At 34.4% G+C, this 288,358-nt stretch overlaps 2 protein-coding genes across 3 annotated transcripts in view; both read left to right on the top strand.

Annotated features, from left to right (window-relative positions):
- APP (amyloid beta precursor protein) overlaps positions 1–90,350 on the top strand; it is a 181,390-nt gene extending 91,040 nt beyond the window's left edge. Inside the window, exons 6-17 of one of the 2 annotated variants that reach the window (XM_051984840.1) lie at positions 14,536–14,738; positions 24,826–24,993; positions 40,358–40,491; positions 44,380–44,454; positions 45,072–45,230; positions 56,163–56,291; positions 57,803–57,902; positions 62,762–62,983; positions 73,161–73,214; positions 80,393–80,493; positions 81,919–82,065; positions 89,365–90,350. In XM_051984840.1, coding sequence (XP_051840800.1) covers positions 14,536–14,738; positions 24,826–24,993; positions 40,358–40,491; positions 44,380–44,454; positions 45,072–45,230; positions 56,163–56,291; positions 57,803–57,902; positions 62,762–62,983; positions 73,161–73,214; positions 80,393–80,493; positions 81,919–82,065; positions 89,365–89,466 — 1,594 coding nt within the window. In that variant the 3' untranslated portion in view covers positions 89,467–90,350. The remainder of the gene's footprint in view (positions 1–14,535; positions 14,739–24,825; positions 24,994–40,357; positions 40,492–44,379; positions 44,455–45,071; positions 45,231–56,162; positions 56,292–57,802; positions 57,903–62,761; positions 62,984–73,160; positions 73,215–80,392; positions 80,494–81,918; positions 82,066–89,364) is intronic. The other variant, XM_051984841.1, reaches the window with a different exon arrangement.
- Positions 90,351–114,207: 23,857 nt separating this feature from the next.
- DOP1B (DOP1 leucine zipper like protein B) lies at positions 114,208–246,305 on the top strand. Its single transcript, XM_051984839.1, has 36 exons — positions 114,208–114,365; positions 129,365–129,546; positions 129,646–129,816; positions 139,027–139,216; positions 140,928–141,026; positions 143,671–143,794; positions 151,190–151,299; positions 152,134–152,248; positions 154,064–154,184; positions 156,512–156,631; positions 158,256–158,361; positions 159,241–159,432; positions 183,792–184,485; positions 190,029–190,297; positions 197,069–197,221; positions 203,123–203,223; positions 203,615–203,805; positions 207,309–208,926; positions 210,207–210,321; positions 213,563–213,751; positions 215,910–216,026; positions 219,079–219,213; positions 221,843–221,898; positions 223,442–223,546; positions 223,654–223,720; positions 224,927–225,071; positions 229,427–229,509; positions 230,592–230,701; positions 230,874–231,020; positions 232,214–232,275; positions 232,773–232,901; positions 237,059–237,195; positions 237,798–237,853; positions 243,107–243,253; positions 243,639–243,768; positions 244,944–246,305. The coding sequence occupies exons 1-36, from the start codon at positions 114,228–114,230 to the stop codon at positions 245,196–245,198; spliced, it is 6,879 nt and encodes a 2,292-aa protein (XP_051840799.1). The 5' UTR covers positions 114,208–114,227; the 3' UTR covers positions 245,199–246,305.
- The last annotated feature ends 42,053 nt before the right edge of the window (positions 246,306–288,358 follow it).

The raw sequence follows: 288,358 nt of genomic DNA, 5'->3' as shown, positions 1-288,358 counted from the left end.
TAAAAATGACATTGAAGAACAAAGAGATAACTGACTCTTCCTATTATGCCATATGAGGGGGCCATGAAAGAAAAGGAAACCCATACTGTCAAGGGTAACCAAGCATTCTTTGTCTTCTGGAGACAGCTAGTTTCTGTGAATGACAGTAGGTGGAATGTGAGATGAAGAAGTGTAGAGTGATAGGGAATTTGTTCACAACAGAACAAGAGTAGAATGGAATAATAGAAGAAAAGGAAGATAGGCCTTGGGGTGGGTATTCCTAAGTTGCATAGGAGTAAGTAGAGGAGAGGTAAATCTATTAGGTCCAAGAAATAATATTCTTTAAAGAAAAATAAACAAATAAAAAGAGAATTGGAAAAAATCAGCATAACCAATAAATAAATTGAAAAATATCAAAATACATATGCACTGTGTAATACTTTTGATTTATACACTGAAAAAAACGAAAAACATGTGCAATGTATATCACCGGTGGACCACCCATCTCCATGAAGTTTAGATGTAATTGGAATTTCTGAATCCCAATTGATAATTATAATTGTTTCATTTACTTTTGATTTTTGAGAATTGTCACTCTTTCCATTGATACTATTGTAATTACTGTGTATATTGTTTTCTTGGCTCTGCTTATTTCACTTTTCTTTTATTCCCATAGATTTTTCCATGAGTGAATGCATTCATATGTAACATTTCTTATAGCACAGTAGTTCTATTAATTCATCTACCACGATTTGTTTAGCCATTTGCCAATTTACTTTGTTCTTATCAATGGCTTCCATGTAGTATAAGCCCTCTAAAGGAGTCTCTGTTTCAAAGAGTATGGACATTTTAGTCACTTCTTTTGTATAATTTCAAATTACTTTTCAAAATGGTTATATAGTTTCACAAAACCACCATCAACTTTTTGTTCATCTCTTTTGTTCATTCATCTTTTGGGAAATTTCTATTAGTCTTATGTGTGTTTGTAAACATATGTGCAGGTATTTAGAGAAAAATATTTATTTATCTTGGATACTAAAGCAGATGCTTTTGATGACTGTTCTTCATTTTTATTTCTTTTCATCATTTCCCTTGATATTTCAGATCTTTTATTTTTTTTTTCAAATGAATTTTGATCTTATTTTATTAAGCTTTACAAGGTAACCCCTTGGTAATTTGATGACCATAGCATTAAAAGTATAAATTAATTTCAGTAGTGTTATATTTATAATATTGACATGCCTTAGCTATGATCATAAAATCTTTCTCCAGTTAGTTCTGGTTCTTTATTTCTTTAAGGAATGCTTTGTAATTGAATTTATGCAAGTCTTTTGTGTGCTTTGGGAAGTTGAGCACCAGAGATTTTATGCATTTTTATTTGACAGGGAATTTCCTTTTCTGTTATTTCTTATGTTTTGTTATTATGATATAGAAATCAGGCTTTCTTTTGTATCCTACACCTTACAGTGAATAGAGAACACTAGACTTGGAATCAGGAAGTTTAAATTTGTCTTCAGATACTATCTGGATGACCCTCTGCAAATCACTTAACTTTTTGGCCTCAGTCTTCTCATCTGTAAAATGAACTATAGAAGGAAGTGGCAAAACACTTCATTATCTTTACCAAGAGAACTTTAAATGGAGTCACAAAGAGTTGAACATAAATGAAACCATTAAACAAAACAAAACAAAAAAATTAATTTTCTCAAATAGTGCCTTTGCTGATTCCCCAGGGGTTTCAAGGTAACATCAACAATTCTTTTTTCTCCTCTTTACCTATCTTAATTCTATTCATTCCTTTTTGCTATTGTTTCCAGTATTATATCAAATAATAGTAGAAAGAGTAATAACCTTGCTTTACTCCCATATTTATTAGAAAAGGTTCTAGTATATCCCTATTGCATATGTTGCTTGCTTTTGGTTTTATTAAGTGCTTTTTATGATATTAAAAAGGTTCCTCCATGCCTATATTTTGTAGCACTTTAGCATTAAAAATTGTACTTTGTCAAAGGCTTTTTCTGTATCTTTTAAGATGATATGGTTTGGGATGTTATGGTTTTTAATATGATTAGTTGATATTTTTTTCCTAGTATTGAACCATCCTTGGCATCCCTTGTATAAATCCCATTTGATTATAATGAATGATTTCTTGAATAAATCACTGTAGTTTATTTTGCTGAATTTTTTAGAAAGTAGTTATCAGTGTTTATTAATGATATTGGCCTGTAGTTTTCTATCCAGATTTTATTTTCATTTACTTAGCTATTAGGACTATATTAGTCTTGTAAAAGGATTCTGGTAGAATTCTTTCTCACTCTTTAAGAATAATTTATGAAGCATATATACTAACTTCTGTTAAAAGTTTGATAGAATTCTTCTGTGAATCTATTAGATCCAAGAGCTTTCCTATATATATCCTTTACAGCTAAAGTTATTATTTATATATGTTTGTAATATATATACATTATATATAAATATGTAATAATATATTTATATTATTTATATAAAGCTATTATTATTTATTTTTCTAGATTAGAATATTTAAAATCTCTGATCCATTATTTTTGCTGTCCAGGATATAATGTTCTCTTTGTAAATCACTCAGAAACAGTGAGTTGTGGTTCCCTGTTTTCCTAATTCTACAAGATCCTCTGTCTAATCAAATATTAGATTATTTTCTTTTAGCTTGTAGTATTTATTCATAGCAGCCTGAACATCTTTAGTGTATCAACAGGCCATATTTTCTTTTGTTACTATTTTTCTTGTTAATTTATCTATTTATAATAAAGGTCTTTAAGATTTTTTCCTGATTTTTTTTTTTTGCTTTGAGTCTTTTTAATCCCTGTTATTTTTTTTCATCACACACTTTCTGACTCCCTCCCCTTTGATTGTATTTTCTTTGGTGTCTGCATCTCAAAATCTCTCAGTCTTCTCCCTTTTAGGATTCATCAGTTTAGGTCCTTGCTCCAACTAAATGACCCCATTCAGGTGATAAGCTCTTCCTTTATGCTTATTTGAAAGCTGCAGAGCCCTCCATTCATAGTATCCTGTCTTTGCAACCTGACCTCCATTCCTTAGTTTTCTGTGAGACCAGTAGTTGAGAATCTGTTTTTCTCAATATCAGTAATTAACACTTTTCAATGTTCTAGTGTCTATCATGGATTGTAGTCCCTGGCATTTTGCTCCAGATAGGCTGTATTCAAGTTGGTTGTTGAGACCTGAGTAAACTTCTACAGCCTAGTCATGAGTGTCGATAGCATGGAAAAGTAGACGGCATGAGTTTTGATTTAGTTATATCCAAGGCTAGGCTAGCCTTCTATTAGTAATATGGAAAGCAAAGGAGGACTGCTAGTTGCAGGTCCTGAGTATGTGATTTTTTTCCTTTTCTCTTTATTTAGATCTTTTTCTGCTTTTGTTTTTTCTGAACCCATGATTGCCACTCCAGCCCTTTTTTACTTCAGCTAAATGCTGCATAAAAAATTTGACTCAAGAGCTTTATTTTTATCCTCAATTTGTCTTTCTGTTTCAAGTGTGTCCCTTCAAGAACATATTGTTGGATTCTGTTTTCTAATCCATTCTACTATATATTTCCATTTTATGGGTTAGCTCATCCCATTCACATTTATTTGTGATTACAAACTATGTATTTCCCTCTATCCCCCATTTTCCTCCTCAGTCTAAAGCTCTTTCTTGAATGCCTTTTTTGTTTCCCCATTCTTCCAATGCATTCTTCTTTCTCATTCCTTCATTCTGGAGGCGGGGGGAGATCATCCCAGTATAATTAACTCACGCTTAAGCTCTCTATGTAGACTCCTTCTAATAATGACCTAATAATGAGATTTTGGGGGCAAATGGAAATAAAAGGGATAACCAGGGTGGATGATATAAATTAAGAGTGGGGAAAAAAAAAAAAAAGAGTGACTGCATAAAAAAGGACTTGTTTTATGCAAGGGTTTGGAGGTATATGTAGGGGGAAGAGGTATCTTGTCATGTGAAATGATTTTCCTTGTCACCTATAGGAATTGGCTCTTTTCTGAGAGTGAAATAAATTATAAAGAGAATTCACAGAGCAAACTCTACAAGGCAGTGGCAGAAATTGCATAAAGAGGCGTGAATCCTTTGGCAGTTTTGTTGTCATCAGAAAAAGAGAAAACTAGATAATTTTTGAGGTCAGTAAGCAGAGAATGAGAGTCTAGACAGAAAGAGACAAGAAAGAGACAGAAAGGACCCCAAAACCTGAAATTTAGAAAACTAATAAATAGGACTAGTTGAAGAGAAAGAGAGATTCTTCTTGTCTCATAGATTTAAAAAAAAAAAAAAAAAGGTGAGACAGGGAGGAAAAATAACTTCCTACATAAAGTTGTAAAGAAAAGGGAATTACAAAGTACAACTCCAAAGTAAAGGTATAAATAATTGGACAAATACGTTGAGGAATAGGGGAAGAGAGCCAATAAGAAAAGGATCACATTTAAAAAGTACAAGCTAAAATAACTGAGCTGATGCAGCAAGGTGGCACAGTGAATAGTGTCAGACATAATTAAAGTGACTCAATAACAGCAAAAGGTGTGTGTGGGGGGGGAAATATTAGAAACAAATGGAAAAAATTCTATCCAACATATTAAATACGAACAGATTATAAGTGATCCATTAAATTGAAAAATGGTGGCTAGTTGTATAAAGAAACAAAGCCCTACAGCTTGTTATTTACCAGAAATGCATTTAAAAAATAAAGTTATAAACAAAATGAAACAGAAAGAATGGGGAGGAAATGTACTATGTATCGGGTGAATCCAGAGATTGCAATCATGCTATCTGACATTGCAAAAATAAACATTCAAAAAATAGATAAACATGAAACTACATTATGGTGAAAGAACCAAAAATAATAAACCAAAATATTAATGATAAATTTATATGCCTTAAATGCCCTAATATCCAAATAATTTGGAAACATTAACTGAGGTACAGGAAGACATATACAGTAACACAATAGTAAGAGGAGATTTCATTATCCCTCTTTTAGTTTTGGATAAGTCTAAACAGAAAGGAAACCACGGAACTGAACAAATTGATTTTAAAAACTGGAGTTAAAAGATTTAGGACTATTTCTAAATTGTGGATCATGAATTCACAGGAGAATTCTACTAGTGTTTCAAAGAACAATTATTACCCATAGAACACAAATTATTCTCCACAATTCCGAAAGAAAGCATATCATTCTCATCCCTAAACCAAGGAAAAATAACACACAAAAGGAAAGCTATAAGCCTATATTATTCATATAATTAAAAACAAAAAAAAACAAAAAAACCTGTCAAAGAGACTACTGTGATTTATGTAAGGAATCTTTCATTTTGACCAAGGAGAAATGATATCAGGGATACAGGGATGGTTCACAATTAAGAAAACAATGAACATAATTAATGATTTAAATGGAATAACCAAATCCATGTGAGTATTTTAATAGTTTCAGAAAAAAAAACCTTTGGGAAATAACACCTCCTTTATGCCTAAAAACCCTACAAAGTATAGATATGGTAGGATCTTTTTTTTAAAAAAGTCATCAGAAATATATGTACCTAAAATCAAAAGCTAATATAAACAATGGGGACACACTAGATCCTTTCTCAATAAATAGAAAGAGGCCCCCCTCTCCCTAGTGTTATGTAATATAGTTCTAGAAATGTTAGCAATAACAACAAGACAAAGGAAAGAAATTAAAGGCGTAAAGATAGCCATAAAGAGGAGACAAAACTGTCCCTATTTGCTGAGAACATGATGCTATATTTGGAAAATCTTGGTAATCATCAAAAATATTGAGAAAATTAGTAGCTTCAGCAGTTTCAGGCAACAAAATAAACCCTCAAAAATTAACAGCATTTATATCTAATAATAAACAAAGCCCAAGAATCAAATAAATGAAAAGAAAATCCTATCTCAAATAACTAAAAAATTCATAAAACATCTGGAAATCAACCTACCAAAGTATAAAAGTACACATGAAATTTGTGTGGATTCAATTATAATATGCTTCTTAAAGAAATAAAGAACTCATATAGTTATTCCATGGCTTCACCATGCCAATACAATAAAAAGGAGAAATCTTCCACAGTTAATTTACATTTTTAATACTGTATCAATCAAATCATCGAGGATATACTTTGTAGTCCTTGATAACATGATAACAGGAGGTATTTGGAAAAAACAAAAGGCGTAGAATATTGAGGAAAATGATAGAAAGAAAGAGGGATGAAGGGGAATATCACTTCTAGATCCCATATCATATTTTATAAAGCAACAGTCATCAAAAACCATCTACTATTCAATAAAAAATAGAGAAAAAATCAGTGGGATAGACTAGGCAAAGGAAATTTGAAACAACATAACTCAATAACCCAGTGACTTATAAAGTAAAAAACATAAATTACTTAAGGAAATGATGCATTACTTATTTGATAAATGTGGGAAAACTGGAAAGTATTCTGGAAGAAATTAATCTTAGACTAATATTCCATATTCCTCAATAAATTTTAAATAGATACACAATCTTAACAATTTATGCTCAGAAGATAAGAAAATTAGAAAAGAAGCAGAACTTATGCCTCTCACAAATGGGTAGGATATATTTAAATTAAATCAACAAATCATTAAAAAATGAAATAGTCAACTTTGATTACATAAAACTGAAAAAGCCTTTGCCCAAAATTAATGGACATAAGATAAGTAGGTTAGAGTTGAAGAGGAAGATTTCTCCTGGAAGGTATGTATGAATGGATATTTTTCTTAATTGATTGATTGTCCTGACCTTATGTGCATTTCCCAACATATAAGTGGTCAAAAGATATGAACAAGTAGTTCTCAAAAGAATTGTAAAGTATTCACAACCACACAAAATAATACTCCAGATCACTAATGATAAGAGAAGTGCAAATCAAAACTGGGGTTTAACATGCATCCTGCAAATTGATAGAGATAACCAAAAAAATGCTAATATTGTTGAAGAGGTTATGCAATTGATGGCTAGATTAATAATACGTCTTTGTAAGAGCTGTAAGATTGGATGGTACAAAATTTTGAAAAGCAATTTAGAATTATGTAAATAAAGTGACTAAGATTGAACTAAAAATTATCCTTCAAAGCTATTGGTATTAAAAAGTCCCCTTATACATCAAATTATTTATGCCAACACTTTTTATAATGACCAGGAGTTGTAAATAAAGGAGAAACTAGCCCCTCAGATGGGAAATGGCTAGCCTGATTGTAGTATATGAATATAATGGAATAGTACTGTGGGTAAGAAATGATGTGTGTGATGAATATAGAGAAACATGGAACTGAATAAGTTTTGATATGAGTTCCCTTATGGTTCTGAGACCCTGGCTAGAAGCACATGCTATTGCTTATTGAATTCCTGGGAACTAGACTTCTGTCATATTTATCTCTAGCTTGGGTTTTTGGTTTTTGGTCTTATCTCAAATTAATAGGGGTACATATTCATCGTTGGAGCATGTCCTCAGCTCTTGCCCCTAAAAGAACACTCTAGTATTACTCCTTCCTAAGGCTCTGGGTCTCCAATGGATATCTCTTTTATCATCAGTAATTTTAGCAAAATAGGTACTTTTCTGTCAATACCTATTACAAACTTCATCATGGTAGCTAGATGGCACAGAGCACTGAGCTTAGAATCAGGAAGATATTAGTTTAGATCCATTTTCAGACATATTCTAGGTCTGTGATCCTGAGCAACTCATTTAATCTTTTTTTTTTTTTTTTTGCCAAAGTTTCCTCAATTGTAAAAATGGGGATAAAAATAGTTACTATCTCCCTGAGTTGTTGTAAGGATCAAATGAGGTAATTTTTATATAATGTTTAGCAAAGAGTCTAGAGCATAGGTGTTTAATAAATTCTTATTCCTTTCCATATACCTCTCTCATCCCAACCTTACTACAATCATCTTTTTGAATTATTGAGGCCCTAAATAGCATCATTGAATCAAATCTTTCTCAATGTAGAGGTTCTTAGAGGACTCATATGTAATATAATTCTGTATCCATATTAAGTCTTTCTGTCTTGATAGGATTTTCCTAGAGCCCATTTGGGAAGAGAGGGAACAGAGCAGAATTTTCAGGAATCCAGTATCATGTGTGCGTCATATTGAGTCAAGTCAAGAAACAATTTGTGCAACAATTTGTACTAAGTTCTGAGACTTCAAGGAAAGATCATTTTTTTCTTCTGTTGAAGCCAATTAATGAAAAAAATACCAGATGGCTTTCTATATTTTTTCCTTCATAGTGATATTAGAGCAAGTAATTGATGCTTGAATAATAACTGAAACATTCTTGAAATGAACTTGTTAGATTTCTTAAATGGATCACTGATTTTCCCCCATTTTAGTCTCTGAACACCCCTAAACATCTTAGCCCTTTACATGTTTTCATTTTTAGTCATTAATAGTGCCTCATAGAATGTGTTAAAATATAGATCATATAGGTTATTATATATGATAGTATTATATAGGTTATAATAGTATTATATAGCAAGTCGATAATTAGTTCAAAGGACATGTTTCTCTTCTTTTTCAATGAGTTTAGTGCTTGATTCAGTCTTACTTTCTACCCCCAACTCTTGCTTTTATGTTCATTAACATGTTGCCCCTACTAAATTCATGACATAGTTCTCTTAGTAAGAGGACTTCAGAGTTCACATATTAACTCAAATATCCTAACTTCCTACTTCTTCAGACTCTTATGACGTTCTCTCCCACTCCATGTCAGGTGGAGTATACACCTTTATATAGGGTATAAAACACACCTTTATCCTGCTTTTACTCATAAGTGTTCCACTTTCAAGCTCTGAAATGCTTTTATTTGATCATATAAAACTTCCTATCATTCCATCTAGCCTTTTGCCTTATTCTCCTAAACTTATCATATATACTTAAACCCTTTCCTCTTGTCCCACTTCATTAGTACTTCATAGGAGACATTGATAACATTTTTAAAATGTTAAATATTACAACTCAATCACTTATCCTTGTGATATTCCACTGGAAACCTGCCACATTTGACTCTTAATTATTAACAACTACTCTTTGAGTCTTGCCATCTAACCAGATCTGAATCCATCTATTTGTTTCTTGGGGTTTAGTGACTAGATTTCTTTGTTGAAGATAATGCCTTAAACCCAAATTACTCTGATTATCATTGATCGGCCAACAGTAGGTCTTAGTGTTTGGGTCTGGATTAATTCAAAGTGAATGTAAATAGCAACCATTTTTGTTTGGGCCAGAAACCCTGAGGATCTTCCTCTCCCAGATTTATTTGTCTATGTGTTGGATTTTTTTTTTTCTTTTTTGACTAGGTGAAAGAGGCCATTCTTTGCCTCAGTGCTACCTAGGCTTAATCACTGAATGGATGCAGGGTCAGTCAGACTGAGAGCCATGGAAGATCTTAGCTTTAAAAGGCCAAAGTCTCCCATTGAATCCAAGGCCATCTCTAATCCTCCTGATCTGTATCTGGCAACTGGACCCAGATGACTCCGGAGGGAAAGTGAGACAGGTGATCTTACACAGCCCTCCCTCACTTAAATCCAAGTCACTTGTGTGTCATGGCATCATCTACTTGTTGTCCTGGTCCTCTTCGAGAACGAAGGACAAACAACATATCCACCTTTTTCACAAGAATAGTATTAGACACTTATTCAAAAGCTTTGCTAAAATCTAGATAAATTATATCCATAGCATTCCCTTCATCTACTATATCAGTTTCCCTGTCAAAAAAGAAATTTACCTAGACTAAGAAATTGCACTAGCATGACATGTTGATAAAGTCATGATGACTTTCTGTAATTACTGTATCTCTAGATATTCATTATCCATCTCTGTAATGATCCTTTGAAGAATTTTCCCAGGAATTGAATCATGCTCACTAGTTTATAGGCTCATTTTTTCCCCTTTTTTGAAAACTGTGATAGTAACCAAATTTTCTGTCTCGTGGTGCCTCTTCCCATTCTCTGTTATCCTTCATATCACGGATAGCTCTCACTTTTGACAGTTCCTTAAAGAACTGAAAGCTGCAGTTCAGTTGTAGTCCATTTGGGCCAGGAGACTTAAAATGATCAAGATTGCCAAAGTACTCTTTTAGATGTTATCTTACATACTTTGGGTATGAATTCCCAATAGTTGTTTTTGTCCTGTCATTTTCAGCATAAAAGGTTCTCATTTGATAAATAAAAATGGAGGTGTCAAATATTATGCTATCCATATGAAGCAAAGTTACTTTCCATCCTTCATATGTCTTTTTGTCTCACTATAACTAAGAAAGCCCTTTCCATCCTTCATATGTCTTTTTGTCTCACTATAACTAAGAAAGCCCTTTTTGCAGTCCTTAGATTCCTTTAACAATCATAGTCATTCTGAGCTAAAGTAACTTCCTCTGGACTTCTATTCTTTAATCTTCTTCATTCTTTCCCTATCTACTAATTCCTCCCTCTCTACAGATTTATGCAAGCTTCTCTACTCTTAAAACATAAAAACCCTGCAGGTAACTATCCTCTTAAATTGTCATCTTATATTTCTTTTCTCTTTTCCAAACTAATTGGGGGAAAAAAAAAAAACCCCACATCTAATTGTCTCTGCTTTCTCTGTCTCTCATTCTTAATCCTCTGCATTCTGATTCCTGTTTACAACATCCAACTGAAACTGTTGTTTCCAAATTGCCAATGATTCTTGGTCACTACATCTGAATTTCAGAATATTCATCCTTTCTGAACTTTCTGCAGTAATTACACTGTTGACCGTTTTTCTCCCGGATATTATGCGATTTTGTGCTACTTCTCTCTCTTGGTTCTCTTCTTAGCCATCTGAATGATCTACCTCAGTGTCCAGTGCTGAATTATCATCAACATTGTGCTCCTTAATGCTATAATGTGCCCCTAAGACTGTATCTTGGACTTGGACTTGGACTCACATTATGAGCTCATCATCTCCCAAGGTTTCAAATATTGTTGCTGAGCAGATGACTCCTAGATCTCAATATCCTGCTCTGTTCTTTCTTCTGAACCCCTGTTCTGTATTACCAACTCTGTTTTGTACGTCTTAAACTAGTTATCTCGTAGGCATCTCAACCTGAACATTGAGAGAATTCAATGTTTTTCTCTTCAAACCCTTTCTTCTCCTGAGATTCTTTTTTACTACTGAGGATACCACCATTTTTTTTCAGTCACACAGGCTTTTACTTTAGTGTAATGCTAAACAACTTTCACTCATCCCACACATCTGGTCTGGTGCAAAGTCTCTTCATTCCTACCTTTGCAAAAGCTCTCCTGGAACTTTTTTTCATTTACATAGCTACTTCCTTTTTTTAGACCCTCATCATTTCTCCTTTGAACTATTGCATTCACTTTCTAATTGACCTTCTTGGCTTAAATTTCTTTCCACTCTAATTCATCCACCACAGATTTATCAAAGTGATTTGTTTAAAGCATATCTCTTATGAATTTACATTCCTCTATTTAGTAAAATCCACATGACTAATATTTCAAGAAGTGAATATAAAACCCAGTTTGACTTATATCGTACTTCACAATATGTTCCTAACCTACCTTTCTAGGTGTCTTACACATATTCTTTTTCATATATTCTGCCAGCGTATCCTCATTTCTTCCATACTACCCACTCCATTTCCTCAGCCTTGCAGTTCCCTGAGGAAAAAATTGATAGCATATTCTAAGAACTCCTTTATTCTCCTCCTCATTTCACATCACTAAGATGTCTTCCACCACTGTCTTCTTCACTCTTGTGTTACAGAAAGACGTGTCCCTTTTTTTTTTTTTTTTTTTTTTGCCAGGGTTGACCCCTCTACATGTACTCTTGATCTCATTCTATCCCATATCCTTCAATATATTGCCCCTATTTATTCCTCTTATTATTACTGGCTTATTCCCTTCTGCCCATGAGACTATATTGATTCATCCATTTCTGTATTAATCCTAGGGCTCTCTTTCCTTTTATGATTAAACTCCTTGAGAAAGCCAGCCACAATTGATGCTTACACTTCTTTCAGTTTTGTCTTATCTATCATCATTCTGGTTAGCCCACCTCATCATTCGACAAAACTTCTTTCTTCAAAATGACTATTTGATTTCCAAACTGCCAAATCTAATGGTCTTTTCTGTCTTCATCTTTCTTGATCTCTTCACATTCTTGATCACCCTCTTCTCTTTGATACTCTCTTATTTCTATTTTTTGTGACATTATGCTATCCTGGTTCTCCACCTACCAACTTGAGCACTCCTCAGTTTCCTTTGCTGGATATTCATCTGGCTCACACGCCATCATCAGGTACTCCCTAAGTTCTGCCCTGGACCTTCTTTTCTTTTTTCACTCTATTAATAATTTTACTTGGTGATTTCATCAGCTCCCATGACTGAGGTATTGCTTCTATGCCAATGATTCTCAGATCAACTTATCCAACTCACACCTCTCCTAACTTCCATTTGTACATGTTCAACTAACTTTTGAACATCTTGAATTAAATGTCCCACAAACATATTAAAATCAATATGTCCAACACTCAACTAATTAGATCTCACTCAAACATTCCTCTCTCAAGCATGTCTTTATTACAGGTCAGGGAACACACTAATCTCACATCTTCATAGGCTCCTAACATGGCTGATCATTGTTGACTTTTGCCCATATCTCACCATGCTTCCCTATTCCATCTAATCTTTTGCCAAGTCTTATTAATTCTATCTTTATATTATAATTCCTTTACATGCTCTAACATAGCTGGCCACCCTTTTGTAGGCCCACTTCACTGTGAGCCCAGACTATTATCAAGGCCTTCTGTTTGTTCTCCCTATCTCTACTCAACTGCTAAAGTGATTTTTATTTTAAAAAGCAGGTTTGATGATGTCATCCCTCCACTCCATACCTTCTAGTGGCTCCTTATGACCTCTTAGATAAAATGTAAAATCCTTTTAAGCTTTTAAATCATTTACAATCTTACACCTTACTTCCTTTCCTTTCTTCTTAAACTTTCTCATCTCTACTTCCTGGTTTTCTTTAAGCCTCAGTTCAAATTCCAGTTTTATAAGGTGCTTTTCCTGGTCCCCTTTAATAACTGTGCTTCACTATGAGATTACTTCCAATTTTCCCTGTATTGTTTGTTTGTTTTTTCTTTATTAAAGCTTTTTATTTTTCAAAACATATGCATGGACAATTCTTCAACGTTAGCCTTTGCAAAACCTTGTGTTCCATATTTCTTGGCACGTTTTCTCCCCTATTAAAATGTGAGTTCTTGGAGGGTAGGAACCATTTTTACCCTTTTTTTGTACACTTAGGCCTGCTGACTCTAGCCATTTTTATTCTTGACATACAATACTGAATTATCTCCACATGCCTGCAGTGGATAATTCTCATATCACACTTCTACCTGTAGAATTCCTGACTCCACAAGTATTTCCTCAAATTCCATTTTTTTTAGGACTTTGCTGATGCCTCTGGCTCCTGGTGCTAACTCTTCCTTTGTTTGTGCTTTGTATAAGTTTTATATATCTATTTAGATGTATAAATGGTGTCTCCTTCCAATAAAATTGAGGGTCCTCCAGGGCAGAGTGCCTGTCATGGAGGCAAGATTTCTTTCTTAAGGACTAGACCTTAAACTAAAACCAATCTGATTGTAATTGGCCACCAGTAGGTCCTAGGCCAAACCCATTTGGTCACTGTTTGACTTAAACTGAGTCGATCATTTCTCCTTTCGCCAGAAATCCTGAGGGTCTTCCCCTCCCAGATTCATGCATTCATTTAGTTAGATTTTTTTTTTTTTTTGGACTAGGTAAAAGAGGAGATTCTTTGCTTTAATCACTCGATGGGTGCAGCCTCAGTCAAACTGTAACCTGTCAAAGATCTTACTTAAGAAGGCCAAGGTCTCCATTTCATCCAGAGCCGCCATGCTCACACATCCTGATCTATGTCTCCCCACTGGGCCCAGATGGCTCTGGAGGGGAAAGTCAGGCAGATGACCTTGCCTAGCCCTCCCCACTTAAATCCAATTCACTTGCCTATCATGGCATCACTTTCCTGATGTCATGGTCCTTTTCAAGAACAAAGAAAAAAATAACATCTAGTCAGCATTTGATTTATTGATGGCTAGACTTCATCTCATCCGGTCTGTTTGCTCTAGAGTTAGGAGTCCTTGTTAAAACTGGGACTTAACCACTTGGTAAGCCTGAGCAAGTCCCTTAATCTCCCTGGGCATCTGTAACATGAGGGAGTTGGACTAGATTGCCACCAAGAGATCAGGGATCCTGTGTCCTCTTACCTGAGTCACAAGTCCAAAGGCTCACTTTCCTATCACAGATTACAGCAGCATCATTTAATGTGCAATGATCATGCAATAAAGAAAACCTAGTACATTCTAACAGTAGATTAACTTGAAGCTTCAGAATTCAGAAATTTAAAAAGGTTCCTATTATATACTTCCTCAGTAAAGAATGTTTTTTTTTTTTTTGTCAGTTTGCACATTGAATAAAATGAAGCTTTTCTCTCTACAGTGATGACAAAGTAGTAGAAGTTGCAGAAGAGGAGGAAGTAGTTGATGTAGAAGATGAAGATAACAATGATGATGATGGTGATGGAGATGAAGTAGAAGAAGAGACTGAGGAACAATATGAAGAGGCAACAGAAAGGACCACTAGTGTTGCCAGTACCACCACCACCACTACCACTACTGAATCTGTAGAAGAGGTTGTTAGAGGTAATCTCATTTTGGATGTTTTTCAGCTGAAAAGAAAAATATGACCTTTACTATTTAAAAAATGTTCCAAACAGCAAAATATTCCACATTGTTTTAGTATCCAATGCTTTTCTTGATTTATAGTATATAAGCAAGAGTTTTTTTAGTTTAAAGCCTATTTTTGTACATATGTGTTTGTGTGTGTATGCATATATATGTCCATATACATGTTTGTTTGTGTTTTTAGTATATTTTATAAATATAGATATTTAAATGCACATGCATGTACATACAATGTATGCATGTAAATACATTTTAATTATGATTGGGGGAAAATATATTTGAATTTTTTGGATGCAGCAATTTGTTCAAAAAGATCAGTGCTAGATATCTTAATGAAATATAAAATCCTATAGGATAGTTTACTTTTCAGATAAAACATAATAATTATTGGATGGCTGTTGTATTTTTTCATGGCTACTGTATTTTTAAGTTCACTAAGCTGCATATGTGAAAAAATACTCTAGTTTTCTTCTTATCCCTATAGTTTGCTCTTAAAGAAGTAATAGATGCTTTAAAATTATTGTTATAAATTATTTTTACATGTAATTGGGGGAAATTTTTAAAAAATCAATATTTTAAATATTAAATTTTTTTCATTCCTCTTTTCTCTCATGTATCAATAATCCTAAGTATTTTTATGCTCTCTATAAATATTTGATTTGGAATTTTGCTTTCAGTTTCTGCTATATTATCTTGATAGTATATAGAAATGCTTATTATTTTTATAGATTTATTTTGCATCTTGTAACTTGCTAAAGTTGTTCATTGTTTCAATTAGATTTTCAATTGACAATCTGGGCTTTGTTAAATCAACCATCAGATCATCTGCAAAACATGATACTTTATCTAATGAGTAATTAGAATATGAGTAGAATGAGTAATTCTCTTAATTTCTTTTTCTTAGCACTATATAGTTAGCATTTTTAGTAAAATACTGAATGTTAAGGGCGATGATAGAAATAATTGACTTCACTCCTCATCTTATTAAAAAGGTTTCTAATTTATTCCCATTACAGATAATTCTTGATCTTAGTTTTAGATAAATGAAAACTAAACTAACAAAGTGACTCAGTGGATAAAGTGGCTTCAAGTCAAGAAGACCTGAGTTCAAATATGACCTCAGACACTAGCTTTGTGATGCTGGGCAAATCATTTAACCTCTGTTTGCCTTAATCCACTGGAAGAGGAAATGACAAACCACTCCAGTATGTTTGCCAAAAAAACCCACGTAGACAATATTGGTATACTGGGATCACAAAGAGATGGACATAGCTGAACCACATACACTTATTTTAGCAGAATTCACTTGTAAATCCATCTGGTCCTATTTTTTTGTTTGTTTTCAGTTTGGTTTTTAGGTGGTGTTGGTCTTTTCTTAGAGGGAAGTGGTTACGTGGAATTTTGTAGATAGAATGAATGGAGTGGAGTTCATTTATGGAATGTTGAATTTCTCTTTCTAAGATAGGGCTATTTATTCTATTTCCTGTTCTATAGTGTGCATTTTTTTTTTTACATTTTCTTAAAAATATACATTTATTTCATTTAGATTTTCTGTTTTGTCGGCATGTAGTCGGGAAAAATAACTCCTACACATATCATCTCCCCTTGTAAGAATGTAAACAGTTTAATCTTGTTTAGTCCCTTATGATCTCACTCAAACTGTTTATCTTTTTATGCTTCTCTTAACTTCTGTTTGTGTCAGATTTTCTGCTTAGCTTTTCATCTGGAATGCTTTGAAGTACTCCAATTCATTAAAGTTCCACTTTTTACTCTGTGGAAATATACTGTGTTTCCTTGATATGTTGTTCTTTTTTGTAAGCTTAGATCCTTTGCCTTCTATAATACTGTACACTTCTGTGTAATAGAGGCTGCCAAACCTTGTATAATCCTGACTGTGATTCTTCTGTACTTGAATTCTTTTTTTGTTGCTTGCCGTATATTCTTTCCTTCCCCTAGTACCTGCGGATCTGGATATAATAGTCCTAGGAATGTTGTTTTTTCCCTTTGTTTGTTTTAAATTCATGCCTCTCAGGTCATCCAGTGATTCTTAGATTTACAAGTCAGTTGGTTTTTTTCTATAAAATACTTTACATTTTCTACTCTTGGGTTGGGGAGATGGGTAGTGTTATCTTTATTTTATTATTTTTTGATGTCTCATAGAGTCACTAGTTTTCATTTGACCAAATATAATTTGTAAGAAGTTATTTTTTTCAATAATATTTTGCACCTCTTTTTCCAAGCTATTCTCTTTCCATATCTTTTTTGTCTATCACATGAAAAATAATTGCACAATAAAGAGAAAATTTTAGTACTAATAGTATATAATTAACTTTCAGAAATTGGGAAAGGTTCCTGTGCTATACTTGATAATTTAATAAAGATATAGCTCTTTCCTTTTTTTAGACAGTTGTGACTCTGATGATTGCACAGTCAGTAATTTTATAGAGAGAAAAAAATTATTTGGTTTTTAACTCTCCCAGAAATTTTTATTAGACCTGTGTCCAAACTGCATTTTTTCCTTAGGGCTTTGTTTTTTACTAATTTTCTTTGGGGTTTGTGTCTTAAACATTCTGGTCACCAAATTGGTTTTTGACGATGCTCTTCTTTTCTATTGTTTGTCTATTCTTTTGGACTACTTATTGACTTGGGACTCTGTTGGTGCTAGGTTCTGCATACTTCTAAAGGGCTTATCTGCTCTGATCCTCGAATGGCTTATGTTCTGCTGCTGCTTTCACAGCTCTGGCTGTGGGCCTATAAGCCAAAGTGTATCTGGGGTAAGGTCTGTTTCCGTCCTGCTCTGACCTCGTAGGTTGTATCTCTTGATTTGTGGTTGCATAGGAGTCTCAGTAGATTGCTGCTGGGCTCAGTTACTATTAGCCTGCTCAAAGGAGGCCTTGAAAGCTGAGAACCAATGAACTGCCTATTCCCTTTAGTTTGAGACCCCTGCCCTGGTTACTTGACTTAAACAGAAAGTAAAAATCTGGACCTATATTTTTGCTCTATTCCTAAGATCCACATGTCTCTGTTTCCAGAACTTGTTCCTTACTCAAGCCAAGACCCATGCCCAGGATCACTCTAATCCCCTTTTGATCTATAACCCAAAATTGGGCAGCAGGGGACAGAGCTACTAGATAGTCCTTATTCTTGCACTCGGCACTAATTCAGAGATCCGCTGGAATTTCTTTCTTCTCTTGTGCCCTTTCCTCGCCTTCTTTTAGTCCCTTCATGCCAAAATGCTGTGTGCATTGTGCACTACTAAACAGACCATCCCCAGTGTCTATGGATCTCTCTCTGTCCCTGTGTATGTATGTGTTACACACACACACCTCATTGAGCTGACAAAAAGTACTCATTGGGAATTTTTCTTTGGTTTCCCAAACAGAATTTTGCCCAGTATATTTTTGAGTACATAGTGGGGAACTAGGCTTCCTGCTTGCTCTCATTCTGCCATCTTGACTCCATCCCCATTACTTGCTTCTGAACTTATTCCTCTTTCATTACACTGATTGGGCACCACAGCAACTCCCTATCCTAGAACACTATCCCTGGAATCAGTTCCCCTACAATGAGGAGAGGTGACCCCCTGTGGATCAGTGACCTAGACGAGAGTAGCTGCCATTTAGCATCTTTTTCTGTCATATTGCTCTAGCATGTGTCTCAGCCCATTCCACATGGCTTGTTGCTCCTCACTAAACTCCATCCCCACTGTCTGAAGACCTCTCTTTTTCTAAACTATCTTAGTCCAAAAAAAAAAAAAAATGACTCATATGACTTTTTCTTGGATTGTCCCCATTAGGACAGCTTGGTGCACTTTATAGATCTTTTTGGAGAAGTTTTGGTTGGAATTTATTAATAATACTTCTTATTACTCTTTCATCTTGGCTCTACCTCCTACCCTGCTCACCAAAAACCTTTTTTGTATATGATTTTTATTGCATTGTCATTAATAAATTATATGCTCAGTATTTCTAGTTTTCTATATATTTTGGCCACAATACGTGGTCTTTTTTATAAATATGCCATATATAACCAAGTAATATGTGAATTTCTTTTTACTTCCTTTCAGTTATCAACAGAGACTTAATTGTCTCTTAATTCTTCTAAAATTTTATTGATATCCTTAAATTCTTTCTTTTATTAGTTTTCCTGGGTCCAAGAGGGGTACTTTGACAACCTCCTGCTAATATTGTTTTTCTATTTCTCCCTTCAATTAACTTTTCCTTTATATTGAAGTTCTATGATATTTTGGTCTATGTATATTAAATATTGATTTTTATGTCACTTTAAACAATATAAATTCCCTGGTTATTTTTTTGTAATTTCTTTCACTTACTGTTATTCCGTTTGAAATCAGCATTTCTATCTTTTTATAAAATTCCTCCAAAATATAATAAATTTGTAAAAGGCAGAGCCAAAATGGATGAGTTAAGTTGGCAATTTTGGTGAGTCTTCCCAAACTACTCCTCTAAACGTTTTTTAAAAGTATGTCAAACCAAATTCTGAGTAGGTTAACCAACAGAAAGTCACAGTGAGTCATTTTTTCCATCTTACAGCACAGAAAAAATGTTCTAACAATACTATGGAATTAGAGCTAGCCAAAAAGCATGGTACACAATTGACCATGAGCCTTAAATGGTAGAGATGGGAACAGAAGGCCTTCATTGGTAAGGGTGCAGACAAGGGGGACAATGTCCAGACCACATTCTGGATCATATCACTTTGGAAACATCAAAAATTTATAGACCACCATACATAGCTGTGAAAAGAACAAAATTTAAAAGCCTAAAATTTAGGCTGATCACTCATGCCCCCAGAGATAAGCAGAGCCCAAATCTAACATAAAGTATAAAATCAAGAAATAGGCTAGAAAATGAGTAACTAACTAAAAAACCTGACCATTAAAAAGCTACAGTGACAATAGGGAAGCTGAAAATACAGACTCGGGGGGAAAAGAAAGGGGAAAAAGACACACCTATAAACAGTTATAAGCAAAACCTCAGAGCAAAATTCAGATTGGACACAAGCCCAAAAAGTACTCCTACAATTAAAGCTAGATATACAGAAGAGTAAAAATAATTTTTAAAATATCATAATTGTACAGGAAAATGGAAAAACGAATGAGTAATGCAAGAAAATGATGAAAAGAGAGCTAATATCTTGGTAAAGGTAGCAAAAAAATTAAAAGCAATTCCTTAAAAATTTTGAATTGAATAAATGGTAACTGAAGTTTGAAAATATAATGAAGAAAATAAGTCCCCCTAAATTATACTTGGTCAAATGGAAGGTTATGACTCTATGAGACATCATGAAACAATAAAACAAAATCTAAAGGCTGAAAAAAAGAAGAAAATATAAAATATTTCATGAGACAAACAATTAATCCGGGGGGAAAAATAGGTTGAGAGAGATAATATAAGAATTACTGGATTACCTGAAAGCTGGGATAAAATAATAATAATAAGAGCCAACACATTAAATTTGAAGCAATCAGAGGAAAACTCCTAAGATTTCTTAGAACCAGAAGGCAAAGTAGAAATTGAAGGAATCTGCTAGCCAACTCCTGTAAAAGATCCCAAAATTAAATTTTATAACCAATTCCTGAGCTTTCAGGCCAAGGAGAAAATACTACAAGCAGTCAGAAAAAAAATTCAAATATCATAAATCCAGATAAGATCATACAAGATTTAGTAGTTATTATAATAAAAGAACTTGGAATGTGATATTCTGGAAGGCAGAGGAACTAGGATCACAATCAGTAAACTACTCAGCAAAACTTAATGTAATCCTTCAAGGGATATTTAACAAAATAGAACATTTTTAATTATTCTGCAGAGTTGGCTAGAAAATCTGACACATAAAGAATTGAAAACATAAGAATCAAGAGAATCATAACAAGATAAATATGAAATAGCAATCATAAGGAGCTTAATAAATTTAAACTATTTACATTGCCAGATGGGAAGATGGTACATATATATATAACCACTTAGAACTTTTATCATCATTATAAATTTTGGAAGGAGTCTATTTAGATAGAGAATAAGATATTAATCTGTTATGTTGAGATGATCTGAAAAAAAAGAATGGAAAGGTGAAAAAGGGATACACTGGGAATTGGGGTAGAAGAATGGAAATAAAAGAAATATACAAGCATAAGTTTTTAAAATGGGGCAAAACTGGAGGAGACGGTCAATGCTTGTACCTCATTCTCTTTTGATCTGGTGAAGGGACTAAGGAAAGGAGTGATAAAAAGAAAAGTAGAGTGAGGGAAGCATTGGTTAAAAGTAAAATAGACTTCTTGGGGAGGGGACAGATTAAGAAAAAAGAGAAGCATAAATAGAAAACAATATGATGTTAGCTATTATAGTAATCATAACTCTGAATGTGAATGAGAGGTACTCATTCATAAGATGGAAAAAAGATAGTAAAATGAATTTACAAGTCAGAATCCAACAATATGTTGTTTACAGGAGATACCCTTGAAACAGGAGGATAAACAGAGAGTTAAAATAAAATAAAGGTCTAAAGCAGAATCTCTTCTGAAGCAAAAAAGTCAGGCATAGCAATTTCGGTCTCAGACAAATCAAAATCAAAAATAGAACTAGTTTAAAAAGATAACCAGAGAAACTACATTTTGAGTACCATAGAAAATGAATTAGTATCCATACTGAATATATATGCACCAAATAGCATGGCTTCTAAAGTATAATAAATTTTGCATTTTGATTTTATGAATCTTTGTTTCAAATATTTCCTGAAAGTAATAGATGGTTATATTCAGTTTATCCTTCATCATTACCAGCTCACATATTGGTAATTTTCTACATTAATCTTTAATAAAAACTAAAAGGATGAAAAAATTGATGATATGACAGTAATAATGATGGTGACAATGATGCTTTATTGCTCATTGCAATTCCAGAATGACTTTAGGGAAAGTCTAGCTTTATTACATTCACAAACCTGATAATAAAAGTACTCTATAACAAATATTCTACCTTTGGGAGAAAGGCAAAATATTCCCCTGAATCTCATATTTACCTCCTTATAAAGAAGTGAAATCATCTCCTGAAATTTTTATCTCAAGCTGAAGTATGTATTTCAAATGGGTGTATTATAAACGCTTAACTTATGCTTCCAGATATATTTTTGCTGGTGTTTTGGAATTAAGATATCCTTCTAACGGTTTTGATGGCCAGATTTCTGTTCTTATTTGCTGGTCTGTTGCTACAATTGTTTATTACACTTTCATTTTAACCTTTTGACCAAATTAAGATTTTTGTTGACATCACAGTAATTCTCTCTTTAAGGAAATTGGGTTGGGAATAATAAGGTACATGAAAAACTCAGAGCATACAGGTCACTTTAGCATCTTTGGGGTCCAGGTAAAAGATCTACAGTGGTGGAGTTTAATCTGAGCTTTAAGTCAAGCCTGGGAATACACATGACGAGGAAGTCGTGATTTTGACTGTAAGTTATTCCTCTTGATTAGAGATTGCATTTTATATCATTTTCCTTGAGTGTTTTATTTGTTGCTATCTAATACCTAGAATTGAATTTTGGATCATATATTATTAGGCATAAAATATAGCCACACCAAATCAAGGGATAGAATGTCTTAGGGCTTTGTTATTCTTCCCCAGACCTGAATCCCAGTCACCCTTAGTCACAGAAACTTGGAGTAGAGATTAGAATAAATGAATTAAGGCCTATTTTTCATGAATCCTATGTATACTTGTATTGAGAAAGAAATGTAGCTCATCAGACCCCAATGTACTTTTTATTCTTTGTAGGATACTTTCTGTCAATGAAAATCTTTGCTACAGTTTTATACTTCATCAAAATTGATTTTAATTTTTGTATATCTTTGAACTTTGTCATTGCTTCAATTTCCCTAAATCTTGTCCCTATATTCATAACCTTGCTTTCAGTTATAATTTTATAAGTGTTTTGGAACTGAGACATCCTTCAAATCCTACTGTTTTGAGAGTCAGATTTGTATTCTTCGTTGCACTCCTATTTTTCTTCTCTCTACTCACCCAATCACCACATTAATCGAGGCCCTCATCACCACTCATCTATACTATAGTACTAGTCTTCTTATTCTAATTTTCCTGCCTCAAATCATTTCTCTACCCTAATCCATCTTCCACACAGCTTCCAAAGTGTTATTCCTAAGGTGCTAATCTTGACTATATCATCCTCCCAACCTTACTTGATGAAATCTATTGGTTCCCTATTGTTATTAAATGTAAAAAGTCATTGACATTTAAAGTTTTTCATTTCTGTTTTTCCCTCTCTCTTTAACCTTCTTCCACTTTAATCCCTTCCACACATTCTACAATCTAGAAGTATTTGTCCACTTGCTGTGCTTCATACATGACATTCAGTCTCCTCCTCTATTACTTTGTACTGGCTTTCCCATTTTCCTGGAAGATTCTGCTTCCTCGTCATGTCAGGCTTGACTTAAAGCTCAGATTAAACTCCACCACTGTAGATCTTTTACCTGGACCCCAAAGATGCTAAAGTGACCTGTATGCTCTGTGTTTTTCATGTACCTTATTATTTAAATATTGTCTCCCCCATGAGAATGTAAACTTGAAATGTGGACACTGGTTTGGGGTTTGTTTGCTTGCTTGCTTTGTTTTTTCCTTTATTATTATCTCCAAAAATTAATTAAGTGCCTTGCATAAATATTTAAGATTGGGATAGTAGAGACTTAGCCTATGATTTCATTGGAACATGGAATTCTTTGAAGAAATATGTATATTGGCACCTTCTCTGCAACCATTCATCTTAGAAAGATGTTTAAAGCTCTGAAAGTTCAAGTAAGTTACCCAGGAACACACAACCATACGTCTTAAATGGGGGACTTAGGTCTGTTTACTCAAAAGTGGTGCAGTGGGTAGAGTGCTGGGCCTTAATTCAGGGTTAACCAAATTCATATATGACCTCAAACATTTTCTAGCCATATGACTCTGGACCAGTGACTTAACCACTGTTTGAGTCAGTTTTCTCGAATACAAAATGTGAATTATAATAGCACCTTCCTCAAAGGGTTGTTGTAAAGCTCAAATTAGACAATAATTGTAAAAACACAATTCTTGACACAGAATATGATCTTAATAAATAGTCATTCCTTTCTTCTCCATTCTCTATTCCCTGTTGCCTGTATTCTGTGATTTATGCACCTGTCCTAAGACAAATATGTATTAATACAAAGTTTTTAATAGTATATTTCTTTATAGTTATAGCAGTTTTAATGTTTATATGTGTTTTCCTGTTTGGAACATTATTGGTAAAGGGTCATATTTGTGTAAATAGTTATTGGAATACTTAAATGTAAAATTCAAGTTGGTCATTTGTTTGCTACAAAATTCTATACAGTTCAGTTTTAAGATTTTGCTATATATAGAACGTGTCACAACCTTCTGAACCTCAAGTTCCTCATCAGAAAGATGAGGTGATTGGACTAGATGAACTGTAATGTCCTTTCCGATTGTAACTCCATGGTCCTGTGATTCTATGTGCAACATACAAAAATAAGGGGATATACTAACTCCTGATGAAAAATAAGGAGTGTGCATAATATTCAAGGCATACTTTAATGTTTTAACTAACAGTTCTTTAGGTAAAATCACTCCATGAAAAGGAAAGAAAAGTCTTAAATCACTGATAAAACAATCTTTTCACATTAGGAGTAGTCAGAATTTAATAAAATTCAAGATTTTGATTTACTTAAAGATGCTTTCACATTTGAAATTTATCTTACAAGAGCTAAAAACATTATTGTCTTTGACACTATTCTTTTTTATTCTTTAGGAGGTACATTCATTAAGGCAGATAAGAAATATGTCCCTTTGTTTCAATTAATTTTTTTAAAGCATAGGAAATAATTGAATTACCCAAAGAGTGAATTGATAATTGCATTCCCACAATCTCAAATGTGGATTCATACAATAAGATAAATAAATAAATATACACAAATAGTAAGACAAAACCATTTTCATGCTAAATGTAGTTCCTCCACATATCCTATAATTAGAGGTGTGCTCTGAACAAGCTGAGACTGGTCCTTGTCGAGCAGTGATCTCCCGTTGGTACTTTGATGTGACTGAAAGGAAGTGCGCACCATTTTTTTACGGCGGATGTGGTGGAAACCGAAACAACTTTGGCACTGAGGAATACTGCATGGCAGTCTGTGGCAACATCAGTAAGTGGATCCTTCCTCAAGCATGTGGCCATCTCTCTTTCTTGCCACTGACTCTGCTCTTTGCAACAAATTTATTTTTCTGATTCCTGCGAAGTCTGTTGCTCCCACTAACATACATCTGTCAGCTTTTATAATTGCCCACTCTATGCAATATTTTTAATCATTAGCACATATCTCCTTCCTTCTCTAATAAAGTATGACAGTGATTATATTCTTTAAAAACTGTTGCGATAGACATCTTTGAAATATCTTGAGATCATGATATTTTCTCCCCTTCAAGTTTTCATTCTGTATCTCTCCTTTCATTCTCAGCCAAACTCATAGAAAAAGCTGCTTATACTTTTATTGTTATTATCTTGTAATTTAAAATCTTAGAATTTATCATTCATTTATTCTGTGTATATTTACATATGAGTCCAATATTGTTTCATTCTTTCATCTAGTCCAGTGTCTAGTACATAGTAGGAATTTAATGTTTGTTGATTGATTAACAGAAGCAGTTTGTCCAGGCAAGTATAAGGTGGTTTTTTTGTTTTTTACATTGAATAGATTTATATGGAACCTCATCTTCTTTGTGTTCTCTTACTCAAAATCTGAAAAGGTAAAAAACTATCAGCCCTGACATATATACCTCTAAGAACTTTGAAACTGAATTTTAGAGAGAAACTGAGATAATAAGTGCATGTGGTAGTATTAGACCTATCAGTTGTTCTCGCTTTTGAAGAATTAAAGAATCTCAGAATTAGATGGAACCTCAAAATTGATCGAGTCCAACGCATACCTGCATACAATCACTTTCAGAATATCCATCTACAATTTCTCTTACCAGACATCTCAAACAATCTTTTTCTTTATTCTTATGAGTTACCATTTCCTTGCTGGTATATCTGCAGAAGTGTGTCATTATTAATCTTCTTCTCTGTAGAACTAAGCAGAACATTGGAAAGATATAGTTGTAAAAAACAATCATGTCTTCCTATCCAGTAAAACATATAATGTTAAAAATTTTCATTTGCAAAGATTTGTAAAAGATCACAGCTTTTTAGTCGCTTCCTTTAGGGATAGAATAATATGCATACTTTGTATAGTTTAAATAGTTTTATCTGAAAAATAACATATCACCTAGTTAATCTCTTATAGTTCTATTCTGGAATTCTCTAATTTGATCATTTGAATTGCTAATTCAAAGTTCCTTCACTTTCAAACAATGGAATTAAGTAAACTAAATAATTTAACAGAAAACAGGGCTTCTTAAATTTTTTTCACTCACAACCCCTTTTCACCTGAGACATTTTTATATGATCCCAGGTATATTGGTATATAAAATATGTGTACATATCAAACATTTACTGATACTAAATCATAATTTCACGACCCCCACATTCAGTTATAATTTCCCAGATGGAGTCTTGAACCACAGTTTAAGAAGCTGGGCTATAAAACACAGTGAGTATTTTCATTGACTGTGTGTCTAGAACAAAGAATTTTTGCTGCTGTTCATATAACTAGTTCTAACCATCACAACAGAGTTTTCTGTGCAATAATTTGTCCTTTTAGATAAAAGGAAATTTATCTTCATGAATACTTTATTATTTATTTGTTGCAATATAAAAATTTTGTATCTTCTCTGTCTGTCTGAATTGTTTTTCATTTGATCCTAAAGACTTAAAAATACAAGCATCTTCTTTCATTCTTTTTCCCACATTCATTCTTTTTATTCAACCTAGATTAATAAGCAACAAAAAACTACTATTTGCTTAATATGTGGCAAAATGAGTCCTTTGGAACTCTGAGTACTGTATTAAATAATATTTTTGAAAGATGCAGGTATCACTAGTGTCATGAATGTTATTGGATGTTTATATCCAAAGATACAGTACAGATGAATTGTTTGATGACTGATATAGGTGAAAATTAGGGAAAATAATCATAGACCTATCAGATGAGGTTGCACTTTTTAAATGAGACCCAATAATCTAGAGGTATATGTAAAGGAGTAAAATAGAAAAATGTTGGCAGCTGTCACCAGTATGAGATTAAGTAGATGAGATAATGATTTCTGTTGTTCTGATTTTTGTTGTTATCTGATTTATTACCTATTATCTTTTTCTATTCAGTATGGAACCCTTTCAGGAACCATGATCATGAAGATTTCTTACTTTTTTTTTTCTCATTTTACTCTTTGGTATTTCTTCTTTGCTGAATTTTTGAGTCTCTTTTACCATTTGACAAATTCTGTTTTTTAAACTCTTACTTTCTTGAGTTTTTTGGTTCCTCCTTTACCAATCTGTTAATTATCTTGCATTACACATTTCTTTTCTCCGTAGTTCCGCTTCTCTTTCTTTAACTTTTTCAAGAATTCTTGTGGAGCTGGTATCCAAATATCATATCTTTTAGAACTGTTCATGATGTTACTGTCTTCTGAATCTGTGTCTCGTTTTTCCCTACCACTGTAGTAGCTTTTTATGTTCTTTTTTTTTTTTTTTTTTTTAATTCTTTGCTCATTTTTCCAGCTTATTTCTTGATTTTGAATTTAATGTTAAAACTGGATTCTGCTTCCTGGAGTTAGGAAAGCTCTGTCCCAAACTTCAGGCTTTACCATGTTGCTGTTTGCAAAGCTAGTTCTAGGAGTCTCCTTGGTGCTTCCAAAGTGGTGACAGGGGGAGAGGTATGATCACTCCTCTCCTGATCTGGAGATCCAGAAGGGGCTTTACTCCACTTGTGCCCAGTCACACAGTGCTCCCCTTGTCCCTGAAACTGTGACCCTGGTTCTCCGCAGCTGCAAGCACTAGCACTTCTCTCAGCCTTGGAACGGCAACTGGGGCCCCTGTTCTGTGGTGACCAATCACAAGTGTTCCTCTGTGCCTTGGAACTATGACCCAGAACTGCATATGGGCAGTAACAATACCAAATCCTGTGCCTAGTGCCAGCATAACCACCGACAATTGATCAGATGTCAGTACTAGAGATTGTAACCTGGTGTCATCCCCTGTCAGTCTCCTGAGTTGTCTTAGATCATGCTGGCCCTGCCACTCTAGAATTTCTTTTAAGGCATTATTTTAAAGTTGTTGGGAGAGTTTGGTGGAGTTGCTGTCTCTACTATATTGATTCTCCTTTCCATAGTATTTCAGAAGTTTCTCACTACTACATAAGAACCCCTTCTGAAAAAAATGGAGTTAACTATATGATAAATATCTTAATTTGGGGGATGACTGATTAACATATAAGTTTCATGTATAACATCACTATTTTAAAAACAAATTTTGTGCATTTTAAGCTTTTCTCTATTAAATATCTTTTCTCATTTTGTTCTTTTATATGGTTTTTATATCTGACTTTGCCAGATGAAATCCTATGACAGTGGTAAGAGAAAAAAGCATTGGGATATCACTAAAATGTACCTATTTTAATAATACATATGATATTTTGTGTTTCTTATGAAGTTTTGAAGAAATGTTTCTTTAAAAAATCGCGTCTTCCTAAAAAATTGTTCTTCATTACAAGGTCATTATAGGAACTCTATTGTTTTATAAACTTTGTTGGTTTAATTGCTAAGGTACAAAGGTTTAGAGGAACCAAGAGAAGCAAAACCCCTGTGTTTGAAGAAAGGGAAGGTCTGAGTTCAAATGTGACTTCAGACATTTAACTAGCAGTGTGAACTTGGACAGATCATTCCACCTCTCTCTGATGCAATTTCTCCAACTATAAAATGGGGATAATAATAACACTCACCTTTTTGTGAGAAAAAATGAGTTCATTTTTGTTAAGCACTTAGCATAGTGCTTGGCACAAAGTAAGCGTTATTTAAATGCTAGTTATTATTATAGAACTAGAGGCATATTGAATTTCACACATTGGAAGTAGAAGGCGGGCCAAGCCATTTTAATTTTTCTTGTATGTCTAAAGTTACCAACATTTTTTGCCTTTTTAATATCTTTATAATTGATTCAGTATCTCAGTTACCACAGCATCTATTCCAAATTTTCTATCCCTTTGAGAGCTTTCATTAGCACCCATTTCCTCCTGTCCTCTTCTTTGCCTTATTCTCCACTGAAAATATTAACCCTTCTTCCCTGCTCACCTCTCAAAACTCTTGAGGGCTTTTTCCTTGCTGTTTTCCCTTTTACCTTTGCATCACATGAAGAGGTAGCCCTTTACCTTGCCAAGGCTGACCTCTTCACTTGAAGTTTAATGCTAGATGGCGGAGAGGAGGCTCACAGTTGCATAAGCTCCGCGCTTTCTCTCACTATCCACTTCATTACAAGCCTCTGAATCAATGCTTGACTGAAAAAAACCCACAAATAGTTACCAAGAGAAGCCATCCTTGAGATCCGCCAAGAAAGGTCTGTCTTTACTGGAGGGCTGGGGCGGTTTTAGATCGGGCGCAGGCTGAGGGCAGCGGCAGTGAGAGCACGGGAGCAGACTGGAGAGGGGGTGGAGAGTGATCGCAGCTGTCTCCGCGGGGAGAGCTTCGCTACAGGTTTGGAACCTGCAGCAAGTCAACAGCCCAGCAGAGAAGCTAAAAACACCGGGGCTGAAGAACACAACCGCAAACAGCTGGAGTCTCTCAGGACCTGGCCGCCCCCCCCTTCCCCCCCCCAGTGACTCAGCACGCTTTGGGATCTCAGAGCGCAGGCGCAGCACAGTCCTGCTAGTGCCTCACTGCTGCCACCTGCAGTCTGTAGAGGAAGCTCGATAACACACCCAGCCCCCCCCCAAAGAAAGACTCCAGTTTTTTCTGTTTTTCTTTGGTAGTTTGTCTCTGATTAATAGACAGAATGAGCAAGAAGCTGAAGAGGACTTTAACCCTAGACAGCTTCTACACAGATAGAGAGCAGACTCTAAATCCTGAGGAGACTAAAAACAGGCAGTCCCCAGGTGATTCCCCAAAGGAGGAGATCGTCTGTTCCTCAGCACAGATGAACCTCATAGAAGTGATTAAAAAGGCTCTCACAAGGGAGCTAGAAGAAAAATGGGGAAAGCAGAGTGAGGCTTGGCAAAAGGAGAAGGAAGCTTGGGAAAAGGAGAGGGAGGCTTGGCAAAAGAACCTGGAGAAGTCAGTTAAAGAGAGAGTGGATAAAGAAGTAAAATCCTTGAAAAATAGGATTAGTGAACTGGAAAACAAAATTGGCGAAATGGAAAAAAATTCCACAGAACAAAAGAACTCAATTGGACAATTAGAGAAAGATTTTAAAAAAGTGAGTGAAGAGAATACTTCACTGAAAATCAGAATTGAACAAGTGGAATTGAATGACTCGAGGAGACAAGAAGAATCAGTCAAGCAAATCCAAAAAAATCAAACAATGGAGAAAAATGTGAAATACCTTCTGGGGAAGACAACAGACCTGGAAAACAGATCCAGGAGAGACAATCTGAGAATCATTGGACTCCCAGAAAAACATGATGAAAAAAAGAGCCTGGACACTGTCTTCCAGGAAATTATCAAAGAGAACTGCCCAGAAGTCATAGGAACAGAGGAAAAAATAAACATTGAAAGGATTCATCGATCACCCACTGAAAGGGATCCTAAAATCAAAACACCAAGGAATATAGTGGCCAAATGCCAGAACCCTCAGATGAAAGAAAAAATATTGCAAGCGGCTAGAAAAACCCAATTCAAGTATCAAGGAGCCACAATAAGGATCACCCAGGATCTGGCAGCATCCACATTAAAAGATCGAAGGGCCTGGAATATGATATTCCGAAAGGCTAAGGAACTTGGTATGCAACCAAAAATAACTTACCCAGCGAGAATGAGCATCTTTTTCCAGGGAAGAAGATGGACATTCAACGAAGTAAGCGAATTTCATCTATTTCTGATGAAAAAACCAGAACTTAACAAAAAGTTTGATCTACAAATATAGAACTCAAGAGAAATCTAAAAAGGTAAAGATTGATCTTGGGAACTATATTTTGACTATATAGATGCATAAAGAATACATGTATACCTTGTTCTAGAAATTGATGTGGAAAGGACATTGTACCAGAAAAAGGGTAAAGTGGGGGTAGTACATCTCATGAAGAGGCATAGGAAACCTATTATATCTGAGAGAAAGAATGGAGGGGGATGAATATAGTGGGTATCTTACTGCCTTCAGAATTGGCTTTAAGTGAAAAATCTTAAGACATATTCAATCTATGGTGAAACTTCTCCCATCTCATTGAAAAGTGAGAAGGGAAAAGTGGAAAGGGAAGGAATAAGCTAAGCGGAAGGGAATACGGGAACTGGGAGGGAAAGGGGTAAGATAGGGGGAGGAACTCTAAGGCGGGGGAGGGACACTAAAAAGGGAGGGCTGTGAGAAACAAGGGGTGCTCACAAGCTTAATACTTGGAAGGGGGGGAAAGGGGAAAGAAGGGAGGAAAGCATAAACCGGGGTTAACAAGATGGCAAGTAATACAGAATTGGTCATTCTAACCATAAATGTGAACGGGGTAAACTCCCCCATAAAGAGGAAGCGGTTAGCAGAATGGATTAAAAGCCAGAATCCTACAATATGTTGTTTACAGGAAACACACCTGAAGCGGGGAGATACATGCAGGTTAAAGGTAAAAGGTTGGAGCAAAATCTACTATGCTTCAGGTGAAGTCAAAAAAGCAGGGGTAGCCATCCTGATCTCAGATCAAGCTAAAGCAAAAATTGACCTAATTAAAAGAGATAAGGAAGGACACTATATCTTGCTAAAGGGTAGCATGGATAATGAAGCACTATCTATATTAAACATATATGCACCAAGTGGGGTAGCATCTAAATTCTTAAAAGAGAAACTAAGAGAGCTGCAAGAAGAAATAGACAGTAAAACTATAATAGTGGGAGATCTTAACCTTGCACTCTCAGAATTAGATAAATCAAACCAGAAAATAAATAAGAAAGAAGTCAAAGAGGTAAACAGAATACTAGAAAAGCTAGATATGATAGATCTCTGGAGAAAATGTAATGGAGACAGAAAGGAATACACTTTCTTTTCAGCAGTTCATGGAACCTATACAAAAATTGACCATATATTAGGACATAAAAACCTCAAACTCAAATGTAGTAAGGCAGAAATAGTAAATGCATCCTTTTCAGACCACGATGCAATGAAAATTACATTCAACAAAAAAGCAGGGGGAAGTAGACCAAAAAATAATTGGAAACTAAATAATCTCATACTAAAGAATGATTGGGTAAAACAGCAAATCATAGACATAATTAATAACTTCACCCAAGAAAACGATAATAATGAGACATCATACCAAAATGTATGGGATGCAGCCAAAGCGGTAATAAGGGGAAATTTCATATCTCTAGAGGCCTATTTGTATAAAATAGAGAAAGAGAAGGTCAATGAATTGGGTTTGCAATTAAAAATGCTAGAAAAGGAACAAATTAAAAACCCCCAGTCAAACACTAAACTTGAAATTCTAAAAGTAAAAGGTGAGATCAATAAAATTGAAAGTAAAAAAACTATTGAATTGATTAATAAAACTAAGAGTTGGTTCTATGAAAAAACCAACAAAATAGACAAACCCTTAGTAAATCTGATTAAAAAAAGGAAAGAGGAAAATCAAATTGTTAGTCTTAAAAATGAAAAGGGAGAACTCACCACTAACGAAGAGGAAATTAGAGCAATAATTAGGAGTTACTTTGCCCAACTTTATGCCAATAAATTCGACAACTTAAATGAAATAGAAAAATACCTCCAAAAATACAGCTTGCCCAAACTAACAGAGGAAGAAGTAAATATCCTAAACAGTCCCATCTCAGAAAAAGAAATAGAACAAACTATCAATCAACTCCCTAAGAAAAAATCCCCAGGACCAGATGGATTTACAAGTGAATTCTACCAAACATTTAAAGAACAATTAACTCCAATGTTATATAAACTATTTGAAAAAATAGGGATTGAAGGAGTCCTACCAAACTCCTTTTATGACACAGATATGGTACTGATACCTAAACCAGGTAGGCTGAAAACAGAGAAAGAAAATTATAGACCAATCTCCCTAATGAATATTGATGCTAAAATCTTAAATAAAATATTAGCAAAAAGATTACAGAAAATTGTCACCAGGATAATACACTATGACCAAGTAGGATTTATACCAGGAATGCAGGGCTGGTTCAATATTAGGAAAACTATTAGCATAATTGACTATATCAATAACCAAACAAACAAAAACCACATGATCATCTCAATAGATGCAGAAAAAGCATTTGATAAAATCCAACATCCATTCCTAATAAAAACACTTGAGAGCATAGGAATAAATGGACTTTTCCTTAAAATAGTCAGGAGCATATATTTAAAACCATCAGTAAGCATCATATGCAATGGGGAAAAACTGGAACCTTTCCCAGTAAGATCTGGAGTGAAGCAAGGTTGCCCACTATCACCATTATTATTTAATATCGTATTAGAAACACTAGCCTCGGCAATAAGAGTCGAGAAAGATATAAAAGGAATTAGAGTAGGCAATGAGGAAACCAAACTATCACTCTTTGCAGATGATATGATGGTATACCTAGAGAACCCCAGAGATTCTACCAAAAAGCTATTGGAAATAATTCATAATTTTAGCAAAGTAGCTGGCTACAAAATAAATCCCCATAAATCCTCAGCATTTTTATACATCACCAACAAAACCCAACAGCAAGAGATACAAAGAGAAATTCCATTCAGAATAACTGTTGATACCATAAAATATTTGGGAATCTATCTACCAAAGGAAAGTCAGGAATTATATGAGCAAAATTATAAAAAAGTCTCCACACAAATAAAGTCAGACTTAAATAATTGGAAAAATATTAAGTGCTCTTGGATTGGCCGAGCGAACATAATAAAGATGACAATACTCCCTAAACTAATCTATTTATTTAGTGCTATACCAATCAGACTTCCAAGAAAATATTTTATTGATCTAGAAAAAATAACAACAAAATTCATATGGAACAATAAAAAGTCGAGAATCTCAAGGGAACTAATGAAAAAAAAATCAAATGAAGGTGGCCTAGCTGTACCTGATCTAAAATTATATTATAAAGCAGCAGTCACCAAAACCATCTGGTATTGGCTAAGAAATAGATTAGTGGATCAGTGGAAAAGGCTAGGCTCACAAGACAGAATAGTCAATTATAGCAATCTAGTGTTTGACAAGCCCAAAGCCCCTAACTTCTGGGAAAAGAATTCAATATTTGATAAAAACTGCTGGGATAATTGGAAATTAGTATGGCAGAAATTAGGCATGGACCCACACTTAACACCATATACCAAGATAAGATCAAAATGGGTCTATGACCTAGGCATAAAGAACGAGACTATAAATAAATTAGAGGAACATAGAATAGTTTATCTCTCAGACTTGTGGAGGAGAAAGAAATTTGTGACCAAAGATGAACTAGAGACCATTACTGATCACAGAATAGAAAATTTCGATTACATCAAATTAAAAAGCCTTTGTACAAATAAAACTAATGCAAACAAGATTAGAAGGGAAGCAACAAACTGGGAAAACATTTTCACAGTTAAAGGTTCTGATAAAGGCCTCATTTCCAAAATATATAGAGAACTGACCCAAATTTATAAGAAATCAAGCCATTCTCCAATTGATAAATGGTCAAAGGATATGAACAGACAATTTTCAGAGGATGAGATTGAAACTATTACCACTCATATGAAAGAGTGTTCCAAATCATTATTGATCAGAGAAATGCAAATTAAGACAACTCTGAGATACCACTACACACCTGTCAGATTGGCTAAGATGACAGGAAAAAATAATGATGAATGTTGGAGGGGATGCGGGAAAACTGGGACACTAATGCATTGTTGGTGGAGTTGTGAACGAATCCAACCATTCTGGAGAGCAATCTGGAATTATGCCCAAAAAATTATCAAAATGTGCATATCCTTTGATCCAGCAGTGTTTCTATTGGGCTTATATCCCAAAGAAATACTAAAGAAGGGAAAGGGACCTGTATGTGCCAAAATGTTTGTAGCAGCCCTGTTTGTAGTGGCTAGAAACTGGAAAATGAATGGATGCCCATCAATTGGAGAATGGCTGGGTAAATTGTGGTATATGAATGTTATGGAATATTATTGTTCTGTAAGAAATGACCAGCAGGATGAATACAGAGAGGCTTGGAGAGACCTTCATGAACTGATGCTAAGTGAAATGAGCAGAACCAGGAGATCATTATACACTTCGACAACGATATTGTATGAGGACATATATTGATGGAAGTGGATTTCTTTGACAAAGAGACCTGAGTTTCAATTGATAAATGACGGACAAAAGCAGCTACACCCAAAGAAAGAACACTGGGAAACGAATGTGAACTATCTGCATTTTTGTTTTTCTTCCCGGATTATTTATACCTTCTGAATCCAATTCTCCCTACGCAACAAGAGAACTGTTCGGTTCTGCAAACATATATTGTATCTAGGATATACTGCAACATATCCAACATATAAAGGACTGCTTGCCATCTAGGGGAGGGGGTGGAGGGAGGGAGGGGAAAAAAAATCGGAACAGAATTGAGTGTCAATATAATGTAATTATTAAATAAAAAAAAAATTAAAAAAAAAAAAAAAAGAAAAGTTGACCACTTGATTAAATCTATTGAAAGTTTTTTTTCTTTTGCTTAATGCTTTTAATTTCCATATTTGAGGGACTTTATGTAGTTATTTGATCTTCCCCTTATTTTCCAAAGACAAAAATGCCAAAAGAAATTAATTAAAGTTACCTTTGCTAACATCCCATATAATAGCTGTATTATCAACAGAGGCAGAAGCCATTAAATTTCCATCAGGAAATACTGCAACATATCCAACATATAAAGGACTGCTTGCCATCTAGGGGAGGGGGTGGAGGGAGGGAGGGGAAAAAAATCGGAACAGAAATGAGTGTCAATATAATGTAATTATTAAATAAAAAATTAAAAAAAAAAAAAAGAAGTTTAATGCTGATAATGATTTGATATCTATGGTTCCTTTCAGCATAATATAATTTCATTATTTATACTTTTTTATTTTGTGAATATTTGTTTTTGCTTTTTCTGAAGCATGGTTGTAATTCCTGCCTTTTTGGATTCACTTGATGCATGGTGAATTATTTTTTCATCCCCTCAGTTTCATCCTGATTTGCTTTTTAAATATGTTTCTAAATATATTTAATTTAAATATTTTTCTAAATAACAGATTTGATGGTTTCATTTTCTTATACAATCACTCTTTTAAAATTATTATTAAATTGTATCTGACCCAGGAAACTTCCACAGCTTGAAGCCCATATGATCACACCACTGGAAAGAGGGGAGGGTGGAGCTGGTGTATGGCATTGGATTTTGTTATTGGACCATGTGTTGGGCCCTTGAGTTTGCCTCACTGACTGTAGGATCTTGGGTGATTGAAGAAAAGGAAGGAGCAAACTCATCAAAGTTGTCAGTTCATGGGAATTTTAAAACTCTCCTTTGCATTTTGGTTTCCTATATTCTAAAGACACTTGACGTTGCTTTCTCTGTAGTGCATAAGTTCTGTTTTGGAAAAGATTGAGAAAGTATGTCTCAGGCTCCATTTTGGTGAGTCATGTCACCCAGAAATCTAATAAAGTATATTTGAATTTAAGATGGTAACTGCAACATCCATCTTTCTCTCTTAACCAAAAGAGCTTCATCATTTATTATAAGATGTTTTCTTCTCAACTTTGCCAGTATAGCGCCAGTTAGGATTTTAAAATTAAAAATGAAACCCAAAACCAAAATGATAAAAGTGGGAATTTTAAAGAGGAAAAGGGCTTCATCAACTATCTAGACCTTGAAAGTTAATCTTACCCCATTGTATCTAATAAGTTGCCATCAAACCTCTTGCCTAAAGCTCTCCAGTGTCTTTCTCCCTCTCTCTCCAAATTCTCTCTTCCTAAATGGCCCATTTCTGTTGATGGTATCATCACAATCTTTCTACTCAAACCAGTTGAGCACTTTGGGATTTTTTAATTCTTGTTGCTCCCTTACCTTCTATGTTCAACTTATTGCCAAATCTTAATTTCATTTCTGCACTTAAGCTCTTACATTTATTCTGTCTTTTCCCTTTGCCCTTCAGTACTCCCAGATTTAGAATACTGTTACTTCTTTGCCAGAATCATGTTTTTCAAGGTGCCTCTAAGCACTCTCCTCTACTTTGCGTACCAATTTCTGTGATCTTTTAGTGTTTTACTCCCATCATGCTATTCATCTGCTCAGAAACTGAACCTGCCTACTATTATCAGTCTATATAACTTTTTGCCCCTGTATTCCTCTCCCTCCCTCCCTCTCTCTCTGTCTCTCCTTTTCCCCCTTTCTCTCACCTTCCCTCTTTCTCTCTTGTCTTCTCTCTCTCTTTTTTCTCTCTCCCTATCTCTGTCTCCCTTCCTCTGTCTTTCTCTGTGTGTCTGTTCCCCCCCCCCGTCTCCCCTCCTCTCTCTCTCTTTATCTGTCTGTCTCTCTCTTTCTCTTTCTATCTGTCTGTTTCTCTCTCTCCATATATATATGTAACACACACACTCCCTACCAATTTGACTATGACAACTCTAGGAATTCACATGTTCCTTCAGGGTTAGAAAACTACCCAGACAGACTCTGGATCCTCTTTCTCAGAATAGGCATCCTCCCACTATACAAATTTTTCCCAGAATAAATCACAAGTTCCTCTTCTGTCACCACAGACTCTTACCTCCTCTGCTATCTTTTTAATGAGTTCCCCATCTCTACCCTTTAGAACAGGGGTCCTCAAATTACGGCCCATCTGCCAGATGGGGCAACTGAGGATGATTATCCCCATCACCCAGGGCTATGAAGTTTCTTTATTTAAAGGCCCACAAAACAAAGGTTTTGTTTTTACTATAGTCCGGCCCTCCAACAGTCTGAGGGACAGTGAACTGGCCCCTTATTTAAAAAGTTTGAGGACCCCTGCAGTTTAGAGGTAGATGTTCCTCTTTTACTCTCTTGATCGTAGGCTTTCCTTCTGCCTCTGTACCACCTTCTCCATATTCTCTCCCTCGCCATCCTAACTTGTCTATAGATGGCAAAATCTCCACTCTTTCACATTTAACCCTAGAGCCCCTTTAATTTTAACTATAGAATTTTCCTGTGTTATTCAAATTATGTTTCCTGTATTTTTGAAGATCTTTTCCCTGACCATTAGCAATCTTTGTTATTTTGGAAAGTATTCAATTTAACCAGAGTCTATCTTGAATTTGAAGCATATGGGGTATTTTTGTTTTTTTGTCTTCAGGGCAGCGTTTTGTGGGTTTTCTTAATTAGGATTTTATCTAAATTCAGATGTTCTGGTTAGTTTTCTTATTGTTGTTTTCTTTTTTAAATGTTTCATGTATTTCTGGGCAAGCCTGTGATTCTTTTTTTTTTTTTTTTGCTAAAGTTGGGGTTAAGTGACTTGCCCAGGGTCACACAGCTAGGAAGTGTTAAGTGTCTGAGCCAGAATTGAACTAGGGTCCTCCTGAGTGACAGGAGCTCTATCCACTGGGCCACCTAGCTGCTCCAACCGCGTGATTCTTAAGTTATCTCTGTGCATCCTTTCTTCAAGGTTAGTTCCTTTGACTTATACATAAGCTAGATATGCATTTAATATTGATATCATTGGTTTCTCTTTTTCTAAGTTTTCATCAATTTAACCATTTTTTGTGTTTAAATCAAATATGTTCATCTTTCACTTCTTTAGAGATTTTCTTCATTATAGATTTAATTAAAATTTCTTTTTAAAAATATTCTGCATTGAGCTTACTCTTCCTGCTTTGAGAAATCTGGTTTCTTTTAATTTCTGATTTCTTATTTTGTGAGTTTTATTTCTATTTTGAACCCTTCTGTAATTTCTTATAGTTCTTCTATGATCTCGTAGGGGTCCAGTCTACTCCATTTTCTCTACACTTTCTTCCTTTCTATGGTTGGATTCAATTTTACACATGATATAATAGTAAAGGGCATTCTTGAATATGGTATACAAGAAGCTCCTGGATGATACAATGGGTAAAACAATGAGCCCAGACTTAGGAACAAGAGTTCAAATTTGGTCCCAGCAATAAGCAATATAACCCTGGGCAAGTCACTTAACCACTATCTACTTAAGTTTCCTTAATTGTAAAATGGGGATAATAACAGCATTTATTTCTCAGGCTCATAAAGCACTTAGCATAGTGCTTGGCATGTAAGAGGCTTATTCTCTTCCACTTTCCCAAAGCAGTTACTTTAGGCAGCCTGGAATATACTTAAAAAGCAAATTCCTTTCACTACCTATCCATTGATAAGATTGATTATCTATTAGGTTGTTTTAATGATTAAAATTTTTAAATAGTTTTTTCTTAGCCTGAGAATGTCAAGGCATTTTAAAGAAATACAATCTAGAATTTTCTTTCACTTTGAGGAAATAAGTTCATTTAGCATCATGTAATATTTGAGGTTTGGGTGTTTCTACAAATATAGAAAGTATAATTATAAGTGCTAAGGATGTTTAATTTTGAGTTAAAGTAAATATAATGAATCATGTGATAATTATAAACTTTATATTGTTTGACATAATTGTTTGATGTCCTATTATAATGATAGGGTTCCAATTTAGAATCACACAGGCTAAGTGATCCTGAAATATCCATAGAAATATATAGGCAAAATAGATTCTACTTTTCCCCTATTAACTGTGTCAGGCAGATAAGGCTTGCTGCTTTTTGTTTGAATGAATTTTTGACTTGCTGTAGGGATCTTGGGTCAGTTTCCTTCTCTTGCTAGTTAAGGCTAAGAAAACACCAGTTTGTAGCCCAAATAATAAATTTCCCCCTACTCAAATTTCTCCAAAGCCCAGACATAGTAAACAACCCCAAAGATATCTGATCAGTTATGTCCCTCCCATATGTCAGAAACAACCTTTTTTTCAACTAACCCATTTTTAAAGGTATATAATCTTGCCACTTAAACCTCAACTTGAACTATGTCTCTGAATATCAATTTTCTAGAATATCTCAAACTGAGGTATTTGTTTTAATCCAAACTATGAAGCCAAATTAAATATATATGCATTTGAAAAATCTTTCTGTCACAGTCTGTGTATAGTTCATAACCAACTAGGATTGTTCTTTATGTGTATTTTCCCTTTAAATTATATTAAATGTTATTATAATACAATTGTAAATGTGTTCATTTCAAAAAATATTCTTTGTCCTAATACTAACAAGGGGTGAAAATATTCTTACCGTAAAATAATGTGTTACTGTGTCAGGGTTGTGACATAACTTTTAAACAGCCTTACAATGGTGGTCAATTTATCACATAGGTTTCTGTGTTAAAATCAAACACTATTTTTTATTTTTCCTCCTGCAAATTTCCTTCCCTTTTGCTTTTCAGTCCCTACTACAGCAGCCAGCACCCCTGATGCTGTTGACAAATATCTAGAGACACCTGGTGATGAGAATGAACATGCCCATTTCCAGAAAGCCAAGGAAAGACTTGAAGCTAAGCACCGTGAAAGAATGTCTCAGGTAACCTAGACTTAATTTTGCAAAACATTAAAACTAATAATAAGCTACATTTGCCAAAGATTTTCAACAGTGATTTTTTTTTTAACAAAACCTTCTTTGGGAGTCTAGTATTTCTCTCTACACCACCAATGATCTTAAGCTTTAAAAGTTAGTTTTATCCAATGAATATGGTACATAATTTCATTTTTTGTCCCATCATCCAAATTCATCATGTATACTTACAATTTATATTACTACAGAAGCTAGGTAGCCCAGTGGCTAAAAGGCTGGACATGAAATAATGAAGATTTAAGTTCTTGTATGGCCTCAGATATTTTCTGGCTGTTTGCAAGACTTTTGACTTCTGCCTTACTTGTCTCATTTGTAAAATGGGCATAATAATAATGTGTACCTCCTAGGGTCATTTGGAAAATAAAACCTGTAAGCTGCAGAAAAAGTCTTGACATACTCTGACATACACATATGCATATATATGCAGGCAAATGTGCATTGTGTATGTGTGTAATATGTATGTGTTTGTGTGAATTTGCAATGCATAGATGAAAACTGATGTTGGGATTAGGAAGGGCTGAATTCGGCTCCTTCTGACCAAAACAGGTTGTGTGACTGAAACGGATTACTTAATTTCTCTAGGCTTTAGGTGACTCTTTAAGACTATAAACTGTCCAGAAAGTACTGACCTGCATTAGTAGTATACATATACACAAAGCTGAATGATAGAGTGATGGGAGTTCTGGATTTAGAGTTAAGAAAACAAAACCTGTGTTCAGATCTAGTAATGAACCTGGCAAGTCACTTAGTCTCTGTCCTGTTCAGTTTCCTCATAAATAAAATAGAAATGATTATAGTACCTCCTCTCAAGGTTGTTGTAAGGATAAAATGAAGTAACATCTGTAAATCACTTTGTAAGCCTTAATTAATTATGTAAATGTTAGCCATTATGTGTATATTTATATTCAACTTATGAATTAATTTTAGAAATATTACATAAATATGTGCGTATACATGTATATATACTTATATTGACATAGACATAGGCATGGACATTAAATACTTCCCACACCCATTATTAAATCTTACTTTATTTCAGTAATAATAGTTTTGCAGTTTTCTTTGACTGAGTTATATGTATTTCCATCTGTATTGATCCCCCAGTATTCAATGGTTAGGAAGTTTTTTGGTAAATGTTGTTATTGTGTATACTGTTGGTTTTTTATGATGTTTTCTTAATCCTGTTCATTAGTAAATGAGAAGACAAAATGTTTTGTGATAATTTAATAATCTGCAATCTTAATGAACTTATTTTTTACCTCCATTAATTTTTTACATTATTACACTATTTTAGCTTCTTCATTTCCAATGTTAATTATAGTATGACTCAATCTATATTTGGAAAAAAAGACCTCAGGAGCTATATATTACAAATCCTTTCCAGGAACTTAAGTCCAAGGAAACACAGTGAGGAAGGCTCAAAGTTACATAAAGCCAAGAATTTAACCATGGTCATTTTAAGTTAACAAGCATTTATTAAGGGCCTACTTTTGCCAGAAACAGTGTTAAACACTGGGGATCATCTGACTCCAAATCTAATATTCTCTAGATTATAATGTTGTATTTAGATCCAAGAATGAAGAGTTAGGATTTGGTTCAGTAGATGATAAGGTTTTTGAAAGTTTTTAATCAGAGAATTATTATAATAGGCATATTTTATATCAGGGATTTCTAACCTGAGGTCTGTGAACTTTTTTAAAATTTAGATATTCATGTTTCACCATAATTGTTTTCGTTTGTAATCTTAATGTTTTTTATCTTGTGCATTTAAAAATATTCTAAGAAGGGATTCATAGACATTGCCAGACCACAAAAGTAGAGAAGAATTTAGAACCAAATGAGATAGAAAGCATTACAGGATATAAAATGAATAATTATGATTACATTAAAAATAAAAAGAGCATTCAGCTAACATTAGAAGAAAAGCAGAAAAATGGGAAAAATTATTACAATAAATTTCTCTGACAGAGGATTCACTTCTCAAATATGTAGAGAACTGAGTCAAATTTATAAGAATATTAGTCATTCCCCAAGTTGATAGTTAAGTCATAAACAGGTAGTTCTTAGATGAAGAAATCAAAGCTATCTAAAATCACTTTTAAAAAAAGCTCTAAATTGCTATTGAGTAGTGACTCCAAGATACTACTTCACACCTATCACATTTGCTAATATGATAGAAAAAAAATGACAAATGTGTGGGAAAATGGGGACACTAATGCCATGTTGGTGAAGTTATAAACTAGTTCATCCAGTCTCAAAATTAATTTCGAACTATGTCCAAAGGACTATAAAACTGTGTATATCCTCTAATCCAACAATACTACTACACTGGTTTTAAGAAACTAAAGATAAGACTGGTTGGCAGCATCACTTAATTAAAAGAGAACAAGGCAAACAAGGACTGGGAAGTAACCTTTGGAATTGGTATTTAAGTAATCTCAGATAACCTTAAAGAGGACAGTTGGTAAAACAGTGATAGTTAAAGCAGAGATTTTGAGACATGAATTAGTTAGTGGAAAACAAGAAGAGGAAGTGTGAATTATTTCAAAAAATAGGGTCATTATTTTTTAAAGTGAAATATTAGTACTTTTAGTGAGTGACAAATCTTTTCAGAAATCTCACAAATCTAGTATTGTATATTGGATATTATGCTGTATTTGGAATAAGGAAGACAACTTCAAATTTAATTTTTGATATTTATTTGCTTTATAATAAATAAGTTCTGTGCCTCAGCTTCCAAAACTGTAAAATTGAAATAATAATTGTAGTATTACAGTGCTAATATGAGGTTCAAATAAAATAATTCATATATCCAACTGTAGAAAATATACATTATCATTATTATAGTCATCATCATTATTATCGGGTATAAGGAAACTTTTCAGATAAAGAAACCGAGACTCAGGTTAAGAGATAATAGAGTTAAAAAGTTGAGTATAAAAGTGAAAAGAAATCCAGTGGAAAAATTAGCCTCTAAAAGGAGAAAGGCTGCTTCTTTCTTTGAGTTATAGGAAAGAAAGAAAAGATTTATAATAATAAACATGGGAGATGGAAGTTCAGACAACATTGATCTTAGCAAAATTCCGAGACCATATGACTATGGTATAGGGGAAAAGCTTGGGAACTTGAATGGAAAGAGTTTGTAACAGTCATATTCAACAGGAAACTATCAAGAAGTAACTAAAAAGATTGCCAAGTAGCAATGAAGAACCTACTGAAATTAGTTACTTTTCATTTTTGTGGTAAGCCAAGTTAAAGGCTTCCCTTCTGAAGTATATCATCTCCATATATACTTAGTATGTACCTAATTATTTGCATGTTGTCTACCCCATCAAAATGTTAAGTTCCTTGTCAAGATCTGTTTTTTTTTTTTGTATCCCCACTTTTTAGCGCGGTGCCTGGTGTATAATAAGTGCTTAATAAATGATTTTGATTGATCACTTGGTTTAACTTAATTGAGAATTTTGAAATCAAAATTAAATAATTTCAACTATAGTTTTAAACATTTATTGGAGAAACTCAATGCTTTTCGTAAAATACTCTTAATCTCTAATTGCTCATTATCTTTTGTCTGACTTTTTAATAACTTAAGATTCATAGTTAAAACATTGTTAACAGGTTACCTGTAGTGAAACTAAAGAGAATTTAGAAATAACTCAAGAGTAGGACAAAATTAATTTTGTAACCTAAATGTAATAGAATTTGTTGTCTACTTGAGCATAGCACTCTTTTTAAAGCAACAATTCAAAATATAAGAAAAATGTTACTTGTACAGATTCTATTTTAATGGTGAAATGAATTATTCTTAATTCAAAAATCACTTATTTAAAAATGCAGGTTATGAGAGAATGGGAAGAGGCAGAACATCAAGCAAAGAACTTGCCCAAAGCTGATAAGAAAGCAGTTATCCAGGTAACTACACATAAGTTAAACAATGAAGCAAAAGTGTCAGAACTAAAAGGTAATTATTGATGATTCTAGCTTAGTTATATTATAAAAGTTGGATGGTATTGGTAAATCTTATCTCATATTGTCATTGAAATGATCATTTATTAGCTTTTATTTTTGATGCTGCCATCATTTTCACCATTTTACCCCATTTATTCCCAGTCTATAGTGGAAGCACCTATGCTCTGGCCCATCCATGTATTTAGCTATTTGCATTTTTAAGAAGATATTCCCTCTTGTACTAATGAATTAGAATTAAGTTTTATTGACAGAGAGAAAAAATAAGATGTCTTTAAAACACTTGATTATTATTTGGTGTCATTTAGGGGTTTTTGTTTGTTTGATTTTGAAGAAACATATCTCAGGTTAAGGTTAACCAGCTGAACCTAATTCTCAAAGATAAATCAATAAAATATTAAGTCAATATATAAATGATAGTTTTCAGGACACCGAGAAAAGAAAAAATGCTTAATAATGTATGTGAACTTTTGGGAAAGAGTTTTAATTATTTAGTGATAAAATTGCTGCACATGTTCCTTTACTGTCTTTTATCATTGACAAATGTTTGTTCACTCTGCAAGCATTTCCAGGAAAAAGTGGAATCATTAGAACAAGAAGCTGCAAATGAGAGGCAACAATTGGTAGAGACACACATGGCCAGAGTTGAAGCTATGCTTAATGACCGCCGTCGTATGGCTCTGGAGAACTACATCACAGCCCTCCAGGCGGTTCCTCCACGGGTATGGCTAGATTACTTTTCATTTTATTTTTTACTTCATAAAGAAAAAAGAGGGAAAAGGATAGTTGTTTTCAATATCTCTTTTTCCAGGTGATCCCTGGAAACCTTAGAAAGGGCCTAAGATGCCCATCTAGCTCAGAAGCTCCCCAGAGTTGGGGGAATTTTTATTCTGGAGTTCACTGAGAGAATCCAAGAATCTTGGATTGGGAATCAGAGGACCCAGTTTTGAAGGCAGATTCTCAGGATAAGTCAGTAGCATTTGGGGTGGTTAATCTCACAGGCATACAAGCTCTTCCCGTCAGAGGTAATCTCTGTCTTCAGAATGTTGATTGTTGCTGTTTAGTTGTATCCAGCTTTTTGTCATCTCTTCTGGGGTTTTACTTGCTAAAGTTGCTGGAGTGATTTCCTTCTTTAGCTTACCTGACAGATGAGGAAAGTGAGGCAAAAAGAGTTCTGTGACTTACCCGGGGTCATATGGCTAATAAGTGGATGAGTCCAGATTGGATCTCAAGTTTTCCTGATTCCCGGCTTGACCACCCAGCTGGAAGGTGTGTAGAGACTCCGAACTTCACTCTTTAGGCCCAGAAGTGTGGTTTTTCCTCTCCAGAAAAGCTTTCCAAGAAAAGAAGTGGATAGCGAACCTTCCTGAAGCTGCTCTTTGCCTCGGAGGAAAGTTTTCTGCTCTTTTATTCAGCAGGCCTCCTTCCATATAAATCTATTTACTCTTATGTAAGAGTGATATCAAAATATTTAGTTCTAATGTCTTACCCAGGAATATTATGAGAATTGGGTCTGTAAACCTTCTTTAATCTATCAAAGTCCATGTGAAAGAAACAAAATCACAGTTTCCACATGCATTTTGTATAAAAGAAGCTATCTTAGAAACCAAGAGGAGATTCTGAACTTCTGGATTCAAGAAGTTGAACTAAACTTCATACAGAGAGATTACTGAACTACAGTGGAGAAAAGGGAGACCTTGTATCTACAGACATTCAAGAAAGGACTCAGACTGAGAGAAATCCCAAGAAAAGGCCAACTGTTCACCAACTTCCTCTCCCAATGCCAATGTATCTAGTAGATGATATAATTTCTTATTTTGTTACTAAAATGTTTCCAGTAAGATGAATTTTTCCTTAACCACAGAGAGGTTAGTAATAAACTAGGGATAGATAAAAATGTAAGGTTGCAAAGGGAACCCAGGCCTCTAGGTAGTAATTAGAAATAAGTTCAAACTCTGATTCTGTATTGATGATGACTGGGACTTTTTGTTATTTTGGACAAGGGTCCTCTCAATTGCTGCCCCTATGTTCACAAATAAGGAAATACAAAGCTGAAAAGTAGTTGAGATGAATTGTTTATATCAAATGGGCTTTGATATTGAAGTGGCAAGAGAATAACTTTAAAGAACATACATTTAAACATATATCCTCTTAGATGGAAAGGCCCTTCAAGGCTACCAGCATTACTCTTGATCACAAATATTTAAAAGTATTCTGTTGGGAGATTAAAGCATGAAGTTCCATAATCATTGTCAGTATGCCATCTTTTGAGAAAGGTCAAAAAAAAAAAGGAAAATTAAAAACTTATAATGCAGTTAACATAGAAATATTTCCTGATTCTCCAGTGAAACTATCTAATGATTTCTATTCTAAATCATAAAAACAAATATGTGTAAGTCTTCCAAAAAATTTTGGTCTAGCCTGTTGGTTTGCAAGCAACCATATACTGTGATAATTCAGTATTACTTAACTCTATGACATTTCTTAGCTTGAGAGTCAGTATTCTTATTGGTTGTATTTCTCCTCAAAAAGTTTTGTGATTTTTCTCTTTTTCTTGAAAATAAAGCATTTCTGAGTTTTTCATATCACTTAACTGTAAAATAGAATAAAAAGAAATTTTATGTCTGACTAGCTAAGCTTTTTGTGAAGCACCAACTGAAAATAGAATCTTATAATTAACGAGTCAGAAAACATATTTCATTGGGCCAGGATGATATAGGTTAAGCTTAGAATATTGGAAAGGATGATCATCAAAAAAAGCTATAAACAAAATTTGGTCTGCCTGTAATTTTTAACCTACATTTGAAATATTTCAATTCAGTACTCAAAAAATTCAAACTTTTTAAAAGAGTGATTATTTCATATTTTGATGAGGAAAAAACCCAAGAACTTAAGCTAGATATAGAAGTTACAGTATTGTAATCTGTTTTATATACATATACACGTGTGTGTATGTGTGCATGTGTGTGTGTGTGTGTATCTGGAGCCAGAAATAAATTCTGCATTTTTAAAGTATAAACATATATGGTATTAACTTGTCCATGAATAATTCATTAAAAAATGTATACTGGACTTCTAATGACCTTGGTTAAAGTAATTTTAACTAAAGAAAGGAAATGGTTAGAAATCTGATGTCATATTTAGAATCATATTGAAGTAAAATCATTTTAAAATGAAGCTGCTTTTAACTCTTTTTGGGCTGTGGTGTTATAAATTCCAGAATGATTTTTTCCCTTTGTGTGCATGGAATCATAAAAATTTGTAGCTGAAAGGAGCCTTATTGAACATATCCATTGGTTTTTTTTTTTTTTTTTCCCCTTCTATGAGCTCCTTTCAACAGCAACAAAACAAAATGTATTTTGAGTCCCAATTTCATATGGTACTTTTATGATAGTGTAGTTCAATTTTTTCAGTCATGTTTGAGTCTTCATGATTCCATTTGGGGTTTTCTTGGCAAAAAATACAGAAGTGATTTGCCATTTCCTTCTCCAGTTCATTTTACAGAAAAGGAAACTGAGGCAAACAGGGTTAAATGACAGTTCAGTGTCACACAGCTAGTAAGTTTCTAAGACTGGATTTTTAACTCGGGCCCAGTGCCACTAGCTTCCCACATACATAAATAACGTACACTCATTAAATGTTTCTCAATAACTATGATGATAATTTTTACTCCCCCATAACTTCAAATTAAAATTTACATTAGCTAATTGTAAAATACAAAATTTCATTCCCTATAATTATGAACATTTAAAATATAAAATTATGAAATTAAAATAATGACAGCTATTCTATGAGAAACATAGTAATATCCAGCAAGATCTCATATGCTTACTCATATCTGCAAAACTTCATATTAAATTTCTTTATTTTTGTTGAATACATTTTAAAGATAAATTACAACTTGGAAAATGACATATTATCATAATATATATTTTTAATTAGGCAACTAGAAATGCAGTGTAGTATTGAGCCAAAAGTCAAATCCAGACTCAGAATTTTACCAACCGTGTGACCCTGGAAAAGCCATTTTAATTTCTTAGTTAAGAAATTTTTTAGTTTAACTTTAGTTTCCTCAGCTGTAAAATGAGGATAAAAATAGCACTTACCTCTCAGCATTGTTCTGAGAATCAGATGAAATGATATTAATTTTTTTAAAGGAAAGAAAAATTCCCTGCTCCTACTACTTTTATTCAGAATGGATGGCTGAAGCAAGGAGAGGAAAGTTTCTTATAAAAAGTTATAAACGACATTTGTTTAAAAGGAAGATATCCTGCAAGGCTGATTGAATCCCACTTGAACAAACAAACTCACAGAAAGATAAAGAGAATTTTGTCTACATAGAGCACACCTAGCAGATCAGTTTGACTACGATGGGGATAACATGAAGGATAATAATATAAACTGAGATTGGAAACAGAGGCTTGAATGCAGATTGGAATGGACTTTTTAAATACCGGTTTGAGAAGTTTGTATTTTATCCTTGAAGGGGCACCTCTGTGGCACATTTTATAGAGGTCTGGATCTGAAGTCAGGAAAACCTGACCAATAAAATAGATAAGTCATGAGCTAATTTGATGTAAAAAAAATTAATATTTAATCAAAATTTTAAACCAAAAATTTAAACAGTGAATTCACAACCAATAAGGAAGAAATTTTAAAAAAACTATTAGGAATAAAACTGACAATCTATATTAAATGGTTGGGATAATTTTAAAATATTTAAATTGCCTAGATTAGCAGTTTTTTTATTACACCGTTTTATTAAAAAAAAAAAAATGAGCAAGCCATAAATGAACTCCCAAAGAAAAAATTTCAGAATCAAATGGATTTACAAATGAATTCTACCAAAGATTTAAAAACCAATTCCAATACTACATAATTTTTTTTAAAGGCAAAGAAGGGGGTGCTATTAGATTCTTTCAATAATACAAATATAATCTCAGTTCCTAAACTGGGAAGAGTCAAAATAGAGAAAGAAAACTTTTGATCAGTTTCTTTAACATTGATGCAAAGATTTTATATAAAATGCTAACAAGGCTATTACAGTAATTTGTGACAAAAGATCATAGATTACAACCAAGTTGAATTTATTCCAAGGTAGCTTTAATATCAGGAAAACTATAAACATAATTGATAATAGTAATAAGAAAACAAAGGGCCAGCTAAGTAGCACAGTGGATAGAGGATCAGCCCAGAAGTCAGGAGGACCTAAGTTCAAATTTGGCCTCAGACAGTTTACATGCCCTGTCTGTGTGACCCTGGGTAAGTCATTTAACCCCAACTGCATCAGCAATAAATAAGAAAACAAAAAAAATTACTTGCATTTCAATAGATGCAAAAAAAAAAAAAAAAAAAAAAAGCTTTTGAGAAGATGTAAAACCTCTTCCTATTAATAAAGTTAGAAAGCAAATAAACAGAGCTTTCCTTATAAGTGTTGTTATTTAGTCATTTCTAATTTCTTGTGACTTCATTTGGATTTTCTTAGCAAAGATAGTGGAATGATTTGCCATTTCCTTCTCTAGCTCATTTTATAGATGAGCAACTGAGGCAGAATTAAGTGACTGGCCCAGGATCATACATCTACCAAGTATCTGAGGCTACATTTGAACTCATGAAAAATGAGTGACTCCAGACCTTGCATGCTACTCATTGTGCCACCAAATTGCCCAAAATAATAAGTGGCATCTATCTAAAAACTTATAACAAGCATTATCTGTAATGAGGATATTCCAGAAGCCTTTCCAATAAATTGAAGAATGAAACAAGGATGTGTTATTACTATTGTTCTTCAGTGTAGTACTAAAAATGCTAGCTATAATAAGATCAATAAAAATGTAACAGAAAAAGAATAGGCAAATGGGGTAAGGGGGGGGAGTTTCACTTTCTTCAAATGATATATGATAGTAACTGGATATTCAGAATCATTGATTTGAGAAAAGCATAAGGAGATGGGAATATATTAATCACTTAGAAAAGACTTCAGTTACAGTATTCTTCCTATGCATTCATCCTCAGGGAAAAGTTGTCCCATCTTAGAGCTTTATGATTCCACCATCCTTGAAGAATAGAGTTCACAATTTTTTTGTAAACCTTTTCCATTTTTCTTTTATTAGTAGTTCTCTTACGATTTGTATCTAGTCCACATGCTCTTAGGATGACTTTGCTTACTTGGATATCTTGGCAAGCTTTCATTAGAATGGTTTTCTTCTCCACTGTTTCTCTGTCTTTTATGAGATAGTCCTTATGATCACCTATTATCCTTCTTTAAAAGATTTTGCAGATGAGTTTATGTTCTTGTCTAGTATTTACTTTGGCAGCCATCTCTCCATTTAAGAATGTACTTTAGCCACACTGCTTTCAATACTTTGTTGGTCTCAAAGCAGTTGAATTACACTGCTTCATTTCTGACTAAAATTATTATAATTGATCTCATTTTATAGTTCTTGCTTATTATTAATTCTGTTAGTTTTGCATAGTTAGTTATGCATAGATATTTGACTCAGAAATAACTCCGTCAATAATAACTCTTTTCCTTTATGTTAAAATATAGTCAGTTTCATTCTTTGCTCACTATATCCACTGCCTTTTAAAAAATATTTTTAAAAATGTACAGGTTATAGAGTTATAAGGCTTTTGCATAATCTACAAGTCTCTCATTTATTTCTTCTGAATCCTACTACATATTTATCCCCATTCTCACCTTTTCCACCTTTGCATTAAAATCACCAATTACCCAATTATGTTTTGACTTGATTTGGAGGATTTTATTTCTGTACCAAAGTAAAACTTAGGTTCACTTCTAGAGTCTTCCCAACAATGACAATAAAGATAATGACGATAGCAACTAATCAAATTATATAGTGCTTACTATTTGACAGGCACTGTGTTTTAGGTAGGTGCTCTTTTACAGATGAGGAAACCGAGACAAACCGGGGTAAAGTGATTTTCCCAGAGTCACAATTTCTGAAGCTGAATTGAACTCGAGTCTTCTTGATTCCAGGCTTAAAACTCTTCCTTGTTGAAAAATAAATACTCAGTATATAGAGTAAATTGGATATAAGACAACTATTTCTTTTTTTCTTCCATACAAAAAAGCACAAAAGCAGCATCACTGACAAAGACTAAAATATAACAATTAGACTCTTCTAGGAGGTCAATATTTAAAATAATAAGAGCATGAAACATTTTATAGAACTGCTGACCAGACGTTTCATTTTCAACGTTTTAACATTTTTGGCATAATCAGTCATTATTCACATATTGAGCTCTCATTCAGAGTCCGTCTTTTTTTGGTCAATCACAAATAGCTCATTGTTCTAGAAGTAGTCATCTTCTCCAAGAAGCATTGTGATAGCTTTAGGAAGCATCTTCTGCAGTTCAGCCAGCACTAATTAAAAAGTCTAAAAACTTCTGACATAACCATTGAAATTAAAAGGGCTGTATTTTAGAATCTCTCTTAATTCACTTGTGCTCAAGGAAGTAAACACAAAGCCAAAAAATACATCTAGGACTTATAATCTTACATGATTTTTACCATATTCATCAAAGATTTCTTTTTTGGAAAAGAACACTTTAAAACAATATTTTGCCCTACAAAATCCAATTTTTAAAATGGACATTAACAGTAAGCACAGAATTTTCTTGTATTATCTTTAATCAAATGAGGTAATATATTTAATGCTTTACAAACATTAAAGGGCTGTATAAGTCATAATGTTATTAATATGAACTCTTATCTTCATCTTTCAATCAGCTGTATCATGTAAAGATGTCCACCATGGAATACTGTTTGCAAAAAGCCTTCATATCCCCTTAAAATTCTCAATGCATGTTTAAATTATTCTCATTTTTAAGGAAATTTATATGTATGGAAAAGTAAGCTCCTGGATTGATAGATAGTTAATGTTCTCAGGGTCACCATTTTGGAGGGAATAATAAGTTCTAAGACTCTTTCTATGCTTTTGGTATCTTCCCTTCAGATAACTTGAGAGTCGATCTCTTGATACCTTCAAATAAGTATCATTTCTTACACATATACCTCTGTTTTTAATTGGTCTAATCCTGTATATGACCACTTCCCATTTTTCTCTTCAGGACCTTTTCTGCTTTTTCTACAAATAAATCTAAGAGTATGCTTCTCTGAAAGGTATGATAAACAAATATATAAACTGATATAAACCTTGGCTTTCATATTTTTCCCCTTAGCAAATAATTGAAGTGTTTACTAAGGCCCTTTTTATTTCTCATTTTGGTAATTGATTTATGTAGTTAAAATGTGTGTTACCATAGTAACCAATGATGATTTTCCATTTTTGCATCAATGGTATATTCATACAGTTCGGGTTTAAATTGTTTTGATTTCATAAATACGTTTTTGTTTTTCATTTTCCTGTTGATTCAAATATAGCTGATTGAAAAATGAATTTCTATATTAGTCATTTCCTGTTTGTTAAAATATAATAAATTTCATCTTTGTGATGTTATTCAGAGCTTACCATATACAAGACCTTACAATTATTTTCTTGAAAAAGTATTTGTGGTATATAGGTATGATGTTTCTCTCCTTACCTTACACCTGAAATTTATTTCCAATATAATGCTTTTGCATTGACTATACCAAATATCAAAGTATATATTGATTTAATTTAGTGACTCCATAGTCCTTTACCTTTTCATATTCTGAAACAAATATTGGTGTAATGCTATGGTTATTTTCTTAGTGTTGTTATCATTGGCCTAGTGCCATTATTTCAAACAGTACAATGCAAGTTGTCCAAATGCCCCATTAAAGTATCTTTTTGTTGACTTTGGATGCTGGAATAAAGTGACCTTTAATTGCCTCCCAAAGAGACTTTTGGAACCATGCTTCCATGTAATTCCGACTTTCCTTCCATCTCCTTTTTTCATATGTGATGAAATATAAAAACTGATAAAATTCACTTCTTTTGGTATTTTACTCATCCCTTGATCACTGGGCAAAATTCTCTTGTTTATTCTACTGACAACTAATGTAGTATTTATAGATAGTCTAGAAATTGTCCCTTGCCTTCCCTCCTTAATTTTTCACCAATTTCCTTCACTCTAAAAGTAAAAAGGACTGAAGTCTATTTTATATTATTTGCCATAGTCAGAGTTTATCATCAGTTGATCAGTCTAAGTACTCTGCAATTAGATGAACTTTTCCCAAGACTGATTCTCGGGAAGCAGTAGACAATGCCAGAACTTCTTTTCCACTGATATGTCCTTTGAGAACCTAGAAGTGTACACACACACACAGCCCTATATAGACATATAGATGCACCTATAACAGTATGTTTTTTTATGATTATAATGTCTAATCTTGAAGAACACTAGTACCTTCCTTAAATCTTAAGGAAATATAAGCATTTACACTACATATGTACTTCACTGAATTTTTTTTTTAAGTCAATTGAACATTTACCCTGCATAACAAGAATAGCAGTTATGGAATTTAGAGCTGTTTCACAGACAGAATTTGTTTATATAGGAATATAGACTTTTCTTTAAATAGTGAATACCATTCATTAAATTTAAAATGGAAGGGAAAAGAATGCAAAGCCAATAGGTAGTATCACATTGCAAATATGCTAGTATTTAGATTCTTTCTTTTCTGCAAGCCTTAAAATCTGAAAACATTAGAATTTCATCCATATTTGTCATGGCATCTGCATTATCAAACTCACTATTATTTGGGGCAGAAAAGGATGTTAATCAATTGCCTCTTTACATAAAAATTCATATCTATTTTCAACCACCTCTACATTGAACCCTACATTTAGATTCAATTAATGCTTATAGAGAAATTTTGCAAGACAGTTGAGTACAGAATGTAACGATCATGTATCTATCATTTTTATCCCAGCCTAAGATAGCTTGTCAGGGTCAGGATCATACTAGATAGATTACAAAAAAAAAAAAGATTTTGATGTGGTAAATCAGTTGATCCCATAATTATTTAATCTGATTTCAAACCTCCAAAATGGAGTATTATTTTCTCTTCTAAAATGGTTACAACTAAAGCAGTCTGTTTAATATTGTGTCTTCTTGTACATCCATCATAAAATATATAAATTCTATTGATGCTAGCTAGCATGCATGGTTTCTTCTAAAAGGAAAAAAAATCTTTGTACTGGATTTGTAGGCTAATAAGATGCTTCCCCCCCTCTTCATAGTGTCTAAGTAACAGGCCATTGCTTTCTGGTAGGAAACTACCATATTCAAAAAGCTTGGACAAATTGTAATACTGACTATGAATATCAACATATATTTTAAGGAGCACTTCCAAGTTTTTAAAAGCATAGGCTGAGGGGAAAAAAAAAAGGTTCCCTTGATTTTTAAATAGTCGCTCAGATTTCATTCTCTTGTAGTTGGAAAGTTGATTCTCTCATTTCTCTTAGCTTATCTATATCTGCTTTCACTTCACTGACCATTCTTATCCCAAACCAAGCTGCTTCTGGACTCAGCTTATTCTGCTTCCCCTTTCCTCATGCTCCTTAGCCCAGATAGCAACACTGGTGGCAATGGCAGTGGAGGAAACAGTGGAGACTTTGACTGTTCTCTCCCTTCTGCTCCTCTCTCTGCCCCACATAGTTCTCCTTCCCTTCCCTTCCTTTCCAATCCTTAATTCTCTCTCCTCCCCTTTGGTATAGTTTTTTAAGACCATTCTTTGTCAGCTTACCTCACCATCCTATAGCACATTTTGAACTTTCACATTTTTGGATGGTCTTCCATGCTTCTTTGTATTCCTTCTTTTGTTATCTGTCCATCTTCTCTACATATCTTTGCAAAATCTACATTAGTTTGTGATTTCTCTTTAGACAATAATTGTCTTCCTTCCTTATTACAATTATCTTTTCTTTTTTGCTGTGCTTGGTCTGAGTCTCCTTCTCTTGGGATACCTAGAGAGCCAAGGACTTTGATCAGTATGTCCTGTCTCCTATCCATTTGTCCCATGTTTCCTCCAGCTCTTTAAATCTAAATATTCAGAATCTCTTCTTTCCAGATTCTAAAATATGTCTCCTTTTTATACCATATTGCTTTGGAGTAAGAGAATTTTGCACAAGGATTTAATTTATTCACACACTCTATTCATACTCACTTCTGATTATTTGATTTGGTCAAAAAAGTGTTGTCACCTAACTAAATAGACTAGTTTTAATCCCACCCTTGCACTAGTCACCTCTGAGAGAATTGTTTCAGTAAAGGATTTTTTTAATATGCAAGCAAAAAATTTCATCTAAATATGATAACATTTTGATAATATAGGTGGTACTAAGCAAAGTTCTTACACGTCATACAACATAATAGTTGCTAGACATCTGACAAGGTCTACATGATAACTCAGGCAGTGTGATTATAATTTTTAGGAAAACTAATTAGACAGCAAAACATGAGTAGACTACTAACAGGGCTGTTAGGTATACTTGTCCATCATTACCATTATGTGTTATCCTTGCAAATTTGAATTAATAATTATTTAAAAGGCCACACAGTCTCCATACATAAGGAATTCTGATTTTAGGGCCCAGTATTGAAAAAGATTTAGATGTTCTTATAGTACTAGAAACATTGACTTGAAGGGAGAAAATTTACTTTTATACACTGAAAAAATATTTTCCATTTTCATTCTATAGCCACGTCATGTATTCAACATGCTAAAGAAATATGTACGTGCTGAACAGAAAGATAGGCAACATACCTTAAAGCATTTTGAACATGTTCGTATGGTGGATCCAAAGAAAGCTGCCCAAATCAGATCTCAGGTAAATAATAAAGGCAATAATATTCTTTTAAATATATGGCCAATATTTAAAATGTTAAAGTATTTGTCTTACTGATTTGTACTTGTTGAGAAAATACTACTTTTTCTGAATCCAGAGAAGAACTGTGGGGAGGAACTGAGTGTGGATTCACACCATTTTTATTTGCTTTTTGTTTTCTTTCTCATTTTTTTCCTTTTTGATCTGATTTTTCTTGTGCAGCATTATAAGTATGGAAGGAAACATATATAGTAGAATTGCACATGTTTAACATATATTGGATTGCTTATCCAATAAGGGATAGAGGGAGAGAGAGGGAGAAAAAAAATTTGCAAATGAGGATTTGCAAGGGTGAATGTTAAAATGCATGTATTTTGAAAATAAAAAGCATTTTAAATTTTTTTAAAGAAAATAGTACTTTTAAATATAGAACCGCAAAAAAGTTGTTTCCATGAAGTTAATGGCACAACAAATTTCAGAACCTGAGAAATTCCATTGGCATACAATTGTTCTCTTGAAGAGTTCCATAATTCAGTTTTTGAAATCTCATCTTGCAGGATTTTTTTTTACCTATTCTCATTTAAAGAAGCAATGAAGAATCATCATAAGCTTACCATTACTTATTCTTTTATTAAGAAGTTTGTAAAAGTAGAAGAAATAAAAGAAAAATATTTCTAATTTACTGAAGTCTGAAAAATTGCACAAATCAAATAGATTCATATAATCATAAACTATTTTTCATATGTGATACTTTAAAATCTATAAAGTCATGCCTTTTTTTTAAGCTGTTAAGTCTTACTAGATTTAAAATTATAGCTTCAAAATTTTACCTTTTCTAGAATGACAGAATCTTTAAATATCTACTTTCAGCAACATATAAAACCCAAACCAGGTCTTGATATAAAATACAGAAAGGAGATTTTTGGCTTCACTATTTTTCCAGTCCCAAATTTAAAGATTTGTGATAGAGAGAATCTTTTTAATTGACTTTGTTTTAACAAGTTTGGGGTATATTGGGAAATATAATGTCCTGAAGCAAAGCAATGAGAACAACCACCAAAAAAAAAAAAAAAAAGATGAAAAATAGCCTTTTAGTTTAAAATTTTAAAAGTTTAAAATGTTATATCTTTAAAATTATTTTTATTTGTAATGTTGTTATTGTTGTTTGTCCTTTGTTCTTGAAGAGGACCATGACATCAGGGAGGTGATGCCATGTGATACAAGTGAATTGGATTAAAGTGAGGGAGGGCTGTGCAAGGTCACCTGCCTCACTTTCCCATCCAGAGCCATTTGGGTCCAGTGATCAGATATAGATCATGACGACTAAAGATGGTCCTGAATGAAGCTAAGGTCTTCAATAGATCTCAGTTTGAATGAAGCCATGCACCCATTCAGTGCTTAAGGCTAGGTAGCAATTGGGACAAAGAATGGCCTCTTTCACCTTGTCAAAAAATAAAAAAATAAAGATAAAAAACTATTTTTTGGTTTATCCTGAACTTCCATCTTTGGTATAGGTCATGACACACTTGCGTGTGATTTATGAGAGGATGAACCAGTCTCTCTCTCTGCTCTACAATGTGCCAGCAGTAGCTGAAGAAATTCAGGATGAAGTTGGTAAGCTTATTGTATTAAAGCCATTTTCCCTTTTACTTTATAAAAACTCATCTTTCTCCTATATGTGTGCTTAGGATTAAAAAGAGGAGTGAATAATTTCTGTAGGGAAACACTGTGCACTTGTGACAAATATAAATCTGTGTAATAATTATGTTACAATATGATTCTATTGGTTTTTATTGGTGTCTGCATAATAAATAATTGTTATAATATGATTCTTCTATTGATTTTTAAATTTTCATTTTAATAAGTTTTTATTGGTGTCTTCTGTTTTCTCTCAATATTTTGATGTATGTGGGAACTTCTTTTTAGTCCTGAGCTTTCTGTGGTATAAGTCTAGCAATAGAGATACGAGAAAGCTCATTTCTCAGAGTAGAAGCATTTTAGTCCTTATATTTGTATAGTTCCAAAATTTTTATAATTATTTGCATAATTCCAAATTGTTTACCAAAACTTCTTGCACTGTTTTAGAGCTCCTCCAGCAGTGCATTAATGCAACCTTTCACAATTCCTCCAACACTGACTATTAACATATTTTGTCATCTTTGCCAATTTGCAGCCTGTGAGGTCAAGCCTCAAGGATGTTTTAATCTGCTTTTCTCTCATTATTCAGTGATCAGAAGCATCCTTTCTTGTGGTTGTGTATAATTTGTGGTTCTTCCTTGAGGTACTGCTTTTTCACATCATTTGACCACTTAGCTCTTGGAGAATAGTTTTTAGTCTTAGAACTATATTTAGAACTTGAATGGCAAACACTTATGAGAGAAATTTGATACAAAGTTTTTTTTCTCATTTCAGGTACTTCCCCTCTTAATCTAGTATGTTAATTGTGTCTGTGCAAAAGCCTTTAAGTTTTATATAATCAGTTACCTAATTTTTCCTTTGTGATTACCTCTGCCTCTAAGGGAAATACGGGATTAGGTTCCTGTGAGCTTCTGGTCACATTTTCTTTAGTGCTTTCTGGAACAACCTCATATACAAAGGGGTGATTTTTTTTTCCTTTTCCTTTTTCTGGATGTACTGTATTGTTTGATTAAGATTGAACTCAAGGCCAACAGTTCTATAACTCATGCTCCAAGGTAGCTTTATCCATAAGGCACATAACAACCTTCTTGCACTTGGGAATACCTAGATAGCACTTTGGTACTATACTTGGTAGACATTTTAAACAGCAAAATCAACACCAAAAAACACAAAAAATGAGGTATTAAATAGACTACAGAAAGGGACACTTGTTTACAATATGAGTACTGAAACAAAAGAGGCAGAACGTCGTTGTTCAATCTCAGCTGGAAATGTGCAATCATTTCACTCATCACTACTTCATGCATTCCATAAATGATCCTGAAAACACGTAAGCATTGATTTTGAGGATACAAATAAATTTTAGCAAATAGGTGAATTTGATTATATGGAATCCATGAATAATTAAGATCTCTACTGTACTACATACATGTATATATAAATATGTATATGTATATACACATTTATGTTTATATACACAGGCAGAGAGAGAACTAAATTATATACATGTTTGTGTGTGTACATACATACAACTAATGTAGGAAATTTTTTTCCCTGACTATATATGTCTGTAATGAGTTTTCTTTTTCTTGCCTTTTCATTTGGGGGTGGGGAGAGAGATTTGGAGGCTGGAGAGAAAAAAATGTGTGTATAGATAAGAGACAGAGAGATGTGGATATCATATGTTTATATATAATATCTACATTCCTCAGTCTACCGCTCAGAGTCCACCACCTCTCTCTCCAGAGGTAAGCAGCCTATTTCATCCAGAATCCTCTGGAATTGTGGTTAATCATAGTTTCTAAGTCTTTCAGAGTTGTTTGTCTTTACAATACTGTAGCTATTGTAGAATGTATTGTTCTTCTGGTTCTGTTTATTTCATTTTGGTCAAATCCTATGTATTCCTAGTTTTCTTTGAAACCACTTCCTCATTTTTTACCTTATATTCACCCTCTATAATATTCATATTCCATAATTTGTTTACCTATCAATCACCCATTTGGTTTCCACCACCAGATTTCCATTTCTTTACCATCACAAAAAGAGCTTCATGCAAACCCCTGTACCTGCACAAGTGATCCTCATCTCCTCACTCCTCTCCCATTTATCTGGCTTATTTCTCTATGCTTTGACTGCTTCACTCTTGCCTACAAAAACATTCATGTCTCACTCATCCTCCAAAAAAAAAAAAAAAAGCCTTCACTTACTCCATCCATTTCTGAAAGCTCTCTTCCCTGTTGTGGCTAGATTTCTTGAGAAGGCATTCTACAATGGGTGCTTCTGCTTCCTCCTGTCTCCTCTCATCTGGCTTCCAATTTCATCATTCAACTAAAATTTATCCATCTAAAGATCTCTGAATTGCCATATCTAATAGCCTTTTCTCAACCCTCATCCTTCCTAACTTCTATGCAGTTTTTGTTGTTTCATTGTTGACAGTGTCTTTATAAGAAGCTAGCCACCATATGTGATAAGAATCATCCATAATATGTATATGTGTGAAAATACCTGCATTTACACGTTTACATCCCTATCCACACACAGAGAGAAAGGTAGAATGGTATTAAACAAACACAGCCAATTTTACCTGTCTGTAATAGCTGTTCTTCCTCTTGTCTTCTCAGTAGGGAGTGGGGTTGGGGAATGTTATCTTCCCCTTTAGATTGTGAGCTCCTTGAAAGGAGGGATTGGCTTTTGTTTTTCAATGTGTCCCCAGAGTTAAAGAGAGTGACTAATAAATAGTAAGTGCTTTAAAAATGTATATTGACTGTTACTCTTTCTTTCTCAGAAACTATGCTAAGTGTTAGGGTTATACAGAAAGACATTAACATAATGTCTACTGTCAAGAAGTTCATGCTTTAATGAGAGGATAGCATGCAATAACTATAAACATAAGATACAGTCTTATAGCAATAATTCTTACCCATTTTGCTGCTGTGGATCTCACAGTGGTCTGATGAAGCCTATTGACCCCTCCTCAGAATACTGTTTTAAATTAATATATTAAAATAGGATGACAAATAAATCAATTACACTGAAATACAGTTATCAGAAAAATTTTAATTTTTTTCAGACCCAATAAAATTCTGGGCCTGGAATCAGGAGTAAACTCCACAGCTTTTTGAGAGGTTTTTATTGCCACATAGTACAAACCCCTAAATGGTCATGGTCAACAGAAAACTGTCAGAATATAACTAAACGTGCCCCAACTTGGGGATTAGGAGTCATTGCAAAGAGAGTCATTCCATTGTGCACAACTGGAATCTGTCCCAAGCTTACCTGTACTTATACTGACTGACAAGGGTGCAAAGGAATGCTACATATTAGTAATTAATTACAGGGTTTTTAGGGATGGAGAGTGAGCATTAGCAATTGAAAGAACTGAGAAGACATGTAGAAAGTGGTACATGAACTATATATTGAATGAAGTGAGATTCTGTGAATCAGAAATAATAAAGGAATGTATTCCCAGCATAGCATGTGAATAGTGACACAATAAACAAGGTTGATAATTCTCTTCCAATTTCAAAGTTCTATGATTCTGTGAAATTATATTGAATCAAAGATGAATAAGCAGGATAGTATGGGATCAGTAACTCTGTCATGTGGAGAATGGTTGAAGGAAGTAAAGATCTTTGACCTGGAGAAAAGAATAAAATAATAATTGGAATGATAATTGTCCTCAAATTGTTGAAAGTCTTTCTGAATCATGTAATAATATTCCATATAACTTAGTTCAAGTGTTAAGAGAATTCCAGAGTCCCTCAATAGCTAGGAGGAAATAATCAAGGGGAAAACCAAAAAGCCTAGATTTTTTTTCAAAATATTATCATTGGTCTTTATGAGGAATATGTTGTCAGATAGTTTATTTTCTTTTACTTGTTTATAAAGAAGGAATCTAAAAGCAGTGGGGAGCAGAGAGAGGGTATCCCTGAGAAGTAATAAGGATGTATAATTTACCATCAGATGTATCAATAAAACATTCTTTAAAAGACTTTGGTGTGATAGATAGGAATATCATCTACTAATTGTATTAATAGATTATTGGGTAACTAATAATTAGAAAGTTCTTTTTCTGTCAATCCTCATTTTGGAGTTCCTCTGAAATTAATTAATTAAATAATAGTTCATGTCTTATATCACACAGTTATAAAAGACTTTACCTGCATTATGTTTTAATTTTCATGATAGCCTTGTGAAATAACTAGCATAAGTATTATTTCCCTTTTTAAGTTAAAGAAACCAAAATGTGATGAGATTAGATGACTTAATCTCCAATTTAGCATGAAGCAGAGCTTCTACTGAAGTTTCTGAGTCCTTAGTATCCAGCGCACTTTCTTTCCACATAGAATTTCATAAATAGGAGCCATCAATTCTTTCAGGCTTTTGGAAGTATTGTCTTGTAAATTGTTATCCATTAGCTAGGTAGTTCAGTAGATAAAAATTCTGAGTCTAAATTCTGGGGGACCTGAACACTCTGAGTCCCTGGGCAGATCAACTAACCTCTGCCTCAATAAGAGTATAATAATAAATAGTGCCTGCCTCACAAAGTTGTTGTAAGGAACAAATAATATGTTTAAAGCACTTAGCACAGTGCCTGGCCCTGGTAGCTTGATAAATGCTTGTTCCTTTCCCTCTAGTTGTTTGAAAGATTAGTGCATATTTCTTTTCTCCATGTACCCGCTCCTGCCATTTATCAATAAATATACACCCACAGTCTCTCTAACTTACTCTTCTAGAAAATGTTTATTGTGAAGATTAGCCAGATTGAATACCAAATTAGGAAATGACTTAAAGTTACTAATTACTAATCATTAGACATTGTTCTAATCGTGCAGATGAGCTGCTTCAGAAAGAGCAAAACTACTCAGATGATGTTTTGGCCAACATGATCAGTGAACCCAGGATCAGTTATGGAAATGATGCCCTCATGCCATCACTGAGTGAAACTAAAACCACAGTAGAACTCCTTCCAGTTGATGGAGAATTCAGCCTAGATGACCTGCAGCCATGGCATCCTTTTGGTGTTGATTCTGTTCCAGCTAACACAGAAAATGAAGGTAAGATTTTCAGCAGCAAAGAGCTATATTCAAATGTACAAAATATACACAGAAAGGACCTTTATGCTTTTAAATTCTTTAATTTTTCATAAAGATAGAAAAAATTTAGCATCTGATTAGGAGGTATGTTTTTATGTCTTCTCAAATTAAAGCAGCAGTATTAAAATGTTGATGTTAGGGAATGTTTTGCTGATCTGATACACTATTTGAACAAAAATGTTTGAGAGTGGTAATGTGTAGTCATGGAAATGGAAGCTCAAACTAGCATATAAACTTTTAGGCAGTGTGCCGTTAGATCTGTATCCTACATGGAACATTTGGGACACTGTAGGAATAGCATTTCTTTAGCTTATCTAATCCATATTGGCTCCTGTGCTGTCTTCAATTTAAAAAAAAAAAAAGAAAAGAAAAGAAAAAAGAAAACAGCAATATGTCATTGTGTTAATTAGCTAGCTGTTATCTATCTGCTTTGTGATTTAAAATGTTGGCAATTTAATGAACCCTGTGACTGAATTTCTGGGATTGGGAGGGACTTATTGAAGATACAAATATACAAACAAAACATTTGCCCCCTTAGGAAATATACAAGATGTTATTCTGGGAAGCTGGTATAGAGATAAGCAAATTAAAAGGATTTACAGGGACTTTTGGTTAGATGGTGACATGAAAAGTTCTAGAGAAGCCCAACCCTCTCACAAAGTTCTGGTAAATCCCTTTCAGGATTGCACAAACAGACCATTATGCTCCAGAGTCCATTATAATAAGCCTCCATACGCAAATGGCTTGAAGCTTGTTAAGAGCCGAGTAAAGATATTCTGAAAAAAAAAAAAAAAAAAACTAAAGAAGCCCAGTGTCCATAAATAAGTCCTAAAACCTATGGGCTTATTACTCAGTGAGGTCACACAAAAGCAATAGCAGAAGGGGTTGGAAGCTCTCCCAGCTTCAAGTAAGGTCTGAAACTTAAAGTTACTCTGGAAGCAGGAAAGCTTTAGGGGAACGTGAAACCAGTTTGACTTCCTATAAATGTACACATAATATTTTGATCTTGACCCATAACAAGAGCAATAACAAGGGACAGAGCCAGCCCTCTATAGATTACTTCACTGGGGGATAGAACAGCTCTGCAGACATGAGAAAACAGAAGAAAGCTCTAAATGCAATGAAGAAATAATATAAGTTATGAGAAGCCCAAGAGGTAACCTCAGAAAATCAGTACACCAAAATTACAGGTAGAACATCAGAGAAACTGATGAGTTGAGCGTAGAAACACACTAAAGATGAAACAGATAAAAATGAAATTAGAATTGTTGATAGCATAGCATAGAACACAAGGCAAAAAATTTACCCACATGGTTGACTCCTTGAAAAATATAATAGAACAAATAGAATTCAATAATTTCACAAAAAGCAATATTAGAGCAAAATCAAAAGACTAAAACATTGAAAGATGAGATAAAGTATCTGCTCTTTTTTTAAGACCTGAAAATAAAGGAGAGATCATTTAAGAATCATCTAGCCCTCAAAAAATCTTCACCAAACAAAAAACCCAGATATCCTATTTCAAGAAATAAACAAAAACAATAACCAATCACCTACCCAAATTTGTAACTAAAGGAAAACAAAAAGAATCCACTGGGCATTTTTTGAATGAACTTCCAATTTGAAAACCCATTACCAAAATTCAGAGCTTCCAAATCAGAGCAAGGAAAATACTTCAAAAAAGAATGAGTTAAAGTACCAAGGAACCTCAGGCAAGATTAAGGAGGGGAAAGGCTGAGGAAATAGATATCTCATAAACTTTACTTTTTGAATTAAGGAAAGGAGAATTGGACACAGACTGTATTAGTAAATGTTAATAAATATTAAGCCCTTACTATGTAGCAGGCACTGTGCTAAGCACTAGGAATAAAAAGAAATGCAAAAATATGGTACTTGTAATCAAGCAGCTCATATTCTAATGGAGGGGACAAGATGCAAAGAACTGTACATACAAGATAGATGGATGGAGTGAGCGAACAAATGAAAGGTGATCTCAGAATGAAATTATTAGCAAAAGAAAAGACCAGGTGGGATTTGAGCTTAGATTTTGAAAGGGATAGAGTCATAGAAACATGAGATTATACGTAAGAACTAATACAGTGACATATTTAACATGTATAGGACTGCTTGCCATCTGGGGGAGTTGGGTAGAGGGAAGGAGGGATAAAGTCGGAACAGAAGTGAGTACAAGGGATAATGTTGTAAAGAAATTTTTTTCAAATTAAAAAAAAATTTTTTTAAAAAGAACTAATATTGTTAAGGGTTTAGAACCTTGAGAATAATTTTATACAATTACTATAATAGTATGAAGGAAAATAACTTTGAAAGATTTTATGAACTCTCATCAGTGCAATAACTAGTCATAACTTAAGAAGATAAATGGTTTAATACTACTGCTTGCCAAAGAGGTGTATATTATAAGTGCAGAATGAGTCATGGATTTTCAGATATGACAAATGTTTGTTTGTTTTGCTTGAATATACTTATTTGCTACAGAGAAGAATTAATTTTGTAGGCAAGAGAATTATGCTTTTGCAGAGAAGGAGCAATCACAAAGAGTCAGATGGAATTACAATGGCAGAATAGCAGGAAGATGTATAGCCTAGCTTCTCTACCAGATATCCTCCATTCTGTTTGGGAATTCTCTTTGGGAAATCCTTCCCCCCCCAAAAAAAAAAAAAAAAAACCAGATATTTTTCTGGCCTAGAATGTCTTAGGGAAACAGGCAGAAGAGATAGGATCTAGACAAGACTGTGCCACATGCAGAACAGTGCAATTCCCAGGGGCTGGGGGAAAAAAAAACTGATACTGGGCATCAGGGCATCCCTGAACTAGCACAGGGTAGAGGATGGGTGCCATCTGGCAGATCTCTCACCTACTCCCCGGTTCTGAATCACACTGGGGGAGTAGGGGATTTGCACGTAGGAGTGGTGACTAAAGGCAGTAGCTATGTAGTGAACAAGAAACAAGTTCAGAAGCAAACAGTAGGTATTTGGCTCTGATGCCAGGAGCAGAGCAGGGATGTGATTCTACACATCCTCCCCCTGCTGCCACCACCCTACCCAACCCCAGCATAGTGGGGAAGTCTGCACTGGAACACCCCGGTCAGGAGAGCCAGCAGTTCTGTCACTTGGAACCCGCAGAGGCTCCCAGCAGTCTAATAATGGTCATAGAGTCTACTAAAGCAGCTGTCTACTAAACTCCTACCCAAGTCCACCCAAACCTGGGTCAGAAAACTGCAAATTTTGGACTAGTAAGGCACGGATCCAACTTTGCCTACCATTGCCTCATTTTGGGAGCATTGAAAGCTTGCAGGAACCTATTCTGAACTGTGAAAGCAACAGAAGGATGTAAGAGCACAGAAACTTAGGCCAGACAGAAATATTATAAAGTCCAAAGTCAAAAAGTAGGACAGATGAATGAGCAGACCAAAAAAAGACTGCCATAAAAAGCTATTATAGTGACAAGGAAGTTCAAAACACAGATCCAGAAGAAGAGAATAATCTAAAAACATCTATGAGGAAAGCCTCAAAGAAAAATGCAGCTTGGACACAAAATTATTTAGAATTCTTGGAGTGTTCAAGCAAAATTAAAAAGAGACCGAGAAAAAGAGAGGGAGAGAAGAGGGGAGGGGAAGTGAATGAGCTTTTTTAAAAAGCATTTTTAAAACCAAAGGAGAATGCTGGAGGAAAAATTGGGTCAGAGGGGAATGAATACAATGAGGAAGATATGGAAAAAGAATATTAGCAATTTGCTACAAGAGATATTGTAATGTTCTTTATTCGGTTTCCTGGAGGTCTTTGGGAGCAGCCTTCATTTCAGTTCAAAGTAATCACCACAAAAACAGCCAGATGTTAAAGTCCAAATCCTTTATTAACTCTTTCAAAGTCTTGTCTCCTTGCCTGGGACCCTGTTAGCTTTCTTAAAGGCCTTCTGGAGTCTTGGTTTCAGGGAAGAAACTAAGGAGGAGAGCCTGCCATCACAGTGCTGATGAAGATGAGATGAATCTCTCTCCTTGGCTCCAAGAGCTTCCAGTGTACTTGTGTTCTCTAGCTCTTTCTGAATCTACCTAGCTGAGGCTCCTAGCTTATATGCTCTACACTGAGTATAAACCAATCATTATATTACTAGAAAACCATTATTTGTTGTAAAATTAAATCAATCATAGTGAACTTAGAGTACTATTACTCACCATGCTAAACTAGATAACCAGTGTATCATCAATTCCACTTAGTTAGTACCTTGTTTCAAGTTCTGGCCCATAACAGATATAAAACTTTACCCATGAAAATAACTCTGAAAATTAGAATGGACCAAATAGAAACTAAATCATTTCAGGAAATATTATAAAATACTTTAAAAATCCAAAATTAAAATATTGAAAAAATGAAAGAAAATGTGAACCATCTTATGGCAAAAACAAATGATCTAGGAGGAAATAGATCAAAGAGAGATAATTTAAGGATCATTTAGATTACTTGACAGTCACGACCCAAAAGAAGAATCTTGTTACATCTTTTAAAAAATCATAAAAGATATTGCCTGATTTTCTTAGAACCTGGACAAAAATTTTAAATTGACCAGTCACTTCCTGAAAGATACATCAAAATGAAAATTCCCTGGAATATTATAGCCAAAATCCAGAACTCCTGGTCAGAGAAAATATACTTCAGGCAGCCAGAAAGAAAGAATTCAAGTATTAAGGAACCACAAGCAGAATCACAAGACTTAGGAGCCACTACTCCACAGGAGTAGAGACATGAAATGTGATATTCCAGAAGAGTCAATATCTAAACTTTCCAAAAAAAAATTTTTACCTAGGGGCAACTAGATGGTGTAGTAGATAGTGGATTGACCCAGAATTTAGGAGGACCTGAGTTCAAAGCCGGCTTCAGACATTAAACATTTCCAGTTTCAGGACCCCGGGCAATCACTTAACTCCCAATTACAACCAAAAGAAAAAAAAAAGAAAAAAAAAACTGAGTATAATCTTTGGGGGAAGAAGGCAAGGAATGAGGTGGTTAATTTCTAAATAGTTTAACTTTACTTTCTTAGGATTGCTCATGCATATTTACCTTTTTGTGCTTCTCTTGATTTCTGTGTCAAATTTTCTACTCGGCTCTGATCTTTTCATCACAAGTGTTTGGTCCTCTCATTAAAAGCTTTCCTCCACCTTATTCCTTAAACTATTTAGAGTTTGCTATGGGAAGATGATAAAAAAAATATCCCCTCAGAACAATGTCTTCAGGGGTCTGGAAAGTCTGATTAGACCAAGGGCCTGGAATCAGACAGTTCTGTTTTGATTATTTTAAAAGTAGAATAGAGAGGAGCTAGAAAAGACTAGAATGGGTGAGGAAAGGAAGGAGAGCCAGAATGATTGGTTCCTCAGAATTTAATTATTATCTCTATGCCGATGATTCTCAAATCTACTTACCCAGCTCTAACCTCTCACCACATCTCCAACTGCTTGTCAAATATCAATTAGAAGTCTAGGAGACATCTTCAATCTAGCATATCTAAAACTGAATTCATTATCTTTCCCCTAAAATCTCTCTTCTAACAAACTTGCCTATTACTGTTGACTCCTCCCAGTTCCCCAGACTCACAACTTAGGTATCATCTTTTACTCCTCACAATCTAGCCATGGCCATCTCAATCTTTTGCCAAAGTCCCTCAATTTCACCTTTGCAACATTTCTTTAGTACCCCCATCTCTCTTCCAACCCTGCCATTACTCTGGTGCAGGATATCTCCTCACTCACATTCTTATAATTGCCTATTCTGCCTGCCATAAGATTCTTCCTACTCCAGTCCAAACTCTATAATCATCAGCCAAAGCAATTTTCCTAAACACTTGACTGGCTGTGTCAATCAAATATTTATTAAGTGCCCACTCTGTTCCAAGCATTGTGCTAAATGCTAATGAAGCAAAAGGAGACAAAATGCTCAAGGAGGTCACAGTCTAATGGGGGAAATAGCATGGAAACGAAAATAGACAATATAAATAAATAACAAATATGAAATACAAGGAAGCAAAGGAAAAAGGCTTCCCATTAAAGATGGAGTTTTAGTTGAGACTTTAACGAAACCAGGTAGGTCAGTAGGTGGAGAAGGACATGGCCCTGTTGCCAGAGAAAATACCTAGAACTAAAAGGTGCAACATCTTGTTCAAAGAACAGCCAAGAGATCAGTGTCATAGGATCAAAAAGTATGAGCTGGGCAATAAGGCATAAGAAAGTCCAGAAGGCTAAAAAATGGTAGGTTATAAAGGGTTTCAAATACCAAACAGAGGGCTTTGTATTTGGTGCTGAAGACAAATAGGCAGCCAGAGAAGTTTATTGATTAGGGGATGACATAGATCTGCACTTTAAGAAAATTTCCTTGGCAGGAGGATGAATGGAAGATAATATTGAAGTGGGGAAAAATTTGAGCATATTATTGCCTGGTCTAAGCGTGAGTTGATGAGGGTCTATACCAGAGTGATGATAATGTCAGAGAATAATGAGAATATTAGAGAGTTGTTGCACAGGTGAAATAAATAGGCTTTGGCAACAGATTGGATGTGAAAAGTGAGAGATAGAGAGGAGTCCAAGAGAACTGCAAACTTAGCAGGGGTCCTCAAACTATGGCCCGTGGGCCAGATGTGGCAGCTGAGGAAATGTATCCCCCTCACCCAGGGCTATGAAGTTTATTTAAAGGCCCACAAAACAAAGTTTTTGTTTTTACTATAGTTCAGTCCTCCAACAGTCTGGGGGACAGTGAACTGGCCCCCTATTTAAAAAGTTTGAAGACCCTTGCTTTAGCGACTAGGTAGATGATGGTGTTGGAAAGGTGGGACAAGAGAAGGGAGAAAGTGATGCATTCAGCTTGGGATATATTGCATTTAATATATCTACTAGACATCCAGGTCAAGATTTCCGAAAGATGGTTGAAAATGTAGAAAGTTAATAGTCAGTAGAGACTCAGTAGTAGCTTTGAGCATCTTTAGCACTGAGATAATAATTAAATGCATGGGGGCTGATGAAATCATTAAGCAGAAGCAGTATAAAGGCAGAAAAGAGAAGAGAAGAGGGCAGAACCCTCAGAGACATATGATAAAAAGTGTGATCTGGGCCATCAGGGAAGAGGAAAACCAGCAGAGAATGTTGTCCCAAAAACCTAGAGAAAAGAAATTATCAGACAGGAAAGGGTGATTCACAATTTCAAAGACTGCAGAGAGGTCAAGGAGAATGAAGATTGAGAAAAAAAAGCATTGGATTTGGCAAGTTAGAGCTCATTAATAACTTTGGAAAGAACAGTTTTGGTAGAATAATAACGTTGTAAATCGGATTATAAGGAATTAAAGGAGAAAGTTGGAGGCATCTTTTGTAGATGGCTTTTTAAAGGAGTTTAGCTACAAAGTGCAGAAAAGATGATTAAAAAAAAAAAAAAAAAGACGATAGTGGGGATAGAAGAATCAAGGGAGAGTTTTTTCCAGGATGGGAAAAACATGGATATGTTTATAAGCTATGGGGAATGAAGCAGTAAACAAGGAGAGAAGAAAGAAGTAATAAGAGTTGAAATTACAGAGGGGGCATTTTGTTGGAGGAGGTGAGATGAAATAGAATCATTTGAGCAGGTACGGGATTAGCTTTGGTAAGGAATGAGTACAGATGTTTTATCAGGTGAGATGGGATAAAGGAGGAATTAGTGGCAAAAGGCATCCAAGGGGGAGAGAGGAGCTCACAAAGGTGTCATATATTGGGAATGGTTCAAGATTAAGACTTGGAAGGCAAAATTAGCAACATGATAGAAGACAAAAAAAATTGCACATGTAAGGTTGACTTGGTTCTCTAAAAGGTCAAGATGGGGAAAATAGAGAGTTGTGCAAGGAAGAGAGGAGAAAGAGCAGTGCTCTACTTGGAAAGATAAGGCACTGGACTAAATCATCCATCTGCTCCCAGAAATATTGTTAGTCTAGGGATATGGCCATGTTCAAGCTAACTTCAGATCATTGTTTGATTTTTGAGAGAAAGGAAAGCCCCAAGCTCTGTATCTGAGGTAAGATTCTTTCCTAGAAAATGTCAGTTCTACAATTAAAACACCAAAAAATTTTTTATCTAAATCAGTAGCTAAACAGAAATCAGAGGAAACATAGCTACAGAGAAATATGACAAAATGAAGGTGCTATTTCATTGGGAGTGAAATAACTCAGCTCAACTGAGAGAGTGAATGTCCACCATCTAATCCAAGGGGAGGTTCGTTGAAGTCCCTAGAGCAGCAAGCTGGAGGTGAGGATATGATCCTCTCTGCCTTTGGCAACCTAAAGTCTTGTTCATCTTTTCTTTGAAAATCCCAAAGCAACTCAAAGCTTGAAGAGAATGTGAAGATTGCAGGGACAAGAGCCCTCCCTGCCCTGACACAGACTTTGAGCATAATCTGCACCAATAAAGAGAGAATCCTATTTCAATGAGCTTTGAAACATAAACAAAATAGTGTTTGGTATTTCCTCCCTTACCTTAACCTTTTAAAATAGAACACAAACTTGGAATAGATTTGTTGTGAGTTATCTCAGAGGTTAAGAACTTAGAATTTGCCAGGGGATATTATTTTTAAGCCAAATGTTACTTCATTATAAGGAATACCACAGAGGGTGAGGTAGTAGCTTCCATGAGCTCAAATTTACCAAACTTATCCTTTGTCATTGCTCTCTAGTAGATGGTAAAGCTCTCTGTCTTCTTGGTAGGGAAAATTGTGTGTGATCAGACTTCATAACTGTATTTTTATATCAGTTTATATAGCAATAGTTTTAGCACCAAGGGTTCCTGGTGTGGAACAGCCCCATGGAGGTGCTTCTTCTAAACCTAGTATTGAAGAGGTCAGCTAAAAATCCCAGAAGAAAGAGCATTCCACAGAGCTTTCCAAAAATTGTGAAAGAATCAAATTCATTAAATTAAAACAGTGGCAATTTAAAAGTAAAAGTTAACTTTATAAATCCAGTTTCTGAATAGTATTGTATTTTTTTTAATTGCTATAGAGAAATGGAAATGCAATTCTTGTCCTGAAAAATGAAATCTATTTAAGAATTGGCCAAAAAAATGCAATTGGGAAACATTAAACAAAATAAAGAAAAATATAATGAAACAGATAATTTTCAAGCCTTTAAGCATCCGTTTATACAGTTTAATGCCTCCCCAATTCTATTTTAGTTTATCTTTTTATTATTTCTTATTTATTTTGTTAAATGCTTCCAAATTACATTTTAATTTGGTTCTCAACAACACTCAGGAATGTTGCATGCTGTATATTTGACCCTCTGTTCTGCACTATACTTTCTTTGAGAAGGGGGGGGAAAAGACTTCAATGAGGAGATAGCATTTGAGCTGGGTGTTGTAAGGAACCTAGAATTTCAGTAGTCAGAGATGGAAGGGCATGTGTAACTTTTATAGACAAAGAAGGAGAGGATGAACAAAGAGGTAGAAAAAAGCACAAGAACAAGTTCAAAGAAGATAAGGTAATGAAGTTAGCCAGAGAAGGAAGTATATGAAAGCAGTATGATGGGCATTAAGTGCAAAGGTATGTTGATTCCAGAGCCTAAGGGCTTTGAATTTCTTTAAATATTGAAACATTTAACTATTTAGATAGGAATTTTAATGACTGAAAAGTAAAACTTTTTTTTATGCTAACCGAATGCTTAATAGAGATGAAAATGCAAATCGTTTCAATGAAAAGTTTCTATTGGTATTTTCTCCAAAATTATAACTTTAAGAGTTGATTATCTAAATTTAAATGGTAAAAATCAGTCATCACTAAGTTTTTAAATTGGGCTGGATATTTTACATCTAGTATTTAATCAAAATTTTAGAAATAAACCAAATAAACAAAGAAGAAATTCTTGTCTCTGATCCATTTTATGGTTACCATGCCAATTAGAGACTTCTTGGTTTAGATGGACTCATTAATAAACTTTATGAAGTGATGGGCTTTTCATTCCTTTATTATTCAGCTTAACAGTATGCATTTTTTTTCAGCTGTTGCTCTTTCCAGTTTGTGTATGGTTCATGCTTTCCCTCTTTTACTCTGTAGAACAATTGACTTACTATCTTTTCTTTGTGTTTTTCTTTTGTTTTTTCCTCGTGTATCTTGCTTCCTGTGCCTAGTTGAGCCTGTTGATGCCCGCCCTGCTGCTGATCGAGGACTAACAACTCGACCAGGTATTTAACTTGCTTAACTTCTATCTGATTAACCTTTGAGCATGCTGTATAATCTGCTTAGCTGAAGAGACCTTTATTTCATTATATTTTCCATAAAGTGATTTAGAAAACAATTAAAGTAACAGTGCCATTGAAGCCTTTTTCTATTATCAAGGCCAAAATTAATGAAAATTGTGTCTAATCACTTTTTCTTCTCCTTGTCATGACTTTCCCCAACTAATACTATACAATATTTCTTTTGTTTATATATTTATTTGATTTTTAATTTTTAGAATAAAAAACCATTTGTATAACAGTATAATAAAAAAGATGATTGCAAATGAAATTGCAGATCTTTTATGTATAACTTGCTATTCCTTTTAAATATATAATAAAATTAATCATGTAAATTTCCTTTTTTTTCTTCCCTCCTTCCCCCTGTCTAGAGTTCACTACCATTAGACATATACATAAATATGTATAAAATTCTATATATGCTTCTATTTATCTTTTCTTTCTCAGGATGCAAATAAAGTCTTTCTTCATATGTCCCTTGTAGTTAATTTGGGTATTTACAATAGTCAAAATGACTCAAAGCTATTCTTTTTTTTTATTATAGCTTTTTATTTACAAGATATATGCATGAGTAATTTTTCATCATTGACAGTTGCAAAACCTTTTGTTCTAATTTTTCCCCTCCTTCTTCCCACCTCCTCCCCCAGATAGCAGGTAGACCAATACATGTTAGATATGTTAAAATATACTTTAAATACAATATGTGTATACATATTTATACAGTTGTTTTGCTGCACAAGAAGAATTAGACTTTGAAATAGTGTACAATTAACCTGTGAAGGAAATCAAAAATGTAGGCAGACAAAAATAGAGGGATTGGGAATTCTATGTAGTGGTTCACACTCATTTTCCAGAGTTCTTTTCCTGGGTATAACTAGTTCTATTTATTACTGCACTATTAGAACTGATTTGGTTCATCTCATTGTCGAAGAGAGCCACGTCCATCATAATTGATCATCATATAGTATTGTTGTTGAAGTGTATAATGATCTCTACTCAAAACTATTCTTAAAACATTATGTATGCAACATTTTCTTGGTTCTGCTCTAGTTATTATTTCATACAGGTCTGTGTTTTTCTAATATCATCAGGCTTATAATTTCTTATAACAAAGTAGGAAAATAGCTAAGTATTTCCCCTGAAAGCAAATTAGCTATAGCAACAATTTTTAAAATTATTATGGGGGCAGCAGTGGATAGACCATCAGCCCTAAAGTCAGGAGGACCCGAGTTCAAATCTGGCCTCAGACACTTAACACTTCCTAGCTGTCTGACCCCGGCAAATCACTTAACCCCAGTTGCCTCAGCCAAAAAAAAATATTATTATGAGGAAGAGTATGAAGATTTATATAGTAGGGAAGGAAGAAGAAGAATGGGGGAAATTGTCTAACATGAGATGCCCAAGGAAGAGTTTATACATTGGAAGGATAACTATGATGGGGGAGTCAGCAATGCTTGAAATTTATTAAGATTCAAGGAACACACACACACACACATACAGCATTGGGTAAAGAAATTCTTCTTAACTATTAGGTGAGGAAGATGAAGGAATAATGGGAAGGGAGGAAATATTAAATATTAAGGATAGTGGTAGTCAGAAGTAAAACAGACTCTTAAGGCAAGAACAGAACAAAAACAAAGATAGTAGCAATCATTACTATACATATGAATAGGATGAACTCACCCCAAAAATAGAAGAGGATAGCAGAATGAATTAAAAACCAGAAACCAACAATATATTGTTTACAAGAAGCACATAAAACATAAACAAATAAAACGAGAGGGGGGGCAAAGAATTAAAATAAAGGAGTAGAGCAGTATCTATTATGCTTTAACTGAAGTTTAATAAAAAGCAGAAAAAGAATCACAGTTCGGCCAAAGCAAAAGCAGTTATATAACTAATTAAGAGAGACAATGAAGGAAGCTATATTTTCCTAATAGATACTGTAGACAATGAAATGTTATCAGTTGTTAGAAGATGTTTTAGCGTACAAATTCTTGAAGGAAAATTTAAGTGTGTAACAGGAGGAAATAGAACTTCAGTTTTAACTTCCTCAGACCTAGACACATCTAACTTTAAAGTAAAGGGGGGAAAAAAAACCTAAAAATTAAAGAACTAAAAAAGTAAATAGAATTTTAGAAGAGTTAGATATAATAAACCTCTAGAGAATATTGAAAGTTCATGGCACCTTCACAAAAATTAACCATGTATTAGAACATTAAAAACTTTACAAAGAAATGCTGACAAGCTGAAATATTAATTGCATCTTTTTCTGTCTATAATGCAATAAAAATTACATTAAACAAAGAGGCCTTTGAAGCATAGATTAAAAATTTATTGGGAACTAATTAACTTAGTCCTAAAGAATGAGTGGTCTAAAGAAAATATAATCAATAATTTCATAAGTTATAATGATAATAATGAGACAACACAGCAAAATTTATGAGATGCAGCCAAAACAGTACTTAGTCCTTCCAAAAAAAACTGTCTAAATGTTTATATCATTAAAAAAAGAGAAAAGGGGGCAGTTAGGTAGCGTAGTGGATAGAGCATCAGCCCTGAAGTCAGGAGGACCTGAGTTCACATCTGGCCTCAGACACTTAACACGTCTTAGCTCTGTGACCCTGGGCAAGTCACTTAACCCCAGTTGACTCTTACCCCCCTCAAAAAAAAAAAATTGTATTTTCACTCTAGTTCAATTATATACTGGAAGTAAATAAAACTAGCAACTTGTTTTATAAAAATTAAAATTAGTCAAACCATTGACCAATTTGATTTTAAAAAGAAAAATTACTGGTATAAAAAATGAAAAGAGAATGCACAGCCAATGGAGATGAAAGAAAAAGCTATTATTAGAAGCTATTTTGCCCAACTATAAGCCAATAAAACTGACAATCTAAATGAAATGGATGAATATTTATTAAAAATGTAAATTGTCTAGATGAACCGAAGAGAAAATAGAATATTTAATAAATAACCCAGTGCCAGAAAGAAAAATAATGAAACCATGAATGAACTTAGATGTAGGGAGCTGGTGGGAGGGAAGCAAAACAAATAGATGATTTAATAAACTTAAAATTTATAGATGAATTACAGGTGAAAAAAATAGGGATTATGTTACTAAATTCTTTCTGTGACATAAATTCAGTTTTGAAAACTAAACTAGAAAGAGCAAAAAAAGAAAAAAGGGAAATATAGACCAGTTTCCCCAATTAATATTTATACATAAATTTTAAATAAAATACTAGGAAGGAGATTGTAACAAAACCCCACAAAGATCATACATGATGACCAGAATATATACCAGAAATGAAGAACTGTAAAATCATATGATTATTTTAATATTTTAACAACATTTACAATACTAATTTCTGTTAAAGTTACTCAAATGCATTGGATAAATAGAGCTTTTCTTAAAATTAGTAATTATCTAAACTTTCAGATAAGATTGAGTATGAAACAAGTATATCTTATTATCATTATTATTCTGAACTATTATTGCATTAAAAATGCTGGATATAGCACTAAGATATGAAAAAGAAATTGAAAGAATAAATAAAAATTAATTTTTGCAGATGATATAATGGCATACTTGCAGAACTCGAGATTACACTAAAGATTAATTGAAACAATTAACAACTTCTGTAAACTTCTAGAATATAAAATAAGCCCATAGTAGTCATAATTTTTATATTATTACCAATAAAATCCAGCATGAAGAAGTAAAAAAATAACTGCAGACATTATAAAATAGTTGGGATTCTGCCTGCTAAGACCCACAGAGAAACTCTGTTTACAATTACAAAACACTTCACAAAAATACAGATCTAAATAATTGGAAAAAAATATTAATTGAATATCACTAGATCATGGAAATATGATAAAAATCAAAATACTGGTCAAATCAGTTTATTTATTTGGTGCCATACCAATCAATCAGTCTCCCAGCAAATTACAGAGCTAGGAAAAAAATAACAAAATTCATCTGTAGGAGCAACAGGCCAAGCATATCAATGGGGAAAAAAAAGAAAAAGGAAAGGAAAGGAACCTAGTGATACTATTTTGCAAATTTTAAAAGCTATAATCATTAAAAATAATTTGGTACGGGATATAAATTTTCTGCTAAATACTTCTTTGGCTATATCTCACAAATTTTGGTATATCACCTTATTTTATTATCTTTCATGAAAACAAAGCAAAAAGGCACAGTTATCTAAATCCCAGATCTTGGGACAAGAACTCATTATTTGAGAAAAACTATTGGGAAAACTGGAAAATAGTCTAGCAGATACTGTCATACATTTTTTATTATGATAAGCTCAAAATGGATACAGAATTTAGACATAAAAGATGACCTCAAAAACAAATAAGCAAAACATAGAAGAAATGACTTGTCAAAATTTTGATTAAATAAAATTTAAAAGTTTTTGTACAGAATAGCTAAAATAAGAAGAAAAACAAGAAACACAGAGTAAGGGGGATTTACAGCAAATTTCTCTGATAGTGGTCCCATTCTCAAATATATTAGAAACTGATATAAATTTATAAAAATAAGAGCTAGTCCCTAATTGATAAATGTCAGAAGATGTGAATAATCTGCCTATAGAAAATGTGCCCTTTTGTATTTAGCTAATTTTCTTACTAAGAGCATTCCTGAAGTTTTTCAAGTAAAGTCCATTATGAAAAAGCTCATGTTTCTCTGGCACAGTCTTTAAGAATTCAACATCCCCACCATTCTATGATAAAGTGTCAAGGCAGGGTTTGAGGAGGTCAGAAGACTTATTAAATTACAAATTCTATTATTTGAATAGAAGCATTCTAAGTTTTCAAAAGAAAAAATTAGAGCTATTAATAGTTATACTAAAAAAAATACTCTAAATCACCAATAATTAGAGGAATGCAAATTAAATAACTCTCTAGTTCTACCTCATAGCCATCAAATTGACTAAAATGATGGAAAAGGAAAATGACAAATGCTGGAAGGATGTGAGGAAATAGGTACATTAATGCATTATTGGTGGAGCTGTGAACCATTCCAACCATTCTGGGAGAACAATTTGGAACATACCCCAAAAGCTATAAAACTATGCTTACCCTTTGACCCAGCAATATCACTACTAGGTTCATATCCCAAAGAGATAAAAGGGAAAAGTAATCATATATACAAAAATAATTATAGCAGTTCTTTTTCTGGTAGCAAAGAATTAGAAACTGAGGAGATGCTTATCAATTGAGAAATCACTGGACAAGTTATAGAATATTAATGTGATAGAATACTATTGTGCTATAAGAAATGATGAAGGGAATGGTTTTGGGAAAACCTAAAAACACCTTTTTTGAAATGATGCACAGGGAAGTAAGCAGACTAGAGAAAGCGTTTTACCCTAATAATAGCTATATTGCAAAAATAATCACTTAGTCACTCTGAGAAGTATGATGATCCACCATAGTTTCAGAGGACTCATGATGAAAAAATGTTATCCATTTCCCAGTAAAAGATTGATGGACTCAGAAAAGACTGAAATATAATTTTTTCTTTTTCATTGTTTTCTTGTTCTTTTTTCCTCTAGAACAGAAATAAATTTGCATGTCTTCATATTCTTGCCTTAAAAAATTAAAAGATAGGCTTTTGTTTAATGATGAAATGTGGAATCAAGGGCAATCCAATCTACTTTCTTCCACCTTTTCAATTCTGGGACCAGCTCATTGTCTTTGCATTTTTTATCTAAAAATATATATGTTCTGACCATTCAACTGCATATCATATTCTCGAAAATAAGACAATAAGTATACTGTTGAGTAATTATGAATCTCAAGAAGTTCTGAAACATGCAGGGACTTGGTTTCCAGTCAGCGCCATGTCATTCACAAATTTAAGAACCTGGAAGACTATACCATATATGATGAAGTAGTTCTTCATAGAATTCCTCTACTTCCTTTTTCTCTGCAATAAAAGTTAGCTCATAAGTTGCAGATAGTTTCATAGTACTTTCTTTGTAAAGTATTTGTCATGAACACTACAAGATGACATAACCCACGAAATAATGACTGGAGTTGTTTTTTTTTTTCCTTTGAATTTTGATGGTAAGATTAAAAGTATTTGTAAAACCCTTAACATAGTGCCTGGCCCATAGTAGATGCTATATAAAGTTTAGGTATTCTGAGTCAGACTCCAACTTTTCCTTTCCAGGAAAAACATGTTTCACTTTTAGCTTAGCTATCACCTCTTCTTGTCTTTTCATTCCATTTGTAACAAAAATGCCAAGATTAATACAATTCAGTTTCTGTGGCAGTCTGTCGATATTTTAGTTGCTGGACCAGGAGTCTACCTTTAGAGTATAAATATAAACAGCTAAGTAAAAATTCTATGGCTCTTATAATATTCTTCCCATTTTTTCATTACTCTGCCAGTATCACTGCAGAAACAGATGATCTCACATAAGATTGAGGGTGATACTGTATTTTTCTATTAATTTTTCATTAGTAATTTAGAATTACCAAGTAAACTACCTATTGATGATCTGCCTTTCTTTGCTTGGCTAGTTCTCTCACTAAGACTGTACTTTTGAAGCTTTTTAGGTAGATTGTGGCAGAGCTAATATTTCTCTGGCATAGTTTTCAGAACTCATCATGCTCTGATGAAACATCAAAGTAGGGCTTGTGGAAGTTAGAAGAATTGCTAAATTATAAATTCTGTTGAATAAAAGCATTCACAAAAAAGATTACTCTCAATTCTTTGCTGAGCTGATTATTCTCAGTGCATAATATTCTACTAACATCATTTAACTCAACGAACATTGATTTTTCAAAGACTTTATTATTCACGTGAACACATTTTAATGTGATAGGAAAAAATTTCCAAAGCCTGTTTGTTCAGTAAGTTAAATAATTGTTCAGATATTTAGTCATGTCTGACTCTTTGTGATCCTCCAGATCGTATTGTCCATGGACCTTTCTCTGCAAAAATACTGAAGTAGTTTGCCATTTTCTTCTCCAATTAAATAATATTCAACTTTAATATCCTCTACCAAAAGAGAAAACATGAAAATTCCTATAATGGACTAAATTATGTGCCTCAGAAAAATAACAATTTTAGTTCATTATTTAATTATGATCTTTTGCAGGTTCTGGACTAACAAACATAAAAACAGAGGAGATCTCAGAAGTGAAGATGGATGCAGAGTTCCGACATGATTCAGGATATGAAGTGCATCATCAAAAATTGGTAAGTACAATAATTAAACTTTTTTGCTTTAAACCTTTTGCTTTAAATTTCATTAAACAATAGCATATATTCTTTTTATTGGGATTCCAGAGGTATATTGATTTTAAGTCTGTGCCAAAAATTGGCTTTAGAATAATCTTTGTCACATAGGGATTACATTAAAAGGGTAGAAGAAAATTGGATTCTGCAGTGGAATAAGTTAAGTTGTTTATGAGTTAAGAAAACTATTTTTGTTTACCTTTAGCTATTTTTCAGAGCCATATTTATTTGGATAAAGGCCACACATGTATCCCTGTATAAGCACTGTCACTCCTGAGCATTCCAGTATTCCCACTTTGAGACTCTGAACTTCCTAGTTATTTCTAGGAGATTGAGAGGAGTCTTGTAGCATCTGGATGTATCACCTTGTAGGCTATGATTCTAGTCAATCTGATCATATTGGAAAGCTTACCTACTTACTTGCTTTGGCACTAGTTTTATTGGCTCACTCCTTTCCCTTTCAGTCAGGTTCCTTGCTGACTTTTTAAATATAATTTTGGGGTAGGAAAAAAAAAAACCACTATGGCTTCTCATAGCATTTCATAATCATTATGCGCTCTGATACATACTTTATATTTTGCTAGAGAAAATGACCAGAAAATCCCAAATTGATTTTTAAATTCTTTTTATATAAATTTTATCAATATCTACTTTTACATTGTATAAATTTCATACTATAGCCTCCTAAACTTTCTTTCCACCAAGAAATATCCCTTTTTTAAAAAAAATAAAAAGGAAGAGAAATATCTGCAAACTGATCAATACACCAAAAACTCTGACAACATATGCAATGTTCTATACTCATAGACTCTCCCTCTTTGCAAAGGCGTGGTGGAGGTAAATGTCTTGTCATGGCTCCTCTTTGGACCCAAGTTTGTTCTTTATAACTTTGCAAATTCCTTTTTTTAATCATCTTGTGGTGGTTGTCTTCTTTTACATTTTTTGTAATTGTGTATATTTTTTTGTCTTTGCTCTGCTTACTTCACTTTGCATTAATCTCTTCACACTTCTTGATATTCATTGTTTCTTATAACACAGTAATATTTCATTATATTCGTGTTCCACAATTTTTTTAGCCAATTCCCAATCACTTTTCATCTACTTTGTTTCCAGTTTTTTGCTGCTAATAAAAAGTGCTTCTATAAATACCAAAACAGATTTTCAAGAATCTCTGAGGAAGCAGCAAATTAGAGGTGGTCAGGAGATAAAAATTATCACTCTTGGCTGAAACAAACAAACAAACTCTTCAATGATAATTAAATATTGAATTAACCAGAAGATATAGAAAAAGTAAACGTTTCATTTAGACAAACAATTACGACATAAACTTTTTTCCTTATGTATATAAAAATGTAGTCAACAGTAATAAATCTTTTTATTTTCAAGGTATTCTTTGCTGAAGATATGAGTTCAAACAAAGGCGCAATCATTGGACTCATGGTGGGTGGCATTGTCATAGCAACAGTTATTGTCTTCACCTTGGTAATGCTGAGGAAGAAACAGTACACATCTATCCACCATGGTGTAGTAGAGGTAGGTAAAATCAGTTGTGTATTTGCTAAATATTCATAAAGGAATGAGTGAAAAAGAAACCTAAAAAGCCTAAAAACACCTCAATACAATACTGAGTCATCAAAATCCCAATTCAAGCCAGTTCAGAATTTATTAATAAATGGTCATTAATCATTTTATTAACAAAATTTTGCATTTGTTAATAAAAGATACTTAAAACACCAGGCTTTGGCCTTCTAGTAAATATTTATCAAGCACCCTTAACAGGTATAAAATAGTATACCAAATTCAGAACCACAATGATATCCCTCAATTTCCTCACTTGGGAAATGAAATCATTGCATTCAGAAGCCTCTGAGGTCCCTTCCAGTTTAGACCTAAAATACCGCTTCTCTTTATAGACACCAGTCAGATTCTACCCAGATAAGTCTTGGTTCAAAAATAAAATTATGTTGAAGCTTCAAATAATCAAATTTAATTCATCAAGGATTTATTGAACATGTACTATGTTTTGTACTAGTCACTGAAGATACAAAAACAAAAATAAAACAGTTTCAATCCTTAAAGAAGCTAAAGTATAAGAGAGTGCATAAGGAGCAGCTTGTGAGGTAAAACCCAGAGGTAAAACATAGAAGGTTGAATTCAGGTAAGCCAGATTCTCAAGGACCTTGACGACCATGATAAGGAATTTCTGTTTTACCCTAGGAATAATAAGGAGAAGCTGCTGGAGGGTTTGGGTTTTTTGTTTTTTTTAATTATGAACTGATCCAGTGATTTTGTTTTTTATTATCGCTTTTCATTTTTCAAAATACAAGCAAAGATAGTTTTCAACTTTCACCCTTGCAAACCCTTGTATTCCAAATTTTCTCCCTCCCCCATTCCTTCTTCTCCTAGACAGCAAGTAATCCAATATGTGCAAATTCAAACATGTGCAATTCTAAACATATTTTCACATTAGTCATGCTGCACAAGAAAAATCAGAGCAAAAGGGAAAAAGACATGAGAAAGAAAAAATTCAAACAAACAACAACAACAGCAGCAATAAAAGTGAAAATATTATACTTTTATCCACATTCAGTCTCCATAGTTCTTCTCTCTATGGATACAAATGGCTTTTTCCATTATGATCTATTGGAATTGCCTTGAATCACCTCACTGAAAAGTGCCAAGTCTATCACAGTTGATCATCACATAGTTATGTTATTGCTTTGTACAATGTACGGTTGGTTCTGCTCACTTCATTTACCAAATTCATGTGTTTCCAGGCTTTTTTCATTTTGTACAGAACAACCAATATTCCATAACATTCATATTCCATAATTTCCTCAGCCATTTTCCAACTGATGGGCATCCACTCAGTTTCCAGTTCCTTGCCACTACAAAGAGGGCTGCCACAAACATTTTTGCACATGTGGGTCTCTTTCCTTTTTTTATTATTTCTTTGGGATATAAGCCCATTAGAGACACTGCTGGATCAAAGGATATGCAGTTTGATAGCCCTATGGGCATAGTTTATTGCTTTCCCAAATGGTCAGATCAATTCACAACTCCAACAAAGTGTTAGTCTCTCACTTTCCTCACATCTCCTCTAAAATTTATCATTATCTTTTTCTATCTTCTTAGCCAATCTGAGAAGTTTGAAGTGGCACTTCTGAGATTTCTTAATTTGCATTTCTCTAATCAATAGTGATTTAGAGGAATTTAATTAGAACATTTAAATCTTAATTTCTTCATCTGAAAATTGTCAGTTCATATTCTTTGTCATTCATTGGGAAATGGCTTGTATTCTTACAAATTTGAGTCAATTCTCTATATATTTTAGAAATGAGACCTTTATTGGAAACACTGAATATAAAATTTTTTACCAGTTTTCTGTTTTTCTTCATATCTTGGATGCATTGGTTTTGTTTGTACAAAATCTTTTTAATCTAATATAATAAAAATTATCCATTTTGCAATTTGTAATGTTTTCTAGTTCTTCTTTCGCCATAAATTCTTCTTTTCCACACATATCAAACAGATAAACTATCCCTTGTTCTCCTAATTTGTTTATAGTATCACCCTTTATGTCTTCTTCATAAAACTATTTCAACCTTATTTGTTAGGTGTTGGTCATTGCCTAGTTTCTGCCATAGTATTTTCCAGTACTGAAGATTTTTGAACAGGGGAATTAAATAACAAGACTTAACTTTTAAAAAGGCTTTTTAAAAAAAATGAGGACCTGACTATTTGTAATAAAAAGGGAAATACTAAATAGAATGGTTAAATTAATGAGGAAAACAATGTATGATTTAATTTATTTACTTTTATATCAAACTAGGAAACAGATAATGCTCATTTTCATTGAAAATTTTAAAGTCAAAGATGACTTCCACAGTTACTGAAAGTACCATTTGCTAACAGTTCTGCATAGAATATCATTAAAGAATAGTATTATTGGGGATCTTATTTAGAAACTTAATACTTTTTTATTCTTATACTTGTACCTCTGGGATCCTATTGAATACTTGCATCTTAGATTAAGCACTAAATATTACTACAGTATAATTAAGGATCTAAATTAGAACTTTGTTCTGATTACCAACCCATTACCATAATAAAGTATGAAAAATAAGTGCTCATATTTTCTGTGTAAATACAAAGATGATAAAAATAATTAAGAGGGCCAGGTGTGTTTATGTATATTTATATGTTACTATTTTAGATAAAAATTCCATTTTGCTAAATTAGTAATTTAGAAGATGATTAGTGAAATAAGGAAAAGGGTACCACAAGATGAATTCTAAGAATTCCTTAATTCAGGAGTCTTCTTGCTGCATTTTAAATGATTTACAAGATATCAGTTGGCCGGCCTTTTTTATTTCCCAGCTCATTAATAAAATTCTTAGGTATGCAAAAGATCTCACCTATTTTCCCATCCAACATTTTCATTTTATGAATAAAGAAATTGAGACTTTAATATCACATAATAAATCAATAATAGAACTTGGAAAAGAATCTCAATTAGATTCTGTCTTCGAGCCCCATGTTGCCAGCCAGTTAAACTTCTCAGTAGGTACCGAGGAAGTGCGATGCTACTGATCCTTAAACAGAAAAAAATTGTGGACAATTGTGGATAATTCTTAGATATCATTTTATGCAGCATTTAAAATTCTACTCAACTAAATTGTTTACTAGAGAATGTCCCAGTCCCACATATAATTATGCTAATGAAAAACAAAACAAATAAGCAGAAGATAGAAGCAAGAAACTTGGGGGGGTCTCTAAATTATTAAGCAGTAAATAATCAAGAATTGATTATAAGAAAAATTGGAAAGACCCCACTTTTTTATGCTGTAGTTTTAAACCCATTATCCTTTCAAATGTATGTCTGCCTCCTATTTGTTCTGTTCATTTCTTTTTCCTTTTTTAGCAGATACTTCATAGAAATGACATATACTTAGGATAATAAATCAGTGCATGACTGGACAGTAATGAACAACCCTCTTTGTTCTTGTTTTCCAGTTCAGGAAATTAAAAAGGGAATTTACTGACTTGAAATGTTACACATGTACAGATCTGCTCTGTTGTGGTTGTTCAGTCATGTCTGATTCTTTGTGACCTCATTTGGGGTTTTCTTGGCAAAGATACTGGAGGAGTTTTCCATTTCCTTCCCTAGCTCATTTCATAAATGAGTAATTGAGGCAAACAGAGTTAAATGACTTGCCAAGATCTTACAACTAGTATCTGAGGCCAGATTTGAACTCAGGCCTTCCCGACTCCAAGCCCAGTGCCTACTTCACTAGCTGCCCCTAGTTTGTTATACATCTTATACATCTCAATAAATTATAGAACTGCCCTTTGTTTGGGGAAACAAGGAAGTAGGACTTAGGGGGAAAAGCAACTATCCTTCCCTTCAGTTGTTAGACACTAAGGAATCTAGCTTGGTTCTTCTAAAACACACCATCTCTGTTCTCCTGGCCTGTGTCTCATTCCTACGTGCAGGACAATGTAGTAGTAATATGCAAAAAATTATTTCCAAAAGGAACACAGAATTATTGTTGGAATGATTGGATTCACAGTTTATTGGAAAAAATAAAATAATTGAATTTGTGGATAATATTTGTTAAAAATGGTGACCTCCATCAAGTTATTTATGATTTCAGGAGAGAAGCCTATCCTTCTCTAGTACTGATATCAGTATAACAATGGGAAGTAGGAATATGGAGACCAGTGAAACTAAGACTCAGGGCCACAGGAGACTAGCTTAAGATAAAAGTATCTGAATTAAACATTATCCTCTGATGATAATCATTTCATACTAGAGTTTACTTTAGAGATTGAAAAGATGATATGTGAAATTCCCAGATGTTCTTCTACTTTTGATCAATATAGGTTATTATTCATAACTGTTAATATTCATGTGCTTTCTAAAAGAGGTGAAAATATAATACTTTATCAAATGTCATTATTCTATATTACCCTCAAAAGAAAATACTAAAAAATCAAAACAGTCTTCTATCTTATTTTTATTAAAATAGCTCAAAAAGTCGCTTTCAGAAAGACAGATTAGATTCATTAATGTGAATTTGTCTTAAATTTCCAAATCTTTGATGATGGCATTTTAAACTATCAATTTGTTATTACACAAATGCCAATTAAAGCAAGGTGACCTCATTTGTTGACTTCAAAACAGATCAAAAGCAAGTAGAAATGATGGGAAAAGATTTGTGACTAAATTGTTCTCTTATGCAAAATGATCTTTAAAGCAGACTGTACTGTTGCCCCATAAGAAAATTAAATTGTTAAGAAGTGGACCATTTTATTCTAAGGAAATGAGTCAGGGAAACATGGTCAGTTTTAATGAGAAGCTATAACAGGGAGAATTCAATATTATGTGCTTCCCACTCATTAAATATATACTTAATAATTTGAACAAATAATGGGAGAAATGGACACCTAGATGGCATAGTGGATAGAGTGTTGGTCCTAGAGTCGGGAAGACTCATTTTCCTGAGTTCAAATATGACCTCAGATACTTACTAGGCTATGGGCAAGTTACTAAACTCTGTTTTGCCTTAGTTTCCTCATCTATAAAATGAGCTGGTGAAGAAAATGACAAATCATTTCAGTATCTTTGCCAAGAAAACCCCAAAAGGGCTCACAGTGAGTCACACACGACTGAATTATAACAATAGGGAAAATGCTTTTGACTAAAATTATGTGACTAGAAAGGATAGAGAGCAGAGCCAAAGTCCATGTGCTCCAACTCCATCTGGAACTAGCTTCTGTGATATTTGTAACACCATCGTTCTTTATAATTGCCACTTTATGAAAGCATACATGGAATGTGCCAACTTTTGGGTTGAACCTATAGGAAAACCACTAGTCTTATACAGTTAAGAAAAATAGACATAATTCTATGCATGGATTTTTCTTCAATATTTTTTAGCTCCATTCTATTCAAAGTATGAAACAGACCTAGTTCCACAGCATACCAGTCATGCTTTATTAAGATATCAAACATAATAACATACGTGAAAACTACACTAAAAAGTTCCAAAAAAGAAAAATGCTGATCTCCAGAACAACAGGAAGTAATAGTGTGTGACTGTAGTTCTCACCAGGAAACTTATGTTTTAATGGATATAGTCTCATTTGGTTTTATTGAGGGAACTGACTTTACCATGAATGTTAAAAGTAGAAATATATACCAAAATATTCAGAAGAGCACTTGTGACAGTTAAAATTAAACTAAAACAGGAAACTTACTATCAATAGCAAAAATGGATGAATAAATGTAGGAAAATGAAATAAGAATTGCAAATATAAGGAATTCAGAAAAGCACAGGAAGATGTTACAATATATATACAATATATAGAACTAGGATATCAAAATTTATAATAACATAAGTGAAAACAACACTGAAAAGTTCCAAAAACGAAGAATGCCGGTCTTCAGAATAACAGGAAGTAATAGTGTGGCTATAATTCTTGCCAGGAAACTTAATAGGCAGAAAGCCTTGTAACAGTAGTGCCTTTCAACTATTCTCAACCAGAAGGTTTTTTGGCTTCACTTGAGTAATATTGACTAAAATTCTCTGAGATAAAGTAAATATCATATGAAAAATTGATCATAAGATGTAATATTTCCATTAATATAATCAGCCTTTTAGTGAGAACACAATGAAGTTCCTCACGTAACCTTTTGATTTAGTTTAATCAGGATGTTTTATCATAGAGCAATTTGGAACTATGCTTAAAAAGTTATCAAACTGTGCATACTCCTTGATCCAACAGTGTTACTACTGGGCTTATATCCCAAAGAGATCTTAAAGAAGGGAATGGGACCTGTATGTGCACAAATGTTTGTGGCAGCCCTGTTTGTAGTGGCTAGAAACTGGAAAATGAATGGATGCCCATCAATTGGAGAATGGCTGAATAAGTTATGGAATATGAATGGAAAGAATATGGAATGTGAAAGGAATGGAATATGGAAAATGAATTCCATATGGAATATGGAATATTTTTGTTCTGTAAGAAACGACCAGCAGGATGATTCAGAGAGGCCTAGAGAGACTTATATAAACTGATGCTGAGTGAAATGAGCAGAACCAGGAGATCAATGGACGTGGCTTTTTACAACAATGAAAAGATCGAGGCCAGTTCCAAGGATTTTGTAATGAAGAGAGCCATCTACACCCAGAGAGAGAACTGTGGGAACTGAATGTGGTTCACAACATAGTGTTTTCACTCTTTTTACTGTTGTTGGCTTGCATTTTGTTTTCTTACTCATTTACTTTACTTTTTTGATCTGATTTTTCTTGTGCAGCAAGAAAATTGTATAAATGTTTGTACATATTAGATTTAACATTAAAAAAAAAAAGAATGTTTTATCACAACTAGTAGTATGATTTATAAGAAATTCTAGAAGGTGCTAAAATTGAAATAGAATGATCATTGGCACTTCCCATGAACTTAGACAAGCAGTTTGAGAAAAGAAGACAAATTCCCAGTAGATGAAATTACAACTATTAATCTATTAACAGTCTGTTTAGGGTGAATAAGCAGTCGTGGTATTGAGTGCCACCTGGTGGCCATAGAGTGGAACCAATCCAGTAGTTAGTCACTAGTCAACCAAGGGGGATTCCATCACCTTGACAAAGTGTGGAAACTAATCCAGACGAGAGCATTAGGTGATAGTGAATGATATATAGACATACTATTCTATGGACATATAAAAAGCACTACTAAGTTCTTTTTCTTTTGCATTATGCATACATGTTACTTGCAGGAATGGATCAAATGAGTGACCTAAGCCTCAATTTTCTGCCTTTTCAGATTGATGCTGCAGTTACCCCAGAGGAGCGTCACCTTTCCAAGATGCAGCAAAATGGCTACGAAAATCCAACTTACAAGTTCTTTGAACAGATGCAGAACTAAACCAATATTATGTTGGATAGCAACATGATTGCTTCTCTGCCCATCAGTGTTCATTTATAGAATATTGTGGAAAGGAAAAAAAAACCTCCCAGTTTTATTATTTCCTCATTATACTCTTCTGACAGCTGTGCTGTAACATAATTAGATGCCTGAATATGAATTAATGCAAATCAATAACATTCTCTTTATTTACATTGCAGCCTTTACACTACATTATTAATGAATGGTTTTGTGTGATATAAAGATTTTAGCTGTACTTAACTAATGCATGAGTAGATTCTCTACCTAATTATTTATTATGTAGCTCTGTAGCCAGTTGCATATTATTCTTGTGCTTTGTGACAAAATATTAAGTCCTGAATGAAATATGCTTTAAGATTCAAGGGGGGGATGCTTTTTATTTATGTGGAACTTTAGCTGCTTTTGTTTGCTGGGGTTTTTTTCCTTATCACTATGCATTTAAAAGCAAAACTATACTTTTTTTAAAAATATTCCAAATGAGTTAGTCTTTTTTTCCTTCCATAGTTGCATTTTGTTGTACAGATTATTGCCTCTGCTATATTAGTGATATAGAATTCATGAGAATACATATTTGTTTTTGTGCCTGTTTTATGTGCACATTTTAGACATTAAAAGTTGAAGCTCTTCTCCTTTCCTACACCTTGCCCCCATATTTCATTTGCTCTTAAAAGAAAAAAAAAGATAAATCTCTGTTGATTTTGAGCACTTTCTTATTGGGGGTTGGGAATCTGAGGGAAAATAGCCTGCTGTTCTTAAATTATCAGGAATTATCCAAAAATTTCTGCAAGATGATTGTACAGAATCATTGCTTATGAATCAATTGCTTTATACACAGTGTTACATAAATAAATTGAATAAAATAACACTGGGCAAGAGTTTTATTTGAAATATATAAGCAAGGACTAATTGTTAATATTCTTAAGGTTGAAAAGCAGTAAATTCCCTAGCTGACCAGTCTCATTTTATTCATTATTTCAAAACTATAAAATGTGTGTGTGTGTAAATATAGATATAGATATCTATCAGATATATATACATATCTATATATATATCACCTAACTGGAGAAAAATTATCAAAAATTCCATTGATTAGTTACTACCGCCAGTTGCTGAATCAATGATGCAAAGATAGTTAATCATAATTTTTTTTTTATTATGCTCAGAGCACAGGCTACACTGAAAACTTACCAAACAGTAAATGAACCCAGATCATTAGTTTGGGCAACTTTATATAGACTGTGAAGAATTAAACAACATAAAAATTGGAATTTTACAGATAGCAGGAAGGAAAAGTAAGGCTATACATGTCTAAAAAACAAGTAACAGAAAGGGGAAGATAAGAACTCTTTGCAGTTTGTAAAAACTGACTTGGTTTCTAACAGCCTTGATTTTACAGGTAGTGTGATCTTCTAGCTTCCAAGAACAATGTCCAGAAGATCAAAATAGAGTCTGGCACAATATCCTCTTGTTATGATAGCAGCATGAAGTCTGAGCCAGAGTTTCTTTCCCATAAATGTCTTTGTCCTTTCACAGATAGCAAAAAGTCTGAGCCAGAAATTCATTTGTCACATACCCTTTAAAGTTTGCCTTCAGTTTAAAATAAAATAATGATGTAAAATCAGTGGTGTGTTAGTAAATGGGGAGGGGAGAGAAGGGAATAATCATTGATATAGCACCTACTAAGTGCTGGACATTACATTAAGCTTTTTACAATTATTATTTCATTTGAGTCTCACAAAACCCAATAGGATGGATGTTCTTATTGTCCCCATTTTATAGATGAGGAAACTGAAGCTGACAATAGCTAAGTGGTTTATCCAGGATAACACAAAAAGCATTTGAGGCCACATTTGAAGTTGGGTCTTCCTGCCAGCTCAGCATTCTATCTACTGGCCGCCACCTGCCTCTAAATACTTATTTAATAATACATTTGTAAAATATATCTGCATTCTTAACATCTTCTCTGCCAATTAAATCTAGATAATAAGCAAAACAGTAAACCAATTCCTAATTTATAACATTTGCCAAGTTCTGAGATATAAAAGCTCACACCAAAAAATTAACAATCTCTTCAAGTGCACACTCCTGTTAATGCAAACAAATACATTTTAAAGGCGTGTCACTGTACTTGTGTGAATTGTTTTACCATATTATAATAACACAAGCCCAAATAGAAAAACCTTATTTATTATAAAACCAGTTTCCCTCACTAGCACTTCTTTTACTAGGCTTAGTTGCAGAAGCAGAATTCGGATCTCAATTTCAGCAATGCTAGAAAAATAACTTTGTACTCAATGAGAGTTTTAACTTAGGCCAAAGTTTGTAGTCATTTTGCCCTTAAGTGTAAAAGAAATGCTTAGAATAAGAGAGCAACTACCTTCCAGAAGAGAATGAAACTGAAGTCTAGAAAAGGGAACTTAACTTGTCTAAGATGTCCAGAGTTACTCCTGAGAGATTTTTCGTATGCTCCAAATCATGCTTGCTTACTCTAAATAACTTTCAATTGATAAATCAGAACAAGAATGGCCAATATTAGAATAAAGGAATAAGTACTTGCTGGTGAGTTGAGAAGAAATTTAAACAGGGGCCAATCATAGTTCTGGATTACCGAAACAGAAATATGAAAATAGATATGTTACAATGACATTTTTTCCCAATATAAACAAATGTGATTTTTTCAATACATTCAGAACATAGCCTTTAATCAAATATAGTACTAATTTATATTAAAAATCATAAAAGCATAGGCATGAGGCTATTATTTAATCAAAAGTGTTTAATTAAAACTAAGTTTTAATTAAGCAATGGAGAAATATTACAATCTTTCCAAGTATAAATGGATTTAAACCAAGGATGTCCTTTACCTACTATTATTTGACATAGTTCTAGAAATGCTATTTATAAAAGGATGAAAATAAAATCAAATTATAAACAATGGCAATGAGGAGTCAACATCATCCTAATTTGTAGACAACATATGATAGCATACTTAGAAAACCCAAAGAATTAGTAAAGAAACTATTGGGATGATTAGTAACTTCAGTGAAGTTAACAGAATAATTCCACAGAACTATTTGTACAATAATAGCTTTTTTTTTTTAAAATAAGAGATGATAGGCATTTCCTCACCTGAAAAGCACAAAATATCTTGGAATTAACCTACCAAGATATACATAAAGTGTTTTATTTATACACACACACACACACACACACACATATATATATATGTATGTATGTATATATAAGACACTCTTTTAAAGTGGGCTTTATAATAGGAAAACATAAATGAAGATTCAGTGATTATCATTGGCTTATGTCAATATAATAAAAATTCAAATTACCAAGGAGATTAGAGCTAAAATAAAACTGCATAGTAACAAAATTAAATTGGAATAATTTCAAAAGAAATAATGGAGAAAAGGATGAATTTAGGGGATAACTCAAAACTATATATGTAGCTTTTAATATATAATTTAATATATAAAAGTATATTGCATTTGTAAAATACAAAGTCAAATATTTGTACTATTTTTTTTTCATTTTTTTTAAGTATGTGGAAAAGACTATGATAGGAAACAAGAAACTGAAAAAAGAAGCCAGTTTTGAATAATTCCAAGAATATAAATTACTGAGGGGGAAAGATTTGATTTTTAACAAGAATTGTAGGTAAAACCCATAAAGCAGTTTCCCAGAAATTGATTTGATATTTGACATCTTAAGTCATATCCCATATTAAGCTTAAAATGTAAGCTGGAGGGGCAGCTAGGTGACACAGTGGATAGAGCACCAGCCCTGAAGTCAGGAGGATCTGAGTTCAAATGTGGTCTCAGAAACTTAATACTTCCTAGCTGTGTGACCCTGGGCAAATCACTTAATCCCAATTGCCTCAGCAAAAAAAAAAAAAGTAAGCTGGACTTAAATATAAACGGTCAGATCATTGTAAAAAAATTAAAAATATGAAAATGATTTGTGTGAGAATATTTAGCCAGATGAGATAAAGAAATTCTAAAAGGCAAAGTAGACAATTGTAATTTAAGAAACTATAAAGGTTTTGTACGAATATGTTCAATAATCATAAAATAAGAAAATTTGAATGGCAAAAGAATATGTGTGAGGGTGATTATAACTATATCAGGTAACACCTAATAGACCAGTCAAACAAATCCATTTAAAGTAAATAAAGGAAAAGCCTTCATTTGAATGCAGTGAAAGCCTTAGATCAAATGAAATTAATTCATCCATGCCTTGTGGGAATTTGGGGAAAAAATAGTTCAGAACCCAGAATATCAGTGGCAGGCCAGTCTAGAGCAAGCAACTTCATCTAAACCCCTGGAAGGGATTTTCTGGAAGATATAGCTGTTCTCTGAATTCTTTTGAGATTTCTTGACTGCAAGAGAAAGTTGTTGAGCTGTTCTCAGAATATTGGAAGAATATATATATATATCCCTGATGGATGGTTACCTTGGCAACATCTGATTTTCAAAGGTGCTTTGTGGAAGATGGCTAAATAATTAGAGTTTTCCTCTACCACCATGAGAAAGAAAAGGGAAAATATTGAAGAATTTTAATTTTAAAATAAAAACAGGAAATATTGGAATATATACATCTAAAAGTAAAAGTGAGTATAAGAATCTAAACTCTTAGGGTTAAGATTAATTTTCCTTACTCTATTCTGAAACTCATGAATTCTTAATAAAGCATTTCCAATGATTGATTCACTGTTTTTATTATTTTTTTTTAAATTTTATTGTTTATAATAATTGATTTTGTGGATAATGGATAAATTGAATTTTTGAAACTTCTTGGCAAAAAAAGAAGAAAACAACACTGTTTTATAAGCAACACAACATCTTTGGGCTTGCAGTTTCAAACCTGGATCCTTAAAGTTGTAACCCCCAAGTACCATTCTCACCCCAGGAACCACCCCCAAGTACCACTCTTTATCAAGGAGAAATGCAGACTGTAGGTGTACTTCTTTGTATCTGAACAAAGCAGCTTTTTTCCCCTCTATCCTAGAAAAGAATAAGAGGTTGTTTAAAAAAAAAAAAAAAAAAAAAGTGTGAATCCTGGGAATTGTAGTTTCAAAAAGATACCATTTTCTTACTTAACCAGGAAGAAATGAAAGTATCACTAGCTCCGGTCAAGGGTAGATTTTTAATGGGGTGGAAGTTTTGAACTCAAACTGTCAGAAATAAACAGCAATGCAATGGCAGTAAAAGAAAAGGAAAGAAAGTGAAAAGACAGGAGTTTGCTCAAACAGGTACTTTTCACAGGTTTTTTTTTTCCTTTTTAAGTGGTTTTTAATTTTAATTTTTTCATATAAATCTATGTGGTCCCACTTTTCATTAGTTTCAGGGAAATTGCAATGAGACGACAAATCTGCCTCCTTCCAACACTATGATTTTATTCAAATTGAAATTGGAACCAATCTTAACGTGTTGGTATTATCAAAAATCTTATAAATTTTTAAATAGCAGAGATAGATGAACCATATAACTCAAAACCACACATCCCTCAGCTACGTAGCTATTTGTAAGTTCCAGGTAGTTTATACTAACAAACATCTTGGCAAAACTTCAGGCTCCAGAATGGGGGACAGAACAGGGCCACGGGCCACAGAAAGAACACACTTCCCAGACTGCCAATGTAGAAGTCTTGAACCCAGGTCTCCCTGGATTAGAGGCTGGCTTTTTTTCTGCCCCACTCATTTTTTAAAATATTCAATAAATCATAATCAAAGTGGAAGCTAGAATTGCTCCCTTTTATGGCCACTTGTGTGATGGTAAAGTGGTAGGAATAGAGCACTGAGCCTGGAGTCAGGAAGACCTGACTTCAAATCTGGCTTCAAATACTTACTAGCTGTGTGACCTTTAACTGTGCTTCAATTTCCTCATCTGAAAAATGAGCTGCAGAAAGAAATGGCAAAACACTCCAGTATCTCTGACAAGGAAACCCCAAGTGGAGGACATAGCTGAAGCAACTCAACAATAACACTATTGCGATCATATGTTTCTTACTGCAAAATTAAGACAAATTGAAAAAAGTAGGAAAAAATCATCAGACTATATACACGACCTAAGTCATATCCTTCATGAATTTGAAGTGGAAGTGATGTACATGTTTAAGAAATTAAATCAGGTATATAGAGTCTCTATATACAGGGACAGGGGGTTGCAATATTGTATAAGAGGCAGCAACAACAACACAAAAAATCCATAGAAAAGAAACGCAAATTGCTGTCTGGTGAAGCTTTACAAAAAGCTGAGGAAAAAAGGAAAACAGAAGGGAAAGATATATACAACTGAATGCAGAATTCAAAAGAATAGCAAGGAAAGAAGTTTTCTTAAATAGAAGAAAATAATAGAATGGGAAAAGAGAGATCTCATTAAGAAAAATAGAGATCAAGGGAATATTTCATACAAAAATGGGCATAACAGACAAAAATGGTAGGGACTTAGCCAAAGTAAAAAAGAAGAGATGGCAAGAATATGTGGAAGAATTGTATAAAAAATAAAAAAATACTCATCTACAGCCAGAGAAACTGGAGAATGAAGTTGTATGCCTTAAGGAACATTGCTAACAAGGCGACCTATGTAGGTGACAAAATTCCAGGTGAACTATCTAAAATTTCTAAAACGTCCTCTAAGAATCCTAAAGGATGATGCTATTAAAATATTGTACTCAATATGCCTACAAGTTTAGAAAACTCAATAGTGACTGAAAAAGATCACTTTATATTTTAATCCTAAAGGACAATGCCAAAGAACATTCAGATTATCAAATAGTTGCTCTCATTTCACACTGACGAGTTATTAAGATTCTGCAAGCTAGGTTTCAGCAATATGTGAACTAAGAATTTAGTAGAAATGCAAGCTAATTTTTGAAGAGGCAAAGGAACCAGAGACTAAACTGCCAACATTCATTGGATTATGGAGAAAGCAAAACAGTTCCAGAAAAAACATATGCTTCTGTTTCGTTGACTACACTAAAGCCTTTGTGTGGATCCTCAACAAAATGTGGCAAGTCCTCAAAGACCTGGAAGTACCAGATCATCTTACTTATCTCTTGAGGAGCAACAATTGATTTAATGTTGGAAAATTCCACCTTATTTAACTTATGTAGAGTACATTATGTGGAATTCCAGACTGGATTAATTAAAAGCCAGAATTAAGGTTACTGGGAAAATATTAACAATAGCAGGTGTATAGATAATAGCATTCTTTATAAGGTAAAAGAGAGTGTAAAAAGCTGTTTGAAGCTAAATATTAAAAACCCTAAGATCCTGACAACTGATCTCATCACTTCCTGGCAAATGGAGGGAACCAAAATGTAAGTAGTGTGTCAGATTTTATATTCTTGTGTTTAAAGATCACTACAGATGATGGCTGCAGCCAAGAAATTAAAGACACTTGCTCCTTGGAAGCAAATCTGGATCTTATGCTAAAAAGCAGAGACATTACCTTGCCAACAAAGGTCCACATACTCAAAACTATAGTTTTTCTAGTAGCAATGAAAGGATGTGAAGTTGGACTGTAAGGAAAGCTGAGCAGTTTGGAATTGATGCTTTTGAATTGTGAGAATTCCTTGGACAGAAAGCAGATCAAATCACTCAATACTTAAATTAATTCAGACTATTCACTGTAAGGTCAAATACTGATGCTAAAGCTTAAATACTTTGGCCACATAACAAGAAGATGGAAAAGACCCTAATGTTGGAAAAGATTAAAGAATGGCTAGGATGGCAGAGAATGAGATGGATAGATAATGTCATGGAAACAATGAACATGAACTTGGAAAGATTTCGAGAGATAGTAGAGTGTAGAATGTCCCCTTGTGTTATAGCTCATGGGGTCAGACATGAGTGACCAACTGAAAAACAAACAAAAAAATAGCACCACCATACTAGACTTAGTAATTAAAGAAAAAACACTTCCTTTCTCAAGCATCTAACTCACCATCCATAAATTCAATCTTGAACTTGTGTAAGTGAATCAGGAAATTTTCTATTAATTTTCTAATTTATATAAAAATCTTTCAAAAATAAAAATGGGTTTATTTGGATAAAAGAAAACAAAGGAGTAAATAAGAGCAACCCTAAAAGCCTAAAATCTCTAGTTGCTTTTACCTTGATGGAATACTATCTTCATTAGATAACATTCTGCATATGAAATATAAATGTTACATTTTCTTGGGGAAAAAAGGAAATTTGGCAGGTCCAACATACCCATTAATCCTAGCATATTTCCATTTTCTAGGAGTGATTCAAATGCTTCCAAAATTCCAAAAGTTAATCATTTACACAACTGACATTTATACTAGTTTAACCTTAATCTCACACAGCCCATTGGTTTTTACATATTTTAAATGTGGTAAGAAAAAATGTTTTCAAAATCCCTGAAAAAAAAAAAAAACCTGACAAGATATTCTGGGGAGAAAGAAGAGAACAAAGAAAAATTTTCTCCCTCTCAAAGAGAACAAATACTTTTCCAGTCTCAAGAGCAAAATCAATCAGCCTTAAGAATTTTAACCAAATAAATTGACTTTTCTCGTCCTTTTTTCAAAGTGGCATGATTCCTGTTTGCCAATATATCTTGCTGTAGGATAGCCTTGTGGCAATACAAATAAACAGAAGAAAGAAATGAAACTTCTAATGGATTTTTCTTGCACTCCTTGCTAAGGTATATCATAGGAGAATTGGAAACTTTGTCTTTTTTTTATGAGAAAGAAGCCTGTTAATTTAAAAAGTTCTGATATCACTAGATGGTGATACCAAATTACTAACCCTTGAAAAAAATATGCCCAGTTCTGATAAAACTATAAATGTCTAATAAAGTATAGTATTAAAAGGTATAATAAAGTATATATAAAAATAAAGAACCCTTCCCCCACCTCATCTTTTCTGTCTATGATATCTCCAATGGAATGTTGAGACTTAACTTTGCTACTTCTGGCCACAATGATGAACATGATACTTTGATATGATGTAGCAAACTCCTTCCTCATCCACTGAGAGCAGTGGATGGAGGAAAGAACATTCATCAGTTTTAAAAGGAGAGGGACAGTTTCTGGCTTTTTCAGCTCTTCCTGTGGTTGATAAGTGGTGCTTCCTCTTTGGGATTTCCTGGGTTACAATCAACCACAAGTATTTGCATAGGGGACCTAATAGTTCAAGGTAGCTTGAATTTTTGGTGTGACATTGTGGAGATACTTCGGCTCTTTTGTTTAAAATTTGATAATATAAGCACAGTCCACCCATTCAGTCAATAATAATAATAGCTAAGTTGTGCCAGGCACTGTGCTAAGCACTTTACAATTACTATTTTGTTTGCTATTCACAAAAACCCAGGGAGGCAGGTGCTACTGCAGATGAGGAGATAGAAGCAGAGAGAGGTTAAGTGACTTGTCTGTGGCCACACAGCTAATCTGAGGCCAGTTTTGAATTCGGGTCAGGAAGTTAAGAAATACAAAAGCAGACCCTTCCATAAAGGAGCTTGTATTATAATGTGGAGAACAGCATCTAAGTACATACACCATATATACTTGGAGGTAATGAGAGGAAGGCTCAAGCAGAAGAAAATTCATCCTATAGAAGATGACATTTGAGTCCTGAAGAAAGCCAGGGTGCCAATGAGTAGAAATAAGCAAAGTAAGCAACAGGGAGTGCAAAAACATAAAAATAAGAAATAGTGCATTTTGCTTAAGGAGTAGACAGTATGTCAGAAAACTCAGTGAATTGAAAAAAGTAGAAAAGAATAAAAAGGAAAGGAACCAAGATGGTAGAGTGAAGGCAGGGACTCACCAGAGCTTCCCCAAATTCCCCTCCACACAACTTGTTTAAAATAACTCCTTTTAAAAATTCTAGAATGGGGACAGCTAGGTGATGCAGTGTATGGAGCACCAGCCCTGAAGTCAAGAGGAACTAAGTTCAAATCTGATCTCAAACACTCAACACTTCCTAGCTGTATGACTCTGGACAAGTCATTTGATCCCAATTGCCTCAGCAAAAAAAATAATAAATTCTGGAGTGGCAGAGTGGCAGAAGCAATTATGTGATAAAACATAAAACATTTCCCAGCCCAGGAAAACTTAGAAAATCAGCAGATAAGGTCTGCCTCAGCCAGATGCTGGTCATACTTAAGGCCTAATCTGCTGGCAGAATGACCGCAGCAGGCCTTGGAGGCAGATCATCATCAAAAGCAGCTGTTTGGGAAACTATCACTCTACAGATCATAAAGGTATTAGACAACTGGTCAGGAGGAGATTCCAAGGGACCCTTTGGGGGCACTAATTGTAGGACCCTATATCATTGCCCATACACATCTCCAGGGCACAGTCCCAGAGCTAAAGAGAAATACTAACTCACTAATGCTTGCAGAGAGCCCTAGTCACAATTTCAAGGGTAGAGAAGAGTGCCTATGGTCATTAACAGACCACAGTTCAGGAGAACAGTCACAATTCTAGATCACTTTGGAAGAAGGAAAAACCTATAGACCCCCCCAGAGCTAGGTCTCAAAACAGAAGGGGGAAAAAAAACCCTGAAGCTTAGAACAGTGTCCCCTTCATACCAGGAATAGATCCCAACTTTCACATAAAGTTGTCAGTCAAAAAACAGGCTAGAAAAATTAACAAATAACAAAAAATGTGACAATAATAGAAAATTACTATGGTGACAGGTAAGACTAAGACAAACTAGGAATAAGACAATATATCAAACATAGCTACATGCAAAGGAAAAATCTGAATTGATCACAGACCCAGAAAGAATTCCTGGAAGAACTCAAAAAGGATTTTTTAAATTAGAGAAGTAGAGAAAAAATTGGGGGAAAAAATGACAATGATGAAAAAATCATGAAGAGTCACCATTTTTAGGACACACACACACATACACACATACACACACACACACACACACACACACACACACTGAATATTGAAGAAAATAGCTAAAAACAACAAATAGAATTGGCTAATTGGCAAAAAAAAAGGCACAAAAATTCATTAAAGAGAAAAACTCCTTATAAAGCACAACTGGCCAATGGGGAAAAAAAATACAAAAATTCACTGGGGAAAAAAAAAGGATTCCTTAAAAAGCAAATGTCAAATCGAAAAGGAGGTACAAAAACTCACTGAAGAAAATAAGTCCTTACAAATTACAATTGGGCAAATGTAAGCTAATGACTTCATGAGACATCAAGAAAGAGTCAAAAAAATGAAAAATAGAAGAAAATTTGAAATATACCATTGATAAAACAACTGATTCATAAAGGAAAGATAGTTTAAGAATTATTGGACTACCTAAAGGCCATGATCAAGAAATTTGCAAAGAAAACTACCCTAAAATCCTAGAACTAGAGGGTAAAAAAATCAAGGAATCAAATCACTTCCTAAAAGATATCCTAAAATGAAAATTCTCAGAAATATTAAAGCCAAATTCCAAAGCTCCCAGACTGAAGAGAAAATATTTCAAGCAGTCATAATGAAGCAATTCAAATATCATGAAGCCATAATCAGGACAACATAAGATTTAGCAGCTTCGCTTCTACATTAAAGATTGAAGGGCTTGGAATATCAACTAGAATTACAACCAAGAATCAGCTGCCCAGCAACACTGAGTATTATCTTACATAGAGAAAAAATAAATATTCAATTAAATGAAGAACTTTAAAGCATTTCTGATGACAAGACCATAGAAAATCTGATTTTCAAATACAAGATTCAAGAGAAACATAAAAGTAAAATATGAAAGAGAAATCATAAGGAATGCACTAAGGTTAAACTGTTAAGAGCCCTACACAGGAATATGATATGTGTAACTCTTAAAACTTCATCATTACTAGAACAGTTAGAGGGAATATATATAGAAAGCATAGGTATGGGTTGACTATGATTTCCAAAAAATAACATTAATGAGTAAGAAAGAGGGATGCAATAAGAGAAAAATGAAGGAAAAGGTAGCCTGGGGCAAATTATCTTACATAAAAGATAAACAAAATGAAAGTTAGAAGTAAAACAGACTTTTCCTGAGGAATGCGGGAAAGAAGGGATAAATGGGGGAAAAATAGGATCCAGGAAATACATAGTCATAACTGTAAATGTGAATGAGATGAACTCACCCATAAAACAGAAGCAGATAGCAGAGTGAATTAGAAACCAGAATCCAACAATATATTGTTTATAAGAAATACATTTGAAACAGGCACAGTATAAAAATAAGGTGTTGGAGTAGAATTGATTTTTGCTTCAGCTAATATTAAAAAAAAAAAAGGAGGAGCAGCAATTTTGATCTCAGATTGCAAAATTAGATATAATTAAGAGATAGACAGGGAAACTACATTTTGCTAAAAGGTAAACTCTAAACATATATGCACTAAATTTTATAACATCCAAATTCTTAAAGGAAAAGTTAAATGAGTTTTACAAGGAAAAAGACAGGAAAACTATACTAATGGGGGAAATCAAATTTCCCCTCTCAGACCTAAATATACCTAACCATAAAATAAATAAGAAAGAAGTTAAAGAGATTGATAGAATTTTAGAAAGTTAAATATTATAGACTTCTGGAGAAAATTGATGTGAATAGAAACAAATATACAATTTTTTTCCAGTGGTACATGATATCTACACAAAAACTGACCATGTATCAAGACATGAAAATCTTACAACCAAATACAGAAAAGCAGAAACATTAATTGCATCCTTTTCAGATCATAATATAGTAAAATTACATTCGATAGTAATAAAGATATAACTGAAAAGGGTGAATTCATCACCAATGAAGAGGAAATAAAAGCAATTATTATGAGTCGTCTGCCCAATAAAACTGACAACCTAAATGAAATGGATGAATATTTATGAAAATAATAAATTTCTCAGATTAATAGAAGAGAATATAGAATGCTTAGATAGCCCTGTCTTACAAAAAGAAATTGGAGAACCCATAAATGATATCCCTAAGAGTTCCCCAGGGTCAAATGGATTCAATAAGTGAATTCTACCAAACACTTAAAGAACAATTATTTCCAATATTACCAATATAAAGACCAGAGATGAATTTTTTTAAAATGTGACATTCAATTCAAGAGAAATATAAAAAGAGAAATCAATCATAAAGGATTTGATAAGGCTAAACTTTTTATTCCTATATAAGAAGATGATTCAGATAACTTCTAAGAACTTTATCATAATTAACGTAGCCAGAAAGAGCCTACCTACATAATATAGAAGGAATGAATATGAATGGATGGGATGATCTCAAAAAAAAATGGAGGGGGTGAGAAAAAGGGAAAGAAAGAATAGTGAAAATCTCACACAAAAAAAAGCAAGCAAAGAAGAGTTTTTATAGTGGAGAAAGAAATGGAGGGAGCAGGCAACATTTGAACATCTTATCTGAAATGGTTCAAGTAGGGAAGAATACATATACACATCTACACCCATTCCAGCTGGATATAGAAATCTTTTATTCAACAAGAAAGTAAAAGGGAAAGGGAAAAGGGGGTAAGATGTGCTAAGAGGGAGGAGCATTATGGGAAGCAGTGGTTAAAAGCAGAACAAACTATTGAGCAGGACATTAAAAAATGACAGAAGAATAAACAAAAGAAAATGAAACTGAAGGAAATATAGTAATCACAATTGCAAATGTGAAAGAGATGAACTCACCTATTAAAATGGAAACAGAAAAATGGATTAGAAACTGGAATTCAATATGTCCAAAAAACACTTGAAACAAAGATACACACAGAATTTTTTAAAAAGGAGTGATGGGGAGGGAGAGACTGGAGCAAAATATTATGCTTTGCCTTAAGTATGAAAGGCAGAAGTAGAAATCATAGTTCTGAACAAAGTAAAAGCAAAAATAGATCTAATTAAAACAGAGAAAAAGGAAAACTACACTTTCCTAAAAGATATCATAGGAATATCAGTACTAAATATATATATATATATATATATATATGGCATATTATAGAAATGGCATAGCATCTAAATTCTTAAATAAAAAGTTAAATGAATTACTAGAGGAAACAGCAAAATTGTACTAGGAGCTGACTGCTCTCAGAAATATATAAATCCAACCATCAGATAAATAAGAAAGGAGTTAAAGAGATCAATAGAATGTAAGAAAAGTTAGATATGGTAGACCTTTGGAGAAAATTGAATGGGAAGAGTGTTGGAATCCAGCTCCAGTGCATATGGAGAGTGTGAATGAAGGCCAGACAGAAGATATGCTTTGCAATCCCCTTTTATTAATCTAAGGGCTAGGGTTTATATACTCTTTAAGCTAGTATTACATTATTACTAGCTCCCTTCAGGTGTCATCATACACCTTCATCTTGAACGAGATAAAGTGAGATCTTTCAAGACAGTTGTGAAAATCGAGTAAGGCTTCATCTATTTCAAAGTTTGAGTAGGCCTGAAGGACTTAAGTATTAAGTCAAGGGCATACAGTGTCTCCTTCCTGCTATCTTAAGGACATACTTAAAGTCTCCTCCCTACTATCCCCTCCCTATTATCCCCCTAAGGGCATACTTAAGTCCCCTTCTTGTTATCCTCCCTATTTCAGCCAAATATGGGCACCTATGTACTTATTGGTCAAGTTCAATTTCTTGGGCAGTTCCCCCGTTTAGAATGTAAGATCCTCAACCAATAAGGATGAGGGTCAGTGATGGGAGGGGGAATTTGCCTTAGGGATTAAAAGCATGGACCCTGTTCCCTACAGTACTTCCTCCCTTCCATTGTCTGCTTCATGTGTGGGATGCCCCGATTCTCGCCAGAAGGTATAATAAACTTTGCTTTGCTTCTAGAGATCAATCCAGTTTTTTTTTTTTATTAATGGTTTCTGACCCACACAATCTCATCATTCATCATCATTCATTGATGAGCATTGATACTTATCAATACCAACAGAATAGTAGTGATTTTATCAACACCAAAGTACTTATCAAAACACAGTACTAAATAGCAGAAATTGTCATACTAATGTGTTTAGCTCAAGTATGTCTTTAATTTATTGTTAAGGACTAAATAGTATAGTTAAAATGCCTTGTGCCTGTCTCATGCATTCTCCATCAAGATTATCCTAAATTTATCAAGTATGTCTTTATAATTCATTGTTAGAAAGATGGTGAACCAATAGTTGGAATCCCTCCCCCTAACAGAGAGCAGGTCTCAAGTAATACATGGACTGGACTCTTCCTGTTCATGGACTTATTCAATATTGATCCTCTACATAAGAGAAAAAATTTTACCTTTTTCTTAGCTGTGCCTGGCATGTTTACAAAAATTGACAATTTATAGAGTAAAAAATAACTTCCCAATTAAATGCAGAAAAGCAGAAATATTAGATTCCCCTTTAGGACCATAATGCAATAAAAATAGCATTCAATAAAAGTTCTTGGAAGCATTCATTAAAAATTAATTGAAAATTAAGTAATCTAATTGTAAAAAAAAAAAAGATGGGTCAAAGAATAAATCATATAAGCAATCAATAATTTCATTAAAGATAATGAAATCAATAAAACAATAAACCAAAATTTGTGGGATACACCTAAAATAGTTGTTAGGGGAAATTTTCTTTTTATCGTTTTCACTCTAAGGAATAAGTTTCTTCATTATAAATGAAAGGTCACTTGACAGAATAAAGCATTATTTACACTCATTCTTGTTCAGGAACACTTTCTTCAATTAGCCACTGCAGAAACCCTGATGTATATAGAACAACTAAACAGAAACCATTATGAAATTAGAAAAAAATTCAAAAGGAATGATGGAGACTAACGTGCTCTCTTCCATTATTTGAATTAAATATATAACAAAACTGCTAAAAGAGTAGTTTATTCAAAGTTATAATCACAAAGAATCTTACACTGAACTCCCTCTTTCCCTTTACTGGAATTCATGATATCCATATAAAGGAAAGACATATTCCCAGAGGAAATTCCATTCTAATCTATTTGCACCTATACAGTCAAGAATCAGCTTGATTCCACAGAATCTTCTTCACCTTCTATTGGGGTCATTAATCTTTAAAAAAATGTATTCTATGGGAATCAAAGAATGTGGATTTTTGAAATATTCCTTGACAAAAGCTTTTGCTATATTCCTCAATTTATAGAACAGTTTCCTTGTGACTCCTCTCAATTTGAATGACTTTTTTCTATCTAGGGAAAGCAAGGAAATATTATATTCATTTTGCCAAGTGCTTTTATGGACAATACTAGAAAGTGGAGTTTATATATGTATATATGTATTGTTTTTCTGTACTATTTTGTCCATGTATGTTAATTGTGTCCATATGAGTGGACAGTAGATGTGATCTTGATCTGAAGGGAAGAAAGAATAGATATCTCTAGAATCTTTTCCCCACACCTTTCTCCAAGGAAGATTTTGGTTCCTGACAAGAGGGGAAATAATAGCTTGGGGCCAGAGGCTGGCCCCACTGCTCTCCTCAGAATAAGAGGATGCTGGATTAGAATTATATCTATCCATTCCTTTAAATACTGATATTCTAGGGAAAATAATTTGTAAGTTCAAATTGTGTCTCTCATCAGTATCCCTTAATGAAGAATAAATATAAATATATATCTAAATTATGACTCCCTTCTCTCCAGGTATCATATCAATTCTACAATTAATACACATAACAAATAGTCATTTAATCAAATCGTTAGCAAACATACACATGAAAATATGTACAAGACAATACTCAGTGAATAAGCTATCCCATTGGCCATGATATAACTTAGCTTAAGAATGAGTCTCAGATCTCAGATATGTACCCTGAAGTCTTTAGTGGAGCAAGTTGGGGAGAGGGACATGTCACAGATTTTTGGCTACCTATATATCACCTTCTTCCCAGAATCTTTCTCTTTCTCCTTAAACCTAACACACACACATACACACTCATAAATATATATTATATACATATGTGTACAGATAATATACATACATACACACATATTTATGCCACACTATATACTTATATAGTATAGAAAATTTATGCATTTTCTATAATTCATAATAATAATAATAGTTATTATTATATGCTCTTTAATGGAAAATGTTCCAATTCCCATCCAGCCTGACACATAACTTATGTTGAGGGAAAAAATCTCTTTTCTCTCTTTGAGTTTTAGCTTCCTCTTTCTTAATCTGCCTCCTTGCATTGACACTGGAACATACTGGAACATTATACTGATGTTAAATGGATACCTGGATTTTTAATAACAGTTCCAAATTGCATAGCAATTAAAGGAATACTGCCAAGAAGACAAATGGCTTTTTTTCCTCATCCTCAAGAAACATACCCCTCCTTCCAAAAGGTAAGAAGGGAAACAAGGAGTGGTTAAATAAGGAACTAGAGAGCAGTTTCTCTGTTCCAAGGGGGGAAGGGATTAAGGGTGGAAGACAGTTATTGAGATCTGATTATGTCTCACCAACAACCCCCAGAGTCTTCCAATTCTTTTTGTTCTCATTCTGTACACTTCCCCACCTTCCCCCTACCCCTCACCCCCCCCCCTCCCACGCACACACTCTTCTCTACATTGCTTCACGTGACTGACATTTCTCTGGGCACCTTCAAAATCAAATGCCACGGAAACAGGGAACTCTGAGTAATGTCTGGGCTCCCAAAGGAAGATACTTCTCATCTATGAAGTCTCCACAGTAATAAATCTACAAGGACTATATAATTAACAAATATGAGTGTTTTATTAAAGAGGAAAGACTGGACTCTGAGGAAGAAGCAACTGATTGACCTCACATGATTCCATTGTGGATATACATGTGCAATCAGGTAAGAGATCATACAATAAGAGCTATAGGAAAAAATAGAAGAATGCTTGTTGGTGATCCTTTGCTGAGGGATAATGAGACAGCTATCAATCTGATAACAATAAAAGAATTTACAGGCTTCTTTGTTCATGACAGAAACTTGTAAAATCTGATTGTATGTACCTACTTCTGATGAGTCACTTAGATGTCAATGATAGTGCATAAAGGAATCTAGAAAGCCATGCTGACTATGATGAAGTCTTTGGCAAGAAACTGAAGACCTTAGAAACACAGTTGATGCTTTTATCATCACTGCTTATTAAAAAAAGGTTTCAGAAGAAAGAACAGATTTAAGAAGTGAACAATTTAACAACCAAGCTTGGATTTCTAACTAAAGTATAGACTTGATGGGCTTTAGTACTGACAGATAGGGGCAGAGTACATCTGATAAACTAACAATAATTTACTTGCCTGCATTTTTGCAAATCTAATCAAAAAAGAATTTAAATTGAAAAGCAAAAAGATGGGAGGCAACTGCCTACATATATTTACTTGGCTTGATATAACAAAGTAATTACATTGTACATAGAAGAATAACAGTACTGATGCTGAGAAATTCATAAGGGACAATACAGGAAGTTAAAAATAAAACATATGGCCTTACAAATACTCAGAATTTGAACAAGCAAGATTAATAAGATGTAAACAAAAGGAAATAAATTTGACCTCATATATATCACTAAAACTTGGCAAGATGTGCAAATGTGGTTCTGGAAGGACATATTTTATTGTTTTTCCCTTCTCACTTTACACTATGTAAATTGTTTCCTTAATTCTGTACTTCTCTCTGCATCAGTTCCTACAAGTCTTTCAAAGTTTCTTGTAATTCTTCACACTTAATTGTATTTGTGATATAATGGATTACGTCGTGATACAATGGAGTATTGCAATAATCCATTACATCCATATATCACAAATTATTCAGTGGTTCCCCAATTGGTGGGCATCCACTTTGCTTCCAGTTCTTTACTTTTACAAAAAATGTTGCTATATATTTGTGCTGCTGCCTTCCCTCTGTCCTTAACTTCCTAGGTAAAACAGTACACTTGGTATAGTTCTGAATTGTGATCCAGAATGTTTGACCCAATTCACAATGTAATCAAGAGAATATTAATATATGTCTTCTCACAATCCATGAGTTAAATGCAAAATTGGGACACAATCAGTATACAGAATATTATAAGATAATGAACAAATCCAGTCCATAAAAAGGCTTTCGGCTCCAGGCTGTCCCTTAAATCTGGGGAAGTCCAGTCATTAGATTGATTTGTCGCTGACATACTGAAGAGAAGGAAGAGAGAATTTTTCTTTCCTATGCTGTAAATGGCAGCCAATGCAGTTTACCTAGAGGATGTTGTCCAATACAACAACTTGAGTGTTGAAGTTTGAGAGAGTTTGAGGTATAACTGAGGGAGGAAATGATATACTACAGATGGACATAGATACAGCAAGGCAGGAAGGAGGAGAAAACAGCTTCAAAGAAAGAACCTCTGGAAACAGGGAAGAGCAACAGCTAAGACCTGACAATTCAGTGTTGAGAAATGGAGAAAAGCAGATCCTGCAAAACTAATTAAGCAATATAACCAGAACAGATGCTGCACACAATGCATGTATGAGTTCTCTACAAAAGAAAGGCTTCCCAGACACCAGGGATTGTTATATTTGTCACATATGTATCTTACAAGTGTGCCTCCATTATCAATGTACTATAACTTTGCCCCCACTCTTCCTATGTTGCAGTGTTCCACAAATATATACAATGTATCCTAGCTGGAATTTTTGTTTACATGCTTGTTTTGTCACCTTAGTCAATTCTTTTGCTTTACCCTAATTGTGTCTATTGGATTGTTTAATGAGAATCATCCAGATGCGACATACAATGTTAAGACTTCAGACCCATAGTGTTATTCCTAGATCCTGAGAGTAGTAGGTTTCAACCCAAATATGAAGTAGCCTGTATGAAGTGCTATTATATTTTAAGATTTTTTTTTTCTTTTTTGCTGAGACAATTAGGGTTAAGTGACTTGCCCAGGGTCATACAACTAGGACATGTTAAGTATCTGAGGTCACATTTGAATTCAGGTTCCCCTGACTTCAGGATGGGTTCTCTAACCACTGCACCATCTAGCTGCCCCAGGATTCATCTTTTGGAAATATTGAGGCAAGACGTATGCAAGGAAGGGATGTCAAAACAAAGGGGACTGGGTTGCGTCCGATAATTTTGCGAATAAATTTGAACTCACGTTACCAAAACGTGACTTTCATCTTATTATTGATAACAATTCCACACTTAAGTATCTTTTCTCTACACTTCTGCCCTTCCCCTGCTGCTGCATCTCTAGGGCTACAGAAGTTTTACAATCCTCCAGAAGATGACAAGCAGGCTCGCCTTTGGGATATGAAACTGGCTCTTCCGGTTACTTCCTTTGTGTGAACTCTTGCTTTTACTCTCCGCCCTTGCTCACTAAAGCAGTAAATAGAGCTTATTCTCTTTTCTTCTCACAGACTAGTCCCCTCTCTCAGCTCCAACCAGAGCAGACAAGCATTCGCCACCTTCCTTGTCTCTCGCTCGGGGTTCACGCAGTAAAATACCTCTTCCCACAGCTGCAGTCTCACCTGGAAGGAAGAGAGCACTGGGAGGCAGCAATTGGTCAGCCCTCCCCTCTTCCACAGTAGCTGCATAGGCGAGCGCCTCCTACTCCCCTTGGTACGTGCCCGCCCCTGCGTCCCGAGGACCTTTCCTATTGGATCGCTGGGGAATCTGTGTGAGCACTGTGGTGGAACCTCGGAGAGCGAAGAAATTGGATGAGAGACTGGGCGGTTTCCTTTCCCCTAGATTGCTGTTGGCATACAATTTTGTAGCTACCATCGGAGAGATTGCGTTGGGAAGGTTGTTCACCGCTCTCCGGGGCCTCATCCTCTGGCGGGGACCGTGATTTAGGTAGGCAGCCTTCCTATTGTTTGCTGCAGTGCAGTTAGCTGGCTTTGTACCCTCGCCTAGTAAGAAACTACCCTACGTAGCCACTGGGATGAGGGTGGGGCACCTGCTTGGGGACCCACCTCCTCCCAATGGGGGGCTCCAGGTGCGGTTCGTGATCCAATTCCTCTCATGATCGAGGTGCCTGAGGCAGTTATATTTCTGTCATTCTTGTCAAACCGAGGGGTCCCTTTGCTGGAGGAAGTAGATAGGGAAGAATGCCTTCCGGATTTCCACTTAAATTAGAGGAAGAAAGGGGGTGCTTTGAAAATATTTCCTCCTCTTAACTACGAGGAAGTCATTAGCTGTTGCTAATCTCTGGGCCTGATAGGGCAAATCGTCCACCATCCCTTTATTTTAGGTGACATTGTTAAAGATGAGCGCGTAGTGCCTGTCACATAGTAGGCTCTTAATAAGTGTTGCCTGCACACTTGACAAGTAGAAGAGTAGATTAAGTTGAATGGCTGTGTGTGTGTGTGTGTGTGTGTGTGTGTGTGTGTGTGTGTGTTCATTCATGGAAATAATCCTTTGAAAAAATAAACCCTTTGCTCTGGGGAGATCTAAATGTTTTAAGAGATGTACCCCAGAACAGTGAATTCTTTAAGGTTCTTAAAGTGTGCCCTCTGACTTTAATTTTTGCGGTATTTACGTCTACATCCAACATAATACAATCTTCTGAGCAAAGAGATTGTGAAAATAACACATTTTTCATGGTTCAGTCATCTTCAGTAGTGTCTGACCCTTTGTGATCCCCTTTGTGGATTTCTTGGCAAAGATAACTGGAGTGATTGGACATTTCCTTCTGCAGCTCATTTTACAAATTAGGAAACTGAGGCAAACAGGATCTGAAGACGTATCAATTGCCCCCACCAAGCTGCATAATACTGTTATGAAAAATAAACCTCAACTTAGAAAAAAAAACTTTTATAGTATTTTATCTAGGCTAATAAATTTTTTTCCCTCCTTCATCTCAAAACATTTAGTTGTGGCTGCTTTTTTAAAAAAAAGAAATTATTTTCAGATAGATTTGTTAGCACTTTAAAAATCCAAGCTCAGAATTCCCACACCCTTACATGTATATTTAGTCAATCGATCAAGAGGCATTTATTAAATATCTGCAATTTGTCCTGAAGACTTTATTAGTTATGCAGTAATTTAAGTTTTAGTGTCAGAATCAAGACCGAGCATTAAAAAAAAAAAAAAAAAAAAAAAAAAGGTTTGCAGAGGATTTCTTTACTAATTATTGGTATTAGCTTTATAACTGCTAGTTGAATGGATTCACTGTTTCTGAATTTCTGTGTGAATGCCTTAGAAATGTCAGTTTTCTATTAGTACATAGATATATAGCAGTATGTAGCTTTTATCACATAAAGAAAACTATGGACCATTCTGATGAAGTAAAACAACTAGTTATTTATTGCTAGAACAATCAGCCAGTTAATCAGGTAACTTTAAAATAATATAGCCAAAAATGAATATTATATTAAAAAGAGCTGTTAATGGTAGGAACTTTGAGGGATTTTTTTCTTCATTTATGGGTTGGGTGTAACTAATTTAAATATCATTTCCATACTTGATAGCAGATGTATTGACTTTGCTTGGTCTCATCCACCAAACTTTTAATCTCATTCAAAAAGTAAACTTGTTTACACAATTTAGGAGCTTAATTATTTCCTTTAGCATTTTTATCTTTTAGTTACCAATGCAGAAGTCAAATATAATTAACTGACTTGTTTCTGAAATTACTAGTGACCCACTATGCTGATCTCTACTCCTTCCAAACTTTCCTAGATTGAGCTTGTCATGTCAAATAGTACTTAAAAAAAAAAAAATACAGCTATGTAGCCAATTCAAAACCACTACTTTCTCAGTCTATACTTTCCACAAGTATGTTTTTCTCCTCACCATACTAATTTATTTCTGCTGACCTTTTTTCTCTTCTCAATTTCTCTTCAGTTCTATCACCACTCAAATCAGAGTACTGTAATCTATCATGGCTTCACAAAGCCATTTTACTACTTCTGATTACTCCAGATGTCTGTTCTTTGGCTCTAATGAGATCCTTTTAATGTCAGTAAACATTTTTACTACACCCTACTAAATAACCTGTTGCATCTGCCTGACCCTCTCTCTAAGAGGTTGCTTAGTATCTACTAGCCACTTACATCAGATAGTTTTGCTGGGTATATTAATTATCCATCATTGCTGTTTTTTGGTTATTCTGGGCTGTAGCCAGGAAACAGAACATTGCCCCCACATAATATTTTGTCTGTAGGAAATGATTGGCTTAAGTTAAGTGAAGTTTGTGTGTGTGTGTGTGTGTGTGTGTGTGTGTTTTTAAGCAGCTGGAACAGTTAGATATTGTTAGGTGCTTAAGAAAATTATATAGGATTGAGTAGAGGGATCAAAGGAACTCAATACAGTACTTTTTAAGGACTAGAAGATTTTTTTGAGGAATAATTTGTATTTGAAAAGACTTTTCCTTTAAGTCAAGGATTAACAACTAGGCTAGAATGAATATACATGCCCATACAAAGTACATAAAAAGGATATTGGTATAGAATAATATCAATGCAACATTTTAAATATAAATTATCAAAAATTATTAGTTGACAATCTAGGGAGAATAATAATAATATTTCATTTGTTGGGATTAATATCAGGCCCCCTAGAGCTCTAGATTTCTTTGTGTATTATTCCTGTCATTCTGTAAGCTCTAAAAAGATTATAGAAACTCAACAAAGAAAAAATGTTTGAAAAGTAATTTTAAAGACTCAAAACAAAGAATGAATAGCCTGAGAAGATACTTGGATCCTAGTTTTGTTAAAAGTGAGATTGAGTTTTGATTAGAGATATGATTTGCATATCCAAGTAATTATTAGTTTAATGAATATTATGTACATAAGCCTTCTTTTCAACTTTAAGTTGTTTTTTCTCTCTAAAATGTAATATTCTCTATTGAGTTTTCTTGGGGTCTCTGGAGACAGCTCTCGTTTCTGTTCAGTAATCACCACAAGTGGAGCCAGGTGTTAAAGTCCAAATCCTTTATTGTCTCCTTTAAAGTCTTGTCTCCTTCCCTTGGCTCGGCTAGTTTTCTTAGAGACCTTCTAGATCTTGGTTTCAATGGAGAAGTGAAGAAGGACAGCCTGCCACCACTTCTCTGGTCTGCCTTCATTCTGATTCTGACTGAGCTTGTCCAAGCTTATGTGGTCTCTTATCTTGCAGAACTAAGTACTAAGTACATGTACTGAACTAGAGAACTGTTAAGCACCATGCTAAATAACCATTGTCTCTATCAATTCCACTGACTTAGTACCTTGTAAGAATCCTTTGTTTCAATTCAGAGTTCTGGCCCATAACACTTTTAAAAAAAATAACTTTTAAGTCTTTTTGCTTTCAAAATATTGCAGATTTTTAAAGTTCCTTTTTCCCCCCAGAAAATTGATTTAACATTAAATATTGCTCTCAATCTCCAGTTACATCATTATGTCAGGAATCTGATTTCATCCATCTATGTAAATTGAAATTTCTCTGCAGCTTGTTAGCTAAATCTTAGAGAAGTATTTCCTATTATAAAACTTAAATTACTAAATATAAGGTCAGCATCAAGAAGACTTATTTTTAATCTGGCTTTGTTTTTGCTTTGAAGGAATAAGAGGAAAATGTTTATTTTGTATTGGTAACTTGCCATGTCTTTGGTGGCACTGCCAAGTTTCCCAAAATAAATCATTCTGTTAATAAAATAATTTTAAGTATAAGCAAAATTTTCTGTAAAATGATGGGTATAATTGGTATAATTTTTATATACTGATATGTTTTATGGATGATGGTGTTTTTAGTTTATTTGTTCCATTAGCTATATAATATATGCACATTTGTTTTTTATTTTGTTCTTTTCTACTGGCTTCAGGTTCCTCTCCAACTGTGAGAATGTAAAATGGATCCAGAAGAGCAAGAGCTGTTGGGAGATTACAGATACAGAAATTATTCTTCAGTGATTGAAAAAGCTTTAAGAAATTTTGAATCATCAAGCGAATGGGCGGATCTAATCTCTTCACTTGGTAGACTCAATAAGGTATTTGAGGAGTATATTTAATTAGATTAAGTAAGGGGGGGGAACAATACAAATTTTTTTAAGTAACCACAATTTGGTTTCTTTTGATTGAATGTATATTTATTCTCTATCTAGTGTAAACTGTAATGTGGAGCAGAAAATATAAGTTTTTAAAAAATTCTTTTCAAATTGGAATGACATTTTGTTGTTGTTGTTGTTGCTTTTGCTGAAGCAATTGGGGTTAAGTGACTTTCCCAGGGTCACAAAGCTAGGAAGTGTTCCGTGTCTGAGGCTAAATTTGAATTCAGGTCCTCCTGACTTCAGGGCTGCTGCTCTGTCTGTTGGGCCACCTAACTGTCCATTTTCTGGACATTTTAAATGGCATTTTAAAAAATTGTTTTAGTCCACTTCTTCCTTGTCACTTTAAGTAGCATATAATCTTCAAAGATTTTTCAAGTAAAGCAGGTTCTGGAAAAGCTTTTAGTATGGTCCTGGTAACAGAAGGTATGTTTTATCTTCTAAAAGACCTTTGTGGGAGAGAGTTGAACATTGTGACTGTATAGGCCATGAGACAACCCTTTATGTGTTTGTTCTCTTATATACCTGATTCCTTGTGCTCACTATAGGGTAAAACTGGAACTGGACAAAGACAGAATGGTTAGTAGAATAGCAAGTAAGACAGAGAGCCTTATGAGGAACATTAAAAAAACTTTTTTTTGTTAAAATACATTTATTTTAATGCCATCCAGTTTTACTTTCCATGTCTTGTAGACATTGAGTGATAGGATTTGGATGTTTTTATATTTTGTCTTTTTCATTGTTTTCAGTTTTTTGGCACATAATTAAGTGAGACTTTAATGTAGTTTCATCTTTATTTATTAAACATGTTTCTTGTGTTTGAGCTAAATAATTTATATTTCCTTTTTCTTTAAAAAAATAAATTAGCCAATGTTTTATTGATTTTAAAATTTAAAAACCTCAACTCTCTTGTTTATAAATTCAGTATTTTCATTGTCCCTTTTGTGAATTTACTATTCTGATTTTTTCAAAATTTATTTTATGTTTGTTTTGGGTTGATTAATTTGTTAGTCTTCTAGGTTTTTTTGTTCCTTTTTTTTAACTGTGGTACTATAACTGTCTTAAAAAAAATCCATGTGTTTAGGAATATACATTTTTCTATAGTTATATCATGTATTTTGGAATTTTCTGTCATTATTATTTATTTTATTATATTGTTTGTATGATTTGGTTTTTGACCCATTCATTGTTTAAGATCTCATTACTTTTCATTTAAGTTGCTTTAAAAAAAAAAGTCTCTTTTGATTACAGTTTTATTGTATTATGGTCTGTAAAAGATCTGTTTCCACAGAAATGAGTTCTTTGCAATATGATTTTTTAAGGTAATAATGATGTTGAAGAATAAATAGCAAAGTAGCATAGCATAGTAGATAGAGAGCCAGCCTCAGAATCAGTAAGTCTAGACTCCAACACATATTGCTTATTTATTATATTTATAATATTGTTTCCTTGTATGTTTCATTTGGTAGTGTCTATTTTTATTTAGGGGTTGGGAAGGTGCTGTGCAAGTTAATAAATGTTTTGGTGACCAACTAACAGAAGTTGGTTTGGGATAGGCCTAAAGAGCCAATCTGAGCTTGTGACTTAATTATTTATCGCATGACATTTACTTTAACCTTTTGCAAGAGAGCTTGTGTTTCCAGAGGTTTCTTGTTAGTCCTTATGTGCCCTAGGCCTATCCTAGAAGGAAGGGGTATTAAAGCCATTGAGTAGAAAAAACTTCTTTTTCAGTGGACTTTATATTTTTTTTGAGAGAAATATATTATGTCCTGAAATCAAGTGCTAAAATAAAGGAGAGAGAAAAAGAGAGAGAGAGAGAGAGACAGAGAATTGCCTTCTACACAGGAAAATACAGAAACAGCATTCCATATAAATCTGATTTCATGTCATACTGCTTGCTCTGTTTAAAAAAAAAAAAAAAGGAACAGTACATTCTACACATTAACTGTAAACCTGCCCTGCTTGTCTACGCTACCATTTGAACTTCCTGCCATTCTGTTCTCTTATCTTTTTCTTCTATTTTTTTTCCTATTCTCTATTTAGGAGTCTGTTTAGGTGTCAGTTAATAAACATTTTTAAAGCTTACAATGTACCAACACTGTGCTTAATGAGAAGGATACAAAAAGAGGTACTTGCTCTCAAGAACCTCACCATCTAACAGGGCAGACTAGCAAATAATCTGTATAAATAAACAACATGCCGAATAAATACAAAATAATTGAGAGGGAAGACCCTAGAATTAAGAAGAGTTGGGGAAAAACTTCGTGTATGTAAGATTTTAGTTGGGACTGAAGGAAAGCTAGGAAAACCAGTAAATAAAATTGGGTAAAGAGAGCATTCTGGGCACTGGGGACAAGAGAAAATGCCTGGAGTCAAGAAATGCAGGGAATTCAAAAGAGGCTAGTGTCCCTCAGTCAAAGAGTATTTGGAGAGGAGTAAGGTGTGAGAAGACTGGAAGTTGAAGGAACATAGATTATGAAAAGCTCTGAATGCCAAACAAGATTTTGTATTTGATCCCCGAGGTAATGAGGAGCAACCTGGATACTGAGTGGGGTTGGACCTGTGATTTTGGAGTTAGCATATTGGTGCTAAATGATGGACGGCTTGGTGTTGGGAGAGACTTTAGGCAAGCAAATTGCCAACAGGCTATTGCGGTAGCCTGGCAATGAGACCTACACCAGTGTAGTGGCAGTGATGGAGTAGTCAAGGGAGAGAATTTGAGAGATATTGCAAAGATGAAATCTACAGGCCTTGGAAATAAATTGCATATATGGAAGTAAGAATATGGGAGTATGATTTAGTAGATAATCAAGAATGACACCCAGGTTGTAAGTCTGAGGGACAGGTAAGATGGTTAAAGAAAAGGTAAGAGGTGGGAAGGTTTGAAGGGAAAGATAATGAGTTCAGTTTTGAACATGTTGAATTTAAGATGTTTGCTGGACATCGAATTTGAGATGTCTGAGAAGAAATCAGAGGTGAGACTGACACTCCCATTGTTCCTTTCATTGGATAAATTCCTCCTCCATTTACATGACATAATTTTTCCTATTCTTCTTCCCTCTTCTTTCTCTGTGTATTATTCTTCCCTACTCATTCCTTTCTTCTTTTTTGATCATCTAAACATAATAGAACCATATTTAGGCCTTCTGACTAAACAGATCTCTGAGAGCTATAGGGATTTTATGTGTGTGTGTATCCACATAAGAAACAGTTTAACTCAATCATGTTTACCTTTTAATGCTTTTCTTGTCTCCTTTTGTTGGTATGTCAAATTTTCTACTCAGCTCTGATCTTTTTATCAGAAATGTTTCCATCATAAATGGAAGTCTTTATTCCATTAAAGGTCAATATATTATTCCTGTAGCTTTATACTCATTTTTTTTCTGGGTAGGAAAGTTTTTATTTTGGAGTTTCTTTCCAGAGTTGACAGTAGATTCTTTCAATGTCTACCTTGCTCTCTTGTTTTAAAATATCTGGGCAATTTTCTTTTTGATTCCTTGAAATTTGGTGTTTAGGCTCTTTTTAAAACTCATAGCTTTCAAGTAATACAATGATTTTTAAATTCCTTCTCTTTGATTTGTATTCTAAGTCAATTGTTTTTCCTATAGTAGTCCACCTTTTCTGTGGTTTTTTTTTTCAGAATTCTGAAGAATTCAGAATTCAGAATTATTATTTCTTGATGCTTTTGGAAAATTAGTTATGTTCTAGTTGGCCAATTCTAATTTTCAAAGAATTATTTTCTTTGGTAAGGAAAAAATATTTTGTTCTTTTTGAAACTGTTAATTTTCTTTTCTTATGTTACTTCCTTTTTGTTTGCCCTTATATATAGGTTTTTATATATTTTGTATAGTTTTTCTTTACTGCACTCCTTTTGTTTCCAAAATCTTTTTCAGCTCTTTTTAAAACTGTTGCTTTAACTCCTCTAATTCTTATATTTTTATTCAGATTGTATTTTTCTTTGAAGATTTGTTTGTAAATAATTTCATTTTTTTTATAACTTTTTATTGATAGAACGCATGCCAGGGTAATTTTTTACAGCGTTATTCCTTGCATTCACTTCTGTTATGATTTTTCCCCTCCCTCCCTCCACCCCTTCCCCCAGATGGCAAGCAGTCCTTTACATGTTGAATGGGTTGCAGTATATCCTAGATACAATATATGTGTGCAGAACCGAACAGTTTTCTTGTTGCACAGGGAGAATTGAATTCAGAAGGTATAAATAACCTGGGAAGAAAAACAAAAATGCAAGCAGTTTATATTCATTTCCCAATGTTCTTTCTCTGGGTGTAGCTGCTTCTGTCCATCTTTGATCAATTAAGGCTCTCTTTATCGAAGAGACATACTTCCATCAGAATACATCTTCAAACAGTATCGTTGTTGTGTAAATAATTTCAATTCGTTCTCTTCTATGTTTGTGTCTTAGACTTCCCTATTACTATAGTAGCTCTTTATGATGAACGTTTTTGGTTTTTTAAATTCATTCTTCCAGTCTATTTCTTGATTTTGAGTGAAGGTAGAGATAAGGAGAGCACCGGACAGAGGGACCTCACATGGCTAGCATGTTTGGGATCTCTGCAAAGAGGGGGTCCCAGTGTGTCCCTTTTATAATGGGAGATTTAGCTAGAGGGGCTTTTGAGTGTAGCCCCAAAGTTGGCTCAGATCCTGGTGGGGCTGGTACAAGCCCATATCTTCTATTGGAATACAAAGGGACCAGGATTTGTAAGTTAAAGCGTAATTACATTAACTAGGGGGGATTGGGAATCAAAGATAGGAATCTTTCCCACATCATGTTCACCACTCTCTTGATCTGAATTCTGCAAGTTTCTGACCCAAATTTGAGTCTCTTAACTTGTACTTGGTTATAAGTTTCTGTAGTCTTCTGCTGGACTTATTTATTTACTGCTAACCCACTTAAAAGATTTGTAGGCTGAGAACAATTGAACTGCTAATTTGTCTTTAATAGGAGGCCTGTGCCCTGATTATTTCAGGTCAGGCTTGTCTGCAGGGCTAAAGGGTAGAAATGAGTCACCATTCTCCTCCTGGGATCAGAGCCACACAGCTACCTTTTGCTTAAAGTATTTATTCCTTGCTCAGTACATAGCTAGGGCCCATGCTCACTACTGATTCTCTACCCTGAATCTACAATCTGGAACTGGAGAGTGGACAACAGAATTGCCAGGTAGCATGAGTTTCTGTATCTAGTGCTCATCCTGGGAATCCCTCAAATCTCTTTCTGCTCTGGTGCTTCCCACATTGGTACCTTGTCTCAGTTCTTTTTCCATCTCTAGAGCAGACTCTATTCCTCAGGATTGCAGACCACTTGGTTAATCTTTTTAAGGTGCCCTGGGTTGGAAAAATGACTCACTGTGATTTTTAATCAACTTTCCTGATGAAAATTTGGTCTGATACTTTTTTCAAAAAAGTGTTATGAAGGGATAGTGAAAAGCTAAACTCATTATTTCTTCTATTTCCATTATTTTGAACCCATCTCTGAATCTAAAGATTCTCAAAATTTATCTCTAATCTATTTTACAAGTTGTTGGGGGTGGTTTGAGAGTAGATATTTACATTTTCTTCTTTTTTTTTCCCTTTTATCTTTAGATTATACATTTCTTGCTATTCCACATAAGTAATGATTCCTGAGTGGTCTATTCTAGTTTTCAGGAAGTTTATTACTTATGTGGATAATGTTTATGACTTTGTCTTCTAAGCTATTTTTTCCCTTTTAATTCCTTTCTCCAAAGTTTTTTCCCCCTGAGGCAATTGGAGTTAAGTGACTTGCCCAGGATCACATAGCTAGGATATATTAAGTGTCTAGGGCCACATTTGAACTCAGGTCCTCCTGACTTCAGAGCCAGTGCTCTATCCACTGTGCCATAGAACTGCCCCCAGAGGTTTTCTTTTCCAATTTCATTTCATTTTGTAATCTCTTGATCATTTTTTTCTAGGTATTCTTATAGGCCTTGTGGAAAATCTATTTTTTTTTCTTTGAGTTCCAGCTTGTAGTTTTTTACATTTCTATTCATTTCTTTTCCAAGATTTAACAGATATAATTTTTATATTGGTTGGTGTTTTCTTTGATTTATTCATCTTCTGAACTGTGGTTTTGTTCTAGGGATAAAATCAGTTCTCTTCTGTGTCTTTAGGTGGGGTGGTCAGCTCTACTTGGTCTTGCCTTGGATCCCCTGGATTCTTGTGTGGACCATCTTCTGGGAGTTAGGACTTCCTAGATCTTTGAGATCCATAAACTGGATTTTCAGGGACCTCTATTGTCATTCCAGAATGGCGTTTTAGGGACTTGGGAGCCCCTTGATTCAGTTTACCTTATTCTCATTACTGTGATCAGCTATTCCTGATGACTTTGAAGATCCATGCTCTGCATTTCTGATCCATATGATGGCTTTCTCAGAGGAGACCTCTGTTCTTGGGATCTTGGAATATATAATCTTGTAGGCTATCAATGTCTGTGGTTACAATGGAAGGCTTCTAATTTGTTTGCCCAGATTAGTTCTGGTTTTTCCTGTGGCCTTCTTTATTCCTCCATGTTTTTATTGCCATCTTATTTTTTAGTACCTATTGGAATAAGTTGTTTATTGCAGTTTTTCATTGGATATCTTGACTATTATTTAATCTGGTACAATTTTTAAGGTTTTGGCAGAAGTATGTGGGAATTGATCTTCCTACTTCTGTTTAGGCAGCTATCTTGTCCAGAAGTCCTAGAAATTGATTTTTCCATGCTTCCCATAGAGCCAGTTTTCTCCCCAAGTCAGCAGGCAGTCATCAACTTTAATTTTCTTCCAGTGGTTCTGAAAGGTTTTGATAAGTTGAGTCATTTTTTTTTTTCTAATAGAGCATCACCTTGCCAATGCCTTTACTAACTTCATGCTCTAGGGTTTCTGCTCCTATTCTTTGTTCAACCCCCAAAATCTTATACAATGCAGCTACAATTTCACTTTTAAACTTTGTGTGTGAATAGTAATAAAGGTTAAACTGTCCACAGATTTCCCAATTTCATACCAAATACCTGGCATTATTGCAGGTGTATTTATTCTATGAGTACTGAGATTCTCTCAGGGTCTGGATCTCTCACACATGAAAAACTACTAAGTCTCACCGGACTTGCCCAAGTCTCTGATTGAGGACTCAGACTCCCTTAATAGAGTCATAATCAAAGGAAGCATTGTGAGTAGCTAAACTCCCATCCTACAAACCTCCAGACATAACTTCAGGGTCATAGGGTGAAAAATATTCTTTTTTCTTTGTTTAAATCATCAAGTAGACATTGATGAGTGATGGCCCATAGTAGATCACTCAAAAACACCAGACCAAAATCTTGTCTCGTTGGACTATGGTGTCAGCCTGTTGTAATCTCATTTAGTAATGAGAAATGTTTTCATATGATTGCCTAGTATAGAAATGATGTGGAGCTATATCACATTATTTCTAAATCTGTAAAATGAGCTGGAGAAGGATTAGCAAATGACTTTAATGTCTTTGGCAAGAAAACCCCAAATGGGATCACAAAGTCAGATATAACTAAAAAATGACTGAACAACAAACTATTCTATAATATTCTAGAGCTCTCCTATTAGAACAATGGGAATAGTGGGAAAGAGTGAGTTGTTAAACGTTTGATTTTATAATCACTTAGTATGACATTTGCAGCTGCCTACTTTCTCAATTTTAGATTCTGTGGTATGATAACAGTATGGCACTATTATCACTCATTTTCGTCAGATCACCATGGCTTTATCTATTACCTTATAAAATGCAGTGACATTATCATAAAACATAGTAGTACAGCCATAAATGATAACAATTTGTACTCATTGTAGGAATCTTGTGTACTGACTTACACACTTAGCAAATATCTTCTCTTTTATGGTTATGATTATTGTTATTGAGTTGCAGCGTTATCCATAAAAAAGGAGTATTGTGAGTGATTGCTGTAACAAAGCTCCAAACTTGAGGAGATATTTTCATACTGTTCAGTATACAATACAAACATTTCTTTTTTAAAAAAATCAATAATTACTTATTTTTACATTTTTTAAAACTTGAGTTCAAGTTCTCTCCTTTCCCTTTTCTTCCTTACCCATTAAGAAGGCAAGAAATATTATATCAATTATACATTTGAAATTAGGCAAAAATATTTCCATGTATGCTGTGCTTCAAAAACAAAACAAGGAAAATTAAGAAAGTGAAAAAATTATGTTTTGATCTTCACACGGATTGCATAAGTTCTCTCTCTGGAGATAGATAACATTTTTCTTCATAAGCCTTTTGGAATTATACTGAATCATTATATTGTTGAGAAGTGCTAAGTCACTCACAGTTGATCATTATACAGTATTGCTCTTACCATGTACAACGTTTTCCTAGTTCTGTTTGCCTCACTTTGCATCAATTTATAAAAATCTTCCCAGTTTTTTTCTGAAACTACACTGCTAGTCATTTCTTATAGAACAATAATATTCCATTACAATCACATACCCCTTTTTGTTCAGCCACTCCCGAATTGATGGACATCTCTTCAATTTCCAGTTCTTTGCCATCACAAAAAGACCTGCTGTAAATATTTTTGTGCATATAGATGCTTTTCCTTTTTCTCTGATCTCTTTGGAATACAGACCTAGTAGTGTTATTACTGAATCAAAGGATATGCTTGATTTTATAGCCCTTTGTTCATAGTTCCAAATTGTTCTCCAAAATCTTTGGGTCAGTTCACAATTCCACCAACAATGCAGTGGTGCATTGTTTTCCTGCATGCCCTCCAACATTTGTCATTTTTCCCTTCCTGTCATATTGGCCACTCTTATAGGCACCAGATGGTACCTCAGAATTGTTTTAATTTGCATTTCTCTAATCAATAGTGATTTAGATCATTTTTTTCACATGAATATAGTTAGCTTTGATTTTTTTCTGAAAAATGACGTTTGACCATTTATCAATTGAGGAATGATTTTGGTTTTGGGTTTTTGGGGTTTGTGTTTTATAAATTTGGCTTAGTTTCCCATGTATTTGAAAAATGAGACCTTTATCAGAGAAACTTGATATAAATCCATCAATCCCCTCCAATTTCCTGCTTTCCTTCTAACTTTGATTGCATTGGTTTTGTTTATGCTAAAATTTTTAAACTTTATATATTCAAAATTATCTGTTTTGCCTCCTCTGAATCTTCCTGTCTTTTGTTTGGTCACGGATTCTTTGCCTATCCACAAATCTGACAGATAAAAATTTCTTTGCTTTCCATTTGCTTATAATAAAATGGTTTACTTCTAAATGATCCATCTATTTTGAGGTTTTCTTGTTGTATGATGTGAGATGTTGGTCTATACAAAGTTTCTGCCAACTACTCTCTAGTTTTCGTAACAGTTTTTTCCCCCAAATAGTTGAGTTCTTGACTTCATGGTTGGGAATCTTTGGGATTATCTAACATTAGGGAACTCTGCTCATTTGCTTCTGTGTAATGTGTACCTAATCTATTCCATTGCTCAACCACTCTGTTTTTTAATCAGCACCAAATGATTATTACTTTGTGATATAGATTTATATCTGGTACTACATGGTCCCCTTCCTTCACATTTTTTGGTCATTAATTCCTTTAACATTCTTGACTTTTTATTTCTCTAGATGAATTTTGTTAGTACTTTTTCTAGATTTATAAAGTAATTCTTGGTGCTTTGATTGGTATGATACTATCTAAATAGTCTAGTCATTTTTATTATATTGTCTCAGCCTATTTATAAGCAATGAATATTTTTCCAATTACTTAGATATGTCTTTATTTGTGTCAAGAGTCTAACCAGTGCAAAGCATTCTGTCACAGATCAAGCATAAAAGGGCTTGACTTTGTGTGTAGGCTACACAGAAACAGGTGTCAACTGACTGCTCTATTACTCACTACCCCATTTCATTTGTAAATTTTAAAAATCTTTTGTTCAACTGTTGAAATGTTCATGTTTGTGAATATTTATTAGTTATCTAATAAAAAATTAAAAAATGAAAAGTTATGAATTCTAACATGTGAAGGTGAAGAGGGCATCCATTCTAAGTACAATGGATATCCTAAGTTTGCAGAGACAGGAAATGGAATTGTACTATGAGAAACGGTAAATAGGCAATTTGACTGAATTTTTAAGTTCATAGTGAAAGGAAAAGTAATATAATTGGACAGGTAGATTGGAACCAGAAGGTAAGAATTTTAAAAGCTAAACTGAGTTTATATTGATCCCCAGAGGCAATAGAAAAGCCTGTAGCTTTCTGTACAAAGGAGTTGTGGAACATAATGAATAATAACTGAGGAAACAATTCGAGCTATGTGGTTTATTAGCAAAATAGTCATGGTCAGTGAGCTCTCCAACTAGTCCAAAGACCCAGAATACAGAGTGAGACAGATTTTTATGTATTGTTATTATTATATTTTATTATTATATTATTAATGTATAATATATTTTTTATATTATATTATTATAATTAAGAATAATTAATCAGGGAGCAGCTAGGTGGCGAAGTGATTAGAGCACCAACCCTGAAGTCAAGAGGACCTGAGTTCAAATTTGGCCTCAGACACTTAACACTTCCTAGCTGTGTGATCCTGAGCAAATCACTTAACCCTAATTGCCTCAGCAAAACAAATAAATAAATAAAATAAAAGCAGTTAATTAAGAGAAAACCATGTTACAAACTAGGATATAAACTTAGGTAATCTGATTTCTAGTTGGAGGAAAGATTAAAGGCTTTTCAAGTTGGAAGGAAGAAAGAGTGAATTTTGACCAATTTAGAAGGGGGATGAATAGGTTTCAAGGTATTTCTTTTCCCAGAATTGAGAAATTCAAATTTTTTTTTTTTTTTGGTGGTAGTGGTGGTTCTTTCCATTTGCATTGTTATAGTTATTAAATAGATAGATAGATAGATAGATAGATAGATAGATAGATAGATAGATAGATAGTTTTCTTGGCTGTACTTACTTCACTTTTACATCATTTCATGCAAGTGTTCCTATTTTATTTGTTGTTTTTTTTTTTAGCTCAATAATAGTCTATTATATCCATGTACCATAATTTGTTTAGTCATTCCCTGATCAATGGACAACCACTTTATTTCTTGTTCTTTGCTACTGCCAAAATTACTGCTATAAATATTCTGCTATATAAGGGACTTATTTTTTTTCTCGGTTCTCCTTTTGTGAAATGTGAAATATCCAGCAATGGCATTATTTCTTATATTTGTAATTTTGTAGTTGCAATTACTTGAAGAAAATTTAACTTTCCTCCAATTTAATTATTTTTTAAAGCGTTTAAATACAAAATACTTAACTAAGCAATCATAACTAAAACAAATTTGCGGCTCAGCGATATAAAAATTAACTAAAGCTACCTAGGGCACATGACTTCTGCCATTGTCATCCAGAACAGTGACTCTCCAAGTTCCAGCCTGAAAACCATTTGAATCAGAAAATCTTAGAAATCAGATATCTCTACTGTATCTCAAAAAAAAAAAAAAAAAAAAGGCTTAATACAAAGTTTGAGTTTAGTGAGATGAACATATTATTGATTTGTCTCAGAAAACTATAGATATCTTTCAAGGTGGACTATTTTTTATTTTTTAATTGAAGTTTTTATAACATTTTTTTTAAAATTTTGAGTTCAAATTTTTTCTTTCCTTTTAGCCCCTCTCTCTCTCATTGAAAAGATAAGCAATATGAGACCCATTGTACATGTTAAATTATGCAAAAAAAAGTTTTCCAAATTAGTCTTATTACTAAAAAAAAGTCAAGAAAAATAGTGGGAAAATATATTTCAATCTACACTTAAAGTTCATCTCTGGATGAACATTTTTCTCTCCAGATAAATAAGATTCTTTTTTGATCTCTAAATTAATCAAGTTTTCTCTTAAAAATTTTTTATCATGAGGCCTTTGGAATTGTTATGGAGCATTGTATTGATCTGAATAGCTTATTCTTTCATGGTTGATCATTGTTACAATATTGCTGTTACTATATGCAATGTTATTCTGATTCTGCTCACTTCACTTTGCATTAGTTCATTTTAAATCTTTCCAGGTTTTTTCTGAAACTGTCCTGCTTGTCATTTCTTACAGAACAATAGTATTTCACCACAGTCATATAACATACCTTGTCCGGCCATTCTCCACTTGATGGGTATTCTTCCAATTTTCAATTCAGTGACACCACAAAAAAAGAGCTGCTAAGATTTTTGTAAATATAGATCTTTTTCTTTTTTCTTTGATTGCTTTGGGATACAGACTTTATCATGTTTTAAACAAGAGTCTAGCTGTAGACTGCTTTCTTCAAATCATATGATAGCCACTGAGTGTCTATTATATGCTAGGCACAGTGGAGAGATACAAAGATATATATCAAAAGTCTGCTCTCAAGACATGTATAGTAAACAGAGAAACAAACCCCTTCTTTTCCCCCCCAAAGTTAAGTAAATAAATTTATATAGGATCATAGATTTAAAAGCCAGAAAGTCTAACCCCCCCTTCATTTACAGATGAGGAAACTGAGACCCAGAGTATCTAAGTGTCTTGCACAAAGTCACACAATCAATTGACACTTATTAAGTGTCTGCTCCTTAAGTGCCATGTACTGTTCTAGGTACTAAGAATACAAAGAAACAATCCTTATGTAAAAAGAAGCTTATGGGTAAATGAGCTTCTTCTGTTATAATTTGTTTTGAAAATATAGATTTGTTCCAATGAGATTGATATTAGGGAACAAGTTGAGTATAATCCAAATTTGGTTTATGTTTATATCCAATTTCTCTGTAGGAAAACATTAAGGATGAAGAAAATTGCACTGCTTCACAATTTACTTCCAAGCTTACCTACTTCCACAAATAAATTTCAGGTTTCTTTTAAGATAAAGTGCCTTTATATCTTGGGGTTCAGTAGGAGCTATGTTTGGAAGAAGGAACATCACACCCCTGCATTCTTTACTCCCTCCCAATTATTTCCCCATTTTTAAATGTTTTTGGTCCTGATCCTATTTCCTGAAGTTTTGGCCCATTGAAGCTCTCTCTTTGGCTTGCTGGTAGCTGTTGACTGCCAGTCCAGACCTGTGGAATTGGTATTCAGCATTTTTATTTAGTTTCTATATTTTTTTAATGTGTTAATGACAACATTTTTATCCCTGGTTGTGGCTCTGTGATATTTGAATTGTTCTTTTCTGGCTGCTTGCAATATTATCTGCTTCGTCTGGGGACCGCTGAAATTTGACTATAATATTCCTGGGAGTTTTCATTTGGGGATCTCTTTCAAGAAGTGATCTATAGTTTCTTTCCATTTGTTTTACCCTCTGGATCTAAGATATCAAAGTTCTTTTCCTTGAAAATGTTTTGAAATATGATATCTAGGCTCTTTTTTGATCATGTAAGGTAATCTTATAATATTTGAATTTTCTCTCAGTCTATTTGCTAGGTCTATTGTTTTTCCAATGATATATTTCATGTTTTATTCTGTTTTTTCATTCTTTTGACTTTGTTTCATTGTTTCTTGAAGTCTCATTAAGTATTAGTTTCCTTCCACTTGTCTAACTCTAATTTTTAGGAAATTAATTTTTAATGGGTTTTTGTACCTTCTTTTTCCATTTGGCCAATTCTACTTAAAAAAAATTTTTTTTTTATTGAACTGAATACCAAATAAGAAAAACACAGAATAGAAAAAGAAAGACAGAAAACATGTTCTGTACCCAACAGAACATCAGGGAGGATTCAAGATATGTAGCAATAAATTTCTATTTCAAGAAGCATATATAATAATAGAGGAAATTATATTCATGAGTGTCTATCTTGTCTTTGCTTTCTTGTAATGCATTTTTTGCTTTATTTTTTTTCCCCTTTTCATGCTCCCCCCCCCCCCAAATCTCCCAAGCAGGCTAGAGTTAAACACAGATCCATGTAGATATAAATGTACATATATACTCATATATGCACACACACATGTATTCACATGTACCCATACATGCATATATCTACATACACACATGCATAAACATATATACATATATACCCACATGCATCTAAAACAATGTGAATATGGTTAACATATAATGTAGCTTTCTCTCTTGATTGAATCTTTAAATTTGGCTTTGTCTAAGATTAATAATGACTAACCCTACTTTTTTTTTTTCCTAATAAATTCTACTCCTGATCTTTGTTGTAATGTTTCTGTATATCTCTTATTTCCTATCCCTGCTAATTCTTCTACTTTAATTCTGCTCCTTAACTTGTTTTGCTGTTACTTAACCTCCCCTGCCCATGGAGCCCTCCTTTTTCTTCTCCCCCATTCTTTCCTTCCCTCCTCATCCCATTTCTATTAATTTAGACACCTTATCCCACTGCCACAAATCTACATATCCTTCTATACCCTATTATCTTTTACACTATTCCTTCCCCCCTTATTTTTTAAATAGATTTTGGAGGGTGCTATATCCTTTGTGCAATATATGTAGTATTGCCTATTATTTAACCCATTCTTGATTTAAAACTCCAAGCCCTTCTTCTCCCTCTAATACCTCTGTCTATTCTTCCTGTACACTTCATTTGTATAACATAATTACTATTTTTAGCTTTTCCTAAATAGTTTTGCTTTTTAGAGACCCCCGACAATTTTTTGAACTACCCAATTACTGATATCAGTTTTAAATATATGGTATACATTTCCATGTAAAAAACATAAACAATTTGTCCATGTTAAGTTCCTTGAAATTAATTTCCCTTGTTGCACTCTCCTTGTGTTTATCCGTTTATTTTCTTTCTACTCATTTCTGCATGTTGATATTATTTTAATCCTAGTGATGATACTCAAGACTAAAAAAAATTTGCTGGTATTGTGTTTTCCTCATGTTAGCATTCTAGGAGTGTTAGATTTATATTTAACTATCAAAGTCATCTTTTTGTGTATTACCTATTTTATAGGCTCTTCAGAGTAATCTGACATATTCCCTGTTGCCAAGACGGCTCATTATCAGTAAGAGATTAGCTCAATGTTTGCATCCAGCTTTGCCTAGTGGAGTACATTTGAAAGCCCTGGAGACCTATGAAATCATATTTAAAATCATAGGGACAAAATGGCTTGCCAAAGATTTGTTCCTTTACAGGTAGGTTTGCTTTTTGAAATTTTATTTTCTTATCAAGAAAGCATGTTTAATTTTCAGATTAGGAAGTATTATTGGTCTTTTCTTTTTCCTTTCTCTCAGTTGTGGCTTGTTTCCTCTTCTGACAAATGGAGCAGTGTCAGTGAGACCTGTCCTTCTTGGTCTGTATGAGAAATACTTTCTTCCATTAAAGAAGTTGCTTCTTCCAAGTCTTCAGGCATTTGTTATTGGACTGCTACCTGGCCTAGAGGAGGGCTCGGAGATTTATGACAGGTAAGAATTTATAACTATTTATCAACAGTAACTTAAAATGAAAGCTGTATCCTATATTCTCCTTCCATGGAAGTAGGGGAGGAGTAAAAGCACCTCTTTTTTCCTCTCAACCTCTCAACATGTTGTAGGGCTTGGATTTAGGAAATGGGATTTAAGTTGTAGCCGTAATATTTGTTAGCTGTTTATTTTTCTCTTTACTAAATCTCACTTTCTCTATCTGTAAAAAAAAAAAAAGGTATAATAAAGTAAACTTGCAATATAAAGTACTATATAGATGTGGATAGTATTAGACTCAATCACCTAGCATTTATTAAGCACTTACTACATACCAGACATTGTGCCAATTATTAGGCAAAAAAAATTCATCTTTTGCTCTTAAGGAGCTTACAGTTTAATCAGAGTTTGGAAGAACAACATGAAAATAACTATTTACAAACACAATATATAGAGGATAAATAGAAAGTAGTCTTAGAGGGAAGCCACTAATATTAAGAAGAATTGGAGAAGGCTTCTTATAAAAGATAGAACTCTAACTGTGACTTAAAAAAAGCTAGAGAAGCTAGGAGCCAGAGATGGGGAAGGAGAGTATTTCAGGAAGGAGGGATAGTTGGTGAAAATATATCAAATCAAGAGATGAAGTACCAGGTTCAAGAGTTCCAGCAACAAGGCCAGTGTCAGTGGATCATGGAGGAAAGAAATGTATAAGAAAACTGAAAAAGAAACAGTGAGTCAAGTTATAAAAGATTTCAAAAGGCAAAAGGGGATTTTATATTTCAGCTTGAAAGTTAATAGATTCACTACAATTTATTGATTTAGAGAAAAATACATAACAAGCTTAAACCTGGGTTTTAGAAAGACCAATTTGAGAACTGAGTAAAAGATGGATTGAAGTGAGGAGACAAATCAGCAGGTTATTGCAATACTCCAAGTGTGAAAAGCAATCTTTGGGCTGCCTTATAAGAGGAAAGGCATTTACTGAATTAATTATAAAAGTGAAAATGGCAGAATCTGACAACTTATTGGATATGGGAGGTGAGAGAGAATATTTAATGATGATGCTTGGGTTTCAAGCCTGAGGAATTGGGAAGATGACAGTATCCTTGATGCTAAAAGGAACATTAGGAAGATGGGAGATTTTTATGGGAAAAAAACTGAGTTCAGTTTTGAACATTTTGAGTTTTCAAGATGTCTAATAGATAGTTAGAGATTTGACACTTGAGTTCAAGAGACAGATGAGGGCTAGACAAGTTGACTTGAAAATTATTTGCATATAGGTAATTGAATCCATGAGAGATGATTTGATCACCAAGTGAAGGAGAAGATAAGAAAGTGAAAGACAGTTCTGTGGGACACCCATGGCTTTCAAACATGACATGAATGAAGATCCTGCAAAGGACACAGAGAAGAAATAATTGGATAGCTGGGAAGAGAATGAGGAGAGAACATTATTACAAAAACTTAGAGAAAAGAAAATGTCAAAGAAAAGAATAAAATGAATAGTATTGACTGTAGAGAAGTCAAAAAGGTTAAAGATGGAAACATGGCTTTTAGATTTGGCAATTAAGAAGACATTAGTAACTTTGAATAGAGCAATTTTGTTTAATGATCAAAAGCTTACTTAAAAGAGAATACAAGCAAAAGAAGCAGCAGCACTTATTGTGGATGTCCTTTTTAAAGGAATTTAACCAGAAAAAATTAGGAGAAGGATATAATGATAGTTATTGGGACTAGATGGATGAATTGGGAATGGATTTTGAAGATGGGAAAGAAATGGCTATGTACATAGATGATAAGAAAGTGGCCAGTAGACAGGAAGAGATTACATTTTAGTAAGAGTGGGGATGATACAGGGAACATTCTACTGGAGAATAATTGCAATGAGATAACTTGGCAAGAGTTACCTATCTCTTCATGTAACAAAGGGGAGAAGGAGGAGGTAATGGCAGAAAGCATTTTAGTGATATGAAATGAGGAACAGGGAATTGGTCTCAACTTTTTCATTGAAATACAAAGCAAACTTTTTAGATGAGAAAAGTCAAAAGAGGGAAAATTAAGAGAGATAAATCAATCAGTAAACATATTGTGTTCTGTGCCAGACACTGTGTTAAACTCTGAGAATACAAAAGTGGCTGCCCTCAAATTGCTTACAATCTAATGGATGAAAAAATGTGGAAAAAGTTACTGTGATAAGTGGGTTAATGAGTCAGTTTGGGAGATAAAAAGAATTGCCTTGCTGCAATGGGGACAGAGTTGTAATTATATAACAAAAAATTTATAATGGAACCAGTCAGCATGGTTTTTTATTTTCTCCATCAGTGCATGATGGATATAGACCAAGTCCTCAAAGATAAGAAGATTGCATTCAAGTCTTGATACACTGGCCTATGATTCTGGGCACATTATTTTACCTCTCAGAACTCTAAGCACTAAGAATATAAGTTGCAGAGAAGTTGCTGAGCTGATATGATAGAGGAAGTATCCACACTCACCAGTTCCCTATGAATTTATGGGTACAGTGCCTATTCCTATAAATAATCAGAAGGGGAAACCATAGCTTCAAAATACTACTTTAAGTATATAAAACAGTTTCTTTATCTTAACTTTGTCAAGAAACTAATGTGAAGGGAAGACAAGATAATAGTATCATAGATGCAGATCTTTCCACTGTTTGCCCATTGTTACATAGAACTCAAAACTAAGATATTCTCAGGAGGATGGAATATGTGGTCATGGAAGAGTATTTTATCTTTAGATTTTTGTACTTTTTCCTTTTTAACATATTTTACCTCATAAATAGGTATATATCATATATACTTATATATCTTACATATATTTTACCTCATAAATAGGTACATATTATAAATAAATACCAATAAGTACTTATGTAATGAAATGTAATAAATGCTATCCACATTTTACTTCTGTTGGTGAAATCCCAAAAGATTAGGGACGGGTAACAAAGACAACAAGATAAGATTTTAGACTAAGCACTAAGATTTACCTGTACTCTTATATGCCATATCCAAACATCCTGATCTGTGTCTGGCCACTGGTCTCAGATGACTGTGGAGAGGAAAGTGAGGCAGGTGGCCTTGCATATCTCTCCCTGACTTAAATCCAATTCAGCTGCATATTGTGGTATCATCTCCCTGTCATGGTCCTCTTCAAGAAGGGAGGACCAACCATAACCCCATGGAATAAAAGGAGCTAACTAGCGTGAACTCAGAATTGTGGACTCTTAGAGACTATTAAAAATTGAGACATGCTCTCTAAGGAGTGAGAGTAAATACAAATTGGCTGTGAGATGTGTGATCAGTCACTGGCAACAGATAAGAGAGTCAACAATCAAAGAACACAGTGCTTAAAAAGAAATAATGTCCCTTTTTGGAGTTAGAGAGATTTCTTTACCTTTCCCACCTCATTGGCTGCATCTTTTAGACTTCTTTGCCAAGTAGGAGACACCAAATCCAACAGAGGATGGGGTCCAGGGAGCTGAGGGAGGAGACAGCTCTGAAGAGTATGTCTTTGTGTGATTTGAGAATAGACAAACCTTGATCTTCAGAGGCTGAGCTACAAAAGGAATGGGCACAGAGAAATTAGCTGAGAAATTTGCCTGACAGAGTAGCAGCATGAGGATATTGTAAGCAAAGGAATATTGGTGCCTTATAGTGCCAGAAGCATGCAAAGCTTTTGATATGTGTATAACTCTCTACAAATGTATTCTGATTGTGTACCCACTGTTTTTAAAGATGCTTAGTGTAATAGTTGGAGAGCATGCCCTAGCTTTATGGAGAAAATGTTTTCTAAGTACTATTATTATAAATACCTTATTGTTCTCAATAAATGCCTTTGCTTTGATCTAGTTCTGTCTCCTGACTGATTATTAAAAATAAAGTGTTAATAATATAGACATATAGGGTACCTTGAACTATGTTTAGCTGCCTTCTAGGGAGAACTCTGGAGGTCACCTGGGACATGGAGTTACAAACAGATGTAGAAATTAAGGCCTAGAAAGGTTCCTCCAAATAATTTTTGGCAAATTCAATCCCTTACTGACTGTGGTCTGGGTACTGAACTGAAATTAGACACTGCCACTTTTTTTCAAAGAGCTTATGATCTAGTAAACAAGGTAAAACATATGTACAGAAAGTATGATAAAAAGCAGAACTATAAAGTAAATTGACCTCATAAAGCTGTTGTTAACATTGGGAATGTGCTAAGTTTCCATATAATGGCTTCAGGAAAAAAAAGACAAGGAAAAAATAAAAGTAAAAACACCAATACTAAACCCTTATTCAAAGAAATGAGTGGTTTCATTTTTTTTAAATGGCTTTCAGGAATAAGCCAAAGTAAAACTGCCTTTATCATATTGTGAAATTTTTGTTGTACTTCAGAACAAAGTTTGTGAAAGTGCATCCGACCAACTAAACAAGGGAAGAATCAAGAATTTTGTTTTGTTTTAATTTTGGTTTTGGTTTTTTTTTTTTTATATTTTTAAATAAAGTTGCAGGGCTGTACAAAAGTGTATGGGCTAGATTTGGATCTCAGGCCATAGTTTGTGATCCCCCACTTTAGCAAATATACTAAATATATTATATAGACATGATTCAGAATTTGATTGTCTACTATCTTGTTAGAACTATGCTTTGAAGTGACCAGTTCTTTTCAAATGTGACCATCATTAGCAGTAAATATTATATTTAATAATTATTATACTTAAAAATCTTCCCATGACTCTACTACCTGCTCAAACTTTTTCTCTTCACATTTTCACAGTCAAACTCATAGAAAAAGTAGACTTCAGTCAATACTTGCAATTTTTTGCCACCCATTCATTTCTTTCCTTCTGTATTACAAGTCCTATCTTCAAAAGAAAACAAAATAAAACTTGAAAAAAATAAATCATGGTTCAAATGCTAAAACTTGCTGAATTTCAGTCAATGGACACTAGTTTTGTGTTCCCTTTTTACTACCACAAATACTTATTACATTTGAAAATTAAGGTAAAATAAGAGAGAGTAGTCTGAACATGATCAGTTTATTAGTTAGGTTAGCAGTAATTCATACATTGGATTTATGGTCTCTTAATAAGCCTAAGAAAAGGCTTATTGACTTTTATATAGTTTTGGGAAGTACAGGTTGGGTAGGTGAGGAAGATAATGCAATTGATTACAAGGTAGATAGCATTGTGGAGGTGGAGATAACATGATTGGTTACATCAAAGAAAACAAGCTAATAGCCATGTGGAACTAGTGACCACCCTTCTCTGACAGATAAGAAATGCTCATTGTTTTATGAGATTCATCTATATTTTATTATCTTTGCTGGGGGAGCAAAGCAACTAGATTTTCTGTCTCCTTGGAAGAGATAAAAATTTCCCTGGTTTCAAAAAAACTGGCAAGGTTGGGAATGGATGGCAATAAATTAACTTCTGGGACTTGAAACTATCCCAGTTTGAGGGATAACAATTTTCTTTAATTGTATCTTTAAACTAATTTGGAGGGAAAGAAATTCCTGAGTTTAATTCAAGGATATGGCAAGGTGGCTTTAGGCAGATTCAGACTCAATTATAAAATCAATACTTCATAAAATCAATTATAATGCAGAATCAATACAGCAGAAAGCTAGACAGTGTAAATTCGAAGCAATGTTAGTTTGTTCTTTTCAGATTCTATTATGAAAAAAATTATAGTATATGGAGGATATTTCTTTCTATTAGTAAACTTCTTGGGATATATATGCCTAATAAAAGGGAATTCTCAACAATGTAGTACTAATTCACTTTTCCAATTCTATTTCACATTGTATCCCTTCTGAAGCTCTATATTTTAGCCAAACAGACTGCTAGCTTTTCTTTGAAATCAATATACTGGGCCCTGCTTCTATATCTTCACACAGGCTTTCCTTGTTCCTCAGATGTATTTGCTCCTCTTAATTTCTACGTTTCATAATTTCTTTTATCCTTTTCAGGGCCCAGTTTAAGGGTCATCTTCTCAATGAATCCTTCTTCTTTCTGCCTCTATTTTACCTCTTCTGTGTTAACTTTATAATTGTGCTTGGTTGGCTCTAACACATCTTATCTTGTATTTAACTTGTCTCTGTATGTATTGCATCCTTCCACTCCAATGTGAACTCCCCAAGGACAGGGACTGCTATTTTATCATCATTGTATTCCTAGTACATTGCATGTAATAGATGGCTATTAAGGGGGGTTTAAAGGCAGGTAGATAGTGTAGTGTAGAGTTCTGGAGTTACATCTCTAATACTTACTAGTGTGTGATCCTGGATAAATCACTTAACTTTTTCAACTTCAATATCCTAATCTGCTAAATCTGGAGAATGATAGCACCTATGTCCCAGCGTTGTTGTCAAGAATCAGATGTTTTGAAAACTTAAAAAAAAAAAAAAAGCTATATACGTGTTAGTTATAATTATTAAATCAATCAGTGAACGAATAATTGTTAAATATTATGAAATAAGGGCTTTCTAAAATATTATTCTATTTAATTCTATTAATTTAGTTAATTCTAATTCTATTTAAATAGCTGAAAGTTCCAAAGTGTGAAGTGTTTGTCCTTGCTTTAGTTAACTTGTCCAGTAAATGACAGTCTTGTATCTTCTAGGCCAGTACTGAAATTTAGTAAGCTATGGAAATCCTCAAATGTTTTATTCATGGGCCTTTGTTTCTCTCAGTAAATGATAAGAGGGTAAAGAAAGAAAAAAGAACTAGAGTAAACAAGGGAAAGTAAAAGCACCTACAAATATTTATAAACGTGAGAGATAAGAGCTTTTAAAGATATTCTAAGAGATATTTTAGAGATATAACAAAAAATAACTAATTGGGACTTACTGATATTGAAATCACAAATAATTTGGCAATTTACCCAACTCTCCAGTAAAAAGCTATAAATTAATGTTTTAGTATTAATTACTTTTTTCTATGGGTTACATAATTTAGGCCTGTTGTGAATTACAGTTTTTTCACTCTTCATCTTTCAAGAACAAATGTACAAATAATATTTAATGATACCAATTTATGTTTCATTATAAAATATTCATAAAGAATTTGCAGGTTATAATGCTGGCTATTTTTATTGTAGAACCTAAAGAATAATTCTCATTTGGAAAATATTATCTTATTCCTTTCCTTAAATCTTCCTCTTATTCTAAATTAAATAAGTTTTATTATAATGTAAAATTAACAAACACAAAATCAAAAGTAGGAGTATGAAGAAAAATTGTATTATATAATTTTTAATTAAGTGAGTAAAAAGATCATTATGTGGCAAAAGGAGGCCTGATCACAAAATGCATGACAATCAATGATTCATGTGGCTAAAGAGAAATGTCAATAAAATAGGTACTTTCTTAATAACTGGCCAAATAGTTGAGATTGAATTGGCTAGGTAGGTGGTATAGTGGGTAGAGTTTCAGGCTTGCAGTTGGGAAGACTCATCTTCCTGAGTTCAAATCTGGCCTTAAGACACTAACATAGATAAGTCACTTAACCGTTTGCCTCAGTTTCTTCATCTATAAAATGAGCTGGACAAGGAAAAGGCAAATCATATTGTTGTCTTTGCACATCCCAAATGATGATCACAAAGAGTTGGACTCGATTGAAAAAAACTGAACAACACCTTTTGAGATAGGAAATACAACAGAGGCTTTATTGATAGACCTGCTGGTATAAGAGGCCATTGTCTGTTTTTTAATCTCTCTCTCAATAGCTAACAAGGACTTAACTCAAGCAGAACATATATCCTTACAGAACAGTAGTGACCTACTCCCAGGATTTAAGTTGGAGTGTGGAATTGCTGCAAATTTACCTAATATTCATTAAGTGCCTACTATCTCACTATGAACTAGAAAAATATTCTTACAGCTGCCAAATTAGCTTATTTTTTCAAAGCAGAGCAAGAATAAATTTCATTTATTTAACCAGGCTTAATGGAAGACTTAATGGAAAAGTCATTAGCCATACAATCAGAAACATTGTTCTTTTTTATTTTAAAAAATGATGATTTTTTTCTCTTTCTCATTTTTAATTATTTCAAGAGGAAATTTTACTGAATCATTTAGTATACTTATTTTTTGCAAAAGAAAAAAGGTAGATTTAAAAGAAAATAGGTGTCTTTATAAATATTTAACACGAAAAGTTATCACCTTATTTTATTTCTGACAAACTGGTATCTTTTAATAATTTTATATAGCGCTTCTACTTTTATTTTTTCAAATATTTTTGATGTGGAAACTGGGTTTCTATAACTATTGGCAGTTGAAAATTAAGCTCAGGGAACATAGTTAAGTAATCTGACCTCAGACACAGTACAATAAAGAATAACATAAAAACTGTCTGAAGAGAGAAAAAATGTTCTAGACCCTACAGTTCTAGAATTACCTTGAAAGAATTACCTTTGCCATATATGTGTTTTAAACCTGTGCTTCCTCACTACCATTATCCAGAACTTGAGATAGCAACCCTTCTCTGGGAACCAAACCTTAGAATATAGGGTTTAGTCCCTAGATTTTATGTTGAGAAATTTTTCCAAAAAGTATACCACTTATATGAATATTATGGAATATTATTATTCAGTAAAAAATGACCAACAGGGTGATTTCAGAAAGGCCTGGAGAGACTTTCATGAACTGATGCTGAGTGAAATGAGCAGGACCAGGAGATCATTAAATACTTCAACAACAATACTATATGATGATCAATTCTGATGGACCTGGCCATCTTCAGCAATGAGATGAACCAAATCAGTTCCAATGGAGCAGTAATGAACTGAACCAGCTACACCTAGTGAAAGAACTCTGGGAGATGACTAAGAACCATTACATAGAATTCCCAATCCCTCTATTTTTACACACCTGCATTTTGGATTTCCTTCACAGGCTATCAGAGTCCGATTCTTTTTGTACAGCAAAATAACAGTTTGGTCATGTATAGTTATTGTGTATCTAATTTATACTTTAACATATTTAATATCTACTGGTCATCCTGCCATCTAGGGGAGGGAGTGAGGGGAAGGAGGGGAAAAATTGGAACAAAAAGTTTGGCATTTGTCAATGCTGTAAAATTACCCATGCATATAACTTGTAAATAAAAAGCTATTAAAAAATTTAAAAAGTATGCCATAATTAGAATAGATATGGAATGAAAATATGGAGAATGAAATCTTTAATAATAATTTTACAATTTTGTAACAGAACAGATGCTCTGCTTCTGAGGCTGTCCCATGTTGTCGGCAAAGATGTATTTTATACTGCACTGTGGGGAGCAGTTGTGGTGAGTCCTTCCATAAGGCTCCCTGCATCCCTTTTTGTGGTCAACCACATACAAAGAGAGTTACCTGGCCAAGAACAGACATATATGCTGGGGACTGATTACCAACTCACAGTAAGTTCATTATATTTTTCAGAAGAGATTTAGGGGTTGGAGTAGTCTGATCTCTGCTTTTGTTTCTTCCCTATTATTTTCCATGCAGATTATCCTTCCAAGCTCTTGAAAATGAACAGCAGAAAAATAAGTAAGTTTTAGCGGAAGTAGGATGTTCCATAAGTCACTGTGAGATGAATAATGATCTTAGGTTTTTGGGGTGTTAAGGTGAAAATGTGGTAAGGTGATTATATATATTTTTAATAAATAGAAACTGAAAATCTAAAGGAATGTTGTCTAATTCTAAAATTGCCTTGAGAGGCTCCAAGTATAATCCAATAATGTTAATAAAGTTCAAAATATATTTTGGAACTCTTTGTTCCAAAATATCCCAATATATATGAGTATAAGTAAACATATACATGCACGTGCATGTGACAAGTGTATCTACATATACAAGTATATCCATATCTCTATATATGTACATGTATGTATGTCAATAAAAGATATAATTATGTCTTCTAAGAAAAAATAATTTAATATTGTGGTATTTGATTATTAATATTAATGATTTTTGACCAGTCTAATACATTGATTTTTTATACATGGAACTTTGGGTCTCAGAAATCTTTTTAGAAGTATCTAAAAGAACCAAATTTGTGAATAAAGTATGTAATAAAATTGGGTCAATACCCATTTTAGTGTTATCAGTAGTACATCATAACTATGAAGTCTCATGAGACCATTTCTCTTATGTGACATATAAAGTGGTCCTGAAATCAGTTCCAAAGAAACTTCAATTTAATTTTATTTTTTCATTTCTCACAAAAAAGGCAATATTGTTAAAGTAAATTTTATTACCTGTTCTAAAAGTCAATCTTGTGGCTTTAAAGTTTTTTGAAGTCTTTAAAATGTGTCAGAATATAACTAAATTATTATCAATTATTTTATATAGTACTTAGAGAGGCAGTTTGATAATAGTGGATAAAAGACTGGTCTTGGATCCAGGAAGAGCTGGGCTAAAGTACATTATCCTTGTGACCCTGCGCAAGTCACTGAACCTTTCAGTGCCCCAACAAAACCTGTAAGATAATAAATTATTGGTTAATTACAGATTTCCTTTGATAGCAAAGATTTTCAACATTTAGAGTCCTCATGTCAGTAAAAGCACTGGTCTAAACCAACTTTATATTTATGTATATACACTACTTTGCATTATCCTCATGATCCTGTGAAGTAGGTAGCACAAGTATTTTTTCCATTACTGTGTGACTGTGGGCAAATCACTTAGTTTCTCACTGCTTCCAGGAAACTGTCAGAGCAGGTGCTAGTCTGCTAGATAGTGGGAATTTTACCAGGAATTCTCGACACTGCAGAAAAGTGTAAATTATGTTCCTCTCTGAGTGATATTCCATATTCTTCGTGGGGGAAGCAGGGATGCTGCGCTCTCTTCAATTATGGCTATTTGTCAGAAGTGGAACAGGGTTAAATTAGACATTCCTACCACTCACTCCAAAAGGCTATTAAATAAAGAGGAATGGAATGAGACTTGGGGCAATGAAAGTGCATTTATTTCTTGGCAGAGTACAAAGGGTAATGTATTTGAAGGGAGTGAGAAGACAAATGTGAAAGAAACAATTCGATCACTGATAAAACAAAACTTAACAGTTCAGAAATATTAATTAAAATGTCTTGGAGGTATAAATTAAATATGGTGTTTTGTCATCTACAGGTAAAATCTTTGTGTGCATCATTATTGGATTCTAATGTTCTGGTACAGAGAAACAATTTGGAAATAGTTCTTTTCTTTTTCCCATTTTACACGTGCCTGGTAAGTTATTTGTCTTGGTCTGAGTCATTTTTTCATAGGAAATATAAAGAACAATGTATTTCAAACCAAGTGCCTGTCGTTCTACTTAACTAAAGAGAGTTGAATTACTAAATAGGTGCTATTTATGATGTTAAGTAGACCAACAGAAATTTCCATTTTATGGAGATGAAAGTCCCAAAGCAAATACTGAATGTAAGATTGTCTTTTATGGTATTTGGAACTGCTCACTAATGTTCTGTAATGGATCCAAATGAATTAATAAATTTGTACAAGATTTGAGACTGTAGAAAACATAACTGCATTAAAACCACAATATGAAAGGGGCATTAAATGTCAGAACAGGGAAGGGAGTTTGGGAGGAAAAAATTATCTTTTTCCTATGGCCTATCCTTTCTCTAGATTCTTCTTTATTTTCCCAATATGTGATCCCTGCACTACTTCTGTCTTTTCAGTCTTGTCCTTATAGTTTAGAAGTTAGCCAATCTTTGAATCTGCTAACCTTTTGTCCACATCTTGCCAATCCTATTTAGCATCTGTTATCTAGTTTTCCCTTTCTTCTTCCTGAGCTGTTGATTATTCTGCTACAGATTTGTTACCTGTTCTTACCTTATTTCTAACTTCTACACAGCAGACATTTTCTCTTTTCCCCGGTCTATCACCACATTTTCTGCAGTGATGTTCTGAACCTTTTCTCTTTTCAAGATGATCAATGCCTCTTTAACCTCCTACATTACTGAGAAAATTGAGGATATCTATCATGAGTTCCATTATCTCCTCTATTCCATACCTCAATACTCTTTTACCTTTTCACTCATCCTTTCCTCTAGTCTCTGAGAAAGAGATTCTTTTTCTTATCAAAGCTAATTTCCTCATTTGACTTTCTTGATTTCATCTCTTCCCAGCAGCTTACTTTATCAGTAACCCCCTCTGTCTTCCTTATTTTCACTACTTAGGGGCACTATTTTACCACTGCCTAAAATCTCTTATTCAAGTCTCTTATTCTTAAAAAATATTTACTTGACCGAGTCATCCCTTTAAGATGTTATCTATATTTTTGCTGCTAAACTCTTAAAAAGAGTTATATTATATTCTTTCCTTGTTTATCACCATCCAATTACTTCTTGGACCTTCCAATATAACTTCTGATCTATTATCATCTTGAAACTGCCTTTCTTGTTAATCACGTACCTCACGTCTGTGGGTCTTTTAAGTACATAAATTTTGAACTCATTGGGTTAGCTGACTGTGTGTCCACACTAAGTACAAAACTAATTTGATGAGCCTGTAGTGAGTATGAAGGGGAGGAAGAGTTTCTAGGGTGCCCAGATCAAAAAAAAAAAACGTCATAGTGATTTTTCTGACAAATAGTAGGATTAAGCTTGTGAATAGCCACTGTGCTCTTAGCCTGAGTTAAATAGAAAGCCCCAAATAGACACATAAATACATATGTATGTACATATATACATACTCATGTCTGTGTGCATTCTTTTGAATATATTATCCCTCCCCAACACTTGAGTTGAAACTCTTCTGATGTTCTATCTACCTGTCTTACTCTTTCTTGGTCTCTTTGATTATTATTCTTCTATCCATAAATGTAAGTATCCTACCCTATTTCAGATCCTCCATAAATTTTTGATGATTTCATTATAACAGCCTCCTAATTGTTCTTCCTATTTCCAATCTTTCCTTTGACCAATCTGTCCTTTATACACTTTCTAAAATAATCTTCCTATAGCATATTTTAGTATTATTTCTTTAATCAAAAACTTTGAATGGTCCTCAGTTGCCTCTAAAATAAAATAGAAATTCCTTACAAATTGTATATATATATGTATATTATGTAAAATGTAAATTCCTGAAATATAAATTTCAAGTCCTTTAAAATCTAGCTTAGACTTCTCTTTCCAGCCTTGTTTTACATTACTCCCTTTTATATACCTACAATTCTAGCTCAGTTGGCCTGAAAGTTGTTCTCTCTATTCAGTTTTCATTTCATATTCTGTATAGCCACATTGTTTTATCTTCCTATGATTAGACTGTGTAATATTAATAATAATAATAGCTAGAATTTACATGGTGCCTACGTCTCAGAAGCCTTAATTTCTGTTTTTGTCAATCAGGATTGATTGTTCTGTAAAGTGTTCCCTAATTTATCCAGTTGTTAGTATTTTCTCCTTCTTCTAATTATCTTTTATTTATTGATCTGTGTCTGTTATATTTCCTCAACCTGAGATGGCTTCATTTTCATTTTATTCCTCTATTACCTAATAGCTCCTTACATATAATTGGGTTATTATGAGGCTCAAATGAGATATTTGTGAAGTGCTTAACACATAGTAAATGCTTAATAAAAGTTTGTTTCTTTTCATCCTACCTTCCCATTAAGACATTCAATGATGTCTTAAAGATATAATATTCACTATCTGAAAGAGATTTGAGTTTTAGGACTTTTAAGGTATTCTTCCAACAATGAAATACTGATTTAAAATGTGAACTACTTTTGATAACTTATTTTAAATGAAACGTTTCAGAAATAAAGTTTCTAAAATTTTATTGATAATTGCATTCAAAGAGATTGTGATTTTTTTCCCTTCAATTATCTACAGAAAAATGTTCTTTTCTTTTCTTTTTTTTTCATTAGGACTCCAATAAAAGTGCCATTCCACTGCTTAGATCAGATATTGTTCGAATACTTTCAGCTGCTACCCAGACTTTGCTGAGAAGAGATATGTCTCTTAACAGAAGATTTTATGCATGGTTGCTAGGTACTGAATAATATATAATATTTTCATTAATAATTAAAATAGGCTATTTCTGGTTCAGAATTTACAAATAATTTTTGCTTTAGTATAGAAGTTCTAAATTACATACTTGGGAAACCAAAGTTTCAGAACAACACAATAATACTACTAATTGCAGCATATCATCAATTATTCAGTTCTGTTGCCTATACTTTCATTTCATAGGGTCATTTCCCAAAAATATAAGCCAGTTACAAGTAAAATTCCATTTCAATTTGAATGTAAAAAACAGTGAAATTCTATCCAAATTTTATCTTTGAAGTAGAAGCTTATTGCTACAGAAAACAAAAAGGATAGATGAACTTCGTGTTGTTATATGATTAAGACAAATGTATTCTTTATGCCATATGTGGAAAAAGAAAAGTCAAATTGGGCAAAAGATATTTCTTCCTCCCTCCCTTCCTACTCTCTGTTAAATGTGGTTCAGATAGATTTTCCTTTTACCACATAGTGATTGTTTTCCTAATGAGTTATTATATCATCATGATGCCTTTGCTGGGGTTCAGGAGAACCCCCAAAAGACTGAGGTTCCACGAATCCAACCATTCTGGAGAGCAATCTGGAATTATGCCCAAAAAGTTATCAAATTGTGCATACCCTTTGATCCAGCAGTGTTTCTATTGGGCTTATATCCCAAAGAGATACTAAAGAAGGGAAAGGGACCTGTATGTTCCAAAATGTTTGTAGCAGCCCTGTTTGTAGTGGCTAGAAACTGGAAAATGAATGGATGCCCATCAATTGGAGAATGGCTGGGTAAATTGTGGTATATGAATGTTATGGAATATTATTGTTCTGTAAGAAATGACCAGCAAGATGAATACAGAGAGGCTTGGAGAGACCTACATGGACTGATGCTAAGTGAAATGAGCAGAACCAGGAGATCATTATACACTTCGACAACGATATTGTATGAGGACATATTTTGATGGAAGTGGATTTCTTTGACAAAGAGACCTAACTGAGTTTCAATTGATAAATGATGGACAGAAGCAGCTACACCCAAAGAAGGAACACTGGGAAACGAATGTGAACTATCTGTATTTTTGTTTTTCTTCCCGGGTTATTTATACCTTCTTAATCCAATTCTCCCTGTGCAATAATTATTCGGTTCTGCAAACATATATTGTATCTAGGATATACTGCAACATATCTAACATATATAGGACTGCTTGCCATCTAGGGGAGGGGGTGAAGAGAGGGAGGGGAAAAATCGGAACAGAGACGAGTGCAAGGGATAATGTTGTAAAAAAAATTATCCTGGCATGGATTCTGACAATATAAAGTAATTATTAAATAAAAATTTTTTAAAAAATTAAAAAAAAAAAAAAAGACTGAGGTTCCAGGCCACTGTCATGAGGTATTTCAAAAGAATTTGCAGGCTCAGACCCATCTCCAAGTCAAGGGGCAAAATTTATTATAATTGTAATGCCAATTAAAGCAAGTTCAGTCCTCAAAGAAGTTAGCAAAGTTAGTAAAGGGGCAAGAAGTTAAATTTATAGGAAAAAAATGAGAGAAACCAAGTGTTTCATGTCACTGATATGCTAATTTTATAGCTTAGAGGTGGAGTTGAGGAGTGGTCTGAGTCAGACTGTGCAATACTCATAATTCTCTGGATAGAGCTCAAAGGGGAAATCTGGAGATGTGTTTTTAGGCCTGAAACATCACTAGGTCAGGTGGCAGATACCAACTTTGTCCTGCACTTGAGTCAACTTTAAATGCTTCATTATTGTTGCTCAGTCTCAGAAACTCTGTTATCACTGACCAACAGGCTGTCATCTGACAGCCAACAATATTTTGTAGCCATAGAATCCTGGTCATATAGGATGTGTTTCTCTTTGATTATTTTTATACTTCCTCTTTATTTTTCCAAATATATGCAAAACTAGTTAATCTTTGCAAATACCTTGTGTTCCAAGTTTCTCTTTCTCCCTACCCCACTCCCTTCTGTAAACAGCAAACAATTCAATATAGGTTAAACAGTGCAATTCTTCTAAACATATTTCCATATTCATCATATTGCACAAGAAAAATCAGATCAAAAGGTGAAAGAAAAAATAACACAAGAAAAAGCTAACTAACAAATAACAAGAACAGGAGTGAAAATACTATGATTTGATTCATCTTCAGTCTCTTCAGTTCTCTTTCTGATACAAATGGCTCTTTCCATCACAAGTCTATTGGAATTTCTTTGAATCCTCATTGTTGAAAAGAGCCAAATCCATCACAGTTGATCATCACATAATCTTGTTGCTGCTGTGAATAATGGTTTTTTGGTTCAACTTACTTCACTTAGCATCAGTTCATGCAAGTCTTTCCAGGCTTTTCTGAAATCAATCTGCTCATCATTTTATATAAAACAATATTTCCTTACATTCACATAACTTATTTAGCCATTCCCCAATTGATGAATATCTGTCCTCAAAGAGCTTATTATATAGTGGGAAGGACAAAATGCAAATACATATAAAGCAAGCAAATTAATAGCAAATAATTAACAGAGACAAGGCACTGGAATCGAGGCCATGAGGAGGCCTTCCTGGAAAAGATGAGATTTTAGATGGGACTTAAAGGAAACCAGGAAAGTGAGTAGTTAGAGAGAAAGGAGTACTCTCCAGACATAGGATCAAGCAGAGAAAATGAGCAAAGTTGAGAGATAAGACCAATGGCTTTTAATAGATTTAATATATTAGGGTCTAAGAAGACTAGAAAGGAAGGGAACATAGCCACCCAAAATGATGGAGTAGGTGCAGCAAGCTCTGTTAATCTTCCCTCCAAGCAACTTTAAAATAACACATCAAGCTAAGTGAAATGAGCAGAACTAGGAGATCATTATATGTGGCAACAACAAGATTATACAATAATCAATTCTGAAGGACGTGGCTCACTTCAATAATGAGATGATTCAAATCAGTCCAATTGTTCAGTGATGAAGAGAGCCATCAACACCCAGAGAGAGGACTGTGGGAGCTGAGTGTGGACCACAACATAGCATTTTCACTCTTTCTGTTACTGTTTGCTTGCATTTTTATTTTCCTTCTCAGTTTTTTTCTTTCCTTCTAGATCTGATTTTTCTTGTGCAACAAGATAACTGCATAAATATGTATACGTATGTTGTATTTAACGTATACTTTAACATATTTAACATGTATGGGACTACTTGCCATCTAGATAAGGGGATGTGGGAAAGGAGGGAAAAGTTGGAACAGAAGGTTTTGCAAGGGTTAATGTTGAAAAATTACCCATGCATATGTTTTATAAATAAAAAGCTACAATAATAATAAAAAATAACATCAAGTTGAATTCTGAAGTAATATAGCCAACAAAAGGTCAAAATGTTTTTCGAGTCTAAGACAATTTAGGGGTTTGCAAGAAAGGTCTGTGACACTAGAGTAGGGACTAATTTAGAGCACAAAAATTAGTAACGCCAGTGATAGCTTATGGAGATAGCTCTAAGAGCTACAGTAGCAGTGAAAGAAACAGCAGTTTCAGGAATATTCAGCCCAGATATGGTAAGGGGGATTGGAAAAATAGTCAGATATATATGAGAGTAATTAAGTAAGTAAGTAATTAAGCTGATGAGTTTACCAAGTGAAGTAATATAGAGGGGGAAGAGAAAAGAACCCAAGACAGAACCCTGAGGGACACCTATGGTTAGAAGGCATGAACTGGAGGAGTATCTAGCAAAAGAGGCAAAGGAATAATCAGGTTAAGAAAAACCAGGAGAAAATGCTATTCCAAAAACCTGTAGAGAAGAGAATCAAGGTTGGAAGTCAGTTTGTAAGAGATTAAGGAGAGAGTGAGAGGGAAAAAAAAGGTACCTATTATAAATGACTCTTTGAAAGAGTTTAGCTATAAGGGCAGAAGAAAAAGAGGATAGTAAGTAAGAGTGGAAGGATCAAATAAGATTTTGCTTTGTTTAGTTTTTCAGGATAAGAGAGACATAGTCTTGTTTGTAGATAGTAGGAAATGAATTAGTAGAGAAAAACATTGGAAATAAATGAAAGAGTAGGGATGACAGGGGTACAAAATATTGGAAGAGATGGGATAGAATGAGATCACTTGGACAAATAGAGGGATTAGCTTAAGTAAAGAGTAAGATCACTTCATCATGTGAGATAGAAGTGATGAAGAAGAAAGTAGCAGAAGGCACCTGAGTGACAGAAGATGAGAATTAGAGGAGAAGAGATAGTTGATGAATGACCTCGCTTTTTTCTGTAAAATATGAGACAAGGTTCTCAGCAGAGAGGATGTAGAGAGGGCTGTACTGTCCAGGTTTCACGAGCATACAACAGTGAGATTAGCACAACGGTTTTGTCGTTTGATGGTCAGTCTAGCAGCAGTGAGGTCTTGTTGAGATTATTTAACATAAATTCGTAGTAGTCAGTCATAATGGCTGAATGATTTTCTCCATCTTCTTTCAGCAGCACATGTGTAGCCATGAAGATACCAAATTGTGGGAGTAATCCAAGACTGAGGCTTGGCTGGACATAATCAGTTGATGTGATAAAGGGCTAAGGATGCAAAAGGAAGAAAGTGTAGAGTTGAATAAATTCCTCAAGGGGTCAAGATGGGGAGAAGATGAGAATGGCTAGTTCAAGGAAGGTGGTTAAAATGAAGAATAGCATTGTGTAAGGGAAAACAGACAGAAAGGTTTAAGGCTAATAAATTATGATTAGATAAGGCCATTTCAGAATTCTTGATGAATAGGACATTAGACAGATTGCATGCAAAAAGTCTATGATGACTTAACTGTTTTATTCAGATGGTCCAGATGCATGATAGGGACTGCAGACAAAATTGGATATATATTATTCATTCAATGGATCTTATCTTCCTCATGCTGCTCTTGGCTATCAATTATTTTATCCTAGGAAAATTTTATGAACTACTCTATTATTCCTTTGTAACCATTTTAAAATAATTTTTACATTATTTTATATTATTGTATAATTTATTTTTAAAGTTTTCTTCCAACTTTGAGGTTTATTTTGAGATGTCTAAGTTTTAAAAACCCTCCAAAACATTTTGGGACCTTGTTAGCAAGGGGTGAAACATAGAAGAGCTAGAATTGACTCCCGGGGCTGTTGTAGCTATTGTGTCTGAGTGGTTCCTGTGCCTTGACTCTTAGCTTAATCCTTCGGCTCAACACCTAGTAACTTCAGCTAGGAGGTGGAGGGTGGAAAAAGTTAGAAGAAGGAAATCATCAGATTTTTTTCCTCTGAAATACCACTTCCTCTAAATGTTTCCTTGATGTTTTTAATCTGGTGACTCAAAAAAATGGATTTGTGTTTTAATATCCTTTTTTATTCTTCAAATATGCCCTTTTAATATTAATGTGGTTTTTAATTGAATTTTATGGTTCGTAAATCCCTATTGTATTTTTTTAAAACCTTGAATCTCTTGGACTAAATCAAATGTAACTTTAATCCACGGTAATATGTAATATAGGTCATTAATATGACCTATAGGATAGATCATAATGGGAGTAAGAAATTGGAGGGAGAGATTGAATGTCTAGATCTATGAATTGACTGGCATGAAGAATTCCCAGGACAAATCAGCAACTCATATATAATTTATGATATTTAGGAAGTTTTCTGGGACTCTGAGAAATTGAGTGCCTTGCTCAAAGTTAGATAGTTAACATCTGTCAGAAGCAGAGTTTGAATTTAAGTCTTTCTTGTGTCATTAATAATCTGTATCACTCTACTACACTGTCACTTATTTGGATATCTGGTAAAGATTGATTTCTGGGATATAAAAGTATAGGATGTAGATGGATATTTGTTGGTTACCATTTATCTATTGCAGAGTAACAACAGCAGCTTCCAATATTTTGCAGATTTTCATATTACTTTCTAAACAATAATTCATCAATATAGGAATGGTTTGAGATTTCCTGCTTCAGTAAATTAAGGCAAACAGGTTAAATAATTTATTCAGGGTCACACAGTTAACAAGTATTGCAAGATTTGAATGCAAGTCTTTCTGACTCCAGGCCTGGCCCCTTTATCCACTGAGCCACCTAGCTGTGTCTATAGTGAGAAAGACTTACATTTAAATATCAGTCTATTAAGATTGGTTAATATTTTATAAGTTTTTAAATGAAGGTTCAACATGCTTTTTCTTCCAGGAAGCTTTCCCTGGTAATCCTTTTGTAAATTAACTTTTAATTCATTTTAGTAAGAATTAGCTAAATATCACTAACCAGTTCAAGATTTTGTTCTGGGCACCGGGGATGCAAAAACAAGAAAAAAGCTACTTTTGTGAGAGGGACACGTACACAGATGTGTGTAATATAATTTGGGACGCACTAACAATTGGAGGAATTAAGAAAGGCCTCTTGAAGGAAGTTGAACTTAAGCCAGTCTCTAAAGAAAGTTAAAGGTTCCAAGAGGCAAAGATGAGGGAAAGGTATATTTCTCCCCCCTCCCAATTTTAAACATTTTTATTTAAAGTTTTGAGTTCCAAATTCTGTTCATCCTCTTCCAATCCCTAAGATGGTAAGCAATTAGATATAGGTTATACATTTGCAATTTTGTGAGACATTTCTATATTAGTCATTTAGTCAATGATATTCTATTACAATCATATATCACAACTTGTTTATCCAATCCCTGATTGATGAGCATCCCTTTGATTTCCATTCTTAGCCACTACAAAAAGAGCTGCTATTGATATTTTTGTACAAATAGGAACTTTTTGTAGTGGCCAAGAATGGAAATCAAAGGGATGTCTCTGTATCCACTATACCTGCCCCTGACTGGGCTGATTTCTGAACAGCTCTTACTTCTCTGGTAGTACTTTGTTTTGTAATTCTCTCTGTAACTATTATATTAAATTATAATTATCTGTCCATACATCTTATCCCCTCTACTGGATTGTAAAATCCTTGAAAACATGGCCCATACCTTCATGTAAACTTTGTATCTCCCATTTACCTAGCAGAGCATTTTATTCATGGTAACTTCTTTAAAATATTATTGTACTCAAAAAATTAATTGCCTAATTGGTAATTGCATGAAGACTAGAGAACAAACCTACTGTATATAGAAATTCTCATTAACAGAATCAAGTTGTTCATGTCAGTGCAAAAAATAAGTGTAGACAGTTGAGGGTAGATTAAAATGGTATTTTACCTAAGCCATGGTTAATTACTATTATAAATTTTCTGTCAGTAAAAGAGTAACATAAAACTCTTAAAACTATTACTCTATTCTTTCTGACTTTCTAGGATAAATAGCATTATAAGATATTAGGAGATGGGAATCTAGCCTCACATTATGTGATATTATTTTCTTATTTTATATATTTTATGTTAAACTTCTTTATGAACAAATGTTTTTATTTCATTTGTAGGCTCAGATATCAAAGGAAATACTGTTGTGCCTCAATCAAACGTCTCAACATCTTATGAAGACCAATCTGCCTATTTTTTTGAAAAATACTCAAAAGATCTTTTAATTGAGGTAGGAAGATCATTTCCAAATTCAGAGAGCTGTTTGTCCTGATGTATCTAGAGGATTACTTTGCTGAGTCTTGAGCAAACATAAGTGTGATCTATTCATGTGGCTAGCCTTTTCTGAACCCCTTCCCCACCTGCTAGTGCCTTCTCTCCTAAATTTTTATTTAATTACTTTGTGTTTTATATATATATATATATGTATACATATATTATGTACATATATACATTTATTAATATTATATTATATTTATGTTCTTGTATTTTTACATATATTTATTCTCTCTCCCAATAAAATGCAAGTTTGTTGGGAGTAGGGATTATTTCATATTTTGAACTTGCCTTTAAAGTATCTGGCCCATGCTGGCATACAACAGATATTTAATAAATATTTGTTGACTGATTGATACCAGCATTGTAAGCACACTTTGATATCTTTATTTGTAGAACTCAACTTGTTTGTTACATCTTGTAGGACTGTGTCTAAAGCATCTTTTATTCCATCTAATGATACTTGACCACACTTAAAAATGACTTGGATTAATGGGAGGGAAAAGAGAAAGTAATAAGCATTTATATAGCATCTACTTTGTGCCAGGTACTATGTTAAGAACTTTAAAAAATATATCTTATTTGATCCTCACAACAACAACTTGCAAGGTAGGGTGCTATTTTCATCTTCATTTTATAGTTGAAGATACAGTTAATGTGCACCTTAGATCAAGTTTTCTGACTTTAGGACCACTATGCTACATAGCTGCCTCAAAAAAGGAAAAAAAAATCCTTTGAACTTTCACGCCATTGATATAAAGTATTCTAACATGTCATTTTTAAAAATTAGGCATTGATTGAAATTTTGCATCAGAAGTTTACCAGCTCTGAATTTGAAGAAAGTCATCAGGCTTACCTGAAACCTTTCCGTATCCTTGGTAGTCTTCTTGACAAGCCAGAAATAGGTAATAAAGTAAAAACAATTTAATGTTAAACTTAATTTAATATTTCTTTGATTCAAAGGCACTTTGGATTCTTTCCAAACTTCAGGATAATTGTTATGAAATCAGTTGTCATCAGAAGGATGAATGTTATCTTTTGATTTTTCATCTTTTGAATTTATGATATATTATCACATGAATTTCACTTATTGAAATGATATAATAAAATGTTTAACTTTCTTTCCAAGCCAATCATATTGTATGATGTCTGGTTAAGGATCTGTCTTTAATAGCTAAAGTCTAGTAATTTGATATTTTTAAGAAGATGGTATGTGAACATAGAAGAAAAATTCAGTACTCTTAGTCGGTTGGCACAAACCTGTCAGAAACTAATTTACTAAATGTGTCTAAGTCTTGGTTTAGAAAGAGACAGAAAGAGAAATCAAAAGGATGTAGAACATAAATGCTTTTGAAAATCTCTCTAATCTAACCTTTCTATTTAAAATTTTATAATGATCAAGAAACAAAGGCAAAAAATGTTGAGAAGGGCACAAAGTTTAGGTTTGAATTTTTGAATAAATTAAAACCATAATTCAACAATACACTCTGGAGAATCATCTTTCCAATTCAATTCAACGGATCAAGAGTAGAGAAAGAAGAATACTGCTCTTACTTGGTTTTATAGGAGTTTTTCTCTCATTTTCCAATTTTCCAAAACTCAGCAAAGGACCTTAAGTAATAGCTGAGATTAGTTATTTTCTAAAGTAAATTTTATTTGAAGATGCCAAAGTATATGTAGATTCCAAAAGGAAAATAAAAATAATGCATTTATTCTTCAAAACCCTGTTGCGTTGTTCCTCAGTAGTAATTATACCCCAAACTGTACACAGTGAGTCCTTCCCTCTACTCCAACTCACATAGTTGATCTCTGCTAGCCCAAATAGATTTTTCCACATAACTCTAAGGGGTCATCATGATTTAGTCTAAATGTATATATGAAGAATATGAACAAATATTCCTGATAACACACAATCATGTGTTTTACTCATTGGTAAACATTTTATGGTGTGTCCTTTCTAGATCATGACTTTCTAGACCATCTCAACCTGGGATAACTTGTTAAATTAAAGATAATTATAAACTGTCCTCTGTATGTGATGCTGAGATAACATGTGGTATCAGTTTTGGAGAAATATAAAAACACTGGAAGATAGTGGAAGTACTTCATATTTAACATGTAACTAAAAATATTTTTTCTTTATATGGAAGGAAGTATCTGTGGAGAAGACAAAAAAGAAGGGATCTTTTTTCATAATCTTTATTTTGATTATTTCTATAGGCATTTTTTATGTATGTATTTGCCTGTCTTTGAGAATTTTAAATTTCTTCCTATGTGCTGACCATTTTTAAAATGTATGTGTAGATGTATGTCTATTGCTTTGGAAATTGAGAAATAGTCCTCTGAGTATGTCTTTCATATTGTCTTAATTATATGTTATTGCGGTTGTCATTATTAGAGTCAGTTTTATGTATGTTACACTCTGATTAAGATATTTGCCTTGTAAATATGTGTGTGTGTATGTGTGTGTGTATTCATGTGAAATAATTCTGATAATTAAGCAATTTAAGAATATATCAACAGTTCAGGTTCTTCCTTTCTAAGCCGATTTACACACACAATTTACACAAAATTTTTTTAAAGAAAAAGGTGTAGAGAGTTTAATAAATTTATTCTATTCATACAAGTAACAGTGCCTTTTTGTGAATGTTTAACTTAGGAGTAAGAAATTAGACTAATTTTTTATTCATATCATGGATTGACCTTTTTTTCAATTGCAGGGCCTCAGGTTGTTGGGGATTTATTTCTTGAAGTGATCAGAGCCTTATACTCTTACTGCAGAGATGCTCTTGGGATTGATCTTAAACTTAGCTACACTCAAAGTGGAAATTTACTTACAAGGTATGACAATGAGGAATTTTCCTTTCATTATCTTTATATTTCATCTCTGGAAAAGATGAAAATCATATATTCATGAAGATGAAGATCATATATTCATCTCTGGAAGAGAGCCTTAGAAGCTGTCTAGTCTAACTTACTGCTCAGGATGAGATAAAGAGGTACAATGACTTGCCTAAGTTCTCTAATTCCAAAACACATTACTCTTGATTACTCCCCCCTTTGCTGAAAGCCTTTTTCTCTTTACTTCACAGCGTTGTCAGGGTAGCTATGTAGCTTAATGGGTAGAGCCCTAGGTCTGGCTTCAGGAAGACCTGAGTTCAAATCTTCTCTCAGTCACTTACTAGCTGTGTGACCCTGGGCAAGTCACTTAACCCTGTTTGCCTCAGTTTCCTTATCTCTTAAAATAAGCTGGAGAAGGAAATGACAAACCACTTCAGTATCCATCCTGGCATTCTATGATCCCACAGGGTCACAAAGAGTCAGACTTGATTGAATTCCAAAAACAACAAAACTTTTCTCTCTACTTTTCTTTGATTAAAAATCCCATTTGCTCTGATAGAATATGTTAGGTTATTCTAAAAGTCAACATTATTAGCTGCCTAATTAATATTCTTAACATAGTCTGTCATACTTCTACCCAAAAAATCTGTAGTGCAAGACTATTGCCTCTGGGCAATGATAGCCTTAGCTTGGCATTTAAAGTTTAATAAATACTTGTTAATTTAAAGCCCTCAAAAATATGTCTTATCTAATTTTCCAGATTTATTTCACATTAATCACCTTAATATAGTCTGTATTTCAGCCAAACTGCCCTATTAGCTCTTCTCTGTGTTAGCATTTCCCATCTCTGTGACTTTGCTTGGACTCTTCTCAGATTTCTCTCAGAATTTCCAACCTTTCTTCAAGGCTCAACAGAGGAATTCTATTCCATACAAAACTTTTCCTGATCACATGCTAACATCTCTATCCCACTTGTCTGTAATAAATTTATTCTCTTCATACAAATAACAGTGCCTTTTTGTGAATGTTTAACTTATGAGTAAGAAATTAGACTAATTTTTTGTGTTCTTCCATCTTGAAATAATTTTTTATTTAGTTACTTTTGTATTTATTGTTTCTCCCCAATACACTTCAAGCTGATAGAAAGACAGCTATCTTTCAGTTTTCCAAGGTATGGTACCAAACCATGCATAAACTAGATACTTTACTTATTTGAATAATAGCTAGTATTTATAGTTTAAAATTTGCAAAGCGCATTACAAATGTTATCCCATTTTATCCTTGCAATAATCCCAGTAGGAAGTATGTGATATTATTCCCATTTTATTTAGGTGCCTAAAAGACATAGGCACAGAGAGCTTAAGGGACTTATCCGAGGTCCGAATATGGAGAGCTAGGTGTTGATAATCTTAAAAGGAAGTAGATAATGTTTTTCTCAATTAAATATTTTTTAAGTGCACTATGAGAAGTGAATCAAACAAAATTTTAAGAGTACAAAAGTCACTATTTAGGGAGGAGCCTGTGTGTGATGATACTCTTGGAGATTTAAAAAAAAAACAGGTTATTTTTTAAAATGAGTAATAAATGTGCTTATTTATTTACAGTATTTGAAAATTTCTAAACAGTTATTTGTTTTTTAAGGGAAAACAAGCCTGGATCAATTTTTCTTCTTTAACCTTAATGTCCTTTTCCTTCAGTGAGTGAGTTATGGTAACCCTCTTCTTCCCCCCCCCCCCACAGTTACAGTGGGTAACTGTGCCACCCAGCTGCCCCTGTTAATCCTCTTCATCTCTAGGAGATGTTCCTTATGAATGTTTTGAGAGCTTTTACTTTATTAATGAGTTCTTTTCACTTCCTAAAGTAATATTTAGGATGCCTTTCCTGCTAATTCTTAGAGGTTATGGAAGATAGTTTCTTTATTTTACTTTATATTTAACATAAGTATTGAAAAAATTCCCCTTTGGAAAATTTTCTCCATGAAAACTTTGATAACTTCCTCAGAAATCATCTTCTTGGGTCTTTAGAAACAAAGAGTTATAAAAATAATAAACTAAGGGTATTTGCAAAATAACACTATTTCAGGTCTAGGATGTTCTCTTAATTTAGTATATATGCTGCTGAAGTGAGCACATGGTCTCTTATTTTAAACTTTATTTTTTTAAAATAAATATTGTTATCCTTTGTTTTTTATATCAATACATTTCCCCCAGTAACCCCTTTAACCTCCAGGGACCTTCCCAGAGAGGAATTTAACATAATAAATAATATTTTTAAAAGACAATAAATTATCTTTTTTTCACAGATATATTCCTTTTTTTTCTTCACAGCGCAATAAAAGAGAACAAATATGCTTCTGAGATTGTTAAAACTGTGAATTTTCTAATTACTTCCCTAAATTCAGATTTCATCTGGGATTATATGACTCGATGTTTTGAAGACTGCTTTAGGTAATTATACAGTTTAGTATAAAAGAGAAATGAACTATATAAGAACTTTCTTGGGTGGTTAGAATGATCAGATTATAAATGGTTTAGGCTCTGACTGTGGCTTATGCTGACTTTTCATAATCTAACTATTATAGAAGGAAATAAAATGTTAATGTTTGTCACACAAGGAGTCATCAGAGAAAAATAAGCAACTTAAATGTCAAATGGTTTGTGCAAAAACAGCAGCATTTGATCTTCAGATTCAAAGATGCTAATCAAGCCAAGAAACCTCTCTGTTTTGGGTATAATCTTTCTTTACTTTATGATGCTAACTTTGCTTTATATCCTAAAAGTGTAACTTACAGAAAATATGCTATGAATTTTCTAGATGTATCACTCTGTTCAACTTCTATGTTGATAGTGCTTGTTGCAACTTTATCTTCTTAGAGAAGATGAGTCTTTAACTCAAAAATAGGATTTCATCTTTTAAATTTTAAATCATGAAATTAGCCAAGTTGGCAGAATGAGAGGATCAACCAAAGTAAAGCTGCTCTCTCCCATCTATTCTTTCTCGCCCCCCCAAAAGCAACAAATAAAAAAAGACAATAGAAATAGTCAAAATATAAAGCCATGTAAGACAGCAAAAAAAAAAAAAATTAAATCAACAAAGAAAAACAAGTAATAATATAATTTTAAAATACTGTAGAACAACTGAATTGGCGTAAAGCCTGATGAAGTTAGAAAAAGGGCACAAAGTTGAGTTCAAAACAAAATATTATACAAAAAAAGCTATTTAACTTGTTCATATTTTAAAAGAATATATTGATTTAAAATAGATATACATCTAATAATTCTGTACCCAAATTCATCAGAATCAAGATTTTAATAGTCTTATTTTCAGATTCGGATACTTTTTTCATTTTGCTTTTCTGTTAAAATTGCAAAATCATTTTTTCCAAGATGAATCCATATGTGAAACTCTGTTCCAGTATATTTGATAGCAAGAAAATTACTAAATTTGCTTCTGGCTCTGGAAAAAGTCAGATATACCTTATGGTTCATTGAAGTTGAAAAGAATACTGGGCTTGGGATTCAAAAAAATCCAAGTTTCAGTCATAATTTTACCATATTAACTAACTACATGGCTTTCAGCAAGTCATCTCACTCTAGGCTTTAGTTTTCTCCTCTGTAAAACTGAAAGAATTGAGTTAAATGATTTCCAAAGGTCCCTTCTACCTCTAACCTTTTATGAGTTTATTGTGTGAGCCAAAATATTATTTTAGGATAAATATTGAATTTCAGTGTAAAAAAGGTATAACCCTGAAAAACACATTCTGCCCATCTTTAATTAAGCTTCTTTACTGAAACTCTAGGATTCTAAGTAACAAATAATTTACAGTAAAATATTAATCAGCTCTTGGATGTAAGATTTGAAAAAGTGTTTCTAGGATCTGAATTTGGCAAATTGAAGTTCTGCTTGACTTGCTTTGTTGCCAAAAGTAGTCCTGTTCCACCTAAACGTGTTAGTTTTAGGTTCTAATGATTGATCAGCCATTCTTTAAGATCTGTATTGTTAGAGATACTAAGTCTTGCAAAACTAAGATCATATATGAAAAAAAAAATTTCCCCTTTTTTTTTGTGGCAGAAGCAGATCCATGGAAGTAAATCACCCCTTTACAAAAAACAGCACTTCTCCCACAGTTTCAGAACTTTGCATATTGCTTGTGTTCCTCCTTGATGTAATTCCATTGGTAAGAGAGACAAATTCTTTTTTTTTTTCCTGAGGCAATTGGGGTTAAGTGACATGCCCAGGGTCACACAGCTAGGAAGTATTAAGACTCTGAGACCAGATTTGAACTCAGATCCTCCTGACTTCAGGGCTGGTGCTCTATCCACTATGCCATCAAATTCTTAAAAATTATTCAAGGTTTGCTGTTGTCTTCTTTCTTTTAGAGTAATAGGTCAGTTTATTTGAAAAAGAATCATGTGGGATATACAAATTCATGGACTCATCACCTTTTTTTCTTGTATGTGAAAAGTAAATGTAAAGAATTGGTTTAAATCTTCTGTCTTATAGAACATATTTAACCTATATCAGATTGCTTGCTGTTTTGGGGAGGAGGAGGGTGAGAAAGGGAGGGAGAAAATTTTAAATGTAAAATTGAACATTGAAAACAATCTTTACATGTATTTGGAAAAATAAAATACTATTAAAATAATAAATCTTCTATCATATAAGTGGGTTATAACTCTTGAGCCAGTTCTACATATGTTTTCATGAAATTAAAACAAATTGAATATCAAAAACAATAATACAGTATTTGCAAAGTCCTGTTATATGAATAAAAAAAATATAAAATAGTTCTGTTTCCTAATTTAAAAATTACAGTTGTGTAATTTTTCTTTAATGAAAATTGTCATGTTTCTTTTTTTGTTGAGAAAGAAGGTAAAGAATGATTAAATAAGTGATCAAGTAAAATATCAATTAAGTTGTTCAAGAAAAAAAAGAAATAAATTTATCTTTTCTTTTGCTTACTAAATTTGTAATTAATATAAAGATTATTCAGTTTGTAAAATAAGTTTATATGAAATGACATTTGAAATATATCCCTCTCCTCTTTCAAAAATAGGAACTTTATTCTGAAGTACAAACTCAGTATCTCCCACAGATGCTCAGTTACATGATACAGTGCCTTTATGAGGAATTGGAATTTTTAACCTTGCCTGAACTCACCCATGCCTTAAAAACTTGCTTCAAAGTACTTAACAAAGTGCAGATGCCTCCATCTTACTTGGATATTGAGACACAGAGTGAAAATATGGTATGTATTGTTATCAATGAAAAACACTTAATGACTTGTTCCATATTAAAAGTGTTTTCTATTTTATGTGTATAATAAATAATTGAGTTTTTACTAGAAACAGAAAACTATTTCCCTGGGGCCTACATTTTTCCAGCAAAATATAAGTTATGAAAGATTATACTACACTAATGACATTAGTTTTGGCATCAATTAGAAATGTTTAATTAATAGAATAAATGTAGAATTATATTTGTTGTCCTCTGAAAAAGAAAAACAGTGAATATTGCTAAGTTTTATTCTGGAGCATATAATTGGACTATTTTTGTGCTGATAATTCAGGCAATAATAAATAATATGTGTCTAATTTGGAGGAGTTTTTTTGCTGAGGCAATTGGGGTTGTGACTTGCCCAAGGTTACTTTATATAATTCTTTTCAAGAACTTGCTTTTCTAGGGAAAAGTGGCTTTACATTTTCATTATCCTGATTCTGTATATACTAAATGAATTCCAGAAATTTGCAACATTTTAACTTCACATATGCATATCTCTGATGTCTATGTATGTGTGTTTTGAGAGGGTTTAGGTGAGATAAAGAATCCAGCCCAGGATTTTATTGTTCCTATAAGGAAACTCCCTCAACCAATGCAGTGACAATAATTAGCAACCTTCAGTCTTAGAACTTCCTGGGAGCATTTAAAAACCTTAGTGATACATCTAGTATATGTTAGAGTTAGGACTTAAATCCAGATCTTGCTGATATTGTAGCTTGCTCTTTGTTATACTGTGTTGCCTTATAACATGCATTATTATAAAAAGAAATTCCTTCTCATAATTTGGTTTAATATATTGTTAGGAACTTCAAAAGTCTATTCAGCAGAATTCATGAGTTGTTGGAGCTGAGGTCAAGTTATCACTCAGTGACTAATATGATGAACCTCTCTGAATTTGGAGTAAGATGCCCTGAATAAGAATATCTGTACTGTTTATCTTTAGACAAGCTGATTATTTTCCCTGAGACATACTTTATTTCAGTGTAAAATGAATGAATTGGTCGTAGATAATCTCTAGTTCTAAAACTGTGATGTCTGAGGACAGGACATTTTACCTTCATGTGTCCAGCATACAATATACTGTCTTGTCCATAATACATGTTTATTAAACATGTTTTTAATTATATTGGATTAGTCATTGGATAATCATATTTAATAGTTGATCCAGGGTAATTATCAAAAGGGAGATCAAATATTACACTTAGACCTTGAAAAATTATTCGAAAAAAGAGAAAAATTATTTGACTTAATTGTTTTTTCAAATTCAGATTGTTTAATTTGGAAGGGTCTTTAAGAGATCCTCTGCTTGTCCCTTAGGTAAAGTCTTTTAGGTATTCTTGGTATACAAATGTGAAAAGTAAGAGCCAAAAAGATGAAATTATTTGCCCAAAGCCAACAAATAGCTTTTTAATGGCAGAACCAAAGCTATCACCCAGGCTTTCTGACTCTGCTGTTTTCACTATCTTCTGCCACCTCACCAATTTTATTGGATGAAATAAAATTTAAACACACAGTGAGCAGCTGTTAAGTGGTTGATGGTCTTGGGTTAGTCAATCATTAAAAGAATCAAGAATATCAAACAAGTAAGAAACAAGAATATCAATAAATTGGGGGAAGGAAGATAAAAGAAATAATGTGTACTGCATGTAAGCTTGTGGAAATACTCTTCAAATGAGAGTACCCGTTTTTATTTAATTTATTTATTGATCACCTATAATGTATATTAATTTGGGTTAACTTTCTATAATCTTATGTCCATCTAGTTGCTAGAATTGGACATTTTAATTTAAATCATCTTTTTGACACCTGAATTAAATACAAAGAGTAAGGTATTCAAAGCTATTTGAGAGTAGTAGTGGTGTTAGAAATGGAAGCCACTTCAAGTAACTCAGATATCAGTCATGATTCCCACAGTAAGATTAATCTTTTCAACTGATTCAATATGTGTTTTTTATGCATTGTTAGAATTCCTAAAGAGTCTTTTATATACAGAGTAATAGGAACCAGGCTTCATGTTAAAGTCAACTTCTATATCAAATTAAACCTGTTTACCATGTGGGTTGTTTTATACCTCCCCCACCTTTGGAAAACCCATAGTGTTTAAAAGGCAAATGCTTTCTATTGAATATTATTCCTATCAAGTAGAATCATGTGATAAATAATATTGTAATTATGTAGAACAAAACTGTTGCTATAATAGCTGCAGCTCCAAATCAACAGTTATAGTTAGTATGATTAAATCTTCTAGTGAACAATTCTTGAGAAAATTTAAAAATTCAGTTTTCAGCTTTAGTCTTTAAAACCTACTCATTTCCTGGATGTTCTAAAGTGGGCTCTGTTTTAACCTGTATACTAAATCTCTCTATCTGGGGCACACACCTCTTATCCCTCCCCCCTAGTGGCTATTGTTAGTAGGATGGCAGAATAATAAGAATTCCCTCAATTATAATTAGAATATGGGACTAACATATAAACAACTATATGCAAACAGACATGTACAGCATAAATGAAGGTAGTCTCAGAGGGAAGGCTCTAAGATTAAAGAGAGTTTGGAAGCACTTTGTGCAGAATGTGAGGACTTTGGCTGAGATTTGAAGGAAATTAAGTAGAGATAGAATTCCAGGCAAGAAGAACATGCTTAGAGAATGGAAATGCTTAGAAAAGAGAGAAGTGTTTGGTGTGAGGAACAGCAAGAAGACCAATGAACCCAGATTGCAGAGTATTTGAAGGGGAAGAAACAAAATATTAAAAGATTTTATTTTTGATCCTATAAACAATAAGGAATCCCTAGAGTTTATTGGATGGTGGTGAGGTTTGGGAAGATGAGCAGTAATGTAGATCCAAATATTAAGATCAATTTGACAGCTCATTGAGAAATGAATTGGAATGAGGAGACACTTGAGACAGGATGACCAACCAGTAAGTTACTGCAGTAATCCAGACATGAGGGCCTGTACCAAGATGATTTGTCTTGTCAGAGAAGGGAAGGGAATGTATATTTTGGGGATTTTTTTTGAATATACTATTTTTATATTTTCAAAATACATGCATAGATAGCCTTCTACACCCACCCCTGCAAAACCCCTGCGAAACTAATACATATTAAACATATGTAGTCCCTTTACACATATCCCCACAGTTATTATGCTGCCCAAGAAAAACCAGACCAAAAAGGAAAAAAATGAGAAAGAAAACAAAAAGCAATAAAATAATAACAAAAAAGCAAAAACACCATGTTGTGAGCCGCACCCAGTCCCCCCAATTCCTTTCCTGGGTGCAGATGGCTTGCTCCATCACAAGACCATTGGAACAGGCCTGAATCACCTCGTCATTAAAAAGAGTCACATTCATCAGAATTGATCATTGTATAATTATGTTGTTGCTGTGTACAATATTCTTTTGGTTCTGCTCACTTCACTCAGCATCAGTTCATGTAAGTCTCTCCAGGCCTTTCTGAACTCATCCTGCTGATTGTTTCTTATAGAACAATAATATTCCATAACATTCATATACCACAACTTATTCAGCCATTCTCCAGCTGATGGGCATCCACTCAGTTTCCAGTTTCTTGCCACTATAAAAAGGGCTGCCACAAACATTCTTGCACATGTGGGTCCTTTTCAGGAAGGGAATGTATATGAGAGAAGTCTTTAAGATGGAAATCTCAAGACTTGAAAACTGATTAGAAATAAAGAATGAGAGTTGAGGATGATAAATAGATTGTGTGCCAAGGTGACATCAAGGATAGTGGTATCCTTGGCAATAATAGGGAAGTTAGAAATAAGAAAAGGTATGGGGGAAGATAGTGAATTCTGTTTTGGACTTGTTATGTCTAAGATATCTCATAGATACCCATAGATGAATTGATAAGGAAAATACAGTGGAATAATAAAGCCAGAAAATAACAATTAAAAAAAAATTAACTGATGAGATAAAATGTTCTTAGAAGATAAAGCAAGAAACTTTAGATTAATTGGAATTCCAGAGACTATAAAACAAGAAAATAATAAGTATTATACTTCAAGAAGTAATTGGAGAGAACTTTCAAGTCACATGAATTACAAAATGGCATATTATACATTTCTTTCATCTCCATAACTTCTCAAATTTCTCCAAAACAGAAATTATGTACTAAAGAAAAAGTTCCTTCAGCTGTTTCCATGGTCTAAAAGAATCAAATTCCAAAAGAAAGTTTAAAAAAATTCCAGAACACAGGAACTGATGTTGACTGACCCTGAGCTCACTCAGCAATCCTCCCTCATCTCCCATGATGCTTCTTCCCACACTGCAGCAAGACTGCACTGGCATACAAGCTTACATCAAAGGCCATTCCTAATGCCTGGTCCTGCCTCCCTCTTTCTAGTGCCTGCTACAGGCTATACAATTTTACTCAGGTCCTGACAGCCGTTTTAGTCATAGCCTTTCAGAAGCAAAAATCTGCCAGGAACTGCAACTTGGAAGTTCCAGAAAGAGGAAGCTCTGGACTTCCAATGATGGGGATTGCAGTGGGAAGGAAACAGACTCTGAACTTCCAATGTCAAGTCAGACAACAGAGGGAATTGGACAGAGCACCAGAACAGGACACCATTTGTGTCAGAGTAAAGATTTGAACCTTTATCTTCCTAACTTTAAGTTCATCCTCTGATGAAAACAAATTGGATAATAAATGCATTAAATTTTTAAAAAACACTATTTTATAAGAAAAGTCAAAAGAATTCAGAATACATAGTAACACAGAATTAAAACATCATTAATGAGCAATAACTATAAATATAGTATATTTCTCCAGAGTTCTGGCTCTCTATAGTTTGCTTTTTAAGCATCCCAAACAACCAAAATGCAGGAGGAGTGAATAAATGCAGCAGGTAAAGACAGCAACAGCAGCAAAGTAACAGCGGAAAGACCATTAAGAGACTTCTTTCTAAAGAAATACAAGGATACAAGGATGAAGGTAGAAATCTGGTAGAGATAATAATGAAGAGGTATATAGGAAGCATAATGGATAGAACTGGTGACAACTAATCTACAAATGAATGCTTCTTTTGTGGAATTGCATTACAACATGTGAGGGTTCATGAAAGGAAGAAAGGGGAGTAGGGGGGATAGCAATGAGTGATTGATGCACAGAAATCAAATCAAAGACTAGCAATAAAGGCAGAGGGAATAAGCTCTGTGGTCTCGGAAAGAGAAGAGCCCATGGGAAAATGGGTGAGCAGAAGGAGGGAATGTTTGAAAAGGGAAAGAAAGAAAGGAAGCCTTAGTTTGTGGAATAGGGATCTACTGGTTGGATGTTCCTGTGGGTGAAGGGAGATGACCCTACATTGAATGAGCCCTAGAGGTTTTAGTGTTTGAAAAATCAGCTTGTGGTGATGTATGTTAGAACTTTGGGGGCACAGATCATTTTTACCTTCTGAATCCAATTCTTCTTGTGTGCAACAAGAGAACTGTACGGTTCTGCACACATGTATTGTATCTAGGATATACTATAACATATTTAACATGTATAAGACTGCCTGTCATCTAAGGGAGGGGGTAGAGGGAGGAAAGGGAAAAGTCGGAACAAAAGTGAGTGTAAGAGATAATGTAAAAAAAATTACCCATGCATATGTTCTGTCAATAAAAAGTTATAATTAAAAAAAAGAACTTTGGGGGCAGCTGGCACGTCAAGGAACAGGAGAGCATAGACAAAGGGAGATTTTCAAGCAAATGAGAAGCAACCCTTCCATGGGGCAATGTCCTTTCTGCTGGAATAATTGGCATTGTTCTGAGAGTGACACAGTAGAAAAGGGGAATCCTACCAGGATATGGCAGGAAATTGCTAGAGGTGAAAGACTAAAATGGATACCTTGGAAACTTTGATTATATAAAGAGCAGAGAGAAAAGAAAAAGACCAGATGATTGTAAGAGCCATGAATCAGAGAATGAGATAATGGTGTGAACAGGAGAATATGGATAATGAAGAGCGTGAAAGTAATCATGTTTGAAAATGGGTACCAAAAAAAGCCCTAATAAATAGAACTAGCTGAAAGGGAAGAGAAGAAGGAGGAATCTGCTTGATCAAGGGGGGAAAAAAGAGGGGAAGAAATATATAATCAAATAAAAGCAAGAAAGATGAACTAATGAAGAAAAGCTTAAAAGGAAGAAGATAACAAAGCAGAAGAGGATCAGGGCTACGGGAAAGAAAATCAGTGGTAATAGGACCACCTTTTAAAAAACATTAAACTAAAATAACTGAAGGAACACATTTTTTTTCCTTCTCTAAAAATTACTATTTGTCAAATGGAATGGCTCTCTAGGAGGGATTAGGGAAAAAGGATAAATAGAATATTGTGTTGATGTGTGTGAGTTGTTCAGTCATTTTCAATCATGTCCAACTTATTATGATCTTATTTGGAGTTTTCATGGCAAAGATACTGGGATGTTTTTCATTTCCTACCCCAGCTCATTTTATAGATGAGAAACTAAGGCAAATAGGTTAAGTGACTTGTCCAGAATCACACAGTAAGAGTTTGAGGCCAGATTTGAACTCAGGAGAATTGAGTATTCCTAACTCTAGGCCCAGCATTCAGGAAAGACTAGTACTTCTGGTGTGAGGGCATTCCAGTTCTTTTCAGAGCTGCTCTTTAATTGATTGGTTGTTCCTTTGTTCTCAGAAGAGACCCAAAATGACATTGCTATGTTAGAGTTGCATATCCAACTATGGCTAATCAGACCACTCCGAGCTCAGAATGCTCTGCCACGGTTTGGACACAAATAGTCCCTTTGGTATGAATATTTAGGATGGGCTCTCCAACTTTGCTCATCTTGAGTTTCTTCTGAGCTAATTCAATCCTGCTTTGCTCAGAGAGCCCATCACCTTCTCTGATGAGAGCACGCCATGCTGGGTAGTTCTGTGCCAGTGTCTCCCATAATACAATCCATTGCACAGTTCTTAAAGGAGATCTTGAGAGTGTCCTTGTATTGCTTTTTCTGGCCACCTTAGGAGCACTTATCATGGGTGAGCTCTGTATAAAGTAATCTTTTTGGTAAGTGTACATTTGGAATTTGAATAAGTCCTCCTGACTTTTGCCTTGTTCCTAGATTTCAAAGACTCAGGGACAGAAAGTAAGGCTGACAACATTGTACAACTCTGCGTCACTTAAATCTAATTCTCTCACAAGTCAAAACATCACCCCATATTGTCACTGGTCCTCTTCAAAACAAAGAACAAACACTAATGGATGATGATGTGAGAAACAAAAAAATATCAATAAAATCTTATTAACAAACAGTAGAAAACTCCTTATAATTCCAGTAGGAAAAAAATGTTTCAAAAATCCCATATACACAGTATTCCCCAAAGTCCTAATGCAATATCATGCTCTTAAAGTTTTTAAAGCTAAAAACTGCATATATATTTTTAGGATATCTTACATATCCTGAAGAATACCATTGTTAAATTTGTAAGGTAAAATGAAAAATAGTCCTTAAATATTAAGTAAGAAAAGTGAAATTAGCTATCAAAAATGACAATACATCTGATTTCTCAATAATGACTGGGGAAATAAACAGATATTAAATTTGCATATCCTTCATACTTAAGTATATCATTTGGAGGAAAAAAGGCATGTTTTTAAAATTAAATGAGCTTGTAGAATTTTCCAACAAAAATCTACAATGAAAAGGAAACAAGTAATAAAAGAATTCATTATGGACTATCAATGTTAATTGCTAATACCTTCAATCAAGTATTATTAAGTACCTATTATGTGACAGGCATTGTCTTAGATACTGGAAATATAATTATATTGAATAAATTAATCTGTACTTGCACAGAGCTTATTCTCTAATGGATAAAATACCAAATATGTATATAAAATATTTGAAATAAATCTAAACAGAAAAATTAAAATTATTTCAATAGAAGGTAAAGAGAGAGAACATAAGCAGTTGGAATAGGTCAGGAAAGATGGTATATATGTATATATGTATGTATGAAGCTGTTACAAAGGAAGAATGGAATTCTGTGAGGCAGGGAGAAGGAAAGGAAATGTTCCAAGCAGGAGAGGCAGCTGGTTCAAAGATACAAAGATGGGAGATAGGATGTCATATTTGAGGAAGAGAAATAATATAAATTTGCCTGGATCACAGAGTTCAGGAGTGGGTGTAATATAAAATGAGCTTGGAAAGATCTGTTGGGACAGTTGTGAAAGGTTTTTTTAATTATGAAAGTTAGCATTTATGTAGCACTTTGAGTTTTGCAAAGTCCTTTAAATATGTCTTTCATGTGATCTTTACAGTAACCCTAGGAAATGGATGCTATTATTATAATCTCCATATTAGAGCTGAGGGAATGGAGAAAAACAGGATCACACAGCCAATAGACAGCAGGAATGGGATGTAAATTTATGTCTTTCTGGCTCTGAAGTCCAGTCTCTATCAACTGTGCTACCTATCAACCTATAAAAACTTTAAAAGCTCAAAAAAAAAAAGAATTTTTATTTTACCTTAGAGACATTAAGAAATCGCTGGAGTTTATCAAATGGGAGAATGTCATGTTCAGATATCCACATGAGGGAAATCACTTTGATGAGAGTATAGAGGATCAGATTGAATAAGAATTAATTAAGTGACTATTGCAATTATCTAGGTAATGAGGGCCTAACCTAAGGTGGTAAGGGGGTGAGTATCAAGAATAGATCAAATGTAGAAAATATTATAGAGATAGAAATGATTTAGCAATTGATGTAGGATGAGACAGAATAAAACTTCAAAAATAATGGCAAAGTTACAAAGTTAAAAGTTTGAAAGAGAAGGGTTCGTTTGGGGGAAAATATGAGGATGTATTCTCATATATTATAATATGGTTCCATCAAAAAAAATCATTTATATGTAGGTTCTTGTGAAGATCAAATGTTTGTTCTTGTTCAGTGGTTTGAGTTGTATCTGTCACTCCATGACCCCAAGTTTGGGGTATCTTTAGAATATTCAATCTGAAATAGTCAATAAACAATGAATGAAGCTCAGGGAAGAGCCCAAGACATATACAGATGTATGATTCATCAGAAATGAGATGAAAATGATACCCTTGTGAACAGATGAGTCACTGAGAGTGTAACCAGAAAGAAGATTAGCTGGTCTAGATAGAGCCTTTGGGAATATCCACAATTAGGATGATGATCTCACAGGAGGCTGAGGATGTATTAGAAATATGGAGAAAAACCAGGATTAACTGTTATGAAAACCCAAAGAGAAGAGATGAGAGAAGAAAGAGATTGACAGAATAGTGGTTTATATTTAAAGGCAGTAAAGGAAGGAACAAGGGAATGGCTAAAGATAAGAGAAACTTGGGAAATGATTGAGATTTGCAAACTATTGAGAAGGGTAAGAAACAAAGGAAGGAAAGAAACGTACATGTTCCTATGTTTCCTATGTTTCATGCATTGTGCTGAGTACTTTATAAGTAACTCATTTGATCTTATCCATTGCTAGGTGGCTCAATGGATAGAACACTGGATTTGGAGTCAGGAAGACTGGTTTCCCAAGTTCAAATCTGACCACAGACATTTATTATTTGTGAGATACTCAGCAAGTCACTTGACCTAGTTTGTCTCAATTACTCATCTATAAAGTGAGTTGGAGAAGGAAATGGCAAGCGACTCTAATATCTTTGCCAAGAAAATCTCAAATGGGGTCATGGAGTGACAGATACAACTCAAACCATTGAACAAGAACAAACATTTGATCTTCACAAGAACCTACATATAAATGATTTTTTTGATGGAACCACATTATAATATGTGAGAATACATGGCTCAGGTTATGTACATATACATATACAAGTACTTAGGTTCAGGAATTTCTAGAAAATTGGTACTTAGAAAAATGATACAGTCAAATTTTATCATTATTCAGCACAGCAAGCAGGCAAGCAAAGCACATAAACTAAATAAATGAAGAGGTTCCTTCCCAGGATGCAAGAAACTCACCCAGTATGAACAAAAGAGAGACACATCATGGAGGAAACATGCTCAAAGTTGGGGGTGAGGTGGCAAGATTATGTACCCTAAGATTGGTCTTACTTGAGAAGAGATTCCAGATTTAGGAGGGGGTATTTCTCAGGGACCATTGTTGATACTGAGCTTGGATGAATCTTGGGTAGGGGGAGTTTCTTTATCAGGACCATGAATTGTGGGAGGACATAATGTTGATAACTAAGGCAAACAGAAGGAGAATGACTTAAGATCCTTACAATAGACCAAGAGTTCATCCAAACAAAAAGCTACAAACCATATCAATCTGATACAGAGTAAACACTGGAAAAATACAAACTGTCTGTTTTGCCAAATATCTGTCTGTGAGCATTAGGGACATTTAATTTAAGTGACTACATGTTGGAGTCCTATCATCATGAATAATTATTACAAATAGAATTTAAAGTCTAGTTTTCTTGACTCCAGGATCAGTGCTCTATCCACTATACTATGTAACTGATTAAAAGGCTGTAGAAACAAAAAATGTATTCCAGAAATAATCAACAGTTTTTTTTTTTCAGTTGATTATGGCCAACAGAGGCTAAGTGACTTGGCCAGCATTCTACATAGGACTTTCTGCTTCCAAATTTCATGTCCTCTCCAGCAGATCATGCTGTTTCTCAGTTCTGTCTGTGATAAGGTGCCAGTTCTAGTAGTTTTTTGTTGACTTATCAAGGATATTTTGGGGATCTATATTTTGAATATTTGTTGGATATCTAGTAATAATTCTGGTATATTATTCTGCTCACTTGATCATGTCTTTATTATTTTATTTTAATACTATTTATTTTTCTGAATACATGCAAAGACAGTTTTCAACGTTCACCTTTGTAAAATCTTGTATTCCTAATTTTTCTCTCTTTCTTCCCCTTTCCCCATCTGTCCCCCTCGTCCCTAAGACAGCAAGAAATCTGATACAAGTTAAATATGTACAATTCTTCCAAATGTATTCACATACTTATAATACTTGCCAAAAAAATATCAGGTACAGATCTTCCTTTCTCATTTACTATCTATGTGATCTTAGGCAAATTACTTGATCTCTGGCTTCAGTTTTTTTAATCTGTAAAATGAGATTGTTGGACTATTTCTACTTTGTCTTCATGGTCTCACTCCAGGACAGTTTTCTTGGATTATTTCCTGAATTATTATGTCAAGGTTCTTTTTTTTGGTCACAACTTTCAGGTAGTTCACTTATTCTTTCTCTTCTTGATCTCTTCTTCAGATCTGTCATTTTAAAAATAATATGTTTCACATTTTGTTCTATTTTCTCATTTTTTATAATCTGTTTTGTTATTTCTTGGTGTCTCGTGGCTTCATTGACTTCCCTTGCCCAACTCTGATTTTCGTCTTTGAGACTCTGTATTTTTATTCCTAGTTGGTTAACTTTTTTAAAAAAATAATCTCGTTTTTCTTGGATTTTTTAGTTTTTAGTTTTTCCTCAATGTTTTTCATTTGATTTTTAATTTTTTTTTTTGACTTCTTATATAAATTCTGGACAGGGAGCCATTTTATGTTACTCTTTGGGGTAGAAACTTTTTTTTACTTCAGTGTCCTCCTTTGAAGATGAACCCTGGTCTTTCTTGTTCCCATAGTAAATTTCTATGGTGAGGTTCTTCTTTGTAGATTCATTAAAAAAAAATGTATACTGTAAGTACCACTAATCGTGGAGTGGGGAGGGATGGTGCTTCCAGCTTTCCTTTAGCTCTCCCCTCTGACCAGGAATCCCAAGCCAAGAGCTCCACCATCTGCAAATGCTCAAAGCCAGCAGTGTCTCTGCACTCTTTGGATGTTGTTTCCTTCTCTCAGTCTTCCTGGATTCAAATCCCGGAGGTGAAAGTCTCATTGGTTCCTTCTGAGAGTCCAGCCACGCAGGCTAATTACAGGGGTCCCTGTTTGGTGTTTCTGCCTGAGCTAGCTAGGAGGTGTTTGCATTTCATATGGGTTAATCCTGGCCTAGGGGTCTTTGGATCTTGTTGGGTTATTCTAGGAGGACCCCTGTTCTGCCCCAAATCTTTTTGATTTTTCACTTGCTTCATGTTATTTTCTGAGGCATAAATTTGTTTTACTTGGGAAAATCTAGAGAGCTTGAAATTTACCAGCCTATTCTGCCAGCTTCCCAGAATCTTCCTATCACCATTTGCATTATCAAATATTATCTTGATGAGGTTTAGATTCAGGGAACCAAAATGAGATTAGGGTTTCTGGTGGTCAGGGAGTTAAATGAGGTCTAGTGGTAGATTCGGGGTTCAGGGAACCAAATGGAGAGGTTTGGCTTTCCTGCAACCCCTTGGGATTCGTTGCAAGGATAGGGAGTTTTGGGTACTCCCTTTTGGCAGTGCAGAAGTTCTCTATAAAGGAATATACAGACCCCAAAACCTAGATTGATAAAAGAGGTTTATTAGGGGGATTGGAAGCATAAAGTCTGGTTAGGGAAATAATTATTCCAGTTGCCAGATCTATGGAAAATGGGAGTTTTTCACTGAGAATGCAGTTGTCGGAGGGCAGAAAGTCCTGGTAGCTGAATAAGTCACTGAGGTCCATCTTCAAAGACCTTAGTTGATGGAAGCTCATTATATTGCTTATCTTGGTGGGGGTTGGGAAACTGGAGCAGATAGTCAGAATGGGAGCAGCTCTGAACCAGTTGGGGCTGGGAGAGCTCAAGTTGGCTCAGATCCGATGGGGGCTGGGACAAGCCAGATCTCCTATTGCAATTCAAAGGGGTGCTTTTGACCAGGATTTGTGAATCAAAGGTCCTGGCTTCCTGGACTGATATGCCTCAGCCGGGAGGGGCAGGGAATCTGAAAGGAATCACAAATCAATAGGAAATAGTTTCTTAAAGGGACCATAACCCACTTCAATCTTATTCTTCTTATCTTTTTGATGAGCTTTGAGTAGAGATAATATAAGGAAAAAACACTATTCCCTTATTATTCCTTTATACCTAATGTTATACCCTAGAGAATGAATAAAATAACTACTCTTCATAATGAGATATGTACTGAGATGCAAGTTTATTTTCTGTAGACTATCAAAAAAAATTTTTAACTGTGAAAGAAGATAGGATTTCAAAAATGTGTACCTTACTCAATTTCTGCATTGAATGTTTTTCACTTTGTCTCAATCTTGAAAATTTTTCATTTCATGTAGTTTGGAGGTTGAATTTTTAGTATGACAATATTTCTTAAAATACAGATCTTAAATCTTTATGGATTAATAGTATGTTCAAGCCATTCTAGGCAATAGTTTTATCTATAATGATATTATAATTTCAGTACAGCTAATTTGCCTTTTCATTTTCATCCTTATCATTTGTTTATTATGTGGTTAACTATGTAGCATTTGGACTGTCCTTTTTTTTTATAGCTATATGACTGATCAACCTACTTTTCTTCATATATTCTTGCATGCAAATTATCATTACTAATATGTTGTGATCTGTTATTGTCATGACTTGTTGCTTCATTGCCTTTTGAGTCTTTCACAATTTTAACCAGAGGTAGTGATGGTTTGTTTGTTTAGGGTTTTTTTTTTTTTTTTGATTCATAGCATTTTTAAAAGAATATTGGTTTTTAAGTCAAGGAGCAGCTTAGAATCATTCAAATCAGTGTAGAATTTTCTAAATGCTAACTGACCTGTTTTTTTTTATCAAATTTTGAATCCAATTTATTGTCCATCTGGAGTACCTTACCCAGAATTTCAGTGTGCTGTTCATTTTTGCCTAAATTTTGTTCCCTAAAAGCTAACATGGGACAGTAAATCGTACCCCTTGAGATTGGTAGGGTGGACACAGGGCTTGGGGAGAGGAGGGGAAATTGCCCCTGCCCTGCCTTACCCCAGAGACAAAGAAAACAGATCTTATAATAATTTATATCATTAATTATTTAAATGGTAATATGTGTGTATACATACACACATACATACATACGTGTGTGTGTATGTATGTATACACACACATATGAAAAGTATATATAGCCCTTAGTCATGGAGACCCAGAACTAAGATAAATGCATGAAGGCTGGCTTTTTAGATTATCTTATATAAAGTGATATCTGTAGTTCTGATTTCATGAATTGTTTATTCTAGGATGAGTTGCTGTTATTACTGATCTGGGTATTTCCCCATTTTAGGGAATTTGGAAAGCTTTACCTTTACATTCTTGCTGCGGTTTACATTTACAAATAGAATAGTTAAATTATGTTTTTTGCTATTGTTGTTTTCTTCCCTCATTGATTCATTGTCTTTAGAGCCTGAATTTGCAATTAAGGGAAGTTTATACCTGGCCTAAGGCATTTCTTATAATCCACAGGATTTGATGAGATTGACTCCTGGCTCATAGCTTGCTGAGAGGACAAATGACAGTGGCAAGAGAAAACAGATTATCTTGGCCTCTGCCCCTGCTTTCCCTAGGATTGAGATGTGCAAATCATATTTTGTTAAGAGATGTGAATTGAAAGAAATTAAGGAGCATTTAGGAATGGAAACAAACCACCTGCAAGCTAAATATTTCTATAAGGAGAAGCAGGAATTCTTAACCTTAACCTCCTCTAAGAATTTGTGAACTTGGATTAGAAAATGTTAAATTTTGATTTTCACTTATCTCTAAATTTTCTCCAATTATTAAAAAAAAAAAAACCATTTTTCTGAGAGAAGTTCATTGGCATCATCAGATTGGAAAAGAAGCCCAAGACACAAATAAGATTAAAAACCTCCCTTTAAAGATTTGATTAACTCTTTGTGAGCAAACTGAGACAGTTACTGCTTTGGATACCAAGTCTGAATTAAACAAATTGAAATAATTATTCTTAGGGCATCCTCCTAATTTCCAGTTCTTTACCACCGCTGAAAGAACAGCTATAAATATTTGTTTATATATAAGTTCTTTTGATTTCTCTAGCTTAAAAAAAAAATCTCTTTGGAGTACAAACCAAGTAGTTGTATTACTGGGTCACAGTTTTATAGTCCTCTGGGCTTATTTCCAAATTGCTTTCCAGAATGGTTAGATCAACTTGTACCTCCACCAAATAGTGCCAATTTTCCAACATCTTCTCCAACATTTGTCATTTTTCTTTTCTGTCATATTAGCCATTAGGTGTGAAGTAGTAACTTTGAATTGTTTTAATTTTCATTTCTCTAATCAAAAATTTTTTTGAACTATAGTTTTAATTTCTCCTGAAAGCTGCCTATTCATATTCTTCAGCCATTTATCATTCAAGGAATGACTTATATTTTATAAATTTGGTTCAGTTCTCTATATATTTGAGAAATGAGACCTATATTAGAGAAACTTGCTACAAAATTTTTTTCCCCGGTATTTTTCTTTCCTTCAAATTCTGGCTGCATTGGTTTCATTTCCTATTTACCTTAGAAATGAAACTTTTATGAGAAAAACTTGCTAAGAAGATTTTCTCCAATTTCTTGCATTTTTTCTAATTTTAGCTGCACTTGTTTTCTTTGGACAAAAATTTTAAAATATTATGTAATCAATCAAAATTATCCATTTTACATTCTGTGAACCTTTCTATCTCTTATTTAGTTATGAAATCTTCTTCTATCAGATAAGTATTATCTGTTTTTTCCAATAGTTCAAGTTTTCCTCTATGCTATGTCATTTGGCACATAAATGTTCAATACTGATATTAATTCATTGCCTATAGTACCTTTTAGCGCAATGTAGTTTCCCTATTTATTTCTTTTTAAATAGGTCTATTTTTATTTTTGCTTTGAGATCATGATTGCTATTTGCTATATCTTTTTTACTTCAACTGAAGCGTGTTAGATTCTGTTCTAGTCCCTTATTTTAAATGTACGTCTATCTTTCTGTTTTCCGTGTGTTTCTTGTAAACAGCATATCATTGCATTCTGATTTCTAAGACATTCTGCTACCCTTATTCCATTTTATTGATGAGGTCATCACATTCATAATTATGGTTATTTGTGGTGATTTTCTCTTCCCTTTATACTTACCCTTCTCTTTTTCACCCTGCTCCTCTTTTTTTCTTTTTTCTTTTTTTTGCTGTTTTGTATATTTTTCTCTGTTTTGCTTCTGACTATTGTCTTCCTACTCTCTTTTATATTCCCTTCATATTTTTCTCCCTCCACTTAAAAAATTCTTTCTTGCATGCACCATTTATATGAGATAATTTACTGCATTCTTCCTTTCCATTTCTCCTCCTCCTATTGCATTATTGTTCCCTCCCCTTTCATTCTTATTTTCAGATTATCCAAACAGAATCATTGGTACATTTTCCATTTTATGCTGTAAGTGACCTTCAATCCCATAACCCTTTCATTCTTTCCCATGTAATCTCCCCTGTGCTAACTACTTTCCCCTCTTTTTCCATTTTGACCCATTGGTGAATCTACTCAGTTCTCCACTGTTCTTTTGAGTCCCCCATCTCCTTTATCATGTCACCAGTTGTACCCTGCCAAGTCTCAGCCTTGGGTCAGCTCTCCACTCCTACACATGTTCTACTAGACAAAGGTAGAGAAAAGCCATTGTTCTTTTTGTGTTCTCTAAAAATTTATATTATGTAACTTCAGCTGAGCTTTCACTGCTACTAGGTAATCCTACAAAAACTCTTTTATCAATTCACTATCCTACTCTCCACAGCAATGCTTCAAACCTTTTCATCTCTTTCCCAATTTCCTATAGCTTTCCTTCCCCCTACACTTTCAGCTCAGAATTTTGGCTTATATTTTACAGAAAAAAGTTGAAACTATGAGCTCCCTTTTCTCTCCTCTTTGTCATCTATCACTCAAAATACTTTCTGCCACTATCTCTACCTTTATCTTTGCCTCTCATAATAGTGACTTTACTCTTTGCCAAAGTCAACCTCTCTACCTACTCAAGCAATACTCTTGTCTGTTTCCTGGAATAGATTGCACCTTCTTTTTCCCCCATTCTTTCATTTATTTTCAGTCTCATCTACTACTTTCCTACTGACTATAATCATGTCCCAACTTCATCCTTTCCCTCAAAAAATCCTCACTCAATCCATCCCATCTACTAATAATTTATAAGTTTGTGGCTAAAATTCTTAAAAAGATTTTCCTAGTACCTCCACTTTCTCTTCTGATCTCATTTCATCCAAACTGCTTTCTCTAAAGTTATCATTGATCTCTTAATTGCTCAATCCAATAGATTCTTTTCAATGCTCATTCTTCTTCACTTCTCTTCAGCCATTAACACTATTAATTGCTTTTTTCTCCTAAATACTTGTTTTTCTCCAGTTTTTTTTCCCCTTTGGACAACAGTCCCTTCTGGTTCTCCTCCTGCCTTCTCAATCTCCTTTGTTGGGCTCTTATCCAAATCATATCTTCTACCTCTAGGAGTTCTACAGGGTTCTGTCCTAGTGTCTTTTTCTCTTCTCTCTCTTTTCCATACTTGGTGATTTCATCAGCACCTATGGATCGAGTTAGCATCTCTATGTTAAAGATTCTTAAATCAACCTTTGCTGCCCTAACATCTGACCTTTGGTGATCTCTAAACTCAAATTTCCAATTGCTTCACACATCTTGAACTAGAAGTCCAGGAGACATTTTAAGCTCAACATTTCCAAAACTAAATATCTTTCCTTCTAAAGCCTCTTTATCTCTTACTTTCTTTATTACCATACAGAGCAACTCTGTCTTCCCAGTTCCTCTGTCTTTTGATTAAATCTACTTTGGCTTTAACTTTGTCTGAGTTCGTGATCAATACCCCCTGCTTTTTTTAACCTAATAAATTTGACTCCTGATCTTTATTATTATGTTTTTGTATTTCTCTTACTTCCTATCCCTCTATTACTTAATACTTAATACTTAACCTCTCTCTTCCTCCAAAGATCCCTCCCTTATCCTCTCCCCAACTCTTTTCGCTTATCTGTTTCTATCTGAATTTAGAAGAGTTCTATAGCGTTCCAAATATATATATTTCTATATATATATGATATTCCCTCTTTATCCCATTCCCATTAATCTACATACCTTTTCCATACCCTCCTTATCATTTCTTTATAAAATTAGAAGACCTTTATTCCCTTCTAAATTCATATATTGTTCTCTCTCTAATATAGAATTCATGTACATAGAGTTTCCTCTAAAAATCCCTCTCTTATTCTCTTCCCCTTCCCTATCCCTTTAGGCTCTTATTTCTTTTTGAATTGAGAAGACTTTTATACTCTTTTGGATATATGCCTATTATTCCCTCTTTAACCAATTTCTGATGAGAGCAGGGTTCCAGAACTGCCGGTTCCTTTCCCCTGTCTAATTCTTCTGTGTCAGTTTTTCCTCCCATATCTCATTTATATCCTCTGTGTCAGTTCTTCCTCCTGCACCTCATTTTATATGAGATAATTACTCTTTTTTCCCTTTTCCTACGCACTTTTGCTTTTAGAATCACATCATCTGGATTTGGCTCTTTTCAACAATGAGGTGATTCAAGACAATTCCAATAGATTTGTGATGGAATGAGCCATCTGCATCCAAAGAGAGAGAGAGAGAGAGCTATGGAGATTGAATGTGGATCAAAGCATAGTATTTTCACATTTTTTGCTGTTGTTGTTGTTATTATTATTTGTTTGGGTTATTTAGTTCTTTTTCATGTTTTCCCCCTTTTGACCTGATTTTTCTTGCACAACATAATGACTATGTTTAGAATAATTAATTGCACATAAACCTACATTGAATTGTTTGCTGTCTAGAGGAAGATGGAAGGAAGGAAAAAAAATTGGAACACAAGGTTTTGCAAACGTGAAGTGTTGAAAACTATCTTTGCATGTATATGAAAAAATAAGAAGCTATTTTTAAAAAGAGAGAGAAAAGAATCACATCATCCTCAGCTCTACCCCAGTCTTTCTTTTGAACTACTCAATTACTAATGACAATCTTAAACACATGGTTTACATTTCCATATATAAAGCATAAACTGTCCTTATTCAGTCCCTTATAATTTATCTTTGATGTTTACCTGATATTTCTCTTAGATCTTGAGTGTTACCTGTCAGATTGGCTAAGATGACAGGAAAAAATAATGATGAATGTTGGAGGGGATGCGGGAAAACTGGGACACTAATGCATTGTTGGTGGAGTTGTGAACGAATCCAACCATTCTGGAGAGCAATCTGGAATTATGCCCAAAAAATTATCAAATTGTGCATACCCTTTGATCCAGCAGTGTTTCTATTGGGCTTATATCCCAAAGAAATACTAAAGAAGGGAAAGGGACCTGTATGTGCCAAAATGTTTGTAGCAGCTCTGTTTGTAGTGGCTAGAAACTGGAAAATGAATGGATGCCCATCAATTGGAGAATGGCTGGGTAAATTGTGGTATATGAATGTTATGGAATATTATTGTTCTGTAAGAAATGACCAGCAGGATGAATACAGAGAGGACTGGCGAGACTTACATGAACTGATGCTAAGTGAAATGAGCAGAACCAGGAGATCATTATACACTTCGACAACGATATTGTATGAGGACATATTTTGATGGAAGTGGATTTCTTTGACAAAGAGACCTGAGTTTCAATTGATAAATGACGGACAGAAGCAGCTACACCCAAAAAAAGAACACTGGGAAACAAATGTGAACTATCTGCATTTTTTTCTTCCCGGGTTATTTATACCTTCTGAATTCAATTCTCCCTATGCAACAAGAGAACTGTTCGGTTCTGCAAACATATATTGTATCTAGGATATACTGCAACATATCCAACATATATAGGACTGCTTGCCATCTAGGGGAGGGGGTGGAGGGAGGGAGGGGAAAAAAATTGGAACAGAAACGAGTGCAAAGGATAATGTTGTAAAAAAAAAAAAAATTACCCTGGCATGGATTCTGTCAATATAAAGTAATTATTAAATAAAAATTTAAAAAAATAAATTAAAAAAAAAAGAATACAGCAGAAAAAAAAAAGATCTTGAGTTTTAAATTTTCTATTAAGTTCAGGTCTTTTTGTAACAAAATCCTGAAAGTCTGGCAATTTATTGAATATCCTTTTGTTCCCCATTCAGAATCATACTTAACTTTGCTGGTTGTGATATTTTCAGTGGCAACCTTAGTTCTTTTGTTCTTCAATATACAGAGTTTCAAGTCCAGTAGTCTTTATTGTAGTTGCTGATAGGTCTTATGTGATTCAAAATGTGGTTTCACCATTTGTGAATTGTTTTTTTCTTGTTGCTCATAATATTTTTCCTTGACTTGGGTGTTTCAGAATTGGTTTATGATAATCCTATAGGTTTTCCTTAAAGCTCTCTTTCAGGTATGATCAGTGAATTTTTTTTATTTCTACTTTCTTTTCTTGTTCTAACACTGGAAGACAATCTAAAACATTGTTTCTTCTATTACTGTAACAGGGTTCTTTTTCTGTAATCTTAACTTTCAGGTATTTCAATTATTTCTATGTTCTCTCTTCATGATCTATTGTTCTCCAGATCAATTGGTTTTTTATGAGATGTCTCACATCTCATAAATGAAAGCTTTTTATTTTCAAAATATACAAATGGATAATTTTCAACATTCACACTTACAAAACCTTGAGTTCTAATTTTCCCCCTCCCTTTCCTCCCATTCCCTCCCTCAGGTAGCAAGAGATCTAATATATATTAAAAATGTACAATTCTTTTAACAAATATTATGCTGCACAAGAAAAAACAGATCAAAAAGGGGAAAAAATGAGAAAGAAAACAAAAAGCAAGCAAATAATGACCAAAAAGCAAAAACACAATGTCATGATCTACACCCAGTCCCCACAATCCCCTCCCTGGGTGTAGATGGCTCTCTCCATCATAAGATCATTGGAACTGGCCTGAATCACCTTTTTTTTTTTGAATCTTTATTGAAGATTTTTATTTTTTATTTTTTCAATCTTTATATTTTGTTTTATTGTTTCTTGATCTCTTATAAGTTCACTACTTTATCCTTGCCCAATTTAGTTTTAAAAGATTTTCTTCCTTAGAATTTCAACCTCCTTTTCCACTTGGTTGACTTTCTTCTCATAATCTTATCTTTCTTGGAGTGTTCTTATTTTCTTCATGTTTTCTTTAATCTCTCTCATTTGATGTTTAAAGGGTTTTTTTGTGTGGGGTTTTTGTTTTGTTTTGTTTTTGGAGCTCTTTCACTTTTTGATTCAGATTTGAGTTTGCTGCTTGTATGTAGTAGAATTTCAGAAGACTGTACTGGAATCTGTCACTATGAGCCAGATGAGAGATTTTATAAGTTCTTAGCAATTAAATTCCTATTTCTTTGTATCTTTATGAATATATGAGAGACCCTCAGAAAATGTCAGGGTACTCTATATCAGTAAAATTTTAGGAGGTCTTCATTGACAAGGAACTTTCAGTCTATGCCCATTGTCTTCCTGCTTAAAGTCTTTCAACACTACATCCATCTTACATATTGCTGCTGGAGTCCAGAATTTGCTCTGTTCTTCTGAGTCTTTACTTTTGATATTTCTTATTGCTTAGTGATGTTCATTCATATGATACAGTTTTTTCACTTAATCAATGAGTGGTTGCTTTATTTCTTGCTTTACGAACACCAAAGATACTAATAGGAATATTTTTGTTAAGTATGACCTTTGTTTCATTTTTTGTCACTTTTCTTGAATTCTTTAAAATTGGAGTTAAGAGTGGTAGAAGCACTTCATGCCTTTACTAAGAACATCTCAATGTGCCTATATTCCCACAATTCCTTCAAATCCAATCATTCCTAGCCCAACATAAGAGAGAACTTTATAGTTATTTGAATTTTCATTTCTCTTATGTTAATGATTTGGAGCATGTTTTCCTGTGTACATTCAATAATTGCATATGTAAAACCATACTAAATATACTTCTATTCATCAGCTCTTTCTCTGAATACAGATAGCATCTTCCTTCATATGTCCTTTGTAGTTAATTTAAGTATTATAATAGTCAAACTTAGTCATTCAAAGTTGTTCTTAAAACAATATTGTTATTATTATAACATTGTATATAGTAACCAAAATAATATTGTATATCTTGGTTCTGCTTATTTCACTCTCAATATTTTATGCAAGTTTTTCCAGGTATTTCTGAGATCATTGAGCTTATCATTTTTAATACCACAATAGTATTCCAACATGAAAATATATCACAATTTTTTCAGCCATTCCCCAAATGATAAGTATCCCTCAAATTTCCAGTTCTTTGCTACCACAAAAAGAACAGCTATAAATATTTTAGAATTCCTTTTTCCTTAATCAGCTTGGGAAACAGACCTAATAGTGGTATTTGTGGGTCAAAGGTTATAGGTAATTTAATAAATCTTTTGGCATAATTCCATATCATTCTCCAAAATGTTCGGATTACTAATGTTGGAGAGGATGTGAGAAAACTGAGACACTAATACATTGTTGGTGGATTGTGAACTGCTTCAGCCATTCTGGAGAGCAATTTGGAAATATGCTCAAAGAGCTATCAAACTGTGCATACATACCCTTTGATCTGCAGTGTCTCTCCTAGGTTTGTATCTTAAAGAGATCATAAAGGAGGAAAGGGACCCACATGTGCAAAAATATTTGTGGCAGCCCTATTTGTAGTGGCAAGAAAATGGAAACTGAGTGGATGCCCATCAATTAGAGAATGGCTGAATAAATTATGGCATATGAACATTATGGAATACTATTGTTAGATCTGTAAGTCTCTTACATGAACTGAAGCTAGTCCGAAGTGAGCAGAACTAAGAGAACAGCAACAATATGATTATGCAATGATCAATTATGATGAATTTGACTCTTTTTGGTGAAGAGGTGATTCAGGCCAGTTCCAATGATCTTATGATGGAGAGAGCCATCTACACCCAGGGAGGGGATTGTGGGGACTGGGTGTGGATCATGACATTGTGTTTTTGCTTTTTGGTCATTATTTGCTTGCTTTTTGTTTTCTTTCTCATTTTTTCCCCTTTTTGATCTGTTTTTTCTTGTGCAGCATGATATTTGTGGAAATATATATAAAAGAATTGTACATTTTTAATATATATTAGATCTCTTGCTACCTGAGGGAGGGAATGGGAGGAAAGGGAGGGGGAAAATTAGAACTCAAGGTTTTGTAAGGGTGAATGTTGAAAATTATCCATTTGTATATTTTGAAAATAAAAAGCTTTCATTTAAAAAATGGTCAGATTACTACACAGTTCTACTAATAGTGAATTGATGTTCCAATTTTTCCACGTCCCCACACACATTTGTCTCTTTCCCTTTCTATCATTTTAATACTTTTTATTTTTCCAAATACATTCAAAGATAGTTTTCAACATTTACCTTTAACAAACCTTGTGTTTAAAATTTTGGAACACAAGATTTTGCAAGAGTGAATGTTGAAAACTATCTTTGCATATATTTTGAAAATAAAACCTATTATTAATTTAAAAGGTCAAAAAAGAAAAAAATGTTTTTGGTTTTTGAGGATTTCTTTTTTAGCTTATAGTTACAGTACTAGAAAGAAAGAAGGCAAAATGAGGTGTAGGCGTGGGTATTAGTGTAAGCCTGTATTGTATCCTAGAATCTGGTAGTTTAGCTTCACCACTGATGGTCAGGAGGTGGGGGAGGGTGCTAAGTGAGCTCAGGATCAGTAAACATCCATTCCTAGATGTCTCTTTTTTTGCTTTGTTTACTTTCTTTTGTATCCAGAATTTTCTTTCACTATGAATAAAGCTGAAATTGCTTTATCTTTGGCACATAATTTTGTTTTGGAGAGGTTTGAAAGGTCACAAAGATCATAAGAAATGTCTAGTCTGCCATCTTGTTGCTTTTCTGACCTAGAAACCCAAATAACATGTCTGAAATGTGTTTAACACAGCATCTGGCACATAGTAGGCATATAAATGCTAGTTCTTATTGTTGTTACTATTGCCATAGGATGTTCTAAGTGTACTTGGAGACAGACCAACTGAGCAATAGTATAGGTGAGGAAGAAGAATTGTCTCCAAAAAAAGACTAGTCTTACTGAGTAAGCAAATTTAATATAACACATTAATCTCCCTCTCAATATTATTGGCATCTTATCCTAGTTGAAGACCATGGACTTTTCATGCACTTATGCAACATGATATAAAATGGTTATCTGTATGTTCTGTCTTAACTGTATTCTTCCCATGAGTTCTGAAAGCTGCAGGTACTTAATAGATATTTATTGATTCAATGAATAACAAAAAAATTCTAACCCTACTCTAGAATTTCAGTTCTGGAAGGCAAAAGATGGTTTTAATTTGTGTATTTTTTTTCAGTATTGCATGGAAATTAACTAAATCTGAATATCTTCATTTTGAGTCATTCCAATAAAAAAAGTTTTTATTTTTTATTTCATGGCAGAATCCTATAATAGATAAAGGCGAAATAACTTTAGAAATGAAGTCTGTGGCACCTGATGAGGAGGATGCTTCATTTCCCCCACTTAAATCTGAAGACAGTGGTATTGGCCTAAGTGCTTCATCCCCAGAGCTTTCTCTACATTTAGGAATCCCTAGGATTTCTCCAGAAAAAGATGATGTCTGGAAAAGAAATGGTAGCATGCAGAAAACTTTGCACTACATTCAGGAACTAGTTACTACCTTTACCAACAAGCATATTTTTGGGGTCCAGCTACCAGAACCTGAAGAGGAAAATCAGTCAACAGTAACTATAAACACAAATGACAAAAGTGAAATAAATGGCACAGTTGTTGAAAACTCAGGCAAGAAGAGAGGCTCATGGGAAACCAAGACAATCACTGTACCCCAATTTAAACAGATGCTTTCAGATCTGTTTACAGTTCGAGGGGCTCCAACTAAGCAAAAAACTCCAAGATCTTCCTTCTCTTCAACCCATGGCATTGGCAAGAAAAAGGAAAAAGAGGAAGAGGAATGGTATATTTACAAGGTGATTATTGACCTAGGAGATTTGAGCAAGGAGTGCCAGGAAGCCTTTGCTGCTGCTTGCCATTTTCTGCTGGACTGCTCCACCTTCCCTGTCTACCTTTCTCAAGAAGAAACAGAGCAACTCTATATAACCCTTTTCCAAACACCTGGTAAGAAGGATATAATCTTTTAAATAATTTTTAAAAATTTTTTGTTGAGACAGTTGGGTTTAAATAACTTGCCCAGGGTCACACAGTTAGGAAGTGTTACGTGTCTGAGGCCAGATTTGAGCTCAGGTCTTGCTGATTTCAGACCTGGTACTACATCCACTGTACCACCTAGCTGCCCCTTTTTAAATAATTTGTAGAAATAAGTTCACTATTGAATAATAACATTTTTTAGAATTCTAAGGTTTACAAAATAATTTATATATATTATCTCATGTGAGTCATAATCTTTTTTGTGAGGCAGGTTCTTTTATTAGCTTTTATTTTATAGAAAAGGAAACTAAGATTGAGAGAGGTTAAATGACTTGTTCTAAGGCAATTAGTTAAAATATATTTATTAAGCGTGCACTATGTGCCAGGCACTGTACTGACCACATAAAAGAGAGGTAAAAAACAGCCGTTACACTCAAGGAGTGCACAGTCTAACAAGAAGCAATAAATAGATATGTACAAACAAGCTATATATAAGATAAGTAGGAAATTATAAAAGATGGAAGGTACTAGGATTAAGAGGAGTTGGGAAAGGTTTCCTGTAGAAGATGAGACTTTTGTTGGAACTTGAAGATAAGTGAAACTAGGTGGCAGAGGTGAGGAAAGAGAGCATTTCAGGCATGGGGAACAGCTAAAGAAAATGTCCAGAGTTGGGAGAAGAAATGTCTTGTTCTAGAACAGCAAAGAGGCCAGTTTTTCTGGGTTAAAGAGTACATGGCAAGGAGCATAAGAAGACTGGAAAGTTAAGAGGGTGCTAGATTATAAAGAGTTTTGAATGCCAAGCAAGCATTTTGTCTTTTATCCCAAGAGGCAATAGGGAGTTACTGGAGTTTGAGAAGGAGCTGACAGTGTCAGACCTAATCTTTAGGGAAATCATTTTGTTGGTTTAATGAAAAATAAATTGGAGTAGAAAAAGATTTGAGGCAGGCAGACTCATGAGTAAGCTATTGCAGTAATCTAGGCGTGATGTGATAAGTACCTGCAAAAGAATTGTGCCAGTGTGAGGAGAGAGAAGTGGATTATACTCTAGAGAAGTTACAAAGTTGAAGTGGATAGATCAGGAAAGTGATTCTAGAAGGAAGTGAAAATGAAAGATATTGAAAAGTTGCATTTGACATCTAGATTTTGAGCCTGAAAGATCAATGATTCTAACCTTCACAATTATCAGGAAAGTAAGAGCAGATAGAAGCTTTAGAGGGAAAGATAATGATTTTAGTTTTGGATATGTTGAGTTTAAGATGTCTACTGGACCTACAATTCAAGATGTCTCAAAGGCAACTGGAGATGCAAGAATAGGGCAAGAGACAGAGTAAGTAGATTTGAGAATCATTAGGATAGAAACTGTAATTAAATTATGAGATCTAAAGAGGTCATGTAGTATAAAGGAAGGAAAGAAGGCTCAGTTTAAAAAAAAAAAACCAGAAAACCCTGAAGTATAGAAGTATTGAATAGGATCCAGATGAGAATCCAGAAAAGTATCTGAGTAGCCTGAAGGAAATCCAGGAGTGAATGGTCTCCTGAGAGAAAAAAGTATTAAGGAGAAGAGGGTGATAAACATTGTCAAAGGCTACAGAGAAATCAAGAACAATGAAGATTGAGAAAAAGCAATTGATTTAGGCATTTAGGAGCTTTGGAGAGAAGTTTGAGTGGAATGATGAGATCAGAATCCAACTTGTAGGGTAAAGGAAAAGTGTGAGAGAAAGTGTTTCTTAGATGAGAAAGTAGAGAAGGAGAGATGAAAAGGTTTAGAAGAATGGGCTGTGAAGAATAGGAAGAAGTTGATGAGGGAAGTTTAGTAAAATTGCCGAGGAGCCCAGTTGAGATTGTGTAATATAAAACTGGAGTGGACCCAGTCAAAACAGTTGCATAATTTTTCTAGACCTTTGTTCACATGTAGGAGTGAGAGTGGCAGATTTGTGAGCATGATTTAAAGCTGAGAGCTGGCAGAGCACAATTAATGAAGTGATAAGGGGATGTGAGAGATTGAAGAACAGAGTGTAGAATTGAATTGGTTCATCATTGAGATCAAGACAAGGAAAAGAAGAGAGTTGCTAGAGCAGGAGAGAATATCTAGGAGTTAAGGAGGGAAGAAAATTGTGCACCAGGTGCTGAATTTGTTGAGAAAGTAAAAGAAGTTACCTGGAGGTCTGTACTGTATCAGGTGATAGAGATGAATGGTATGAACCTTACAGAAGAAAAGGTGCTGAATGATGGAGATAAAGGGAGAATCTGGCAGTGGCCATGGGGAAGAATCTTCCACTCAACCAATGTACTGATGGGAATGAATGAAGGTTTAGCTAAGAATGGAAAAGGTGGTCAGGGAGGCGGTGCCATAAAGGGGGAGTCAGGTTTCATTGATAGTTAGAAGATGGAGACAGAGAGAGAAGAAAAGATTTAAGATGAAGAGACATTGTTGCCTATGGAAGGCCACAGGATACAGTGAAAGGGATTTGTACTTTATGGTAAGTGTTTTAAACAGGATTTAGATCAAGGCCTTCCTGACTTCCAAATTCAACTTTATCCCTTAAAATGGATCCTTTGTTCTGCTGTGTCACTTTTTTTTTCTTGTATCTTTTATAGGGAAAAGAAAGGGTTTGAGCCATTTTTTAGTGATTAGAGCTGGAAGAAATCTTAGATAGAAGTCATTTAGTTTTATCTTTTTATTTTTGTAAAGAACTAAAACCCAGAGAGATTAAGTGCTTTTTCTTTTTTTTTTAAATTATTTTTTTTATTTTTTTTAAATTTAATTTTTATTTAATAATTACTTTATATTGACACTCGTTTCTGTTCCGATTTTTTTTTTCCCTCCCTCCCTCCCTCCGCCCCCTCCCCTAGATGGCAAGCAGTCCTTTATATGTTGGATATGTTGCAGTATATCCTAGATACAATATATGTTTGCAGAACTAAACAGTTCTCTTGTTGCATAAGGAGAATTGGATTCAGAAGGTATAAATAACCCGGGAAGAAAAACAAAAATGCAGATAGTTCACTTTCGTTTCCCAGTGTTCTTTCTTTGGGTGTAGCTGCTTTTGTCCGTCATTTATCAATTGAAACTCAGGTCTCTTTGTCAAAGAAATCCACTTCCATCAAAATATGTCCTCATACAATATCGTTGTCGAAGTGTATAATGATCTCCTGGTTCTGCTCATTTCACTTAGCATCAGTTCATGTAAGTCTCGCCAGTCCTCTCTGTATTCATCCTGCTGGTCATTTCTTACAGAACAATAATATTCCATAACGTTCATATACCACAATTCACCCAGCCATTCTCCAATTGATGGGCATCCATTCATTTTCCAGTTTCTAGCCACTACAAACAGGGCTGCTACAAACATTTTGGCACATACAGGTCCCTTTCCCTTCTTTAGTATTTCTTTGGGATATAAGCCCAATAGAATCAAAGGGTATGCACAATTTGATAATTTTTTGGGCATAATTCCAGATTGCTCTACAGAATGGTTGGATTCGTTCACAACTCCACCAACAATGCATTAGTGTCCCAGTTTTCCCGCATCCCCTCCAACATTCATCATTATTTTTTCCTGTCATCTTAGCCAATCTGACAGGTGTGTAGTGGTATCTCAGAGTTGTCTTAATTTGCATTTCTCTGATCAATAATGATTTGGAACACTCTTTCATATGAGTGGTAATAGTTTCAATTTCATCCTCTGAAAATTGTCTGTTCATATCCTTTGACCATTTATCAATTGGAGAATGGCTTGATTTCTTATAAATTTGAGTCAGTTCTCTATATATTTTGGAAATGAAGCCTTTATCAGAACCTTTAACTGTGAAAATGTTTTCCCAGTTTGTTGCTTCCCTTCTAATCTTGTTTGCATTAGTTTTATTTGTACAAAGGCTTTTTAATTTGATGTAATCAAAATTTTCTATTCTGTGATCAGTAATGGTCTCTAGTTCATCTTTGGTCACAAATTTCTTTCTCCTCCACAAGTCTGAGAGATAAACTATTCTATGTTCCTCTAATTTATTTATAATCTCGTTCTTTATGCCTAGGTCATAGACCCATTTTGATCTTATCTTGGTATATGGTGTTAAGTGTGGGTCCATGCCTAATTTCTGCCATACTAATTTCCAATTATCCCAGCAGTTTTTATCAAATAATGAATTCTTTTCCCAGAAGTTATGGGCTTTGGGTTTGTCAAACACTAAATTGCTATAGTTGACTATTCTGTCTTGTGAACCTAGCCTTTTCCACTGATCCACTAATCTATTTCTTAGCCAATACTAAATGGTTTTGGTGACTGCTGCTTTATAATATAATTTTAGATCAGGTACAGCTAGGCCACCTTCATTTGATTTTTTTTTCATTAATTCCCTTGAGATTCTCGACTTTTTATTGTTCCATATGAATTTTGTTGTTATTTTTTTTAGATCAATAAAATATTTTCTTGGAAGTCTGATTGGTATAGCACTAAATAAATAGATTAGTTTAGGGAGTATTGTCATCTTTATTATGTTCGCTGGGCCGATCCAAGAGCACTTAATATTTATCCAATTATTTAAGTCTGACTTTATTTGTGTGGTAAGTGCTTTTTCCAATGTCACATGAATTTGAGCAATTCCAGTGCTACTCCTGACCCTCAGTAGCCAAAAAATACAATTTGAATCTGAATTATAAAGAACTGCATTTAGTATTAGATCTTCTAATTTTTTTCATAGTAGCTGTGGGTAAGTAGAAAGAATTAAATGTAATTGTATGATCAAGTAATAATATTCTATATTAATATAGTCTTAATAATAATAAAATGTATAATAATACAATACTTTCCTTATAACAATTCCCTGGAGCAAATAGTATACATATTATTTTCCCACATGAGAAAATTAAAGCTCAGAGAAGTTGCTTATCCTCAAAAGGACTAAATAGAATCTGAATGTAGTTAGTATATTGAAACCAAGACTGAAAGATGTAGTACAAGTTCAAAACTCTTTCAGATATATACTTTGTTGCTTCTTATAATTCTAGAGAGTCATGGTTTCTGAGTTTTAAAAATTTTTACATGCTGTGACAATATTTTGCTTTTGTTTGGGGGGTGCAGTTTATATGTATCTATGTATGTATAAATGTATGTATACATATATGTGCATACATACATTCATCGATATAAGTATGATTTTATGGTTACAGAGATCCAATGGTATAGAAATTCCTCTGACTAGTTATATAACCATTAAGTATCAGAATCAGACTTAAAATGTCTTGATTCTCTAAAGGCCAATTTTCTATCTACTATGCCATGCTGCTGAGCATATATGTATAACATATCTACATCTCTTTGAATCTAGCATATATGCTGCAAATTGCTGTCACCCTAGAGGTATCAAGTCTATCGACCAAATAAAATTTCAGGGTAGCATCTTAGCTATCTCTAAACTTTGAATGTTTGCCTGATGTTAGTTTTAACTGCTATGAAATCCAAAAAAATTAATGTACTTTTTTTTTGTCTTTTTTATATTGTCTTCCTTTTCTGGAGAATGCGATTCTAGCTTCCCCTTGTGGCTTAAATCTCTCATGACTATCTGCTGCTGTGTAAATAACTGCCATATTCAGAATATGGCCATCTTTACATTGCTTGAGATGATAAACCATTCTCAATCACTGGCACTTGTGTGTGAAGATAGGATGAAACGGAGTAAAATCTCTGGACATAACCCGTTTTTTGGAAAGTTACAGATGGTAACAGTTCCTCCCATTGTTCCAGGAGTGTTAAAAGTCATTGCAAAGAAAACAGACTTCTATCAGGTACATTTCAGTTTGGGTGTATCTTTGAATGTGGGTAAAGCATTTTTCCAGCCTGTTCATTCAAAAAAATTGTTGTTGCTTTTGTTGTGAAAATAGTATCATTCATGAAGTGAGTTCAAACTACAATGAGAATTTCGCAATTGAAGATTTTTAAAAAGATTGAGATTTCAGTAGAAAGGCCAAGGCTATCGGTATTAAATATCACTTAAAACTATCAAAGTCATTATGTTTGTAGGTATTGCTTAGATTTTTTTTCTCTTTAGAAGAGAGGGCTTATTTGGTCTTTAGAGGAGTTATATTCTGAAATTACTGTGATAGAAAAACAAAAAAAATCCTTGAAACTTCCTTTAAAAAAATAAAAATGTGACCCCCTAAAGAAAAGTTAAAGGACTTGAAATTACTTAGCTTGGGTAAGTCAAAGCTTATTAGTTATCATATTTAAAGTTTATTATACAAAAGACAATTTTCTATTTCTTTGTTCTCTTTTTTTCCTCCCTGAGGAACTAATAAGAGAAATAAGCTTTAAGCTACATCATTAAAGATTTTGAGTTTGACCTAAAAAAAATAACTTAACTAGTGAATTTTTAAAACACAGGAATCATCACAATTATGAGATCCCTTTCCTTTAAGGTTTTTTTTTTTTTTAATAGAGTAAGGTTTATTTATTTTAATTAAAATTCTTCCTAAAGCCAAAGTGAGATAACGTGGAAAAGACATAAATTGTATGGCCTTGAAAGGTCCTATAAAATTTGTCATTTCCTGAGCTCTATCACTGTGACTTGCTCAGGGTCACACAGCCAGGAAATGTTAAGTGTCTAAAGTCAAATTTGAACTCAGGTCCTCCTGATTTTAGGCTGGTGCTCTATCCAATACACCAAAGAGCTGCCCCTTATTGATAGAATCTTGATCCTAAAGCCACCCCAGGAAAAAAAAAATGAAATTTGGACTAAATGTCATAGGTAAACAGGATTCCCTAATATGGAAATAAATTTTATGTTAGAATTTTGGTTTAGGGAATTGAAAGAGTTAATTGAAACATATTGAATATAAGTGATAGTAGAAGAGAATGAAAAGGATTTTTGCATTTTTAGGAGTCATGTTCATAGATATGTGGATAAATATTTGTTACAGGAAATTTTATTTTCTTTTTTAATAGGAAGAGGGAGATAAAATAGATTTTTGTTAGTTGAAAAAAAATTTTGTAAAAAACATATAGTATTGTATAAGTGTCTGCAAAGATGAACAGAGTGTGAGTTTGGGAGTGGAGTGAGTGTTGACTCATTATGTCATGATGTTACAACGCAGCATTTTCATTTTTTTGTTGTTGTTTGCTTGCATTTTGTTTTTTTTTCTCATTGTTTTCATTTTTGATCTGATTTTTCTTGTGCAGCATGATAATTGTGGATATATGTATGAAAGAGTTGCATATGTTTAACATATATTAAATTACTTACCATCTAGGGGAGGAGGTGAGGGGAAGAAGGGAAAAAATTTGGAACACAAGGTTTTGAAAAGGTGAATGTTGAAAATTATCTATGAATAAGTTCTGAAACCAAAAAGCTTTAATAAAGAAAAAGATGGTCCTTTGCTTTAGCATAGTGTAGACATATAGCAGTCACTTTAAAATGCATGTTGATTGATTTCAAAAAGAATCAAGGAAATTGAAAGAAGTACTTTGTTTGCCAACTTCGGTCTAGCCCTGCTTGATTTTTCTTGTTCATTTCAAGGGCCTGGTTAGTCTCCATTTGCAGTAGCTATTTAAAATGTGTATACTGAGGGGCTGTAAACTATCCATCTTTTTTCTTTTTGAGTTTTTTCCTCTCTGTAGTATTTTATTTTTCTAATTATATGTAAAGATAATTTTCAGCATTCACTTTTTAAAATAGCTTTTTATTTACAAAACATATGCATAGGTAATTTTTCTTGCAATTTAATTCTTGCAAATAAATTGACTCTTGCAAAACCTTCAGTTCCAAATTTTCCCCTCCATTCCTCCACCCCCCTCCCCTAGATGGCAGGTATTCCAGTACATGTTAAAATATATGTTAATCCCAATATATGTATACATCTCCATACAGTTATCTCAGCATTCACTTTTTTATATATATAGAATAGTTAGCTCTTTATTCTGTCATTTATGAAAACATTACACTTAAAATGAGTACCCATTTTTATACATGTCATAACTTCCTTATTAGATTATTATCTTCTTTTTTTAATAGCTTTTTATTTACAAGTTATATGCATGGGTGATTTTACAGCATTGACAATTGCCAAACCTTTTGTTCTAACTTTTCTCCTCCTTTCCCTCACCCCTTCCCCTAAATGGCAGGATGACCAATACATGTTAAATATATTAAAGTATAAATTAAATACAAAATAAGTATACATGACCAAACTGTTACTTTCAGCATTCACTTTTGTAAGATTTTGAGTTCCAAATTTTTTCTCTCTTCTACCTTTACCTCCCCCCACAACAACAGCAAGAAATCTGATATAGGTTATACATGTACAATCATTTTAAACATTTCCATATTTGTCATGTTGCGAAAGAAAAATCAGAACAAAAGGAGAAAACCATAAGAAAGAAAAAGCAAACAAACAAAAAAGTTAAAATAGTATCCTCCAATCCTCATTCTGTCTTTATAGTTCTCCCTAAGGATGACATTTTCCATTCCAAGTCCATAGAAATTGTCTTGTATTACTATGTTGCTAAAAAGAGCAAAGTAGTTAATCATCACATAATCTTGTTACTATGTATAATGTTCTTCTGGTTCTTCTTACTTCACTCAGCATCAATTCATGAAAGCTTTTCCAGGCTTTTCTGAAACCAGCCTTTTCATCATTTCTTTTACATTCCTGTATCACAACTTATTCAACCATTCCCCAAATGATGGGCATCCCTTCAATTAGCCAATTCCTTGCCACTACAAAAAGGGCTGCAACAAACATTTTTGCACATTTTGCTCAGTTTTTCCTCTTTTACAATCTCTTTGGCCTGCAGATCCAGTAATGACAGTGCTGGATCAAAGGCACAATTTTATAACCCTTTGGGTATATTTCCAGAATGACTGGATCATAAACTGCCCATCTTGCTGTATATGATTATCTAAAATAAGTATTGTGCATACACTTGGTTCTTCCTATGTAGACAGTGGTTAAATTCAATTAGTAGTTTCTTTGAAGACTTTGAATGTCATTCACAAATTATCATCTCCATTTCCTCTCCTCAGTTTTAACCCTCCATATATTGGCTTCCGATGTCATCATTCAATTGAAACTGTTCTCTCCAAGTTACATAATATCTCTTATTTGCCATATCTAATGGTATCTTCTTAATTTTCATCCTTCTTGACCTCTCGGAATTATTTGATTTATAGACCACCTTCTTTTATATGGTTTCTTAGCTCTAGATTTGTTTGTTTGTTTGTTTTTGGCTCTTTTCTCTCTTGGTTCTTCTCCAATCTGTTTGGCTAATCCTTCTTAGATTCGTTTGCTGTAGTTTCAACCATGTTATACCCTTTAACTGTGGGTGCCCCCTAAGTTCTGTCCTGGATCATCTCCTTTTTTCTCTTTGTGTTCTTTTACATGTTGATCTCATTAGGTCCCATGGCTTCAGTTACTATCTCTATTTCCAGTTCTATTTATCCAGCCCTAATTTCTCTCCTGACTTCAAATCCCATACCACAATTTCCTGTTGGAGTTTTAAGAATTTGATAACCCATAGTCATCACAAATTCATGATGCCCAAAACAATACTCATTATCTTTAAACCTCCTCCCCAAATCTCCCCTTTTTTCTGAATTTCCATGTTATAATCAAGAACCATCCTGTTCACCCTAGTTCATAATCTCAGTGTCATCCTTGATTCATCTGTCCTGTTCATGCTACAGACCTGGTTGGATGCCAGATCTTGTCATTTCTGTCTCTGCAGCATCTTTCATAAAAATCCCTATGACCCACTTGAATGATTATAATAGCCTTCTTTTGGACATCACTTTCTCAGCATAAGCTGGACCACATCCCACACAACCCCACCAACTCCTCAACATGCTTCATTGGCTCCCTATTACCTCTAGGATAAATGTGAAGTCCTTTGTTTGACACTTAAAGCTTTTTACAACTTGACCTCTTTGTATCTTTATTCCTCCCTCTCTACAATACAGCCATACTGACTTTTTTTTTTTTTTTTTTTTTGCTGTTTCTCATACACAGTACTCCATCTTTGTCACTCTGCCTTCTCACTAGCCCTCCTTCATACTTGAAATGCTCTCCCTCTCAACTTCCAATTCCTAAAATGGCAGAGTTGGTTTAAAACTCAGTGGAGTTTTAAAATTTTCTTCTGGAGTTCTTTCCCTTCTCTCTTCCCTTCCCAGTTTCAGTCGAGCCCAGAAACATGTACTAAGTGTATACTAAATAGTGCTTGTTAAGCAGTGTGTTAAGTTGCTAGTGTCATTTGGCCTTAAGGTTATCTTCCCTATCCTCTGTATTCATCTTTTATATTCTTATTTGCATATGTTGTCTCCCCATCTTTGTATTCTTAGTGCTTAGACCAGTATCTATCATGTAATAAACACCATAAATATTTGTTGATTAATTAATCCCATAATAAGGGAAGGAGTAATAGCTTTGGCACTCATCTACAAACAATTGGAGAAAAGAGAGAAGAGCTAATGTTTGGATCAGTATCCCAGCCTCATCATCCTAGCAGCTGAGGTTTCTTGGCAACTGCTAGTCCAGAAGAGTAATGCCTCTGGTAGTTAGCTAATCTAACATTTCTAACGTTGTAGCTCCATAATCTGTTCAGATCTTTGCAGCTATCTAATATCAGTTCCACCTCTGACTTTGCTGACATGATGAGAGCACCAAATAGCAAGTCAGCCACCTTTCATTTGAAGAGATCAAAAAGAGTGGAAAGAATGGTCTGGAACTAGTTAAATGAAGTAACTCCAAGAACAATGTAGGGAAAAAAAAATACAAGAATTTGGAGAGATGTGTTCTGCTTGCATTTTTCCTATTTTATTGATCCAATTTCACAAATCATATTCTAGACTATAACATGAGCAATTGTTACAATTTCTTCTCTTTAATAAAATAGTTTAGTGCCTCTAAGAAATATGGAAATATGTGTTGAAGAATTCCATGTTTAACCTATGTCAGACTATTTGCTATCTTGGGGAAGGAGAAAAATTTGTAACATTGCAAAGGTGAATATTGAAAACTACTTTTGCATTTATTTGGGAAAATAAAATACTATTAAAGTAGTTTAGTGCTTCATTAAAAAGATTAAAATGGAGTGAGATTACTTTTTTTTTTTTAAATATCACAAGCAAAAACCATTTGAGGGGGAATCATCTAAACATTCATTTAAAAATTATACTTCAATTTTTCTTTATTTTTAGCAGTGTTATTTTATCTTATTCATAATCTGATTTTTTTCTTCAGTTGTGTTTATATTACATAAATCTTAAACAAGGCCATCTTTGACTCTTAAAAGCATTAAAAATGTCTTCATGTAAAACTGATACTGTACACCTACAATACCAGAAGGGCATGAATTTTGGAATGTAGTTTGCAGATAATAGTGATAAATTTGTGCTGAATTTGCAAATACACACACACACACACACACACACACACACACACACACACACATTTAATTTCAATCCAGTGCCTAACTTTAACCCAGGGTGAAGTTTATGGCCTTAGAAGGAAATAAAATGAGTTGTCCTACTTGTGGAAGTATAAGGATTTCAATATAAGGAAACTGAGATTGTAGACAGCCCAGAAACCTTCAACTTTATGCTTAAAAGTTGTATCATCAGCACCTACTTATCATAGTTTTTCTCTCTCAATATTATATAGATATGTTCTTGGGTGAAAGCTAACATTTTTCTCTTTAAATGCTTTTTATTTTTAAAGAAATAGTAGGATCTCATTTTGCGGTGGCAAAGAATTGGAAAATGAGTGGATGCACATCAATTGAAGAATGGCTGAATAAATTATAGTATATGAATGTAATGGAATGATACTATTGTTCTATAAGAAATGATGAGCAGATTGATTTCTGAAAAGCCTGGAAAGATTTATATGAACTGATGCTAAGTAAAGCCAGCAGAACCAGCAGTACAATGTGTCATGATCAATAAAAAGATTTAGCTCTTCTCAGCTATTCAATGATACAAGGCAATCCCAATAAATTTTGGATGGAAAATACCATATACATCCAGAGAGAGAACTATGGAGACTAAATATTATTTGAAACATACTATTTTCGCCTGTTTTTTTTTTTCTTTTCTTTTGTTTTTGTTTTTTTTTTTCACATGGCTTTTCTATTTTGTTCTAGTTTTCCTTTCCCAACATGACTCGTGGAAATATGTTAAAAACAAATGTACATGTATAACCTAAATTAGATTGCTTTCTAGTTTAGGGAGGAGGAAGGTAAGGGAGGGAGGGAGAACTCAACATCTTACAAAGATGGAAGTTGAAAACCATCTTCACATGTAATTGGAAAAATAATATGCTATTAAAATTACATTTTAAAATTTTTTAAAAAAAGATTATTTGGGAGGATAAAAGTAAAAATATACCTAATAATTATGTTGTATATTTGAAGTTATATACATGGTAGATTTTCAGTTTCATGTGCAATCATCTTTCTTGTTGTATTGTCCTATGGAAATGTTTGTTTTGTTCCATGAATTGAAAATAAAATAAAATTTTAAAAATAAAGAGGTAACTAAAGTTTCAATAATTATTCTTTTGTCACAGAGAGTGGCCCAGGTACTGTGGAATCAGCTGAACAAAGATACACGGGAACACCACATTGCTTGTGTGGAACTCTTCTACAGGCTTCATTGCCTCGCACCATCTGTAAACATTTGTGAAGATATTATCTGCCATTCATTATTGGAACCTGACAAAGTAAGTCCCTGTTACTTTCTAACTTTCCCCTTCCCTTCATCATAGTTTTTCCTTTGGTTTACTAGGTTCTATAATGATTGCAGATAGTACCTTATTTCTTTTTATCCTATATGTTTCTTAGGTTTTTCTGAAACTGCCCTGATCATTATTTCTTATAGTACATTAGCATTTCGTCCCAATTATATACCACAACATGTTCAGCCATTTTCCAATTGGTATCCTCTCACTTTCCAACTCTTTGCCACCACATAAAGGACAATTATAAATATTTTTATATATAAAAATATTTCCCCCTTTTCTTTGACTTCTGTGAGTACAAACTTAGTAGTAGTATTATTGGGTGAAAGGGTATGTCCAGTTTGATAGCTCTTTGGATATAGTTCCAAAATGTTCTCCAGAAGGGTTGGAATGTTTCACAACTCACACTTCTGCAATAATATATCTATTTTCCCACATCTCTCAGCATTTATTATTTTTCTTTTCTGTCATGTTAGTCATTCTGAAAGGAGTGAGGTGATACCTCAGAGTTGTTAATTTGCATTTTCTAAGCAATAGTGATTTAAGTGACTTTGACTAACTTTGATTTCTTTTTCTAAAACCTGCCTATTCATATCCATTAACCATTTATCAATTGGGAAATGCCTATTATTTTTATAAATTTGGCTCAATTCCATATATATATATGTGAGAAATAAAACCTTTGAAAGAGAAACTTGATGTAAATTTTTTTCCCTAGTTTCCTGATTTGCTTCTAATTTGGGCTGCATTAGTTTCCTTGTGCAAAAGTTTTTTAATTTCATGTAATCAGAGTTATCATTTTTACTTTTTGTGATCCTTTCTGTCTTTTGTTTAGTCATAAACTCTTCCCATCTCTGTAAAAATTTTTAAGCTCTTCTAATTTACTTATGATGTCATCATTAATGTCTAAATCATGTACTGATTTTGATTATTTTAGTATGTGATGAGAGTTGTTGATCTATGCCTACTTTCTACCAAATTGCTTTCTAATTTTCCCAGCAATTTTTGTCAGATAATGAATTCTTGCCTCAAAAACTTAAATCTTTGGACAAACACTAGTTGTTCATGACTGTTTAAATCTGGAACTGCTAAACCATCTTCCTTCCCAATTCATTCATTAATTCGCTTGTTATTATTGATCTTTTTCTATCTCTATAAAATAATTCTTTGGTAGTATGATTCATATGACTCTAAATTGTTATTTTTATCATATTAGTTTGGTCTACCTATGAATAATTAATATTTTCCCATTTGTTTAGATATGTCTTTATGTGAAAATTGTGTTCATATAGTCTCTGGATTTGTCTTGGCAGGTAGACTTCTAAGTAATTTATAATATCTGCAGTTATTTTAAGTTGAATTTCTTTTTCTATCTCTTCCTAATGGGTTTTATTTGTAACATATATTGAAGCATCGATGATTTATGTGGATTTATTTTAGATCCTGCAACTTTGCTAAAGTTATTGTTTCAATTAATTTTAATTAATTCTCTAAGGTTCCTTAAGTATACTATCATATTATCCACAAAGAGGGATTGTTTTGTTTTCTCATTACCTGTATTTATTCCTTCAATTTCTTTTTCCTCTTTATTGTATTTTTTGTTATAAAAGCATTTTGGTATATTACTGAATAATAATCCTTGCATTACCCCTGATCTTATTGGTAAAACTTCTAACATCCATATTATGGATAATGTTTGCTGATGATTTTAGATAGATATTACTTATCATTTTAAGAAAAGCTCCCTTTATTCCTGTGTCCTCTAGTGTTTTTACTGAGTACTGCATTTTGTCAAATGACTTTCTTATATAAAATCATATGATATTTGCTATTTTTGTTATTGAAATGGTCAATTATGCTTATAGTTTTCCTAATACTGAACCAGTTCTGCATTCTTGATGTACATCTCACCTAGTCAATATTATATGATCTTTGTAATATATTGCTATACTCTCCTTGCTCCATTTTATTTAAAACATTTGTAATATTCATTAGGTAAATTAGCCTATAGTTTTCTTTCTCTGTTTTTGCTTTCCTTGGTGTAGATATCAAAATCAATTTATATCATAAAAGAAAATTTTTTTCAAATAATTTTCTAAATTATTATATAGTGGTTTTTTTTTTTCTAAATAGTTTATATAATATTGACTAACAATTGTTCCTTAAATGTTTGGTAGACTTCACTTGTAAATTCTTCTGGTCCTTGGATTTGTTCTTAGGGAATTTATTTATGGATTTTTTCAATTTTCTTTCCAATATAGGGTTATTTAAGTATTCTATTTCCTCCTCTTTTAACCTGAGCAATTTATATTTTTGTAAATATTCATCCATTTCACTTACATTGTCAATTTTACTGACATATATTTGGGGAAAATAACTTAACATTTGCTTTAATTTCATCTTCATTGATAGTGTATTCACTTCTTTTGATTTTTGATACTGATAGTTTGACTTTCTTTTTTTTTTTTAAATTAAATTAACCAGTGGGTTATCTGCTTTGTTGTTTATTTGTTATTTTGTTCTGTTTTTTTTTTTTAATATATAAAATCAGCTTTTAATTTTGTTTATTAGTTCAATTGGTTTTTTATTTTTAATTTTATTATTTTGCCTTTGATTTCAGGATTTCCATTTTGGTGCTTAATTAGGAATTTTAAATTCATTCTTTTTCTAGTTTTTTAAAAATTGTTTGCCCAATTCATTGTTCTACTCTTTCTCTCTTTTATTGATGTATGTTTTTAGAGATATAATTTCCCCCTAAATTTTGCTTTGGCTGCATCCCACAAATTCTGGTATGTTGTCTCATTGTTGTCATTATTTTTTATTAAATTTTTCATTGTTTTTATGATTTGTTCTTTGACTCACTCATTTTTTCAGATAAGATTATTTTGTTTTCAAGTGATTTTTTTCATCTAAGCCTTCTATACCTCTTTATTAAATATGTTTTGCTACATTATGACCTGAAAAGTATACATTTAATATTTTTTCTTCTCTGCATTTGTTTGTGGATTTTTTATGTCCTAATGGGTCAATATTTGTGAAGTTACTCTGGACAGCTGAGAAAAAGTTTCCTTTTTCTTCCAATTTAGTTTTCTTCAAAGATCAATCCTTTCTAACTTTTCTAAGATTTTATTCTTCTCCTTAACTTCTTTCTAGTTTATTTTGTAGTTAGATTTATCTGACTTTAAGAGAAGGTTAATAATTTCCCTCTAGAATAGTTTTACTGTCTGCTTCTTGTAAATTTTTTTTTTTGAAGAATTTGGATGCTATTTCATTTGCTCCATTTTTGTTTGCTTTTTTATTATTAACATTACTTCACTGTCAGTCTTGTCTTTCAACAATATGTACTTGTCCTGCTTAATACTTTTAATTGGGTCTCTTTTTGCTTTTGTTTAGTGTGACATTATGATCACTATCGCTGCCTTTTTTTACTTCAGCAAAAGCATAATGTTCTGCACCAGATTCTGTACCAGTTCTCTATTTTAACTACGTATATGTCTCCCACTCTGTGTCTTTCTGTCTCTGCCTCCTCCTTTCTCCATCTCCAACTCCCTCTCCTTTCCCTTCTCCCTCCCTCTCCTTTCCCGCCTGTCTCTGTCTCTGTCTCTCTCTTTCATAAGCAACATATTGTTGAATTCTGATTTCTTATCTATTCTACTATCTGCTAATATTTTATGGGTGAATTCATTCCATTAACATTCACAGTTACTTATTATGGGTTTCCCTTCATCCTATTTTCTTACATTTATCATTCTTTTTTTGTTTACTGTGTCCCTCTCCAAAAGTCTCTTTTGCTTCTTACCTCTGCCTTCCCTTCCCATCCCTCCTTTACCTTATCCCCTTTCCCTAAAAATGAGAAAGTTATTAGAAGTTACATGTATCATCTTCTTGTGTAGGAATATAAACAGTTTAACTGTATTAAATCTTTTATGATTTCTACTTCATGTTCACCCTTTTTTGTTGTTGTTGTTGTTGCTTGATTTAAATCTCACATTTATAAGCAAAAAAATTTTCTATTCATCTCTTGTCTTTATCTATTTCATTAAATATCCATTTCCCCCGCCCGAAGAATTATAATCAATTTTTCTGGATAGGTTATTTTTGCTGGTAATCCTAGTTTTTTTTTTTTTTTTAATCTATCATATTCCAAGCCTAAATCTTAGCTTGGTTAAAATGGAGACACCTTTAACATGGTAGCTAATAAATCTTATGTGATATTGATTGTGACTCCATGACATTTGAATGGTTTCTTTCTCACTGCTTGGAAGTATTTTTTTTTTTTTTTGAACTGGGCACTCTAGGATTTGTCTATATTTCCAAAAGTTTTCATTTTGGAATCTTTTTCAGGAGAAGGTAACTTGTAGGGTCTTTCCATTCCTATTTTATCCTCTGATTCTAGGATATTGGAATAGGTTTTCTTTGATATTTCTTGAAATATAGTATCTAGGCTCTTTCTTGATTGTGGCTTTCAGGAAATCTAATAATTCTTGATTATTCTCCTTGATCTTTTTTGTAGGTCAGTTGTTTTTCCAGTGAGATATTTTGCTTTCTTTTTTTCATTCTTTTGACTTTATTCTTCCTTGATGTTTCATGAATCATTAGCTTCCACTTGCTCAGTTTAATTTTTAAAGAATTTTTTTTTTCCTTTAATGAGTTTTTATACCTTTATTTCTTTTTAGCCAATGATGCTTCTTAAGTAGTTATGTTCATCAGTGGAGTAGTATGCTACCTTTTTTATTTGGCCAAATCAGGTTTTCAAGATGTTTTTCTTCAATGTATTTCTCTCTCTCTCTCTCTCTCTCTCTACATATATATATATATATGTATATATATATATATATATTTTTTTTTGTATTTGTATTTCTATATATTTTTATTTTAATTGTTTGCTTATTTTCCAGTCTATTTCATTACTTTGGACTTTCTCTTAAAGTTTGGCTCTGTTGCTGGGGTGCAGGTAGAAAAGAAATTATTCTAAGCTTCAAGCTTTTTTTGCTCTGCTGTTTTTAGAGCTAGTTCTGAGTGTTTGGAAGTTTGGGGTGCTTCCAAGGTGGTGTGCTCCAGTGAGATCTGTGGTTGTTGCTCTTCTGGCATGTTTTTTTATCCTTACCCAGGAAAGGCTCCTGATCCCTTGAAGCCAAAAATAATACTGGTCTTTAGTGCCCCTGTTCCCTACTCTGTCCTACAAGTGCACATATAGGCAATAGAATTGCCAAACAGTATCTGGTCCTGCACCCAGTGCTTATACAGAAGTCCTGTGTAATCTCTTAGTGATCAGTTGTCAGATCCCCTTACTGTTTAGGAATTGAGAGCTCCCAAAACTGCTGTAGTTGTCACATCCAATGCCACATGTACTTCAAACCATCCCTTACCACAGTATCACAAACTTCTTCCAATCTCTTAAGTTGTCTTGAACTGGAAAAATGTCTTACTCTGACCTGTTGGTTCTAGAATCCAAACTTTAATTGGAGGAATTATTTTAAAGTTATTTGGAAGAGCTCAGTTGTTTCCTCTATTTCAGCAGCTTCATACTGCCTCTGGCACTGTCTAGATCTTCTGAACATTAAAAAATGAATTTCCAATTGAAAAAATTCATAGATTACCTTAGAGTGAGGGGGTGAGGTGAACTGTGACTACCTAGATATAGGTCTAGGCATTAACTTTGATAATAGAGAATTTCCATTATACTAAATACACATTTCACATGCAGCCACTCTATTTTAATAAGCAAGAAAAGGAGAAAAAGTTAATAGGTATTTTATTTTCTTCTAGTAGAAAGGCAGTTTTCTTGCATTTATTTGTTTTTTATTTAGGACTCAAGTCATGAAAAATAATGCATTCTTTGGCTGAACCAAACTGTTTATTTCCATTTATCTTGTATTCAAGGGAACAAGGTTGGAAGCAATATTTAGATTCTCCATTATCTGGCACTTAACAAGAGAGATCCAAAGTAACAGAGTGACATCCTACAATCGTTCCTTTGATAGGTAAGTTGGTAGCTTAAAAAGTTCACTGGACATTTGATATTTCTCTGTACAAAACTTTTCAAAAGTAGTCAGATGATTTCTCCTCAGAGAGATGAGGAACTAGAGTTACAGAAAGTACTATAATGATATCAGATATGATCATAGAGTTTGTTGGTTTCACATAAGTTTTTTTTTAGTTACAAAAGGGGAATTTTTTTAATGTTTGGAGAAAAGTAATTAATTTTTGTGATTTGGGGTCAAGATTATCTTTAGGAAAAGTACTTGAATGATTGAAATGTTCTAAATTTGAAATCAAGAAGTATTTCATTTTTGGGTGCTCTAACAGGAATAGATCAGTAGTGTTTCCAATTTTTTTTGTCACAACACCTGAATTCCTAGAATTTGTTTGCAGGTCCTTGTTTGTAATACTAGACAGCCTGACTTGTTCTGATGAGGCCATTGGTGCAGCAGCACAAGGCTGGCTGGTTCGTGCCCTTTCCCTTAATGATGTGTCTCGCATCTTGGAACCTGTTCTCCTGTTTCTACTTCACCCAAAGACACAGAGGATATCTATTCACTGCATCAAGCTGAAAAACTCAGCAGGTAACTACACTGAAATGGGCAGCCAGGGGCAAGTACTGACTTATGAAAAGGTACCATGCCTTAATGACTTAATGTAAAATGGTAGTGGTGGTGGTGATGAGTTTTATTTGTTGGTTTGTTTTTTAAATCAGAAGAGATTTCAACACTTATCAGTAATAAAGCATGCTTTTTGTTCCCGGTTTCCTGCTATTCTTGAAAAATCTGATTCATCCACCAATAGACAAAAAGAGACATCATCAGATATGATTATATTTCTTTTTTATAGCTTTTTATGTATAAAACATATGCATGGGTAATTTTTCAACCTTGGCCCTTGCAAAAACTTCTGTTTCAACTTTTCCCTTCCTTCTCTCCATCCCCTCCTCTAGATGGCAGGTAGTCTCATACATGTTAAATATGTTAAAGTGTATGTTAAATACAATATATGTATACATATTTATACAGTTATTTTGTTGCACAAGAAAAATAGGATTTAGAAAGAAGGTAAAAATAACCTGAGAGGAAAAAACAAAAATGCAAGCAAACAATAACAGAAAGAGTGGAAATGTTATATTGTGGTTCATACTCATTTCCCAGTGTTCTTCCTCTGGGTGTAGCTGGTTCTGTTCATTATGAATCAATTGGAACTGATTTGGATAGGATTATATTGTTATAAAATACAATGATTGGGGGCAGCTAGATGGCTGACTGAAAAGAGCACCAACCCTGAAATCAGGAGGAGCTGAGTTTAAATCCAACCTTAGATACTTAATATCTAAGTGCTAGCTGTGTTAACCTGCGCAAGTCACTTAACCCCAATTTACTCACACAAACACACCCCAACAAAATTATAGCTTTCTCCTTTTCTGGCACAAATAGTTTAAGTGATTCAGAGGGAAAAGCCAACAATAATGGAACTTCTAGCCACATAGCAAAAACTTACATCATTAGACAGAACAGGCTAGCTAGTCTGGTACAACCAAATGGTCATAGATTCACAACTAGAAAAGATCTTGACAATCACCTACTCCATTACCTCATTTTCTGGTTGAAAGGCACAGTTGAAGAATCACCAGACTTGGAGGTCTCAAATGTTGCCCCTGTTAGTTAGTGATTTGTGAATTTGGCAAATCATGTAATTTAGCTGGGACTTGGTTTATTTATCTGTAAAATAAGGAGTTTGGACTAGATGGCTATTTCCCCGCTAAGATCTCCTTCAACTCCAAAATCATTCATTCTATGATATTATAAAAAGTAATGTCCTTGTGGAGACTGAATGTGGATCACAAAATAGCATTTTACATTTTTTTTGTTGTTTGCTTGCATTTTTTTTCTTTCTCATTTTTCTTTCTTTTTTGATCTGATTTTTCTTATGTAACATGAAAATATATAGAAGAATTGTACATGCTTAACATACATTAGATTACTTGCTGTTTAGGGAAGAGGGTGAAGGGAAAGGAGGGAGAAAAATTTGGAACACAAGGTTTTGCAAGAGTGAATGTTAAAAACTGTCTTTGCATGTATTTTGAAACTAAAAAGCTGTTATTAAAAAAAGAAGAACTAGCGTCCAGAGGTATGCATAGAGGTGGCAAAAGGCAGAATTAGAATTAAAACGTAGGGACTCTGACCCTCATTCCACCCTCTATCTATTACCTTATGCTGCTTTAAAGTTTGAATTTGTCAAAATTAATGCTCATAAGACAATTTCCTTCTTATTTACCAAATTTAATGCCTGAGGAAGCCACCATGAAATGAATAATGGTGGGTGGGGTGTGATGTGAGCTGGCCAATTCACTGGGTTTTATCAGGTATATATTAACTGAGAGATCATAAATTAACATATAGTCTAATTAATTAGACTTTATATTCATATCTCACAGGATTTTCTTAAGGAAAATTCTTTTAAATCTTTTAAGCATTGTATAAATGCTTTATTTCTATTTTTTAAAAAAATTCTGTGTTAAAATAGCCTTTTATAAATATTTAACATATCTATTTCATTATTTGTAAAATGAGTTCTTCCATCTTTAAAATTCTAGCTGTGATTGTTATGTATGAGAAAATAAGAGACCATTTGAAGAGAGGGTGTATAACAGTGAATAGAAAACTTGCTCTAGAGTAAGGGAAACTACGGTTTCAAATCTGTTCTGTGACCCTAAGCAAGTTAGTGCTTCAAACAACTTTTTTTTCTTTTTTTTTTTTTTTTATTATAGCTTTTTATTTACAAGATATATGTATGGGTAATTTTTCAGCATTGACAATTGCAAAACCTTTTGTTCCAACTTTTTCCCTCCTTCCCCCCACCCACTCCCCCAGATGGCAGGTTGACCAATACATGTTAAATATGTTAAGGTATAAATTAAATACAATATATGTATGCATGTCCAAACAGTTATTTTACTGTACAAAAAGAATCGGACTTTGAAATAGTGTACAATTAGCTTATGAAGGAAATCAAAAATGCAGGTGGACAAAAATAAAGGGATTGGGAATTCTATGTAGTGGTTCATAGTTATCTCCCAGAGTTTTTCACTGGGTGTAGCTGGTTCAGTTCATTACTGCTCTATTGGAACTGATTTGGTTCATCTCATTGTTGAAGAGGGCCATGTCCTTCAGAATTGATCATCATATAGTATTGTTGTCAAACAACTCTTTAAGACTATACAACTATAGTTTTTGCTGATGCTGAATTACTCTTTAATAGCTGGTCCCTATAGCAATGAAGACACAGGTCTGGTCAAAAATATATATGATCATGGTGGGGCAGCTAAGTGGCAGAGTAGATAGAATGCAGGACTTGGTATTAGGAAGATCTAAGTTAAAATCCTGCCTCTCTTACTCACTGTGTGACCCTGCTCCAGTAACTTAACTACTTTGTGCTTCATTTTCTTTATCTGTAAAAATGAGAATAATAGTAACACTTAATTTCCCAGGATTGTTGTCAATATTAAATAAGATAACATATGTAAGGCAGTTTTAAAGATTTTTAATAGTATTTTACTTTTCCAAATACCTTCAAAGATAGTTTTCAACCTTTGCAAAGCCTTGTCTTCCAAATTTTTCCCCTATCCTCTCCTCTTCCCCTACCCCAAGATAGTAAGCAATTTGATACAGGTTAAACATGTGCAATAAATCTAAATGTATTTCTGAATTTATCATGCTGCACCAAAAATAAAAAATCAGATCAAAAAGGAAAAAAATGAGAAAGGGAAAAAAACAAGGAAACAAACAATAACAACCAAAAAAAAGGTGAAAATTCTATGCTTTGATCCACATTCAATCTCCATACTTCTTTCTCTGGATATGAATGGCATTTTCCATCCAGCTATTGGAATTGTAAGGCACTTTAAAAAATTATATTCACAGTAATTTCTCCTATTAATGATTAATAAATTTGACAATTCTACAGTTTTTTAGATTGTTAAATTAACAACTTCCTTTAGTCCTGAGTCTCTCTTCTTTAGAGACCTAATTGATCTGCCATTTCAGTTCTTCTAAAACGTTATTTATCCCTTTACTTACAGAGGATCTGCATCGTTGGTTTAGCAAGAAAAAAGCTTGTTTCAAAGAAATGTATGGGGTGTCCGAACTTCATGAAGGCAACTCTCATGAAAACCTGCCCTTGAATCACTTTACTACCGTAGATCGGGAAGCTATTTGGGCTGAAGTGGAGAAAGACCCGGAGAAGTTGCAGCTGAGAAATGACCATCATGATGATGATGATATAGCCTGTTGCACAGATATTCCTGACAGGCCAGAAGGTGAGCTTCAGGACAACAGTGAGCACACAGAGTCGGCTGATACAAGTTTAGGACACAGTGATAGTGAAAATACTTCCTCATTTTCAACACCCTCCCTTGATCCTCACGAGCTGAGCAGTGAAGAAAACTGTTGCACCCCCGTACATGACAAAATTCATCCTAAACATTCCACCTCGATATCTGTTTTCCAGCCTCAGGTCTCTAAAACAGTTGCTAAACGGAATCTGGTGCGGTTTGATTCTGACAGAACCCAAGCTTCTGAGTCATTGTCTAGTGATGAGGAAGTGGATGTGGATCAGACTCTCACAATGTCCAAGTTACTGAAGCAGCAGAAGGAAAAGCAGGCAGTGACTGAGGCTTTATTTAAACACATTCTGTTGTACCTACAACCCTATGATTCCAAACGAGTCTTATATGCCTTTTCTGTGCTAGAGACAGTGCTCAAATCCAACCCCAAAGAGTTCATTGATGCCGTTTGTAGGACTAACATGGATTCGAGCTCTACTTCTCACTTGAACCTCATCTATAACCTTTTAGCACGTCACCAAGAAGCCTTGGTTGGGCAGAGTTTCTATGGAAAGCTTCAGACTCAGTCACCCACCGCATGCCCTCATTCTCTTTTGATCGAACTACTTATTTACCTCTGCCTGAGTTTCCTACGTTCATACTTTCCATGTTATGTACAAGTCTCCCACCAAGACATACTTGGCAACCAAGCTGTACAGATTAAGAGTGTGGAGGTCTTGATTCGGATAATGAGTCAATTGACCAATGTTGCTAAGTCATTTAAGGGGAAGAATGTGGACTTCATACAGAATTTACTGGAGAGGTGCAAAGTTCAAGAGTTTGTCCTTCTCTCTTTATCTGTTTCCATGTTTAGTAGCCAAAAACAGTATGAACTTCTTGCCTCAGACCAAACCAAGCCCTCTCAAGAAGAGATGCTCTTTGAAGAAGATCTGATTAGTTTTGGTCAGGATAAGATCTGGAATCCACTGCAGATTGAGCTACTAAAACTTTTGCAGGTCCTGATTATCTTGGAACACCATCTGGGAAAGGTCCAAGAAGAAATGGAAAATCAGTCAGATTTGTCCAAGGAATGGCAGAAAACTCTTAAATTTCAGGAGTCCATCAGTGCTATGCAATATGTGCAGCCTCATCCAATTACTTCTCAGGGACTGTTCATCAATGCTGTGGTGAGAGGTTTACAGCCAGAGTGTGGTTATGGGATGCACTCAGCCTGGGTTAGTTTGGTCACATCTTCTTTACCATACTTTGGGAAGTCATTAGGTTGGACTGTTGCACCTTTTGTTGTACAGATCTGCAAGAATCTAGACGAGCTGGTCAGACAGTATGAGAATGAGTTTGTAAAGTCTTCTACCAGGTAAGCTATGTCAATATACATAATTTTTTTCCATTGTAGATAATTGTATAGAATGGCCCCTTTAAAAAAGATTGTAGGGGCAGCTAGGTGGCCCGATGGATAGAGCACCAGCCCTGAAGTCAAGAGGACCCGAGTTCAAATGTGGTCTCAGATACTTAATACTTTCTAGCTGTGTGACCCTAGGCAAGTCACTTAACCCCAATTGCCTCAGCAAAAAAAAAAAAAAAAAGAAAGAAAGAAAGAAAGAAAGAAAAAGATTGTAGTTGAAATACTGCTTTAAATATATATGATTAATTATCACTGTCAAAGGAGAATATACAGTGTCTGAATTCTAATCTTCTTAATTATTTACTAAGTGCTATGACTGATAACAAATCAATTACCATAGATAATTTATCTGTAGGATAAGAATAAAAGTTAATGTCTTTAATGAAACCATTGAGAAAAGGAAAATAATTTTAAATGACATAAAAGACATTTTAAATGATTTTCATTTGTATAACCCTTTGAGGTTTGCAAAGAACTTGGATCACTACAATCTTTTGAGGTGAGTATTATATTAATATTTATATTTATATTTGCTGAAGCAATTGGGGTTAAGTGACTTGCTCAGGGCCATACAGCCAAGATGTATTAAGTATCTGAATTTACATTTGAATTCAGGTCCTCCTGACTCCAAGGCTGGTGCTCTATCCACTGTGCCACCAAGCTGCCCTATAAATATTATTTATCCTGATTTTATAAATGAGGAAACTGCTCCTCTGAGGAGCAAAGTGTGACTTGCTTGTAACATCATAGTAAATGTCTAGAGAAGATCAGACATTTTTGATGACTTTTTTGACTCTAAATCTCCCAAAATGCTTATATACTAGTTGAGTAGCCTGAGAATTTATGACCTGTTGAGCAGACCAAGCAGACTTGCTGCCATGAGTACCATCCCTACTCTTTTAGAGTCAGAGGAAGGGAAATGGGTAATGGAAGGGTGGTGAAGAGGACAGGGAGAGTTGAAATAGTGGACTAAGAAACAATAGTCCCCCACTATCTTTTAAGAATATCAAGATCTTGAGGCAAATTCAATTTAATATTTATTCAATTTACTAAGTTATTTATTAATTATTCATGATGTGATTATTCAGTATTCTTAATGATGTGATTTTGTCTATATGTTATTTTTACTATTGCATTTAAAAAATCAATTTAAAACATAACATAGAAATGAATCTCCAGTGATATTGGGGAATCTTGTAATTCTTACAATTATGTATCATTTTTTCTTCAAGCACGTCCTATAAGAGGGAGAACATTTCTCCAGATTATCCACTCACTCTCTTGGAAGGTCTAACCACTATTAGTCATTTCTGCCTCCTGGAACAACCACCCAACCAAACAAAAATGGTAACTATTTTGCCTACATTCAAGAAGCAGTTTGTGATACTTTGTTTTTTTCTGTATTGTATTATGTCTGTGTTTCAGAAAAATAGCAGCATTTTTTTTTTTTTGGTTTAGAGCTGTGCCTAATTTTTTTCTGCAATGCCTGATACATAATAGACAATAAATAAATAATTGATTACTAATTGATTACATCTCATGTGGCAGTTTAACTCATCATTAACTCATATTAACTCATCAGTTAATATCATCATCATATATATTTACTTAGGTCTTTCAATAGTCAAATAAGGTAACCGTGTGTTATTGTTATTGATTTTATTTTGGTTTGGGGGATGGGATTTTTTTTTTGAGACAATCAGGATTAAGTGATTTGTTCAGCTAGTAAGTGTCTGAGGTCAGATTTATCTGAACTCGGGTTCCTCTGATTCCAAGAATAGTGCTGCATCTACCCTATTACTCTTATTTTGCAAAAGAGAAAACTAAGGATCAAAGACATTACATGTTTTCCCTCATTATCCCATAGTTAGTAAATTCTAGAAGCAGGATTTAGAATTAGGACCACTGCACTTTCCACTATGGCATTTTGCCTTGTGTCCTAAAGATGTGTGATTCCTTCATCAGGGAATGGGTTAGATTAGATGATGTCTAAAGAGTGTTTTAGTTCTAAGATTCTGTGTTTCTATGTCCTTGTCTAGCAATCAGGATTTTTAAAAAAAATTATCAACAGTGTTTTTATTTATGTCTACAAAAGAAAACTAAGATGATATTAAAAGAAAGTTTATAAACTAAGAATAGTGACATAGCTTTTAATATTCCTGTACCTGAATGTTACACATCTATGAATCTTTCAAGTCAGGTCTTAATGCAACAGGAATATGTTTGGGGACCAATAGAGTCATGAACAAAAGTACAAGAAGCCACTGACTTTTCAGGTAGAGAAGTCCACACAATGAATAGTCAGGGAAGGGTCAGAAGTAACCCATAATTCCCCATAAAGTCCCTTCCCTCAAAAGGATTTCAATGATACAGATAGTATTCAGTTTTACAAATAATATGAAATTAAGAATAAAAAAAATATATTTAACTATGGCTAATTTTAAAATGTATATCAGTGAGCGGCAATGTGGCAGACTGGAAAGAGAATAAGACTTTGAAGCCAAGAAGACCCTGAGCAAGTCATTTACCCACTCAGTGTTCTAGGCCCCTGATATTGAAACTCAAATAGAAATGGGGGCCACTAATTCTTCCATAAAGAACCCTATGGGCCACATCATGACTTAATTTTTAAAATGGAATATTATCTATGTTTTATTGTATTTTTATGTTGTTAAATATTTCCAGTTACATTTTAATCTGATTTGGTTGTACTCAGTAGTATTGGCCAGTAGCATGTTTCTCACCTTTATGTTTAGGAAACTTTCTCAGACTATAAATTCATAGTCAGTAGTCAGTAAACGTTATTAAATGATCACTGTGTATCAGACACTGCAGTAAGTGCTGGGAATATGAAAAAAGAAAAAGGCAGTCCTGCCCTCAAGGAGCTTCAATCTAATGGGAAAATACAGTATACAAAAGGAATCTGAGGCTGGGAAACTACTAGAAGAGAGAATGGAGGTGCCAAGGGATACCCCCATTTAGAGGCATGAACCAAGTAGAATTTCAGTTCAGTTGTATACACCTCTTCGTGACCCTTTTAGAGTTTTCTTGGCAAAGATACTGGAGGGGCTTTGCCATTTCCTTCTCCAACTCATTTTACAGATGAGGAAACTGAGGCAAATAGGGTTAAGTGATTTGTCTGGGTTAAGGGTAAATAAAGTTAACTGGAAAAGTCTGGGTCCTCTGTAAAGGGAGGCCTTGGGAGCAATTAACTTCTCCCTCCCTCAGAAAAGAAAAATAGTCAACTGAGGATGTTGATGAGGTGTTAAGTATCAAAGCTGAATCCATTTCCAAGATGATGAAATTCCCAATGATGAGTTTATCCTGGGGGAGGCACAATGCTGTGGAGTCAAAACCAAAGAACAACTGATGGAAAATGTTGCAGAAAAAAATAATTGCAGAGAAAGCACTAACCTACATTGATTTTTTAAAAAAACTTTCCTCATCTGGCAGTCCTGTAAACCAATAAAATCACAGATCTGGTCCCTATCTTGTATAGTCATCTGTTTTAATACTTACTCCCAATAAGAATCATAGATTTTTGACCTGGAAAAGATCTTAAATATCCCCTCCAACCCCTTCATTTTATTGATAAGGAAACTGAAGCTCAGAGAAGTTTTAAGTCACCATCCCAGAGTCAGGTAAGTAGAAAGTAGCAGATGAGATCTTTGAACTCCAGTATTATGATTACAAATCTACTGCCTTCATTTCATCATGCAGCTTCCCATTTAAGAGAAAAAAATCCTCCATCTCAAACAGAATGGAGAATAAAAGAAATAATTGCACATGTTTCAATACCAAAATAAAAAGAAGCCTGCTCATACCATTTAAATGACTCTTCAAAAGTGAATAAATTATTTTCAGATAAAGTATCTGAAATATACTTTCAGATATTGATTTTAGGTATCAATATTATATGGAAATATAGGTCAGTTATTTTCAGAAAAAGAATTATTGTTCAGTATAACAGACAGATTATTCTAATCTTAGCCAGTCATTTTGTGAATTTTATAAATGTGTGTTTAATTCAAAAAGTATTTATGTTAAGACAGAAACTGTCTCAAAGATAAGGAGAACAGATGTCAACAGGGTATATGACCCTTTTTGTTCCACTGTCCCATGGGAGCACACAAGTGGTGACTCAGACATATAGTGTTGTGTGCACAAATCCAGAGCTATTCAGTGCTGAAGTTTTTATTGAACCTTTAGATAAAGTTGACATAGTACTAATAGGTACTAAAGGGGTAAGGCAATGTTGTGGGTCATTGGAATGATAAGAATGGGGAAAGGAGCTTGGAAGCCCCTGGAACTGTGCCACAGCAAGCAAAAAGATGGAGGGAAATGGGGCTGGGTGTGCAATACCAACTCTTCTGACTGTTTAAGCCTTCGCATATATGTCATGAACTTTCATGGGCCAAACCAAATATGTCATTAAGTATCTTCAATACACAAGGAGCTATGAATAAAACAGGAAAAAAAATAAAGTTTTCTCCATCCTGAAAAAAATTATATCTACTGGGAAGGGGCTCTTTGTGAAGATGTAATTGTGATACTTTATAATATATTTTACATGATTTTTGCTTTTTAGTCAGCTTCTATAAGTGACCCTATCAACTTGAGAAATGCCAAGAATGCCATATTGGAAGAATTGCCTCGAATTGTTAACACCATGTCACTTCTTTGGAGTGTAATTAGAAAAGAAGAAACTCAAAAAAGACAAGCTGATTTCTTTGGATCTTTAAAAGGATCATCTTTAGTTTACTTTAAAGCTACCAAAGTAAGAAACACTTCCAGATGTTGATCCTTTTCTTTCTCCTCTCTCCTGCTTTATTGATTTTTTCCTTCCTGTAAAAAAATAATTAAAAGTTCAGAATTAGAATTAAGCCAATGATCAAGACTGGTTCTTCCCAAGTTTGTGTGGTAAATCTTCCACTGATCCAGTAGAAGGAGCAATTTGATATAATAGCCAGTGACAGCCCACACTCCTTGTCCTTCCACCCTACCTTACCTCTTTGACTCCCCATTCCTACCTTTAAAAGTCAATCCAGGCTACTCCTAATCTCATGTATGCTTTGAGAAGTCATGTGGAATTGAAAAAGTGAGAGTAGAGAGAAAAACAATCACCTCAAAAAGGGGGGCCACATCTTATGAAAGTGTTACTGTTGGGATCATTAAGCACAAATATTGGGAGAGTTGCTGAAACCCAACCCTAGCCTCAGATTGCAAAATAAAATCTTGCATTCCTTTTTTTTCTCTGCAGCTTCTGTATGGAAAGTCTGAAACCTTTCCTCATGGCTACAGAAATGTTTTAAACATTAACTTGAATTTATAAACGCTGTCAAATACAGACCTTTGCCAGGCTGGTCATTGATGTTGCTCAGTCATTTTTCAATCATGTCCAATTCTTCATGACCCCATTTGGGGTTTTCTCGATGAACATACCTGGAGGGATTTGCCATTTCCTTCTGTAGTTTATTTTATAAAAGAGAAAACTGAGGCAAATAGAGATACATAACTTGTAACTTAACGGTCACAGCTAGTAAGTGTCTGAGGCCAGATTTGAATTCAGGAAGCTGAAACTTCCTGATTCTAGTCACTCTGTCTATTGAGCCACCTAACCGTTTGGATGTACTTATTACAAATAGACTTGGGGAGGAAGCAGTTGAGGGGCCATCATTTCCATAGAAGTGAGAGATAGCAATAGTACCATGACAATAGAAGTGCTTGGACAACGCAGCTCATCAATCCATCCCATCCTACCACTGCTGGTTATTCTTTGCCTAGCTGGATTTCCTGGTATAAATCCTCCTCTGCTCTGGAAATTTATATCAAAGAATCTAATTCTCTAACATTTTTTTTTTTTTTGCTTTGAGTTATTAATGTTTTGGCCAAACATTGTCACATTTTTCTTTCTCTTCCTTCCTTTCTTCACCTCTAAGGATCTTATACATATTCTGTAAACTATTTCTGCCTGGACTGACTTTTAAATGTGACTGGACCTCTAACACACCCCTCTTCCCCCAGTCCTGGGAGTGTGTCCTACAATTGCTGTTCTGTCTTATTAATGTCTAGAAAGACATTAGAGAAATTAGAAAACTTCCCCAAGGGACTTATTCACTTCATTCAGGACTCAATCTATTTCTGTAGTTATTTTAATACTTCACTAGCGGCCCTTTTCTTTGATTAGGTCTTAGGCTCTCAAGGACCAATTCTCTTACGCAAGAAAGTCTAAAAAAAAAAAAAAAAAATTATCTAAAGGATAATTAGTAAGTGGTCTCCATTAACTTTATGAAGTTGCATCATTCCTTTTTAACTTCCTTAGTAAGATGTTGAGTTACTTTTGAATGAATCTGTTTAAACAAATGTTAGCATTGTGGTTATGTCAATATACAGTTCAGAGGACTCTAGACTTTCTAGGTGCATAGACCAAATTATCATCATTCCACATTACAGGAAGTCAGAGAAGATTATGCAACTGCTATAATGATTCATATTATTAAATTTGAGATGAACAAAACTAAAGTCACATTACCACAAAGAATATCACAATTCAATTGTATAATGTGCAATCCTACACAAAATCTTCAGAAAACCTAGAATCAAAGTTTGAGTTCACATAGATCTCTTTCAAGTGGGCTTAGTCATTCTAAGTCTCCCTGACTGTGTCTTGTAAATTGAGAGTAGACCTATTGGAAATGTTCATGTTGCCCCTCGGATTTAAACAAAAGTTCACAGAACTGTTGGACAGATAGTCTAGTTGCAATTTTCAGCATTATCTTCAGGGCTCTGATTTTAGGGGTAGAGAGGAGACTGAAGTGAGTTTCTCAACAATGTCTTATATTTGAAGCTTTATAATAGAGTGATAGAGAATTTTTAAAACTTTTCACAAGATAATAATTTAATATGATTTACTGTATAACATTTTTATTTTTTAGACAATAAGACAGAAAATTTTAGATTTCTTAAACCCTCTGGGAATTCAGCTTGGTGTCCAATTAACAGCAGCAGTTGCAACAGTGTGGAGCAGAAAAAAAGTCAAGCATCATAGTAAGGTAAAGCTAAAAAATTCATTTAAGAGGTAATATCAAGAATCTGTCTGTTCCCTAATTGATAAATGGTCAAAGGATATGAACAGGCAGTTTTCAGATTAAGAAATTAAAGCCATCTATAATCATATGAAAAAATGCTCTAAGTTGTGATTAATTAGAGAAAGGCAAATTAAAACCACTCTGAGATACCACTTCAAACCTGTCAGATTGTCTAAGATGACAGGGAAAGATAATGATAAATGTTGAAGGGGATATGGGAAAACAGGGACACTAATGAATTGTTGGTAGAGTTGGTAGCATTATGAACAGAAAAGCAATTGAAACTATGCCCAAAAGGTTATACATTTCTGCATACCCTTTGATCTAGTAATGCCTGTACTGGGTTTATATCCCAAAGAGATCACAAAAAGAGGATAAATAATCCACATGTGCAAAAATGTAGCAGCTCTTTTTGTGGTGGCAAGGAATTGGCTAATTGAGGAGATGCTTATCAGTTGGAGAATGGCTGAATAAGTTGTGATATATGAATGTAATGGAATACTATTGTTCTATAAGAAATGATGAACAAGCTGATTTCAGAAAAGCCTGCAAAGACTTGCATCATACACAGTAATAGCAAGATTGTATGATGATCAACAATCATAGACTAAGCGCTTCTCAATTCCAATAGACTTTGGATAGAAAAGGGCATCCATACCCAGAGAGAAAACTATGGAGACTGAATGTGGATCAAAGCATAGTATTTTCACCTTTTGTTGTTAATTGTTTAGTTGTTATTTTCTTGTGGTTTTTCCTTTTTGTTCTGCTTTTTCTTTCCCAAGATGACTTACATGGAAATATATTTGGTCCGAAAGAAGTACTGTATAATGGAACTTTTGATACTAACTTTTTTCTTATTGATCATGATAATTAATTGTATTTTTACTCTATATGAACACATTTTTCTATAGAAAATCTTAGAAAGGCATCTAAGTTCATAGAGATCTAACTTCAGAGCCAGTAAGACTTAGGTTCAAGTCAGTCACTTAAGCACTTATCATATGGTAGGTACTGTGCTTATACTGAGGATACAAAATGAGGCAAAAGAAATCTTTGCCCTTAAGGAGCTCATAATCTAATAGGTGAGATAAACAAATATGTACAAACAAACTATATTAAAAATATGGAGAAAATAATTAGAAGAGAGAAGGCAGTAGAATTAAAAGGCATTAGGAAAAGCTTCTCACTGGAGATGTGTTTTAGCTGAGACTTACAAGAAATCAGGGGAGGCAAGAGGAAGAGATAGGAAGGGAAAATATTCCAGGCATAGGGTACAGCTAGAGAAAATGCCAAAGACATGGAGTATCATCTTTTTTGTTGAATAAGAAGGAGCTCTATCAATAAATTAAAGAGTACATGTCAGGGAATAAGGTATAAGAAAACTAGAAAAGTGTAGAAGATATATTGGATGATAAAAAGATCAAGTGAGAATTTTTCAGGGTGAGGGAGACTTGGACAAGTAGGCAGTAAGGCAGGAATGAGTAAACAGGAGGAGATTGGAAAAGTGATACAGTGGGAATAAGAGAGGGAGCAGTCTGTTGGAAAAGATAGAAAGAAATGGGATTTCTGGTAAAGGTAGAGACTATGTGGAGAGAATACAGATAGATAAGCCAAGAGTTGCCTTTCATATGTGGAGAAAATCCGTTAAACTCTTAATGCTTTGGGCAATTAAAACTATTTTTAAAAAATTTAATTTCCTTAATTCAGTTTTATTTTTAGGTACACATTCCCTGCCTCCCAAGAAAAAATGAAACCAATTAAAAATATGAAAAATCATTCAAAATAAATTCCTACTTTGACTATGTCCCTCCCCCCTCACCCACCTGCAAATATGTTTCAATCTGTATTCTGAATCCATCATTACTCTATCTTGAGTCCTCTAGAATTGTGGTTGGATATTATGTTTATCTAACACTGTTAAGTTACAGATAAGGAGTGATCCTACATTAGTATAGAAAGCTCCCTCATCTGGGAGTTGGTTACTCCAGTGATATCTCAGATCTAGTTTCTGTTCCCATCTTTATAGTAATAAAATTCTGAAACCATTCTCTGGAGAGAGGAATTAAAGGTTAGAGAATGAGGGTTTGGAGGATACATTGACAGAACCTGGATGGTATATATCTATCATTAAGCAACATTAGCCAATCATTTTAGCCTTTAGATCAACTGATAATTAAAGGTGCTGTTCAACCTGGAAAAAATATGGCTGGCAATCCAATAGGAGCTCAGTCAGAGCTCTTGTCATAGAAAGTCAAGACAATCTACTATTGTCCCTTTAGAGAGAGGTCTATGAACTTTAAAAAAATGTTTTGATAACTATATTTCAGTTTAATTGATTTCCTTTTTAGTACTATGTATTTTATTTTATATATTTCAAAACATTCTGCGATAAGGTCAATAGATTCACCAGATTGCCAAGGAGGTCCATGACACAAGAAAGTTTAAGAATCCCTGCTTGAAGGGAACTAAGCTTAAAACAATTGGTGAAGAAAATGAGATTCCCTATAAAAAGAAATAAGTCATAAACTAGCCATGTACATTTGCTTCAAGCAAATCAACCAGGATACATACAAATTATGAGTAAAAGGTTTTCAAATTATATGTATGAGCTCCATTTAGTCCTCCAAAAACAATAAATGGTCATCATGTGAAAGAATGAGATCCAGATGATCAATTACTGAGGCCATAAAGAAAACTACCTTTTTCATCTAGGAAGCTCTAATTGGATTCCATTAACATTATTGTTTCTTTAATTTTCTATCAGTAAGAAATTTTTCTTCCAATTGCATATGTTTAACCTATATTAGATTACTTGCTGTCTAGGGGAGAGGGGAGAAAGTAGGGAGGAAGAAACATTTGGAACACAAGGTTATACAAAGGTGAATGTTGAAAATTATCTTGGCATATATTTTGAAAAATAAAAAGTTATTTAAAAAAAGAAATTTTTCTTCCCTTCCCTTTCACTCTTTTCTTCTTTCTTTGGATATGTTTTGATACCTCTTGGATTTTATTACAGATTGTCCCTGTGGCAAGTACTTCTCAGCTAACTCTTGTAGATTTGATTTCTTCACTTAATTCATTGAAAACTGACACAATATTGTACTTAGTAAAAGAAGTTGTCAAGAAACCATCACAAATCAAAGGAGAAGAGGTAATGCATATGATACTAACATATTTTGAAGTCTGTCATCTCTGGTAACTTATTTTTAAATTTTCCTTAGCATAGAGCTCCATTTTGTTTATAGTGAAACTTGGACAAGTTAATTATCCTGCATTTTTTAAAATGTCCAAAATAGAAATGTTTTTTGTCTGAATTTCACATCTTTTTAGAACCATGTGTGAAAGTTATTTAATGTAACAGTGTTTGCATTATTCAAAGTACTGAAATTCCTAAATGTTATAATGCTTTGAAAATATTTCATTACTGATCATTTTAGTTTTTCTATATTCTTACTTGTTCCTCCCCCTCCTCATATACTATATAAGTAATGTATTTTACTTATGGAAATTTGTAATTTCCATTCTAAGTAATGCAGTAAACCCTTAGAATTTTCATTTCATTCTTACAACTAAATCTTAAATCTGTTGCCTAACATTTTTTCTCCTTGTGGCTTCTAATTAAACTAAAGTTTGCATAAATCATGAAAGTATTATGAGAGCACAGAAGAGAATACCTGAGTATGTATGAGCTGTCTTTCATATTAAAAACTAATTTTTTACAGAAACATTAATCTATTTCAACTTTGAAACAATTTTTTTCCTCAAATTTTTTGTGGGGTTTTGTTGCTGCTGTTGTTTTTTGGCAAGGCAGTTGAGCTTAAGTGGCTTGCCTAGCTGTCATACAGCTAAAGTGTTAAGTGTCTGAGGCTGGACTTGAACTGAGTCCTTCTGACTGCAGGAACAGTACTCTACCTGCTTGCTATCTAGCTGTCCCTTCTCTCAGTTCTTAAGATACTTTTCATTATTCACTGAACGCTTGTTTACTCCTGAAAGCACATACTCCAATCTTTGCCAAACCTTCTAAAACTGGCAGCTCTTTCTTCCAGTCCTCAGACAACAGGAATCTACATGTTCTGTATTCCACATTGCCACTTCTCTTCTCAGCCACCTGCTTCCTTTAAAGTTCACTCCACCCATGTGCTTAATCTTTCTGAATTCTTGATGCTGTTTACTGACCTCCAGATTTATGAGTCCAATGTCTGCCTCATAAAATCTTTTTCTACCCTAACAACTGCCCTTGTTCTTAATTACTTTAATATTAGCATTGATGCCTTTGAATATACTGACCATCAACTTCAATTCCTTTAATCATCTTTTTCACATTACCTTAGATACTTTGAATTCACTATAACCTCAACCTGTTTCATCCTTCACTAATCACTCTTGTTATCCTTTCTTATTCCGAAATTTCTTTTCATTCTCATCACAACTGCTCCCTCAATAATTTACTATTCACCTAATTTACCGTACTTGTTCTGGTCTTAACTTCACAGTCTTGATTGCAATTGAATCTATAGTTCAATAATTCATCAAGGTATCATCTTCTCCCCTTAGAACCTATGCAATCTTGTTTTTCCAATGTTTACACTCTGCTTATCCTCAATCCCAAATTGTCTTAATCTCCTGTCTTTTTCAGTTTGTCTTCCTAACCCCCGCTGAATGTTACAAGAATAAATCATGAGAAACCATACTAACTAGATCCCCAATACAAATTCATCCTAACTTCAAACAGCTTTCTTTCCTACATGGCAATCTTTTATTCACCTCTGACTCTGTTCCTTCTTCTCCACAGCAGCTACTCCCAAACTCCTCTTCCCAAGCCTATCTTCTGCTTTCAGCAAATGACCTTTCCTTCTTTTTGGGGGGCCTACACACTGGCAAGATGGAGTATTTGAATATTACAGGCATTACAAGAATAATACGATCTCTCTGTTATAAACATTGAGTATATTGCAAAACCATAATGATCACATAATGCTAACTGTTTTTCAGTGTTTTCCCTTTGCTCCTAAAATAAAATACAAGATCTTCAACCTAACATTCCAGACTCTTCACAATTTAAACCTAACATGGATTTCTATCCACATTTCATATGTCCTCGTTGCAGATTTGGGCATGTTGCCTGAAATCAACAATTTAATTCTTATCTCATTGTATTCACTCTAGCTTTCTCTCATGCCAGAAAAGTATTCCTTCCTAAACTCTGAATCTTTTTCTTCCTTCAGTCCTCAACTCATATTCTAACTCCTCTGTGAAGACTTATCTAACTTCTTCATTCTCCTACTTAGCCCAGTTATAAAGCTTCTCTCCCACTCCAAATCACCTGACACTTATTTGCATAATGTATTGTTGTTGTTCAGTCATTCAGTCCTAACTCTTTGACCCCATGGACCACATGGCATTCCACGCTACTCTATATTTCACTGTCTCTCAAAGTCTGTCCAAGTTCATATTCATCCTTCCCATGACACCAGCTATCCATTTTATCCTTTGCCATCTTCTTTTTCTTTTACCTCCAGTCTAGGAAATTTCCATCTAGGAAACTGAAGCCAATCAGGTTGTATGGTTGAAGAGTCAGGGTCAGGGAAGCTAGATCATGGAACTAATGTTCTACCATATACATAGTATGGATGCTTAATATACATTAATTAAATTCAGTTATGAAATGATAAAGTATGATTTTTCTTATTTAACAAGGTATATGGATATCATATTTGAAAATTTGCTTTTTTTTCTTTATTTTCTAATGAATAACAGTAATTTTTTGTATTTATTTTCAGAAATCATCTCTAGTGGATATTCCAGTGTTGCATTTCAGCTACACTTACCTTCAAAGGTAATTGAATGTGTTTTTTGGTTTGTGTAATTTTTTTGATCAAGTATTCCCAAATCACTGCTTCTATTACCCTAAAACCTAGTAGTAAATATGACTTTATTTTTAAATTTAGAATCTTGATTTGGAAATTATCCAAATGATATCTCTATTGGTTCTCCAAGCATAGACAAAACAGAGGATTTGACTTTCATTTATTAAGAGTTTTAAGCTGCTATTTGCGTGGTATATGCACATAGGCAGTATTTATTATGAGGCCTGGCCTAATGTAGTGGAACATTTTTTTAATTATAGCTTTTTATTTACAAAATATATGCATGGGTAATTTTTCAACATTGACCCTTGCAAAACCTTCTATTCCAACTTTTCCCCTCCTTCCCCCCACCCCCTCCTCTAGATGGCTGGTAATCCAATACATGGAACATTTTTTTAAAAGGAACATAAGATCCAGTTTCTGAATGTGCTTTATAGGAAATTCTTTCCAATTCTACTATTTTATGGAAAAGGAAACTGAAGACCAAATAGATTAAATAAAAGGTCTTAAATGGATAATCATAAAAGATGACTTGCAAATGCTTATTAGAAATGCTACTTAGAAGAATAGGAAAAAAAGATTAGTTTTTAATTATGAAGTTTTATTTACATAAGCCTTCCCAACATCGGATAAAGTGCTTTGTAAGTATTGAATATATTAAATATCAGTTATTATTTTATGTGAATTTCAACTTTGATTTGTGGTTATAAAAATATTAGAAAAAAAGGCACATTCAGTTCAGAGAAATGCAGGATCTACAGATTTCCTTCATCTATTAAAAAAAAAACTTTTAAAAAAGAATCTTTTTTTAAAAAAATCTTGCTTAGGCAAAGTGGTGATAGCAGTGCTATGAATAATTAATTATATATTTGCTGAATTAAAATGAAACATATACTGATACCATGGCAAATTACAGATCTTGGGAAGTTTACTTGATTCCTTATATTTGGTATTCCTATCTCAAATCTCTCCCCATTTCAGACTGTCCATTCAAAAAGCTAATGTTTGGCTACATTGAGAGAAACATGATTTTCAGTAATATGGACATGATAATATCACTGTTCTCAGTTCTGAGCACTTTAGTTTAAGGACTTTGGTAAACTGAAGAATGTCCAGAAGAGAGTAATCCCGGAGGATCTTGACTTCATGTCATATGAAGATTAGTTGAGGGAACTAGAAGTGATTACCCTGGATTACTATAGAGAAGAAAAAACCCACAGGGAACAAAGTACTTGTTCTCAGGTATCTAAAAGACTTGTTATATGGAAGAAGGATTACAGTTGGAGATCAGTGTTAGGAGCAGTGGGAAGGAGTTGCAGAGTCTAATTTAATCTTGATAATGACTTCCTCCTCCATCCTTTGAGTTGAGGCTGGAAGACTATATTTGTCAGTTATACAGTAATGGAGATTCTTTTAGTGTATTAGTTGGACTAAATAGTTACTGAGATTGATTCCTTCTAACTCTCAAATTCTGTGAATTCTGTTACACTGTGATTTTTTTTTTTTTTACAGGCTCCCTGTCTCAGTTCTACAGGAAAACTTCCCTTCATTATTAGGAGTATTAAAGGAATCTGTACAATTGAACCTAGCACCACCTGGATACTTTCTGCTCCTCAGGTATCAAATCAGGACATTTAAGTTGCCATAGTATTTCTCTTTGGGAGATATTTCATACCAGCAAAAATATTTATGTTGTTGACCTGGAGTGAATTGTTTTTCAATAGTATGCTCAATGATTTTGTGACAAGAACGCCTAACCTGGAAAGCAAGAAGGATCAAAAAGACCTTCAGGTATGTGTATGAAAAACTTAGCTAACTACTAATTTAGCTGCCCTTTCCTGTTATTTGCAGATTACCCGAGTATATCATAAAATTTAGTGTTCTCATGAGCAAAAACCTATCTCGAAAAAATGTATCCTCTTAATTTTAACTTCCTCTGTTACTTTTAATTATGACAGAAAATAGATTCATTGGAAAGCATGTTATCCAATGTATCATTACAAAAAGCACTTATCTTTGGGGATGGGATATAATGTTTCATGTGGATTCAGTTATCTGATATGAAATATTTTAGGTAGAATGATAATTCCATCTCCCAGAATAATAATTTTAGATTGCAAGAAAAGAGAAAAAGAATAAGCAAAATTTACATAGCATCTACTGTGTGCCAGGCACTATGGTAAGTAAACACTTTTTTACAAATTTACAAATGTGATCTCATTTAATCATTACAACAACCCTACAAGGTAGTTGCTATTATTATTCCCACTTTACAGTTGAAGAAACTGAGGCTGACAGAGGCTCAGTGACTTTTCCAGGACCCACAGTTACTAAGTGTCTAAGACTGAATTTGAACTCACATCTACCTGACTCCAGGCCCTACTAAACTTCCAGATATAACACGAATAATTTGAAGATAATGTTTTCATTTATGTGTCTAGTTTTCCATCTCTGAAAGTTAACATAAACAATGAAGGAAACAAATCTTTCTCCAGAGGGAGTTTTTTTAGTCATTAAACTTTAAATTTTCTACTAATTATTCCATTAAAAAAATTAAACTGAGTAATATAAATGTTAGCTTCATGTTGTTTTATTAATATACCAAATATTCTTGATGACTTCTTGGTCATAAATTCAGATCAACAATATGTTATCATTATATTAACAGATACTTTTGATGCGTGAAATAGTGTATTCCATCCTTACTGTTCCACTTTTCTCTTAAGCTTTATTTTGACTTAAAAATCAAAATAATTTGGTAGTTGCATCTTCCCATCTACACATTTATTTAGTTTTGCTTTCTATATACTTTGTACATTACCTACAAAAAGCCAGAGTTCTCAAGAAATTTTAGAAACATTTATCTTCAAATAATAATATAAAATTCAGTTGCCAAAATATTGATATGACTACTCTGATATGATTAGCTAATTTGGACATGGAAGTTTTTTGCCAGTAACTTATCCTTCACTCACATTTCCATTGCTTACTTTTCAGGATATCACCCAAAAAATCCTGGAAGCTGTAGGAAATATAGCTGGTTCTTCTTTGGAACAAACTAGCTGGCTAAGCAGAAACTTGGAAGTGAAAGCCCAGCCTCAGATCTCCTTAGATGAATGTGATGCTGAAGAAGATGTGCATGGTAGGTACATAGAGGATCCATCCATATATCATTTTACTAAACAGATGAATGATGAGTCTTCATTATCTACAGACAAAGCCTTAAGCAGAATCACAGATATTCCACAAGCTTTACTAGAATTCCTTAAAGAAATGAGACAAGAACATATTTAACATATATAGGATTGCTTGCCATCTAGGGGAGGGGGTGAAGGGAGGGAGAGGAAAAATTGGAACAGAAGCGAGTGCAAGGGATAATGTTGTAAAAGAAATTACCCTGGCATGGATTCTGTCAATATAAAGTTATTATAAAATAAAATAAAATATTTTTAAAAAATTAAAAAAAAAAGAAAGAAAGAAAGAAATGAGGCAAGAATTGAAAATAAAATGAGAGTTCAAACAAAGGAACTGTTTCATATAGAACTTATAAAAAACCTTAATCAAGTAATAGATCTCTTGGAAATTAGATTGGACCAAACAGAAATTAATAATTCCATGAGACAACAAGGAATACTAGAATAAAATCAAATTCTGAAAAAAAAGTTGCAAGATATTTCATATCAAAAACATCTGACATGGAAAAGCAAGTCAAAGTAAAAATAATCTAAGAATTAGCAGACTCCCTAAATATTGTGACCATAAAAAATGTAGATACAATGTTTCAAGAAATGATCAATGAAAACTTCCCATTATTATTATTAGAACTAGAGAAGAAAGGTGAAAATAGAAAGAACCCATGTTGACCCTTAAGAAAAAAAAAACTCAACCTGAAAACTTCCAGGAACAGCATAGACAAAATGTAGGTATCCAAAACAAAAAAGCAAACAACAACAACAACAACAACAACAACAACAACAACAAAAACCTGCAAGTAGCCAAAAAGAGAAAGTACAAGTGTCAGGGAAAGGAGAGAGATTATAGGGATACATTATTCCAAAAGGGAGAAGATGAAAACTTAAAAAGAAAAATAATTTAATTGGCAAACTAAGTATAATACTGGAAAGGGGGTTGGTTGGATTGAAGAAGTAATCTTTTAATGATGATGATCAAATGTTTATCCATTCTTTGAAATGCAAACATGAAGAGAAAATTGAAAGGTTAAGTACATTTACATTTAAGCCATTGGAAGGGATTATGATTGCAATAGTGTTAGAAGAAACAAATGTCCCTTCATAATGTCTACAAGGATCAAGAAGGTTATAGACAAGTAGGTGGCACAGTGCTGAGCCTGAAATCTAGAGGACCTTAGTAATAATCCAGCCTCAGACACTTATTAACAGTGTGTGGGACTCTGGGCAAGTCACTTAACCTGTTTGCTTCAGGGATGATGTTGTGAGACTCAGTTGAGATAATATTTGTAAAGTTCTTACCACAGAACCTGGCACATAATAGATATTATATATAAATGCCTATTCCCTTCCCTTTAGATAGGGACTAAACCTATTGTGATGATCTTAAGAGAAGGAAAATAGAAATAAACTATTGAAGGGAGGCAATTGCCTTTTAATAGAAGAAATTTGTTGGGATCCCTTCTTTTACTATTTTTGCAAATAGTGTGCAATATTTTGGTTAATGGTTCTTTGTTTATTAGAATTCAATTTCTAAGTCCATCTGATCCTGGATTTTTTTTTCTTTAGGATTTCATTTATGATTTATTAAGTTTCTTTTTCTGATGTTGACTTGTATAAATCTTCTATTTCTCATTCTGTTAATTTAGAAAGTTAATATTTTTGTATGTGTTTATTTCATTTAAACTATTAGTTTTATTGGCATATAATAGAATAAAATAGTTTCTACAAATATCTTTAACTTCTTATTCATTGTCATAAGTTGTACTTTTTCACCAAATTGTGTGTGTGTGTGTGTGTGTGTGTGTTTTTTCTATTATCATTTGACCAGTTCAGATGGATGTGAAGTTCAGGTGATTCCCATTCCCAAATACTTCTTCCTTGATTTAGACATGTACTTGTGACCCTGATTACTGATTACATGAGTTAGTCATCCTGGCTCCCCTTTTTCCCCTCCTTTATTATTGTCAAAACATAACAAAACTATTCTGCTTCTGTCTTATTTTACTTCTGTGATTCTTCATGACACTATTGGTCTGATGGGCCATTTGTGTCATTACTTTCTCCTAATCCCATTAGAATGTTCATCCATATAAAGTCCATTCTAATTGCTCACTTCTATCTACCTACCTTTTTATGTTTTTATTGATTCTAGTATTTGAAGTTTTTATTTAGTTTAGTTTTTTTTATTTGAAATGTTCAGAAGTCCTCTTTTTCATTAAAAAATATGTTATTTTCTTCTGAATGCTCAGTTTTTCTGTATAAAATATTCTTGCTTGTGACCTATATATTTTGACTATAGGAATATTATGTTCCATGAATTACACTTTTTTTTTAGCAGTAGATACTAAAATCTTATGTTATCCTGACTGTGTTTCCTTGGTACTTAAACTCTGACTGCTTGCATCATATATTTTTTTAATATGACTTGGATTTGGGCTTTAATTTTCCCAGAAGTTTTTACTTTGAAATTTCTTTTGCGGTATAGATTCATTCAATTTTTTTCACTTTGCCCTCTGGATACTTTTTTCATATATTATTGACATGTGATTTCTAGGTGGTTCTTTTTTTTTTTTTTTTGGACATGGTTTTCCAATAATCCAAGGTTTTAAATGATCTCTTCTTGGTTTGGGTATTCCCTATCCTGATGCATACATAGGGCAGGAACTATATAATCTTTCTCTGATGTTTTTAGTATTAAATATTAGACATAAAATAAGAGAATTCAGTGAAACTATGTGATTAACAAAATTAAAGGCAAAACATTTTCTATGATCTTTAAAACTTCTCAGACTTCTCCAAAATAAGGACTATACATAAGAAATAAGCAATTTCAGCTGTCTCTATGATCTAGGACACAAAAACCCCAAAGAGGTAACAAATGAATTAACTAACAGCAGAGAAGATCAATCCTTCTGTTCACTCAATATCTTTTCCTCTCCCTACCATGTAGGCAAAGTTACGCAAGCTGACCCATGGGCTTGTCATTCCCTTCTCCCAGTGTAGCTGAGAGTATAGCAGCAATCTGTGCTGCCATAGTACTCTTCTAGAGAACCAAGGAATGGAGGGAACTGAGGTAGGGCTTGTGTGTGTGTCTGAGAGAGAGAGAGACAGATAGCCTGAAGGTAAGTTCCTAGTGTACATTTAGGACCAGTTCTGTCATCTCCCTTTTCTCTCTTCCCCCACAGAAGTGGTTTGGAGCAGAAGCTGAGATTGGTGAAATGTGAATGGCTTAGTAGTAGAGGAGTCTAAGAAGTCTTTGAGGGAAATCGCATTTTTAAAAAAAGGTCAGAAAGTGAGCAGTAGCGACATATAAGATAGGAAGAGGCTCAAATCATCAAAGATTTTAGGGAAAAGAAAACTCAAAGACTTTTATAAAAAGTAAACCAACAAGGTTAAAATATGTAAAGATAACATGAGAGAAGATAATCTGCAGATTCATTAAAAGAATCAAGGCATCTAAATAATAAATATTACAAGACAAAATAAAATGACTTCTAGACCCTATGGATTCCTAAAAGAGAATGGAACCATTGCAGGATGTTGCTGAATGGTTTAAAAGAGAAATAAAATTTGTGGAATCAGTATATATGATCTGTACAGCAGAAAGAATTGACAGAATAGAAAAACTTGAATCTACACTGACATGTCTCACAAAAGAAACAAAGATGAGATGTTTGAATGCAAATATACAAAAGCTAAAGACAATTTAGAAAAAGAAAAGTAAAAAAAAGTAGCATTAAAAGAAAATATGATTTCCATGATGATATCCAAGATATCCAAAGCATAATGATCATGAAGACACAACTTAAAGATTCTTTCAGAAGAACACAATAAGTCAAAAGAGTTGAACACCATAATTAAACACAAGAAAATCACTCACTTTGTTTGTTGAACACAGAAAACAAAGTGCTAACTGAAAGAAACCATAGGTCATCTCCAGATATATGCTAAGACTTTAAAATGGCATGTTTCTCCCAATTAAAGTTTTTAAACACACAGTCTTAGAGTTGAAAATTACCTCAGTGTCATCTTGTCCAATCCATGCTGGTAATACGTGCTTCTTTAAGTAAATATCAAAAAAAAAAAAAAGCTTTAAACTTTAATTGCCTCATTCCATCTGTCAGAAAGTATTCAGATTCTTAGACCTTTGAATATGTACATATTATTGGAGAGATGAACTTCTATGCACACATAAAAAGTTTTGGGGATATAAAAAGATTTCAACTTCAAGCTTGTATATTTACTGGACAACAAAGTCATGATCTATATTCTAAATTAAAGTAAAAATGATTTTTTTAATATATAGATGCAACAGCAGCACCCTCATCAATGGTATCTGCATCTGCCCCTTCAGTGTACAGTGTGCACGCTCTCTCACTCCTTGCAGAGGTAAAGATATTTGATTTCTTAGCATGAATCTTTGTTTTAGAAAAGGGTGATACTGATTGCTATAAGTCAAAGGTTACCTAGTTAATTTAGCCATAGAAGCTTTGGAACAATTGGTGGAACTTTTAAAATGATTGCCTGTACTGTGGAATACTCCCAGAATAAAGGGAGAAAATTTTGGAACAGACTAGAGGGGGCAGGGGATCTTGTGAAGGAAAATATTAGAGAATAAGTAGATCTGCAATTTGAAGTAGATGAGGATCAAATTGTGATATGAGGGACACAAGAATAAAGACTTTATTATACAAAGGATATAACTCTCTCAAATTTGTGAGGCAGCATAGTAGAATGGAGTGAATACTTACTTTCTGAAGTCAGAGGGACGTGCATTCAAACCTCTCCTCCAACAATCCTTACTCTGTGTGACAATGGAAAAGTTAGCCTCCCTGTGCCTCAGTTTCATAATTGTAAAATGGGAAGGTTGAACCAGAATGTTTCTATATCTCTGTCAGCTCATTGATTTATATAATTAAAAGAAAAAGCTGCCAACTCTAAAGCTATAATCCTTAAAAAATCCTAACATTAGGTTTGGCTCCCACTATAGCATGGGAATAGTAATTCATGGGCAATGCCATGGTCATTTTGATTCTTGAGTAACCTTTGCAAGTTTTTACTATAGAAGAAATTTTCTCATAGTATCTATATTTTGATCAAACAAATTATCAGGATTCCATAGACCATTGTCTTAAATCACCAAATCAGTCAAGTAAAATCATTATTCTTTTTGCAGCCCAAAAGCATGTGGCTATAGGCTAGATTCTCTGGAATGTTAGGATTGAAAAAGGGCGTTAAATAAGATCCTAATCTAGCCCATTCGTTTTGCAAATTAGGAAGAAGTCTATGCAAGTGAAGTGCTTTATCCAGGACTGTAATCCAGGGCTTCCAGCGTTCTTTTCACTGTGTACCATACTGACAAAAAATTGACAGAAAATCATACTTGGACATTTTATTGTTAAAAAGTCTCAGATGACAAATTTCTAGAATGTGTAGTAGAAGCTATGTTCTTTTTGCTGTTTTTTCTTAAGGTTGTAGCATGTCTCTTGGATGTGATTTATCGTAGTGATGAAAAGGAGAAAGCTGTGCCATTAATTTCACGTTTGCTATATTACGTTTTTCCTTATTTACGAAATCACAGGTAATATAATTCTCTCTCCTCTTCTTCCCCCTGTTCCCCAGAATCTCTTCAGAATTTGGATAAAAATATGTGGGGGGAAGGGTGAATAAATATGTCACTTGATGTTCTTCAGACAGTCTTTGAACTCAATCTTTTCCTTTCTTCCTCTCTCCATCCTCACTTCCCTATGTAGTACCTACAATATCCCTAGCTTCCGGGCTGGTGCCCAGCTACTGAGCTCCCTGAGTAGTTATGCCTATACAAAACGAGCTTGGAAAAAAGAAGTCCTGGAGTTATATTTGGACCCTGGTTTTTTTCAGATGGATACTTCTTGTGTTCAGTAAGAAATGTTTTTTTCTAAATATAATATGCCATAACTGATTCAAAATCAAAATAATCTCTTCTGTGATTTGATAATCTTATCTATATTTGTGATATCTACTAATAGTAAATAAATCTAAAACTGCAACATGCTACTTCTAATTAACAAAATGAACTTGATTTTTCATAAGATGAGTTATTCTAGCATCTAAAAGGATTATTTTATCCCATTGGAGAGAACATTTTATCCTTAGAGGATACTTTAATTTTAGTTGCCATGATATTTGGCTTAGTAGCAATTATAATATTTGGAGCATATTTCATCTCTCATCCACACAATTTTATGTTGTTATTTAAATAGAGGGTAGATTTTAATTTATCTTAATGATCTCATCTCTTTCCTCAACCATATCCATTTCTTTCTGACCCCTGCCCCTGATCCTTCCATCTACATCTAGAGAAGTGATATTTCTCCAGTAGTAACTAAAAAAGCTGAAAGTTTGTCAATCTCATGATAAACAAGCCTTAAAAAGAGGAAGTTACAGGGCAGCCTAAAGTTTGCACCTGGAACGCTACATTATTGAATTGACTTCAATCATAAGAGAAAGAACTGTATCCATCAAATAAATCCAGCATAATCTGAAATTATCTGGAAAAGAGGAATTCTTCAAGTTTCCTTTTAGTTTTTCATGTTCATGGGCAGGAAGAACTATGATATTCTGGGGTATCTTAGTCTCTGAGACCTTTTAGACCTTCCTGTGACCTCCCCCTCTGGGCTCTCAATGCCTCTTTAAGATAGGCCTCTATACAATAGTCCTGCAGTTATAGCTGGAAGAAACCTTACAAAGCACTAGCAAGTGGAATTTATTTTTCCCACCACTAATCCTATGCTTATAAGAAGTAAGCAAAAAGCATCATCAAGAGGCTGGTTTATTTGATGGAAGCTCTAGAAAGAGTTAATAATAAAATCTATAAATTTATAATTCATATATTCTTTTCTTTGGTTTAATTTAAAGAATGACTTTTTATCTCTTTGATAATCTTAAAGAACTAATGATTTATGCTTTTTATTTTAGTTTGGTTTGGTTTCATTCACAAGTATCATTTTTTTTGTTTATGTCATCTAGAATTTAAAAATGTTTTAAAGTAATATTCTCTGATGGTTTTAATAGGATTCTCAGTTTTACATTTGTATTATTTTACCATCTTTAGTTGGAGATCCATTATTGACCATCTTCTGACGCATGAAAAAACAATGTTTAAAGATTTAATGAGTAAGTATGAGGTTATTCAAAGATCATCTTATTATTTTATTTAGGATTTTGAATTTTTTTTGATATAGGATCTTGCCTCCAATTTTAGAATGTTTACTTAAATTTTTATAACTGAATCCAAACTGAAAAGCACAATGTATTTTAAAGAGATTTCAATTTAATTGACTAGATTTTGACATTTTCTTCATTTCTCACTTAAAATGTCCCAAGTTAGCAGTATTTAGAAAGTTCCTAATATTCACCTTGAAAAGAAACTTTAGATAATGATTTTTCTCAGAATAACAAAATTTTTGAGAATTTGATATTGTCCTTATGTCCTCCCCAATTGTTTATCCCACTTTAAAAAAAAAATATGGGGTAGACATGTGCCTTTGTTTAATTGGATTATGATTTTTTTCCTGATGATATTCATAATTCTCTTAGTATAAATGACATGTAACTTACCCCACCAGAAAATTTACTCATTAATTACTGGTTATTTATCATGTTTATTTTAGACATGCAAAGCAGTTCTTTAAAATTGTTTTCAAGTTTTGAGCAGAAAGCCATGCTTCTAAAGCGTCAAGCATTTGCTGTCTTCAGTGGAGATATTGATCAGTATCATCTGTACCTTCCATTGATACAAGGTAAGAATGCTGTTTTTCCTGAGAATGGAACTTTAATTTTGGGTCCCTCATTGCATGAAATATGGGCTCCCAAGGTTAGAAGGTTTTGAAAATGAGGAGACTTGATATTTCTCCTACCCATTAAAATTCATTCATCTGGTACAAATGCATCTTCGATGAGGAGTTATGTGTGTTACCACATAACTTTCCATAAGATAAAATACTAGGGAAGGACAATAGGAAATCCAAGCCCAAGATTCAAATTTGAAGGAAATGTATTAAAGGATATTCTTTACCCCCAGATGGAATTAGAAGAGTCCTGGGGACTTCCAAATCTGTATCTATATTTGTTCCCTAGATTAAGATGCTGTGGCAACTTCAACAGTGGCTTACAAGCTTTTGTTCTTTTGGATAGGAAAATACCAGTGCTGACATAAGAGATACTCCCTCCTTTGGAGTGGCTCTAGATTAGTAATTGATAAAGAACAAGATGTTATTTGTTACATGTTGAGATTTTGTGCCACTGTAATCTCTTGAGAGGAATGAGAATATGAGACCGATATGTTCCCTGATTTATTTAAGGTTCACTAACAATAAGGAGACTGTCCATAATGTTAGGTTCAGATAGAGAGAGAGATTCATACCTGAGACAGATTTACACCAGGCTGGTGTAAATCAGATGGATGTTACTGGTATAGAACTTAACATCATCTATCATATCACTATCTGGGGGACTATCTCCTGATGACAAATAGGAATAGCAGAGATAACCAGAAGGATTGAATCTTAAATTAAATACTCAACACAGCAATTAAAATAGTAATTTTTTTAGTTCAAGGAAGAGGAAATTTGATGAGTTTTCTCCTACCCATTTCATTTCCTTCATGTTTCTCTATATGAGTGATTATGTGATACCCTAGTTCCATACTAAGGAAGGGGGAAGGGGGGAAAAAGTTCACATATAAAACTTACATTTCCAAAGAAAAATTAGCAAAAGATATTATATGTCACCAACTGAAGCATCAGGAGGGCTGAACATAGAAGTGAGATAATCAATTCAAATCCACTTCTAAATTAAGGTAATAGTATGATAGTTCCAGATTGGAGTAATATAGCAGTTCCAACCATCAATTCCCAGTTTTTTATTTTTTGCATAGGAAAGATTCTCTCTGATACATGATAGAGATGTTGTCTCCTTTTTAAAGAAATTTCAGGATGATGATTAGGTCATAGTATGCTACCTCTGCTTACAAAACTATAGCATATTTGGATAAAACATATTGTGGAATATATGAGATTATAAAACTGGAGTAGTCTCTGATTTACCAAAGGTCAATAAATACAGGAGATGTGGAGGGTCTTAACTATGAATCTGCATGGTCTGGGGTCTTTGAGGCCCAAATGGACCAATTATTTATGAATAGTTGTGTTATTTAGGAATTATTTACTTACTAGGAAAAGAGAGAGAGATTTTGGCTATTTCTCAGGGGTAAAGGCACTTACAAGGATATATGTGAAAGAATGTTGGCATTAATGCTAGAAGAATGAAGCATATCAAATCAATTGATGCAAAAACATAATAATTTTACTTTGAAATAAAAAGTTCATTTCACCATCTCTTTTCTTTGCCTTGTAGATTTAAAAAGTGCTATATCATTTGACTCAATTTGGTTCTTCAAGACCTTCTTAAATTCTGGTCCTTCCAATGTTCATTTTTCCAAGGAGATCTACTTCATAAATTATCTGGCAAATGCCAGAAAAATGGCCTTGGATTAATTTCTCTAGTAAAGAATAACAGGATATATAGAGATGCTTAATTTTTTTTTTAACCCAGATCCCTTGGAAAGGACAAATAAATTACTCCATAAAAATATTAACAAGCAAAAATAAAAGCTTTACTTATTAATATGATTATGAACAAACGTATGTATGCATGTATATCATCTACACACTGGTTTCATTTACATTTCTCAAAGATAGATTATCATATCATATCATATCATAAAAAAAAATCTTAAGAGACAAAGCCATATCCTTACACAAATAATAAAGAGGCTTATAGAGACCAAACATGCTGGAACTATAGAGACTAAGCAATTTAACAATATAGAAAGCCACTTGAGCAGAATTATGGAGAATTTTTCAAAATTTTCAAAATAGCAAAACATTTAAACAGGTTACAGTCAATGCAGTGAGAACAGCAGATACCATAAGGAACTTGGTTAACTAAGCTAAAGATAAGTTTGCTTAAATCTGCAGCTTCTACTTATAGAAATTTCTTCATATCACATACTTGTATAAAGAAAGACTTTCTAAAATAAAAAATGATGGCTTTCCTGTGACTCAGGTCTATTTTTAGTAGAAATAGGCTCTGATCTAACAGAGATGCATGCTATGGCACTGAACTGAGAAGAGAATGATATCTCTCTTAATTAAAAAGATTATTAGTTGATTTTGTCAAGTTTGTGAGAGTAACTAGAGAAAGAAATGTGTAAATAGAAGAATCAAATATTTAAAAATGGATGGTGGGTGGGAGGGAGGAAGGAGAGCCAAGATTATAGAATATAGGCAGGGATTTACCCACGCTCTCCAAAATTTCCTTCCAAATTTTAAAATATTGCCTCAAAACTAATTCCAGAGTGGCAGAACCAACAAAAAGAAAGAGGCAAAACAATTTTCCAGCCCAAGACAACTTAGAAGATCAGCAGGAAAGGTTTCTATTCACTAGGGAGAGTGGCTCTAGCAAGCTGGCAGCACTGAATTGGCAGCAGTAGGTTCAAGTACTCTGAGCCCACCTATAGTAATGGGGTCAGATAACTGGTCAGAAGGAGAATATAGAGGCTTTTTTGGCACTAGGTGTAGCACTTAATTGCATTGCCCATGAAATATCCATATCCCAGAAAGAGAAGGATAAACATGGAAAATAGGATAGAAAAAATAAAATACTTAAAATACAAAAAAAAAAAAAAAAAAAAAAGATTTGGGATCCTAAGAGGACAAGATGGTATACATTTTTCATGTATTCTTCCATTTTCATTCCCTCTCCCAGTAGCTGAGAAAGTAGAGCCTGGCTGTAAATGGTAAGCAAAAGGCAAGAATTATTCAGTTGTACACATAAAGAGGATTGAGAGGGGGAAGAATAGAAAATGAGTAGTTGACTGAAAAAGGGAGAACTAAGGATTTTCCTTTCTATCCACAGTGCCAGTATATAATCTAACTTGATAAGAAACTAATTTAAGAAAATGTTAAATATATTAGCTTATTAGAATTACTTTTTATTTTACTTAAATTAAGAAAAACTAAAATTTTCCCACCATGTAAATTAAGTAAAAAAGAAAATTATTACATCTTTAGCCTCTGCCCCCTATTTGGAACTCTGAAGTTACACAATCACTCTAGATGCTTTTGAGTAGAGGAACCTGGATTGTAGCTGAAATTTTTATTAAGAATAATTTGCTCCTTTAGTAAGCCATGATAAAACAGATTTACTGCACTAATATAACTAGAATCTTGTCCTTTCTCAATCCTCCTCACCAGAGTATACATTCATTACATGTTTTAGCTCTTTTTTCTTCTTTCCCCATCTTGTGACACAGGCATCACTACAGGAATCACTCTTAACTTGATCTTCTCTGTAAATTTGGTACAGTTTTTCTGCAGGTCCTAATTTATTGTTCATCACCCCTGCACAGATTCAGTTCATCATTAGGTTTTCTTGCTAGGACAGAAACTCAGTTGTATACATGGATTGCTGCCTGACATACTTCTAAGTTCAGATAGCGGTCCAGCTAATTCTTTTTTGTTGCTCACTGGGTTTTCTGGTGATTTCATATGGTCTTGCTTCTTTCAGAATTCCATGGTCCTTATCCTTGTGTCCTCCAAAATAGCTTTCTCTTCTCCTTAGGTTCCTTCATTTACATAACTAAATGATTCAGTTCCTTATTTGGGAAAGACTCCCTTTCCTCTACCCCATGATGCAAGACTTTCTAAAATCCAGCACCTTATTCTTAGCTTTCCAAGGTTAAGCAAATATTTTTAACTTCAAGATCTAATACATCCTTAATTTATTAGCTTCAACCTATCATATTATTCAGATTAGCAATAAGCCTTTGAACTCCAGCAACAAAAACATTTATTGTTATTCATATTTTTATGACATATTAATAATCTCTCCCCAGAACGACTGACAGAGAATCTCAGGGTTGGACAGACATCCATAGTTGCTGCTCAGATGTTCCTCTTTTTCAGAGTTTTGCTGCTAAGAATATCTCCTCAACATCTGACGTCATTGTGGCCAATAATGGTCACTGAATTGGTGAGCAAAAACATTTGTCTTAAAAATATAAGCTCCAGTCAAAGAGAGAGTAATTTCAGGCAGATTGTAATGGGAAGGCCCCTGAGCAGAAGTTGGAAGAATTTTTAATGACATAGGCAAGAGATTGTTATGGGGGAAAAGATGTGCAAGAATTTCAAGAGCTATTTATCCAAGAGGAATGAGACAGAAGGAGAAACAGCCTAGCTGGCACCACACTTTTAGCTTCTGGCCTTTCCCTCCTTTCTTGTTTTCTTTCTCTTGAAGATAACTATGGTATGACACTTTTCTTTTTTTTCCTTTCCTTTTTTTTAGCATGACATTTTTCAAAGATGAACTTTGTTTCATTTTAATAAAGTATGTTTTTAATCACAAATTCATAAAATATTCTTCCCATCATTATTAAATTATAGAAAGGATATACTTGATTAGGGTCCCTGAAGGGCCAAAAGTAGAGTATTTTAACAAATTAACACCTTATTTATTATGTTTAATCACCACATACTAGCTGCCATGTATACATAATTTTTTAAAGATTGTGACAACTATATTGTTCTCTTAAGTGCTTTTTTATAAGTCATTAAAGAGTGTATTTTCTTTTTAAGATTCAGACATTTTTACAATTTGAAGATGACCTAAAACAGAGGAATGAACCATCAAAGTAAGCATTTACAAAAGTTTTTGTATTTATGTACTTATGCACATTTGAGGAGTAATTTTGTCTCATTCTTCTCCCTAGACCTCTGAAAATAGAAGGATTAAAAAGTGCCATAGAAACAAGATATTTTAATATGTCTACAAGCATGCAACTTTGTAGATCTATTAAAGGTTTACTCATTATACCAGAAAGGCACAAGTCGCTTGCCACTGACATAGAATCTGGCCTTTAAAAAATGCCACTATAAAATTCAATTCCACTTTAAAAGCATTTATTAAATGTCTAGTAGTGGCAGGCTGTATGCTAAACAAAAATAAAAATAAAACATTCCCTGCCTTCAAGAAGTTTGCTTTTTAATGGCAGGATTACACACATATGAGATATGTACAAAATAATTATAGAAGGGAATAGAAGAGTACCAAGAGCTGGAAAATTCATGAACAGCCTGGGAAGTTGGCATCTAAAGTATACTTTGAAAAAAGCTACAGAATCTATGGGACAAAGATAAAAGAAAGAAGAACATTCCAGGAATAAGGAATAATTGGGGCAAAGGCACAGAAATAGAAGAGGGAATATTGCATATAAATAATAGCAAGTAGACCAGTTTGGCTGAAATTTGGGCATATGAAAGGTAATAATGTTTTAATCATATCAATGAACATAATTTTAAAGAACAGTATAGTCTAATTTTAACTATAATAGTCTAAGATATTTTTCAATAGACCGATTACTAGTGAAGGTTATTTTACTGATAGATCAGACAAATGCCATGCATTTATATTCCTGGTATTCATCAAGACCTCTTGTAGAATTTGTTTTGAATACAAGTGAATGACATAAAAATCTGTCCAATGGATGGCCATTCAAATGGATTGGTTAAACTTAATCATTTGGACCCAAAGAGTTATGATTGATAGACTGCTAATAATATGGAGACAGGTTTCTGCTTTATACTTTTTCTGTTCAATATTTTTCTAAATCAGTGAGTGAAATAAAGATTCAGATGTTTGGTTTATGAAATTTATAGAAATCATGAAGCTTGAGGTGGGGTTTCTAATATGTTACAGAATTAATATTCAGAAGATCTGACCTTAGTATGAAAATTTATAAATGCATTTATTGAAATGCATTCATGTTCCATGGAACACTAATTTATTTCTTAACTGGATATAAGTTAAACTTTTTTAATGATAGAAATTTTTTACTGGGGAACATGATCAAATGCAATGGAAGAATTTCTTCTAAGCAGTTCATAGAAAAAATTTTATAGGGATAAATGTGATGTCTCATTCTTAGACTAAACATATCAATTGCACATGTAGAGTTAAAAATGTGAAAAAGACATAGGGATTTTAGTGGAACATAAGTTTAATTATAATCAACAAACAATAACGATGTGTCTAGCAAAAAGATATATCTCATCCGTTACTTAATGCATGGTCAGGAAGATTTAGGAACCAAAAGTCTATTACAGAGAAGCATAGAGCACCTAACAAAAGAGCATAGCAAATTGGATTTGTTAAGGGGGAACATAGACATAAATTAGAGGGCTGTCAGGGAGAATGGACACAGAACAATCCACTAAGGGCTTGGATGAGTTTGGAACCCTGGAGGAAAGGGAGTACTCTCTCCCCCAAATCAGTAATTTCTGGCATAGTTTTTATAAGATTCTTATGTAGATTTAGTAGGCTAGGATATTGAAAGAAAATAATAATGATTCTGGACATGAGGATCGGTGCTATTTCATGTTAGTTGTGATCCCATTTGGGGTTTTTCTTGGCAAAGATTCTGAAGTGATTAGTCATTTCCTTCTCCAGCTCATTTTACAGATGAGGAAACTGAGGCACAGTGAAGTGACTTACCCAGGATCACACAGCTAGTAGTGAGGCCAGATTTGAACTCAGAAAGATGTGTCTTCCTGATTTCAGACACTCTGTTCACTGTGCCATCCTCCTGCCTATTTGAGTATTTAAGTAAATTCAATATTAGTGCAACACTTTCTAGGCACTTTCTCCAGTCTCTTGTAAATCCATAGTAGCTGCCTTGCCTTTATCTACCTAGAAGAGCTTCCTAACCTCACTAAGCAGCCATTCCATTGTCATCCAGGCGTTCTCTCTGGCATGCTACAGCTCCACAGCAGCTGCTTTACTCCCACTGGGGCAACTTCTTCCTCCTTTTCTTCCTTTCTAGCTACACACAGTTTCGTCACACCACCTGCCCACTCCCACTGGAGCAACTTCTTCCTCCTTTCCTTCCTTTCTAGCTACACACAATTGCCTCACACCACCCAGAAGGCTAATCCCCAGAGAATAATGATAGTTCACCTGAACTTATTTCTCAGTGACTAACATAGTTTCACTGTAATTCCCTTCCCATTTCAGTGCCATGATTCTAATGGAATGTTTGCTCAAACTGTAACAAAGCAGCTTTTCATCTGATTCCCTCCTGACAACACAGCTTCTCTTTCCAGAACTTATTGCACTTTCACTTATACCCCTAACCTACTGGTCACAGTGTAATTATTGGAATTTTTCATGTTCCTCATTGCCACTTGCAAGTTCTCTCTCATTCGGTACCTTTGTCTTTCAATAACATCTCATCTGATGTTTAATCCACAGTCAAGATTCTGCTAACTGTTGTCTACTGTCCTTCAGAATATCTTCTTTCCTCACTAAATTCAGTGCCTGATTCAGTCTTTCTCTCTTGCCCAACTCTGGCCCTCATACTTTAATATATATAGTAATAGTTTCTCAAACACTCTCATCTCTCAGTTCCTCAACTGACTTTTCATGACCTTCTTCCACTTAACCTTGGCTACACACAGAGATGATCATACCCCTTTTTCTTGCCAGTGAATTCTAAAATTCCCTTTTGTGATCACAGTCTGTTGTTATGTTACCTCTCCCGCTGCTTAAAACCCCAAATCCTGTTCTTCATTTTCACTTCCACTTTCTAGTTCCCCCAACCAGTGGTTCTTTCCCTGACCATCACACTAGTTGTTAGTTATGCATGACTTCTTTCCTTATCTTAAACCTGTTGGTGAACCAGTTCAGTTCTGCACAATGCTCTTCTATTAAGCTGTTATCCATTTATCCTGTCAAAGATCTTGCCTTGTCGAGCCTCAATTTAGAGTAGAGTATCATGCTGCCCTCTACAATATGTTGCTGAAGGAAGCTGAAGGAAATTGTGAAATGATGTTAACTGGATCCACTACAAATTTATGTTATAAAACAACTGGGTTCTTGGTGTAGCTGATGAATCTTTTTAAACCTTCCTGATAAACTCACTCTCCCATTTACCACTATGGCTTTTTGAGACCTTTTTATCCCTCTTCTAAACTCCCACAGCTTCCTCTTTCACCACCCTCTCAACTTACAACTTTGATCATATTTCTTTGAAAAAATGGAGATCATTCACCTGGAGCTCCTCCTCCATTTTTACTCATTTTCTACAACCAAGACATTTTCTTTCACTTTCTTCCTTCACACCTGAGGAGATGGCTCTCCTTGGCAAAGTAAATCCTTCTACCTGAACAAATGATTTTATTCTATCTCTTTTCCAACTGATTTTTATCATCCTCTTTTTCAACCCCATTCTCACTCATCTTTAGTCTGTCTACTTATTTCTTCCTTGCTGCCCTACAAATACAAACATGGCTTCCCATTCTAAAAAAAAATACCCATCCTCATTAGCTAAATTTTTTGAGAAGACCATCTACACTCTATATCTCTACACTATTCTTAACTCTCAGCAGTCCAATTTAATGAGCTAAAAGTGCTCCATCCAGTTCCCAAGGAACGATCTGTTAATTGCCAAATCTAATGGCCTTTCCTCAATCCTTATCCTTCTCAACCTGTCCCTTATATGTACTTCTACATTCTGATACAGTCACCACTCTTGTATTAAGTCCTACTCCATGCCTGGACCATGGCAGTAATCTTCTGCTTAGTCTTCCTGATTTGTCTTTAACTATTCTAGTCCATTGTCCGCTCAGGTGCCAAAGAAATGTTCCTAAAATGTAATTATTACCACTACTATTCTTCTCCCGTTTCCCTCCCATGCAGTAGCTCCAGTGACTCCCTTTTACCTCTAAGATCAAATATAAGATCTTCTGTTTAACTTTTAAAGTCTTTCGTTAACCAGATATCTTCCTACTTTTCCCTGTCTTCCTAATGCCTATCTTACTCAAATATAACCTAAGCTCCATAACTGGATTCCTTGCTGTTCTTTCTACAAGGCACTTCATCTCCTAACTTTTTTACTGTCTGTTCTCACGCCAGGAATTCTTTCTCCTTATCTCTGTCTCCTGTATTTCATGGCTTCCTTCAAGTCTCAGCTAAAATCACCTATAAGAATCCTTTACTGATCTTTCTTTCTTTGTGTGAGTAATTGGAGTAAGTGACTTATCCACAGTCACGCAACTAGGAAGTATTAAGTATCTGAAGCAGGATTTGAACTCAGATCCTCCTGACTTAGGACTGATGCGCTATTCAGTGCATCCTCTAGCTGTTCCTTCCTAGTCTTGCTTAATCTTAGCGCTTTCCCTATGTTGATTATCTGCAGTTTGCACATATAGCTTGTTTGTACATAGTGGTTTGCATATTGTATCTCTTATTAAATTGTGAATTCTTTGAAAACAGAGACTGCTTTTTATCTTCTTTGGTTTTCCTGTTGCTTAGTGCAGTACCTGGCAGAGAATAGATGCTTACTGAATGCTTATGGATTTGATAACCAAAAATATTTAATACTGATGTTTAATATTAAAACATTAAACCATCTCACTGTGCTTCATCCTAGAAAATAGGTTATGGCGATAGTGCATGATTGTTGTCTTCTAATATTTAAAGATTTAAAAGGTAGTTGTAGAGAAGGAAATTTAAAATTTTTCTGCTTCTCTCCACTGGAGCGATTAGTAGAAGTTGCAGAGAGAGATTTAGGTTTCATACTTTATATAGAACTTCCTAAAAATGAAAGCTATTCAGAAATGAAATGTGCTGCATTAAGTTAATGAATTCTCCAAGAGTCCAGAGGTCTAAGTGGGACTTGGATGACCACTTTTTAAAAATGTGAAAGAAATTGTTGTTTCAGAATGGTTAAACTTGATGATCTCTCTATTCTCTTCCAACTCAGAGATTTTATGAAAACTATGAATGGAGAAAAAACTTCTTAGGGACATAGAAAATTTCAAATAGTAATCTAACTTAAAAGACCTTTATGAATTTATAATGGGCATTTTTTAAATTATAAATTATGCAGAAGCAACAGCAAAACAAACAAAATGAGGGCTCCAGGAGCTGATGGCAGTGAGATATCTCCAAATGAATTGATCTTATATTTATCAGCTTGCAAGTTCCTGGACACAGCACTTTCTTTTCCACCAGACAAGATGCCTTTATTTCAAATGTAAGTTATATGTATTTACCACGGGGTAGGTATATGTACTATTTTTTAGAAAAGTTTATGATTTCTGTCACTGAAATTGCTTGTAGTTGTTCAATAAATGAGCATCCATAACTATGTATGTGTACATGTACATACATACATGCATATATATGGACATATATATATTAAATGGCAAATAAACATCCAGTAACAAATTTCCTATAATATAAAACCCGAGTTTTATATAACTTGATCACAGTTTCTCCTATTAAATGCACAAATCATAGAATAAAGTAGAAGGTCCTTCTTTCTTCACCCCAATTAAAAAAAAAACACATCATAATTTCCCATAGAAATGGCCCTGAACTATAATAATTGATCTAAACATTTATTTCTTTTTTTCTAGGTATAAATGGGCATTTGTTCCAGAAGTAGATACAAAGACTTCTGCTCTTCTCTCAGACTTAGAGGAATATCATCAAGAATGCAAACCACATGTTGTTAGAATCTTGGAACTTCTCATTTTAAAATATGGGGTAAACAAAAAATTGTACCTTAAAACTTCAATGTATATTCTTAATTTTTTTCTAAATTACAGCATAGATATGATAAAACTCTTTAGGCCAAATTAGATATAAGCTAATTTAGGAAATCTCATTTGGAGTAGTTCTAATCCCAAGCCTGGATCATTCATAAACCATATGACAATTGACAAAATGAGGTCTACTAAATAATAGCAAACAAAATTTATATTCAGCAAAGATATAGCACTGGTTTAATGGGTCTGAGTTATGATGAGACTAAGTTGACTGTATGTCTATACTAAATTTAGCACTAGTATACTAGGTCAACAGATTGCCTTAGGTAGGGTGAACTGATTTCCAGGTTAAAAATATATCTTGTCAAAGCTCCTGTGCCAGTGAGATCAGATCCATGAGCGCCCCTTAACTTTTCAACCTGAGCAAAATACGAAGACCCAGTCTTCTTAATGTAGTTAGGTGGTTTTGTAGTTGGTCAAATTATATAGATTGATGTTAATCTTGAAAGGTACATGTGGAAGAAGGTATTCCAGTGAGCTGCAGGACTTTGTCCTTGCTCCTGTTATGCTGAAACTTTTTTTTAATCAATGATTTAGATTAATATCATAAAATGGCTAGCTTTCCATCACATCTGAAAACAGAAGATAACCATTTTGTGGATGATGTTGTAGAAGAATTTTTGCTAAGTGTTCAGCAGAAATAGACTTCTGAGGTCCTTCTGAGAGCCAAAGATTTTATGATTTACTAAAGCATCTTCAAGAAGCTATTAAAATATCTGAAAGCCAGAAAAAAAAGACTTTCTAAAGTCTATTACTAGAAGTGATAGTAGGCTAGGGAGAAAACCTTTCTCATAATATAGAATTTAAATTAAAAGCATAATTATTATTATTATTTTTTTTTTTTTTTGCGGAAGCAATTGGGATTAAGTGACTTTCCTAGGGTCACACAGGTAAGAAGTGTTAAATGTCTGAGGTCAGATTTGAACTCAGGCCCTCCTGACTAAAGGGCTGATGATCTATCCTCTACTCCATTTAACTGCCCTTAAAACATAATTCTTATTGATAATAAATTTTCATGAAAAGTCATAGCCTGAGAATTTTTATTTGATCTAAAATCTTTGTGTAGAGTTCTTGACAAAGCCGAATAACTTATATTTTTGGATTTGTTTACAGGAGGTAAATAATACTAATGAGACAGCTTCTATCAAGTGTGAATTCCCTCTTTTACGCCAACATTCTATATCCAGCATCGTGCAGTTGATGCCATTCTTCAGGACTCTGAGCTGTGCTTTTAAGACTCAAAGTAATTTGTCTCATGAGTATCCAGGGTCTCCCTTAGCAGAATTTCCTATTGCAGATGGCCCGAGGATCTTGAAACAACTGGAGGAAAGTGTTGAATGTGATTTTCTGGAAAAGCTGGAAAGTTAAAGACTCTTTGTTGTATTAATTTTGTAATCAGAATGTGATCTAGTATGGAAGTGTACTATGGCATTGTCAATTTATTTTCTACTTTGAAAGTTAATTTAAAATTTATTTAAAATTTAAATTTATCAGCATGAAAAATCTTAAGTGACTTTTAACTGGTCAAAGGACTGATTTTTTTTTTTTTTACTCAGCTTATGCAGTTTTTTAAAAGTTATTGCTACATCCAAGTCTAGAAAAATTATAGCTTTTTCACATATTTATATGAAGAAAGAATACAAAGATGAAGGAAAGCTCTTTTTGTTCATGGTACAGAAATGCAGGTATATTTTTGTTTCTTCCAAGTACACTGTTTCACTAAAAACATATTAATATAGCTTTTTTCATGCAGGTATTTCTTTTTTAAAGACAAATATTATATAATTTTCCAAAACAGTAATCATTTGAAAGTGGCTGTACACAATTTATAAAAAGTAACAATCAAAGAGTATATTTGAAATTGTTCCAACTACTGTTCTATTAAAATCACTTTTGTTATGTTACGTGACTGTAATAGAAACAAACTGAATCATCACTTTGTTGTTTTATTCCCCTTAGTGAGGTTATCACAGATGTTTCAATACATCAAGATCTGTGATTTCACTAGTGAGTGTCTTGTTACCCCCCTCCTACCTTTTGCAATCCTACTATAATTTACAAAATGGTTTTTATTTGCTATAGCTGAAAAATTCATCCCTCTGCTGCCAGCCTAATATGAGTCTCTTGAAATTTAAATAATCTTATCCTGGAAACAGATGTATAATCTGTCTAGACTCAAACATGAAGATTTTTGCAGCTTGGAATAAGTTTTTCCAGAGGCTCATCCCAATGCCATAATGAAGCTTTGAAGTAAAATTAGTGAAGGAAATGCTTAAGTTACTGTATTACTTAACTTGCTGAAATTATAAGCAGTGTTGAGAATTGGATTAAAATAAACCTATATAAGACTATTTATTTAAGCCTATTAATAAATTTGAAGATTTTTGCATGTCTTTGGTCATTAAAGAAATACATTCAGAGAAAGCTGAATATCTGTAATAAATAGTAAAAAAATAAAGTTATCACAAACTGTGACTCATTGATTGAGGGAGTTTTCTCACTACACATTCCTTATCAATTTAAACACAGATATCATGCAAAACAAGCCTAACATTGAGGACTTCCACTGGAATCAGAGGATTAGGACACTCAACTACTCCCTTTTGCTAAGGGGACCCTCTGTTCTATCCAGACTTCCAGACTATATTAACTTCAATCTTAGGGCAGCTTGGCTAGGAATTGGGGAGAGAGAAGGAGGTTCTCCTTTTTCTCTAGTTCTTTGGTTAAAGCTTAAGTTTAGACTCCTGGTTAGGGTGTTCCAAAAGGGGGAATAGAAAAGTCTTTAGTGTAAAAAATGAATAAGATATGGGAAATGAAGCGGGTTATGGTCCTTTTAAGAAACTGTATTTCCTATTGATTTGTGATTCCTTTCAGATTCCAAGCTCCTCCTGGCTGAGGCATTTCAGTTCAGGCCTTTGATTTACAAATCTTGATCAAAAGCATCCCTTTAAATTCCAATAGGAGATCCTGGCTGATGATCTGCTCAGGTTCCCCAACCCCCACCAAGACAAGCAATATAATGAGCTTCCATCAACTAAGGTCTTTGCAGATGGATCTTGGCAGTTCCTTTACTGCCAGGACCTTTTGCCCACTGAGAATTGCATTCTCAGTGCAAAACTCAATTTTCCATAGATTAATATTACCAGTGCCATCCTCTCTTTACCCTCACCTATTTCCCTAACCAGACTTTAATCTTATTTCCAATCCCCATAATAAACCTCTTTTATCAATCTAGATTTTCGAGTCTGTAAATTCCTTTACAGAGAACCTCTGCGCCACCAGAAGGGAGTCCCCAAAACTCCCTACCCTTGTGCTGAATCCCAAGGGGTTGCAGGGGAGCTCCACTTGATTCCCTGAACCCAGAACCTGCCACTAGACTTCATTTAGCTCCCTGACCACCAGAAACCCTAATTTCATCTGGGTTCCTTAAATCCAAACCTCATCAGGAAGGACATTTATTTTCTATACACAAAAGAAATTATAAAATTAAGACTTATTAACCCTCATTGACTAATAAAGGGGCCCATGCTAGCTATAGTTATACACAGCTTGGGGGAAAGGGGAGAGAGAGAGAGAGAGAGAGAAGAGAGGAGAGAGAGAGAGAACCAACATTTATTAAGCACTTATTGTCAATTGTAATGGGCTTGGAATTCTTGAGTCAATGCACTGAAGTCAGGACAGCTGAGCACTTAAGGCTAATTACCGATTGGACAATACTCTATGGGCACATGCTTGGAAAATGGTCCTTCGCACTATCCTGTGCTGGCTCAATGATTGGTGTATACAGAGGATTGTAGGAGGGACTAGGGGGTGGAGTAAGACTAACCAGAGTCACTTTGTCAGTAGAGGAGGGAGAAGGAAGGTCGAGGAGATTCTATTTCCATCCAATTCATTCCTACCTCTAAAGACCAAGAATAAAGACTAAGGACTTTTGCTTATCCTGACTCTGGCTGATTCTAAAGTATCAGAGAGGCTTAGACTTACATGAACTGATGTTAGTGAAATGAGCAGAACCAGGAGATCATTATATACTTCAACAATGATACTGTATGAAGATGTATTCTGATGGAAGTGGATTTCTTTGACAAAGAGAAGATCTAACAGTTTCAATTGATCAATGATGGACAGAAGCAGCTACACCCAAAGAAAGAACACTGGGAAATGAATGTAAACTGTTTGCATTTTTGTTTTTCTTCCTGGATTATTTCTACCTTCTGTATCTAAGATATACTGTGACATAATATGTATAGGACTGCTTGCCATCTGGGGGAGGGGGTGGAGGGAGGGAGGGGAAAAATCAGAACAGAAATGAGTGCAAGGGATAATGTAAAAAATTACCCTGGCATGAGTTCTGTCAATAAAACGTTATTTAAAAAAAAAAAAACTTTAAAATTAAAAAAAAAAAGATTCTAAGGTATCCAGGGTGCTAAAGCGGTCTTCACATTTAGCACCCGAGCGTGGGGCCAAGGACCCTACTTTCATTGAAGAAGTCTCCAGTGACCAGGAAATTGGGTAAGTATTTTAATAGACGAACAGGGAACTACTTTGTTAAGAGCTAAACTAATAATCTTTTCTAGCTGCAATGGGGCAGATATTGAGAAAAGATTCTCCCCAACCCCACCCCAAAGATCTGCAGGAAGCATACTCAGACTGATCAAGAGACAGGACTTATTTATGACTTGGGAGCAAATTGATGGATTCCTGGATACATTAGAACATACATTCCCTTGGTTCTTAGAGGAAGAAGAGATAAGCCTAAATAATTGGAAACTTGTAGGAGATCAACTATGTGAATATTATAATGATAATGGTTCAGAGTCAATTCCAAAGAAATACTATATATATACAACATAATACAATTGGCCTTAAAAAATCCTGCAAGTTATAGAAAAAAGAAAAGTTTTCAGAACAGCCAGATGAGGAAGTGTGACCAAAATGAGGAGGTCAAAGGAGGGATTAAAAGTGATATCTCCAGAGGGCATGGGGAGTTGAGTGAGAATGAAGGGCGGGGTGATTCTCACAAAGCAGCTTCAACCCCGCCTAAACTGGAACTAGTTCTTGACACGCCCCCAACAACTTCACCTTCTGGGATGGAGGGGGGAGGAGTAGTGGGAGGGGAAGTGACACCACCAGCACCTCCCCCTCAGAAATCACCCCCTCCTATGACTAGATTGCAAAAGGTAGTACTTAAAGCCACAGAAGAAGGGCAGAATTTAGGTTATTTGAAACTGGAAATGTATCCTGTGATTCAACAGTTTAACTCTTCAGATCAAGAAAGTAGAAAATACACTCTTTTTGTTATAGAAATCCTCAAAGACCTAAAAAAGGCTTGCACTCTTTATGGGGCTACATCAGCTTAGGTTAAGATGTTATTACAGAATTTGGCTTATGAAGTCTTAACTCCTAGGGACTGGAAATCTATAGCAAGGACATGCTTAGAACCTGGACAAAACTTGTGGCTTTCTGAATATAGTGAGCTCTGTAGGATATAAGCCCAACAAAATAGTCATAGTGGAGTTAATCCTCCAATCACCTGTGACCAACTAACAAGTGTAGGTTCTTACGCAGAAATTTCAGTACAGATTAACTACCCCTTAGCAGCATATGAGCAAATTGCTGCTCTTGCTGCTATCAAAGCATGGGCTTCTCTCCCCAGTAAAAATGACAAGGTTGAGGCCTTCACAAAAATAACCAAGAGCCAAATGAACCCTTTGCTGATTTTGTGGGACGTTTGCAGACAGCTGTCATACAAACTAATGGTGAAAATACAGTAACAGACATTTTGATAAGACAACTTGCTAAAGAAAATGCTAATGAGGTTTGTAGAAGAATTATATTAGGACTACGCAAGGATGCTCCTTTAGAGGAAATCATAATACGCTGTGCCACAGTGGGCACAAATACCTTTTGTAGACAGGCTATGATGCAGACTTCCCAAAATTGAAACATGGGAAGACAGGGTCCCTTTTGGCAAGGGACTTCTAGAGAGACTTGTCAATGCAGTAGGCTTGATCATTTCACCTCCTGAGAGCACTTACAAAACAGTGTCCATCCACACACTGATGTGGGAAACTAGGGAATGTGTAGATAATATCCCCAGTCACTAATACAGGTAGACAATGTGTGACTTATCACCCAGGAGAAGTAGTAGCATCAGGTTTACTCATAAAACTCCTAATAAGCAACCTGGTGATAGTGTCCCAGATTCTAACTCCAAGCAACAAAATCCAGGAATATACTGGACAGCATCTGTAACAGCTGACCGACCTATGCTGACTAGCTATATAAATGGCATACCATTAGAAAGATTGGTAGACACAGGTGCAGATCATACAGTCATTAGAGGTGCCAACTGGCCCAGTCACTGGCCAAAGATTAAGGCAGACACCTAATGTCTGGCACAGGAGGATCAATAGCAGCTGAAGTTAGTGCTACCCCTTTGAGATGGATATTTGAAGGTGAAACAGGAATTTTTACTCCTTTTATAGTTGAAAAAAATCCCCACTAATCTGTGGGGAAGAGACATTTTACAACAATTAGTGTTAAAAATGAGGACTTCGGGTTTTTTAGGCAGGGCTACTGTTGAAGGCCTGCCAACACTTTCACCTGTTTCTATCCAATGGAAAACTGATACAACAGTGTGGATAGAACAGTGGCCCTTAGGTAGCGATAAAATTCAGGCCTTATTAGATATAGTACAGGAGCAACTTGACCAAGGATATTTACAACCTTCTCTAAGTTCTTGGAATTCCCCAATATTTATTGTAAGAAAGAAATCTGGAAACTGGAGGATGCTGACTGATTTAAGATCAAAGGGAGTGATGAATGAGAGAGAAATCTGGAGAAAATGACAGTAGAATCAAATGCACTGGTAGAGGAACTGGCCTTATCAAGTCAGACTAGAGAAAGGGAAGAAAGAATGAGGGACAATCAAGGTTTTTAGAGATACAGAGAAAGGGAGGATGGAAAGGTCATGGTGAATGGCCTCTACTTAATCTGCAAAATATGATGTAAGATCCTCAACTAAGATGAGGGGGAAGAGTAGTATGAGAGTCTTGAGAAGAAAAGAGAAGATTCTGAACAGCTTCTCTGGGGAATAGGATAATCAATTATGGAAGAATAAAAGGACTGCTGCCTTGGTGCAATGATGGTACTAAAAAATTTAGATAATTGCCAGGTAATGTGGAGAGACCCAGAAAGTGGTAAATGGAAGGGACCAGATAGGTTAACTGCTTGGGGGAGAGGGTTTGCTTGTATCTCTACAGGTGGAGAAGGAATCAAATGGGTGCCAATGAGCCACATTCACCTTGTCTATCATAGAGATGGAGCAGACCCTTGAAACAAAGGAGAAGACTCAAGAAACATTGGGTGGTTCTGTTGCTGTTGCTGACTGTGCCCACCACTGAAAGTACATGGCAGTTATGGCGTTTAACTCATGGACATAGAAAATTGTTGGACTTGAAAATCCTCAGGAATCATTGGATTTTCTGAGACATGATAAGACTGTTGTAGGACTTCAAAACCTGCAGGAATCATTGGATTCTCTGAGACATGATAAGACTGTTGTAGGACTTCAAAACCCTCAGGAATCATTGGATTCTCTGAGACACGATAAGACTGTTGTAGGACTTCAAAACCCTCAGGAATCATTGGATTCTCTGAGACACGATAAGACTGTTGTAGGACTTCAAAACCCTCAGGAATCATTGGATTCTCTGAGACACGATAAGACTGTTGTAGGACTTCAAAACCCTCAGGAATCATTGGATTCTCTGAGACACGATAAGACTGTTGTAGGACTTCAAAACCCTCAGGAATCATTGGATTCTCTGAGACACGATAAGACTGTTGTAGGACTTCAAAACCCTCAGGAATCATTGGATTTTCTGAAAAATGATAAGACTGTTGTAGGACTTCAAAACCCTCAGGAATCATTGGATTTTCTGAGACATGATAAGACTGTTGTAGGACTTCAAAACCCTCAGGAATCATTGGATTCCCTGAGACACGATAAGACTGGTGTAGGACTTCAAAACCCTCAGGAATCATTGGATTTTCTGAGACATGATAAAACTGTTGTAGGACTTCAAAACCCTCAGGAATCATTGGATTCCCTGAGACACGATAAGACTGTTGTAGGACTTCAAAACCCTCAGGAATCATTGGATTTTCTGAGACATGATAAAACTGTTGTAGGACTTCAAAACCCTCAGGAATCATTGGATTTTCTGAAAAATGATAAGACTGTTGTAGGACTTCAAAACCCTCAGGAATCATTGGATTTTCTGAGACATGATAAAACTGTTGTAGGACTTCAAAACCCTCAGGAATCATTGGATTTTCTGAAAAATGATAAGACTGTTGTAGGACTTCAAAACCCTCAGGAATCATTGGATTCTCTGAGACACGATAAGACTGGTGTAGGACTTCAAAACCCTCAGGAATCATTGGATTTTCTGAGACATGATAAAACTGTTGTAGGACTTCAAAACCCTCAGGAATCATTGGATTCTCTGAGACACGATAAGACTGGTGTAGGACTTCAAAACCCTCAGGAATCATTGGATTCTCTGAGACACGATAAGACTGGTGTAGGACTTCAAAACCCTCAGGAATCATTGGATTTTCTGAAAAATGATAAGACTGTTGTAGGACTTCAAAACCCTCAGGAATCATTGGATTCCCTGAGACACGATAAGACTGGTGTAGGACTTCAAAACCCTCAGGAATCATTGGATTCCCTGAGACACGATAAGACTGGTGTAGGACTTCAAAACCCTCAGGAATCATTGGATTCCCTGAGACACGATAAGACTGGTGTAGGACTTCAAAACCCTCAGGAATCATTGGATTTTCTGAGACATGATAAGACTGTTGTAGGACTTCAAAACCCTCAGGAATCATTGGATTCTCTGAGACACGATAAGACTGTTGTAGGACTTCAAAACCCTCAGGAATCATTGGATTTTCTGAAAAATGATAAGACTGTTGTAGGACTTCAAAACCCTCAGGAATCATTGGATTTTCTGAAAAATGATAAGACTGTTGTAGGACTTCAAAACCCTCAGGAATCATTGGATTTTCTGAAAAATGATAAGACTGTTGTAGGACTTCAAAACCCTCAGGAATCATTGGATTCTCTGAGACACGATAAGACTGTTGCAGGACTTCAAAAACTTGTGGGGATCATTGTAATCCCTGGCACACGAAGCAATGAACAATAGATTGGTTTTGGACCATCTCTTGGCTGCTAAAGAAGGCCTATGTGTGATTGTTGTTTACATACCCTCCTTCTAGGACTTCTGGAAATCTTTTACAACACCATGTTGATTCATACTGTTTGTTATACCACTACTTGCTTGTACAATTCATGTTTGTTACACCACATTGAGCCTGCGCTGATTGTGGGGAGAGTCACCACTAATAACCTGTGCATTATTGCTATGTGCTTGTATAATACCTCCCATGATGATGGGTTTGTGCATACCTGTTTCTAATAAGAGCCTTCAGCCCAGAAACCTGCTAGCAATCCCCACTTCCCTTTGGTGCTTTGCATCTCCCTTCCTGAGAAGTCAGGGGGGTCGTGATCACCTCCTTTTGGGGGTTCTCACCTCCCTGAGAAGTTAGGGATGGCATGACCACCTGTGTTCTAAAACAAAAGAAAGCAGGAGATGTAATGGGCTTGGAACTCTTGAGTCAATGCACTAAGGTCAGGACAGCTGAGCATTCAAGGCTACCTACTGAATGGACAATACTCTATGGGCATATGCTTGGAAAATGGCCCTTCCCACTATCCTGTGCTGGGATGGAGGGGGGAGGAGTAGTGGGAAGGGAAGTGACACCACCAGCACCTCCCCCGCAGAAATCACCCCCTCCTATGACTAGATTGCAAAAGGTAGTACTTAAAGCCACAGAAGAAGGGCAGAATTTAGGTTATTTGAAACTGGAAATGTATCCTGTGAGTCAACAGTTTAACTCTTCAGATCAAGAAAGTAGAAGATACACTCTTTTTGTTATAGAAATCCTCAAAGACCTGGAAAAAGGCTTGCACTCTTTATGGGGCTACATCAGCTTAGGTTAAGATGTTATTACAGAATTTGGCTTATGAAGTCTTAACCTCTAGGGACTGGAAATCTATAGCAAGGACATGCTTAGAACCTGGACAAAATTTGTTGTGGCTCTGTAGGATACAAGCCCAACAAAATAGTCATAGTGGAGTTAATCCTCCAATCACCTGTGACCAACTAACAAGTGTAGGTTCTTACGCAGAAATTTCAGTACAGATTAACTACCCCTTAGCAGCATATGAGCAAATTGCTGCTCTTGCTGCTATCAAAGCATGGGCTTCTCTCCCCAATAAAAATGACAAGGTTGAGGCCTTCACAAAAATAATCAAGAGCCAAATGAACCCTTTGCTGATTTTGTGGGACGTTTGCAGATAGCTGTCATACAAACTAATGGTGAAAATACAGTAACAGACATTTTGATAAGACAACTTGCTAAAGAAAATGCTAATGAGGTTTGTAGAAGAATTAGTGTTAAAAATGAGGACTTCGGGTTTTTTAGGCAGGGCTACTGTTGAAGGCCTGCCAACACTTTCACCTGTTTCTATCCAATGGAAAACTGATACAACAGTGTGGATAGAACAGTGGCCCTTAGGTAGCGATAAAATTCAGGCCTTATTAGATATAGTACAGGAGCAACTTGACCAAGGATATTTACAACCTTCTCTAAGTTCTTGGAATTCCCCAATATTTATTGTAAGAAAGAAATCTGGAAACTGGAGGATGCTGACTGATTTAAGAAAGGTAAATGAACAGATGGAAACTGAAAACTCTTCAGCCTGAGCTTCCATCTCCTACTCAGTTGCCTAGAGAATGGCCTCTTTGGGTTATAGACATTAAGGATTGTTTCTATTCTATTCCTCTAGATAAGGAGGATATGAAAAGATTTGCCTTTTCAGTGCCCAGTGTTAATTTAGCTGAGCCTTATAAAAGATATAAGTGGACAGTTTTGCCACAGGCAATGAAAAACAGCCTACTACGTGTCAAATATATGTTGCTGCTGCTCTTACTCCAGTAAGAAAAGCATTTCCAAAAGTTATGTTATTACATTACATGGATGATATATATTGGGATGTGCACCTGAAGAACAAATATTAGAAGCATGTCTACAAAAGACCATGGAAACAGTAAGGAACTACAAATTGCACATAGCTCCAGAAAAAATTCAAAGATATGCTCATTTTCAATATTTAGGCTATGAAGTATATCCTAAGGTGGTTACAGTACAAAAACTGTCCTTAAGAACAGAGAAGCTAAATACCTTAAATGATTTTCAGAAATTGATAGGAGATATCCAATGGATGCGACCAGTGTTAAGCTTGATTACCTATCAATTACAACTATTATATGACATTTTAAGGGGAGACAATGGTTTAAATTCACCACGCCAGCTTACAAAAGAAGCTCAAGAGGCTTTGAGAGAAGTTGAACTAGCTTTATCCAATGTAGTTGAAAGAGTCACTCAAAAACCCTTGGAAATATCAGTTTTTGCTACACAAGAGGCATGCCCAGCAGTCCTTCATCAAGGAGACAGTGTGATAGAGTGGGTGAACCTCCCAGCACAATCAGAACAAATCCTTACTCCTTACCCAGTGCTTGTGGCTAGAATTTTATTAAAGCCATTAAGCAAGCAGTAAAATTATCTGGGATAAGACCTGACAAGATATACACCTTTTATACTAGGCGTATAATGTATGCTGTAAAACCATCCCAGACTGGCAAATTTTATTAGCCATGGCTCCAAATTTTATACACAGGTCTTCATTAAAGATAACCAGACTATTACATAATTCATGATGGATTCTTGAAGAAAAGATTTCTAAAGTTCCTCTTAAAGGACCAACTATCTTTACAGATGTATCCAAACAATATTTGTGCTGTATACTCTTGTGACTTAACTATAAAGAAAGCAGTCAGAACTCCTTTTCAGTCCACTCAGCAGAATGAATTGTATGCCATGAAAAGAGCCATTCTAGCTCTTACTTATTATCCAGGAGATAAAAATATAATATCTGATTTAGCCTATTCAATAAGCGTGGTATAAAGAATTGCTACAGCCCAAATAAAATTTGTAGCCTCTAATACATATATCAGCTCTTTAAGGAACTTATAGAGCAAGTGAGAAAGCATCCAGATAAAATTTAAATCTTGCATGTCCACTCACATAGTGGACTTCCAGGTCCTATTTTCGATGGTAATTCAAAGGCAGACAGCCTTCTAATTATGTTGACCAAAACTTCTTTATTTCAAGAAGCCCAAGAACCTATGTCCAAAATGACACAGAGGCTTCCATTGGGCATCAGAAAGTAGAGTGATTCAGGGAAACAGGATGAGGGGCCCAGCTCCAGGGCCCAAGACAAAAATACTTGGGTCATGATGGCAGCCAATGCTACAGCCAGAGAATGCCTAGAAGTCCAGTACCCAGACATGACCAATCAGCCAGGAAGCCATATGATGGGAGAAGGGGATTACACAGTCAACCAGCCAGGAAGCAACCTGATGGGAGAAAGGGATTACAACTGGGGAGAATAGAGTTGTATGCAGCTGGGACAACCGAGGTACCCCCTGGAGAGGTGAAATCTGTTCCTCTCCAGCCTATGGATCCCTTGCCTCCAGGCGCAGTAGGCTTGATCATTTCACCTCCTGAGAGCACTTACAAAACAGTGTCCATCCACACACTGATGTGGGAAACTAGGGAATGTGTAGATAATATCCCCAGTCACTAATACAGGTAGACAATGTGTGACTTATCACCCAGGAGAAGTAGTAGCATCAGGTTTACTCATAAAACTCCTAATAAGCAACCTGGTGTAGTGTCCCAGATTCTGACTCCAAGCAACAAAATCCAGGAATATACTGGACAGCATCTGTAACAGCTGACTGACCTATGCTGACTAGCTATATAAATGGCATACCATTAGAAAGATTGGTAGACACAGGTGCAGATCATACAGTCATTAGAGGTGCCAACTGGCCCAGTCACTGGCCAAAGATTAAGGCAGACACCTACATGTCTGGCACAGGAGGATCAATAGCAGCTGAAGTTAGTGCTACCCCTTTGAGATGGATATTTGAAGGTGAAACAGGAATTTTTACTCCTTTTATAGTTGAAAAAAATCCCCACTAATCTGTGGGGAAGAGACATTTTACAACAATTAGTGTTAAAAAATGAGGACTTCGGTGTTTTTAGGCAGGGCTGCTGTTGAAGGCCTGCCAGCACTTTCACCTGTTTCTATCCAATGGAAAACTGATACAACAGTGTGGATAGAACAGTGGCCCTTAGGTAGCGATAAAATTCAGGCCTTATTAGATATAGTACAGGAGCAACTTGACCAAGGATATTTACAACCTTCTCTAAGTTCTTGGAATTCCCCAATATTTATTGTAAGAAAGAAATCTGGAAACTGGAGGATGCTGACTGATTTAAGATCAAAGGGAGTGATGAATGAGAGAGAAATCTGGAGAAAATGACAGTAGAATCAAATGCACTGGTAGAGGAACTGGCCTTATCAAGTCAGACTAGAGAAAGGGAAGAAAGAATGAGGGACAATCAAGGTTTTTAGAGATACAGAGAAAGGGAGGATGGAAAGGTCATGGTGAATGGCCTCTACTTAATCTGCAAAATATGATGTAAGATCCTCAACTAAGATGAGGGGGAAGAGTAGTATGAGAGTCTTGAGAAGAAAAGAGAAGATTCTGAACAGCTTCTCTGGGGAATAGGATAATCAATTATGGAAGAATAAAAGGACTGCTGCCTTGGTGCAATGATGGTACTAAAAAATTTAGATAATTGCCAGGTAATGTGGAGAGACCCAGAAAGTGGTAATGGAAGGGACCAGATAGGTTAACTGCTTGGGGGAGAGGGTTTGCTTGTATCTCTACAGGTGGAGAAGGAATCAAATGGGTGCCAATGAGCCACATTCACCTTGTCTATCATAGAGATGGAGCAGACCCTTGAAACAAAGGAGAAGACTCAAGAAACATTGGGTGGTTCTGTTGCTGTTGCTGACTGTGCCCACCACTGAAAGAACATGGCAGTTATGGCGTTTAACTCATGGACATAGAAAATTGTTGGACTTGAAAATCCTCAGGAATCATTGGATTCTCTGAGACACGATAAGACTGTGTAGGACTTCAAAACCCTCAGGAATCATTGGATTTTCTGAGACATGATAAAACTGTTGTAGGACTTCAAAACCCTCAGGAATCATTGGATTCCCTGAGACACGATAAGACTGTTGTAGGACTTCAAAACCCTCAGGAATCATTGGATTTTCTGAGACATGATAAGACTGTTGTAGGACTTCAAAACCCTCAGGAATCATTGGATTTTATGAAAAATGATAAGACTGTTGCAGGACTTCAAAAACTTGTGGGGATCATTGTAATCCCTGACACACGAAGCAATGAACAATAGATTGGTTTTGGACCATCTCTTGGCTGCTAAAGAAGGCCTATGTGTGATTGTTGTTTACATACCCTCCTTCTAGGACTTCTGGAAATCTTTTACAACACCATGTTGATTCATACTGTTTGTTATACCACTACTTGCTTGTACAATTCATGTTTGTTACACCACATTGAGCCTGCGCTGATTGTGGGGAGAGTCACCACTAATAACCTGTGCATTATTGCTATGTGCTTGTATAATACCTCCCATGATGATGGGTTTGTGCATACCTGTTTCTAATAAGAGCCTTCAGCCCAGAAACCTGCTAGCAATCCCCACTTCCCTTTGGTGCTTTGCATCTCCCTTCCTGAGAAGTCAGGGAAGGCGTGATCATCAACTTTTTAGTGCTTTCACCTCCTTTCTTGAGAAGTCAGGGGGGTCGTGATCACCTCCTTTTCGGTGTTTTCACCTCCTTTCCTGAGAGGTCAGGGAGGGCCTGATCACCTCCTTTTGGGGGTTCTCACCTCCCTGAGAAGTTAGGGATGGCATGACCACCTGTGTTCTAAAACAAAAGAAAGCAGGAGATGTAATGGGCTTGGAACTCTTGAGTCAATGCACTAAGGTCAGGACAGCTGAGCATTCAAGGCTACCTACTGAATGGACAATACTCTATGGGCATATGCTTGGAAAATGGCCCTTCCCACTATCCTGTGCTGGCTCGATAATTGGTGTATACAGAGGATTGTGAGAGGGACTAGAGGGTGGAGTAAGATGAGTCAGAATCATTTTGACAATAGAGGAGGGAGAAAGAAAGTCACGGAGATTCTGCTTCCATCCAATTCAATCCTACCTCTAAAGACCAAGAATAAAGACTAAGGACTTTTCTTATCCTGACTCTGGCTGATTCTAAGGTATCCAGGGTGATAACGTGGTCATCACAGTCAATATGCATTTATTAAGTGCCTTCTATGTGCCATACTCTTCCATAAGAATTAGGGATACATAGAAAGACAAAAAGACAATTCCTGTTCTCAAGGAACTCACAATTTAATGAGAGACAAGAAACAAATACAAATAAACACACCTTATATGTGTGTGTGTACATATACATATATACAGATATGTATGTATATATAAATAGAATGAATAGGAAATAATGAACAGGAGAAGGATTAAACTTAAGAGGGATTGGGAAATCTCACCTGTGGAAGGTGAGATTTTAGTTGGGAAGTCAGCAAAGCTATAAGTTTCCCTGAAGAAAATGAAGAGGAAGAGCACTTTAGGCATGGCAGACAGCCAGAGAAGATGCCCAGAGTCAAGAGATGGAGTGTCTTGTTCGTGGAACAGTAAAGGCCAGTGGCACTGGATTGAAGAGAAGTTGAAGGGTAAAAGTATAGGCATAAGAAGACTAAATGGGATTATTAAGGTTTTTGAATACCAAATAATATTTTTGTATTTAGTCCTAGAGGCGATTGGGAGCTAATGGTGTTTATTGAATATGGTGGTGACATAGTCAGCCCTGAGTTCAAGACACTGTTCCAAACACTTTATAAATATCATTTGATTATATGAGATTGATACTTAAAAATCTATTTAAAATTGCTTGCAGGCTTTCTGATTAAACATTTTAAATTTTATCTTATTTCTATATTATATTTCTTGAAGTCTGTGCCTTTTGGCAAGGTAGACTAGGGGCTTGGGTTCTTCCTCTCATTGGTGGTTGACTTGTCCATTACAGAGATTTTCCTTACTCATTGGACCTTGGACCTCCATACTTTTGAAACTTAATAAGTCACCACAATCCTGGACATGGCTATAAAATAAACAATGACCAACCACCTATTCAAGAAAGTAAATAAAGCACAAAGCAATCAGGGACTCAGGCAGAAGTTGGCTTAGTTGAATCTATGTTCCATATAAGAGTGGAAAGAAAGTCGGGAGAAAGAGCATAACCCATTACCTCATACCCTTCCACCCCCTTTATAGAGAGTCTCAAAACAGAGCAATAGAATGAGGTGAATGCTATTTCTCTTTTAAGTTAACACTTCTTTCTCTGCCACTATTATGGGATAGGAGAAGGACCAAAAAAAAATTTAAGATTTGCCTTGTCATGCCAAAATGCCAAATCCTATAAGTACTAAGTCACCAGGATCATATTTCAATGATCTCATTTAGTCCACTAGCACCAGGAAGAAAAATTATGAGTATGCTTAAAGTGATGGCCCTCATTGCACAAACAAAATAAAACAAAAAGCAAAGTTTTGAATCTTGCAATTTGAATAAAATCATCTCTTTGCTTGTAATGCTGGAGAAACTGAGCAAGACAGAGATTAGAGACCAATTCAATAGTTTATTAAATGGAGAGATATATTGAGACCAATGGATCCATGTTGGTCCCAGGGCTGGACGAGACTATCATCTCAAAGAATCCAGCCCCAAGTATCACAGAGCAAGCTTTTTTATAGGATAACAAGAACAATGACAAAATTGGGGAGGTACCTGGATGGGGGTAATCTAATGGTGGGAGGCACCTAGGATGATACAATGAAGGGAGGTTACTAATATTCTAATGACATCTAAAATAGATGAACTTTTATCCTATCAAACATTAAAAAGGAATGTCTATAACCAAAAAATATAAAACCTTTATCTCAAAACCCATTTAAGAGGGAATAATTATAACCTGGGGTTTGGGGGTAGAGCAACTGAGGTAGACCTTTATCTCATCAAACATTAAGAGGGAAAGATTATAACCTGAGGCAGAATAACTAAATAGGACAATTGGAAAAATTGGGTCACGACATTAAAAGGGAACTTTGGCACAACATTCCCTACTCTTTCTCTTGTAACTATTCAAATCTTTGAATTATCTTCCTCTAGAAGGTCTTAGCACCCTATGTGAAGTAAACAGACCAAATAAAAATCAAAATAAAGCTAGAACAATGCAAGGGCTTATGGCAAGGTCAAGTATCTCCCTGATAACCCCAGAGTTAATCAGCAATACACAAAGTTCTTTATTTCAATTATCTCTGACAATCAATTGTCAGATCCTCTGCAATTAGGGAGCATTTGGACAGCTGTGGTCATTTGTGCATGACTCGGCTTCTGCTTACAGAGCAGCAGGGCTCAAGACAGTTGTGCTGCCCATTCAGAGGGGCAACCCGCTCCAGGGGAAAAGGGTGAGGCTTGGAGTAGCTCCACCTGTCCCTGCCCAGAGGAACAGACAGGGCTGCAGAAAGGATCAGATTTCTGAGCAGATTATGCACAGTTAGACCAAGGCAGGCAAACCCCAAACTTTTAGAGGCCCAATATCAACTACAAGGTCCTTTTAAGTATGCTGAAATACTAATTAAGGACCTGAGGTAACAGGAGTGGAGAAACAGATCAGAGACACTACCAGTTCCAAGCCAGGTATCCAATTTCTGGTTGTTTCTAAAAAATAATCCCAAAAACTGAGTCTGCCAGGGCAATTCCAACAGAATAAGGAATTTCAAAGTTAAAGCACAACCAGCAAATCATAGTCTAGTAAATTTAAGCAAGGAATAAAAAATGAAAAGGACTGTTTAAAGGACTTCCAATTAAATCCAAACTAGTAAGATAGGGGGTAGGGCAGAAGTGCCTAAGAAAATATACCAGTTTCCCCAATTTCCTATTTCTTCCTCCCTTTTTTTTTCTTTTCTTTTGAAAAGGAATTATCAAATAACCATCCCACATACAAATCATATATATATATACATATACATAACAGACTAAAAGTCCCTCAAACATAACAGCAATAGTTAAACAAGTTTAACAATTTCCATCCCAAGTCTCAAACACACAATAATACAGTTAAAATTCTAACAAGTCAACCACTTTCCCACTCCCCCATATCAGTCCAAATTATATCAGGAAAAGGGGCGATAGTTCTCCAAAACTACTTCCTGCTGAAATTGGGCAGAAGATGCTCAGTCCAGGGAGGGGGATGGGTGTCTGTAGTGTGGTGTACTGACAATCAAAGCTTGATTTCGTCCCAGAAGCAAGTCAATATAGCTATTTGACCAAATCTAGAAATTAAAAACAAATCTAACAAAGAAAAGTTAGAACAGTCTGAGATAGAAAGACTGGTCCATAAGGACTGCTACAAGATGTGGCCTCTCATTAGTTATAAATCTTAAAAAAAACTTGAATATCCAGACACAATATCTAGTGACCAATAGATGACCAGACTAAATACTTATTTGCTCAAGTATTTAGGATATAATGATTACAGATAACCAGATTGGAAACAGCAAGGTATGACATAATTGAATTAACACTTTCTTATTGACCATTGCTCTGATTATAGAAATAAGTTACAGGAGGAAAAAATGCAGTGACCTATTAATTACAAACCCAAGAAATTTTACCTCCAGTAACAAATCCTAAACAGATATTTACCATAACCTTATCAGTTTGCTGCTTTTAGCCAGGAACTTGATAAAAAAAAAAAAAGTCTGGAACAGTTTAGAGGGAGGGGGGAGAAGAGGATTCCATGTGACTGCCCTTTCCCCCATTCCACCTCCAAGGTGGGGGGGAGGAGAGGAAGGGAAGTCGAACTAAACTTCACTCCAGGCTAACTAGATGTTCCAATAGCTGAAGTAACAGCAGTGGGGGGCGAGTTTAAATCTTTACAAAAGATCCCTACCCCAGCCAACATTTAAAGTAGCAGAAATCAGTGGGTAGGTGGGTGGTTGGGGAAATTCCATAAAACCCACATGTCCAGCAGAGCTGGATTTAAAGCATAATTTACAATGTTATAATATAGGTAACAAACAGCTTTAAATTCTCAATAATATAAAACTACTTTTCCTATCTCATTTCACATAATGAAACAGCATAGTTTCTTTCTCTCCTTCTGGCCCCATGTGGCCATTATTCCCAGTGGACTTTTCCTAAGCTCCAACTTGGCCAGAGTTGAAGCTTTCAGAAAAGTCAGATCCTGTTCAGGCAAGTTAACAGAGCTTCTTTAACAAGTTATTGTTCTTTTAAGATCTTATACTTGAAGATAACAAATTCTAGCCTGCATAGACAACAGTAAAATTTATTTCCCAAATTTAGAATCATCTTTAAATTCTTAATCAAAGGTTTTCTCCAGCTGGAGTTCAGTATTGAAATAACCAATTCCCAAATTTGATCATTGTTCTTAAATTTAACAGAGATCTTAAATTAACAAAACAGACAAACAAATTACAAACAATTTAACAGACAAAAATCACATAGAACACAGAGCACAACCAGACTGTCTAATAACTTACAAGACATACAGAACACTGATCACACTTGGACTGCACAATTACAACATTCAGTAGGACCTTAACATTAAAACCAAAATAAATGGCGTCTTAAAATCCCCAGTCTTTGTAGACATCCCCCTGAGAATGCAAAAGTGTAATTCTGAGGCTTCTACAGTTAAAAGGCTATGACAGGAGGGGCATTGCTCTAATACCAAATCAGGGAAACCAAGTCCCATTTTCAAATGTGTACACTCCCCACTCGATGGAAGAAGAGGGAGGAAAGGCCAGACTGGAGGTGGGAGAGGAAGAGCTGCCATCTTACCCAGCGTGGTGCGTCCTGAATGGCGAGTGCTCCTGTGGCAGTTCCACGCTAGAACTTGAGGGCAGGGTAGCTTACCTAAGCCCCCAAATCTTGCTGGGAGAGCAAGACCTGAAGGAGAGACTGCTTACTCCTGTCCAGGGAGTAGCAGCTGTGGGTAGAGACATTCTCTAAACTCATCCCAATTCAGTGACCTTTCTCCTCATGGCTAGAGCCTGACCACTAGAGAATCCATTGCATTTAATAGTGGAGTGGGAAAAAGGCTCAAACCCAGCTCCTCTTTTCTCCAGTTATCTCCCCAGAACAGATCAAAGAGAGCGCTGGCCTAGGAACCCCGAGAAGGGTGGGGTCCCCAGAACAGCCATGTGTCTCCTTAGTTTGGGGTGGGGGTTAAAGGAAGTTTCCTCAAGCAAAGCATCTGCTCAAGGAAAGATTTTATCAAGAAACAAGCCAAATGGTGTTAAGGACACCCCAATAGTGACAGCTGTGTCCAGTTAGACACTAATCAAGAAACAAGCCAAATGGGTATCTCAAGGACACCCCAATAGTCACAACTGCATCCAGTTAGACACTAATCAACCAAGCCAAATGGTACCTCCAAAAAGGACACCCCAATAGTGACAACCACGTCCGGGTAGACACTAATGAAGAAACAAGACAAATGGGTGTCTCAAGGACATCCCAATAGTGACAACCACATCTGCTTAGACACTAATCAACCAAGCAATGGTGTCTCAAGGACACCTCAATAGTGACAACTGCGTCCGGTTAGACACTAATCAACCAAGCCAAATGGTACCCCTAAAATAGGACACCCCAATAGTGACAACCGCGTCCAGTTAAACACTAATCAAGGATCAAGCAATGGTGTCTGAAGGACAGCCCAACAGTGACAACTGCGTCTGGTTATTCATACACAAGGCTAAGCCAATGGTGTCTTTAAAAGACACCCAGATTTATACTCTGGAATGCCCAGAGTTATGCCAACTGGCACACAGAACTAGATGTGTCTTAGGAGACACTCAGGTAATGCCAACTGCCTGCAGTTCAACACTACTTCTCAGAATTTATTCTGAGAACCCAGGTGTTAGCACAAGCAAGTATATTCTAATATTCTGAGAATCCAGGTGCTAACACTCTCTCCTGGCCGAATCGAAAGTATCCACTGTCAGGTGTGGCCCCAGCTGGTGAACTGCTCTCTTCCTGGAGCCTCCAGAGGAATCTAGAGGGCTAGTTTCCAAGAAAGAGAAAACCCAGATCCCCAACTGTTTCCAGGCCCAAAGTGGAGACTTGAAATGTCTCTAACCCCTAATCCCATTCTCAGTTCCTGCTATTTCACTGGGGAAGCCCCAAAATGTAATGCCAAAGAAACTGAGCAAGACAGAGGTTAGAGACCAATTCAATAGTTTATTAAATGGAGAGAGATACTGGGACCAGATGGATCTTGGTCCCAGGGCTGGACGAGACTATCATCTCAAAGAATCCAGCCCTGAGTACTGGGACAGCAAGCTTTTTTATAGGATAACAAGAACAGTGGCATAATGGGGGAGGTACCTAGGTGGGGATAACCTAATAGTGGGGAAGGCCCCTAGGATGACACAATAGAGGGAGGTTACAGTATTCTAATGACATCTAAAATGGATCAGCCTTTATCCTGCCAAACATTAAGAAGGAATGTCTATAACCTAAAGATATAAAACCTTCATCTCATCAACCATGTAAGAGGGAATGATTATAGTCTGGGGTTTTGGGGCAAAGCAACTGAGGTAGACCTTTATCTCATCAAACATTAAGATGGAAAGTTTATAACCTGAGGCAGAATAACTAAATAATACAATTGGAGAAACTGGGTCACGACATTAAAAGGGAACTTTGGCACAACAATAAAGCAGTATTAAAAGGTTTTAATTAAATATTTTAATTTCACCATGGGTTGGCCTACTCATAAGCCTGCTGGAGAAACAGCTCTTGCTGAGCCAGTCCTTTCCAATATAAATACATCCCTGACTACCTAAACTACACTGATGATTGGAGAGAAATAGGTTTATAACTTAGCTCAATTCTTAAATAATATTGGTCCCATCAAGTTCATATCCAAAGGGAGTATCTCTGCCAGACAAATCTTTCACTAGGCTTAGGTATCAAAGATCACTTTCTTTCTTTTCTTTTCCATTTCCTTTTTTTTTCCCCTGAGGCAATTGGGGTTAAGTGACTTGCCCAGGGTCACACAGAAGTGTTAGAAAGTGTTAAGTTTCTGAGACTAGATTTGAACTCAGATCCTCCTGACTTCAGGGCTGATGCTCTAGCCACTAGAAATGTCTTTTTGAATATCTTCTAAGCCAATCAAAGACCCTCCCCTTCACCACATGAGTTAGCCAATCAATGTAGCCTCTGAAGCAGAGATGCAACAAAGTATGGATTGATTTTCTGTTGCGTATGCTAATTTTGGCCTAAAAATCAACACCAAGAAAACATGGGTGCTCCATCAGCCACACCATCCATATGTGAGGATTATAGCAAATGGAGATGTTTTGAATATTGTGGATAAATATACTTTCCAGGAATATATACATTGATAATGACGTTAATGCATGCACTGCAGATCTAGCTTAGTGTTTAAGAGGCTCAGAAGGAAAATGTGGGAGAAAAGAGGCATTAGACACCCAACATCAAATTGAAGGTCTACAGAGCCATTATGCTGACCTCATTGTTGTATGCTTGTGAAACCTGGAGAGTATATCACTATTATTCCAGAAAACTGAATTATTTCCATTTAAAATTGTCTTAGAATATTCTGACAATCACTTGTCAGGATAAGGTACCAAATACCGAGGTATTTTCTCAAATTAAACTGCCAAGCATTCAAACTCTACTGCAGATACCACAGCTTTGATGTACTGGTCACATTGTTCAAATGTCAAAGTTACACTTGCCTAAAAGAACTCACACAAGGCAAATGCTCACAAGGTGTCAGAAGAAGCAACACAAGCAAAAATACTGTCAAAGTCTCTGAAGAACTTTGGAACCTCCCAGCATGACATTGTGCTTTATGATTGAAGCAGAATTGAGGCAGCTCAAATGAGATATGAGATACAGAGATTTCGAGAATGCACCCCAAATGTGCCTGACCTGTGATAGAGCCTTCTGAGCTTGTATAGGTCTGATAATCACCAATTTAGCCAACCAGATCCAATTACAGAATGTCCATGAATGCTCCATTCTCTGCAGAAGAAGCCTCGAGGAGAAATGGTGAAAAGAGCCTATCTCAGGAGGGTTCCAGACCCTCATTACACTAGAGGATAGATAATAAGAGAGGTTGGGATTACAGTTAATTTTTTCCTAAAGTTTTTCATCAGTTAATCAGACATAGAAAATACTAATTGCTTTGAAATTATGTTTACAAATAGTGAATAGTTAAGTACCTTCAATATGTTGTGCTGCTAGCCTCCATTTAGAGTCAATTTCTACTCATACCTCCAATTTAAACTTATCTCTGAGTAATTTTTAGTAATTGGGACATTTTATTCTTTTAATAAAAGAACTTCATTTTTTCAATTTCTTTTTAAGCTTTTAAATTTCTATCATTTCTTAGTCAATAACATTCCAGTGTATCAAAGGACAATCTAGTCCCTGCGAGTGATTATGTCCTCAAGCATATCTTATAGGAACAACCTGACTATCCAAATCCCTGGTACTTCCCTGCTATTTCTATTGGCAAGAAAGTAGCTACCCAGTACCAGCTACATCTAATCATGCTACAACTAAGGTAGAGGAAACAGCAACTAGGTACTTCAACACAAGTATTCAGGACTACAATCATTGTCAAAGAACTAAGAAATCAGATTCATGTATACAGGGAACAAAAACCCAGCAATATTTGGCAAAGACAGAACAGAATGCAAGAATTTAGACTGTCAATTCATCTCCAGTTTTCCATTTCTTTATGAAAAACATTTTGTGCTTATTCTCCTAGTGACTTTCAAATCATTCATATAGTTTTATTTTTTAGTGTTCCAACAGTTTGAGTTTTTTCACCTTTTCTTTCTCCTTTGCCTAAAATGCCATGTCTAAAGGAATTTGATAAAAAATGACTTTGTAGCTTATATGGATTTTAAGACATTAAGAATGAATTATACAAGGGAATGATTGAGGCCAGTTCCAATGATCTTCTGATAAAGAGAGCCATCTACACCCAGAGAGAGAGGCCTGTGGGAACTGAGTGTGGACCACAATATAACATTTTTATTCTTTTTGTTGTTGTTTGTTTTACATTTTGGGTTTTTTTTCATTTTTTTCCTTTTTGATCTGATTTTTCTTGTGCAGCAAGATAACTGTATAAATATGCATACATATATTGGATTTAACATATATTTTAACATGTTTAACATATATCAGATTACTTGCCATCTAGGGGAAGGAGTGGGGGGAAGGAGGGGAAAATTTGGAACTCAAGTTTTGCAAAAGTCAATGTTGAAAAATTATCCATGCATATGTTTTCAAAATAAAAAAACTTTAATAAAAAATAAAAATAAATTACAAAAAGAATGAATTATATTACTTTTTCATGCATCTAGACTAAAAACTGCAAATAGATCTGTTTACATTGCTGCATTACTGCATTACATTGCTGTATTCCCTAATAACCTACTATGCTTATACAAAAAAAAGAAACTATCTCTACTGAGGAGCTCATATTTCAGAAAAAAAATGCATATAAAATATCTAGAATAATTATAAATGATTAAATACAAATATATAAATGTGTGTATATTGTGAAAGATGAAGGATTTGTAATGTCAGTGATATGTTGAGAAGATTTCATCTCTCAGTAGAATAAAATAGGGAAATATGAGAAATGATTGTTTCTCTCTTAAATTTAAAAATTAACAATTATATTGGGAACAAAGTTTTTCCCCTTTTCTACTTCCTCATTCAGAAATCAACCAATGTGAGAAATCTGAAGTAGAGATGTACCCATGCAAAGCTCTAATCAGAGAGTAAAGGAAATTTTAAGTTTGGACTAATGGGTGAATTTCTGCTTATTGTGTTTGCTTAGATGGGTGACAGAAGTGTTGATTTTCCCTTTTGTCTGACAGGTGATAGACACATTGCTAAGCCTTTTTGACCAAGATTTGACCCAAGTCATGTACTCTAAGACCTTCACTGTAATATAACTCACTCTCTTATTGTAATACTCATTCTGATATGGGTGGTAAACCACAAATGATGGTAGGCACTAAATATTGGGGTTTGGTCACGTGAAGAATTCACAATAGCCATTCTCTCTGGCAAAAAGTATATTTATTTAGGGGAATAGGTTACAGACAAAATGAAGGGATACAATAGACACCAGAATGGTAAATATGAAATAGAGTTGGAGAATGACTTTCTCAGTAAATTTACAATGACTCAGTAGAAAGGGAGCACCCCAGGAGGTTAGAACATGTCTTTAGCTGGCAGGCTAAATCCTGAGAGGGACTGAGCACCCTACAAGAGTTAGTTAGCTGTAAAGAGGAAAAATGGGGTTGGGAAACAGAGTGGAATTAGGGGAGATGCCACGTGGCCTGGGGGAAGGGGAAGGGGAAAGACTCCAGGAGGCAGAGTACCATGGTGAATTGACTCAAAAGAAGGTAGCATAGGAAGGCCCATAAATGGATTTTATAGGGAAAATTTAATCTCAGGGACCTGACTGAGATTTCTGGAAATCCCATGGAAAGGGGAGATTGCTGGGGAGACCCATCCTCTCAAGAGTTTGACATAATTTGGATTTCAGACTGGACAACCTCCCCAGAGTGGGACCATGAAACTAAACTAATATCTATCAGTGCTTTCTCCCAGCCTGTCTCAGGGATTAATTTTTATCAATTTCTCTGCTAACTACACCTAACATTGAAGACCTCATCAAGTCATTAATTGTTAACTGATCAGAGTTGATTGCCACCTCTCAGGAACAGCTATTCTTCTACTACCTTAAGTGATCTTTGGTCTAAGCAAAAGTCAAATGACTATCTGATTATTAATAAATATACTGGCCTTATTAACAAAATGATTAAATTAAATAAATTTAAATTAAATAAAAATTCTCTCGAACTTTTTAAACACCACAGTAAGCATGAAGGGATCAAAACCTTGTATGCTAGATTCTTTTTTTTTTTTAAATAACTTTTTATTGACAGAACCCATGCCAAGGTAATTTTTTTTACAACATTATCCCTTGCACTCACTTCTGTTCTGATTTTTCCCCTCCCTCCCTCCACCCCTTCCCCCAGATGGCAAGCAGTCCTTTACATGTTGAATAGGTTACAGTATATCCTAGATACAACATATGTATGCAGAACTGAACAGTTCTCTTGTTGCACAGGGAGAATTGGATTCAGAAGGTAAAAATAACCCAGGAAGAAAAACAAAAATGCAAGCAGTTTATATTCATTTCCCAGTGTTCTTTCTTTGGATGTAGCTGCTTCTATCCATCCTTGATCAATTGAAATTGAATTAGCTCTCTTTATCGAAGAGATCCACTTCCATCAGAATACATCCTCAAACAGTATCATTGTTGAAGTATATAATGATCTCCTGGTTCTGCTCATTTCACTGAGCATCAGTTCATGTAAGTCTTGCCAGTCCTCTCTGTATTCATCCTGCTGGTCATTCCTTACAGAACAATAATATTCCATAATGTTCATTGTATGCTAGATTCTTAACAAAAAACTCCCCTTGGGTCCATGAGGACAATTTTTCCACAATAGGAATCTTCTATTAGGATTCTGGCTATGATTTGACACTCTCCCTTTTACCAGTAATTATTTTTATTGTATGAGTTCATATGTATGTTTGAATTGTAGCTTTTACCTTTCATTCTCACAAGGGAATAGCATCTCAAGTAGAGATCCTCTGAAGTAAGCTATATAGGGATAAGAAGGGGAAAAAAAACTTTCTTACGTGAAGAGACCAACCCGAAAATTAGGAATTTTATGGACTTCATTTTATGAAGTCCAATTGCTTCCTGGCAATATATTCTTTTTTTTCCCCCAAGAATAGTGGTTCCAAAAAAAAAGAGAAATCTGGGTCATTATCCTGTGAGAGAATCTCTAAACCTACAATTTTTACTTTCAAGTTTGGGGGATTACATATAAGTTAACCTGTGTATGTTAAATCTCTCATTATAAAAGAGCCAAGCTGGAGTCCTCTCTTTACAGAGCTTCCAAACATGCCAGCACCATGCTTGGCACCCCCAAAGAGCTTCTGCCCACTGGAATACTGTTTCCAGTGTCCTCTTCTCTTTACCCTCACCTATTTCTTTAACTAGACTTTTAACAGACATTAACCTTATTTTCAATCTCCATAATAAACCTCTTTTATCAATCTAGGTTTTTGGGTCTGTAAATTCCTTTACAGAGAACTGCTTGCGCCGCTAGAAGAGCACTCCCCAGAACTCCCTACCCTTGTGCTGAATCCTGAAGGGTACCCTGTACCCCAAACCTGCCACTAGACTTTAATTCCCTGACCACCAGATATCCTAATTTCATTTGGATACCCCAAATCTAAACCTCATCAATACTACCACTTTTAAATCTTTTCAGGGGTTTAGTTGGAAATAGTGGTTCTATAATATGAAATGCCTGGAATAAATAGTCCTTGTGTAACATACAATACTAAATCATTGAAATCATAAAATTAATTGTTTTATTATTTCTCTAATTAGATGTCATTGCTCTATATTTAATAACTCTATATGGAATGTTAGATATGATCAATATGTACTGCCAATGGTGATGAAATGATGTTCTGTTTAAAGTAATTAGGAAATGCATTCAACTGAATTGAGGCCATCTCAGTTGGTAATGGTTTTATTTGATAAGGGATTTATTGTTTCAAGTTTCAAATACATAATATTACCCTTCCCACCTTAAGTTTTCTGTTGTTTATTATCTTAAAGCAAAATCATTTCTGTAATGTTGAACATAGGAATGAAAAAGCATGTATTTATCTTGAGTACTAGTTATACCAAGATAAGTTCTAAATTTTTCTGTGATGAATCTCTTATTATTACCAAATTATATTTGTTATTTAATCTTGATTTAAAATCTCTATGTATAGCATACTCTGAAATATATATAAACTACTTAAGAATAATCTTAAAGATGTTTCCATTATTTAAAGGGATTCTGAGAGCATTAGTCTATGTTTATATTCATTTGAATATGGTTAATAATTGAATATATTTTAATATAAGATAACTTTTTACATAAGCTTTTATTTATATACAATTTGGGATTATTAGAGTTATACATCTCAACCTTTTGTTGTTTATTAAGCATCTTAAAACCAAATCATTTCTGTAATATTGAACATAGGAATGAAAAAGCATCTATTTACTGTGAGTACTAGTTGTACCAAGATAAGTTCTGATTTATTTTTTTCTGTGATGAATCCCTTATTGTTAGCAAATGTGAGATTATAGTCAGTACCTGTTAACTAGGATATCAGATTCTTGAAAATTGAATCTACCTAAAGCTCTGATTACTAGAACTTGATGTTTAAAACTTTATAGGATTTTAATTAATGTTATTATAAGTCTGATATATAATTATATTTATCTCTCATTATAAAAGAGCCAAGGTATAATTATCAAGGAATGTTATTGAGCCAATAAATTGATGATACCAGCAATCCTATAAGATTTACATCTATGAACTATATGTGGAATTCTCATGGAAAAGGTTGATAGAATGGCATTTGGCATAAACTGAAATAGGAGTCTCCTAACTCCTATATTAAAGCTTACTAAAACTTAAATGCTTTAGTATAATACTTTCTCTTGAATGGAAAATATCTACCTGATTGATTTTAAGCCTGGCTCAACACAATTGGCAATCTATGTAAATTTTGCTTAGAACTGACATGAAGTCAGGGAATAAGGTCCCTGATTCCTCTTTTATGACAAATATCTAAAATCAGATTAGATGCTCAGTACATTCACCTAAATAGATCTCTTAGTTAATGCTGAACTACACCTGAGTCACTATAGTAAGAAATAGATGCAAGATTTGAATTATTTCACTTAGAATTTTTAGTCCTTTGCTAAATAATTAAATTGATACCTGTTATTTTTTATATATTCCTGTGTAAGTTTAGATCTTTTAATTTCTTTTGATAGTAATCATGCAGACTTGTGAAACCAGAATATAATTCTGTTAATTATTAGTGAATATCATAACTGTCTCAATTCTGTATTGATGATGTATGAAAAGAATAGCAGCACACTTAGTTTTGTTAAAAGAAGAATGGCTTGTGATCTCTTTTGTAAGTGACTTAAAGAGATCCACTTTTATTAGGGGTTATTCATTTAAACATGGCTAGAAGTTAAAGGTGTTTCATTTTAAACAACTCATTCAAGTGCTGTTCTTAATTTATATATTTATATATTCTATCCTAACCTCTTTTATTATAATTGAAAGTTAATCTGACAACTTTTAAGTAAATTCATTTTTGCATTAGAGTCTATCTTATAAAAGGTGTTCTGCTATTCTTTAGAGGGAGAATGGACAATGCCAAGTATAAAAATGTAGTGGTGATATAACAAACAACATGAATCAACATGAGGAATTATATATGTCCTAGAGATAGTCCAAAAGCAATCTATTGTCCATTACTTCATGTGTCAGGGAATCCAATGATTCCTACAGATTTTGAAGTCCTGCAATATTCTCATCAACAATTTTTGTTGTTCATTATCATGCTTTTTCAGTGGCACACGTGGTCAGAGATGGAACCATCTGACGTTTTTTCCTTTGTTTTGAGGACCTTCTCTTTTTCTGTCTTTTTTTTTTTTTTTTTTTTTATGGACAAGGTGAATACAACTTGTTGGCACCCATCTGATTCCTTCTCTATCTGTAAAGATACAAGCAAACCCTCTCCCCCCAAGCAGTTAACCTATCTGGTCCCTTCCATTCACCACTTTCTGGATTTCTCCACGATTATCTAAAGATAGTAGAGTTGCTCATACTGGACACTGTCCTTCTGGTGGGTTATAAAACCTGTCTGCTGGAGCCAGTGCATATTTGTCAAAAATGAAGAAGTTAATAGTATAAAGAGCTAGATTTAAAAGTTCTCTAGGGTTACCTGTAGCTGTATAATTCCTCATGTTGATTCATGTTGTTTGTTACATAACTACTAGCCTGTGTTATATTACTATGTGCTTGTGTAATAACTCCCATGCTGATGGATTTATGTACACCTTTGTTTCAAATATATTTCTCCAGAGTTCCGGCCCTTTACAAGATAGCAAGAATATTTAGAAGAACTATAAAAGAAAGACCTTAATATCAATGGTAATCACAATGGTGAGGTTGCTGATCTAGAGCTAGACATTCTGGGGAATAAAAATCAAGAAAGCCTTAAGAAACAATGCTAACAAGGAGATGATAGAATTCCAGCTGAGCTATTTGAAATCCTAAAGACGATTCTGTAAAAGTGTTGTACATAATAAATTTGAAGAACTCAACAGTGAAATCCTAAAGAAGGGGAATATCAAGAATACCAAGAAATATTCAAATAACCTAAGAATCATGCTTATTTAATACTCCAACAAGTTCATGCTTAAAATTTTGCAAGCTAGGCTTCAGCAATATGTGAGCCAAGAATTATCAGATTAGTTTCTAAAGAGACAGAGGAACTAGAGAACAAATTGCCAACATTCAGTTGGATTGTGGAGAAAGCAAGGAGCTATAGAAAAAACATCTATTTCTGTTTCAGTGACTACAATAAAGACTTTGTGTGGATCTACCAGAAAATGTGACAAATCCTTAAAGAGATGAGAGTACCAAATCATCTTGTCTCTTGAGGAACCTCTATAGAAGTCAAGAAGCAACAGTTAGAATTACCATAGAATAGATTCATTAGCTTAAGAATGAAAAAAGAATATGACAATTTGTATATTTTTACTTATTTAACATATATGAGTACATCATGTGAAATGGCAGGCTGGATGAATCAAAACCCAGATTGACAGGAAAAATGTTAATAATCTCAGATATGCAGATGATACCACTCTGGTGACAGAAAATGAAGAATTAAGAATCTCTTGATAAGGGTAAAAGAGTGGAATATAAATGTTGGCTTGAAGTTCAACATAAAAAAAAAAAAAGCAAAATCTTGATAACTGGTCCCATCACTTTCTGGCAAAAAGAGGTAGAAAAAATTGGAAATAGTGTCAGGTTTTATGTTCTTGGGTTCAAAGATCACTGCAGATAGTGAGTGCAGTCATAAAATTAAAAAGTATTTGCTCCTTGGAATGAAAGTTATGATAAATCTGGATAGCATACTAAAAAGAAGAGACATCACCTTGCCAATATAGGTATAGTCAAAACTATGGTTCTTCCAATAGCAATGTGTGGTTGTGCGAGCTAGACTATAAGGAAAATCGAATCAATGCTTCTTAATTGTGCTATTGGAAAAAAGATTTTTGAGATTTCCTTTCCAGCAAGGAGATCAAATCTGTTAATGCTTAAAGAAATTGATTCAGACTGCTCATTAGAAGGATATATACTGAAACTGAAGCTTAAATACTTTAGCCACATAATGAGAAGAAGGACGCATTTGGAAAAGACCTTGATACTGAGAAAAATTGAAAGAAAAAGAAAAAGGAGACAAGAGAAGATAAGATGAAGAGATGTATCATGGAAAGAATAGACAGAAACTTGGACAGACTTTGAGAGATAGTGGAGTGCTTTGGTCCATAGGAAATCAGACACAACTGAATGACCAAAGAAAAATAACAAGGAAATAAGATTATAGATAAGGGGGTGGGTGGGTGTCTACATATTGGCAAGAGTATGATCTGCTAAGTACTAGTAAATATAAATATAAATATAAATAAATAAATAATAAATATGCAGAATGGGAGACACTACCTTCAATCAAATCTTCCTCAAGACTGATTAACAAGCACCAGAAAACAAATCAGACTGGAGATAATTGGGATGGATACTTAAATTTCAAGACATATTTATAGTGCACATGTGTACATATTATGGATATATGTATATATACATACACTGTATATGTGTGTATACATATGTACATATATATGTATATGTAAATACATAGTAGCATGTACATCAATTTAGGATTCATACTGAAGATAATACTTGAGATTTGCCTTAAAGAAAGAGAAGAATCTTATGAGATAGAAAAAAGGAGGGAGTCTATTCCAGGCATGTGGGACAGCCAATGCAAAGGCAATGACAGAAGGTGAATGTTTTGAATGAAGAAGAGATTGAAGACTCGTTTGCAAAGCAGAATAAGGAAGGGGGTGTCCAATGAACTGCAAGGTGAGCTGGAATAGGACTTTAAAAGCTAAGCAAAGTTTATAATTGATCCAAGAGGCAACAGGAAGCCACAGAAGTTTGATCTATTGGGTCAGATCTGTGTTCAAGGAAAATTACTTTGGCAACACTGTTGCAGAATAGATTTAAGCTGGGAGTATCTTAAATGGAGGAGTCAGTTTGAAGACTGTTCCAATGATTTCAATGAGAGATGATGAGATTGTGAACTAGGGAGAGAGTTGTGTGAGTAAGAGAAGTAACCAGAGGCAAGACAATTGATTGGCTATATGGATTAAAGGAGATTGAGGAGTCAAGGTTCATGCCAATATTAATATTATAAGACTCTCAGGAAAAATAATGGTAGATTGAGCAGAACTAGGGAATTTTTTGAAGAGGGGGGAAATATAAAGGCAAATATAATGATATCAATTTTAAATATGTTGAATTTTAGATGTCTTTGAGACATCCAGTCAGAAACATCTAAACCCCTGACTGGATTCTGGAGGCTTTCTTTCATGCAATCTCTTCCTCTTCACCCCCCCCCCCCATCCCCAAGTACTACCTATTTCACCTGACATCACCAAGTCATTTGATTTAAAAAAAAATTGTGCCAGCTTTTGGCAAATCAATCCAAACTAATGAGCATTTAGTATTTGTCTACTGTATGTAAGTCATTTTGGTACACACAGTAGATATAAAGACAAAAAGAAAAATAATCCCTGACATTAAGCTTGCGGTAGCATCACCATCATCATCATCAAAATTAGCATTTATATGACACTTTAAGGTTTGCAAAGCACTTTACATAATTTATCTCATTTGATTTACATTCTGATCTGAGATAAATGTGCAAACAGCTATATATGATCATTTTAGGAGGAAGTAGAGAGAAACATGATTTATGTCTTCACACTTACCTACCAAGAAGAGAGAAGGGAAGAGAAAGAAAGTGAAGGGAAGGAATAAGCATTTATATAGCACCTACTATATGTCAGGCATTGTCCTAATTGCTTTACAAATATCTCATTTGATCTAAAATGAGATCCAAAAGGTATGACTTTGTCTCTAAGAATAGAACCCTTGAGTAAAAATTCTGTGCATTGCTATTTTACCAAAGTTATTTTTACTGTGACAGCACCAGGATCCCCCATTTCCTCACAATAAAGATTTGTTTTCCCTAAAAGGTCACAGAGCTATCCTTTGTATAATGCTGGAGAAACTTGCAAGATAGAGATTAGAGAACAATTTAATAGTTTATTAAATGGAGAGATTTTCTGGGACCAAATGATACATGTTTGGTCCCAAAGCTGAATGAGACTATCGTCTCAAAGAATGCAGCCCTGAGTATTAGACAGCAAGATTTTTTATAGGATAACAAGAACAATGACATAACAGGGGAGATACCTGGATAGGATAACCTAATGGGGGAAGGCACCTAGGATGACATAATGGAGGGAGGTACTGGAGAGGTTACTGATATTCTAATGATGTCTAAAATGGATAGACTTTTTTTTTAAATAACTTTTTATTGATAGAACGCATGCCAGGGTAATTTTTTACAGCATTATCCCTTGCATTCACTTCTGTTCCGATTTTTCCCCTCCTTCCCTTCACCCCTTCCCCCAGATAGCAAGCAGTCCTTTACATGTTGAATGGGTTACAGTATATCCTAGATACAATATATGTGTGCAGAACTGAACAGTTTTCTTGTTGCACAGGGAGAATTGAATTCAGAAGGTATAAATAACCCGGGAAGAAAAACTAAAATTCAAGCAGTTTATATATTTTTTAAAATTTTTATTTTATTTAATAATAACATTGTATTGACAGAATCCATGCCAGGGTAATTTTTTACAACATTATCCCTTGCACTCGCTTATGTTTCGTTTTTTCCCCTCCCTCCCTCCACCCCCCCCCAAGATGGCAAGCAGGCCTATATATGTTAAATATGTTGCAGTATATCCTAGATATAACACATATTTGCAGAACCAAACAGTTCTCCTGTTGCACAGGGAAAATTGGATTCAGAAGGTAAAAATAACTCGGGAAGAAAATCAAAAATGCAAATAGTTCACATTCGTTTCCCAGTGTTCCTTCTTTGGGTGTAGCTGTTTCTGTCCATCATTTATCCATTGAAACTCAGTTAGGTCTCTTTGTCATAGAAATCCACTTCCATCAGAATACATCCTCATACAATATCGTTGTCGAAGTGTATAATGATCTCCTGGTTCTGCTCATCTCACTTAGCATCAGTCCATGTAGGTCTCTCCAAATCTCTCTGTATTCATCCTGTTGGTCATTTCTTAAAGAACAATAATATTCCATAACATTCATATACCACAATTTACCCAGCCATTCTCCAATTGAAGGGCATCCATTCATTTTCCAGTTTCTAGCCACTACAAACAGGGCTGCTACAAACATTTCGGCACATACAGGTCCCTTTCCTTTTTTTAGTATCTCTTTGGGGTATAAGCCCAATAGAAACACTGCTGGATCAAAGGGTATGCACAGTTTGATAACTTTTTGGGCATAATTCCAGATTTCAAGCAGTTTATATTCATTTCCCAGTGTTCTTTCTCTGGGTGTAGCTGCTTCTGTCCATTTTTGATCTAAAATGGATAGACTTTTATTCTGTCAAACATTTGACAGCAACTGAGATAGACCTTTATCTCATCAAACATTAAGAGGGAAAGGTTATAACCTGAGGCAGAGTAACTAAATAGGACAATTGGAGAAACTGGGTCAGGACATTTAAAGGGAACTGTGGCATAACATTGGGACCTGACTCCAGATTTCTGAAAGTCACCTAAAGTTATAAAAAGACCTACACATATGGAGTTTGGAGCCCCTTTCATCTAACTAATGTCTGAAAATCACTCAAACCACTTTACCCTTTACTGCTGATCTAGTGTGTTGTGTCTATAGAAGCTAAATGATCTGGTATTTTTTTGTTGTTGTTGTTGCATAACTTGGCTTTGTATACTTCATTCTATTAACTGTTCAATGATTTGAGAAAGTCCCTTTTCTTCCTAAACTTGAACTGTCATGGTGCTGACTTTAAACCTACCTCTAACACTTGCTAAATAATAGCTAGTGGATCAACAGAGCTAACAGAAACTCAATTCCTAAATTTTCAGATTCAGGGGATATCTTCCAATAATGAGCTTTATTTGCTGGATCTCCAACCTAGGATTAGACTCTTCTGTTTCTTTTCCCACACTTGATGTTTTTAGGGAAAGACATCCAAAAGGAGTTATTTCTTTTTTAAAAAAATAACTTTTTATTGACAGAACCCATGCTGGGGTAATTTTTTACAACATTATCCCTTGCACTCACTACTGCTCCGATTTTTCCCCTCCCTCCCTCCACCCCCTCTCCCAGATGGCAAGCAATCCTTTACATGTTAAATAGGTTACAGTATATCCTAGATACAATATATGTGTGCAGAACTGAACAGTTCTCTTGTTGCACAGGAAGAATTGGATTCAGAAGGTATAAATAACCCGGGAAGAAAAACAAAAATGCAAGCAGTTTATATTCTTTTCCCAGTGTTCTTTCTTTGAGTGTAGTTGCTTCTGTCCATTCTTGATCAGTTGAAACTGAATTAGCTCTCTTTAACGAAGAGATCCACTTCCATCAGAATACATCCTCAAACAGTATCATTGTTGAGGTATATAATGATCTCCTGGTTCGGCTCATTTCACTTAGCATCAGTTCATGTAAGTCTTGCCAGTCCTCTCTGTATTCATCCTGCTGGTCATTTCTTACAGAACAATAATATTCCATAACGTTCATATACCACAATTTACTCAACCATTCTCCAATTGATGGGCATCCATTCATTTTCCAGCTTCTAGCCACTACAAACAGGGCTGCCACAAACATTTTGGCACATACAGGTCCCTTTCCCTTCTTTAGTATCTCTTTGGGTTATAAGCCCAGTAGAAACACTGCTGGATCAAAGGGTATGCACAGCTTGATAACTTTTTGAGCATAGTTCCAAATTGCTCTCCAGAATGGATGTATTCACAATTCCACCCACAATGTATCAGTGTCCCTGTTTTCCCACATCCCCTCCAACATTCCACATTATCTTTCCCTGTCATTCTAGCCAATCTGACAGGTGTGTAGTGGTATCTCAGAGTTGTCTTAATTTGCATTTCTCTGATTAATAATGATTTGGAGCATATTTTCATATGTCTATAAATAGTTTTAATTTCTTCATCTGAAAATAAGGGAGTTATTATTTCAAGTTATTTTCATCAACTGTCTTCATCATTCTCTTGCGCAGTCAGATTAAAGTACATCTCCCTTTTTTTGGAAAGCTTTTTATTTTCAAAAATATGCATGGATAATTTTTCAACATTGACCCTTGCATAGCTTTGTGTTCCAAATTTTTCCCTCCTTCCCCCCACTCCCTCTCCTAGATGGCAAGCAATCCAATATATGTTATACATGTTAAAATATATGTTAAATCCAATATATGTAAACACATTTATATAATTATCTTACTGCATAAGAAAAATCAAATAAAAAATGAAAGAAAATAAAAAATAAAATACAAGTGAACAATAATAAAAAGAGTAAAAATGTTATGTTGTCACCCACATTCAGTTCCCACAGTCCTCTCTCTGGGTGTAGATGGCTCTCTTCATCACAAGATCATTGCAACTGGCCTCAATTATCTCATTCTTGGAAAAAGTCACATCCATCAGAATTGATCATCATATAATATTGCTGTTGCCATGTACAATGATTTTCTTGTTCTGCTCATTTCACTTAGCACCAGTTCATATAAGTCTCTCTAGGCCTCTTGATCATTTCTTATAGAACAATAATATTCCATAACATTCATCTACCTCAGCCATTCTTGCCCCTACAAAAGGGGCTGTCACAAACATTTTTACACATGTGGGTCCCTTCCCTCCTTTACGATCTCTTTGAGATATAGGCCCAGTAGAAACACAACTGGATCAAAGGGTATGCACAGTTTGATAACTTTTTGAGCATAGTTCCAAATTGCTCTCCAAAGTAGTTGCATCTGTTCACAATTCCACCAACAATGTATCAGTGTCCCAGTTTTCCCACATCCCCTTCAACATTTGTTATTATCTTATTACAAGAAAATTAGAAGAACATGGACTTCCCGAGATCCCAACATGGGAAGACAGGGTCCCTTCTGACAAGGGAAACAGGATGAGGGGCCCAGCTCCAGGGCAGCAGGCAAAAAACACCTGGGGCATGATGGCAACCAATGGTGCACCCAGAGTGTGCATAGAAGTCCAGTACCCAGACATGACCAATCAGCCAGGAAGCAATCTGATTGGAGAAAGGGATTACAATTGGGGAGAATAGAGTTGTATGCAGCTGGGACAACTGAGATACCCCCTGGAGAAGTGAAATCTGTTCCTCTCCAGCCTATGGATACCTTGCCTCCAGGCACAGTAGGCTTGACCATTTCACCTCCTGAGAGCACTTACAAAACAGTGTCCATCCATACACTGATGTAGGTAGCGATAAAATTCAGGCCTTATTAAATATAATAGGAGCAAGTTGATCAAGGACACTTACAACCTTCTCTAAGTCTTTGGAATTCTCTAGTATTTGTTGTAAAAAAGAAATCTGGAAAATGGAAGATGTTGACCGATTTAAGAAAGGTAAATGAACAGATGGAAACTAGGGAAATCTTCAGCCTGGACTTTCATCTCCTACTCAATTGCCTAGAGAATGGCCTCTTGGCTTATAGACATTGAGGAATGTTTCTATTCTATCCCTCTAAATAAGGAGGATATGGAAAGATTTGCCTTTTCAGTGCCCAACATTAACTTAGATAAGCTCTTTAAAGGATATGGACAATTTTGCCACAGGGAATGAAAAACAGCCCTACTGTGTGTCAAATGTAAGTTGTTGCTGCTCTTACTCATTAAGAAAAGCATTTCCAAAAGTTATGTTATTACATTACATGGATGATATATTGGGATGTGCACCTGAGAAACAAATGTTAGAAGCATGTCTACAAAAGGCTATGGAAACAGTAAGGAACTACAAATTGCACATAGCTCCAGAAAAAATTCAAAGACATGCTCCTTTTCAATATTTAGGATATGAAGTATATCCTAAGATGCTTACAGTACAAAAACTTTCCTTTAGAACAGAGAAGCTAAACACCTTAAATGATTTTCAGAAATTGATAGGAGATATCCAATGGATGCATACAGAGTTAGGTTTGACTACCTATCAATTACAACCATTATATGACATTTTAAGGGGAGACAGTGCTTTAAACTCACCATGTCAGCTTACAAAAGAAGCTCAAGAAGCTTTGAGAGAAGTTGAACTGGCTTTATCCAATGTAGTTGAAAGAGTCACTCAAAAACCCTTGGAAATATCAGTTTTTGCTACACAAGAGGCATCCACAGCAGTCCTTCATCAAGGAGACAGTGTGATAGAGTGGGTGAACCTCCCGGCACAATCAGAACAAATCCTTACTCCTTACCCAGTACTTGTGGCTAGAATTTTATTAAAGCCATTAAGTGAGCAGTAGAATTATCTGGGATAAGACCTGACAAGATATACACCTTTTATACTAATGCACAAATTAATGTATGCTGTGAAACCATCCCAGACTGGCAAATTTTATTAGCCATGGCTCCAAATTTTACACATGGGTCTCCATTAAAGATAATCAGAATATTACATAATTCATGATGGATTCTTGAAGAAAAGATTTCTAAAGTTCCTCTTAAAGGACCAACTATCTTTACAGATGCATCCAAACAATATTTGCGCTGTATACTCTCGTGACTTAACTATAAAGAAAGCAGTCAGAACTCCTTTTCCGTCCACTCAGCAGAATGAATTGTATGCCATGAAAAGAGCCATTCTAGCTCTTACTTATTATCCAGGAGATAAAAATATAATATCTGATTTAGCCTATTCAATAAGCGTGGTATAAAGAATTGCTACAGCCCAAATAAAATTTGTAGCCTTTAATACATATATCAGCTCTTATAGAGCAAGTGAGAAAGCATCCAGATAAGATTTAAATTTTGCATGTCCACTCACATAGTGGACTTCCAGGTCCTATTTTCGATGGTAATTCAAAGGCAGATAGACTTCTAACTATGTTGACCAATACTTCTTTATTTCAAGAAGCCCAAGAACCTCAATTTAAATATCATCAGGCTGCTCGAGCTTTACGTTTACAATTTGGAATAACAAGAGAGGAAGCTAGGAACATAGTAAAAGTCTATACAGTTTGCATTCCTTTCCATGCTCCTACACTACCTCCAGGGAAGAACTCTAGTGGTTTGAGTCCCAATGAAATTCGGCAAATAGATGTGACCCATTATAAATCTTTTGGTCATCTGTCTTTTATCCACGTTGTGATAGACACCTTTTCAGGATTCACTTTTGCAATATCAGCAGCAAAATAGACAGCCAGAGTGGTCACTGAATTCTTTATCCAAGCATTTGCAATTAAAGGTTTCACAAGCCATAAAAACAGATAATTGACCTGCATATACTTCTAAACATTTTGCACACTTTTGTGCACAGTATAAGATTTTATACACCATTGGCATACCCTTTAATCCTTAAGGACAGGCAATAATAGAGAGAAGAAACAGAGATATTACGATGCTCCTCCAAAAACAAAAGAAGGGGGGAGCTACAGGTAACCCTAGAGAACTTCTAAATCTAGCCCTTTATATCATTAACTTCTTAATTTTTGACAAAGATGCACTGGCTCCAGCAGACAGGTTTTATAACCCACCGGAAGGGCAGTGTCCAGTGCGAGCAGCTCCACTATCTTTAGATAATTGCCAGGTAATGTGGAGAGACCCAGAAAGTGGTGAATGGAAGGGACCAGATAGGTTAACTGCTTGGGGGAGAGGGTTTGCTTGTATCTCTACAGGTGGAGAAGGAATCAGATGGGTGCCAACAAGCCACATTCATCTTGTCCATCAGAAAGAGATGGAGCAGACCCTTGAAATAAAGGAGAAGACCCAGGAAACATCGGGTGGTTCTGTTGCTAACTGTGCCCACCACTGAAAGAACATGGCAATTATGGTGTTTAATTCATGGACATAGAAAATTGTTGGACTTGAAAATCCTCAGGAATCATTGGATTCTCTGAAACACGATAAGACTGTTGTATGACTTCAAAACCCTCAGGAATGATTGGATTCTCTGAGACATGATAAGACTGTTGTAGGACTTCAAAACCCTCAGGAATCATTGGATTCTCTGAGACACGATAAGACTGTTGTAGGACTTCAAAACCCTCAGGAATCATTGGATTCTCTGAGAAATGATAAGACTCTTGTAGGACTTCAAAACCTCCAGGAATCATTGATTTTCTGAGAAATGATAAGACTGATGGAGGACTTCAAAAACTTGTGGGGATCATTGGATTCCTTGACACGTGAAGCAATGGACAATAGATTGTTTTTGGACTATCTCTTGGCTGCTGAAGAAGGCATATGTGTGACTACTGTTTACATACCCTCCTTCTAAGACTTCTGGAAATCTTTTACAATACCATGTTAATTCATATTCTTTGTTATATATCACTACTTGCATGTACAATTCATGTTTGTTACACCACATTGAGCCTAAACTGACTGAGGGAATAGCCTGTGCGTTATTGCTATGTGCTTGTGTAATACCTCCCATGATGATGGGTTTGTGCATACCTGTTTCTAAGAAGACCCTCAGGTCCGAAACCTGCTAGCAATCCCCATTTCCCCTTTAGTGCTTTTCATCTCCCTTCCTGAGATGTCAGGGAGGGCATGATCATTGCCTTTTTAGTGGTTTCACCTCCCTTCCTGAGAAGTCAGGGGGTGAGTGATCACCTCCTTTCAGTGTTTTCATCTCCTTTCCTGAGAAGCCAGGGGGCGTGATCACCTCCCCTTGGGGGCTCTCACCTCCCTGAGAGGTCAGGGATGGCTTGATCACCTGTGTTCTAAAACAAAAGAAAGCAGGAGATTTAATAGGCTGAAAGTGAGTTGATGCACTGAGATCCAAGCACTTAAAGCTATTACTAATTGGACAATACTTTATTAGTATATGCTTGATATGCTTGGAGAAAGAATGGCCCTGCCCACTACTCTGTGCAAGTTTTGATCTGTTGTTGTGTAGAGACTGAGGCAGATTTAGGGGGTGGAGTGAGAAAGCCAGAGTCACTCCTGGTGGATCCGTGTTGCCAGTCCTCTCACTTCTTATGGCCATTCTGTTCATGTCCAAAAAGAATAACGATGAAGGACTTTTGCTGATCCTGACTCTGGCTGATTCTAAAGTATCCAGGGTACTAGTGCAGTCATCACAATCTATCAATTGGAGAATGGTCAAGCACATCTCTTGACCAGTCTATTTGCTTCTTTCATTCCAGATTTAACTGTATATCACTAAGCTTTGCATTTTCCACATTCAGGCCATGGGCAAATCTCACAGATAGTTTACACATCATGGCATTCTTCTCTTCATCATTTGTTTCATTCTTTTTAATTTGCTCTGAAAAAAGTATTAAAGAATTGACTGTCTTGGTAATATTGCCTTTAATTAGCCTTTTATTATCTGTTTTGGTAGGGCATGTGACAGGTTGCTGCTTATCTTTTCCCAATAGTATTGATGAACTTTTAGAGGACAGAGGGATGTCATTTGTTTCTCTATTCCCATAGTGTCTGACAAAGTATCCTGCAAATAGAATATACTCAACTTTGCTAAATGAACAAATGAAATCCATCTAGCACAATTTAGCAGTTACAAATAACAAAGGGCATAATTACTTAATGTACAGATACCTAAAGTTATATTATGTACATGATTTTTTTTCAACCTCATCATAAAAGAGTTGAAGGATATCTTCTCTAAGTTCACTCCCAGAATTATCTCAGAAGCTGAACATATATGTTGACATAAAAATCTTGAAGAAGCAAAATGTAACTATGTAGTGCTCAAATCTCAGGTTCATTGCCAGCCCTCTGAGGAACATAATCTCAGTCACCATATCTAACAAGAAATTATATGCAAGTATGCCACCACCTAGGGTAAAAGCATAGGAATTGGAATCAAGTGTGACTTCAGTTGTACCCTTGAGTTATGTTCAATGTTGGATTTTTCTGTTTCAGTTGCTCAATTCCACCTTCTTAGTAGCTCTATCCTTTTATATTTAGAGTTTGATAGAAAATGAACTGATATAGCTTTTCATTATCATAGGAGAATTGAAGTTCCAGTCAAATGGTGTTTTCCCCAACCTATGATTAGCAAATTCCTACCTCCTCCAACTCTTTTATTTTTTAAATTTCATTTTTATTTTCAGTTCAGTTCAGTTCATTTCCAAAGTCCCTTCCTCCTCATCCATTGAGATGGCAAGAAATGACATTCACTATATATATTAAATCATATAAAACATATTTCTACATTAGTCATACTCCTTTTTCCCCCTTCAACAACCCCCTCCCATCCCTGCCCAAGAAAGAAAGATAAAGGGAAAAAAATATGACTTGATCTACATTCTGAATCTATTCAGTTCTCTACCTGGAGATAAATAGCATTTTTCATCATGAGTCCTTTGGAACTGTAGTAGATATTGCATTGGTTATTATTGTATTCTTAGAATTACTAAGTCTTTTATAATTGATTATCTTCACAATATTGCTCTTACTGTGCATAATGTTCTTCTGGTTCTACTTGCTTCAAGTAAGTCTCCCTAGATTTTTCTGAAATCATCCCCTTTTTTATTTCTTACATCACAATAGCATTCTATCCCATTTATATGCTATCATTTATTCAGTCTTTCTCTAATTGACAGTATTCCCTCAATTTTCAGCTCTTTTTTTTTTTAATAAAGCTTATTTTCAAAACACATGCATAGATAGTTTTCAGCATTCAACTTTGCAAAACCTTGTGTTACAAAATTTTTTTTCTTCCTTCCTTTCCCCATCCCTCCCCTAGATAGCAAATAATCCAATATATGTTAAATCTAATATATGTTAAACATGTGCAATTTTTTCATACTATTTCCACAATTCTCATGCTGCATAAGAAAAAAAATCAGATCAAAAAGAAAAAAAAATGAGAAAGAAAACAAAATGCAAGCAAGCAACAACAATAACAAAAAGGTGAAAATGCTATGTTAGGATCTATACTCAGTCCCCCCCAGTCCTCTCTCTGGGTGCAGATGGTTCTCTTCATCACAGGAGCATTATAACTGGCCTGAATCACCTTGCTATTAAAAAGAGCCATGTCTGTCAGAATTGATTATCATATAAACTTCTTGTTGCTATGTACAATGTTCTCTTTCTTCTACTCACTTCACTTAAGTGAGTTCCACTAAGTCTCTCATCCTGCTGATTGTTTCTTATAGAATAATATTCCATAACTTTCATATACCATAACTTATTCAGCCATTCTCCACCTAATGAGCATCCACTAAGTTTCCAGTTCCTTTGACAATATTTTTTTAAAAAAAAGGGCTACTACAAACATTTTTGCACATGTGGGTCCTTTTCCCTTTTTTATGATCTCTTTGGGATACAGACCCAGTAAGACAACGCTGGATCACAGGGTATGCACAGTTGGATAGTGTGATAACACAGTTTGGACATAGTCCATATTCTTCTCCAGATTGATTGGACCAGTTCACTACTCTACCAGAAATGTGTTAGTGTCCAGTTTTTCCACATCTCTTCCTACATTCATCATTATCTTTTTCTGTCATCTTAGCCAATCTGACAAGTATATAGTAGTATTTAAGATTTGTCTTAATTTTCATTTCTCTGCTCAATAGTCATTTAAAGCATTTTTCCATATCACTAGAAAGGGTTTTAATTTCTTCATCTGAAATCAATTTTTATTTTTTTACCACCACAAAAAGAGCTGCTAAAAATATTTTTGTACATATGGGTCCCCCCCCCCCTTTTTTAAAATCTTCTTTGGAATAAAACCTAATAGTCAAAGAGAATGTAGTTTTATAGCCCTTTGGATATAGTTCCAAATTTTTCTCAAGGAGGGTTGAACTAGTTCATAGCTCCACAAACAGTACATTAGTATACCTATTTTCCTACAACCTCTCCAGCCATTATCATTTTCCTTTTTCTGTTATTCTTAGCTAATCAGATGGGTCTGAGCCTATCTCTACCATCTCTAATCCCTGTGATCCAGATTTGT

This window comes from Antechinus flavipes, chromosome 3 (assembly GCF_016432865.1).
Source record: "Antechinus flavipes isolate AdamAnt ecotype Samford, QLD, Australia chromosome 3, AdamAnt_v2, whole genome shotgun sequence".
In the NCBI taxonomy this organism is placed as follows: Eukaryota; Metazoa; Chordata; class Mammalia; order Dasyuromorphia; family Dasyuridae; genus Antechinus; species Antechinus flavipes.
This window is presented reverse-complemented; position numbering and strand designations above follow the sequence as displayed.

Bases quoted from the DNA above. Each gene is read 5' to 3' on its own strand.
- DOP1B (XM_051984839.1), top strand. From the start codon at position 114,228: ATGGATCCAGAAGAGCAAGAGCTGTTGGGAGATTACAGATACAGAAAT. The intron at 223,721-224,926 runs GTATGTGTATGA...CTTACTTTTCAG, and splicing joins AGGATCAAAAAGACCTTCAG to GATATCACCCAAAAAATCCT. The intron at 232,276-232,772 runs GTAAGTATGAGG...TGTTTATTTTAG, and splicing joins AATGTTTAAAGATTTAATGA to ACATGCAAAGCAGTTCTTTA.